The 243793-nt window shown below is 44.8% G+C and overlaps 1 protein-coding gene and 1 long non-coding RNA gene across 3 annotated transcripts; one reads left to right on the top strand and one right to left on the bottom strand.

The window, feature by feature from the left end:
• Nucleotides 1-6385: 6385 nt before the first annotated feature.
• PCP2 (Purkinje cell protein 2) lies at nt 6386-153549 on the top strand. 2 transcript variants are annotated; one of them, XM_078657424.1, is made up of 6 exons: nt 6386-6589; nt 27911-28119; nt 31761-31922; nt 104513-104642; nt 111926-112062; nt 152452-153549. In XM_078657424.1, exons 2-6 carry the CDS (start codon nt 28108-28110, stop codon nt 152569-152571), a joined length of 561 nt encoding a protein of 186 aa, XP_078513550.1. In that variant the 5' UTR covers nt 6386-6589; nt 27911-28107; the 3' UTR covers nt 152572-153549. The 2 variants fall into 2 exon arrangements, with proteins under 2 accessions (XP_078513550.1, XP_078513541.1); XM_078657415.1 differs by lacking the exons at nt 6386-6589; nt 27911-28119; nt 31761-31922 and adding an exon at nt 62830-62978.
• Nucleotides 153550-198387: 44838 nt separating this feature from the next.
• LOC144772818 (uncharacterized) lies at nt 198388-220729 on the bottom strand. The gene is made up of 3 exons (XR_013599855.1): nt 220447-220729; nt 203220-203341; nt 198388-202950 (listed from the first exon to the last, which is right to left on the bottom strand). It is a non-coding gene; the product is annotated as an uncharacterized LOC144772818 (long non-coding RNA).
• Nucleotides 220730-243793: the final 23064 nt, after the last annotated feature.

The raw sequence follows: 243793 nt of genomic DNA, 5'->3' as shown, positions 1-243793 counted from the left end.
ACACTTTATTCGGAGGGCGACCTAGTCTCTCCTTCTCCCCTAGTTTTATACTTAATCGCTGCATAGCCAGGAAGCTATACCCACCCTGTTGGTGCTAAGCCTTTGCAAACCCTTGCTGATGGTTATAGAGTAGCAGCCAACAACAGCAAAGTGTACCTTAATTATGGGACTTATGGCAAGATAATATGATGTACTTCCCCTATCACAGCGCAGATCATTATCCCATGAGGCTGTGATTCATTCGTATTATTTATTCTCATCTTTACATGTGCAAAAACTAACCCAGCTTCATGACAATAACATCTTGAGCCATCCTTAGGCACAAACACTCAAGAAGGTGCAATGACTGTTGTATGCAGCCGATAGCCGGAAACGTCCTCTGAATGCTGTGAGCTGAGACAAGAATGTCAGTAAAGCCAAAAGCCACTAGAGGCCAACATTGAATCTTCACTGCAAAACAAAAAATATCTCGTCTATGATTTCCTGAGACCAAAAGGGAAGCTGTGGTCTCTGACTGCAGTTTTGAGGATGTACAAAGAATGGCGATAGCGGCATTTAATGTTCACTGTAAGGGAGTTTGAGCTGAGAGCAGCAGAAAGGTTTTTATTCTCCACTTATATTAATTGAAATAACAAATGGCGCTCCAAAGTGGGTATGTGACTACAGAAAAGGTTGTTTTCCTCCAATGAGTCCAGTGCAGTCTTAAGGTATAAAAAGCTTTCAGTGAATAGCCCTGCCACTGCCTATCCAATCGGAACGCTAAAAATGATCACCCTCTTAGGTATAGGGGGAGGGGTCAAGAGAAAAGGCAAACTCCCAAAGTCACAGAAGTCTGTGTAAAGATTTCCATTGCTGACCAGAAATAGGAGGTTGCTGAGGTAGACGCACTGGACTTGAAGTGCTATGATGTTGTATTGTATGAATAAAGGCATTTAGGAATTGATGGTCTCGAAGAGTAGAACATTGACGAGCGTGAGTAAGCCGAGCAACCCCAGTCTCTAGCACAATGGAGAACTGACATTGAAAGATGCAAATGTGTTAGTCTGAAAGACCAAAATTAGTCAATGTTACCTTGGTAAGATGGTTTCTAAATGACGACTAGTGGCTAACTTTCTCTATCCATGATTCTTTTGTGTAGTTAGCGGCTACCAAATTTGCCCTTCCTAACACTATTAAGAAACCCCTTTTATAATAATGTGCTGCCTGTCGGGATTTGGGTGCCCTATCCTGTTGCCGCTCTCCATCCGCTTGCCTACTTGTTGTCTCTTTCTTCCAGTGTTAATGAGATAATCGCATTTATTTTAACTGATAGTGACATATTTATCAAGGTCCCAAAATGAATCAGCAATGCACGTTATATATAGTGTATTTATCACTGTTGCTGTCACCTTCTTCTGTCTCCATTTAGCACTTACCAAAACCTTCAAAATAGTCATTTCACCGTTCCAAAAATTCCCCTCTACAAGCCATGGAGAGCATCCGGTGGAGGAGAGGGCTTCCTTCTGCTCGCCTTCATCTGATGTTCTTGATTATGCAATAGGGTAGGCCATGGCTAATACTGCTTAAAATATTAGCAGCAAAAGCTGTTTGCCTTTAAACTGGATTTTCGGGGTCTTTAGTAGCCCAGAAGGTAAAACTAATTTCCTAATTACTGGACAGGCTCCAGCGGGGAGGCCAGCGGCTCATCGTCAACAGGGCACAGCTGTTGCATTCATTGGATGCCAAGGGAGTGGAGAAAAGTGGTGCGTTCATTGGGGATAACCAACTGGCTTACCCAGATTTGCATGCACACCATGTGGCGTGAACAGTTTTTAATGTGCATTTATACACCATTGAAAAGTAGGGCAATATACTCAGATTTTGCCATCTTTTATTGAATCAACAAAAACGGGCCAGTAGGACCATGTGATGCACATACTTCCAAAATCCCAAAGATTCATTAATGAAAGTATGCTTAGTAAGTAGACTGAGCAGCTCTCTTTCTGTTACAAGGATGTGTAGTGGAAATGTGCTCGTCTGCACTGTTGTAGCAGTTTTAGAAGTAGAGTGTGTTACTCAACTGCACTGTTAATAGGATCAGAATTGGAAGGTAGCCCCCTTATGAACTATTAATGGGGTAAGCAATGGAAGGTACCCTTCTTTCGCACTGTTAATGGAATCAGAATTGGAAGACACCCCTTTTCTGCTTTGCTAGTGGAGTCAAATTGGATGCTACCCCTCTGCTGCACTAGTAATGTGATCTGCATTGGCAGATACCCCCTTCTGTACTATTATTGGGTTCAGAATTGAAAGATATCTCCCTTCTGCACTATTAATGGGATCAGAATTGGACGCTACCTGCCACCTGTCTACACTTTTCATTGAATCAGCATTGGAAGTCCCTTCTGAACTATTAAGGGGATCAAAAGTGATAGATACCCTTCATTTGCGCTGTTAATGGGATCAGAACTGGAAGATACCCCTTTTCTGCACTGTTAATGGGATCAGTTTTGGAAAGTAACCCCCCTCCTGCACTATTAATGGGATCTGAATTGGAAAGTACCCCCTTATACACTATTACTTGGATCAGAATGGGAAGGTATCCCCCTCTTGCACTATTAATGGGATCAGAATTGGAAGACACCCCTCTAAAGCACAGCCAATAGGACCAATATTGGAACGTACCCTTGTAAATGACTGTTAAAGGGTTCAGAAATGGATGGACATTCTCTCCAGTGCTTTCAATGGGACTAGAATTAAAAGATACCCTCTTTTAAACTGTTAATGGGATTTGAGTTTCAAGGTATCACTTTTCAGGACTGTATATTGGATTAACAATAGAATGCACTTGTTTTCTATCTTGTTAATGGGATCACAATTAGAAGCCGTCCCTTTAAGCCAACGGGATCAGAACTAGTATGTGTCCCTCTTTTACACCGTGGTAAGGGGATTAGAATCGGAAAATGCCCCTCTAAAGTCTTGTTAGGTGTGCCCTTGAACAAATGCAGCATGCGCTGTCGCACTTGTGCCGTCAGTGCTGCGCCCTGCTATATAACACACCTCTTCAATAATGTGCCTTCTGCTTCCTGTTCTATAAAATGCCTTCTGTACGTGTTCAATAACTTGCCTTATGATACCTGTTTTATTAAAAAAAATCTGCACCCTTTTCTATAACATAAATTGTTCTTGGTTGCATTACACACCTGCTGTTTTCTCATTCCATGTCTTCTATACCCCACTTTATAAATCACCTTAAGTAAAAAGCATTCAGTTCCACATTTTATGGCACGCCTTCCGCTCCCCAGTCCATAACAAATCTTCTGTACGTAGGGGCCTAAGTAGGAGAATGTCATGCAGTGCAGCAAGTCACCTTGCTGCGCTGCGTAATGGGTAAAGTGCGGGAATGCCCCAAATTTAAGGCAATAAGGTGCATTCTTGCGTTTTCTCCTACACTGGCTCCCATTGTGCAAGGGTGCCTGCATTGAATGTAGTATTGTTTTTGTGCAGGATGGGACACCTTCCTGGACACAAACTATCTGAGAGGCATATTCCCCTTTGTATGTGTGCTTCAGAATTCAGCACATATAGAAAGAGGAAGTAACGAGGACAAATAAAGATATTTCTCCTCGTTACGCCTCCCCTGGGAAGGGGTATCTTTTTGGCGCATTCCCAGGTCTACCAGTTCTGGTATATCTGGGAGTGCATCAAAAACCATGGAGCTCCATGGAACACCCACACGACACCTTCCCAGTAACAGAGTAAGGCAACGCAGCGATGTGTGCTGCATTGCCTTACTCCCATTGGTCGAAGTGCATTAAAAAAAGTATGGGAACTGTGATGCTGCATGCAATGGGGGAGGGGTCAGTGGGCGTAGGGGCGGAGTCGAAGGTGTGGCTAAATACAAAATATTCTGTACTTTTTTTGGTCTTTCACCGTCAGGTAGCTATATATAAAATAGGGTAAAGCTTAAATGAAAAATCAAATAAAAAAGTTATTACTCAATATAGTACACATTATAAAACCTCTATTAGCTAAAGCACTGCAGAGGTCTGTGTGTAACTAGAGAGCTACAGAATTAAATCTCTTGGTTTGTGCAGTGGATAATAGCGATTTGTGTATTTTGTGTGCTACGATGTCACAGCCTGGGACAGAAAGCACTGTAAATATGCAAGTCATTATTTTAAACTTACATTACGTGCAATATAAGACAGACTGATTGAAATGTTTTAAGATAAATGGTGCTTTCAAAATATAGATTTTAGTGATACCCAGACTGTACATAGTGCAATTTTCTTTACATAACTGTCTCTTCAGCACCTCCTCAGCGGTAGTAAACACTATATAAATACAATTACAATTAAAATCAGGCACTTCGCAGCTCAGTTGTTAACTCTTTGCACTACCACGAAAAAAGAATCAATCTTTTTCAACACAAAGCTTCGAGTGATTAAATCAATTAAAGTCTATACCGGCTTCCAAACACCCTTTACATTTGCAGATTAACTTGTTGCGCACATTTGCATTTCTTTCAAGTTGTGGTTGGTGCAGGAAAGAGCGGGGGGAGGGTCCACAGAAGACGGAATAGAGGAAAGAAAATATTTTTTTAAAGAAAACCACTTACCTTGCGCTCGCCGATTTAGCAATGCGGCGAGCGCAAGGTAAATGGTGTTTTTTATAATTATTTTCTCTATTCCCACCCCCCACCCCCGCTCTTACCTGCTCCGGCCACAACTGTTTCTTTAATGCATGCACCCATGCAGGAAGACTTGTTGAGTTGTCTGCCTGGCTTCGGTGTCACAGCCCAGGAGACTCATTGAATGTAAATGTAAATGTAGAGGTACTAGTAGCGCACGACTACCCGGAGGCATCTCGGCGCTTGTACGTATACCGCTGAGGAACCCTTCCTGGCTTTTCCCTGTGAAGTGCCCACTCCTGGGCACCCCCAAGAGGGGGCCAGGCATCCTAGCAATGTTGGGGCCGTTGTGGAAATTAAGCAAGCTATTGCCCAGAGTCGCAGAGTGGGACTCATGATTAGAATAGGCACCGAGGCGAGAATTATCAGGTCCGAGGAAATTGAGCCCAAGACCCGCCGAGGCGGTCCCGGGCCAGACTTCTGCATCAGGGTCTGCCGCTCTAACCATTGAGCCACACTTCTCCATGACACTTCAGCTGAAGCATTTAAACTATGGAAATTAACCATCCCTGGGCAATTGTCATTTTTAAAAAAGTAAGTGAATGATTTTCTATAAATCAAAAAAGTAGGGTCACATCTTGCCCACTTCGACTTTTGCTTACTCCAGATTTATGGAGCCACTCAGGGCCATGTAAAGTGGCCTTGCGTGGCTTCATAAATCACATGTACGGTTTGCCATAAACAGGCCCCTTAGTTTATCACTTGCCTGCTGTTGTTTACTGCTCTCCATTGCTTAGCATGTCTTCTCTACCCCTGTGAATGACTCGCATTTGTTATCCCCATTCTATGATATGTGTTCTGCTCCCCGTTCTGTATCATACCTTCTGCTCCATGCTCTAGAGCTCGTTTTCTAATTTCGGTTTCATAACAGAACTTATGCTCTCCATTCCTTAACACATTTTCAAAGATCTCGTTTATAACTTGCCTTCCGCTACCGAATGCATAATATGTCTTTTATATCCAAGTTTATAACACGCCTTCTGTTCTCCATTCCATAACCTGCCCCTGCTCCCTATTCCTTAGCGTAGCTTCAATAATCTCGTTTATAAATTGGCTTCGGCTCCCCACTCTTCCACTTCTCGTTCAATAACGCGTCTTCTGGTCCTCCTGACCTGTCGAACAGCCTCAGTCCGCTATCCTAATCTACTTCGAACAAGAAGTCAAGTATTTATCTGTGAAGTGTGTTCCACAGTAGTTCGGTGTTTTTGTCTGCTCAGTCCCAGCAGTGTGTATGACAATAGTTTTTTCTCAGAGACCTTTCTGTATATTCCATTGTAATATTTACATAGCGCTTAAGTCCCCGATATGGAACGCTGACGCGCTTCCCTACATGGGTAGCACGCCGAAGCGCACCTGTTCTAGAGGTAGCTCGCTAAATCTTGCCCTGTGCATGATGGATGGGGTTCAGGAGCGACAGACCCAATGTTGTCAAGGGCGTGCTGGGAATCGGCATTCGCGCAGGTAAAATGGCGGGAATGAGCGCAGGGAGTTTGGGGTGTTTTGACAATGCAGGAGCGCCTTGTTGTGATAATACTGCACCATAATGCTTTGCGGTCCTCGCCTCTCCGGGGAGCCCTGGCAGCTCTGAGCTCCTTCACTGGAGGGCAGGTAGTCCTCGGGGGCCGCCGAGCCGTGGTTGTATCGAGCTCCCGTGAACGGTGAGGCGGGCCCTCCCGGGGGCGCACGTCGCCTCGAGGTAATTAACGCCCAGGGAAGCAGGCCTGCACGGAAAGTCTGACACCGCGGGGCGGGTTTTGTTTTTGCTGGTATGTGTTTCCAGTGAAGTCTTCAGACACAGATGAACCGTCGGTGTGGTGTCGGTATCGTGCCCAGTCTTGGACTGCCCCTCTTCCCACCGTACTTAGTTGCACCCTGCCCGTCGGCTGGCAGGAAGGGCCGGGTCCGCTCACTTCTCAGGTAAGCAGGCGTCGCGCAGCACGCGTTCTCCTTCTTGTGTGTGCGCGTTATTGGAGGCTAGAATAGAACCTTCCAGAGGAGAAAGAGATGCTGTCTCCAAATCAGGTACCTTCTTTTGTGAGTAGTCATGCAATTGTATCCACGGGCCCCGCCCCAGACCGCCAACCAACTGCCCGGTGCTGAGGTTCAGGTGGTGTATAACATCTCATCACCTCCAGGCCCAGTGGTAGGGTGACCAGCCGTCCCGGATTAGCCCGGACAGTCCCGGATTTTCAAAATGTTTCCTGGCGTCCCGACGACACTTTTATTGTAAATACAGTATTTATACGGTAGTAAGAAAGGCCCCGGCAAGAGCGCACATTAATTACCGTTTAGTGCATGTTCATATTTTCACCGGAGCTGTTCTCCTTAGTAACTGGAGATGAATTCTTTAAACATGCGCCTGTCACCCAATTAACAGCAGCACAGGGTTTGACAAGCATTGGCTAAGCCAATAGGTCTCGGCAATCCGAGAGCTACAGGCGTTGGCAATGTTATTGCATTTGTGTACGGCTCTGAGGCTGTGTTTATTGATATTCCCAACAGTAGTATTCATTCACAGGCAGTGGCCCCCCCTCCCAACCGCCTTTCCACCAATCCATGGTCCGTAAATTCACCATGAATTTGGGAAATAGCAACACCTGTAATTTACACCGTTTAGAACAAGCATAGGCAGAGCCAATAGGTCTGGTTTTGACTGTCATCTTTTGGCTTTGCCCATATTTGTTAACGTTTTGGTAAAACTGAATACGTGGACTGCTGTTTGTGTATGTATGCCAGAGCAAAATGACATCACTCACAGATAGGTAACCTAATGGCTAAATTGGGCTGACCCATTGCCTAATACAGTATGTTGTGATGGGACTAAATAAAATGTGAATGACACAAGAGACCAATGGAAGAGGAGAGTTGGTAAAAGTCCCTATACGTTAAGTACATTATAACATTTTATTAACACTAGAAGATCTTGGCTAACGGCAAACTTTAAAATCAGAAGTGCGGTATGAAGCACTATATGCAGAACAAGTTTTAGTATTTGAAGTGTTGGGGGAGGACATCAGACGAGTCTGTATACAAAACAAGTTATTTGTCAAATTCCATTCACTCAGAGCAATCGGAGACATATGAAGATAAAGTGAGTTATCCAAAGTGAAGATTTGGAGTTTGTAAGTGAAGTGTTTTGCATAGATAATGAAAGCTTTTACCACCAAAGCTCACCCCTTCTTCCTTTACCGCTCACCATCTTTATATACATGTACACCAGTGCTTAATTTGTAAAATGATAAGTGCCGGTGCCAAAGAATTCGCTGAAGAACGCGGTCAGAGCTATCAAAGGTCGAGGTGGTGAATACTAAGGCCGCGTTGTGTTGATTCCACCTCATGCCTCTCTCATTCACCACCAGAACCCCCTGCCCCTTTAACTAACTCTTTCACATTCATTTTCCTCCTTTTTCTCCCTTTGCCACTGTCTTTCTGTTTTTCTCTTCCTCCTTCTTTTCCCTTTTTAGGTCGAGACTGACGTAGGCTGCGCACATGCGCAGTCTCGCCAGCGAGACTTAATGTCTCTCAGTAGCGAGGGTAAACCCCGCCCCTCTTCTCCATTGGCTGGCCTCCTAAATGGCGGCCAGCCATTGGAGAAGAGGTCCCAGTGGCGTTCTTCTTTGCCTCTAAGCCCCGTCTTTTTTGGATTGAGGGGCGTGTTTTTTGACTTTCTTTCTCTCAGTGACGTCCTCAGTCAAAAACACGCCCCCAGTCTGAAAAGGACGGGGCTTAGAGACAAAAGGCACGGCGAGCGCTTGTCCTGTTTAGAAACCTATTCATCTGCAAACTTGTCATTTTTGGTTATATTTTTTTCCTTCCACACTTAAATGATTTACTTCTTTCCCTAACAGTAGTACATCGGTGAATAGTTTCAGGTGGGATGACGGCCTAAAAGGGTGACTGAATGAAAATCTTTTACAGGTTTAGTCGCCATCAGCCCCTGTGAGAGGTGTATTCACACCTAAAATTCCACCAAACCAATCCCACGAGGTCGTTCGTATACCATGAATCGGGAACAGGAGTTTGTCCTCCGAAATACTTGTGCCAGTCTACAGTTGCCAAGAAAAGGATCCTTACCGTGCGATATCCTGGGCGCCTCAGAGCTCTTATCAAGATAACTGAGTCATTTGCACTGCCCTTATCAAAACCAGTCTGTTTAGCGCAATTGTAAAACCTGCCATTATTACATACCACTGTGTGCAATAAAAACGATGCGGTTGTATAATATCTGGTACAATGGCATTGATCTATTCACTCGTGCAAAGGCCACGGTAGAGGCCGAATCCAAGTGTTTATTGCTGCTCCTTAGCTTATTCCTGGACTCGCATCTCTCACGCACAGTTTTCCCTGCTAACAGTAAAAGGTCTTCCCTTGATTCGGTTTATGCTGTGCTGGGACATCCATAATTTTAGTGGGCTCAGAGTCGGGTTTAACATCTGAGTTTAATTATATGGAGCAAGGGAAGGCATTCTTGTTTTAGCAACTCTGTCCATCGCATCCAGGTTGGGCATTGCTGGGGCGAAAAAACAACTGTGTGTTTTGAGTAACATTCACTTGCAGTGAGTGATTGGCCGAAGGAAGTGAAACTTCTTAAGGTTTAGTGCTGCCCCTTAAGCCCATATTATGGCTTCTCAAGATGGTAAACAGTCCCCACAATGAATTGTATTAAAGGCTACAGAGAATTGTGATAAGACCAGCAGGAAGGCCCCCACCAAAATCCATTACGCAGAGGGCATCATCAGTCACCTAAAAAGTTGCATAAAGTGGGATTGTTTCTCGAGCATGCATTAGAAACTATTCTACGTTTCAAACGTGATAGTGCGAATATCGAGGTATTTACAAATCAAGAGTTTAGTAATGGTAATAAGAATGTATCTGTCAGTAGACTATAGACACTCAAAAAGGAAAATTTGCCCCACATATTTATTTTATGTCACGATTGTATGGTTTGTTGTTTTAAACCTTGCCATTTTGCCATCCACCTCCACCATCCACCACCACATCCACCACCAAATCCACCACCACCATATCTACCACCACCACATCCACCACATCCACCACCACCACATCCACCACATCCACCACCACATCCACCACCACCACATCCAACACATCCACCACCACCACCACAACATCCACCCCCACCACCACATCCACCACCACCACATCCACCGCCACATCCACCACCACTACATCCACCACATCCACCACCACCACATCCACCACCACCACATCCACCAACACCACATCGACCACATCCACCACCACCACATCCACCACCACCACATCCACCACCACATCCACCACCACATCCACCACCACATCCACCACATCCACCGACTCCACCACCACCACATCCGCCAGATCCACCACCACCACATCCACCACATCTATGTTTGTGTGTGTGTGTGGGTGCAAATGCAATAGGTCTTGCATTTGCGAGAGATCAGGCTATTGGCATTGTAAATGACAATGCCATTTATTTATCTGTTTTCAAAACCAACACATAAATAAAAAAAATTGTCCTTTACAATGCCAATAGCTCTAAATTTTGCAAAGGCGAGACCGTTGCATTGTAAATGCTTGTTGTAGTTTCTCTCTCTTACTTGGGATCAAAGTATATGATCAAAAAACAAACAGGTGCTAGTTCCTAAAATAAGTGTCAGTGGGTCCTACCGGCAAACACTGGCTTGAAATAAAGACTGCAATACTTTAAATGGGTCAGCACTGGTAATTCTCCATAAAACCATATTTATTCAAGTGGGCAGTGCCTGCCTTGTTCAAAATAATTTAAAGTACAGAGTTACTGTGCACACATTGATGATTCCTTTTGTATTACTGTTCATACCTGGACCTGTTCAGCGTGCAGCCCGGTAGCGTGATCCGCCCTGGTTCACGCTTGATTAGACAACTTGGGTGAACGGACCGTAAATAACGTTCCTTGTATGGGCGCACAGCGATTGCTTGCGTTGAATGTTATTTTTCAAAGTTCAACAAAGTAATCCATGTACTCTTGAAAAGTTTGTGATCATTTCATTTATTTCTTTCCGTTGATAAATCACACGTGAGATAAAATGTTTGAACTGCTTCTCATACCCAGATATGCTATTCCAAGCCTTTTTCGGGGCACGCCCACAAACATAAAACATTCTCGAAAGTGAATCGTTTAATACCCAATGCATTTCGAGCTCTGCTGAGCTCTTCTTCAGGGGTTTCACTGTAAGTAAGAAAACATATGTCAAAGAATTGCCACTTCCAACCATAGAAACATACACTATTTGCTTTTTTTCAAAAAAATTCAACACTTCAATCCCAATTCCTGGCGACTAGCCCTTAAGCAACGCATTCCCTCTAAAACCATAACCTTCAGTTACAGAAATAGTGTCCTAAGGATCCCTTCATCACAATCCATCACATAACAGCCTCTATGCTTCCCGCCAATAGTCCTAACCCGTGATAATAACAGCCAACACCGTATTCATGTACATATGTTTTCTTACTTACAGTGAAACCCCTCAAAAAGAGCTCAGCAGAGCTCGAAATGCATTGGGTATTAAACAATTCACTTTCGAGAATGTTTTATGTTTGTGGGCGTGCCAAGAAAAAGGCTTGGAATAGCCTATCTGGGTATGAGAAGCAGTTCAAAAATGTTATCTCACGTGTGATTTATCAACGGAAAGAAATAAATGAAATGATCACAAACTTTTCAAGAGTACATGGATTAATTTGTTGAACTTTGAAAATTAACATTCAACGCAAGCAATCGCTTTGCGTCCGTGCAAGGAACGTTATTTACGGTCCGTTCACCCAAGTTGCCTTGTTCAAAAGCCACCAATACTTTTTAATGAACCGATTTTCAATATATCAGGCACTGTTCAGCAGAAGTACATTACTCTACGTGGGAACAGATACTCAGGGCTTTAAGTGGGATGGAAAAACTGGGGGTCTCTCAAAGTGGCGTGGTCGATGTATTTAAGGGTGTGGCTTTAAAACACCTATGCTAAAAATCTGTGTTTAACATAGTGTGCTGCCCGACTTGTATTTTGCTGTTTCTGTCATTGCATCCAGATATGTGATACAACAAGTAACATCATAGCTACAATAAGTCAGGACTATTGGCTTTGTCAATGGTTATTATTTGCATAAGATAAATAAGCTGCAACTATGGCTTGTTACATATAATATTGAAAAAGCTTCCACTTTAAGCCCTGGTGACACTACCACAATGTTGCTGCTCTTGCGTTTCAAAAAGAGAAGGGACATCCAGAAAGAAAATGACTCTTTAAAGGATTTCCCTTCCCCCACAACGCTCACCTGGCATGACATCATGCCATAACTTCTCCACTTGTGAGAAGTGAGCAGCGCGCATCAATGTGCTTGCTGTCTCGAAACGGGTCTCTATCGAGCTGTTTTGCTCCTGGCACTTACGTCGGACCGCCTGTGCCAAAGCTCAAAACAGAGCCCATAGAGACCCGTTTCAAGGCCCCCTTTAAAAAACTGCCAGTACTCAGACCCCTTGAGACCCGGCCCACTTAAAGCCCTGCAGATACTTCAAAACATAATTAAATTTACTAAGACACATTCACATATTCAATAGCGCAGTACCACCTGCTGCGACCCCTCCTCTCCGCGACAACCACTTTACTTTTAGTGGTACAGCAGCACTACATGCAACAAAGAGTCTGTCACTTCCCAGCAGAAAAGCAGCTCTTCTTTCTTGTACTTTGGGGGGCCGTACATAAGCACCTGGTGTATGTTTCTATCCTCATCTGTTTTTAACCCGCACCAGTGCATATTCATGTATAATTTAGTAGTGTAAATCATGTGTCAAGTGTGAGGATCGCTGATGATGACGAGCATGAGAGAGAAAGGGAAAGAGCAACTAAGTGAGGAGCGGAATAAGAGGCAGAGTGTGCTAGAGATCAAATGAAGGAGAGAATTGGAGAGAGAGATTGGCTCTGCTTTCTTGTGCAGCGTGAAATGACAAGCATGCTGTAGCAACCACTATGTAAAAACAAAATTACAAAAATGCACTCTCTAAGTTCATGTCCTGAAGGTACCAATTCAATAATTCACATTTGCATTGTTAGTATGCTGAGCTATATGGAGTAGTTATTATTTAATAATAATGTTATTAACCACCCAGAGGCAAGTTAGATTGTGCCATGCAGCATACAGTGGCCGATAGTAACATCGATACTATAGAACACAAAAGGTCTGGACTAGATATCCAGAGTCATGTGTCTTAGCTGTCACGCACTTGGAGATGTTAGGGATTACAAATGCTCAGTTATGCAGGCATGAATCTGGCTCACGCTCTCACAGCCGCAACACTCACTGGGACTCGGGAGACAAGAACAACAATCTGCACAGAGTCAGGGAGGTAATTATATCATGAATGCCATATCTGACGTGCAGAGGCGTGTAGACCCGGCCCTGATAAGGAAGTGCCGGTGCTAAACACAGAAAAGCACCATCAGGAATTAAGCACTGATGTACACTGATATAAAAACATAACGAGGTGTGCATAGCATTCTAACGCCAGTGAGTGACACGTAGGCGCTTCCAAGCACTCTAAAACAGTATACCCAGAGTTGGACTTTAGACACAAAGTGCCCTGGATGAGACCAAATTGGGCGTCCCCTCTGGCCCGTCGCTGATTTTTGGAAAAATGGGAGGGGTGGGGGAAAGGTGAGGGAGGAGTATAAAAGGAAGGAGGGCCAGGAGAAAAAAAACAGACAAAATGTGGACATGGCTGCAAGTGTTTGATGTATTCTTATTTGCAGCCAGGTCAAAGTGAGACTGTTGCAGGCAGCCCCTGTGCTGTTCTGAAAGTTGGTGCCCTGCGCATGGACCCAGCTCTCCCATGCTAAAGTAGTGTCCCTGTGGGTCTTGGTGCACTGCACCTGCTACACAAATACAAGCTACATCCACATAGATGCCCCTCCACCAACACCTTCACCTTGCTGATTTAGGAATTTTCAACAACTTAAGGGCAACACACAAAAAGTGCTATATGTGCAAAGAAGAAAAATAATGATTACAAATCGCAGACCAATAACCAACAGTTCGCCCAAGGATAAGAAGTTGAAACCTATATGTATTACGTACGTTTTATTTAGGATACGCTGCCCCTTACTAAAAAAATGTTGCTGCTTAGCGTACACATGCAAAGGATTTTATTGCATGGACATTCATAGGCATTCTTATGGTAGATGTGGTTGCAAATAAATGTTTTGAACAACATTTGTAACGGGAATATTTTCATCAAGGAGTCCCTGCCAGAATGCATTAGTCTCGAACGTCAACCACCTGTAGACAGGATTGAAGGTACCAGCACTGGCAGACAGGCCATGTAGAGAGGTTTTTAGCTCAGGGAAACCAGGACACACAAGGGTTTTACCTCTTTGGGTCACTGTGTACTTTTGCATTTGGTAGTTTTAAACCAAAGCGAAAGTTGCAATCAACACCAGTAAAAAGGTAAAGGAAATTCTGCCACGTACCAGAAGACGCTAGTTGACCGCTAGTCACTGGCTTCACGACGCAGGTATAAATGCGATACAATTACAAATACAACAGTATAATGCAAAACATATTGCTCTCACACTACCAGCATGAATTATGTCTTCAGTTAGAAGGTAAGAAAAGCAAAGTTCAGCTGTTACCATACTTTGTTTGGGAGAGGCTCGAATGTGCATGCATTTCACGTGCACTGATGCCGAGGTGCGGTGCTGGGTCGATGAAAGGAGGCAGTGCAGGAAGCGGAAGGTCTCCGGCACAGGAGGAGGAAGCTCTGGCTGGGGCAAACAGGAGCGAAGTGTAGTGAAAACACCAGCACTCTTAACGTGTGATGGACCGGTCACCCATTTAAAAAAAATGGATGAAAATGGCTGCTGCGAATGTATAAAAGTAGTTATGCGGTGCTCTAGGGAGGGCTAAACATGACATATGCATGTAGAAGGAAAGTAGAATCTGCTTTCACGGTCTCCCCCACTATTTACTGGGGTCATTATGTTTTACTGACTAGTCTGACTGGGATGCTGCAAATCAAGACCCCAGTACCTGTGCTTCTTCCCTAAATTGGACATGGTGAGTACTTAGGTACCCCCAGATTGGCTACTGATGTATCCTTTATAAGTCCCTAGTATATGGTACTAAGGTACTCAAGGCATAGGTACACCAGGGGTTTCCCATGGGCTGAAGCATGCATTATGCCACCCATGAGAGACCACTCAAAATGTTACTACATTGCAGCCTGTGTAAGCTGAGCACCACTTATGACAGATATAAGTTTTCTTATTTCTGAGGTCACTGCACTTAAAATCTATACGTCACCCCTAAGGCGGGTTTTTAATCCTGAAGGCAGGGTGCTTGGTTATAAATGCCCTGAATGAGCAGGACACCCCTACAGTCCATTCTCCCGGGTTGTAAGTACATCAGGCATTTCGATATATAGTGTGGCCATGCGGAATTACGCGATGGCTAACTCTAAACCAGCTGCAACGAACCCTGTTGTGTTTGGTATCAAACAAGCTGGAATCATACCTCCAACACCATTTGTAAAGCTCCTCTGGGAGGTCCTCAGTGTTCCCCGTACCAGTCTTCTAGACCAGGAAAGCAAACTATGGCTGCTGCTGACGAGAGACACGATTCTGCCCTCCTGCTGCTGAGCCAAAATCATGCCGGGTTTCTGTTAGAATTGGGGGTCTCTGGTTGGCACAGGTAGGTACTTGTGACAAGCAGGGACCCTCTCCTCTAGTCAGGGCAAGGGAATTACCCTTAAAATAACGCCTGCTCACCCTCTAGGCGGCGTGGCGCGAGCAGTCAAGGCTAGTTCAGAGGCGATGTCAGTTAAGCATTTGTGACCACATACAGTAACCCAGTGAAAACACTACAAATGGACACCACACAAGGTTTTATATCAGAAATAAGTATACTTTATAGAATTATCACAAGACCAATAAACAACAAAAAGAATCCACTATTAAATTTCAAGAGTTCTGGTTAAAAAGGTGTAAATCAAAGTTCTGTGCGAGTCGGTAGCCTTGCCCGGCTACGACGTGCTGAAAGAACACAGTGTCTAACAAATCCAGCTGAACGAGGCGTTCTGGGCCCACTAAAATGTCAACAGACTCAAACACAGTACCTTTTCCTTGAGGCGGCCGGCACGGATGTGCGAGCCGGTTCCGGGGATCGTCGCGGTGTACAAAAAGAAAGCATTGCAGGTAACGGTGTCCCTTCCGTCGCGGTGCAGGCTACGGCTCGTTGACGGCGTCGGTAAGCTCAGAGCCTGCGTTGTTCGTGGCAGACGTTGCTCGTTGCGGTGCTTCCAGCTTTACGGTGCGGCGTTCGAGCCGGAGTTCGGGAGCTGGCGTTGGTCAGCGATGCGAGTCGGGCGGTGTGTCGCGAAGTGTGCGAGGCGGTGCCCAACTCCGGTGCGGTCACAGGACTCGAAGTCAGCAGCAGTGACCGCGTCGGTCAGACCAGTTCGATTCGGTGTAACGAGGCCTTGAACGTTGCTGTGTCCCTCCGGTCGCGGTGCAGGCTACGGCTTGTTGACGGCGTCGAGACGGAGTCGGTGAGCGCAGAACTTGCGTTGTTCGATGCGGGCGTTGCTCAGTGCGGTGCCAACAGGACACCGGGCCGGCCGTGAGAGTCGGTCACAGCTCCCTGCCTCTGTAGCCAATGGAACAGTAGCAATTCACAAAGGCTGGTGAAGTCCACTGGGGCACTTCCAAGCCCTTGGAGATCTTTTTAGCACAAGTTGAAAAGCAAAGTTAAAATCCACAAAGTCCTTTCTCCTCTCTAGGCAGTCAGTCAACCACTGCAGGCCAATCCCCCAATCAGCACCTCAGCTTGGGAATAGTCTCTTCTCAGTTTCTTCAGCAGAGGTTTCTTCTTGTCAGTTCCAGGAGTGATCTAATTTCATGGGCTCAGGGTCCCAATAATTATACCCCAAAATCCTTTGTTCTCTGAGGGGAGAGGGGCCTGTGCCCAGTTCAACCCAGTTCTGAAGCACTCTGTTTACCAGACTTCTCCTTTCCTTTCACAGCACAGGGCAGGCACGTCAGATGCCCCACAGGAGGTGGAGCCAGCATTGTGGAAGGCAAGTACAGACCAGGAGCACTCTGTTGACAGTCTTCCTTCTCTTCTTTCAGTGTGAAGGGCAGAGACATCAGACACACCACAGAGGGTGGAGCCAGCATTGTAGAGGGAAGGCCCAGCCCTATTCAGGCCCCAGGTGCAACTCCTCCCTCCCATCTTGGAAGCAGATTTCCCTACTCACCACCGGCAGCCCCAGCCTATCTCCTGGAATTACCCAGTCCTGTCACACACAAACCTAGACAAGGAATAGACAACCTAGCAGAGGCGGGCTCAAATGGTTAGGTAAGCAAATACCTACTTTCTAAAAGTGGTATTTGCAAACACAGAATATTAAAATAAACTTTACCAAAAGATGTATTTTATTACTCTGATACCAGGAATACTAAACTCGAATTTCTACCATGTTCCCTGAGTCCGCTAGGATTATAAACATGTAACAATCCAACAGCCCATTCTATCCTATGGGAAATAGGTAGCCTAGAAATAGTGAAAAACGAATATGGCTGTGATTCACTATTGGGACATGCCACACACATCAGGGCTTGTCCTACCTTATGCTGACAATACACCCTGCCCTTGGGCCTACCATAGGGGTGACTAATACGAGGACTAGGGAAGGTTTAGGGACTGGCAAGTGGGTGCACTTGCCTAGTCAGCATGACAGTACCAGACTGCACGCCGGTTCTGCAATGGCAGAACTTAGACACATTTTGCAAGGCCGCTTCTGTGGGTGGCACAATCAGTGCTGCAAGCCCACTAGCAGCATTTGGATTTACACGCCCTGGGCACACTTAGTGCACTGTCCTAGGGTCTGACAAGTAAACCAAATATCCAATCATGGAACCACTAATCAATACATCAATTTACAGTAGGGAGCACTCGCACTGTGGCACTGGACAGCAGTGGCACACCAGAAAAACACATGAGGCAAAAGCAAAAATGGAAGGGAGACCCATGCCAATGGTGCCAGGTCTAACAGTTTCCTTTCACAGGGAGGTGTGACCACCTCCCAAGCAGGACTAAGTGTATTGGGACAGGGTGGGGATGCTTGCCAGCACCACTAGACTGCTTTGAAGAGCACATGTTATGCCCTTCTTGCATATGCCAGTTGTAACCCGTTCAGGGAGCGTTGGCTCCCGCTATGTTATGTTATGTTATGTTATACCTTCTTGTATAGCACTTGAATCACCGCGAGGCATCTCGGCGCTTACTCAGAACATAACCAAGAAAAAAGAAGAACAGGGAGGAGGGGGCCTTTAGAACAGGAAGGCCTTTAGGTGTTTCCTGAAAATTTGATAGGATGGAATTTCTCGCAGGGATATAGGAAGGCTATTCCAGTATTTAGGGGCCAGGTAGGAAAAGGCCATTCCTCCTGACCTTTGAAGTCTAATACGGGGGACCTGTAATAGCAACTGCGAGCTTGATCTCAACGAACGGCTCGGGTATGTTTCATCAGCTTATTTTGCAAATATTTTGGGCCCTGACCCTGAAGGGCATTAAAAGTCAGGCAGCAGACTTTAAAGAAGGATCTTTGTTTAATCGGCAGCCAGTGCAGCTCTCTCAGCAAAGGCAGCGAAGATGCTATGGCACGAAACTGGACAAAGGACATGGTAGTATCCTCCCTACTTCCCAGCCCCTCCTCTGGGAGGGACCCTTGAATCATTCCAACCCTTTCCTTAAGGTACTTAAGAGCTTACCTGTGGTTGATTCCTTAGATTCGTTGTGGGACAAGATTCAGATCCGAAACCACTTCATCTTCAACCGTCTGGGCACTTTGGACTTTGTTGGACTTCGTTTTGGGAACCGAGACTGCAACTGAGAAGACTCCTGCTGCTCCTGGTCTCGCCGTCCTGAAAATCTTCTGCGTCTTCTGTGCCTGTGCTCCATACAGGTTCTACTACAGGCCTGTGGACATCCAAGACACTCAAAGGAATCTACCTTGAAGTGAAGGAGTCACTTCCCTGCAACTGTAGGCACCGCAACGAAGTTGACCAGTCTGCTGTTCCTGAGCTTCTACAGACTCAGAAAGGTTCAGCAACACAGGTGGGGGTTCTACAACTCCCTTGAGGCCTGCACTGTCTTCACAGCAAGTTTGAAGCAACTACCCCTCGTCGGAACCGCTGGAACAGTATCCCTGTGCACCGCGTCGACTTGCCGTTGCCAAGGCTTGTTGACTCTCTTCACTAGAGATATTCAGGCCTCAAGAAGCTCCAGGCTTAAGCATCTCCTGCAGCCAAGATCATTGCCTGCACCACATCCTCTGCACCGCAGGCATTCATGATTTGGTGAGCTGCTAGAAGTCCTCTTGCGACTCTCCAAACATCCATCTTCCACGGGGTTTCTTGAGGGTCCTATGGAAAGGGTCCTTCTTCTTTTTTTTTTTTTTTTTGTAAACCTTTATTTTCACGTAAGGCAAATACAATATCAGGTCTAGAATAATCACAGCCAGCAATTATTACAAAGACGGTCAATGCAAATCAATGAAGCCAAACATATGCAACATTCCGCCTCCTCGCTGCCCTATCGAAGTCCAGGATAATGTCCGCACCACATTGGTACCAGGATATAAGAGGTTTCTTTTAAGAGTTTTAAAGGAAGAGCAGGATCCGATGTCGTACAATCCAATAATGCCGAAACAAGGGGATATCAATAAGCAGGATATTCACAATCGGGACCATTGCAGGCAGGGCGTTGGCACTAACGCACATTAAACAGGATAGACAGTAAATAGTACATTACGCCCCCCAATGCAGCACACGCCCGCTGTAGCTGAGAACTTTATGATGACATCCATCCTTGTAATTTGAACCATAGGAACATACAGCAAGCCTCCTACCACTCGGAATCCCAAAGGATAAGAATAAGAGAAAAAGAAAGAAAAAGCCAAGCAGAACAAGAGAGAAAAAGGGGCCCTAGAAACTGAAATAGGGAAAGAAAACAGAGAGTACCCCTCCCTTAACCCCCCACCCTGCACCCCTGCCTCCGCCTACGGCCTCCCCCTCAGCAGCGTGCCTGTCGCCCATTGTATGGAACCCGAAATTTAGAAGAAAGAGAAAGAGAACTACCACCCACCTAAACTAAAAGAAGAACCCAAGAGAGGGAAGAAAGAAAGGATGAACCCCGAAGTCTATGAAATGGAGAGGAAGAGAAAGAGAAGAACAGGGGGTTCTAGTCTACAACTACTAGGAAAGAAGTGAAAAACGGAGAGGAGCCCCCTAGCAAACCCCCGGCCTCTCCCTCATGCAAGAATTGTGTGTGCACAGGATGTAAACTACATTTGCTCAAGTCAGTACAATAGAACAATTCACGAGGTACATAATCAGCCCACTTTGTCATTAAGTAAAACAATACCTCGCCCATCCCTCACGAACCCATAATCAGCAAACATCAACACGGAGGAAACAGCATTTATCCTTGTCCAGTCCTGCTCATACCGCGACGGCCCACCAAATTATCGCACTCTAAATCCATAGTCATAGGGAATCGGAATACCAAAGCAAACCCAAAAAGTAGCAAGTCTGCAGTGCATCGATGTGACCGGACCTCAGCCAAGCCCGTTCCCTGCCAGTACGATGGTCCCAACCTGGCACAAAAACATGACTGCCACACTTCGATCGGCAAAACAGAGCAGGGGGAGAATGTCTCAATGTCCAAGCACGGCTGGAGCAGAACCAGAGATACTAACAGCATGACATGGAGAGAAGTTCCAGCACTCGGTTCCAGGCTAAGGCCCACAGATAGTCCCAGGTCTCCGACATCACTAACTGGAAATGGCTCGAAAGTATGTGTCTCGGACTCATCGGTATCAGTGTCCGACGCCATATTGTTGCATCTGGGTACTAAATAAGGCAGCTCGATTTGCGTCCACGAACCATCCGGTCTCATTCGCTCCGCCGCAGAAAGCACATCATCCATTTTACTCCCCAGTGATCGGGCATCCTGCTCCAGAGAGTCGCGAAGGTCAGCTAAGGCCGCCAGAAGATCGCCAAGGTGTAGTTCTGCTCCGTGCCCCCCTTTTGTCATGCTCTCTGTCTCCGTACGGTGCGCATTAGGTCGGGTCTCGGTCTTCCAGAAGCTGCACTCTGCTCCCCTCGCTATGGTCCGGGGCAGCACCATCCTGGATCGGGGCCGAGACACACGCAGTGGGGCATCGGGCGTCATGGAACCAACATCAGGGCCGCCGAAACCGTTAAAGTGCAACCAGATCGCAGCCACCGGTGGAATCAGCACTGTTTGGTCGCGGCTCGGCAAAAATTCGGGATTCTCCCGCCGTTGGCGGGACGGGGTCTCCTAACACTCCCCGGCGGCAAGCGAGCAAAGTTCCAGCAAAGATACACTCCACTCAGAGGCACAAAGACAGGCTTATCCCCGATTCCTGCCCCCAATCGATCCGAGTGAGTGTGCCAAGAATCGGCCGTTCCTTTTCGCGCCGGAGCCGACCGGCCCTTCCCTGCCACAGGTGGCCGCTGTTGTTCGCTCGGTGACCGTCCCTTCAATCTAGTCGAGTCCCCAGTCTTTGGGCTGCCGTGGGCCGCAAACGCCGTTGGCTGTTTCTCCCCGTAGGAAGCAGGCACGAACCTCGGGATTGCGCCATAAGTAGCCGGAACTGTTCATGCACCCGTGTGTACCATTGTGGATCAGGATGTCAAGCAGAATGTACACCCGGGAGGAGATGGTACTCGGAGCCGAGGGACTGGGCGGCCATCTTAGACGCCGGCTTGGCTCCTCCCCCCTTCTCCGGTCCTTCTTCTTTAAAACTGCAACTGCAACTTACCTATTGAGTTGTATTGAGCACACAGTCCTATTCCCACTCTGCACACGTCCTGTGTGGGGTGCCTAGATACTTACCATGGTGGTTCCTTGAGTCCCGGCTCTTCTACGTCTTCTTTGTCCATTTTCGACTTAGGTCCTGGTTCGCATTCCACTATTTTAGTATATGGTTTGGTCTTCCTGTTGAGACTACTGTGCATTTGTGCTACTTACGTGTTCTGTTATCAAAGTATTGTGTGTATTGTGGTTATATCTCTGGGTAGGAGATATTGCAATGTGTCAGTGAGTGTTTATAATAAATACATATTTTTAAAACTAAACTGTGTGGTTCTTTTTCACTTAACCTACACTATAAGATTAAGTACCTGTAAAACAAGCTGCTTTACGCTCTTCATGAACTAAGCCTGAAGGCTGCTCTCCACGCTACCACTTAGAGAGCTTTCTAAGGTTGTCTAAGACAACTAAAATCGCCATAAGGGTTGCCTGGATTGGTGCAGGGTGCTACACTTACTTAGATGATATAAAAAGGCAATTCACCAACTACACATATCTTTAAGTCCTCTATTTTGAGGAAAAAACCAAGTGATACTCCTGGGTTAATTGGGTATATTTCACTCGTACCCTTTTGATTTATTATTTTCAAATTTTCATCATCTCATGTATGAAAAGGACACTTCACGTTTTGTTTCATTTACAGTTTTGCTTCATATACACAGACATACAATACATTTCCACAACAAAAATACACCATTTATATATACACGAGCATTTTTTGATATATACACAAACTATTGTTATCCTAGAAAGACAAGAGTCAAGCTTTCGACTCAAAGATTAAATAAACAACAAGTGAATGAAACCAACGCCGTATGTAGGGAAGCAGACAGGATATAGACAAAATAAGTAAAAACTTTTGTTTTATACACTTTTAGAAAAATTCAAAAGACGGAGCCCTGAAGAGAACCCGACAATTGAACACATCGGGTTCGAAACGCGTCGGCACATAAAGAGAATAGACCACGGAATTAATTTATGGTTTATTTTGTTTGAAAAAAACATTGGTTTCATTCACTTGTTGTTTATTTAATCTTTGAGTCGAAAGCTTGACTCTTGTCTTTCTAAGATAACAATAGTTTGTGTATATATCAAAAAATGCTCGTGTATATATAAATGGTGTATTTTTGTTGTGGAAATGTATTGTATGTCTGTGTATATGAAGCAAAACTGTAAATGAAACAAAACGTGAAGTGTCCTTTTCATACATGAGATGATGAAAATTTGAAAATAATAAATCAAAAGGGTACGAGTGAAATATACCCAATTATCCCAGGAGTATCACTTGGTTTTTTCCTCAAAATAGAGGACATAAAGATATGTGTAGTTGGTGAATTGCTTTTTTATATAATTATATCCTATGGTCCAACCGACTACACGTCCCAGGACCTGACTCCCCCTTTTTCTACACTTACTTAGATGAGCACAATATACCAAGCCATCCTCCTACACTTGCCCTTGACAAATGGGGAGAATGAAAAATGGGGTGACGATGGGGCCAGCAAATGGGAAGCCTATGTGCTGCTGTAAGCCTAAAAGTAGGTACAGCATGTCTTGGTTTGAGACAGCGCATGTGCGACGTCTAGAGCCAAGAACGAAAAAGGGGTGGTTCAGTGTCCCAGGAACCTATCAGACAAGGACAAGCATGCCCAGGATCTCGTCACAGCGCATGACAGAGGGAATGTTTTCAGCTACGTTTCAGAGGTTGGCAGAAAGGGGCCCTGAATGTTATTTTTGTTTTCATTCCCTAGTGGAAATACACAATCTGGCTTATACATTCCTTTTTTTCCATTTTTTAACTCCTGGTACTGGTAGCCTTGTACCATTAGAAAATACAGGACCTCATGTATCAAAAAAGCAAAGCAAAGTGGGTTATGCTTTACATGTGTCATGTTAAACGACTTGAAATCTTCCTTCGCCTTCTCTTTATTATATGGAAAGAAGTGCACAGTACCTAAAATGCTTGTCTTTCGCATATGTAGTCTTTTAAAAATAGATTGTCACATGTGGCAGTGTAGTTGTTCTGTGTTGGTGGGGGCTGTATTGTGCACTTTCTTTGTCCATGCTGGGTATAAACAGTTAGTCCTTCATCTAAGGGGGATATTCACAAGAAACTGTCGGAGAGGAGTGTTAATCCAAAATTGATAACACCGCGCTTCAACAGTTTCAAAACGCAGGGATGCAATGCTTTTACAAGAATGCTGAGCACACCTGTGTTTTCCCTAGCGCTAAATTTAACTGTCTAGCGCGAACGCAGGCACCCTTGTAAAATAGTGTAAGGGTGCCTTGGTTGCAGGGAATGAGTGTTCATGTGCCGGAAAGTGTCCCTTCCTAAACAATTACTAATGGCTATTTGTAATTTCTATGTTTGCTGCAGAATGCAGCACATATAGAAGTTGTAAAACATAATTTTTTAATGATTGTTTATGTGCAGGAACGGGCACCTTCCTGCACATGAACAATCATTAATGATGATTTTAGGTTTCTACATGTGCTGCAGAATGCAGCACACATAGCAACAGCAAAAACTAATAGAAATAATAATTTTTTTGCACCTGTTTAAGACCAGGTTTTCCCTGGTCTTATTTTTGGCGCTGCCCATATTTAAGCCACCCTTGTAAATAGGAGACCGCTTCAAAAAGCAATGGGTGTTGCGGTGAAACGGCCACAGGAACACCCGTTGTCCGCCCCTTTCCCACAGCGGACTGCTGCGGTAAGGGGCATATTTACAAAGTGGCCATCTTGTAAATATGGATCAGGGCATTGCGCCACAGGAACATAATTAAAAGTGACGTTCCTGTAGCAGAATGCCCTTGTAAATATGCCCCTAAGTCTGTAGCCATCCTGTTTTGTGGTTGAGAAATATGGTCACCCTATCCAGTGAATATCACCCACACTGCAGCCAGTCAGTGTGTCACCACATTAGGGGAATCTAGAGGTGGGGAAGCCAACAAATGGTCAAAAAGAGCCAGAGCCTAGCCAAGGGTGGACTCTGGTTCTTAGAGCCTGTGCATGAGCAGAGCTTTGAACATATTTGGCATGTAAATCAAGCAACAAACCTCATGTTAGAACATGATAAGCTGTCTTCAAAAGAAACGTGTATTTTTTAACACACCAAAGTGTCTCAAGTAACAAGCACTGAAAAAGGCAATAGGTTTCACCTATGAGGGAGGTATTGGCTTTTAGCCATGCTATACAGCAGCTTGGCTGATGTTCAGCATGGCTATAAGTTAGTCTGTGGCATAGATTAAAATGGGGGTGGAGGAGAGTCGAGTGGCATAGAGATGCGTGAAGTGAGGTATAGTAGAGTGGCGTACAGTAGAGTAGAGTAGAGTGGGTTAGGGTAGAGTAGAGTAGAGTGATGTAAAGTGGAGTGGCATACAGAGGAGTGGAGTACAATAGAGCACAGTGGCATGGAGTGGTGTTAAGAGTAGAGTGGCATAGGGTGGCATAGAGTAGAGTGTCATAGAGTGATGTAAGGTGGAGTGGCGTGGATTGGTGTAGAGTAAAGTAGTGTGGAGTGACATAGAGTGCTATAGAGTGGCATTGTGTGTAGTGGGGTGGAGTAGAGTGGAGTGGCGCAGATACAGTGGCGTAGATTTAAGTGGCATTGTGTGTAATGGAATGGCGTGGAGTGTCATAGACTGGAGTGGGGTATAGTAGGGTGGCATAGATTAGAGTGGCATAGGGTGATGTAAAGTGGGGTGGCATAGAGTGGAGTGACATTGAGTGGCATGGAATAGAGTGACAGAGTAGAGTAGCATATACATGTGGAGTGGAGTGGCGTAGAGTGGTGTGGTGTGGAGTTTGAGTGGCATAAAGTGCTACAGAGTGGCATTTATGGAGTAACATAGAGTGGAATGGCATAGAGTTGAGTGGCATTCTATGGAATGGAGTGGCTTAGAGTGGAGTGGAGTGAAGTGGCATAGAGTGGATTGAGGTAAAGTGCCACAGAGTGGCATTGTGTGGAGTGAATTGGTGTACAGTAGAGTGGCATAGATTGGAGTAGAGAAGAAGAGTGGAGTGGCGTAGAGTGGCATATGTCGTTGAGAGGTGCAGAGTAAAGTGGTGTAGAGTTCCGTATAGTGGTATTGTGTGGAGTGGAGTGAAGTGGCACACAGTAGAGGGAAGCTGCATTGTGTGGAGCCGAGTAGAATATTGTAGGGTATAGTGGAGGGTCGTGGAATAGAGTGGTGTGGAGTAGAATAGAGTAGAGTGGCATAGAGTAGCATAGTTCTGGGTTTAAGTAACTAAAGCATCAATAGTGACGGCAGGTAGGGTAAAAGCAACATAAAAAAGAAGCCATAATCTTATGTTAAAAGTAGGAGAGCACATTGCACATCCAGGAATAGTACTGAAACGCTTATACAATTAAGTGTGTTGCAAAAAGACAAGGAAGAACACGTACTTGGTCTATGCATTAGGGAGGAGCTAACACAAGAAAGGAAAGGAAGCCTACGGGAGCTAAGCAATCAAAAGATTGCAAATGAGAGTGACAACGAAAACAACTAATGGTATGCATTGGGCGGTTGTAAGTCTGCTGAATTGTAAACTATATCTTCAGCACAATGCATCCGCTGTGTAGGCGAGACCTAAAAAGGACCATAGTATCAGCACATCAAGGAGTCACTCTGATCACCAGCAATATATATTGGTACAAAAAGCTGTGCGGGTGCCGTGTCTGGTCGAGACTGCCTCACTGATGCAACCTGCTGGGGCAGAAGGATAGGCCACCAGTGCTGATATTGTGAAGCCAATGAAGGACAAAACACAGCACAGAGCTTCTCCAAGATGCTACAGAGATTGCACTGCCCTCCACCATTGTTCACGCCCGACAAGGAAACTATCACTATGTCCTAAGACTAAATCCCATTCCAATTCAGAAGTACAAAAACTTTGTAGCCTAGCAGTTTGCACCAGGCCGTAAATATTTAAGTAAAGAACTAATGGTCCTCGTTTGTATGTTTGTTTAGTGTTCCATGGGCGTCAAGTTTGTTTCATTAAGAAAGTTTTGGAGGAATGTTGTTTCCAGAGACTCGCGAAGGGAACAAATCAGGGCTACACGCAGGTACACGGCATCCACCCTCTATTTCCAAGAAGTTGGGCCCCACAGAAGTATATTGAACTTGACCCTGTGTAAGTTTCAGACACCGGTACACGTTTAGCAGCGCCTGAGGGGGCTTTTATTCACCTGCAGCTGGGCCGAAGAATGCAAAGGAGGGATAACAAAGGCACACAGCTTGTTATGTCTTCACAGGTACTTAAGAGAGGCATGCTTTTGACTTTGTTCAGTCCCTGGATATAAGTGCATGCACTCTAAGAATGTCAGATGTGTTGGTCTGTCCCAGTATTTACACAAATAACAATTTTAATAGCATTGTTTTCTTAATTTTATAGCGCTACGCAACCAAATGCAGTGTGTCTAAGCTCTTTACGAAACATACACATTATACATTGACAATAAATCATGTAAGTGTGTAAATTAATGTACGAGTGACATGAGACAGGGTTACAAGGTGTAGGAGTCCCATGTCCATATTTCACAGTGCTGTATTGGAAGGATTACAATTTATGAACTGCAGTTAACAAAATGATGTCTGTGTTAAAAGCAATAACCCACTTAGCTTTCTACAAAAAGTAAAAATATGTAATCTGCATGTTACATGATGTGCTTAGCAGGAGACACATTAACCTTCTATACTACTTTGATTCAAATCTAGGACTTCACAAAACACAGATCTCTCCCAGAAATGTGTTAACCTCCAGAGTTATCTCATCATTACTACTATTCCCTGAGATTTACTGGCCACCTGTGCAGCAAATGCCTTAACCCAATAAAATATTTTCAAATGCAGACTTTGCACCAATTAAGTGGAACAGATCTACTGCCATGCGTATTCTTTTTGCCAATATATTTGTGGCAGGGTTTAAAAAAATAAATGTATAAATTGAGGCCCAGATTTTACGTCGGGATTGTGCCACTTTTTTGACACAACCCCAACACAAAATCTAATTTGTTAACTCTCATAATGCACCTAAATGTACTCATGTTATACCTGATAAACATATGTGTGAGGTCTTAATATGTGATGTCCCTTCTTGTTATCTCACTTCCTGTGATGTCACGTGCAATGTCACGCTTCATGACTTCATGAGCTGTGATGTCATCAGTCATGCTTTCACTTGCATACTGCCTAGCTTGTTTAGTCCCCCCACCTTTTTTTACCTCTCAAGTAGTCTGTCACCCTCCTAGCTTCTGAACTTACATACTCTTTTAGATCATAGCATGTGCTTGCTTTGTTTCTTTTTCAGATATGTCCTTGCTTTCTCTCAATGGCTGATCGTCTCTGCCTCGTGATGTCACACTCTCTAGGATGATGTCAACAATCGTCCCCCAATCAGAATTCACCAGGGTGTTCTAGGTATCCATTTGCCTCTGACTGCTTTAAGGGTTCAACGCTGTCTCTGATGCTCCTTGTCCTAAAGCTGCAGTAGCATTTCCCCACAGGATGCCGCCTCCGGTAGGTTATTTGGTAGCTGTAATATGATTGGGTACCGCCTCCGGTAGGTTATTTGGTAGCTGTAATATGATTGGGTACACCAGGTCTTAAAACATTTTAGGAAATAACATGGTGGGTACACCAGCTTTTAGGACGTTCCAGAATCTACCTTGGTGGGAATAACAAAAGATTAAGGGCCAGATGTAGGTAGCCAAATACCGGTCGGTAACGGCCGATTTCGGCCGTTACCGACCGGTATTTGGCTTTTGACATGTAGGTGCCTCGGAATTTGCAGAATCGGTATATTTACCGATTCGGTAAATTTACCATTTCGATATTTTTCCGAATCGGTAAATATACTGATTCTGTTAATCCATATGTAGGTGGCACAGTTTGCAGTGCCACAGGCCCTTAGGAATTCTTATTTTACCACCCAATCCTATTGGGTGGTAAAATACCGAATTCCAGTGTACATGCACATCTGTGCATGTACACCTATGCCATGTGACACACAGACATGCCCTTAGGGCATGTATGTGTGCCACATGGCACACAAGCCTGCAATTGGGGTGCTACAGGGTGTCAAAGTGACACCCCGTTCCCCCTGCCAGGATTCGGTATTTACCGATTCTGTAAATACCGAATCGGTATTTCCCATTGATTCCTATGGGCTTCAAGGCGCATAGGAATCAATGGGAAATACCGATTCGGTATTTACAGAATCGGTAAATACCGAATCTTACAGAATCAGTAATTGTGAAATTAAAATTACCTACATCTGCCTACTTCCAAATTACCTACTCTTAAATACTGAATCGGTATGATTCGGTATTTAAGAGTAGGTAAATCGGAATTACCTACATCTAGCCCCAAGACATTTCAGGAAATACCCTAGTTGGGACACTAGGGGGCCCATTAGGATCACGGGCGGATCGCCACCACCCACATGCCGGTGGCGATCCGCCCGTGATCCTACCCGGCCCGCGATCCTACCCCGCCCGCCACCCAACTCCCCCCTGCCACCCAACTCCCCCCTGCCAAATTACTATGGTGGGGGGGGACCGTGGTGGACGGAAAGACCGTCCGCCGCTTTTCCGCCCGGTCAAAAGGGTTTAATATGGTGGCGGTGTCTGTTTGACACCGCCATCCATATTACTATGCAGGCGGGTACATGCCATTGCCGCCACGGAAAGGCATGCGGTGTTAGACATTGGGGGCCCGTTGCAGGCCCCCAGGGACTCTGGGAGGTGAAGTGCACATGACCCATCAGTTCCATGCACAACATGGCAAACACCGCACGGTGCCTGCCATCTTGTGCATGGAAGTGCACAACATGCCTTCCTGGCATTGTGGCGGGCGGTGCTGAGTGCATCGGCCGCCACAATGACAGTAATGCAGGATGCGCCTGACACTGTGGGGGGCACATCCTAATTGCTCCCACGGGACCCCCGCCCTTATGGCGGGCAGTCCCGTTTACCGATGCCTGCCATCCTAATGACCCCCTAGGTCTTAAGGCATTTTAGAAGTTTTTGTACGTACCATATCTTGGGCCTGAATATAGCTCCAAACGTTGCTAGTCTTGGATGAAGGATTTGTGTCTGAAAAGAGAATAAATGTTGTGAGAGAAATGAGGGAGTGCACCATATCTAGTGTTTTCCGCGGTAGTGCATTGCTGTACAAAATGAGTAGTGCGGAAATGGAGATTGGGCACCTCAATTATTGATAAAAGTATTTGTGCAAAGTCTATACAATATAACCTGGCATGTAGGGGACATGAGAAGAAAATGGATAGTGTAAAAAGTTTGTGGAGTCCTTTGGTGAGAAGTGCTAATTAATTGCAGAGGAAAATTGCTTGGAAGAAACTCCAGTCTAAGGGTGTGAGCTATACTGGAGGGCAGGGGATCCTCCTTGCCCAGGAAGCTCCCCCAAACAATGGAGTATCCAAAAACATTGAGGGATGGAAAAGCATAGTGACTCAAACTCGACACTCGTCGTATACCAGCTGTTCTGAGCAGCTGGATCCCACGAGCAGTCTATGGAAGTATATAGAAGAAAGATAGTTGTACAAGTGGGGGAGGATGCCACTGCAACTCTGCCCTCATGTTCCAGGGTAGTTACCTCAGAGTGGAGTGAGTTGCTTGAGTTCTGACAATTTTTAAGTACGATTTCCACCCTCCCACATTCCATTCAGGTTTCCATTACACCCAACCTGCAATTGCTGTTTGTCATGCTGTCTCACAACCACGCCACTAATGTGAAATATGTCCCTGATGGTCTTGTTTTTATGTAGCCACCAAAAAGGGATGGATGGGATCTTTCAATTATTCTAAGCCACTGATAATTACTCTGGGCCACATTACTCTGAGTCACATGTCATTCCATAGTTCTTTTATATGGTCTCTGCCACCACACATACGGATCAACCATAGGCAAATCGGTGATGGCTCCATGCCATAAGGGATAGTCAAGCCGGAACAGCTAGGTAATGCACCACCTGAATGGAAACCCAAGCAGACCCATTCAGTTTGTCTTTGTTAGGCCTTCTCAGTGAGATGCAGTTTGAGTTCTAAGGCACAGTGATTACCTAAACTGGTCCCAAATCTGATATAGTCTAGGAGTGCAAGGAAGCCCATCAACAGGACTACTTGCGCGCAACATCTCTTCACCTGGACATATCTATGGTGCTGTGTCCTGGAAATGTAGAAATCCCAGTTTGATTGCCTCCAGGAAACATAACACAATGAAGAAACTAGATTGCTCTCCAGCACCTCCCAGCGTTCCTCACACAAACCAAACAGTGGAGGCGCTATTTGATGACCAAGACAGCAGGAGTGGAGAGATTCAGCAGTTCCCTCTCCTACTGGACTTTGACTTTGAAGGGAGTGCCAGGTGTCAGACCATGCAAGCCTAAATAGGATTCAGATAGACCAATGGCCCGTTCCATTTCCAGTCACTTAGCCCCTTCCCACAGCAGAAGGGTTTTAAAAATGGTGCTGACCTCGGGCCCTCGTTATTTAAAGGTCCTGCTCCTCCTTGTGAATACTCTGGTCATGTGGCCATGTTACTAATGGAATATAGATGATGTGTCCCCCAGACCTGTTCACATTTCACCAAGGAGGGCACAGCTGACAAGCTGCACTAAGATCAACAGCCATCACATTTATTTGTTATCATCTGCTTTGATTTATTAATTTCCTCCTAATTTCTGAACTGATAATGTAGGTCACCAACCTGTACAATACCCTGCTGTGCGCCCTGTGGTGGTAGTGGGCCATGCCCACACTCCATCTTTAGCAAGCGCGTGCCACACTGCTTACTCTGAAGCCAAACACAGAGGGAGACTAACCCTTAGGAACAGGTCTATATTTACAAATTGGCCAAAGTCTCTTAAATGACAATGAGGGCAATGTAGAGTCAGTCACATGTCTAGCCTGGAGGCTGGACATGTGGTGACCTCTGTGACAACATTTCAGAGACTTAAGCCTGTCAAGGATCTGAAAGGTAACTGAGACCTGTAAGGTGGGTCTGCGGAGTAATGCCTCTGCTGCCTAGATCATTGAGGAATGTGCATGCCCCAAGTGGCTCTTGTTTCACCAGCTTCCTTCAGATCTCAGACCTAAGCCTTGCTCTTCCACTGTCTAACGCTTGGTCTCTTGTTGTAGGCAATTAAGAGCAACTCAGGGGTGAGGAGACCCCTGATTAGATCCTTGAGTGCCCTCTACCACCGCGGAAGGAATTATGAGACAATCCCTACTGCTTTCCTGGAAGACAGCGATACAAGATCCCGGTACGCAAGGGCCGGCTGGGACAGAAGGCGGTGGCAGGTAAGCTGAACATGGTTCTAAATACTTGGTAAGCCACTGTTCATAGGGGTTTGGGCTGTACCAAAATGCTACTGAAAATCACATTAAATAAGCATTCATTGCCTGCTACTCTCAAGGTATGAGTGAGCATAGGCGGGGTGGTCTGTAGGGAACCAGAGGATGGGTGTTTAAGAACAGTGCCTCAGAAGGACAAACAGGGCATATGCACAATCTCAAGTCAGGCACCTGCCTGACATGTAACTGGCACTGCCCAAGCACTACATCTTGTGCCCCCTACTTCTCATTTATGAAGCTAAGGGCCCAGCAGCAGTGGGCTGGGCAGGCTGCTGGGCTGAACAGGTGAGTGCACTGAGGTTAGGGCAATGGGAGAGGTAGGAGCAGCAGTGGAAGATCAGAAGTAATCTGAAGGTGTGGTAGAAAGATATGTTGTTGGGGTAGTAGAGTGTCATACAATGTATGGGGCCACTACGGGTGTCAGAATGTTGAAGGGAGGGGTCACACAATGTGAAATTGTGGTTACTGGGCAGCAGGAGAAGTACAGCCTCTAGTCTGTCTAGTGGGGAATTGATCACCCTCCTCAATCCTTTCCTTTCCTGCCCCTTCAGAACAGCCAAATAGTACCCGGTGCCATGACCAGCAGTTGTGAAGGCTGTGCATTATCAGAAAATGCATGCTTTCATGTGCTCACATAATCAAGGTTCAGTCCAGCACATTGTGTAAAATTGATGCAGTAACATATTCTCTCATTACAATAATGCATCTGTAGGAAGAGTTACCAAGGGCTCTGATAGGGGGAGTATTAAATGTTTGGAAATATAAAAGCAACAGAATTAAAAACACAAATTAGAAAAAGATGCATTTAAAATACAGTAAAACTTCACTTTCTCCTGACAGTTCTTTTTGCCTATGTATCCAGAAGTACCCTTTAAACAGAAAAGGTGTTTTTTCTTTGTTAGAGTAACTAAAGTCATGACGTCAGAAGTGAAAATGAAAGTCAACCTTAACTGTTCATCAGTAACAATGAGATCACTAATACGCTGATATGCTAAATCTTTTTTGTAGCAAATGCCACATTTTGTGTGGTGTCACCTCTGATTTTTGCCCCATCTGTTTTGCTGGCTCTAGAACTCTGTGTACTTTACCATTGCTAGCCAGTAGTTCAGTGCCTATGCTCTTCCTTTAAACATGGTTGAATTGCCAAACTCCTATTGGTATATTTAACTTGCCTATAAGTCCCTAGTACACTGTCTAGCATGCACCCTGGGCCTGTAAGTTAAATGTCACTAGTGATCTGCAACACCTATTGTACCATCCACATTAGTGGCAGTACAAACATGGCTTCAGACCTACTAAAGTAGCCTGACTGTAACAGTGGAACACATGCACTTCAATATGTCAGAATACACCCTTTTCCACAGGTAAACACCTTTCTTTTAAATATTAATAAGTCCTCTCTTGTAGTCCACAAGGTAAGGTGCATGGTATTAAAAAGTAAGACATGTAGAAGTTTCAATTTAACATGTTCTTAAAATGACTGGCACTCAAAAGCTATTTTCACTGTAGGAAGGCTGACCCATAGAGAAACACGGGCAAGCCTATCACAGGGAAAGGACTAATTAGAGTGGTGATTAAACCACTATTTTTTTTTATATTCATTAAAAGCCCCATTTAATTATAAAGTCAGAATTTTCATAAATATGAAGGAAAGGTAACTTTTAGAAAGTTACCTTTTTCCTGCCTGCACTCCTAAAGGCTAATTTACATGAGCCCTCCAGCTGTCACCTAGCATATGAATGCCACTGAATGAGGTGTGAAAACTGTTCCCAGAGCCAATGATTAATTTGTAAACGAATGTGTGCAGGTGCCAAGGCTCTGGTCAGAAGATCACGGCCAGTGCTATTAAATGTCTGCACATCGACTACCAATGCTGTGTAGTCTTAAGTCCACCTCATGCACCTTTTCTCCTCTACCAGGCAGCCCCTGCTCCTTTATCTCGTTCTTGCTGGTGCCTTTTTTGTCCCTTTGTGACATTTTTTCCATCTTTCTCTTCCTCTGCCTTTCTACTCTGTGTGATTTCCCCTTTCTTGCTTTTAGTAAATATCTTGTCTGATGCAGAAAAATAGGTGCCAGTCCCCAAAATTGATGGTTGGTGGGCCCAATCGGATCAAATTAAGCACTATCCAGAGCAAAGACAAAAGCCTGGGTGTAGGGGCATGTTTTGTTCCACTGGGTTGTAGTGTAGTTCCTATCATCCCAATAGGCTCTGCGCATTGGAATAATACCTACAGCAGTAAAGGCCTAGACCAGACGTTAACTAGGTCTACTACTGTCGATACTAGACTTAAAGTTTTGGGTTTGCCAGCTAGCTCAGAGTTCACTAGAAACTTTCTCGAATGTTCAGGAAGGACTTAACTTCCCTGATTAGACAAGAAGGGATTTAGTTTCTGACAACCATAGAACATGACAACTTTGCTCTCCCCTAATCAAGAGTATATCTCGAGAGTCGTGTGAACAAAAGGCAATTTATTTTACTCAGTCAGTACGTGCATTCTTAGTCTCATCAGATTGTAGAGAAAAGGAAGAGACGGGCGTGTTCAATAAAAAGGTGTTATTTATTGATCAGTCTCTTTTCTCATACAAGAGAAATGGATCGATATTATTGCAATACTTATAGCTAAGTAAAGTGCATACATTAAAAGCAATAGTATAAAATAATACTGTAAAAACATTGATATGGTTTCTAAGCCATAAGATGTTTTAAAATGAATAAAATATATTACATACACATATACATTTGACTAAACGTACTCAACTGGTGTTTCTAAATACGCCTACCCCGTGTACCTGACCTAAGCCTAATACGTGGGCGGGAATAGAAAGTTACAGTTTAAGTTAAGTTTGTTTTTGCCAAGTGAATAACTAAAGAATTCTCTGTGAGGGGTTATTCAGTTCTGTACCTGGAATCTAGGTTGAATGAGGGATGGTATCTCTCGTCTCTGGTCTCGATATTCCAGGCTGCCTGCGAGGGCTACCCAGGAACGCCGGTGCTGGATTTCTCGATTCAGAAAAGGGGGTGGTGATGAACAGAGTGTCTGAATTAAGCAGACCACTCTTACCCAGTCCAAAGATCAGGGCTTGATCCATCACCGTTATTTATCTCACTGCCCCATCCCAGCTCAGAACCTGGCTATATGCAAATTAGTCTGTCCCTGGCCCAGTGCATCATGGGAACAGGGCAGGTGCTGGATTTCTCGGCAGGAGAAAGCAGCTTCTCTCAGCGCGTCAGGAAGGCGGGGCTGCGCCAGCGGGGTCTGCTCTGCTCTGGGCTTCGGCAAGTATGGCTGCTCCGTCTCGTCACCACCGCGTGTGTTTGCATAGGGCAATATCGGTAATATTTATACCTTTAAGGTGCCGAGATTGACGTAAGGATGGACATAGATACGTCAATAAGGATGTCATACGACTTGCTCGTTAGCACATTCTTTTGCTGAAGTTCTCGGTGAAATCAAAACAATGGCCGCAGGGTTTTGCCCAGGTTGTCATAGGTTTGATTTGTTATGAGAACTCCGTATGCCTTATCAGGGGCTGGAGGAATATCGCTTGTCTAATTAGATCGCAAGCGTTATGACCTAATCAGATAACACGTTCCTGTGCCGTAGTGTGACTGCGTCAGATAACGGTATCTGCATCATGGGGGTTTTCTGCCTCATGGGCTGACTGTTAGTTAACTTGTTGGTTTGTTTAACCAGAATAGGGTCAGGAATAGGGGGATCGATTCAGAACCTATAGGAATACATCACACCCACTCCACGCTAACTATGGTCATATTTACTAATCTATGCATAGTAAAACATAGAACAACATACTATAGAGTATTGTGTATACCTTACCACCCCAAAATACATAAATGCATTTTGAAATTTTCAAATATACGGAAAAGTTGCAATCATATGTATTGTATGCACTCAAGCTGTATAATAATGCTAAGGTAATCACGCATTTGTATACATTATTGCTATTTGGTATATGAGAATTTACCCATGAAATGGCTCTTAATACAGAAAAAAAGTTCGAGACCATTCCATCACAGAATAAAATATTTATGAACATACCAGCGGGCAGCTAATGTCTATAAGCTATCTAAAATTTAGAAACCTTAGTTCTTTAAGAATAGTTCTTACTTTAAGCAGAAGATAGTGTCCCGAAAAAAAATGAAAAAATATTTTGGGGCTGCTGAAAAATTGCTGTCCGTGAACTGGAGGAAAAATTGTTCATGTGACTTTATTTTTAAAGTTGAAGGCCGAATTCAGGGAACGCCGTGTGCGAGCTTGTTCAAAAGTCTCTATTTCTGCTCTGGTGAGAACATCATATCATTTAGGCTTTCGAAAAAACTGTCAACAGCTTCCTGGGAAAGTTCCACTAACTCGGAAATAGGTGTAATCATGCATTCGTGCGCATGATTGTTTCCATTGACATTCTGATTTGCATTGCTGACAGAAGGTCGTACCTGATCGATGCTGCTTTCATCTTGAACTTCACTACCCATCAATCGTAGTGGTGAAGCTTCCACGAATGCCGTCATCAGGACTGGTAGCCTTTGAGGGCAGCACAAAGCATGAACCTTGATCGGGCTCAACAATGTTTCTGCATCCATTGGCGCATCCGATTGTAGCGTCAGACAGGTGTCTAACACGCATTCTTCTCCGCATAGCAGACACCTTAATACAGGTAAAACACATCTTTGCCACATTGGTCGAAATGATAGAAACCAAGTCATGTTCAGGTCTCTAAGCCGGGAGAGTCCCAGGATTTTTGATATCCGGTCCCGGTATCCAATGGCTAGGATTGTTTCTTCCCTTGTCGCAAGAGTTTTGTCTGTGACATGGGTTGCCATACCGAAAAATAAGGACCAAGAATAGGATTCCTGCAATTAGTCCCAAGATCAGGGGAAGTCCGCCAAAAATCGAATGGACGAAATCTGGAAAAATACCCAGTATGGCTTTGAATGGTGTTAATGCCATCGAAAATACTGTCTTAAATACCTTTGAGACCCCATTGGTATCAGAAATATTTAAGATTTCGTTTAGTATTTCTGCGAAATGTATGGGGGAATTAGTTGATAACAATGAATGTATCTCTGCAGTCGTCCTTGCGACTTGTAGATCATACGTTTCTTTTGATGACGTGAGCCTTGTAGGCGTCTGAAGAAGCACTGTTTTCATTCTGCTTAAAGTATCTATTCGAATAGACGTTATTTTCAAATTGGGCCATGCCCTTGCCTCCCTGTCTGGAAAGGAGCTGGGGAACAATGAGCGTCCACAGCACTTGACCTTCGCAGTCGTAGTGACTAGATAAGGAGTCCCGGGCATAAGACTACAACATCTGCGGTCTACAATTAGAATGTAACTCCCATTATAGAGTCTTTGAAAGAATGGTTCTATTTCTGTTGCAGTTGCGCCTTGCTGGTGACATGAAAGGTTGTATGAATTCCCTTCACAGGCTCCATGCAAACTAATTCCGTTACACAGAAGCGTGCCGCTTAGTGACATCGCACAATTATTGCCACTAAGAAACACTTTCTGTCCTTTATTACTGACACATGCATGTGAATAGGGCAGGTTCCATGATGTTTTAATGTACCCCTTTCCCAATTTCTCGTACATGCCAGCCTGTATATATTTTTGGCAGTATTGAAACCTGAAGGTTGAGATTGGAATATTTATTATCCCATGTATTATCCATTCACTGACAGGTCGTTCTGACATTGTCACTGGTAATCTTTCGAGTTTTTCAATGCTCAAGATTGTATAATCAGCACCCTTTTGTGCCATACTGATTTGTCTATCAGTAAGGTTAAAGATTCGGAATAGTGACGTTGTGTTGATTAAACGCCAAGGCATATAGCCTGAACGCAGATTTTGTAACGTCCAGCCAAGCTGTACAATAGAGCGCAATTGGGACTGACCGTGTTGTAATAACAGTAAGTCTTGCGACAATATGTCGATTGCTGAAGACACAATGTTGTCCAAAGAAAAAATTCTGGAGGACAGAGTCATTAACCCATTGTCCACTACAGAAAGTGATTTTTCCAAATTAATACGGTCAATTTCCCGTATTCTCTCTGCTGTTTCAATTTGAGTAACCTTCCAGGCCTCATTGTATGCTGCATATACAGAGGCTGCTATGAAACGTTTTTGACGCTGTTTGCGCGGTCCCATAATGAAATCACGCAAGTCAGCACCATCAGTAAGTAAAGTTAGGTGTTGTTTAATTTCTGCCAGTGTGGAAGTTTGTAGCCATTGAAGGCATAATTTGCCCACACTGTAGGTGGTTATTATCCCTGGGTGATGTCTTTGGGGATATCTAGGGTCTGGCCTGGTCATTTTGAACCCCTGTGTTTTGTTCAGGAATCTATCTTGACAGTTATTTGTATCTGTGGGCCAGATCAACCACTGTTTCCAATCAGGATGTGTTCTGTTTTGGTTTAATACATAATTTACGTCTATCTCTTCATCTGTAGAGCTATTGCTGAACATTGTTGGCTTTGGAATAGACGGTTTATTTAAGTCTTTGATTTTGGCTAGGCCAAGACAGGTAGTTTGTTGAACAGTGTCATTTAAAAATATCATTTGTTCTGGGATCATGCAGGCTCTAAACATAGATTCTATGCCCTGCACTTGCCATTCTTTTGTACCCCAAACACTTTTCAATTCAACATTCTTGTCCCAATAATCAAAACCAAAAGTATTCATTTTTTCAAAGAATGAGTCTGAATATATCAATTTTGTGTTGGTTATCATGGTCTTTGTCCCTGTCTTGTTTGACAATTTAAAATAGAATGCTTCAGCATTACTTGTGTTAAAACCTGAAAAGTATGAATATTTGTCATAGAAGGTCCTTGAGCTTCCTTTTGGAGGGGTTGCACAATGTTCCCATTGATTATAATTTAAAACATTTCTAGGTTGTGCAGATCTATGTAAAAATGGTTACCATAGTGGTTATAACAGTACATACTATCATAATTTGTAGAACCCTGCAAATAATCATGTTTGGTAAATTTAGCAGACATTACTAAGTCAGACATCATATTATTAATGCTTTCGAAGTCCCAATCATCAGCAAATGAGCTTGGTTTTGCAAAGTCACTCAATGAGATCTCAATTTGGTGTGGATATTTCAGGATTTCTACCGGACCATAAATTTCATAGTCAGTTTTGTCCCAGGCTACCCCACCAGGTATCGGATTGGCTGTGAAGTTGACTGAAGAAAGTTCTCTTTTCTCGATGTGTGAAGATGTGTGTGGTTTGAGGATCAAGTTGATTTTCTGACTTGCTGTGTCCATTTTTGCATATTTTCCCTCAATGAAGCGTCCCAAAGTTAGTATCATGATGAGCCAAAGTATGAGGATAAATGCACCAAAACCCACCCAAAATTCAATCCATGGAGAAATCAGATATGTTTCTTTCAGTTGTTTCAAAAGTTCTTTAGCTTTATCTTTAAAGGTTTTTGATGATGGCTGTGTCTTTGATTCACTGAAGCCTTCAGAGGAATCATCGAAGTTTATGAAGTAGCCGGATGCAGTTCTGTCAATTGTTCCAATTGGTTCAGGATTTCTGTTTCTTGCATTTTCACTTGGTACTTCATTATAGATTGGTGTGTCTCTGCTAAATGTTTTTATTTGGGTTTTCAGAGGTCTGAGTTCTATTGCATTGTTGCATAGTCCTTGTTGTTCTTCTGTAGGCGTTTCGAATGTGATGAGCCTCTTCGTTAGGACCTCTGTACTGGTAGCAAACCTTGGTGTTCTGCTACTTATTGGGAGTCCACTTGGCCTACTGTTTGTTATCGGCCACATGTTGTGGTTTTACCAGGTCGATGGATACAACTCGGTTCTCCTTTTTACCAGCAAGTGGCGGTAGTACAACTGATCTTGTCCCGTTGACAGACAAGACAGGAACTGCTTTTCTGTAAGAAGGCCCAAATTCCTTCTTTACCGCGATCTTTTCCCTGACTAGATCCCCGACTTTTGGAATCCAGACAGGTCTTGCTGGGACAGGTGGTGGTTCTTCAGTGGTTGTTGGCTGTTGTTTCAATTTGATGTTGCTCAGGTCTTTTCCTTATTTTGTTTAAGTCCTGCAAAATAGCCAAACGGTCTTTGATATCAAAGCTTTTTTCTTTCACCACTGAAGTCTGACTATCAATGTCAGAGATCAACATCCTAGTTCCAAATAATAATTCGTACGCACTGAATCCCTTCAGAGAATTTCTTGGCAAGTTATTTAGACTACGTTGGACACTTATTAGATGTTTGACCCACCCAATTCCCGAACCTAATATCTTTTCCGTTATAGATTGCTTTATGCCTTGGTTTTTTCTTTACACCATCCCGTACCCTCAGGAAGGAAGTGAGAAGATTCCCGCTGGGCTATGCTCATTTGGTCATGTTTCCCCTCAGGCTGGAGGGCTAGAGTGAAAACAATGGTCCAACGTAGCATGCTCTTAGCGTATATGCCATTTAGACTCGCAAATCTTTGTATAACAGTCCAGACGTCAGCCTTAGTGCTGGTGATCTACATTATAAGTGTAAACTAGCCTGTATATGTTAATCGCAAGCCTTCCTTTATACTCTTGATTTTTTTCTTGAGTAAAACGACGAGGTATTAAACTGTTTCTCTCCCCACTGCGATCTCTGTTGCAGTTTGGGCAGTTTTTTACAAACATGGTGTGACGCAGGCTCATGCCTGGCCACCAGTACCGTGATTGTAATTCTTCCAGAGAATCTTTTAGTTTTAGGTGTCTGAGACCCTCGCCCATATGTGCGTCTGCGATTAACAAGTTTCTCCTGTCCATGTTTGGAATCACTCTATCCCCCACTCCAGGGATTCGAGCAAAAGGGACGGAGTTTGCATCGATTATGTATGTATAATTGAGTGGATAGTTGATCGGTAACGCTGAGCAGTCGCCTTTTGATGACGTTTTCACCGCCAGTACTGTTTCACCGTCAATGTATTTTAATGTACGCTTTTTTCGAACTACGGGAGCCGATTTAGTGGCTGCCGCTGTGGCTGTCTCAGCCAATGAATTCCCTGCAACGTGAACGCCATCACGCTGATGACTCAGTGAGTGTGTCACGTGAGTCTTTGGTAGCTCTTTTTGTAAAAGAGCTATTTGTTCCCAGAGCATTTTCTGCTTTATTGTTGCATCTGTGTCATCTTTGTAACCGTTTTGAATCCATGTCTGCAAATCCTTGTTATATGATTTGACGCAGTAATAGGAATCTGACACTATAAGTGTCGGGAATTCGCGATCCGCATTATCTAGCGCCATTTTCAATGCCATTATTTCAGTCTGTTGTTCTGAATTAGTTTCTACTGAGTGTGTTTTTGTTAATAGAGGTTTTAGTTTACCTCCGCGCCACACTTCTTTTGTAATCCCACATGTGGGGTTGTATGCCTGTTCTCCCCAAACGGGGGGTTGAGCATGTCCGTCTGTATAAATTACACAGGCGTAATGTCGTAAAGGCAGAATGTCGGCTGGCAGAGGATATGTTTTTTCATATTCTAAATTTTTTAATTCCTCTAGGTGCTTGGAGTATGGCACAATATTCTAGAAAATTGTCAGCCAGGCTATACTTGATAATTCATATCCTAAGAACAGGACTGTCAGATGGGCAATTCTGGATTTTTTAAAGTTGAATTTGTAACCCTCTGCTGCGAACCCAAGTATTATGGTGTTCACTCTTTTCAAGTGAGTCTCCAAGTCATCATCTGTTAAGTATATGTCATCGACATAAGATAATGCTTCATCATCATATAGTTGTAGTAATTCTGTTACTCTCGCTGAGAATACCCCCGGGCTGTTCTTTTACCCCTGGGCTAACCGACAGAATTGTTTTTGAGTGCCATTTATTGAGAATGCAGTTAAGTATCTGCTCTCTGGTGCTATGTTTTGACAAAAGAATCCATTAGAGATGTCTAATGTTGTTTTGTATTTTTTGCGCACTATGTTATTCATTAGTGCAGCACTATGTGAGTTTTGCACTGCAAAAGTTTTGCAACATGTGTTAAGGTGTCGGTAATCCAAAACTAGACGGTATGAATTGTCTGGTTTGGAGACCGGAAACAAAGGGTTGTTCATTTGTGAGGTGCAAGTTTCAATCACCCCCTGGTATTCTAGCTGATCTAGTATTTCATTTACCTGTTTTTTAGCTTCTTGCTTAATTGGGTACTGCCTTTGTGCAGTTGGTTGTGATTTTAACTGGATTTTGTGAGGAGGAGAGTCCTCATCCCATCCCACGTGATTTTTATATAAAGCAGGAGCTAGAGCCACTGCCCACTTTCTAGCAAGTGTGTATTTTTTATGAATTGGAATTTGATTTGAGAAGGCAGGCATAATTATTTCTTCGCCATGAGGGCACTCCCTGACAAACTCTGGTGGCCAGTCTTTTTCAGCTAGAAGGATATCATAGCCCCTGGAGAGATTATCCCAAAATAGTCCCCTTATTTTTCTAGTCTTATCCCCCTCTATACGCAATGTTACTTCGTATATTTTGTGAGGTTTGCTAACTCTGGTGTCCGCAGTTTCCACTTGAAGATATTCATTCGTGTCCACTGTCTCCAGATGATTCATAAGGACTTTGCGAGCTATGTTCACTTCTGCTGCGCTGTCTAGCATTGTCTGAGCCCATTCTCCGTTTTTCAGTTGTGTCCTCAGTATTCTCGGCATTGTTAACTACCTTGATACTGGCTACCTTCTTTTTTGGAAATTGTAATTTCTTTTTTAGCTGAGCAGGTTCCTTGTCTTTGGACTTGGCGTGCTCTTCTCTTTGTTCTGATCGTCCTCTTCTTTCCGATTTCTGCGAGGAAGTCTGAAAAGATTGAGAGGGACGTGTATCAATGTCTTGATATCTATCAGGTTTTTTAATATTATCCCTATTTCTAAGGTTATATCTTTTCCCAGAGGGGTCACTCTGAGGTGACCTGTGTCTTTGGTTCGGAGATTTTTCTCTTCGCCTAGGAGACCTTCCTCGGGACTGGAATTTCTTTTCTTTAGGATTGGATTGTTTGTTTCCATCCCAGTTCTTTTTTGGTGATGTAGAATTATTATAAAAAAATATTTTTTCAGGACTTTCAATTAGTTGCGGTTTTACTGGTATTCCACCTAAACTATCTCTACCTAGTTCCTCATAGGATTTTTCTATGATTCTGGCAATTTCAGCTGGTTGGTCTGCTATATCTGTCTCTTTTAACCTCTGGCGGATCGCCACGTTTGCTGCTTCACCTTTTATGTTGGCTAATAATATAGCCGAGACCTGCTTGAAGTCTTTCAGTAATTTCATACCAAGAGTTAAAGCGGGTTCTGGACCATATTCATCTTGAATTTGTTTTAGCACATCTGGTATTACCGAAATGGATGGAACACCGTGCGTTTTTGTGTAGATGGAAGCAAAGACTGTACCCCAAGTGTCACAGTCCTCAATGTGTGGTGCGATTCCCATTGGAAGACAGATAGTCAGAATCCTGTGCTTTTCTAGCGGGGTAGTGTCTGGAAACACCGCCTCTATTTGGGTGATTTTCTGCGCTAGCCAGAATGGTATTTGTTCCCGTTTAGCCGGTACTTTACCTAGGCAGGACTGGATGTTCTGTGGTGTAATTTTATTTGTGTTCCCCTGGTGAGGGGTCAGCTGTGGGAGTTTAATCGCTGGCTGAATTGTTGAAGTCCGCATCACATACTGGACTAATTGTCTATGTATTTTTATTAATTGTTTTAGCTGTGTTAACAGGTTAGCTGCAGACATCCCGTCGATGTCTGGATGTGGTGTGTATCCGGCTAGGACCGGCCACGTTGCTCCTGGTCTACCTAAAGGACCGAGCCTGGTGATGTGATTATTATGTTTTAGGGCGCCATCAAATAAGAGCAAATGCTCTTGAAATTTGAGTGGTACTTCCACCTCCTCGAAAGGAGTGTACGTTTCAGGAGGTTCCTCTATTTTGTAATAGTGGAAGTACTTTGTTACAGGATTTGCTGCTGGAAAATGTATCCATGAATAGTATGCCTCTGTCTGCCGATATTCGTGTGCCTCAATTACGAATATGACTGTACCACCTCTAGGTGTCAGTCCATTTTCTATAAGTTTTATGGTTATAGATTTCCTTTTAATGACCGGGATGAGTATTATATCCGGGTCAGCTTCCTGTATGGTAGCATCAGCTGCTGCGAGTTCAGTTGCTAATCTAACTGCCTCTCTTTCTTCATCACTGTCTACCATTTTACCGACAGGATGGTTATTTTGTTTGTTTGCAGATCAGGTTTCTTATGGAAACAAAGATTAGATGCACAATATTTTGGAACAGTGTATCCTTCAACGTTGACTTATACCAAGAACCATACATAGGAGTTCCCTCCTGCGAGGTCTGGCGGATATAACCTTTCACCCACTCCAGACGTCTTTGGAGTATTATGGGAAAAGGGGTCTGAGTGAGAAAGCACGACTGAGTTACTCTAAATGTCTTACGTTAGTTTTATCGCCCTTTCCAAACACGTTGGGCGCCATGTAGTGTAGTTCCTATCATCCCAATAGGCTCTGCGCATTGGAATAATACCTACAGCAGTAAAGGCCTGGACCAGACGTTAACTAGGTCTACTACTGTCGATACTAGACTTAAAGTTTTGGGTTTGCCAGCTAGCTCAGAGTTCACTAGAAACTTTCTCGAATGTTCAGGAAGGACTTAACTTCCCTGATTAGACAAGAAGGGATTTAGTTTCTGACAACCATAGAACATGACAACTTTGCTCTCCCCTAATCAAGAGTATATCTCGAGAGTCGTGTGAACAAAAGGCAATTTATTTTACTCAGTCAGTACGTGCATTCTTAGTCTCATCAGATTGTAGAGAAAAGGAAGAGACGGGCGTGTTCAATAAAAAGGTGTTATTTATTGATCAGTCTCTTTTCTCATACAAGAGAAATGGATCGATATTATTGCAATACTTATAGCTAAGTAAAGTGCATACATTAAAAGCAATAGTATAAAATAATACTGTAAAAACATTGATATGGTTTCTAAGCCATAAGATGTTTTAAAATGAATAAAATATATTACATACACATATACATTTGACTAAACGTACTCAACTGGTGTTTCTAAATACGCCTACCCCGTGTACCTGACCTAAGCCTAATACGTGGGCGGGAATAGAAAGTTACAGTTTAAGTTAAGTTTGTTTTTGCCAAGTGAATAACTAAAGAATTCTCTGTGAGGGGTTATTCAGTTCTGTACCTGGAATCTAGGTTGAATGAGGGATGGTATCTCTCGTCTCTGGTCTCGATATTCCAGGCTGCCTGCGAGGGCTACCCAGGAACGCCGGTGCTGGATTTCTCGGCAGGAGAAAGCAGCTTCTCTCAGCGCGTCAGGAAGGCGGGGCTGCGCCAGCGGGGTCTGCTCTGCTCTGGGCTTCGGCAAGTATGGCTGCTCCGTCTCGTCACCACCGCGTGTGTTTGCATAGGGCAATATCGGTAATATTTATACCTTTAAGGTGCCGAGATTGACGTAAGGATGGACATAGATACGTCAATAAGGATGTCATACGACTTGCTCGTTAGCACATTCTTTTGCTGAAGTTCTCGGTGAAATCAAAACAATGGCCGCAGGGTTTTGCCCAGGTTGTCATAGGTTTGATTTGTTATGAGAATTCCGTATGCCTTATCAGGGGCTGGAGGAATATCGCTTGTCTAATTAGATCGCAAGCGTTATGACCTAATCAGATAACACGTTCCTGTGCCGTAGTGTGACTGCGTCAGATAACGGTATCTGCATCATGGGGGTTTTCTGCCTCATGGGCTGACTGTTAGTTAACTTGTTGGTTTGTATAACCAGAATAGGGTCAGGAATAGGGGGATCGATTCAGAACCTATAGGAATACATCACAGGGTGGATGACCAGTTGGACTGTGCCTAAGATCTAAATTTACTTCAAAGCGGGGTCCCCTGTCACTAGCAGATGTCAGCTGACACCTGGACAGCCCCCTTTGTTTGTCCTCCCAGTCAGGTAGGACCCAAACCCAGTGGCGGAAAGCTGCTCCCAGAACTGGTTTGAAGTGTCCACAGAGGAGGGACAGCTCATTACCACGTCTACACCTTTGGGTGGCCACACAGGCTCTGCCCAAAGGGAGAAGGATTTCACAATTTTGGATTTTAGAAGTGAAGGGCAATGTGTGATTGGTTGAAGTAAGGATAGACAGAAACTGCTGCAAACATGGGTAGGGTTACCTGAGGGAACATTGACCACATTGGTTAGGGAGAGATAAGGAGTCACCCCCAATCATGCAAGCTGGTACAGGACATTAATATGGCATCCTTAGGCACCCTGCTCAGAATTGTTGGACCTGAGGAAGAATAGAAGAGGACTGGGCCTGTTTTCTATGACCTGAGAGGAGCCCTGAAGGACTGGACTCCATTTGTGTACCCAGGGCAAAAAAGTGGACACCAAGGGTCAGTTGGCTGACCTCCTGTTTGGCTACAGGGCTACAAAAAGCTCTAATAGGCCTGTTCCTGCAACTCCCTTCTGACCACTACTAACTGGACCTGACCTGGACCAAACTAGTGGACTCTGCTATAGTGAATCTTGACCCCCAAGTGCTGTTCCTGAGATTATGTAACCCATAGCTGTGACTGGCTGAACTTCTTCTATCACCCCTGAAAACCATGGACTTGAAAACGTTTTGAACTTGAAGACCCCTGATGGAACAGGACCAACCTGCCAAGCCAGTCAGCCCACGGTGCACTGTCTCTGGGCCAAATAAACAAGTTTCTCCCACTCCAAGATTCTCTGCAGCACAAAATCCAATACAGCAGAACCTTGGTGAAAAGGTATCCGGCCTTGTGGGGCCGTCATTGTATAGATCCCCCAGCCTCCTCTGCTGAAAGATTACAAACTCAGAAAAACAGAACGTAGAAACCTTGACTAGGCGAAGGCACCATAAAAATCCAACCTCCTTGAGGACTTCCCTGGACACGCAGTTTTATTTTTTCCTGCTCTGAGCTTTTTCCACCAATACTAATGCCTTCACTGGGATCTCTCAAAAGGGTGTTGGCTGTTGTAGATCCCTCCTTGGGCACAGTCCTTTTCTTTATCCCACTGAAAGATTTTGACTTCCTTTTTTTTTTTTTTACTTGTTTTTATTGAAACGTTTGCATCATACATCATTTGCATCTATGACAGTAATTGCACAATCACGTTACAGTAGAACACTAGAATTCACGTTATGAACTATTTCGTATTGGAGCTTATGCAGTGAGACATAAAAGAATTAGGCAGTATATTAGGAGTCAAAATAACAATCATCGTTTCTGATTTGCGTCTAGTTAGTCAGCAACCCAAGCGCATCTCCACTCTAAACTTCATCGTCATCATCATCAGAGTTTTCCAGATCTTCCTCTGGCAGCGGCTCACACAAGTCCCCTCTGAAAGTATTCCATGGTGCCCAGATTTTGTTCCATTTGCGCGGACTTCCCCTGCTTTCATATACTGTGCGTTCGGTTACCATGATTAAATCAATGTTCCTGCACCACAATGCTAATGTGGGGGGATCTGCCGCGCCCCATCTCTGCGCTATGTCTCTTTTTGCTACTATGCACCCGAGGGTACACCAGACCATAGCGAGTGAGGTCAGTGGGGTCCCAGACATTGAGAAGACATTTTCGGGGCTCGGGCAGAATTGACTCCTTTTTTTGAGACTAAGTCCAAAGGTGAAACCTCTAACCAGGTTGAATCTGATTGGTGTGTTTGACCCACGCTCCATCGCTGTCAGCCCGAAACTGCACCTTGGTCGTGGTCTAACGTGACCACTTAAACTACATTGATGCTTAGTGCTTTTGCGATATTTTTACTTTAAACTTTAAACATTTCTAACTCCAGTTCCCTTTATTGGATTGTTTTTGTTTTGGTGGCTTTTATTTATTAAACATTACTCTATTTTCCTAATTTGGTTTGAGATTTGTTTTGCTTTGTGTTTTGACTTTATTATAGATTTGGTACCGCATAAATACATTAGAAATTGCCGCAAGTTAAGCCTGTGTTCTCTGTGCCATAGCTACCAAGGGGGTTGAGCTGAGGTTAATTTAGTGAGTCAAAGGGTTCACCCTGACATGGGTTGTGATTATTCCTTGATGTTGGTAGTCACCCACACTAACTGAGTATCCAATTTCTTACCTTGCTGGTCCTTCTGGAAGGAGTAAGAATAGAATGGCATCTAGTTGCAGTCTAGAAACACCAAAATTATCCAATCAGCAGTAAAAGATGGCGACTTTAACAAAACAAGAGTTATTCTTTGCGCAAGTACACAGTCTATTCCCTCAATCAGCCATTTTTATACGCCACTACATTAGCCCCATACTCAAGAGAATCTCATTGTATTCAGTCAGACATAAAACCAGTGGGGCAGATTAACAAGCCCCTTGCGACACTTCTATGCCGCTGTTGTGTCACTTTTGTGATGCATCGGTGGCGTATACTATGCGCCACTATGCGACATATTTACAACGCGACACATCTAGTGAGATGCCTCAAGTTGTAAAGCCCTGTGCTAGATTATACCTGCGTCAGGTATAATGTATGCAGGGTGGGCGTTCCATTGCAAGGAAGCCCCGTAAAAGTGATGCTGTGAAATCTACAAGAATTCACTAAGTCACTTTTATGTCCCTGCTGCGTCAAAACCTTACGCCTGCTTGTAGCAGGCGTAAAGAGTGACGCAGCACAGCAAGTATAGGGCGCCCCTGAGCAGTGCTGGAGGTGTGTCGTGCTTGTGACACGACTCCAGCAGTGCGTCACCTATACGCTGACAGATGCATCACACATCTGTCTATCCCTGTGCCACGGTGTGCTGCATTTTAAATGCGGCGCATCCCTGATGGCGCAAGGGGTTTGTAACGTAACGCATTATAACTGGCGCATCCCTGCTGATATGCAGGGATGCGCCAGTTATTGTAAATCTACCCCAGTATGTTTAATTTTCTTATCAACCGCTCACACTCCCATACAGTGCTTCATTTGTGTAGGTGGTTTCAAGCGGTGATCACTCGTACTCATTTGGGGGTGCTGGGACTTATTTTTCTCATCACACTTTGACCCAGAGCAAGAGAGAAAAAGGCAAAAAAAGAAGAACGAAGGAGGAGGAGTAAAATACAAAAGCATTGCCAAAAGGAGGAATGAAAAAGAGTCTGCAAGAGTGATATAAGGAGACAGGAAGTGTTGGTTGGTGGAAGAAAGGGCCTGAGGTGGAATCAATACTAGGGGCCCCATTAGGATGACGGGCGGACATTGTCCGCCCGCCACCCTATCGAAGAACGGGACCGCCCGCCATAAGGGCGGGGGTCCCGTGGGGGGAATTAGGATGTGCCCGCCACAGTGGCGGGCACATCCTGTAGTTTTAGCATTGTGGCGGGCGGTGCACTCTGCACCGCCCGCCACAATGCTAAAAATGCTTTTTCGCATTTGCATATGCAAAGCGGCAGGCACCGCGCGGTGCCTGCCACTTTGCATATGCAAATGTGGGGGGGTACCATAGGTACCCCCCAGTCCTCCCCCACCTCTGCCTACACCAGGGGCGCCCGCAGGGGGTCCCCGCAGCAAACACCGCCTGCCTTTCCGTGGCGGCATTGCCGCCGCGGAAAGGCACCTATGTCTCAGCATCATAATATGGCTGGCGGTATCCATTGGACACCGCCACCATATTATTCCCTTTCCGCCGCGGTCGCAAGGCGACCGGGGCGGAAAAGCGGCGGACGGTCTTTCCGTCCGCCGCGGTCCCCCCGCCATACTAATATGGAGGGGGGGAATGCGGGTAAGGGTGTCGGGCAGATTGCCTCCGCCAGGCCGGCGGTGGCCACCGCCAGCCTCCCGGAGGCAATCCGCCCGACATCATAATGGGCCCCTAGGTACTCTTGGTGTTCTGCAACCCAGGCATTCAAAAGTAACGGCGCCTAGAAAAACTTTGGGCCACTACACCTTGTTCATTAATTTACAAATGAAGCACTTCTCCAGTCAGCCTCTATGTGTACTCCACTGTTTTAACACTGCCCCCATATAGAAGGACACTCTTCCTCCAGACTTAAATGCAGCACCTCCGAGTTTCTGATCAAACACATGGACTCCTATCAGCACTGTCTTCATTTTGCATATGCTTTCCACATCTACCATCGTTTACTGATGCTCTGACAGTCTATGGTGTCTGCACTGTAAAATGCACTGTTAATCCAGACTGCTCAGGTCAGTCTGTGATCTATAGGAATGTACTGCGGTCAGTCAGAAACATGCGCTTGGAAGGACATGGTTCACCTACACAACATGGCCGCCCATCCCCCTGGAGCTGCAACCCATCAAGCTACCTACGTGGAGCAAGAAGCCAACCCACACACAGAAAGACGTTTTTGTCTATCCCAAAACCCTGTTTTACTGATGTACTCACCAGCTGCGCACCCAAGGACAAAACAACGCCCATCAATGAGAGATGGCAGATTGGTCCCAAACTGGTTAGAAACCTACAACCTAAGGAAAGAAAGACCATCACTTATTGTAGCATCCCCTAAAAAAAAAGTAAAATACACCAAAAAGGTGCATGTGGATCATTGGAGTAGTACCTAAAATAAATCCCAAATGGATAAGTGAGCTGGGTGTTACTGCACCCCCATTGCAGCCTTCTGCCCATGCCAGTGTGGTCCTGACCCACAGCTTTAAGGAACTCTCAGCTAGAGGAAACGTGTACCCCTCAGGGCCTTGATGAAGAACAATACCACCATAAAAATAACATTTAAAACCGCGTTAATTATGTACACTTAAAGTATGCATGTGGGGAACAAGGCAACCGGGACGGAAGAGCGGCGGACGGTCTTTCCGTCCGCCGCGGTCCCCCCGCCATACTAATATGGAGGGGGGGAATGCGGGTAAGGGCGTCGGGCGGATTGCCTCCGGGAACAGTCCAGCCCGAACTGCCAAGCCATGTTTTCCCTGGACCGGAAACAAGCTTCCGAGGACCGCTTTGGCCGCCATAAGTGTGGCAGGGTATGCTCAGACATGAGTCCCTTGCTCACTTTGCCACTGGATTCAAGCAAGCCGGGCTGAAGACGGCTGTAATGCCAGAAACCGGTCCTCGGAAGTTTGTTTCCGGTCCAGGGAAGGCATGGCTTGGCAGTTCGGGCTGGACTGTTCCCATGAGGCACGGGGTCAGACTGATTTGCATATAGCCATGTCTGAACTGGGGTGGCAGAGTGGGCTAAAGAACGGTGATGGATCAAACCCAGATCTTTTGACTGGGTGTGAGTGTTTGATTGGTTCAGATGCTCCGTCCATCACCACCCCCTTTTGTACTGCTTTGGCCGCCATAAGTGTGGCAGGGTATGCTCAGATGTGAGTCCCTTGCTCACTTTGCCACTGGATTCAAGCAAGCCGGGCTAAAGACGGCTGTAATGCCAGAAACCGGTCCTCGGAAGTTTGTTTCCGGTCCAGGGAAGGCATGGCTTGGCAGTTCGGGCTGGACTGTTCCCATGAGGCACGGGGTCGGACTGATTTGCATATAGCCATGTCTGAACTGGGGTGGTAGAGTGGGCTAAAGAACGGTGATGGATCAAACCCAGATCTTTTGACTGGGTGTGAGTGTTTGATTGGTTCAGATGCTCCGTCCATCACCACCCCCTTTTGTACCGCTTTGGCCGCCATAAGTGTGGCAGGGTATGCTCAGACGTGAGTCCCTTGCTCACTTTGCCACTGGATTCAAGCAAGCCGGGCTGAAGACGGCTGTAATGCCAGAAACCGGTCCTCGGAAGTTTGTTTCTGGTCCAGGGAAGGCATGGCTTGGCAGTTCGGGCTGGACTGTTCCCATGAGGCACGGGGTCAGACTGATTTGCATATAGCCATGTCTGAACTGGGGTGGCAGAGTGGGCTAAAGAACGGTGATGGATCAAACCCAGATCTTTTGACTGGGTGTGAGTGTTTGATTGGTTCAGATGCTCCGTCCATCACCACCCTCTTTTGTACCGCTTTGGCCGCCATAAGTGTGGCAGGGTATGCTCAGACGTGAGTCCCTTGCTCACTTTGCCACTGGATTCAAGCAAGCCGGGCTGAAGACGGCTGTAATGCCAGAAACCGTTCCTCGGAAGTTTGTTTCCGGTCCAGGGAAGGCATGGCTTGGCAGTTCGGGCTGGACTGTTCCCATGAGGCACGGGGTCAGACTGATTTGCATATAGCCATGTCTGAACTGGGGTGGCAGAGTGGGCTAAAGAACGGTGATGGATCAAACCCAGATCTTTTGACTGGGTGTGAGTGTTTGATTGGTTCAGATGCTCCATTCATCACCACCCCCTTTTGTACCGCTTTGGCCGCCATAAGTGTGGCAGGGTATGCTCAGACTTGAGTCCCTTGCTCACTTTGCCACTGGATTCAAGCAAGCCGGGCTGTAGACGGCTGTAATGCCAGAAACCGGTCCTCGGAAGTTTGTTTCCGGTCCAGGGAAGGCATGGCTTGGCAGTTCGGGCTGGACTGTTCCCATGATGCACGGGGTCAGACTGATTTGCATATAGCCATGTCTGAACTGGGGTGGCAGAGTGGGCTAAAGAACGGTGATGGATCAAACCCAGATCTTTTGACTGGGTGTGAGTGTTTGATTGGTTCAGATGCTCCGTCCATCACCACCCCCTTTTGTACTGCATGTGCATTTGTCTATCCCAAAACCCTGTTTTACTGATGTACTCACCAGCTGCGCACCCACAGACAAAACAACGCCCATCAATGAGAGATGGCAGATTGGTCCCAAACTGGTTAGAAACCTACAACCTAAGGAAAGAAAGACCATCACTTATTGTAGCATCCCCTAAAAAAAAAGTAAAATACACCAAAAAGGTGCATGTGGATCATTGGAGTAGTACCTAAAATAAATCCCAAATGGATAAGTGAGCTGGGTGTTACTGCACCCCCATTGCAGCCTTCTGCCCATGCCAGTGTGGTCCTGACCCACAGCTTTAAGGAACTCTCAGCTAGAGGAAACGTGTACCCCTCAGGGCCTTGATGAAGAACAATACCACCATAAAAATAACATTTAAAACCGCGTTAATTATGTACACTTAAAGTATGCATGTGGGGAACAAGGCAACCGGGACGGAAGAGCGGCGGACGGTCTTTCCGTCCGCCGCGGTCCCCCCGCCATACTAATATGGAGGGGGGGAATGCGGGTAAGGGCGTCGGGCGGATTGCCTCCGGGAACAGTCCAGCCCGAACTGCCAAGCCATGTTTTCCCTGGACCGGAAACAAGCTTCCGAGGACCGCTTTGGCCGCCATAAGTGTGGCAGGGTATGCTCAGACATGAGTCCCTTGCTCACTTTGCCACTGGATTCAAGCAAGCCGGGCTGAAGACGGCTGTAATGCCAGAAACCGGTCCTCGGAAGTTTGTTTCCGGTCCAGGGAAGGCATGGCTTGGCAGTTCGGGCTGGACTGTTCCCATGAGGCACGGGGTCAGACTGATTTGCATATAGCCATGTCTGAACTGGGGTGGCAGAGTGGGCTAAAGAACGGTGATGGATCAAACCCAGATCTTTTGACTGGGTGTGAGTGTTTGATTGGTTCAGATGCTCCGTCCATCACCACCCCCTTTTGTACCGCTTTGGCCGCCATAAGTGTGGCAGGGTATGCTCAGACGTGAGTCCCTTGCTCACTTTGCCACTGGATTCAAGCAAGCCGGGCTAAAGACGGCTGTAATGCCAGAAACCGGTCCTCGGAAGTTTGTTTCCGGTCCAGGGAAGGCATGGCTTGGCAGTTCGGGCTGGACTGTTCCCATGAGGCACGGGGTCGGACTGATTTGCATATAGCCATGTCTGAACTGGGGTGGTAGAGTGGGCTAAAGAACGGTGATGGATCAAACCCAGATCTTTTGACTGGGTGTGAGTGTTTGATTGGTTCAGATGCTCCGTCCATCACCACCCCCTTTTGTACCGCTTTGGCCGCCATAAGTGTGGCAGGGTATGCTCAGACGTGAGTCCCTTGCTCACTTTGCCACTGGATTCAAGCAAGCCGGGCTGAAGACGGCTGTAATGCCAGAAACCGTTCCTCGGAAGTTTGTTTCCGGTCCAGGGAAGGCATGGCTTGGCAGTTCGGGCTGGACTGTTCCCATGAGGCACGGGGTCAGACTGATTTGCATATAGCCATGTCTGAACTGGGGTGGCAGAGTGGGCTAAAGAACGGTGATGGATCAAACCCAGATCTTTTGACTGGGTGTGAGTGTTTGATTGGTTCAGATGCTCCATCCATCACCACCCCCTTTTGTACCGCTTTGGCCGCCATAAGTGTGGCAGGGTATGCTCAGACTTGAGTCCCTTGCTCACTTTGCCACTGGATTCAAGCAAGCCGGGCTGAAGACGGCTGTAATGCCAGAAACCGGTCCTCGGAAGTTTGTTTCCGGTCCAGGGAAGGCATGGCTTGGCAGTTCGGGCTGGACTGTTCCCATGATGCACGGGGTCAGACTGATTTGCATATAGCCATGTCTGAACTGGGGTGGCAGAGTGGGCTAAAGAACGGTGATGGATCAAACCCAGATCTTTTGACTGGGTGTGAGTGTTTGATTGGTTCAGATGCTCCGTCCATCACCACCCCCTTTTGTACTGCATGTGGGGAACCTCCTGTGTAAGTATAATACATTTTCCACAACTCCTGCAAAGCTTTGAGGGTATCTTTGATACTGATGCTCACGTAGAAACGTTTGGAATATTAGGGAAAAATGAAGACGGAAAGCAATTAATAAAAGCAAAATAAACAGTACTTCCAGGACCAGATTATAACTTCCTACCCTATTCTTCTCTCTGGTGTTGCACTTTTCGCCTTGGGGCTTTGAATCAGCCCCACAAATCTATTGATAATTCAAGGGTTTGGGTGGAAGTATGTACTACTCATTCATGTATAAGCAACAAAGTCATACTTACCCCTTGGAGAAGGCGAGCTGGAGCAGCAGAGCAATGTAGTTGCATTACTTGAATCTGGTGTGAGAGCGAAGCAAAGAGCTAAAACGACCGTGATGCTGCTCACCTGGAAGGGACCCACGCAGGGAGGTGCTAGTCAACTTTAGAGGAATTCAGGCCCTTTCTGTGTGGATCAACCACAGGCTGGTTAATTTATTTGAAGTGCTATAAATTGTGTACTAGTCGTAAGAAGGGGCGGCATATGCACACAACAGCATTAGCAACATGGGTACAAAGATGCCATTCCCCTAGCAGGTGGGACTAATAGAGAAACAAATAATAGAGTACTTTTTTGTTGAGCAAAGCAGACAAAACATATTCAGACAGTGGAGTGAACGGTATTTGCAATATATTTTCATAATGGTACAAAGATAATCTGTGAGGTTCTTATAACCTGGTCACCTGGTATTTCTACATCAGTAGGAGAAATGATGCTCATCTTGACGTTTAGGGTCTCAGCTCTTTAGTTGAGGGACTTTAGTGCCTGACAGGGAGATAGAATGCACCACGCGGGCAAAGACTTTTGAAGTGACTTTGAATGCCTTCATTGGCGCAGTTAACGCTACTCCACCACACCAAGCTTTGGAAGCATGGAAAGGGATGAAGAGGCAGATATTTTGATACAGAGAATCAAAAGATGCTGATGATGAAATATTCCGAGTTCATGGAGGGACTAAAGAGAGCACCAAGGCTTGTGGCAGAGCAGGCAAACTTCAGGCGAGTCAAGAGGGAAGTTAATAGGAAATGGTAAACAGATGGGTGTATTATAGGAAGGAAAGTATTGGACCTCTGTTTTGGGAGTCCAGCATTGGGGATTGTAGGGACTTCCAGTGGCAAAGAGCTAAGTCAATCTGAAATGCAAGACCAGAAGAGAGGTGTACGAGAAGACAAAGGCGGTGATGATGTCACCGAGGGGCACTGTGTCTGGAGAAGAGTGGACCCGTGCCTTGAATACTGCCAGCTGGCAGAGCTCTGGGTGAAGATGGCTTGGGGTCTCAGGCTGCCGAAAATTAGCGATCAGAGAGATAAAGAGGAGACCCTTGTAATGGTGGCACTGTTGATGCCTAGACAGCTAAAAGAGAAGGATGATCAACTGTATCAAACTTGTGATGCCAAGAAGATACGTATGTGTGCGAGTGCTGCCTCAGTTGTGTGGTGTGCACAGAAACCATAGTAGGGGAGTGAGCAGAGAGCTGCAAGAGGCCTCTGGGCTCACACTCGACTCCAGCTGGTATGTAGACCCATGTGCATCCATGAACTCGCACGTGACCTTTTGTGCATTCCTGAGCTGGTGCGTGATCCTGTGTTTAACCCTGTGCGGTCATACACGAACTCCTGCATTTCTGACGTGTTGTTTGATCCCTTGTTCTACTTTGTTCCCTGTCCTGGCACTGTCCGCAATGGTCCTCCCGGGGCAGGCACTCGGCCACCCGTGCAGTGCTTTCTCAGCGTATAATGCAGCCCATACAGCTTTGGGTCTTTGGAGAATATGAAAAGCTTGTGAACTGGGATCCAGCAGGCCAGGGCTGAAACTGAGAGGCATCAAGGTCGTGTCCCTTAAGGCCATAGTGATGACCTCAGTAAGGAGGCCCTTGCCGTGTGTGTCTAGACAGTAGATGTTGATGGTGCATCCTCTAATGGCCAGGATATGGCTTCCTTTAATTAGGTGGGCCACATCAGGAGATTCTACCCTTCTGGCTCCTTTGCAACCCAGTGAGTGTGGTCACAGCAGGACCTTGAGCCAATCAACGCTCAGGCAGCAGTTTCTTTCAGATGTCAACTGTGGAGGCTCAGTCAGAGGCCAGAGAATGTGAAGCTCCTTTTACAGCGACCTTTGACCCTAAAACACAGTGCTAAATTAATTGAGTTTGTGTAGCAGGTGGAATGGTGGCTTTGTATAAGTGTTTTCTTGGTACGCTGGCCTGCTGTGGGGCAAACAAGCTTTACAAGGCATGGGGGGGCGGGAGGGTGGCAGAGAGTGGTAAACGTACTTTGTCCTGAGAGGTACCTTAATCCATCCCCAGAATTAAGTGCCACCGCCCTGTTACTAAACCACATCCTGAGAGGTATTTACCTGCTTCCATTCCTGGGAGATACTATAGGGTAACTGTACCTTGACCGGAGAGGTACCTGAGCCTAACTCTGAGTGCTACCTGTAAGCATCTAGTTAGTGCTCCTTTATCTAATTTTGACTGTAATCCTCTGTAAATCTCAATCCCTGTATTGAAATCATTTCAGCACCCTATTACCTACATTACAAACTTCTCTACTGAAAACCTCTGTAAATCCCTGACTCCTGGCTGGGTTTTCACCTCTTTTGAACTGGGCTCTGAGACCCTGCCTGCTCTATAAAACACAACACATAAGTAAATAAAATGCCTCCCCTCATGTCTGCATCCTGCCTGCCTCCCATGCCTGCAGTGCTCTCCGTTCTGTGCATCTCTCGCTGGGCAAGCGCTGCCTGGTCTCTGGCACTGCAGGGGAGGATGATAAGGGGGCGGAGATTCGGGTGTTTGATGACAGATCAGTGGACAGATCGGAACATCTGCCTCTGGGGGTCTCAGTGTCAATTATTCTAATTCCTTTCCAGGAAGCACCAAAGCCCTTCACTTCCGAGGCACCGGGAGGGGCAGTGCTGGGCTCCAGGTGGCACAGCGAGCTGGGCCAAGCCTGGATTTGAGTCTCTCAGCCAAGGGGCACTACCCTGCTGCCATTGGATTCCTAGGATGTGATAATACAGCTCAAAGGAGTGGGGAAACGCAAAGGAGAACAGCAGGGCTGACCCTCTCTCCTGTTTCTCAAAACCCTGCAGAACCCTGTAGCATCTCTCCTCCCTCCCTGAGGCCATCAGAGACTGCTGTGTCTCCTGTCCTCCCCTGACCCCTCTTTGCTTCCTCTCACACCAACCTTGTTGTCACCTCTCCTCCCTGGGTCTTCAGAGCCTGTGGGGCTCAGCCCCATGAACTATGGCAATTCCCCTTCCAATGTTCGCTCTGTCTACAGACCGCAGACCCCTTACACCCCTCCTCCCTTCACAGGCTAAGGCCGAGGCCCAGACCTCTTGACGTCTTTCTTCCATGTCTACACAGGGTGCAAGACCAACCCCACGCTCCCGCCTCCTCTACCCTCTTTGTCCTCCAGGACCTTCAAGCCTCGACCCACGCACCCTGACACCTCGCCTTCTGTGTCTTCACAGCCTGCGGTGCCCAAGGAAGTGAGAGGGCAGAGAGAAGAAGAAGGATGAGGGGGGAGTTAACAGGATGTTATGTCATGTAGGTTACTTGAATAGTGCTGAATGCCACTGTTAGATTGCTTCAAAGCACTGCAGGGAACAGGAGAGAAAGGAAAGGGGAGCAGGGTGGATCATTATTTGACAACATTGAACTGGTTTGGAATGCCTTGCCCAGACTTGGAGCAGTATAATGTAAGCCTTACAAAGGTCTCCACAGAAGGCACACAAACAACTGAGTGGTGCTAGCAAGCACGAGAACTGGGTGAGGCCAAAGACAGGCTCTTCCTCACGCCTTTGATGGCCCTTTCTAATCAGCCGGAGAGAGGAAAGTGGCAGTACTTCGGCCAACTAGGGTCTTCCCAAAAATATAATAAAATACTCACCTGCTTGCCACATCACACTCCTCCAGGCACAGGGTCCCAGAGTGCACTGTTGCCAATGCTGACGCTGCTTGCATGCTGCTGAAAGCAGGGTCAGGATTGGCCTGAGCAGCGATGATTTGCGCTCCCACACAGACTGGGAGCCTGTGCATGCTCTCTTCCACCCAGCAATGCAGCAGGGGCTGGAGAGATCTTCACTGCGCATGTGATTTTGGCAGGACTGAGACGGCCGGTTAAACCCATATGCGCAATGAAGGCAGTGCCCAACACTTCCCCTTCAGCCTTTCACCACCCTGGCCCTGCTTCTAAGCCTCGGTTCCAAGTAAAAAATAAAACGATAATTATCGTTTTCTTTTTCATTTTTTTCAGCTGTTGGCAGGTGGGGCAACGCTCCTCCGCCATAGTGGAGCAACCACTGCTGATTAGTGTTCCTCAGAGGGGAGGTGGTCCACAGAGGAATCCAAGTCCACATTAGTTTTCACAGATTTTTGATAATGCTAACACACTCAAGAAAACTCTGGACCTCTTGAGTTTTCAAACAGTAAGGTATTTGAAAGGGGTGATGAGTGTGTTGGACGTTACATCTTGGTGTCCTTAGGCTCAATCCTTTTTTGTATGAATAGAATCAGAAGAGTCCGTACTTTATGGAAAATTGCTCTTTATTTGTATAGATAAAACGTAGACAGCCGACACGTGTTTCGCCCCTATGGCGAATTGCGCCAGGGCTTTTTCAAGGCTATTTACAATGTTTTGTATTCTGTAAACTTCGTCATAATATACACAGTGTATTTCAACATTTGATCCAGTTTGTAAATTTATTAGGGGTTAAATCCCTGGCGTATTCCTCAAAGTCTCTCGTTTCTTGTCCCGTTTCCACGTGGAAACGGGACAAGAAACGAGAGACTTTGAGGAATACGCCAGGGATTTAACCTGCCTGTTCTTTTACATCCTGACTGACTCCCTTTCTCACCGTTTTCCAGTTTTTCTCTCCCTCCTTCTTTCCCCTTTTTTGTTTTTCTCTCTCTTTCTCTGGATCAAAGCAAAAATAAGTGTTGGGCCCCAAAAATGAGTGCTGATGGGTCCTCCCTGCAACCACCGGCTCAAATTTAGCACCAAGGGGCATATTATCAAGGGGGTTTATCTCCGAAGAAAGCGGAGATAAAAGTATCTCCCTATTACCTAGCTGTCGCTAACACCAGTTAGCGACAGCTAGTAGGAGATAGCGACCATCTTGGGCCCCGCTTTGCATGTCAGTGAAATTTATCACTAATGACATGCAAAGTGGGCGTGCCAAGATGTTAGCGACTGGAAACAGTCGCTAACATCGCTATCTCCTATTACCAACTTTTGGAGATATTCGCGCTAAGCGCGATTATCTCCAAAAGCTAACACCTGCCCCTGAGCAGTTCTTAGCCATGTTATCCAATGGTAGGTGGATAACATGGCTAAGAGCATTAGCTCGGTAATGCATGAATATCGCTGAGTTTTCAGCGATATTCATGCATTTCGGCCGATTTTTATCGCTTAGGAGATAAACCTTGATAATAGCAAGGTTCCTAAGCGATAAAAATCGCCGCAGCTCGGCGATGAAAATATTGCCGCTAAGCCAACATAGCGATAATTATCGCTAGTTGTTGGTAATATGCCCCCAGGTACCACCATACCAATGGGTTCGGCTGGATAGGAGAACTTGAGGCACATCTGGACTGAGGGAAAAGCACAGGTTTCAGAAAGAATGTGTGTCCTATTGAGACATTGTTTAAGCCTGAGGGATGAAGGGTCACTAAAAAAATGTTGTCCTTACTTCCAGGAAGTCGAGTAAGGTGTTGCTGAAAAATCGTGTCCGCCATCTGGGTGTTATATGCATTTATTTTACCACACAAGAATGATACTGCAGAAGAGTCGCAACTTTTTCACTTGCGTTTAGTTGTCAGGGAAGTAAGTTACAAATGAGGATGTAGATGTGTAATCTTTTGAAGCGACTTGCAACTTCTGTGACTTCAATTATTTGGTGATTCAATCAACAGCAAGAAACAAAAAACTTGACTCATGGCTGAAAGGGGTAGTTGAAGCATTAGAGAGACATAAATGCGAATTGTTACAGAAGTAGGTACTAGAGACATTAGGTTTGTATGCACGAAACCATCTTCCCATAGACACAGAATGTGTAAAACCCTTTGATACATCTGTCCCTTAGTGAGCTCCTAATCCTTATCTGCCTGAATACAAACCGGAGTGCGCTAATAGTTTGAGAGACTGAGGCTGGTGTGAGCAAGGGGGCAAAGATGGCGCTAGTCGCTGACCCTGAAGAAACACATTCTGTCTTGCAAGATGTTGGATGGGTAAAGCATACCAAGCTCCAAGACTCTTGATCAAGTTACTCCCTTGTTGGCGGGAAGGCTTTGTCCACAGTTGTGGGATGGTTTTCGTTTTGGTGCAGACATCAAAACAGATGTAATCGGTGTTGGTTGATGTGAGTACAGTAAAAGGGTCTTTTGGGTTTGAAAGTCATGTTAAAGAGACGGAATACTTCGTCGTAAGCGCAATACAGAAATAGTTTTTGTGTATTTTGTGCTGGATGCAGTAGCTTGACTTCAAGTTTTTGCCTGATCCCAATCACCTAGAGCATTGAGCACGACATAGCTAAATAAATATTCTGTGATATTTGGGTATATGTGGAAACTGAGTAGATATAGCTACAATATAGTCCCCAAGAAATGTGCTAGGTAAAAGCGTACACTTTGCCAGTAACATTTAAGTTTGCTCTGAAGAAATATTTGTGTAATGATAATGTCATCAAATGTACAGAATCCTCTGACTGGTTATCTATATTGCTGCCTTTGAAGACCAATGATAGTTTACAGAGGTGTGCTGAAAAAAGATTTTTGGGGAAATGTCTGTGTAAATAGTCAGCACTTACATCCGCCAGCTCTTACATACTATTGGTATGATCCTCTCTATGGACGGTGGTGGTGCTTTGCATCCAAGATGTTTCCCTTTCATACCACCATATTTGCTCGTTTAAGGTATCCATAACAATGATCAACTTGGGGATTGGGTGAAGGGAGGGCTATTAAGGGCTTATGTGCGCAATACATTTTTACAGAGTGGGGGTAGACCAATGGGAATTTTGAGGTAGATGTTCTCATCTTTAATGTGGACTTGGATTGTTTCCAATAAAATGTGTCAACTTGACAACAGCCATATCATTACCCTGAAGAACCTTCCGACATTTCATAGTGTTTCCAGTTGAGTTATGCACAACTCCTCTTACGACCTGATGATAACTTGACTACACGCCTCTCCTCTTGGGTGACATGCCCTCAGCTCCTCGAGCTGCCCTGCCACAGCATACTCACACCTCCTCTCAATGTTCAAGGTTAACATGCACAACTCTTCCAGCCGCCCCAGATAACAAGTGCACAGCTCCTGTTGTCACAGGTTGGGCTACTCTGGGATTTCATGCACCTGACTTTTACTACTCAAAATACAATTCACACAAACCCGCCCATGTTCCTGTAATGACTTTCACAAAACCCCTTCCACACCCGCGTTCAAGTGGATGATTACTCACACTGCCCAGTACAACATCCACAACCCTTCCATCTGTCACAATATAATGTGCATGATACAACCTCCCAGGCAGGACCACATGTTCCTGACTCCGGTGGACTGCCCAGCCTGACATATGAACAGCTCTTACTGCTGCTCCAGCCTGACATGTGTGCACCGTCTTCCTGTTGCGCAAAGATGACATGTTCAGATTGCACTAGACAGCTGCCTGTCATCGTTGATTGGCTGGCCTAGAACTAGGCCCTTGATTCCCTGCTATATTTGGCGACCATGTTGTCGATACATCAAGCTGCGCTCTCTACGCCACTGGGGAGAGGGGTGGGTGAGCGCTCCCAGCAGCCATTACAAGGTGGAGTAAGGAGAGTTGTTTCCCTTTTTATCAATTATCCAGGATAATCTTTATGACAGATTACAGCGATGTGATGCAACTGTAGCAGATTGTTGGCTGCGTTTATTAAAATATGGATTTGCTTCTGTTGCTGATCCTTTGGGTGAAGAGATTGCAGGGGAGTGGTTGGTTGGAGGGGCAGGGAGATGCCAGCGAGGGAGGGGGCTAGGTTTATACAGTGGCACTCTGCCCGCTGGTGGGAGGATGAATTCTGTGTCCTATAAATGTTCAGTCTCTCTGACACACTAGCCCACCGCACCACTCCAGGCAGGAAATCAGGGAGCCGGGTGAGGGGTTGTGCGCATATCTTCATCTGCAGGAGCGGCCTCGCTGGGGGGACCACCAGGAATAAAGAGTGCCCGCTGTGTATTACAGGGGTCCACTTAGAACCCCATAGCCCCATCTTGCCAGCGTGGAGATGACCACTGTAGAAGTCAAAACCGAGACAGAGACAAATGAAGGAACGGATTCAAGGTCGCAGTCCCCAGGCATGGTGAGTGCACTGCTCTAAACTATCTACTCATTCATTGGCATCTCTTATCTCAATCCCTACCCTTGTCTCCATCTGTGTTCGGGTAGGTTTCTTTCCATGCAGTCCTTGTTATTTTGTAAAGCCTGTTACTTTATATAAAACCTTGCTTGTATCCCGCGTTTCAGAGAGCAACATATACATTAAAAAAAATCTGTAGGACCCACAACATTTACAATGCACAGTGTGCTCAGCGAGCTGCCTTTTAAGCGATCTTAGTAATGACACAATGCTTTTCCCTGCTTGTATTTATTTTTGGGGACGGAAACATACAGAAAGTATGAATTCTTTTGCATGACTCTCCATGCTGTCAATCATGACAGTGAGGCCAATATATGTCTGCAGGTTGACAGCATAAGGGGATCGAAAATGGCGCGACTTCCTTAAATAATAATCACAGAAGTGCACCTGTGTTCACACCACAAAGTTGATGCTCTCAGTTAAATTTACTGTTGTGTTATAAATGTGCCTGTTTATAGTGCTAAAACCCAACTGGCATCCAAGTGTGAGTGCATATTTAAAAGTTAATTACATAGATAAGTATTGTAGTTTGAACGTAATTTTTCTACACAATACGAATTACATATGGATAAGAGTCGATAAGATTAGCAAAAATAAATAAACCAGGATGCATACAGATAGAAAGGTTAGAAAATAAATAACAGAAAGCCAGGGGCTTCAAGCTCGATAAGTCCCTACAGCAGGTATCGGTTACAGAACTGTGAGGCTACTAGCTCAAAAGTCAGATAATGTTGAAAAATTCGGCCATTTTGTTGTCTCAGTGGAGAACGTATTTAATAAAGTATTAGTGCCATAAGGGCACGCTTGGGGCAGACCTTGCGATCACAGAGCAAATTCAGTGCAGCCTTCCTGTTCACTGATGGACAACGGTTTGGGCGAACGTTAACACTTTTCCCTGCAGTTGGACGAAGTTGGCACTCTTCGTACTTCGCCCAGTTGCCAACTTCTTTCTACTACGGCGGCGGCATACGTTTTCTGCACTAAAATACTTTTGCAAGATGATTCTTGTGTCATGAGATTTTTTGTCACTAAAAAGTAAAGGATTCTCTGCTCTGTGTGTGGCTGTCCTTCCAAAAATCTCAGTCAATGTGGGCAACTTGGAGCTGAAGATTGGAGTTGAGCTGACCTGCCCTGGAGACAGAACAGAGCACAAGGAAAGACATGAAACAAGATAAACTCCAGGTGCACGATCGAGGCCTACACGTGAGTGAAAAGCCCTGGATACTTAGCAAGAGTTAAAGGCAATTATCTAAAAAATAATCCTCTCTAGAATGCTAATTAAAGGTATTAGAGCGTACTAGAAGCATAATTTTCTTCTAATTGTTTTTCTTTGTTTTAGGGTTTTCGAATTCTAACAAAATTTGTGCTGTTGCCTAGTTTGAGTTATACAATATTGCAAGACATGTAGTGTGACATGATATTGTAATAAATATCGTAAGATCGGGTAAGTAGCAAACACTTTTGAAACACTACTCATTGGCTGTTCCAGCTTTGCTACAAGACATGAGCAGATTTGTAGAAAGCAGGCCTTTTTCGAATATACGATGTTACATCGCAGTGTTCACACCGCAATACCTTTACAACGCAGGCATTACAACGTAAGTCGTTACAATGACGTGCGCTGGAAGGGTGCTGGACTTAGGAATAGTATGATTTACTATTCCAACTCAAGCACACGTTACAGTAGGGAAGGTGTTGGAATAGTAAATCATACTATTCCTTAGCTTAGAGCGCCATCCAGCGCAAGTCATTGTAATGACTTATGTTGTAATGCCCGCGTTGTAAAGGTATTGCGGTGTGAACACCGCAATGTAACCGATGTTTCCCGGCCTTTTCTATCAGTTGGTGTCCTCTTTCTGTTGGTCTACACATTCCATTGTATGCTCAAATTATAAATAATGATTATTGTTCACAATAATAACATTTGTAAAAGATGCAGAAATACTGCATTATGAAGCACTGACACAAACACATATACACACACACTGTATTTAACTTAAATGGGTCAGTAGTTTGCTTCTATTGGACAAGTTATATATATGTTTGAAGAAAATAGTTAGGCATTCAGTGGATTTGTTATGCTGCTTGACCTTCTCATTATTAGCTGAAATTATTAGAGTTGGCTTACATGGGAGTCAAGCACATTGTTGTTCCCATATATCCCCTCTAAGTGTGGTGTGATCTTGTGCCAATTACCTTTTGTATTATTCTTTTTCCTTCAATTCCAGACTGTAATCTAGATTAATATTTAACATTATCTAGAGCCTTTCATAGTTCTATTTAAGTGTGTTTGTATCTATTGATATAGTTAACCTAGTCACACCTCCTGTCCTGAGGAAGCTAATTTACCATCTTTGCATAACATTCCAGTACAGTGCATACCTGTTTTTATTAGATTAGTAATGCTCCTCAGTTCAAACCATAGTTTCTTCCATTTGAGCTAGCTCTCCCTACCAAGAGGCCAGGCACTGGTAAATGCCTTGTGTCGAGGTCTAGGTAGGATTACTAATATTTTGGGTTGTGTGATGTTAGGATTGGAATAGCTGTATAAATGAGTACGTAGGAGGGAGCGAGTAAGATGTGTGCTTGAGAGCGCAATGCATTTACATTAGTTAGTAAAGGCTATAGGGAGTGCGCCTAGTGACTAAGTGGAGCCAGAAGAAACTTGAATCATCTGAATTGCTGGGTGATTAGTGCTTCATCGGAATCGACATTTTTGGGGGGTCTAGCTTGAAGTTGTTAAACTTTCTGTATTTTATTAGTGATTTATCGGAAAGCTGTTATCCAAAACGCTGATCAAACAGGAAGCAGTACAAGGAAATTAGACAAATAAAAAGTACCAACACTAAAAGGATCAGCGTTCATTACATGGTAATAGCAGATGCTCTCCTAGGAGTTTCTTAAAGGCCTTTCAGGTATTAGCACCTCCCACAAGACTTAAGAATTAATTCCACAAGAGGTAATAGAGCGAAAATAATGGAGCACAAGGAGGATTAGGAACTGTCAGAGGCCTGAGAAACAGACCTTAAAATCCGAGAAGGTGGTGCCAGAGAATGAAGACACTTGAATAAATTGCACAGAAAGGCACAGAAAACTAAATTTACACATGAAAGAAACAGGTTACCAGAGAAGTTTACACAAGTATGGTGATGTAAGAGAATGAAGAGAGAGGAAAGGAGAGGAGCAAACGAGCACTTGGATTTTGAGTAATTCAGATGCTTAGGAAGGCCGACATATGGTGAGCAGCAATAGATGAGGCCTGACAAATATAATGTTTGCAGAATTAGCTTCAACTAGGAAAAATTTGATCTAGAAAGTCAAAATATTGAAGTAAACACAAATGGCTGATTATGTGTAGTAGATGAAAAGGAAGTAAAGTTGATGAACACCTTAGGTAAGAGAATAGGATTAGAGTAGTGAGCTAGAAAGCAAAGAACCTCTGGTTGCTTGGGATTGAGTTTGAGAAATTGGGATGCCATCCAGACTAAACTGCAGGTAAGCAAGATTAGACAAAAAGATATAGAGAAGTGGACAAAGAAGAAAAAGAGAACATCTGAACATTATCAGCACGGATTTGTGAATCAAAGCTTTAAAGTGAGATCTTAGAGTATAATGGAACAGTATTTAAAGAAAAGATAAGGATCCGAGTACAGACCTTTAATGTACACCATAGAGTAAAGCAGAGGAAGCTGAATGCACACCATATTCCTTCGAAATCTACTTTTTAAAGTGTGCATGTTAGCAACAAACGTTTTATTTTTGACATACACTATAGGCAAGGCAGGCTAGCGATTGGAATTGCATTGCACTAGTTAAGAAATTTAGTTTGTGTGACTCTTAAAATGTCATCAATCTCCAATACGGTAAGGATGAGCTTCAATAACCAATGAACAAGATATAGCCCAACAATAATAGTGGTGTGTTCAGTGATGGGCGATGGCTGGTTGCAATATGTATTCTTTGTCTAAGTTTGTTGCAGTCTGCTTGTCTTGTGTGTGTATGAGTGTGAATGTTGGCAGGATAGTTGTGGTAGCCTAGAGAAATCTCTACTACTAGTTACAAAACAGTAAGTATGTCTGATTGTCTAGACTTTAAGAGGTCTTTCATCATTATTCTCCAGTTGTGTAATCTGTGGTTTAGTGGAAAGGTGTTGCTTGTTCAACTCCTTTTTCTGTTTTTGTTATCGATTATGCTGGGCCCTCACTAGAATCCTTGTGGTGTCCAACACGGCCATCACTCCATGATGGACACAAGGGATATCCATGCTTCGTCCATGCCCAATATTGTTTACTGTTTGTCATCTCTGGAAAATTTAGTTGTTGTGTTTAATAGAGTACCATCTTAGCCCCCAGGATGAACATCTCCTTAATCCTTTTGTAACTGGTTTATATTCAACAAAGGAACCTCCGCTCTAAAGGGGCATCTCGCCTCAAAATCCCAAGATACAAGAAAAAACCCATGAGTGTTCATCCTTCTCTGTTCAAGCAGCCAAACTATGGAACTCTTTACCCCCCAACATAAGATCCACTGACAACCACCTTATCTTCAGAAAATTACTCAAGAAGTGTCTCTTCCCCACATAAGCACCATACGCATCCCTCTGTATATAAGCATTTATTTTCACTATAGATATTTACCTATCTTTGTGTATTGCTTTGTACAAACATGTTTTTAGAAATGGGGGTCCCTAGTTGGCAATGGTTTGCACCTTTGTCCAAAAAGGGACCCTTGCTTCTAGTCAGGGAAAGGGGATACACTCCTAAAATAACACCTGCTTACCCCCTTGGTAGCTTGGCACGAGTAGACAGGCTTATCTCAGAGGCAGTGTGTAAAGCATTTGTGAACACATACAGTAACACAGTGAAAACATTACAAATGGACACCACACCAGTTTAGAAAATAAGTAATCTGTATCTAAACAAGACAAAACGGCAACAATCCACAATACAGTATCAAAAATAAGGTTCTTAAATGGTAGAAATAGTTTAGTTCAATGCAAGGTGTAAATGCAACACTTTTCCTACAAAGTACCTTAGATGCGTCATGCAAAACAAACAAAGGGGTCGCAGGGAAGGCGAAGCGTCAGTTCCTTGCTTTGGGGGAGGCGGCGCACCTGTTCCTTACTGCAGGGAAGGTGATGCGTCAGTTTCTTACCTGAGAGGAGGGGATGCGTCAGTTTCCTACTGTGTTCCGGTTACAGTGCAACAAGATGGCGTCTCGATGCGATGCGACGATCCGGTGTGATGCGACAAAATGGAGGCTTGATGCGATGCGACGATCTGGTCTGATGCGTGAACTTTTGCAGCTGCATGGGCGGCGCTGCGACGATGTTCTCAGTGATGCGTCGGGACTCGGTGTAGATGCGGCACGCTTCTTCCCTGTGGCTCAGCGATGTGTCGGGTCTCGGTACAGATGTGACACGCTTCTTCGTCATTGTGTCGCAATTCCAGCTTCCAGCAACAAACAGTCTCTGGAGGTCCTGAACAGCAGCAGGCACCTTTCTGCAGGTTAGAATTCCGAGCAAGGAAATCCAGGGGAGCAGGTGGTGAAGTCTTTGTGTCCCTGAGACTTCAGACAGGAGGCAAGCTCAATTTCTAGCCCTTGCAGATATTCCTCAAGATGACAAAGCAAACAGCAAAGTCCTTTTCTCCTTTCCTTGGCAACAAGTAACCACTGCAGGCCAACCCCAAACAGCAAACAGCAGAGGGGCAGTAATCCTCCTTCAGCTTCTCCGGTTTCTTCTCCTTGCCAAAGGTTCCTCTTGATTTTCCATAAGTGATCTAAAGTTATGGGGTCTGGGTCCCCCTTTTTATACACACACATCCTTTGTCTTTGAAGGCAGAGAGTGTCTGTACCCAGCCAAAACCAGTTCTGTCCTCACTGGTGCAACTTCCTGGCAGGAAGTGGAGACAGCATTGTTGAAAGCAGACCTGGCCCAGGCAGGTGAAAGGAAATCTCCTCCCCCTACTCTAAATTCAACCCAGGTCCCATATAGCCCAGTCCTGACTCATCAGACTGCTGGAGCCGCAGCCCTCTCCCAGCTCCTGTCACTCACAAGCCAGATATGGAATACAAACCTAGCAGAGCATACTGGATTGTTAGGCAAGAACATCCTGGTATTTTCAAACACAGAATGTTAAAATCACACACACTAAAAGATGCACTTTAACATTCTGAGTTCAGTCATACTAAACTTTATTTTCCTATCTTGTTCCCTGGGTCAGTTATGGTTATAAGATATTATAATCAAACTGCCCATTCTGGCCTACGGGAACAGATAGCCTTGCACTAGTGAAAAATGAAATTGGCAGTATTTCACTATCAGGACATGCCACACACCAGGGCATGTCCTACCTTTCACGTACAATGCACCCTGCCCACAGGGGTACCTTGGGCCTACCTTAGGGGTGGCTAACATGCAGAAAAGGGAAGTTTTAGGGACTGGCAAGTGTGTGCACTTGCCAAGTCGACATGGCATTCACAGACTGCACACAGGCTCTGCAATGGCAGGCCTGAGCCACATTTTACAAGCTGTTTCTGTGGGTGGCACAACCAGTGCTGCAAGCCCACCAGCAACATTTGATTTACAGGCCCTGGGCACACATGGTGCACTGTACTAGGGACTAACAAGTACATCAAATAACTAATCATGGAATCCCTAATCCATACAATAATTTACCATAGGGAGCACTTGCACTTTGGCACTAAACAGCCTTGGCAAAGTGCCCAAATAATCTAGACCAGCAAAAACAGATGAGGCAATAGCAAAAAGTGGAGGGGAGACTCACGCCAATGGTGCCAAGTCTAACACATGTAGAATAATTATGTTGTTAAAAAAAAATCTTTGGTCCACATGTACTTGCTTCCATTGTGTGTCTGTGTATCTCATGTACTTGGATCTGTGTGTCTGTTACTTTTCTCCTGAAAAAGCATATCCGATGCACTACCCTGTTTCTCATCCTGTACCTCTATCAATATCTTTAATCTACATATACTTACCTCCTTTATGCATCTATATACTTTCAATGTACTTAAGGATCTATATATTTATCACTTTCTTCTAATTTGGCATTTCCAATGCACTAACCTATTTCTCAGCCTATACTTCTCTCAATATATCTTCTAACCCAACTTTCTGACTCATCTCAAACTTCTGTCTGCTACTCTTTCCAATGCACTACCCTAACTCTCACCCTATACATCTATCAATATATCCTCTACACCCACTCTCTTATGTATCCCAAACCCCATTAAACTACTAGGATCCCTAAAATAACCCTTTCTAGACTCTCTCCTACTCTACCCCTCTTTGCATCATCTGACACCTCTTTTACTATACCAATCCCCCAAAAGAAAACTTTTAAAACTCTTCCCTCTGATTCATCCCCTTCAAAAAACCCTTTTTACTCATCCAAAAGCCTCCTCTACTGCTATGACCTAAAAAAACATAAATAAAAAAATCCTTCACTCGTCTATCCCTCCACTATTCTTATCAATCAAAATACCAGACTAACATGTTCACTTCTCAAATTCCATATTTCACTATATTAATTCACCACTAATCATTTATGGGTTCCAGAGTAGCGTGCTACTCGCCAATAAAGCATTTCAACACCCCATCAGGGTTAAAAGCGCTATATAAATGCAAACCTTTTTCTCTTTTCTACCCCTCCCTAACCCTTCTCAATCCAAATAACTGACTAACATATCTACCACTCAAATTAATTTCATGTTATGTTTCACCATACTCATTCAACACTAATCCTTATGGGTTCCAGAGTAACATGGTACTCACCAAAAAATCGCTTAAAAACCCCATCAGAGCTAGGAAGCGCTACATAAATACAAACCTCTTTCCCTCTTCTATCCCGCCACCTACCCTTCTCTATCCAAATAACTGAATAACATATCCACCACTGAAATTACTTCATATTTCACTGTACTAATTTTCAACACTAATCCTTTATGGGTTCCGGAGTGGTGTGGTACTCGCCAGAAAAGCGCTTTAACAGCCATCAGGGGTAACAGGTGCTATATGAATACAAACTTTTCTTTCCCTTCTATCCCTCCGCTATCCTTCTCACTCCAAATTACTGACTAATATCCACCACTCAAATTACTTTCATATTTCACCATACTAATTTGCCACTAATCCTTTACGGGTTTCCGGAGTAGCGTACTTCAACACCCCATTAGGGGTAACACGCGCTACATAAATACAAAGCTTTTTTCCACTTCTATCCACCACTTAAAATGTACTTGCATGTTTCACTATACTAATTCAACACTACTCCTCTATGGGTCCAGGAGTAGCGTTCCGCTCACTGAAAAAGCACTTCGACGTCTCATCATGGGTTGTAATCGCTATACAAATGCAATTACAATACAATATCTGAGATTAGAGTATCAAATATTCTCTCGATATCTGCCTCTTTCCTCCTTGCTGCTACCAGTATCCCATCTCTTCCTCAGCCTGAGAGGCACCATTGACTATATGTTGTAGTCATAATGGGGATATTTGCCAATTTCACTCTGCAGCTTTTGCATCTCCAAGTGGTAAAATCTTAACTGGTTCATGAAAATACCTGAACAACAAGTCACTAGAAACGTCTGAAGGTTTCTTCCTTCTGCATCCATTTGGAGGGAATGAGTCAAGTGCAGACCATTTGCAGCACTTTGATAATTCTCAATTCCCTCTAAACTTTGGTCAATAGTTAATTGTTTCTTAGAGAAAAGTATCTAAGTTTATTATTCTTAAAAAATATTAAAGCATTTTTTATGTAAATTATAAATCTAAACATATTTTAAATATATATTTGAACCTAGAACTGATAATCAAAAATGTTGCATATAAATTCATAAAATTAAATGTGCGTTAAGTAATTAATTAATTAAAAGAACATGTTTATACATGTTTAAATAAATTAAGTTAACTGAATAATTAAATATTAAATATGATAATGTAATTTATAATTCATTCTTTTTTAGCCGTCACTTTAAAAAAACCTTGTTAACATTTTAAGTCTAAAAGTTTAATTGAATTTGCAGGTAAGAGTATTATAACATTTTAAGATGATAAACTTATTTATGTACTGTAACTCTAAAGTAACTATAAACCTCACCCCACCATGCACAGTGTTGTCATCAATGATGTCATTTCAGATGCTGCAGTGATGTTTTCAGTGATGTCCAAGAACATGTCTTGAATAATATGATATGTGTGGTAATTAACAATGCTTTGCAGGGCGCGAGCTATAGTTACTTTAGAGCACATATTATAGTTATTTGAGATAACTAAAACTGGTGAATTTCAGTGGTTTTGTTCTTTTAAAATGGTATGTTTTAACTAACATTTTTACCTAAATATAATGTCTCTAAAACGGAATCCCTAAGGTTTTTTAAATTTGAAGTAAGATATAATTACACTTCCTAACTATAACATTACTTTAACCTTTGTTTTTTTCAGTGAATTTCTGTCTTTTTTTCATGTAAAGTTAGATGTCTATAACTGTGTGCAGTTAGGTGGAGGGCCTGGCCTGTGGCCCAGCCCTGCAGCCAACTCTCAGCTGGTGCCCAACCCTCTGCTGCGCATGGCTTTCATCTGTGTGGACCTTATGTTTGGATGCAGGGCCTGGCCTATTGCATGGCCCTGCCCTAGTCCTTCCATGAGCACACACATACCCTCCCTGCAGCGCACAGCCACACCGGCAGGATCATGTCATGTGACAATATCAAGGTTGTAATTTTAAGCAACACAGTCCTAGTGACTTGGTCAAAGAATTAGAACGCCAAAATATAAAACACGTACCTATTGGCTTTATTAAGGGGTCAGCACACCAACATATATAAAGCAGGCCTATCCTTTTTGTCAAAAGACACCTGTAAATATAATCTAATGTATATTTTATGAATTCACACATTGTAACATTTATTAAATGGTGATAGCCACACATTTTTGTTAATAAAGTTTTATTTTTAAAAATAAACGTCTTTCAGCCTTTTTAATAATATTTTTCAGGCTACAAAGTGCAGCCGTAGAACCCTCACAAGGGGTCCCTGCACTGTAGCTAAAGAGCAAAGAGCTCCAGCTTGGATTGCTTTAAAAAATATGATAAGCTCTTCTGTGGTCATGGGTTTAGTGACCCAGGGTATTTACTGTGTTTTTTATGTTGTTGGGGTGGCTGCTGCACTCCCTGCAGCCCACACAACATTACAAGCGTGTTTGGTGCACCTTTGCCCATTCTAGGGGCACCACCAGGCTCCCACAAATATAAGTTAAAATCCCTTGCAGACATTATGATGCACTCCTTTTCTGGATCAGTGAATAATAAATGAGTCGTCCAATACGCTTATGTATTATTCATTTAAAAAAAATATGTTTGTGGTGTTTACCTGGGGCAGCAACACCTTTTTTTCCAAGTTGGGGCTTGTGGGAGGTTTCTCAGAGCCCCTGCTGGCTCCCCTAGTGGAAGGCGCCCACATTAAATATTGGTGAGTGTCCCAGTGCCCACTCAGGGCACCCACTATGGGCCATATTACGATGTCGGCGGTAAACCTCTGACTACTTGTCGGAGGCTTACCGACTGACATCATTGTTTTACATTCTGACCTTGGAATTATAATGTTAGTGGTCGTAATGTACACCGGCCGATCAAACCGACTGGCCTCTGATGGGCTCAAGGAGCCCATTGGCCAGTCAGAAGCCGCACATAATCCGGTTCTGCCGTTGGGATTATGATGTCGAATTCCGACAGGATTTCCATGCCGGGCTTTCCGAAATGGAAAGCCTGTCTGAAAGCAACTTTCGGGGCCTCTAGCATGGCCCCTTCCCTCCCCGGCATACGGTTGTGCTCCCTGTAAATCCCTGCATCGTGTGGCAGGCGCCTGCCACACGGTACAGGGATTGACAGAAATTCCCACTTCTCTATGGGAGCTTGTGCTGCGACCGGTCTCCCAATGCCGCAAAGCTCCCATAGGTAAATTGAAGTTTGCGACCGCACCATCTGTGGTCGCATCGTGATTGCAGTTTCAGGCCCGCCGACCTAGGACGGTTGGTTCCGACCGACATCTTAATATGGCCCTATGTGTTCATCATTAGGGGGCATGGGGGGGATCCCCATGGCTCCCAAAGCTCCTGCTGGCTTTTCCTGTTCAGAGTCAGCCACTTTAAATATTGAGTGTGCTCTGTTACCCACCTGGGGCACCCACAATGTGTTCATTGTTGGGGGCAACGGGGGAGCCCTGCTGCCCCAGCAGCCACAAGCGGCTCCCCTGCGGCTTGGCAGGAGCCTGCCACATTAATTATTGGTGGGTGTCCCGGTGTCCATCCCACAATTTGCTCATCGTTGGGGCAGCAGGGTAAGCCCCAGGGCCCCCACAGCCCGTAGGCTCTCCCGTTGGGAGTCAACCACTTTAAATATTGGATGTGCCCCGGTGCCCACCTGGGACCCCACAGTGTGTTCATCATTTGGGGCCACAGGGGAAGCCCCAAAGCCCCTGCAGTCCTAACTGGCTACTCCAGTGGCCTGGTGGGAGTCGACCACTTTAATTATTGATCTGGGCCAACATAGGGCACCCACAATGTGTTCATCATTGAGGGCTGCGGGGAAAGCCCCAAATCCCCGACCAGCTCGCCAGCCAGCACACATAGTGGTGCTGGCAAAAGCTGGCTCCATTACTTTGCTCCCACCCGGACGTGAGCAGCATTTTTCATTTCTTCCACACGGGTGTTCCCTGTCCAGGAGAGTGTGGGCAGGAAATAGATTTCTATTCTCTGCCTGTACTCTCCCAGACAGGGAACCACAGTGTCACTGGGGATGGGATCCGTGGGACACTGCAATCGATCTCCCGGAGATGGGGTCCCCGGAGCCCAACCTCAGGAAGGGAGGGAGGAAGGCTCCATGCATGCTCCTGCCCTTAAACAATACACTGGCCCAAGGGAATAGGGGTCCAAGGGACTTCATGCAAGTTCAAGGGGGGCAGACGCAGACACCCCCTCCCCAAAATTAATCTTGTAGTCCCGGGGGATGGGGTCTCTAGGGCCTCATGATGGCTCAGGGAGTGAAGAAACATTTTTTTTGCCACCCCCACTGCCCTAGCCCATTCTTGGGTAATTAAATAAAAAAATTAGAAGGAGATCGCCATTTTTTTATTGCTGGAGAGCTAATTATTTTTATTGTGTCCGCAGAGCCAATAAAAAAAAATCCAAATGACAGTCTACAACATGTCCATTTATGACAAGCATAAACAACATATTGTAGGTGCAGTACAATCATAAATGTTTAAGACTCAACATTTCAACCTGAAACATTAGTTATTAGCATGGCTGGGTCTTCATGAGAATAGGAGATGTGGGATGCACCCTCCAGTCAGTGGAGTTCATGCATCTTATTAATTAATGGCCAGAAGAAACTTATTTAATCACCTCACAAGAGTTATAAACGGTCTGGAGTCAGAAGAATCCCAAAGACATCCAGTGCTCGCTGTTCTTGATGCTGATCACCAGCTGCTTCTGGCAATTCAGCCTCTGACTGGCGGGTGCATTTCATATATCTTATTCTGATGAAGACCCCACCATATAAATAAGTAATTTTTCAGCTCAAAACGTCAACGGCTTGAATACATTGCTTATACTTGTCATAAATGATCAAATGTACAATTTTAGGATTGTCCTTTGGAAATTGTTCCAATAGTGCATAAGAATATTGGTACAGTTATCTTTTGAATTGTTTCTTGACTCTCACCATTGTCACAACTCACGATATCTGTGCCACTTCATCCCTTCTGTTTCATATAGAGCACCAACATGTTTCATTAGTTTACATTACTTAATGCAGACCACGGGAATCAGCAATAAGGTTGAGTTTTTTCTAATCATTTGTTAAAGCGTGAGGATACAGTGACTGTCTCTGCTAAGATTCCGACAGAACCATTTTTGTTTGTACAGTAGGTTGTTGCACAATACCAAGTTGCCCATCCCAGATCTTTAGTTCTGACTTTTGGTCAATCAAAGCATCCCATGTTATTTAACCCCTTGTGTGCTGATGACGAGCTCAGCTCATCATGAGGGACGGTTGAGCTGCCCTCATGACGAGCTGAGCTCGTCACAGCCGTTGGAACGTTCGCACGCGGGGATAATTTCCCCACTGTGCTGAATGTTCTAAAAACGGGTGTGGTGTGGCGAGCTCAACTCGTCACGAGGGCAGCTCTACTGTGCCTCATGACGAGCCGAGCTCGTCAACAGCACAGCGGCGCCGGGCGCGGCCCCCTCCCCCCCGCACAGCGGGGGGAAACCACCCCGCAGCCAAGGGGTTAAGCAGGTAGCATCCTGTCGGTGGCGGCCGTCATTAACAGAGGGTGGTAGGGTGGGTGGGGGTAGCGTTAGGGGAGCATGTTAAAAATAATAAATAAAAAACTTACCTGACACCGCCGGCAGCCTCCCGTGTTGCATCGCGTCGCTCCTGCTGGACTCTTCCTGGTCCCAGCAGCCCCTGGGACAGACTCCCATCCAATCCCCGTGCTGCGTGGTCAGGAAAGACGCTCTGCTCAGGTCATGAAGTTTGTGCGGCTTATCCAGTTAGGCTGCTGAATGCAGCCGGGCTGGAGAAACCTAAGTGTGCATGTGTGATTTGGTCGGCCTGAGATGGCCAGCCAAACACATATGCGTACGTGAGGAGTGCACATGCACGCCTCCTCCCACCACCCATGCCCCACCCCTCCATGCAGAAGCTGGCTCAGAGACGGCCAATGAAAAATAAAACAATGGTAGAGCATTGTTTTATTTTTTGTTTGCTGGCTCTGCACCAGGCAGTGGGATGACGCGCCTCCTCTATTGCAGAGGAGCCGCTACTGCATCCTATTAAACAAGTGCTGTTCTGATCAACATAGGAAAACATCAATAAGCTGTATATTTTACAGCAATACTGGACTTTGGTGATTGTTAAGTGAATAACAAAATAGTTGGAAGCAATTCTAGTTTTTGTAAGTTCAAAGTCCGTTCATTGTTGTGCTGCCTAAAACACACACATTCCTCTGCCCCAATTTTTCTCATCACTTAGACCGATGGGTCACCGTGTGAACTGAAAGATCCATATTATCTCCTCACAGTCTGCTGGGACTCCAGTTCTCTCGTTTAGGCCAGGAACCGGAAGCTGCTTGTCGCCCCTCAGTGGGAGTCAGAACAGCCTGAGGCGGTACTTTGTAAACCTGCACATTCTTAAACTGCGTTTGTGTACTGTGAGGATGCAGAAGCGAGTAGCATGCCTCTAGTCTTACAAAACATTAGTAGAGTCACATTTATCTGCATGTTAGAAATACTGCTGTAAGAAAACAGATATGTTGAGGAGTTATTTATATTCGATGGATCATATTAGAGTTTGAAACATATTCAATTCGTTTTAGGAATGTTCCTTTTGAGTTTCTATTTTTTGCTCCGTTGCTATTTTTTTTAGGCAGCACCGGCTGCAATTTGGGAGATGTTGAAAAAAACCTGCTTTGCATTATTGTATCTAGAAAGGGAAAAGTCTGGTCTCAGATAAGCAGGAGATTGGTAGATAAATGGTGCTTAAGCAATGTGCATGACCCGGGATTTTCCCAGCTTAATGCCAACCTTCTGTGATGTGAAGTGATCCCCAGATGGACTCTTTAACAGGCAGCTGCGGCCGGACATGGAAAATAACTAGGATGCCGCCTGTCAGGGATGCCGCAGCACACTTTGGAGCGGAAAATATATATCTGTGTAAGTGCCACACTTCCATGATATAGAAAGTACTTTACTCCTGCGTGGATATTTCTGAATCCGTGGCTGGATTTAGAGTCCATGGTGGACTGCTTAAACTGGCTGCGGCATATATATTCAAGGCTGCTGCTTTGTGGGTTTTTACAGTCTGTTACCAATTTTAAAGAAATTAGATTTAAAAAGTGTCGACCAGCTTTTTTAGTTTTACCATTTTTAAATAATGAATTTGTCATATGGTGCTTGGTAAACTTTTTGCAAAATGTGGTTAAATGCAGGAAATCTATAATAACATGACAGCGAAAGATTTCTAACTAATGAAAACCAGTAATTTTTATTGTAAATTGCCATGTCTTCTTAACTGTACAAATTGTGTAATTACTGTATTTTTGTTCGTGTGCTTTTATGATGCTTGTTTATAGTATTGAATAAAGCTTTTCATTCATTCATTCAGTCTGCAGCAAGGTGTAGGCTTGAAAAAAATTTTTTTTTCATTTGCGTGGGATCTTTGCTTTTTTGGAAGATTCCTTGCTCCTCATACTGGTAATGGACATTATCTCACAGAGACCCAGGACCTGGGTCTTCTTCTGTCAGTGGGATGGGAAGTTCATTTCCTGTATGTGTGGCTGACTCTACGTCTGCACTAGCACCTATATTCCCCACCATTGAAAGGTGTCCCAGAAAGACTCTAACCATCAGTCAGCACAGTGCTGTTGGCCAATCTTTGTCTTCTAATCCCCCTTAAACGGCATGTCCTCCATGCATCACAGATTTCCATGCTTGCTCTGTGTTCTAACTTTTTTATCTTCTGTCACTGTTTTTATTTTTCAATTAAATCGCTCTTTTCCTGTGCAGTGCACTTTGCGCATTCCTTTCATGCAGCCACCAGTGGAATGCACCTGCAAAGAGGGCCACTGTAACTCCATGAGCTGTTGCGGCAGTGACAAGCCAGGCCTCTGTGGTCTCCTTCCCGCACTTATCATTTTATTACAGCAAAAAGAAAGGTAGAAGGTGAGAGTCAGGTGAAATCCCTGGAAGACATGAGGACCCCCTTCATGGCTATCCCAAATTTCCTGGCACAGGAGGGCTCCTACCCAGTCAAGCCTGTAGGATATCAGTTGACGACGATTAACAGAAATTGCAGAAATGTGATCCAGTAGCCTATAGTAAACCATCAATCAATCAATCAATCAAAACACTTGTATAGCGCACTACTCACCTGGAAGGGTCTTAAGGCGCTTGGGGGAAGGGGTCTGCTACTGCTCGAACAGCCAGGTCTTGAGTAACATGAAATAGAGGTCTTGCCTTTGGTTGTCAGTAAAATAAAATAGGAACCACAGCCATCACTGTACAATAAAAATAGATGGCATACATGGTAATTGGAGTAGATTTCTATGGATTGATTTCTGTTGATTGGATCCTGTTTACTAGGTCCAAAAACAACATTCCAGCAATGTGTGGCTGCACTGATCATTTTTACCATATGGGGTCCAGGTAGCACACTCACAAACCTTTCAGAGTTAACCGTTTAAATCAGTGAAACTGTTAGGCACCAATCAGTCACAAAGGAATCAGATACGATTAAACATTCTTTAACTCTCTCCCTCTTTAGCTCATATCAGTTCTCCTAATGACTTGTCTTCCCCTTTCAGTTCAAGGACACACAATTGGCTTTTAGGTGGTTTCAAGGGCCTAGCTCTGGTGGAGGAAGACCCCTTGTTCACCTTACTGACCAGCTATAAGGTTTTACTGAGAGCTGTGTGGTCTCTCACTTTTTGTGCCTCATCCAAGCATGGGTTCCTTGCTCACTGTGCCACTGGATTCAAGCTAGCCTGACTGGTGAGGGGTAATACCCCCAAACTAGCTAGCCGGGCTGAAGAGAGGTGTTACCTCGAAACCGGTCCGGTCCTCGGATGCTTGTTTCCGTTCTGGGAAGGACATGGCTTTTGTAGTTCGGACTGGACTGTTCCCATGGGGCACAGGGTCAGCGCTGATTTGCATATCGCCATTGTCTAACCCAGGGTGGTGTGGAGTGGAAAAACGATGGATTTGGGCCCAGATCTTTGGACTGGGGTGAATGTGTGACATTGATCCACATTCTGTCCATCATTGTTGTGTTTGCACTGGATTCAAGCTAGCCTGACTGGTGAGGGGTAATACCCCCAAACCAGTCCCAGGAGGCTTGTTTCCAGTCGATGGAGGACTTAGCCTGGCAGTTCAGGATAGACTGCTCCCATGAAGGACAGGGTCAAAGCTGATTTGCATATGGCTGGTACTAAACTGGGGTGGCATAGTGAGCAAAGGAACAATGAATTAAACCCAGATCTGTGACTGGGGGAGAATGTTTGAAAAGTTTCAGCACTCTGTTAATCATCTTGTTGTGTTTGCCATGTTTGCCCTAAGTGGCCAAGGGTATGTCCAGACGTGGGTCCATTGCTCACCGTGCCACTGGATTCAAGCTAGCCAGGCTGATGAGTAATGTCCCGAAACCAGTCCAAAGATGCTTGTTTCCGGTTCAGGGGGGACCTAGCCTGGCAGTTCGGGCTGGAACAGGGTCAAGACTGGTTTGTATATGACTGGGTCCAAACTAGGTTGGCATAGTGAGCAAAATAATGATGGATTAAACCCAGGTCTGTGACTGGGGGTGAGTGGTTGAAAAGATTCAGCATTCTGTCCATCATCTTGTTGTGTTTGCTCTGTTCACCCTAAGAGGCCAAGAGTAGGCCCAGGCATGGGTCTCTTCCTTATTGTGCCACTGGATTCATGCTAGCCTGGCTGTTGAGGGGGTAATATCCTGAAACCGGTCCCAGGATGTTAGTTTCCGATCCAGTGTGGACCTAGTCTGGCAGCTCGGGCTGGACTGTTCCCATGAGGAACAGGGTCAAGACTTATTTGCATATGGATGGGTCTAAACTGGGGTGTCATAGTGAGCAAAGGAACAATGGATTAAACCGAGATCTGTGACTGGCGGTGAGTGGTTGCAAAGTTTCAGCACTAAGTAAATCATCTTGTTGTGTTTGCTATGTTCACCCCAAGTGGCAAAGGGTATGCCCAGACGTGGGTCCCTTGCTCACTGTGCCACTGGATTCAAGCTAGCCTGGCTGATGAGGGGTAATTCCCCGAAGCCAATCCCTGTATGCTTGTTCCCGGTCCAGGGGGGACCTAGCCTGGCAGTTCGGGTTGGAGTGTTACCATGAGGAACAGGGTCAAGACTGTTTTGCATATGACTGGGTCCAAACTGGGATGGCATAGCGAGCAAAATAATGATGGATTAAACCCAGATCTGTGACTGGGAGTGAGTGGTTGAAAAGATTTAGCATTTCGTCCATCATCTTGTTGTGTTTGCTAAGTTTGCCTTAAGTGTCAAAGGGTATGCCCAAGCATGAGTCTCTTTCTCATTGTACGACTGGATTCATGCCAGCCTGGCTGATGAGGGGGTAATACCCAGAAACCGGTCCCAGAATGCTTGTTTCTGATCCAGGGAGGACCTGGCCTGGCAGCTCGGGCTGGACAGTTCCCATGAGGAACAGGGTCAAGACTTATTTGCATATAGCTGGGTCTAAACTGGGGTGGCATAGTGAGCAAAGAAACGATGGATTAAACCCAGATCTGTGACTGGGTGTGAGTGGTTGAAAAGTTTCAGCACTAAGGAAATCATCTTGTTGTGTTTGCTAAGTTTGCCCTAAGTGGCCAAGGGTATGCCCAAACATGGGTCCCTTGCTCACTGGATTTAAGCTAGCCTGGCTGATGAGGGGTAATTCCCCGAAACCAATCCTAGGATGCTTGTTTCCGGTCCAGGGGGGACATAGCCTGGCAGTTCGGGTTGGAGTGTTCCCATGACGAATAGGGTCAAGACGGATTTGCATATGACTGGGTCCAAACTGGGGTGGCATAGTGAGCAAAAGAATGATGGATTAAACTCTGATCTGTGACTGGGGGTGAGGGGTTGAAAAGATTCAACATTCCGTCCATCATCTTGTTGTGTTTGCTATGTTCGCCCTAAGTGGTCAAGGGTATGCCCAGGCATGGGTCCCTTGCTCACTGTGGGATTCCTACTGGCCTGGCTGATGAGGGGTAATACCCCGACACCGGTCCCTTGATGCTTGTTTCCGGTCCAGGGAAGACCTAGCTTGGCAGTTCGGGCTAAACTGTTCCCATGAGGAATAGTGTCAAGACTTATTTGCATATGGCCGGGTCAAACTGAGGAGGCATAGTGAGCAACAGAACGATGGATTTAACCCAGCTCTGTGACTTGGGGTAGGTGTTTGAAAAGTTTCAGCTCTCTTTCCATCATCTTGTTGTGTTTGCTCCTTATAGACAGTGCACCTGTTGGATTTCACCCTCTTCTTGTTACATGAAATATATAGACAACGGGGACCTCCAAACTGATCTTGCTAAATCTAAGTAGATATGTCTAGTGTTTTGAGGATGAAATATTGGCTCTGAAAATCCTAAATGAAAGTGCTAAATTATACCAAGAAAACCCTGTTGGTACACTTAAATGGACCAATTTTATGTGATTCATTTGATCTTAAACTGTGATCTGTTTATGTTAAGTTAGAAGAGTATGAGCTAAAATCTGTAGGAATTACCCAATATCGAGGTGGCATAAGTTGTTAACCAACTTTACCCACCTGTAGAGTCAATCAATCAATCAATCAATCATTACATTTCTAAAGCGCGCTACATACCCGTTAGGGTCTCAAGGCGCTAGGGGGTGGGGGGTGCTGCTACTGATCGAAGAGCCAGGTCCTGAGGAGTCTTCTGAAGGCCAGTAGGTCCTGAGTCTGGGAGGGTGTTCCAGGTCTTGGTGGCGAGGTAGGAGAAGGATCTTCCGCCGGCTGTGGTTTTCCGGATGCGAGGGACTGTAGCGAGGGCGAGGTTGGCTGAGCGGAGGCTTCGGGAGGGGGTGTGGAAACTGATTCGGCTGTTGAGGTAGGTAGGTCCGGTGTTGTGGAGTGCTTTGTGTGCGTGGATGAGGAGCTTGAAGGTGATCCTCTTGCTGACGGAGAGCCAGTGCTGGCATCTCAGGTGGGGTGTGATGTGGCTGCGACGGGGGTCGTCAAGGATCAGATGAGCTGAGGCGTTCTGGACTCGTTGTAGTTGTTTCAGGAGCTTGTTAGTAGTTCCTGAGTAGAGGGCGTTCCTATAGTCGAGTCGGCTGGTGACGAGGGCCTGGGTGACGGTCTTTCTCATGTCGATAGGGATCCATTTGAAGATTCTGCGGAGCATTCGGAGGGTGCTGAAGCAGGACGCGGATACGGCGACGACTTGCCTGGTCATGGAGAGGGTGGAGTCGAGGATGACCCCCAGTTTGCGTGCCTAGTGAGGTGGGCCACCAGGAGTCGTCCCAGGCCGATGGGGCGGATCCGAGGATGAGGACCTCCGTCTTGTCTGAGTTCAGCTTCAGTCCTTCATCCAGTCGGCTATGGCCCTCATTTCTCTGTGGAGGTTAGCTTTAGCGGTGTGGGGGTCTTCAGTGAGGGAAATGATCAGCTGGGTGTCGTAGGCGTAGGAGATGATGTTGAGATTATGTTGCTGTGCGACGTGGGCGAGAGGAGCCATGTAGATATTGAACAGTGTTGGTCTGAGGGAGGATCCCTGTGGAACGCCGCAGATGATCTCGGTGTTTTTTTGAGCGGAAGGGTGGGAGGCGGACGCTCTGGGTTCTTCCGGAGAGGAAGGATGTGGTCCAGGCCAGGGCCTTCTCTTGAATGCCGGCGTCCTGGAGGCGTGTTGATAGGGTGTGGTGGCAGACTGTGTCAAAGCTGCTGATAGGTCCAGGAGGATGAGGATGAGTGACTACCAGATCCATATGCTGCCTTTTCTAGAAACCGTAAGATCAAACCAGCGTATTGCTCTCAGACACTGAAATTAGCTACTGTGTTTTTAATATATCGATCCTAGCTCAAAACGGTTTTAACTGGAGGAATTTGCTTAGGAAAACAGGCCAACTCTGTTTTAATATATCACTAAAACATAATCCTACACCCACAGCAGTTTCACAAACATAATCTTGCACATACTCTCCTTCTTAAACAAGCCCCATAAAATCTCTAATAAACCTACTTGTTTAGAAGAGCAAAAGCAAGGAATGCCTCAATCCATCAAAAGAACAAAACATAGACAATAATAACAAAATATCCACAAAGAGCTCAATGGATGAGACAAGTGATAACCCGGATACATACCCTTCCTTTCACAAAAGAAAACTACTAAATTGCTTTAGAATACCAGTTAAATGGACAAAATAACTATAACTTCTTTTATCTGCTAACTGACACAGAAACAGACATACAATTCACAACAGAAACCTGGTTGGGAAAAAACATGGCCCCAGTACTGCATGAAGCTATTCCTTCTGGATATCAACCCATTGCACACAACTGAGAAGAAAAAAACTGAGGCACACTAGCCATAAGGAGACCATAACAATTAGTCAGAAAAGAGCCTATACAAGGTTGTGAAGCCCTTCTTACTAGATGCCAACGCTGCCCCTCTTTCATCTTCCACCTCATCTTATTATACAGACCTCAACCCAACAACGGAACTTTTACTGATGCTTTCAAACAAAACTGCCCACTATATCTATAGTTGGCATCCTAAACATCTGGTTGGATAAACCAAATGTGTCTCAACTAAATGCTTTTGTATCAGGACGAAGGCCCTGATTTAGAGTTTGCTGAACCGATTACTCTGTCACTTACACGACGGATATCGCGTCCACCCTATTATAAATGTCATAGAATTTATATTGCATGTGTAATAAGACAGGCAGGATACCAATCATGTTTGTTACAGTGTAGCTGGTCCACCAAACTCTAAATCAGGCATTAATTTCAGGACCCACTCACGTAGCAGGATATATATTGGATGTCATTTTCTCCTGCCCAGAGCTAATCACTATTCAACAAAATTCACCTCTTATATGGGTCAATCTTCACATTGTTTCCTTCTTATTCAAGATCCCAAATGAAATAGCTTCAAAATCCAGGTACCCAATTACAACCTTCAGACAACGGAATAAACTAAACATGCAGGAGTGCCAATCACGTCTAACCATACTGAACTGGAAACAGTAAACTGAATGGTCAAACTCTGTAAAGGGATGTTCTCAATCTGTGACATATTAATTCCAAAGGAAGAATGCCTCTTGTAAGAAAGAAGAGCTGACATCTGAAATGTGTTTTGGGCGCTACCACCAAAAAAAGTCATAAACTTTCCCACCATCACCATTCAAACACCCCATCCTCAAATAACTATTTTTTTTTTTTTTTCAAAACCGTATTTATTAAGAGTTCATGCATAAATCGATACAGCCCTCCACAGTCAGGAGGAGACTGTCAACGACAGACATTGAAAAAGGCATAGCAGTGAACCCAGAGTTATAAAAACATACCCCAGTCCCCTCCCAGACCACCCAAACCCAACCGCCCTACCACACCCCCCCCTACTACCCACCCCTTAACCCTCCCTAACCCAGTGCACGTGTTCACAGCATAGCAACATAAGATGCAAAACAAAGGTGGAGTCAGCCAACAGTCTAAGGTATGGGGTCCACATTCAGAGCCAACACATCATCAAGATCAGCGGGGGGGTCGAGGTGCAGACCCCTGTAGTCCGCCCATCGTTTCCAAATTTTGTAGTGCTTCCGGGAACACCCTCTGGCCTCAAAAACAGGTAATTCCAGGCCCATAAGGAAGTCCAGTCCCGCTTTCCATGCACCAAGCGGGGGGGCACGAACGCTTTTCCAGGCCTGGGCCAGATCTCGCTTGGCCACCACTAGTCCCAAAAGCAGCAGGTGACGTTTGTAAGCATTGCCCCCAACATTTTCCAGGATATGAAGGAGACCCAGCCTAGGGGTACGGGGCAGGTCCCACCCCAGCACCTCCGAAAGACAGTCCCAAACTCCCGCCCAGAATCTGGTCAGTCTCCCGCAGGACCACACAGTATGGAGAAGCGTCCCTCTCTCAGCACCACACCTCAGACACTCCGGGGCGGCTATAAGGCCCGCCCGCCACAGCCGTTCTCTAGTATAGTAGGCCCTGTGAAGGTACTTAAACTGAATAAATCTGAGACGGACAGCTATAGCAGCTCCCCGGGGGGATTCAAGCGCCTCGCGCCAGTCATCATCATCCAAGGGGCCAATATCAATCTCCCAGGAGGCCTTCAACGACGAGAGGGAAGGGGAACAGTGTGTAACCAAGGAGCGATATATCTGAGAAACCTTTTTGTCGCCTAGGTCACCCATAAATAGTTTAGCCTCGATGGGACTGAAATCAGGGAGCCGCTCCAAGCCCACCAGACTCGGGCCAAGGGCATGACGGAACTGGAGGTACCGGAAAAATTGGGACTTAGGCATATTGAATTCAGAGCTAAGGTCCTGAAAGGACTTAAGCGTAGTACCGGAGAGAACGTGACCAAGGGACGAAATCCCGATCGCGTCCCAGCCGCCAAACCCGGAAAGGGAAGCCAGTGCCGGGAGCAGGCCATTATGCCACAACGGCGTCTCGGCCGTCAGTTTGCCCCACCACCCCATACGATGCAAAGCTTGCCGCCAGACCGCGAAGACCACCTGAGTGACCCTCGGCAATATCCTCCTCCGCCTGGCCGAGTACAGCAATGTGTGGAGCGTGGCACCGCCCATCAACGAGTGCTCTAGAGCATAAGCCGGATCACTACGGTCCCCATACCACCACTCATTGAGCACGAGGAGGTGGGAGGCTTGGTAATAAGACAGGAGGTCCGTGGACGCCAAGCCGCCACTGTATGTAGAGAGAAAGCAGGTACGTAGCGCCACCCGAGAGGCGCCCCCGGCCCACAAGAACCTACCCAACACCGAGTTGACACTCCGGAACCATTGTGGGTCGATTCTAAATAACTATTTTTTAATATTGAAAAAAATATATACATATATAGGGTTGATGATTAATTATTTGATTTGTTTGAAGTATTAAATACATACATTTATAAGCTTATTTTAATATTAAAAATAGTTATTTTTTGAGTTTTATACATTTCTAAGAAAATTTAATTAACAATTTTTACTATTTTAAATAAATGTAATATATATATATATATATATATATATATATATATATATATATATATATATATATATATATATATATATATATATATATATATATATATATATATATATATATATATATATTAGGCTGGTTCACCATATACTATACCACCAAGTGGTACAGTGTGTAGTAAGTCTAAGTCCAGTGGGTCTCCAGAGGTTGTACAGAGGCTAAGTAGATAACACTAATGCTCCCTTTTGTAGTAGTGTGGGCGAGCAGTTAGGCTTATCAGAGGGTTGTGTTAATGCATTTGTTCTGCGCACAGTGGTAATAAACGAGACACACCCTCAAATAATAAATCCAAGAAAAATTTATAAAAATTTCAAAAGTGGACACGATTTTCAGTCTTTGCAATGTTAACCAATGGGAGGAAAACAATAATGCGGTTTTGCAGGTAAGTACACAACTAACAGTTCCAGTCTTTGGGGTTGGAGGTCAGCAGAGGGCAAGGTTAAGGTAAGCACAAACACTGGACCACCAGCGGCACGGGGGCGGCCGAGTGCTGAGGTCAAATCTGGAGTTAGGGCCCAATGTTAACCAGTGGAGATGGGGAGTGCTTGAAGACAGGCTGCTTGCAGGTAAGTATAGCAGCCGCTGGATTCAAGCTTTGGAGGTTTAGGCAAGGACAGGGGGGCCACAAGGCAGCACCAAATACACACCACCAGTGCCATGGGTGGCCGGATGCAAACATGGTGCCCTGATTGGATAAATCCCACCATCTTTAAGATGGTGGGCACTGAAAAATGTGCTTTAGTTCGTCTCCTGCACCAGAGGGGTGGAGCTGGCAAAGGAGGGCAGACCTCCTATTCTTCCTACGTTTTCCAGCCAGTTCTCCTGCCAAAAGTGGGGGTTTAAGCCGGGGGCTGCCCTCTGCTGCTAGCAGCAGAGGCTGGGGTGGCATTACAAAGGCAACAGGCCTTTGAGGTTTCCCTCTCGAGCACTGTGCTCATCCTTGGGGTGACACCTCCACCCAGGATGTGCTTTGTTTCTGGCCTCAGAGAACAGGGTCTCTTCACCCAGGGGTCCAAAACACGTCTGGTGGTGGCAAGCTGCCTAAAGCCAGTCGGAGACCACACCAGGGTTGGTAGGTTTTCAGAGGTCACCTCTGAGGTGTCCTCTGTGTACATGTCTCAATAAATCCCACACTGGCATTAGTGTGGGTTTATTAACGCCTTAACCGCAGCGGTTTTTCCACCGTGGTGCGGGCGTTCTAATGAGCGGGTGGGGCTGCGTCGGCCGTTGGACGTGTGCAGCACCAGGGAGGTAGCTCGCGTAACGTCCAACGGCCGACGGCAGCAGCGAAGGGGTTAAGAGGAGTTGTTTGGTACCAAACACTCCTGTGTTCAGTGAAGCCAACATGGTGCTGGGGAACTCGAGTTTCTAGCCCATGAACTCTTTATGGTTTCACTGGCACTTACAATATTTTAGAATAGACTTAGATGTTGTGGGGGCCCATCTGCTCACACAGTTGTTCCCACACCTGAGATATAATGCACCCTGCCTTTAGGCTATGAAGGCCGGCTAGAGGCATAACTTGCCTATACCATGGGTAGTGCTGCTTGGACAGGGCTCACAGGCAGTGTGCCATGTCTACTTGTTTAATTTATGTCTGCACCAAGCCATGCAGGCTGCAATGGCAGTCAGCATGCCGTGACACTCACTGGAGATACCTGGTGGGCTAGTTGGCCCCTAGGGGACCTCTGGATTGAAGAGGAATTAATTTCCCAACTTCAAATGCGCCACAGGGCATGTTTGCACACATATCACCTCAAACCCCACCCCCTACCTTCACCACTGTGCAAACGCGCCCCGTAGCGCATTCTAAGTTGGGGGATTAAGTCCCCTTGCATACTGGGGGTCCCTGGGGGCCAACTAGCCCACCAGGAACCCCCAGTATGCGCCAGGGGGCTGCGTTGCAGAGAGGTGTAAAAAGGGCTGTGGCCTCATTACACCTCTGAAACGCAGCCCCCTGGTGCGTTTCCAGAGGGGGAACTAATTCCCCTTGAATACTGGGGGTCCCTGGGGGCCAATTAGCCCACCAGGAACCTCCAGTATGCGCCAGGGGGCTGCGTTGCAGAGAGGTGTGAAAAGGGGCGTGGCCTCATTACACTTCTCTGCAACGCAGCCCCCTGGTGCATATTGGAGGTTCCTGGTGGGCTAGTTGGCCCCCAGGGACCCCCAGCATTCCAGGGGAATTAGTTCTCCCTCTGCAAACGCGCCAGGGGGCGCGTTTGCAGAGTGGTGCAATGAGGGCCCGTGGCCTCCTCCCCGATCTCGTTTTTTTAAAAATGTACTTTTAAGAAGGGAGGCTGTGTAGCCCCCCTACTTTTCTTTTTTTTTTTTGGCCCTGGGGACCCCATTCCCCATGGCCTGCCCCCAATTTTTTTAATTTTTGAAAACTTTTTGGGAAGGGGGCCAAGGCCTTTTTTGGCCCCAGGGACCCCATCCCCCGGGGCATGGTCTTTTTTAAAAAAAAAAAAAATCTTTTGGAGGGGGGTTGCCTTGCCCCCCTCCTGTGGCCTCTTATGGCCCCAGGGACCAGATCCCCCGGGGCCATTTTTTTTTTTGTGGAAGGGAGCCATGTGGACCCCCTCCCGGGCCACTACTAGCCCCGGGGACACCATCCTCCGGGGCTGGCCTCCTCGTTGGGGGCCGTGGGGTGGTCCCCAATACCCCCACGGTCCTAGCCGGCTCCCCGCATCGTGCAGGAGCCGGCATTGCTTTTCTACATGGGGAGCAGCTAACATGCTGCTCCCCATGTAGAAAAGCATTTGTCTTTGGTTTTTGGAAGAGAGAGCAGGTTTCCTACTCTCTCTTCCGAAAACCAAAGCAGTTTGTTATGGTAGCGCGGGTGCGCGAGGCTCCATCCCTACTATAGCAAACTACAGTGCCCGGGGGTAGGCACCCCGGGACACTGCAGGGACCGGCCCTGGGGGGTGGCGTTCCCCAGGGCCACCGCAAGGCTCCAGGAGGGGGGCCGCGTGACATTTAAAAGCCCCGGGGTTGGTGGTCCCCGGGGCGTGTGGGAGAGCTCACACAGGTTTCTTCTATTTATTTTAGAAGCCCTGGGGTGGCGGTCCCCGGGGCTTTGGGGGGCCGTGAGCCCCCGGCATACGTAAGGTTAAAGCCCCAGGGGGTGGTGGTTGCCCGGAGCTGGGGGCCCCTCTGGGCCCCCATTATAAAAAAGCACCTTGTCCCCGGGATTTGGCCCCCGCCGGGGCTAATTCGAAAAAAAGCAGACTTCGGGTTGGGTTTTTTTTGCGAGATACGCGTATCCTACGCGCGTCCCGCCATTTAAAAGGAAAAAAAAAGTTGGGCCTTGGGGGTCCTTGTGGGACCCCCTGAGCAGGCCTAGGGGGTCAGGGTGTTTCTACCCTGAGCCCTTTGCTCCTTTTGCGCACTTGTTTTTAAGTTTTATTGTACCTCGGCTCTACCGAGACACAAGATGGCTGCCAACACTTTCTGGTTTGGAGTGTTGACAGACAGTTGACAGCCAATTAGCATGCAGCTCGTGCTCGAAAGGGTACGCGTATAATCCTCGGACGATACGCGTACCCTACTCCGTCCATAGATATATCTATCATTTTACTTTTGATTTTCTCAGGAACTACTGCCGGATTTACACCATTTAACAAAAAGCGTGATCTGCGAACCAAACTCTACCTTTTTGCCAAATTTGGTGTAATTCTGTTCAGCAGTTCGGGCTGTAGCCGTGTCTGAAAGTCCCTATGGAAAATTGCATGGGGAGAACACGTTTTGGGATCCCCCTTTTTTCTAAGCGCCTGCTTGACGAACGCGTTTCGGCCATACTGGCATTCGTAAAAATATATATATATATATATATTTACAAATCGGTGCACCTTCTGACTGCCAGGGACCCAAGGGAGGTGGCTCACACTCATCCAAAATAGTCCCAATATCATGTGCTCTCAGTACAAACAGAGTCCACGACGATATTGGGACTATATATATATATATATATATATATATATCACCACAAAACTCCCCTCCGGTTGGAAAGGAAAGAGGCCACTCGGGGAAACCTTCAGAGAGCCGTTTATTCAGACTGCACAGCATGATGCATTTCGGCATTTAGCCTTCCTCAGATGCTGCTACAAACCGGTTAAACCTCCACCCACGCCTTTTTGAAGTGTCCTGCCTTGTCATCACTGGACGGTGAATTCCCTCCCCAGATCACATGTTCGTTCACTCCAAGCAGCCCAAAATGAACTACACTTCCCAGAAAGCACCGCTTCCCTGCGAGTGAAACGTGGAGATGGTATCACTTTTAACAGGGAAAAGACGTTGGAAAGAGTATGGAGTGTCCCGGTAAAATGAAGTCCTCAGGCTCTCTTGGGTCCCCTTTATCGCTCCAGCCTCTAGTGTGAGTCCCAGCTGGGCTGTAAGTCGCCAATACAGTGATTACGACTTCTCGTGCAGTCACAAGCTGCATCTGGCAGCAGTCCGAGCTGAAACAGAACTCGGGGCGGGCAGGAGTTGTTCCGATACCTCGGGGGAGAAAAAAAAGCTGCAAAGCTGGTGCCAGCATCTCTCCTGCCACTTGGTAGAGCGGGGCCTCTTGTACACCTCTGGCCGGTGCATGTACAATATATATATATTCACTGAAAAAAACATAGGTTTTAGGGTTATTATAGTTAGCTGGACATATCACTCGTACAAACCCATTGAAATTCCTCTGTTATAGTTAGTTGTACTAACTATAACTCGCGCACCCGCAATCCACTGCTGATGATGTCACATATTACATCATTCATGACATGGTCAGTGACATCACTGATGACATCACTGATGACATATCAAATGACATCACTGATGACATCACTGATGATATCATCCTTTGAATGTGGTTTGGTTCGATATTTAAATATATATTATATATATAGCAATCTACATTGAAGAATGAGTGGAAGTATAAGTGTCTGGATGAAGGATTTACTAGCAGTGTGACTGACCGTTTAAGTGACTAATTTAAAGTGTGTCACTAAATATATGGGATAGTGATTAAACTGTGTGGATATCTGTATCACTCTGTCTTTTGTTGTGTAAACCACTGCATATGTTGGTTAGTAGCTATGTGAAAGTCTATATTAGTTATTGATTGGTTAAGTTGAGTATTTGTGTGGGAGAGTACATGTGTGTGTGTTTGGGTGGAAGGTGTGTGACTGTCCAAAGATGTGTAAATAGTTGATTTAGTAGGTATATGAGGTGAAGACTGCATGTGTAAGCAGTTCTTTGGGTAAGAGAATGTCTTTATGGGTGTAGTGATGAGTAAATATATTTCTCAATGATACATGTCCAACAAAGTAGAAATATAAAATGCAGTGTATGTGACAGTTGTTGCATATAAATACATATACAGAAGACTCAGTGATTGTATGAGTGACTGTATGGATAACTGTATACTTGTAATAGTGATTTTATAACACTACGTATGAGTTACTATCTATATGAATAAATGAAGTGGTGTTTGTATAAGTGTGTAGCTGAGTAAATGTAAGTATGATCTATTGTGTGTACAAGTAAGTAGAATGACTGCATATGTGAATAGGATGTATGCTGGTGCGTAATGTTGATGTAGGTGTATAAATATATTTGATAGTGTTCTATTGATCTTTGTCAGCATGTATGAGTGTATCTATAGGTAAATATTAAGAAGTGTGTGTAGATCTAGGAATCACTGAGTGGGTTTTTAGAAAATTGTATTGGTGTGTTAATGGTTTCAAATATGGTACTTCATATTTTATGATGAGTGTTGAAAGGTTATACTTGTGTATGATGAGGTGTATCAGATTATCACGTGGATGATGTCATCAATGATGTCATCAGTGATGTCATTTAAGATGTCATCAGTGGTGTCATCAGTGATGTCACTGACCATGTCATGAATGATGTAATATGTGACATCATCAGCAGTGGGTTGCGGGCGCGCAAGTTCTAGTTAGTACAATTAACTATAACGGAGGAATTTCAATGGTTTTGTACAAGTGAAATGTCCAGCTAACTATAACACCCCTAAAACCTATGTTTTTTTCAGTGAATTCCTAAGGTTTTTTAAATGCTAATTCCTAACTAAAACATGTCTGAAACCTATGTTTTTTTTTCAGTGAATTTCAAAGGTTTTTTAAATGCTAATTCCTTACTATAACATGCCTGAAACCTATGGTTTTTTCAGTGAATTTCAAAGGTGTTGTAAATGAAACATTTTTAATATATTAATTGTTATATTTATTTTTTTGATACTAATTTACTCCAATTTTTTTAACTATTTATTTTTAGATATTTTATTTTTTAAATGACATTATAATTACATTATGCATTACATTACAAAATATACTTCCTCAGAATGAATTAGTTTAGTTTAAAAGCTTTGCAAATAGGCAATACACTTTTAAGTACAATAGTTACAGTTATTGCAATGGGCAACACAATTTCCATCACAATGCAAGGTCGAGCTCAATGGGAATTTCTAGTTAAATGCAATTAGTTACTTTATGGATTACTTTTCTAACCACCTTACTGGATCCTAGAATCAGTCTTGGGACATCTCCTGTAAACAGTTGAGTAAAAGCGTTTTGGTTACAGTAGTGATTTTTAAGGAATATTACTGTATTTTAAAAGTTGACAGAATCTTTTTCACATAGAATCACCAATTTTATCCTATGGGAGGACATTCACTTAGCAGGTAAGTAGTGTTATCGTTACTTTTTCTTACTCAGGGGTGGATCTTGCATCCAGCACTGGTGCATCTCCTGTAAACAGTTGAAAGAATGTGTTTAAGTCATACAGGCGATTTTTAAGGAATATTTGTAGTTTGTGTGTGAAAATTGACACTTAGAAACTTTTCTGGTGAAAACCAGACAATGGATTCCTATGGAAGGAAATACAAGTTACTGGTAAGTACGGTTAGAATTACTTTTCAGGGTCAGTGCTGGGCATCATCCCCTTTTTGTATCGCTTTCTTCGGGCTAAAAGATACAACTCTGGGTTCTCTCCTGATGACAGGTGAGTAAATCGGAATTCGTTGTTCGGATGATTTTAGGTGAATATTTTAAAGTTCTAAAACTCCACATTGGGAAGAATTTCCAAGTGAAACCAGTCAATGTTAGCCTATGGAAGGAAATTCAAGTTACTGGTAAGTACGGTTAGAATTACATTTCAGGATCAGTACTGGGCTCAAAGATACAGCACTGAGGTCTCTCCTGATAACAGGTGAGTAAATTGGAATTTGTAGTTCGACTGATTCAAGAGGAATATTTATAAGTTTAAAAAATCGAGACTTAGAAACTTTTTCAGCAAGAAGCAGGCAATGATATCCTATGGAAGGAAATTCAAGTTACTGGTAAGTACGGTTAGAATTACTTTTCTGGATCAGTACTGGGCTGAAAGATGCAGCACTGATGTCTCTCCTGATAATAGAGGTGAGTAAATCGTAATTCGTAGTTCGGCTGATTTTAGAAGAATATTTTAAAGTTCCAAAACTCCACACTTAGAAGAATTTCCAAGTGAAACAAATCAATGTTAGCCTATGGAAGGAAATTCAAGTTACTGTTAAGTACAGTTAGAATTACTTTTCTGGATCAGTACTGGGCTGAAAGATGCAGCACTGATGTCTCTCCTGACAATAGAGGTGAGTAAATCAGAATTCGTAGTTCGGCTGATTTTAGAAGAATATTTTAAAGTTCCAAAACTCCACACTTAGAAGAATTTCCAAGTGAAACAAATCAATGTTAGCCTATGGAAGGAAATTCAAGTTACTGGTAAGTACAGTTAGAATTACTTTTCAGGATTAATACTGGGCTCAAAGATGCAGCACTGACGTCTCTCCTGATAACAGGTGAGTAAATCGGAATTCATAGTTCAGCTGATTTTACTTCGGTCAAGTATATATAGAGCCACTTTCCTACACCATCCCCTCCCTTCACCACTGTGCAAACACGCCCTGTGGCGTGTTTTAAGTTGGGGAAATTATTCCCCTTCAATCCTGAGGGTCCCTAGAGTCCAATTAGCCCACTAGGTACATCCAGTAAGCGCCACAGAGCTGCGTATCAGAGAGATGTAAAAAAGGGCACAGCCTGCACCTCCTCTCTGCAACGCAGCGCAGTGGCGCTTCCTGGAAGCACCCAGTGGGCTACTTGGCCCCCATGGTTCCTCCGGATTGAAGGGGAATTTTTTCCCCAACTTAAAGCGGGCCACAGGGCGTGTTTGCACACATCACCTCAGGCCCCATCCCCTCTCTTCACCACTGTGTAAACGCGCCCTGTGGCCGTTCTAAGTTGAGAGATTAAGTCCCCTTGAATCCTAAGGACCCCTAGGGTCAAACTAGCCCACTAGGTACCTCCAATAAGCGCCACAGAGCTGCGTTGCAGAGAGGTGTAAAAAGGGGCATGGCCTCTGAACACCTGTCTGCAGCACAGCTCCCTGGCGCATACTGGAGATACCTGTTGGGCTATTTGGCCCTCAGGGACCCTCAGTATTGAAAGAGAATTAATTTCCCAATTAAAACTCGCCACAGGGTGTGTTTGCAGAATGGTGAATGAAGGGGGCGTGGCCTGAGGTGTCATGTCTGCAAACACGCCTTTTGGCACGTGTCAAGTTAGAGAATTAATTCCTCCTCAATCCTGTAGGTCCCTGGGGGCCAACTAGCCCACCAGGTACCTCCTGTTTGCGCCAGGGGGCTGCGTTGCAGAGAGGTGTTCAGAGGCCACACCCCTTTTTACAACACTCTGCAACACAGCTCCGTGGCGCTTACTGGAGGTACCTGGTGGGCTAGTTGGCCCCCAGGGACCCTCAGGATAGACAAGAAATTAATTCTCCAACTTAAACCGCGCCACAGGATGTGTTTGCACACATGTGAACTCAGGCCCGACCCCTCCCTTCACCACTGTGAGAACACGCCCCATGCCGCGTTTTAAGTTGGGGGTTTAACTCCCCTTAAATACTGAGGGTCCCTGGGGTGCAACCAGCCCACCTATTTATTTTTTCCATATAGGAGGTGGGCTGGCTTGCTCCCCTCCTTAGGCCATTTATGGCCCCGAGGACCCCATCCTCCGGGGCCGGCCTTTTTTTATTCCCCTCCCGGGCCACTTGTAGGCCCGGGGACCCCATCCCCTGGGGCTAGCCCTCTCTGTTGGGGACCGTGGGGGGGTCACCAATCCTCCCACGGTCCCGTCGGCTTCCCGTCTCCTGCGGGAGCCGACATTGCTTTTCCACACGGGGAGCTGCTAAGATGCAGCTCACCCTGTGGAAAAGCAATTTGCTTTTGCTTTTGCTATTTGGAAGAGAGAGCAGGTTTCCTGCTCTCTCTTCCAAATCGCAAACTACAGTGTCCCGGGGGTGGGCACCCCGGGACACTGCAGGAGCCTGCCCTGGGGGGTGACGGTCCCCAGGGCCACAACAAGACCCCCCAATTCGAATCTTTAGTGCCCGGGGAGGTGGCGGTTCCCGACGCGTGTGGGGGGCTTGAGCCCCCCACACAGGGTATTTTTTTTTTTTTTTAAAAGCCCCAGAGGTGGTGGTCCCTGGGGAATATCACAATATAACACACTTACTTAATTAAACTAATATAATAAATATAAAACATTTATCTAAATATAATAATGCCCTAAAAATGGAAATTAATAAAAAAATTATAAACAGGCAATATCACTTAGCAATACAAAATGCTATAAATGCAGGTTACCGAACATTACGTCCAATATTTAACTTTCAAAGGATAATTTCACTATTCCCACTATCTCCTAAAACAGTGGAAATTCAGTGGGTTTAGTATTCTCACTCCAATCTAAAAATAATAGGGTAGTGTTGGACTCCAGATGGGTTAGATTTACTATTCCCACTCCAATCTAAGCAGCAGCAGTGAAAGTGTTGGACTCCAGAGGGGTTAGAGTTACTATTATCACTCCAATTTAAGCAGCACTCGGGAATCTATGCAACAGTAGAGAGAGTGTTACATTCTGGAGGGATTACACTTACTATTTCGACTCCAATCTATACAACAGTAGGGAAAGTGTAAGACTCAGAAGGGGTTGGATATAGTATTTTCAGTGCAGTCTAAACAACAGTACGGAAAGTGCCGACCCGGGAACCTGAGAGAGGTTAGATTTACTATTTCCACTCCAGTTTAAACAACAGTTTGTAAAATGTTGGACTTTAGTAGGGTTTCATTTACTCTTGATACTGCAACAGAACAGAAAATGTGGGACTTTGAGGGACTACAAATAACATTACACTTATTATTGATTTTTTACAAAATATTAAAATACCTGAAATAAATAAAAATCAAATCATTTTACAAATAAAAAATGCATATCATATAGTACTATAATAATTCAAACACTACCTAATAAAATGTAAAACAAATTAAAATACATTTTAATACAATCAACTTCCTTACTAGTTTTCTAGCCTATCTACTCATCCTATTCCCATAAATCACAGATTCTCCTGTGTTACCTCTCCGTGTAGTCTCACAATATCTAACCTTCCCTATCCTATCTACCTATCTCATTTTCCCACTTGCATGAATGCACTCTGTTAGTCACACCGCACTCCTGTTAACTTAATCCACCAATAGAAACTGGAGGAAATGCTTCAAACAGTTTCTTCATAGCAGGCGACTAATTCAGTAAGCAACAATATTCAATATTTAACAATACCTAATAACCATTTGGTTAGCCACTAACTTTGGGTTACGCTGTAGGGTGCTACCCATGATAAAATGCTAAAACTCTTCGTAAGGGGTGGTAAACACTGTGTAAAGCGATTATGATAACATTTATTGATGGGTATTTAGGGCATTAGAGTAATTCCAGCATTTAAGTTTTGGATGGTGGAGTGTTTGTCTAATCTCTGGCGACTTGGACTAATTTTGGAGTGCATCTGTTTGCTTCAAGATTCAATACTTCCAGCCTTAGCCTTTCAGTAGGTAGAAATATCCGAAAACCCTAGGTGTGGATACTTTTGTTCAGGAGTGGTCTTGTATTTACCCTTAAATTTACCTCAGCTTGCAGTAGTTCTGCCAACTGATGGTGTAGCCGCAAAAGGTCTGCAGTTGAGACTATAAAGGTAATGGATGTATGACATTACAACGCATGCTTTTACTACGCATGCCTTTACATCGCAGTTTTTACAACGCATGCTGTTACAACGCATAGCGCTAAGGGGTGCTGGATAGTGAATAGTTTAATTTACTATTCCAACTCTAGTCCCCGTGGATAGTAGGGAAGGCGTTGGATAGTAAATTAAATCAATTCCCCATCCTAGAGCGCCCCCCAGCGCAATGCGTTATAATGACATGCGTTATAATAGTTGCGTCGTAAAGGCACTGCGTGGTAAAAGTTGCGTTGTAAAGGATATTCCCCAAAGGGAATCATTGTTGTAGAACCACCGTTGATGGATATGTTGTTAGTATGTCCTCTTGTGGATTTCTGGAACATCTTATGTGGCCAAAAGGTGAGTTGCATGCGGTGAATTTGGGCCGGCCTCTCCCTTGTTTTGCCGATAAATTAAGGAAAATCTAAACAGCATCATGACGTCTTGCAAAGGTTGCTAACCTTATCTGTATATTCTCAAATCCACAATGATCTTGTTATTGAAATCATCCTGGGTGTGTTGGTGAAGCTTGTGTGATGAACAACAGCTGGATCCAATGTAGTATTTCAAGTGTAGATGGTATATGTCCCCTTTTTTGGTTCGAGTAAGATAAAGGATGCAGGTCTTGAGTGTATCTTCAGCTGGAAATGTGCTCATCTGAGAGAGCAGTGGGCTAATTTCTAAATGGTGCTGATTATATAAACTAACGTGGTTTCAATTAATTAATTGCGCAAATTACAAAATAATCTGCAATCCAGAGCAGAGAGTGAGGCCAGCTATTACCACTTTATACTCACTTGTCGACTACCTTGAAAAGCAATATGAGGATGGAGCAAAAGAAGTGAAAACACTTGTTCACAAGCACTTCAGTTAGACCTTCACAGACAATGTGTAGTTGTGCTGAAAGTCAATTTATTGCGCTAGCATTCATGCAACAACCCAAGTATGAATACTAGAAGTCACTTCCAAAAGGTGACAATGCATAATTATATGCAAAATATGATTATTTAAAAAAATCTAATTTACTACAGCCTGTTCATCATGAAACAGGCAATGCTAATCAACAACCCTCACATGCACTGAATCACCTCACAATCACTTCAGAAGGAGTCAAAAGCTCACCGTCTTTCACAGTTAGGCAACAACGCAAATAACGAGAACAGACTGAAACAACATCCATGGAACTTGTATAATACCATAGACGAGAGACAAGAAAAAGAACATAGGAACCTTGTATTTCTCTGAACAAATTTAGATATTTATAGCACTATCACAATGTGAAACCATCCTTTTGCTATAACTCTGCACATCTTTTTCCAACTTATGCCGCACATGCGTTAGGACTTTTTCAGATAGTTTTCTAGTGCACAATCTTGGACATCATCTATGATATTTTGTGCAATTTATCAATGGTACTTTTTGTTTCCTACTGTTTACTGTATCATTGCACAGTGGAGACAAAAAGTGTCAGTCAGGTTACCTCTTTCTTCAGTTGCAGTCCAGCACATCTGATCTGTGCACTAGCTCTTCTCTAGCCATTCTTCCACCAACGAAACATGCATCCAGAATTTGCTTGCCTGCTTTCCTGCAAGGCAATTTAGCAGTTCCAGTACAATAAGCAATCTTCTAGCCCTCCGCTTGACTTTGCAAACCTGTGCCATCTTGTGCATGCCTGATTTCTGCCTGGTCTTGTGTGTTTTTGCCAAGTGAACTAAAACATTTTGCAAGCCCAACAAGAGTTCTTCCATGTCTTCAGTTAAGAGAACTTAGAGGTAGTATCTGATGTCAAAGGACCATTTAAAGTGCACCTCTCTTTGTGATGGCTACTACTGTCCCTCTACTCAGGCTCTGTTTGGATTGATAGATGTGGTAAATGAATTCTTATCCTAGGGTATAGGACTGTTTTTCTGGACTTCGATGGGGAAATTGCCTACTTGCTTCCGTCCAGTATTCAGGCACTGGGATTCATTGGCCTTCGTGATTACTGGGATATGCATGAGAAAGCTGGGCATTCTTTACCCTGTATATACTCTCATGTTAATATGATCACAAGGTTATTACTTTGTTTGTGCACAGCCTTAGGCTCTTGATATTTCCCTATATATATGTGACAAGCTATTGCCTTACACGTCCAACCCCTGAGCAGATCAGCTGTCCTTGCTGAAGCAGGGGTCTAGCAGTAGTCAATTTCAATTTATAATCTTTATTCGATGATTAAAAATCACCATAAAAGTTCAGATATACGTTCAATACATATGTAAGTTAAATGAAACATTATAATCCATTAAAAACAGCAGTCTTTCAGGGGAAAGGCTGTTTGCCTGATTCTAATGCTTATCAAGTTAACCTAATATATAACTGCCTCACATGCAAATAATGTTGTTTCTTTCTACAGCTTTGCATCTTCAGATTGCATGCAAACTCAAAAAGACTCCTTTGTATTCCTATGAAAACTGATCTCGACTTCGAACTTCCAATTGTTGCCTTTCCTTTAGTTTCAAATGAAAATCCCCTTTCTTTCATCAGCTGCATACCTCCCCTTTTGGAGTACAGCCTCCTTTAAGTCACATGCATGATCACATTAATCCTTATTATTGTATTTCGGTCAATTGTACACACCTCATTTGAAAGATCATAACCTCTTCTTTAAAATTCATACCCTGCAACCTAGCAATGACTACTCTCCTGTAGGTCATCTATTAATACTGCTAACCATTTGCATGAATTCACATACCAACTCCCATTAAGGATCACTCCTATGGAATAGTTTCTATAAGAGCACAAGACTAATCCCAATAGCCAACAATAACTACTAGTAAAAACACACCACTAACCTTGGGTTCCAGAGCTGCGTGCTGCCCAGTGTAAAGTGCTTCAACACCATGTCACATGCAGTAAACGATATATAAATGCAAATACAATACGAACTTCAATGTATAGACACCCTGGCCCACACTAATACAGTAACACCCAGCAGTCATTTGTAGTTCATACAGGCTACATAATAATTCCCTTACACTGCTTGGCACTTTTACTTTCACACAAAACTGCTTTGGGTCATTTCCACCAGTCCACAGTAATAAACTACCCATTACCAACGGAGCAGACCTACAGTAGCTGAAGAGGTCTGACAATGGCCAATTGAGGAATTAAATGTATTCCACCACTGCAGGTCCTACAATGCTTCAAACTATCACTGCTCACAATGACAATCATAATAGGATGATATTAGCAAAGTCCATCCCAGCAGATGTTTCCACCACTTCTACCTCCAACATATGACTGCCCAGATTCATACATTCTAAGGAAAATATCTTAGAATGGACACTCCATTACTGTAGACAGCTAAGTGGGCAGGATCATACGGAATGCGCTAAAGGGACCTGAAGTGCTGTTCAAAGCTGCCATCTTGCTGAAAGTCATAAACTGTTCACCTTTCCCACACTTCTAAGCGCTGTGTTTAGTAACACAATAACTGCACCTTTGTGGTCATCATGCACAACATGGAAACACTCCCCACATGGGATCAAAACAAAGACAGACCACTTCCAACCCCACACCATACAGGGTGCAGCATGGTACCCATTTAGGCAAACACTTCTGAACCCCATATAGGGGTAGTAAGCTCTATATAAACGTTACTCTTCAATACAGTAGAGGACAGTAGTGAAGTATCTGTGCCTTTGGATTCTTTCAGAATCTTGACTGTTGTCCAAGGTGGCTACCTCATGTCATAAATTCAGCAGGTGTATGGTATTTGCAATTAAGTGAATCTCTGAATCAATCAATTTACTTATTTCAGTCGTAATCAACCATAAAAAGTACATTACAACAACATCAATAATTATACATCAACAAAGCTATAGGGACAAAAAGTTAGAAAACACATTTTAAGGAGATAAACAATGCAATATCCCCTAGAGTAAGTAATAAAACAAACTAAGCTGAAATGTGCAAGATGCTTAGCAAAGTCCATAGACACAGAATATAATTTCACAGAATAAATTCCAACTTTGGTTGTACACAATACCCTGGTAAGGGGATCTTTCCCTAAATGGAGATATTTTTATGCCTCATCTTACCTCGATCAATTTAGACATCTATCTGACTGAGCGTGAAAGATTCTTATTCAATGCCCACCAAATCAAATGGGAAACAATTTCACAGAAATAATTTATACATACAACTGTAACAGCTCAAGAGCAAGTGTTCACTTCAGCTGCTCATGATGACCATGCCCATTTTAAATATCGTGTGAGAGCAAATGCAGTCGATTCAGCTGTATCAGTTTTTAGTAGGCGTAAAGCCACTACACATTGTTGTTTGACACCTAGATTTCTCCATAACGGGAGGATCCATCTTGATCTCGGGATTTTAAACTTTGGTTATAATTGTTTTTATTGATTTTTTTTACATATTATCACACAAACAGGAAGGTAGCTTAAAATCCGTCATCAAGTTGTGTATGCCGTGGCACATTGTAAAATTTCCCCAATGATGAACAAGCCCCCCCACCCAAGTCTCATAAGAGGTAATAAAAGGAAAAATAATAAAATAGTAAATAGTGCAATAAAACTTCAATTTTGTATGTGTTGCATGGCCTATGGGGAGCTTTTCTGGGCAGCGCGAGTCTATGGTGAGGGTATGTTCAAAGGTAAGGAGACACTTCAAGCAATCTAAAACTGGAAGAGATGAAGCACCCTTGTTCTAATTGGGCAAGTCCAGGGGAGAGTTATGACACCAGAGAACCCCACGTGAATTCAAATGCTTTAAATCATCTCAGAAAATGTCAGCCATTCTCTCCATGGTAAGGGCCTGCCACAGACGAGAGTGTCATTGGGTCAGTGCCTGAGCTTCCCCTTGCCTCCAGGCTGCAGCTATTGTTTTTTAGCCGCCCTTAGACATAGCCACATAATTGCTTTATCTCCTTTAGTTTGTTGCTGCAGTGTGTCCTCTCTCTGGCCTAATAGTGCAAAACTTGGAGTGTCTGGGGTCGGGTAGCCCAAGATGTCTTTAATATGCGCTACAATCTCTGTCCAAAAAGGACAAATAATTGAGCAGCCCCACCATATGTGGCGGAAGTCTCCCAAAAGTCCACAACCTCTCCGACATTGCTCCAACTTATTGGGGAATATCTTTTTTAATGTTGTGCGGTATAAAATACCAGTCATATATTATCTTATAGTGGGTTTCTTTCATGCTTAGTGAGTAGTTACATTTTGCAATGTCCCTCCACAAATATTTCTATTTTGTTTGTGGAATATCTGTCATTAATATCTGTTCCCAGAACATCTCATGTTGAGGGGGGATGGGGAGGTTGTGGAGTGTGTCTATTAATAAGGAGTAAAGAAAGGAGATGGTTTCCCTAGTGTTCTCGGTCCTTTTATCAAATTGTTCAATGGGAGTAAGGTCTCTTGTGGCTGCTGCCATAACTTGCTGTCTAAGATGTGGTTTTGTGTGCCTTTATCATTTGCTGAGTCTGCATATATTTGTAGTCAGGTTACCTATGTTAGTACATTTTAATTTCTGGTTTGGTAGCAATTGCTTTTGTGTGGTGGTGTGGTCATGCAAACAAAATGCGGGACTTGGTCTACAATAGTTTTTGGCAAATATTGTAAAATCAGTAGATGCGGACTGTTTGCTCAATTTGTACTGACTCCATTTTCACAATTGTATTTGCTGAGGTAGCCATCTATCTATCTATCTATCTATCTATCTATCTATCTATCTATCTATCTATCTATCTATCTATCTATCTATCTATCTATCTATCTATCTATCTCTATCTATCTATCGATCGAACCGTCTGTCTGTCCATCTATCTATCTATCTATCTATCTATCTATCTATCTATCTATCTATCTATCTATCTATCTATCTATCTATCTATCTATCGCCCTCACTCTATCTATCTCTCTCTCTCTCTCTCTCTATCTATCTATCTATCTATCTATCTATCGATCGATCCGTCTGTCTGTCCATCTGTCTCTATCTATCTATCTAACTATGAGGGAATACTCTTTGGGGTGAGGGATTGAGGTGAAACAGTTTTGAGGTGTTAAGCAGACAATGACAATGGAGTGGAGTGGAGGGAGAGATAATACTGATGTACACTTTAAAAATAGTAGAATATACTTATGCTCTGGACGGCCATCCCAACTCTCTTAAGATTTCAGTTCCCAACTCCATGTGCACTAGGGGAATATAAAGAAACGTCAGGGTCGGGCTGGCCATTCTGGATACAGGGAATAACTCCAGTGGCCTTTAAACAAGGAACTGCTGTCATTGATGAGAGACCAGCACACGGCCCGCCCGCTATTTAAAATGTGTAATTATGTCGTCTCACATGCATTAGATACACACCGGTAATCTTTTTCCCAGAACTAGTGTTTATAAAATAGTGTATAATATCACCAATGTGCTGTGTGATGCTATGGCGACTGTACATCAAAATAGAATGTGATCACCATTGTGCCCCACCTCTCCCCCCATGTATCACTGATTATGTGATCTGTAGTGTTTCTGGTTTCTGTTGGCAGGAAATCCCCCCGGAGCAGGAGGGCTTCTTCAACCTCCTCAGCCATGTCCAGGGCACGCGGATGGACGAGCAGCGCTGTAACATCCAGATTGTACACAACAAAGGCGGCAGCACAGGCCCGGAGGATCGCTGTAAGTCACTCTCTCTGGTCACACTTGGGAGGGCACTGAGGTCTTTTGCAGTTTCAGTTCCCAACCAGGACGTGGGGGTGTCTGCTGAATGACACTATTTTATAGGCATGGGCAGATGGGGTAAACTTGCACACACTCACAAACCTGCTCAGCGTTGCCATCTGGCTGGTTATTTACCAGCCTGCCCTGCCCTGTATCTTTTTATGTCCAGTCAGTGAAAATATTGAGAAAATCATGAAAGTCGTTTTTTCTTCTCTTCTGAAATAGAATTGTGAAACAATAAACACACACAGAACTTCGTTAAAAAGAATCTTAAAGCTATGTAAATTGTTTCAAAGTGCAAACAGAGGTGTAGTAGCCATGCTATAAAGGAATCCGGACTGTGGCAACATTTAACAACACTTTAGTGCTTTTAAGTTGTGGTGGGAAGAGTGGTAAACATAGATTCTCTTGAATGAATCATGAAGTTGTCCAGCTGTAATAAAAACAATCCTCATTTGAAGGACGGGGTGAATCTTGCATGGTAAGCAGGAAACTCCACTTTCCAGGATCCTCGTCGATTTACAAATGCTCCGAAAAAGTGCATCCATGAACTTCTGCAAGATTGCTTTCCTGTCTATACAGTCTTGAACAGCCTGATGGGATGAGCAGATAGGGGCAGGGATATTCATGCAGGCAGCCTGCACTTATCCCATATTTGGGCAAGCAACCAACCCATATTGCCAGTTCCCCTGCAAAGCGGTTTTGGGTGTTTCTGTAACCACGATCAATCCACTCTTCAGGCAAAAAAAATAAAAATGATTTATTAACGTTCACATATTACAAAAATATTCAACATGTACTACTCATGAGATCGTCCTGCAGTAACAGCCCCATTCTTAAGTCAGCATGGGTTCATTCTGGAGTAAAACAGACAAATCCACGAGTTATCTGGGCATTCTACTAGAACTTTACCAAGTGACAAGTGTGTATATTTATATATATATATACGCATGAATATCACTACATATTTAATGTGTGGGTATGTCTCCTTACATGAATATGTTAATTTCAGTTATTGGTTAAAAATTTAAAAAAGCTATTTCCTTCAACCTTTGACCTATCACTCCTCTCTCACACCCATTCCAATTCTTTCTGACTACTGAACTTTTCAAACTCCCCCATCCTTGCAACCCATTCAGCCAACTGCCATGCTCACATTTCCACTACTCCCAATAACAACTTACAGCTTCCCTTTTCTAATCCCCTCCTATCATTCTTTCCAAACTCAAAACACTACTAAACACACCTGAACTCAAGACCACAAACTTACCACAACTAATCCACAAGGAAAAAAGAAATTGCATATTACTCATGTACTAACTATTTAGTAGTAGTAGTAGAAATACGTTTATTAGACCATAGGTCTTTGAACAGCATAAGGACATGATACAATAATTTTTTTTAAATCATTGCAATTCAGATCTTCAACAGCGCCATTGTAAAGGGATATTTCCCCCCTAGATCTTTACAGCTTACACAGTGCAACAAATATAAAAAATCCCCATAATATTCTAAAAACGATAAAAGTCTATTCTAAAATGTATTACATAAACCAAATATTTCACAGTAAAAAAATATTTAAGATCAATCCCCATCCTAACTTCTGGCCTATCATTCAACCATCTATTATTTTTACAGGAAGGATCTTTTTATCGCCTTTATATATTTTGCAATGGCAATTGCTATATCGAGGTTTGACATATCTGTAAGAAGTTCAATCTCTTGGGGACGCGAGGGGACACCATATTTTAAAAAGATGGGGCGTGAAAACAGTTTCTGCTGAGGTAGAACATTTTGACAGTCCATTATAATATGTAGATTATCACATTTTGTGCCCAACCTACATGAGCATTTACCATCGGGTCGTACCATTACTGATTTTATACTCCCATTCGATACCCAGTGATTAATGCCTATTCTCTATCTTAGAACTTCGGCTCTTAGGCATTGGTTGGGTAATGTATCCAGATATGGGATCCAGATTTCTTTCTCCCAACTATTCATCATACTGTTTACAGATCATTTCTTTCCCAGGTACCCATATCTTCTAACCTAGATGCTTCCTTCCCTAGTGTTCTAAGTTTACCCTTGGTTGCCTCTAATAGAAGGGTCTGCTGATCAATCCTCACTTTAACATTTTTACAAACAGAGAGCAGTTTCTTTCTGATCCCTTTGGCCCATTTTAAATCACTATGTAGAGATTCATTTTTACACCATTGTGATACTTTCTTAACTTCTCCTGAACCCAATCTTATCCAGAATCTTAAGAGGGTCACTTGCACCTGTACATTCCATGATGTCAAACCCAGCTCCAATCTGATTGCCTGAATCATAGAGGAGCCCAGTAATGATATTAATGGTTTTAAACATTTCCCTTCCTCGATGTCCCAACTAGTTTTCCCACTTTAACAAAGGACTTCTGCTCCATATTGTAATTGCGGGGGAATCATTGCATTATACGCTTTCAACAATGGTCTGTGGGACATATCCCCATAGATGCGGTTACATTTTCTCAATCCATACACTGATGTAAGAGCTTTAGCTTTCTGGGCCTACAAGTGGCTGTCCCATTTCAGAGACTTATTAAACTAGACACCGAGATAATTATATTTGTTCACATTTTCCAAATTGGTTGGGACCAGGTACCAATTAAATCTCAGGTCTTTCTTACCAAAGCACACAATTTTGGTTTTGTCCATATTTACAGTCAATTGCTTAACCACACAATATTAATTAAAAGCAATTAACTTCCTCTGTAGGCCCATCTCTGTCTGGTCGAAAATTACCAAATCGCCGGAAAACAGTAGGCAGGAAAGTTGTTTCCCATTCATTTTTGGGCTAGCACAGATCAGCCAAGTATATGGTGAAGAGTAGGGGGGCCAATACACAACCCCGCCGTAGACCATTGTTGATCATTATTTTCGGTTTCAGGCCCCCGGCCGAATCCTTAATAACCTGGGCCCAGTTAAAACTATGTAACTCCTGGATAACAGCCAGGAGTCCCTCTGGGATATCATATTTCCTTAGGTTCTCCCAGAGGTATCTCCTGTCCACCAGGTCAAATGCCGCGCGGAAGTCGACAAAGCAGCAGCACAGCTTTCCTTGCTGCTCCATAGATTTCCACGCCACCGGTCAACCACAAAGTGCCCCTCCTTGAAACCCCCCTGCAAAAACCTTTTCCCCAATATCCAGTATTAACTATTGAACTTTAACTCTGATCTTGGCTTCCAGATTTGCATGCTACTCGCCCCAAATTGCTTCAATGTCTCATCAGGGGTAGTAAGAGCTATATAAATGCAATTTACAATTATAATTTTTAAGGAATTAGTTTTCTCCTACCAGCTTTTGGGCGTTGTACAACAGCAAAACAAACAAATGGGCAGCATTTTTTTCCAAGAAAGGTGGCAACCCTAACCTGTTTCCGCTCAAATTTTAAGAAATGGCTAGACATTCTGAGAGAGACAGTAAAATGTTGTTCAAAAACTGCCCTATGGAAATAATATCTCACAGACATGGTACTACCCAGGGGCTTCTGGTGCATCACTCACAGTTTTCTTAATAGGAAAGGTTTTTTCCTGCCCACAAAACTGCACACTCTTGCACTTGCCAATTTTTTCCCCTGGCGTTTTGCCTGGTCATACCTGAAGGTTTTCACAATTGTAATTTATTCTGAACTCAGATTGTGATATTGGACACAAAAACTATAATTCGATACCAGAGAGTAGAATTTTGTTAAATTACAACAGGGCTTTAAGTAGGGCAGATCATGTTTGGTGTCAAACCTGGCAGTAATGGGCTGCATCTAGGTGGTTGGAGGAGTTCAGCTTGTGGGTTAATGTTGATTATGGGGAACGTTTGAGAGCACTATATTTGAGGCTGAAGGCAGTGCACGTCTCTCCCAGTGTATGTTAGTGGGTCATAAAGTAGTATAACCTAAATGCTCATCCAGTCAGTGCCCTCTCTGCAGAGCACACAGAGTATTTGCCAATTGTATGTGTCATTCTATATCAAAGTGTTTAAAGGAGGTTGACACAGCTGCTGAACGCCAAAGGAAATGTTGACAGGTGAGGAGAGGAGGGGAGAGAGAAGGAGGGAGACAGATTGAGAGAGAGAGAGGGAGAGAAAGAGACATACCCACAGAGGAAAATGGAGGGGGGGAGGAAGAAGGAGAAAGAACATGTGTGTGTGTGTGTGTGTGTGTGTACGTGCAACATGTGTGTGTGTGCATGTTTATGAGAGAGATAGAGGAACGGGCATGGTGAGGGAGAGCTCACACACAAATATATATGCAGAACAGTGTGTAATTATAGTGAGGGGGCGGAGAGAGATGATGAGTGGGATATGCAGTTGGAGGATCCCTGAAGCTGTGGGGCGAAAAAGGACGGTATACAGCCTTTACAACGAAACTTTTACAACGAACTACCATTACAACGCAACTTTTACAACGCAAACCATTACAACGCATAGCACAGGGGGGCGCTCTAGGATAGGGAATAGGTTTAATGTACTATCCAACACCTTCCCTACTATCCACGGGGACTGGAGTTGGAATAGTAAATTAAACTATTCACTATCCAGCGCCCAAAAGCATTATGCGTTGTAATGGTATGCGTTGTAAAACTTGCGATGTAAAGGTAGGCGTGGTAAAAGTATGCGTAGTAACGTCATACATCCGTGGTTGAGACCACTACCCCTTCCACAAGACCGTGGTAGTATTTAATATACAACATTATATTGTCAGAACTGAAACCTTTCGATTCTAATTATTCACTGCATCTTTGCTGTTACTTATCTAATACTGCTGTCAAGCTTATTTTAGGTGTATATTCATAATTGTGTGATATGTCTGGATAAAAACAATACCCAGAGAGAGGCACCCAAATACTGGTCAGTTGGTACACCGAATTTTAGTTTGCATGTTTTAAACCATGCCATTAATTACATAGACCATGACCCTTGTAAAGGATTCCGAGTTATTTCTTCTCTGGCCACATTTAGAGTTCCTTTTCTTTTTTCATTCCACTTAAACCACTGAATTACAGTGTAGTATATTAATATTTTCATTGGAGTGCTCGTACCATATAGACACATCATCAAAATGTTCCTTTAGTTGTTGCAAAATAAAGTTTGAAATAATTGATTGTGTCAGAGAATAATTTTTTCAGGGAACATTTTGTTTCAGGGTAAGTTTTGCCAGATAGACATGAATGAGAGAAAGGTCTTGAGACATTGGACCAGGGAAGGATGTGGGAATATTAGGATGCGTGACTGTAACGTTTGAGGAACGCACCCATTATTTACTGTCCATAAACAGCCCCATGCTCACTAGTGCAGTCATCTCTTCACCGTCTCTGAGCAGTGCCTGTTTCTACTGCTGCAGCCATTGCTTTACAGCCCCTAAACAGCCCTGTGCTATCTAAGGAGGTTGTTCTCCATTAGCCTGTAAACAGCTCTCCTGCTTTCTAGTGCAACCATTACTAAACCATTTGTAATCAGCTGGCATGCCAGGTAGCACACCCATTCATAACCGTCTGTAAATAGCCTTATGCCTAATGGCACAACCACTCCTAGAGACCATAAATTACCCTTGAGCCACATAAACAGGTGCTCCTAAACAGCTTTCCTTTGTGCTATCGCAACCATTCCAACACTGTTTAGGTCTCGCCTACCGAAAGCTTTCAGGTGTCTGTTATCAAAAGACCTCTAGTGGACCATGCCAAAAACTTACAGTGGGCTTAGAGCCAGCCTACTGGTTACCAGTGGTTGAATTTCTTATCACTCTCATTTGCTTGCTTCTAATTCAATAGATTTCCTTCCTGTTCTTGTATTTGTCCACCTCCTGGAGTAAAGCATCTTTACATTCATTTGATTGGGTGACTTGTATCCATCTACTGCTCATATCTTCAGGGCACTAGTTTTTTCTTTTTCTTTCAGAACTCCATGAAAGTGCATGTGTTGTCTTTCTTTCATCTTCGTGTGTTGCTCCAAGTGGCATCTACCATTTTGGATCAGTAAATAAAATATAAATGAAATGGTGCCTCTATTATGTTGTATGTGCACATATGTATGGTGATGCATTCATGCCTAAATCATTGCACTAATTCACCCTAGCGTCATACTGCATGGAGGTTTACATGTTGTAGCTCTATTTTTGTATTCTTTTTTTGGGGGGCTGATGCTGCAAAGCTTTGGCAAAGGGCATTTCATTTGACCAGTGCTTCACAGCATGGGCAGAAAACATTGGCAAAGCCAATAGTTCAATAAGGCGAGTCCTATTTTCCAGTTATGGTTTTAAATCTTAGAGCTGGCTAATAACTCATTCCTTAGATGGCCATGTACTCCACCATGGCTCACTACTCAACCATTCCTAAACACTCTATAAACTGCCCATGCCCACTAGAACATTATTTCCTTTTGGATTTATAAAGTGCCCTTGTGTACACCAGTTCCACCAATGATTTACAAATTCTTACCCAGTGCTTTCCTGGACAGCTGTTGGTTTTAAAATGACATATTTATCATAAGAGCTATTGAAATATTCCAGTTTCATCAGATGCTCCAGTGTTTCAAAAGAGGACTTACTAGACAGCGCCCCCCAACGTGGACATTGGCAGCCATATTGCCATAACATTGTCTGTATCTTTAAGAAGAGTCTCAAGAAAAAGAGAGCCCGTCTTCGTAGTGTGCGCTAAACCTCCTACATGGTGAGAAAAAAGTGCAGGGATTTCTCAATATAGCCCTCACTCACCAGGGTTCCTCCTGTTCCGCCACTAAATGGGGCATGAAAACTATGCTGAAGCACTGATGGTGGTAGAATAGGAGTTGGAGGGGTTCTGTAAGTGAAATTAAAAATACTTGCCGGGTAGGAAAGCTAAGCTTTATTCCGTTCTCCAGACGGTATGGTTAAAAAAGGGGGAAGAGAAATCAAAGTGTGGGTTTAACCATACTGTCTGGAGGACGGAATAAAGCATAGCTCTCCTATGGGGCAGGTATTTTTAATTTCACTTAGAAAACCTCTGCAACTCCTATTATACCACCATCTAGAGCACACCACTCAGTGCGCCCGAGTATTTCGCAGGTAGAAGCGCTCCCTGTTCATAGTAGTAAGGGTGTTTGAATCTGTCAAAGTTTAGATAATTAAAAAAAATGGCAAACAATGAGAACTGCAACGTACTTTTCATGTCATGCTTCTGTTTGCACACCTACATGTAACCGGTTGGTCCTCTCTTTGTTTATACCAGCTCCAGACAGTCCCCCACCCGAGATGAACAAGCTGATGGACATGCTGGCACACTCACAGAGTAGGCGCTTAGATGACCAACGTGCAGAGTTCACCTACGTCCCAAGCACTGGCAACAATGGCACAGCTACTACTAAGGTGAGGTTCTGAAGAAAAGATAAATGGTCTTAAGGTGCGAGAGGAGGAGAAGCCTATGTGATACAATATATTAATAAATATGTAGTTCAATAAGGCCAGTAAAACAAAGGGTCTTGGAGAAGAGAGAGTGAGGAGTAAAGGTGTAAATGGGAAGTAGGGATGTACAAAGTGTTGAGAAAGGGCCTGATTACATGTTTTGCAGTCCTAGAGTGGGGTGCCACATCAGCGCCCTGCTCCAAGACCGCCAAACCATAGTCAATCCATCCGCTTGGGTACAAGTTGTAATCTAGTGGGCAGTCCTACGGCAGCGGTCCCACGGCGGTGCCTTTCTGTGCGAGTGTCGCAGCCGGTTCCTGCACAGACTGAAATGCACGATATTGTGCATTTCGTTCCCTGCAGGAACATGGGGGTGTATACAGACAGGGGAGCACACCATGTGCCCCCCTGCATACACCCCCATATATAAATGCACCAGGAGGCCCTGTTGGGCCCCCTTAGTTTCCTCACTGCCACACTTTCATGGCAGGCTCAACGCCATGAAAACTGTGGCAGTGAGGACAATCGTAAATTACTTGGCGGTGATGCAATAGCACCACCAGCATATTGGGGCCTCAGACCACTGCAAGACCGCCGAGGGATCAGGTATCCCCGGAAGTAGCCGAGGTCTCATGGCAGTCAGACTGCCAAAATCGTAATATAGAGGTCGGACCGCTGGTGTGGCAGACCATTGCACCACCAAACTTGAAATGAGCATCAAAGAGGGCTATACAGGACAATAAAAGAAGTCATATTAACATGATGGATGGAACTTTCAGTGATACTGGTGAATGTGCAGGGCTTAACTTGAACGGGTGGTTTCCGGTGCTTGGCATCTGCACTTAATTGTCAACACCGGAATTAATGACAATCTACCAAATGGTGGCACTGTTTGTGTAATTTAGAACAGTTGTTTATTAATTCAATATACATTATAAAAGACAAATACCTGCTGCCCAAGCCATTCTTGCAGCTTTGGGGGTGTAAAAGATTCAATTTTCACACTTATAGGAGTGTGATGGGTTGCAGTTGTGTAGCTACTGTCGTTGGCAGCGCTGGCAGGGGCAATGGGTGGTACAAGCTTCAGCAACCACCTGACGAGGGCCCTGGCCCTTATTTGTTTAGCAAATTAAGCACTGTGAATGTGAATTGTGAGCTGCAGGTCTAACACTAGATTTAAGTGTCATCTGTGCAAGAATGACTCAAGACGTTTATGAGCAGATTCTTGAAAGGGAACACATGAATCTAGTATAAGACGGTGGTCATATATGGGAGAGAGGAGAAAGGGCCTAGATTCACCGATTGTTATATGTCATATCAGTGGGACTTGAACCAATTCAATGGCTTGCTGCAGTAGTTATGTCAAGGAGGTTGAGTGTGCATGTGCGTTTCAGTTTCGCCTGGAACAGGATGTTGTTCCAAGGGAAATAGATGATTTTATTGTAGTGTCTGGGTTGCAAACAATATGAGCAGGGGAACAGTATTGAGCAGGGGAACAGTATTGAGCAGTGTTCCAGGAGTTGTTGAAGGTGTTAGTCAAATATCGTACAGGCTGATGAAACCTAGAGAATGGAAGGTGGGGCTGAGAGGTAGTTATGTACACCTTTTGGGGCTTTTAAGAAGGCAGTTCTCTCCTCTTGAGGATTCATCAAGGATTTGATTCATTCCTTCACCAAGGTGGTGGTATGACATCAACTAGAGGTTTTGCAGCTAGAGTGTATGGGGATGCAATTTACAGTATGGTAGACAAATTGGCATAGGTGAGTTGGGTGGGGCTGGGTGTGGTGTGTTGAGAGCTAGCATTGGGAGAGAATGGTTTCGGTGGGTGACTGTATTTTTTGTATTCCCAACACATTATTCTTGTAGATAATCTTTAGGTTGGAAAGAGGTCTTGACTTAAGTGTGCCTCTGTAGATTTGTTTGAGACAACTTGGACTACTAACAAGTCACAGAGATTGTTCATAGCATTATGGTCTTTGTCTGCCTGACACTTATTGTGTGCGACTTGCTATTAGTAGCTAACTTAGATTTGCTTGGAGGCATATATGATGAGGTCAGATTTATATCTGTGTCTTCTATGAGCATGGGGTATCACTAGTAATATATCATTTTGTTTTCCCCATGCTTTAAGGATTAGAGTGTTCTATCCAATAGTTTTGAATGGGAAAAGGGTAAAGTCCCCTCCTCCCTCTACACTCCTCAGAGGAGTACTGTACCATAATATCGCATGCAGGGTATTCGCAAGCAGAACTATCACCTCCAGAATGTAGACTGCCACTATAGTGTCACTGTTGTAATAAAGTAGACTGGTCCATGTAGTATCTTCAGGTATCTTTATTTAGGCAAGATGTTACAAGATGAGAGCCCCACCACGAGCAGCCTTACTGCTGCTCAGCCCATCCACCAACTGACACTCACACCATGAACATTCCACTCACCAACATTCTCTCACACAGTCACCCAGGCTAAGCAGCAGTATAACACATCTCCTTTCCTTTGTAAATGAAACAAAGGAACTCTTCAATAATACATCAAAGTTCAGATAAATAAGCATGGAATAAAAAGTAGAAAAATTCCATGCAGGCGAAATAAAGACAAAGAGGTAAAGAGAAATAAGGAGAGAACCAGGAAACACAAGTACAATACACTCATGCCCCATCTCCCTTTGTACCACAACAGCAAACACACACACACACTCCCACAACACAGACAACAAACAAACCTAAATACGTAAATCATGCAAGCTGGCCAGGCAAACATGAAGAAAGTACAAGAGTGCCAACAACAAGGTGTAGGAGAGAACCTACCAAAGAAGCAAAGAGAAAAAAACAGAGAAAGGGTGAAAGCAGCCGCACAGCGAACAAGGACAGAAAAAACTGCCTTTCAACCAAAATCCACGCCAAAAACAACAAAACGCATTGGTGGTGAGCTCCCAACAAAAAGGTAAGCAGTAGAAGAAGAGAAGCAAGCTACACCAAAGCACTACCCCCATCACAGGCTGGGGTGGAATGTGTGGGAACAAGCCACACGAAACAAAGCAACACGCCGAAAAAACAGAGCTCACCCCAGCTCAAACTGGGGTGTGATATGTAGTAAAATAAAACTACACGGAACCTATGCAGGCGCACCAGACCTCACTCAACACGTAAAGAATTTCCCCCAACGCAAAATAGGATGGGACGTGTAGAAAACACTCTACACAGAATCTAAGCAGATGCGCAAGACTTCAATCAACCCATAAGGAACTCCCTCCAACACCAAGTGGGGGGTGATGTGTAGCAAAGACACTACAAGGAATCTAAGCAGGTGCGCAACACTTCACTCAACCCATAAAGAACTCCCCCAACGCAAAGTGGGGTGTGATGTGTAACAAACACTCTACACAGAAACTAAGCAGGCACACAAAACTTCACATAACATATAAAGAACTCTCCCAACGCAAAATGGGTTGTGATGTGTAGAAAACACTCTACACGTAAAATAAGCACACACACAAAACTTCACTTAACACCTGAAGTAAAAGATCCGTAGAAAAACAAATGATGAAAAGAACACCTCCCAGGACACAAAAGGGGTGAGGAAAAAACAACAGGAAGTAAGAGCAACAGCATGTAGTCATGTAAATATAAACTGCCCAGAACATCAGCCCATACAGAGGTAATGTAATCATCCTAAAAAAACAATGAACATAAGCACTTGAAAGCAAAATAAGGCATTTAAACCCAGGAAATGTGAAACACAGAGCAATACACATGGAAATCTCTGATGAGCGACCTCTCACCCGATGTAATAATAGACTGGACAACCAAGATAAGTGCACCCTTTGATCATCAGAACGATGCGCATGAACCAATTGTGCAGTCTTGAACTCCATTTACGAAGATGTGGAGACTTGAACTAGACAGAAGGCTGCATGAAAGAAACAAGATGAGATCGTAATTGTTTGCAGTATTTCACCCAGGTGTGCATGTCACCGAGGGCTGGAGTAATAAAAGTTGACAGGTGTAGGAATCAAATATGAGGATTACGATGTAAAGACTTCAAGCAGCAGACAGTCAGAGTAACAAGAAGCGTATTTCACCTGAGAATGCGTCGGTACAACATGACACTCCTTCTCGCTAAGCAAACATCTTGTCAATGAACTCATGATGGGAGAAAACCAAGCTGGTACTGGACAGCTTGTTCCAAGGTTAAGATGGCGGGACGTAAACGAAAGAGGTGCCGGCTGGCTCACGGCACGTCATGACAGCAGAACGTGCCTCAGCAGTCAAAAGCTGCTGATCCCACGAAGACAGCGCTGAATGGCTCCAGGACGCGGAAGGGCTCAAGGAAGTAGGTAGGATCGCGCATGCAGGGAAACACGCGCCCTCTGTCTTTCAAACTGCAGGGAGAGAGGTTGAACTGCCAAATGACAAGAATAGGCAGTGACCAAACTGCCTAAGAATAAAAATAAAGAAAATGGCCCCAATTTTCCCAGGTTTCTAGCAGTGAAAGGGGCGGTGCTCCGATGGCAGTGAAAGGGTGATGCTTTGATAGTTGCTAAATGGCAAAAACGGGTGGACAAACATCAGTCTAGCATTAGAAGACACAATGTAGGGAGCAAGAACAATTAACAAAGCACCTCTCCAAATAAATAGAAGGCAGGGAAGCTAAATATCCAGAGTAACATTGTCCCATGTGCGTAGGCACTCTAGACTTGAAGTGCAGGAATGCCCGGTTACTCACCGGTAATATTCATTACTCCGAGTCCTGGTCTCCCCATCCCATTCCTGAGCCCTTCCCTCCCTCCCTGTGCTACTTTGTTACTTTGGGGTGATTGTTTCGTTTTCTGGGATTGTTTTCTTTGGTATTCTCAGGATGTTTCTCTACTGCACTGCCCCCTTTATTGTCACGTGATAGTGACGCCATGTTGGGGGAAGTGCAAAAGCTCAGCTAGGTAATAGGTTTCTGTAGATCAGACTAGCTGCTCAGCTAGGTGATAGGTTTCTGTAGAGCAGACTAGCTGCTCACTGTTAAGTAATAGGACGGGGAGACAGGACGAGGAGGTAATAGCTCACACATGTTGGTCCAGTAGACACTGAGACAGGGATACCTCTTCTAAGGCAGCAGGGCAGGAAAACACTCTGCCAAAGTAGCAGAAGAGGCAGCAAGCACAGTTGGGTTGAAGAAACAGCAGGAACTGGCACACTGGGATTTTCGACAGGGAAAGCAGTTCCAAGGCAGGGGGTGGAGGAGGAGAAAGTCCAACAAAAACTGGCATTCACGGGTTGAGGTGAACGATGGAGTGGTCACTGGTGGGGCTCAAGGGTGCTAGGTTTCTTTAAATATGCAGGGTACAGTTTCAAAAGAAAGTCCTTTACCTTGACGTAGGTTAAAGCTTCATATTAACAATCCATTGAGGTAGCACAGCTACGTAGGTTCTTCCATAGATCGTCGCCAAAATATGTTGAAATAAAGTAGACTAGTCCATGTAGTATCTTCAGGTATCTTTATTCAGATAAGATGTTACAAGATGAGAGCCCCACCAGGAGCAGCCACAATGCTGCTCAGCCCACCCAACAAATCACCCCATCCTCGTCCCCATAATATGTTGTAATAAAGTAGACTGGTCCATATAGTATCTTCAGGTATCTTTACTCAGGTAAGATGTTACAAGATGAGAGCTCCACCAGGAGCAGCCTCACTGCTGCTCAGCCCATACACCAACTGACACTCACCACATGAACATTCCACTCACCAACATTCCCTAACACAGTCACCCAGGCTGAGCAGTCGTATAACAGTCATGGTAAGTATGTATTGGTAAGTATGGATTTACTATTCCTATTCCCACATCTATATACCCCTTGACAATATGCATAGCTTCAAGGTCCGCACATGTGGAGTAAGAATAATAAACTTCCCTCTATTCATTCTTAACTTGACAATCTAGCGGCAGTCTATATCCTGGACTCAAGATTGATTCATGCCGATATTTTGCCATCTGATATTGTGATGTGGATCTCTCAATGGTCTCTTACTCAGATTATACAAATGGTCCAGGCATTTTCATTCTGCTCCTTTGGCCAACTGTACTGTCCTCATCAGGAGGAGATAGCAATAACACATTCTGTAAGTAAGAATGCATAAATCACCCATTAGTTTCCAAGCACCATTCAGCGCTGTTTCCATTCTGAAGGGGTTTTGATCTTTTTGGAACCATTTTGCTTCCAATACCTGAAATTATGGCCCTACTCATGGTAATAGCAGTAGGGGGAATGGGGGGCGCCAACCAACTCTTACATCAAACATGATGCTCAGCCCACATAGTCACTTTAGGTTTCCAGATATCTGCTCTTTTAGAGCAGAATTCTAAACAGTTTCCATTTACTGGTTAAAGTGACACATTTAAGTAGCCAGCGCCCTAATGGGTTGAGGGGCTCCAGGGTTGTCACATCAATGGCAGAAGCGAAGGAGATTCAGCTCCATCATAGTCATGCCAACACTGAGATTTTTTTTCTGTCAAGAGAAGAGGAAGATATAAACGAATGGAGCTTGTCAGGCCCCCAACTTAAAGCGAGGAAATGACTCAGTTGAGAAGATAAACCTCTGTTCCATACTAATTGCTGAATCATCCTTCCAGCCGATGTTCAGATAGAAGCATGCATGCTCATCCTGACACAAGGCTGATTGTGTTTGTGTGCACACACGACTGACACCAGAGATTGTTTTCCAGTTGAGGCCAAGCAGCACTGACCATCAGATGACATTTGGAAAATCATCAAACATGTACTGGATAGAATTTTTGCATAGGGTGATTGAAATGTCCTTTAGCCTATGGGCTAGTCATGTGCTATTTATTCATAAGGCAGCAATTATTAACCAGTATTTTCCAACAGAATGCAGAACCTTTAATTTAGATATGTTTCATAAAAATCTCGAACTCTGTTACAATGACACAGTTAACAAAACAACAAAAAAAGTGCAACCATAAAGAATAAAGACTAGGCAGAGAGAGTCACTCTATAGTGTAAAAAGAACCCTCACTCACCAACCTAGTTGGTGACATGCTTCTTCATTGGGTTCCCACCAGAGAGGTCGAATGCCTCTCTGGTGATTCAACGCCTGATTACAGTGGAGCAGGTTTTTGTGAAGGTGATAGTGCAAGATGTGAACCAAGTGATAAGTTAAAATTGTCTTTACCAAACCACAAGAGTTATTTAATGGTGGAATGGTAAGGCAAGGTTAAAATTTGAGATGGATGCTAGACTGGATAAATCGGCCAGTCACATCACTAGGTTGGTGAGTAAGGGTTCTTTTTACACTATAGAGTGACTCTCTCTGCCTATTCTTTATTCTTTTTAGTTCCACTCTTTTGTTGTTTTGTTATTATGTACCAGGGGGTCTAAGTGTGGCTCCGTTGTCCTACCCTATGTCCTTATTTGTTTGATAACCATGACACAATTGCCAAGATAACCATAGCTATGATTGTGGGCTACGTGACCTCTATAGGAATTTAGCAGATGGGGAGAATGTGGATGTTTAATCCGGTTATGTTATGTTCATTTGTAAAGCATGTGATTGGTATCCTGGCACTCAGAGAACATTGGCTACAAACTAATGTAGAGAGAGAGGTAGGTCTTCAGTTCGATGCTAAATTGAAGAAAGTCCGATAACCGGCAAAGGTTGAAGGGAAGACTATTCCATAAGGAAGCTGTGACTATGGAAATGCTTGCCCCCGTATGAGAATTATTAAAATAAGGTAAATGCACTGGCTAAGAATGTGCTGCTCTGAGATTATGCGAGGATTAATGAAAAGTAAATAAAGTGGTCATGTAAGAATTAGGGCATGCTGGAAACAAAAGTTGTAAGGCAAATGCAAACTAATTAAAGATAATTTGCTTTGCTACTGGTCAACAGTGTATAGAGTGCATTAGCAGGGAAACTGAGACATATTTACATCAATTGAGCTGCAGCATTTTCTACATATTGCAATTTATGAATCAGTGAATTGGGGAGACCAGTGTGCACAGAGTTACAATAGTCCAGTTTACTTAATATTAAGGACTGGACTTGATTCCTTTGAGAGTCATAATTTATCAAGGGGGTGATCTTTATAAATACTTTCAGCATGAAGTAGCAAGTAGATATATGATTTGAAATTTGATTTTTAAAATATAGGTTTGAGTTTAAGATCACACTCAGGTTATGTGCTGATTCGACTGCCTTTGGCCGAGTGCTAGAGAATCTAAGCTAACATTGAGAAGACCACAAATCTGATTTTCCAAAGACTTGAATTTGTGTCTTGGTGGTGTTTGGATACAGAGAGGTGTAATTCACCCAAGCTGACAATGCAACCAAACATGATTGTGCATGTGCCTGAACTTCAAAAAAAGAGACTTTAACCTTGAAAATGATTTGGGTGTCGTCAGCATATACAAAAATGGATAACACAAAAGAAGCTATTAAATGAGTGAGGTGGGCAATATAGAGGTTATAAGGGATGGAACTGAGAGATGACTCCTGAGGAACACCACACAGAACAGATCTAAAGGTGGAACGAGAATTGTCCAAAGAGACCACTTGTTTATGTCCACTCCAGAAAGAATGAAAACAGCTCCACACACTGCCCCCGATTCCCACAGTTTTCATCTGAGTAAGCAATATGTCATGGGAAACCATGTGGAAAATTGCAGAAAAGTCAAGGAGGACGAGGAGGCCAGCTCGACCATCATCCTTGATTAGCCTTATGTCATTTGTAGCTGCTATTAACACGGTCTCTGTGCACAAACCAGAGCAAAAGCTTAACTGTTGTTTGTTGAGGAGTGTTAAGTTGTTGGTAACATATCTTTCCATTATTTTGGCAAGAAAATGAAGGAGAGATATTGGTCTACAATTTGAGGGTGTAACTGGATCGAAAGAAAAGCTTCGTAAGACGGGGAATAATCACTGCCTGTTTCCAAGAATCGGGGAACTGACCTAAATATAGTGAGTTACAACAAATGGAGCGAATGGATGTAAGGAACTTGTAATGAAAGTTTTTACGGTCCTTACTGGAATAGCATCTGGTGGTGAACCGAAGAAAATGTGGTAAGATAACACTTAAAGAGTGAACCATCTCTTTACTTAACACAAAAAGAGATGGTTCATCGAATGATATCCACTCCAAGGATGAGGAGGATTATCCTGAAATAAAAAAAGCAAAGGTGACAAACGTAAAATAAAAACATTTGTGGTAACACCTTCCTGATATTGGGCTAATGGATTTCATCATTTTCAAAGCAATCCCACTTCAGTTATTAAACTGCATTTCATACCTCATGTTCATGATCTATCTCAACTAGGTACTGATAGGTGTGGAAGCTCAATGACAACCCCTTACCAGCTATAGGCATATTGCTTTGATGAAATAAAAGTGTGCATTTTAACCATCTGAGAGGCAAATGTGGTTTCTCACACTTACATAGTTGTATTCAGCACATGACTGGATGAAAGCCTTCCATGCCTAGAAATGTTATTTTCATGTGTATCAGGGAGCTAACCTGGCTATCAAGACCAGTAAGTGTTGTGATGCTACAGGTTTAAACCTTATTTTACCAGATATTTAAATACGTATCTTCTATGTCAAACACAAGCTGTCTTAGAAAATGACAGACAGGAGCACCAAGGAACTTTACTTCCTGACCTTTCCTGACCACAAAACCCAGGAGATACGAGGTCATGAGTAAGAGTGCCAGAATTCTTTCAGGAGTCTAAAAGATGTCCTTTTTGTTACTTTTGAACCATTAACACCAAATGGCTGCAAGATTTTCAATATTCAGATATGTCAACATCATACTCTGACGGAGATCCTTCCCTGTTGCATAAAACAACCTAGACATTGGATCAGCAGGGCTTCATAGGCTATAAAGATACATTGGGCAACCACTGAGAGTGTGGTTTGCTATTGTTAGAGCTTGGTATTTGTTACTCTGCTCACGATTTGCATGGCTTACAAATGCACTTGTGTTAAGATTGAGCATTTTGGGAAGAACAAATAGTCATCTATGTCCATGCGTGTGCCCGGGATGAATATGGCCATAGTCTGTTGTTCAAGCTCAAATTACATGAATTCTGATGGTCTTTTTCAAGCTCCTGAATAACTGGTGATTGAAGTGACCCGCTTACGGTAAGTGTTCAGTGGTTGCCTTGTCTGGAAATTGATCGGACATACCTATCTGCTCCACAGCATCTTTTCGAGAGGTTTCCATTCATTTGCATTTTTAACCTTCATACGAGGGGCTTGTGTTCCAAGGATGTGGCCTACTGCATCCTGATTTGTTACAGAGTGGTCCATCTTATACATTTAATTGACTTGTTGACTGCATACTGTACTTATAATAATAATTTGTCCTGCATGATATTCGGCTTGATAAGAATACATTTGAGCTTTCTGTGTTTTCACCCTATGACATGCAACAGTGGCATGTGGTATGTCATTGAGGGAGTACTTGTGAATCATAGAAGGCATTGTTCTGCTGCATCATGGTAAGTTAGGTATTTATTTTAAGACTACTGTCTCTGGAAAGCACCCTTCTTTGCCATATTTGAATACAGTGTTGTGAGCTGAGCAATTGCCGATAGCCCCCCACCTGCAGGAGCCTGTCCAGTTTGTCACGATTGAAGCCCTGGAATACATTATGCACCTCTACATGGACTTGATGAGGTTATTGTTCCTAAATTCCATATGAGGTGGTTAAACAAGGCACACTGAGCTCTCATCGAAATAAATTGATGCTTCACATCCCCAGATGACAAAGACATTGAGATCTTTAGTCTCTGGAGCCAGGCCCTTGGGACAGAAGGGATACAGCAATGTTGATGCTCAGAGGGGGCCATGGCTGGCTTCACAGTCTTCTGGATCCTATCCAAGTGGAGCAGTGCTGGTATATGGAAAGCAGTAATATGGCACAGAGCAGTGGATTGGCAGAGAGCCTTCATAACCATCTGTTCAGGTAGGAGTCATGTAGAATGGCACTGCAATTTTGGTGGACCAGGACATGAGGCCCTTTAGAAGAGCGCAAAAATTAAACAACATTTTTCCTGGGATGGCAGAAACTCCATATGAAAGAAAACAACCAAATGACTTATTTTCTCTTTTTGGAAAACTAAACTAAGAGAACCTTTGTTTCTAAGCAGCAAGGGCAGCAGACTTTTTTGACACTTGCCTAGGAGGCATCCTTGGCTAGCTCCATCAAACATAGGGCATAAATACCTAGACTAAGCTCTGATTAGTCCAGGACTTTTGTGAACCTCCCCCTACAACCTCCAGCACCTAGCCATGTGGTGCTCTTTATATCAATTTGCTTTGTACTTTTATGAGTAACATATATATATATTTTATTTTATTGGCAATTATATTATTGTACAAGTTCAAATCAATTTCACTTATCAACAAGTTGCATTTACAGCGGGTTACATGGAAATATTGATCACAAAGAATGAAGAAGAAAAACTTTTAGTGCCGCAAATCATACACATATCCACTTGATGAACTTCAATTTACGAAGGATTCCTGATAAATAATCTTATGTTTGGTATACTCAGTCTTTTTCCTATCCGCTGCAGGGTAACCTACCTATACAACCTACACTGCTCCAGATTATGATACGTTCTGTTCCGCAGCTCTCAGCCAAATGAGGAACATATTTCTCCAGAGGAACATCCAACATGGAAAGAACCATTCTTCCCTTTCTACAGTACCAGAGGGAGACCCTTGAAATAAAGGCACATTTTGTCCAGTAGGGAATGTAAATTCTGAAATCTACTCAATGTTAGCAGGTTTAGCTCACATGTTTTGAATCCTTCAGGAATGAGTTCTATGCACCTTATCAAGGTGACTTCACCGTTTAAATAAATTCCGTTTATTCTTGAATTCGACAGCTTGGATGTTCCACCTTTTAGTTAAATTGTATTTGAGCAATATGAACTATATCTACATCTAACTACATCTTCTGATTTTCCAATGCATTTTGATGACTAAAAGAGCGCTTTCTCTAAACCTGCCCAGGTAATCCAGTTCTGGTGTTAGTGGTGAGTTCTGTGCATTGAACGGATGCTCTCCTGATGTGCTTGGCAGAAGACTGAAAACTTGACAAAGCAGTAACCACAACATTACTCCTGGCTTGCTTGCTTTGACTGGAGTTTCCTACTCTGCCCTTGGTGGCCATGCGTTTAACTTTGGCTATTCTGGAGAGGTCATTAAAATCCAATCCAGCACAGCGAAAATTAGTGTATTCCTGAAGCATCCCCCCTCATACTTCATCTTACATTGTATTCAGAAGCAGAGAAAGCAGAATGGGGACACATGACACAATCATGTTTTTAAGGCCCTCGGCTGTCATGTATATATGTATGTAGTATTTTTTTAGCACAGACCCAGCCAAAAGACTGCGGAGTGCTGTGCAGGGTCAAAGACAAACATACATTCAAAGAGTGTCAGGAGAAGTAGCTGGTTTGTGTGACAGTTAATGTAATGTGATTTGGTGTTCTCTGAAGAGAGGCGGTCTTCATCTCTTTTCTAAATTGGAGCAGAGTTATGGCGGTCCTGATGGATAAGGGTATGTTGTTCCAGATCCTGGGTGTGTAGCTTGAAAAGACCTGCTGCTTTTTTTCTGTTTTAAACCTCTTAGTCAGCAGTCTGATTATGTCCTGGCTGGGGCATCCGAGAACGACCAGTGATTATGAGCTTATCTGCATGATAAGAGGGGATGTTGTGTTTTTAAAATGATGATGCTGGTATTGAAGATGGCGTAGGTTGGTAAGAGGAGCCAATGGCATTCCATCAGGATGGGCTGATGTGATCATATTTCTCTATGCCATGGATTAGATATGTTTGGGCTTGTATGATGTCCTTAAGGGGTGGCAGTGTGGAGTCTGGAAGGCCATGGAGCAGGACGGTAACATCACCAGAAGCCAGTTCATGAGGGCTTGAGCAGGAGTTCTGAAGTTGCTTTCTGGAAGAAATGGTTTCACTTTCTTTTGAAGAGAGAGCTGTTATCAGGCATTTTTTTGGCAACATTTTGAATGGGGATTATGATGTTGTCTAGGGTGAATCAAAGGACTTAGCATTCAGTATAATTGAGCCCGATCTGTACTGTTCAATCTTTGTTCTTGGCAAATAACAGGAATTCTGTCTTCATTGGGTTAAGCTTCGGGTCTGTGCTGCACATCCAGGCCTGGATGGTGTACAGGTAGCGTTTGAGGTGTGAGATGTCCAACACAGAGGAGTCTTTCAAGTAGAGTTGTTTATCATCAACATATTGGTGAATCTTGATTCTGTTATCTGTGAGTAGAATACCAAGTAGCTCCTTGTAGAGGTTGAAGATGATATGAGACAATATAGAACTTCGGGGGACTCCACAGGTGATAGGGATCTTTTGGGTCCTGGAGGTGCCCATGTGAGCAAACAGGTGTCAGTTGAAAAGGTAAGAGGAGAACCTGTGACATCGCTAGAAAATCTCATTCAACACTGTAGGGTGTGTGTGAGGGTGGGGCAGTTCACTGTGGCCACAGCAAAGTTCCGACTTCCAACAGTGGCCACAGCAAAATTTAAACAGTTGGCAGTAGTTTATATTGCACCAGCCATGTTATTATTGTGCACAGCACTAGCCTTCTTTGTTTGCAGGCAGCTTGGTTGAGATTTACTTTTTATGTAACTTCTTTGCATCTATTAACAGGTTCTATGGGTGTTGGGCAGGTGTCTGTGTCTACACGTACTTCTCTCTAAAGTCTGGTAGAGGGCTGATGAAGAACATGCCTTAACTGTGCCACACAATATACATAGAAGTGTGCCACAGAATGTTTTTACCGTACCACAGAATATGTCTTACTGTGCCACAGAATAATGGCACAGGGAAAGGGACAGTAGTTTTTGAAGTGTTGGAAAGTTCAACTGTGGATTGGGACAGGACAGCTACACTTCTATTGTTAAAAGGTTCAAGACCTTGCACAGAGATAGAAGCACCTGCAGGCCTGGGCAGAGTAGGCAGAAAAAGTGTACGGTTCAGTCTCATGGACAGAGACAGCTGTTAAATCAAACCGGTCACTTCTGCGGAGAGAAAGAAGGCTGCACCTGTTGTGCTGGAAGGTTCAGCAACATAGATGATGGTGTGTATAGTGGTGTTTCAGAACTATGGACAGGGCCTGTCTGAAAAGGCTACTCATCTAGGGCCACATGTATCAATATTAGGAATAGCGATGAATTAATTCCAATTTTCTGCGAATCGCAATTAGGTAATCGCTATACCCAATGTATGAAACTCTAGGGGCCTTATTTATGAGGCCTTGGGACAGTTTTGCACTTCCGTTGCATCACTTTTTGTGACGTATCGGCGGCGTAAAACATGCCTCCTGTTGCACCCTATTTACAAAGTGACACATCTAAGCAGATGCGACACTTTGTAAACCCCTGCGCTACATAATACCTGCGTCAGGTATAATGAATGCAGGGTGGGCGTTCCCACGTAACTAAGCCTCGTAGAAGTGATGCAGTGAAATCTACCAGATTTCACTGCGCCACTTCTAGGGTGCAAAATGCGTCATTATCTGACGCCTGCCTCACAGAAGGCGTAAGACTGATGAAAGCCCTTTCACATGGGGTTTACCCCATGTGAAAGGACACAGGTTTATTTATGAGCATTGCGTCACTTTTGCGTCACTTTTTGTGATGCACCAGCGGCGTAAAAAATGTGCCTTGTTGCACCATATTTACAAAGTGAAGCATCTAGGTTGATGCGTCACTTTGTAAACCCCTGCGGCCCAATATACCTGCGCCAGGTATAATGTATGCAGGGGGGCGTTCCGACCCAAGAAAGGGCCGTAGAAGTGGTCAGTGAAATCTATAAGATTTCACTGCTGCACTTCTAGGACTCAAATGCCTCAATATCTTACGCCTGCCTCATGGCAGGCGTAGGACTGACGCAGGCACATTTCACATGGGACTTGCCCATGTGTAATGACCCATTGCTAAAGTAGCGTCACTATTGTGACACACTCCAGCAATGCGTCATTTTTACTCAAGAGATCAGAAATGCTGACGTATCTGTAACTCCTTGCGGCATGATGCGTCTACTGTAAATATGATGTATCATTGGTGTCACAAGGAGGGCGCAAGGAAAAGTGTCGCATCGCTGTTTTCTTGCAGCGATGCGTCACTTTTCATAAATTAGGCCCGAGGAGTTTCATTTAGCGATTTCGAGGGAGTCACAAATCGACCTAGCTCATTAATATTAATGAGGTGGGTCGTAATTTGCAACCCATTAGGAATCGCTAAAATCACGGGGATGGTGGCCTACTGGAATCAGCAGACCATCATGTCCATGATTGCTTTTAAATAAATTCATCTTTCTTTTTAATGCAGCCTGTATTCCTTAAAGGAAAATTAGTTGTGTTTAAAAGAAAAAAATGAAAAGTTTTCATTCCATTTTTTAACCCCTTCGGTGCTCATGACGGAGCGGTTCCGTCATGAGCGTCGGTTGAGCTGTGCTCATGACGGAACCGTTCCGTCATGACCACACCCGTTTTTCAGAACGTTCAGCACAGCGCGAAAATTCGCGCCGCGCTGAACGGGTTAAGAGCAAGCAGAGGCCCGTGGGAACACTGCCTGCTCCTAAAATCATTTCCTGTCCCTTGGCGACCCCTTCCCATTTGAGAATGGGTTACCATCAGATTGAATCTGATGGTAAACTGTGAATGTCTTGAGACCGGTATTTGGTTGCAAAACATTCATACATACCACTGCGATTCGGTACTAGGAAAGAACGCCCTAAACAAGCCCCTTCCAAATACCGAATTACAAACTTATTTTGCGATTCGGTAACAGGTTACCGGATCGCAGAATAGAGGTTGGTATATTGGAAAAGCCTTTTTTACGTTCGCAAAGGGGCCGATTCTGTGAATCGGCCTGTTTCCTTACACGGAATAGCTTCATACATGTGGCCCCTAGTGTGTGAAAATCCAGAACCATGAGCAGATGTCGATGAAATGTTGGTTTTAAAACACCGTGCATAGATCTGAATGATGCTTGCCTGATTCACAAAGAAAAGTTGTACATTTAAAGTCGTAGACACACTTCTATGCAAAGGTGTGAATAAACCCTTTTGTGCAAAGGCACAATTATTTGTAACCTTTCTTATTTTCTCCCTGATGAAAACAATTTTTCCACGGTGAAAGGCCTTCCCTTACACCACTGTCAAAGTCTGAACTTGCTCCACTCTACGTTGGAAGGGAGGCTACTTCAGCAAATCTCCAAACATTTCTAGGCTGGGAAGGGAAGGGGTCAGAAAAGAATTTGTGTTTGCCCAAAAATGTACAAGTTTGGTTTGAGGCCGAAAATGGCTTTCTGTTTCTCGCCCTTAATGTTTAGATGTCCAGCACCATAGGGTTGGGTAGCCACTTGTCCTTGTCAGGTAGATCAGGATCATTAGCAAAAATGTTATCTGCCAAAACTCTCAAGTCCTAAATATATCTGTCAAAAAATCCTCCCACTGGAAGTAGGTTTTCTAATATTAACTCCAATGGGTCGACTGTTTGTATTCAATATTTAGGACACACCATTTCTGCTGAATGATATTTTGGTTAGGATGTTCTGGTAACACACCCTCAATTAGTTGTGTTTAAAGGTTTATCACCTCCAACCATTGATATGCCAAGTCTTTCAACTCTACGCACTGAGAATCCTGCTTATTTCGCTTTTGAAACACTGGGTCAGTCTTCAGTGGTGAAAAATGAAATTGCAGCCCAATGAGGAGCTCAGTAATGAAATAGAGGAACAGTTTCTTTATAAAATCACTGAATTCTGGGGTAACCTGCAATACCCTTTGTATGTAGGTAGGTAGTATTTTATTCATTGTAATCCTTGATCGTATACCGTGAACCATAGGACCACCTCTCCCATTAAATCCTCCGTCTTCTGCTCCTCTCAAGACAAGATCAGATTTCAGAAAATATGTAATGAATGTAGAGTTTGTACTGTGAAAATGAACACCAATAAGCAGTGGGTATTTTGTTTGCAAACACAAACTCTTTATCAGTTTCACGCAAATCACTCAAGCCAATAAGAAAGCTAATTTTGTGCTTTTTATTACCGTCTCTATATCAGTAAGAAAGATAATGCTGTGCTTTTTATCCCTGTCTCCTCATAATGAGTCCCAGCAGTGCAATAAATGTTTGATCACACACCACTAATGTCTAGACATAGATATTTAATTAGAAAGGGGTCTAAAATGTGACTCTTCCCTTTAATTGTTAAGTGGCACTTAAGAGTGTGCTCCAGAAGCTGCTTTTCACAGTCTCTGACCACTCTGGTTCTCCCAGTCATTCAGACACTGGTATTCCCACAACTTCCTTGTTGCTGTCCCTTAAAGCCCCCTCAGCACTCTTGACATCACTAGTCTCATCTCTAGAAGGGGCAGAAATACCTGCATTATTTCTTGCAAAATTAAAACAGGGTCATTATGTGGGCCTTAAGTGCCAGGGTCTCAAAGTCACACATTGCCATTTGCACCCCAACCCCGGGGGCTTGCCCTTTACTTACACAGATGGCACTGGGCAAACCTGTCCCATGGTAAGCCTCAATAGGGAAGAAAAATGTGGCAGGGAAAGAAATGAAGGAAGCCAAGAATGATGACAAACCTAAGAGGTTGCCACAATATGACTAACATATAATGCTATTGGAATGTTTGAAGGCTTGGAATAAGCGTATCTCCCCTTTTTGTCAACCCACCCTCACTATAGTGGATCAGTCCCACTAAAGTATTTGTATTTCCATACAAAGTTGGAGACAGCTCAAATTTCTGTATAACACAGCAACAGGCTCAGCGAGAAACGATGCATCAACAACTACCTGCTTTCTTCCCCTTTACAGAAATGATTGTGGCAGGAGACTTCAATGCCAACCACAAGAGCCGCTAGTCAGAAGCTATAACTCGCGGAAAGGACTTATGAGGACAAATAAACACGGATAGGATTGTAGGATCATATCACATGACCTCCAGCAACTACACATCCCCAATGTTGGGCCTGCTCTCGTTTTGTACTTCTGACATATAGCCCACCTTCCATTGAATGCTTTCTGGGCCTGGCTACGCTTTTTCTCGACAAATAAATAAATTCCGAACTGACTATTGCAGTGTGTCCTTGTATTAGGGTAATGGTTTACTGAAACGGCCATTGTAACAAAATATCGGATTTTTATGAATATCCAAACCCCAGGCTGGGTCTCAAGCACCAGCCGAGGACATTTACTTGCTACCCTATCAACATTTACACTTGACTGTCCAAGCCAATGTAGTGTTTGCTCCTTCAACTGATTTTGCCGTGAGGGTCATCATTTTAAGGACATCTGATGATCAATGCTAAATGGCACAATGAGAACATTGAAGAATGATAATATAAGGTAAACTTCAAGAAGATTGCACAGACATGAAACTACACACGGGCTCCTAACCTGAAGTGCTGACGTCCCGATCTGTATTCTTAGGATACAATGATCTCATGCCCTCCTCATTCAGGGCACTCCGGAGAAGGTTCTACAAGTAGGCTGTGGCCAATATCAATCCTAATCACAAATGATGTCTAAAAACTAGAGAGAATCCTATCTACGGTTTCAAAAGATGACAACGGGCCTGCTCCTCCAGTCTGGATGCCTCTGATTTCATCACTCCCTGTTGTCCTTCAATCCGTTACTCATCCGCAACTGAGAAAACACAGCAGCAGATTCTGATTTAAGACAAATAAGTAGAGCAAGAAAACGATGAAGAAGAAAGACTTTGTAAGTGCGGCACCCAAATTACTCCTAACACCAAGTCTGGAGTAGAATTATCAATCAGTTTACACCAAGTATTAGCTGCTCTTGATGATGGCTCACTCAAGGCTGTTTCCTAATTCAAACAATGGCACTCTCCCAACTCTTCCTACAACTGAGATATTCTGAATCACTTCTGAAAACAACCATTTACTCACCTGAAAATCACAACATCACTCCCTGTTCCAACTCTAACTTCAGATTACGAGTCACTATATTATTATCCATTAGCTCTTTATCCCCGACCCACGTGTAGAGACAACCCTCATCAAATGTCAGTGGATCACTTTCATCCTAACCCAACCATATGGCTGAATTGTAAAGGGGTAAATGCTAACCACATCAATGCTCCAGGCAAAGGTGGATGATCACAAGCGATTTCTTCGGGTCAATAAAGGCCCAAAACAGAGATAAGTGACTGGACAATTTAAGGACAGCAGTATCCTGCTCTTCAACACCAACTTCTATTGTGACTGAGATCCTGCTACCAGAATGTCATGCTTGGTAATTGTGACATGTGGTATATGCAAAAAAGAAAGTCAACTTGGAAGCCTGAGCTCTGATCTCAGATCTTCATGTATAGATTTGTATTCTTGGTATTCAATGCTGCTCACTGTATTACGCACTTTTTTTTAGCTTTGATGTAGCCTGTATTGTGTAAGTTAGGAACGGGACAAGTACTTCACTCTGAAAACTCACTAAATAGGACTATGTATACCCTTTTTCATCAAACAGTTACTTCCAACATTGTATAAAGTGTAAATTAGAAGTGGCACAGCGAAAATGAAGAGACATACAAGAAAGAAGCAACGCGCATGCTCACAACATATATTAACTTAGAAGCAGGCAGCATAGGAGATAATGCATCCCACACCACCACTTTCTCTCCAGGCTAGATATCACTGTCGTACAGTGCCGCAACTCCCAACATGCCGGTCACAGACCTTTGACCCCCCGTCCCCCCAATTGATAAATCACTTTCTCCCTGTGAGACATTACTTCCTCTGGGCTGCAGGTCATAGCCTCTTTTTCAGATGTGATTTACTTCCTGCCACCGGACACTTGATTGTCGTCATATATTATTTTCAACTTGTCATAAAACACTCCTACTTTGTAAAGGATTACTTCCTCTCAATGTCACAGGTCATTACCACCCCATTTCGGTGGCTCCTTCCTTCCTGCCACTGGCTAGTTAATCGCCATAACAGATCACATGAACCCCAGCCACAGGTCATTTCCTATTTACCAGAAGTCACTTCCTTGTTGTCACAGGTCACCTCCAATCCATTTCATAGGCCATGTCCTTCCCTGTCAAAGGCCACTTCCTGTTTGTCAAAGATGACTTCCTCCCTACCTTGGATCATTTTGTCCATGTCACAGAACACCTTCTTCCAACCACAGTTAATTCCTCCATTCTTAAGGTCAGTCCCCTCTCATAGATCACTTCCTTTCTGTAACTAGTAATATCCCACCAGACATTCCCTCCGGTCATTGGTCAATCTGTACCCCACAGATCCCTTCCTCTCTGTAACAGGTCATTTCCTCACAGGTCAGCCACTTCCATCCCTTGTCAGAGGTCACTGCCTCCTTTTCAGAAATTGCTACCCAGCCATAAAACACTTCTCACATAATAGGTTATTACCACCCAGCCTAACACCATCTTTACCATTCACAGGTCATGCCTGCCCCACTTAGGATATTTCCTATGCATGTCATGGCCCCGTCTACTCGCATTCATGCCCAAATTCATGGCCATTCACTGCAGGTCATGGACCAAAGCTCTTTTAAGTCATGGCCCCTAAGCACTTGCAGGTTACTACCCCTGGGAATTAGTAGGTGTCGGTCCCTAGAACTTGCGGGTCATGTCCCAAAGTGCTTTCTAGTCAAAGCCCCTAGCGCCCTTAGCAATTGCAGGCCTTTGACCATAGAGCTCACAGGTGATGGGCCCTACCACACGAAGGTCACAGCGCCTCCCACATGCAAGTTGCTAAACATAGTGTATGCATATCATTCAATCTCCATCTCACAGGTTACGGCCCCTCCCACTTGCAGGTCACAGAACCTACCACTCGCTGGTCATGACCCAAACCACTTTTAGATCACAGCCCCTAACACCCACAGGTCATAAACACTACCTCTCACAGGTCATGACTCCCACCGCTTGCAGTCCATGACATTCAACCCTTGTCGGTCACGGTGGTAATCCTAGCTGGGCTTAGCACTGCATATATGTAGGTCGCGACCTCTAACACTTGCAGGTCATGTCCTTTCCCACTTTGTTGCATTCACTCCCACTCGCTGGCCACACCCCCTGTTATTCGCAGGTCCTGTTCCTCCTCGTAAGTTCTATCTGCTCCAACTCGCAGGTCATGGCACCTCCCACTTGCGGGTCGCAGTGTCCTGGAATTCAAAACCTCTTATATGTCACATCTTGTAGATCCCAATCACAACCACTCCCATGCACAGGGGATGGCTTCTCTCACTATCATGTCACTGCCCCTACCCCTACCAGGTCGTTTCTTCTCCCACTCACAGGTCACTCAGTGGGTGACTGGCATGAATCAGGTGTGGCGGGCGGCGGGGGGCTGTAAGGAAAAAAATCACTTACCTCTACACAGCCTGCTGCGTTTCTCCTCCGCTTCCCTTCTGTCGAGTCACAGAACGGAAGCAGGAAACACACAGGCTCCCTCAAAGCCAATCACGACACTGCTGTTACCGTGACTGCAGCCTTTTACACAAAAATGACCTGCCCCTAGTGAGCTCTATGGCTACAAGGAGTTTATCTTGTGGCCGAAGAAATATATACCTTCTGACCCCACAGTTTGCACTTCGTTGCCAGTTTAAGTATGGCAATATTGCCTGTATGTGTGTGTTAGATGGCTCAACCGCCCGCTGCGTGTGCCCCTATCTTCCTGTCGTGAAAAAAAGGGGGAGGGAAGGTTGACAGTGCCTCACGGGAGCAACACCAAGGGGAGGATTCTATCAGACTGGTACTCGCCTGATTCCTCGCTTCTCATCATCAGCTACTGTCAACCCCAAAAGAAAATGGGAGAAAAATAAAGATAAGGAAAGTGCATTTAGATCAAACAACCAACACGTGTTGTATGTGCGTGAACCCCAGTGTGATGTATCCGTGCCTCAAATCGTGAACAACAAATATACCACTTTAAAAAGAGTGAGACTAACTGGCAACTCTTGACTTTATTCTGTGCTGTTAGCTCATTCTGTTAAAAGTCAACCGACATGTTTCATCACTTTTTCATACGTTTCAGTGATTTCTTCAGGGTTTTTATGGGTCAGCATTTAGCATGCACCTTTCTGTGTCTTCCCTTATTGTACCAGGTGGCCTTCTCTGGCACGCCTACCCGGCCCCCGTGGAAGACTGCTTAGCGTATGTCGTCCCCTAGCTCGGTAGTGGGAGACTGAGAACCGCCAAATGGTCGGTGTCGCTTAAGCGTCCAGGTGTGGTCTGCGCTCACCCCTCGTGTCGACACCGACCATTTGGCGGTTCTCAGTCTCCCACTACCGAGCTAGGGGACGACATACGCTAAGCAGTCTTCCACGGGGGCCGGGTAGGCGTGCCAGAGAAGGCCACCTGGTACAATAAGGGAAGACACAGAAAGGTGCATGCTAAATGCTGACCCATAAAAACCCTGAAGAAATCACTGAAACGTATGAAAAAGTGATGAAACATGTCGGTTGACTTTTAACAGAATGAGCTAACAGCACAGAATAAAGTCAAGAGTTGCCAGTTAGTCTCACTCTTTTTAAAGTGGTATATTTGTTGTTCACGATTTGAGGCACGGATACATCACACTGGGGTTCACGCACATACAACACGTGTTGGTTGTTTGATCTAAATGCACTTTCCTTATCTTTATTTTTCTCCCATTTTCTTTTGGGGTTGACAGTAGCTGATGATGAGAAGCGAGGAATCAGGCGAGTACCAGTCTGATAGAATCCTCCCCTTGGTGTTGCTCCCGTGAGGCACTGTCAACCTTCCCTCCCCCTTTTTTTCACGACAGGAAGATAGGGGCACACGCAGCGGGCGGTTGAGCCATCTAACACACACATACAGGCAATATTGCCATACTTAAACTGGCAACGAAGTGCAAACTGTGGGGTCAGAAGGTATATATTTCTTCGGCCACAAGATAAACTCCTTGTAGCCATAGAGCTCACTAGGGGCAGGTCATTTTTGTGTAAGAGTGATTTGAGTGGGGGGCGGCCTGCTTCCTATCCCCCTAAGGCTCCTGTTTGTTGAGACCGTGACTGCAGCGTCATGATTGGTCTGAGTTCTGTGTTTCATTGCTCAGACTTGGACTATGAGCCTGTGCATGTTCTACACCCAGGCTGTAATACAGTCTGTATTGAGAACATGCAAAATGCGCATGACTGCTTGGCTGGCCAAATTGTCATGCGCACTTAGAAAGTGCCCCAACCACTCCTCCCCCTACTCTATGAGCAGCCTAGCCCACACTGCAAAACTGCCTCAGCATGGAAAAATAAAATGATAATACCTTTGTGTTTTTTGCACTACGGAAAAGCAGTGGGGTGATGCTCCTCCGCCTTAGCGCAGGATATGCTACTGAGGTCACTGCCCTTCCCTGTCAAGGGTTATTAGTCCTTCCACTATTCTGTTGTTACCAGCCAGAAGGTCTGACCATAACACTTCATTTTTGTGATCTCTCTACTCGAAAGTGACTGCCCTCCTGCTGACAAGTCACTTCTAGTTTGTGTCCCCTTGCTCACAGGTCCCCATTTCTGCTCACGGGTAGGTGCAGATGTAGTGCGCCCCACTCACATGTCACTCTACTTCCCACTCACATTTCACTACTCCTCCACTACTCAGGTCACAGCACACTCAGTAACCGGTCATTGCCCCTCACACTCACTGGTTATGGATCCTCACATGTTGCAGGCCCTAACCCTCTCAGATCGCGACCCCTCCCACAGGTCGCAGCCTCTTATGGGTCATGACTCCCCACTTACAGTACTCAGAAGTCTTTGCATTATCCACTCGCAATATAGTACGCCTCCCCCTTTAAATCACAAATCAATGCCACTTCCATGGTAGAGATCACTTCCCTCTCACAAGTAATGCGTCTCATATTTACATATTAAGGGCCATATTTATGGCAACATCATGCATACAGCAAGTCTCCTTGCTGCGCTGCACAACAGGAAAAGACAGGAATGTGCTGTATTTAAAAGAATATGGCGCATTCCTGCCTTTGTCCCTGCACTCGCACCGTTTTGACTGCCTAGCGCCAACGCAGGCATCCTTGCACCATGGTGCAAGGGTGCTTGTGTTGTAGGGAAGATTGTTTTTGTGTTGAAAGGGGCAACTTCCGGCACAGAAACAATCCCCTGAGGCATTTTCTTCTTTCTGTGCATGCTGCAGAATGCAGCACACATAGAAAAAGGAAAAAAATGAGGTGAAATAAAAATATTTACCCTTGTTGCGCCTCACCTGGGAAGGAGTAGCATTTTGGCACATTCCCAGGTCTACCACTTTTGGTCAATCTGGCAAAGTGTGAAAATCCATGGATGTTGTGTGGGAACACCCAAGCGACACACCTGGAACTCCTCTCTGGCGCAGATTAATGCATTGCAGCAATCTTCGCTCTGTTGCATTGCTGTGGATTTATGAAACACTCAAGGCCATGAAAGGTGGCCTTGCTTGGCTTCAGAAATCATATTTTGGGCTTGGGTGGTGCAAGCGCGACACAAACCCATTCTTAAATATGGCCCTAAGTTCCTGCCACTAACAGCACTCTTCTACAGGTCACTGTCCCTCCAACAAACAGGTCCCAGTCCTGCCCACTCACATCCTTTCTCCTCAAAGATCACTGTCCCTGAAGCCTATAGGCTGCTTCTGTTCCTGCTCTGAGGTCAAATATCCTTCCTGAAACAGGTCAGTGTGCCCCTGGTACATCATTTTCCTCTGGCCCTGTGGCCAACTACGGGTGAACAGCTGTATTGCAACCAAGTACGAGCATTCAGCTGGCCTACAGCAGGCTTCTGCTTATCCGTTTTTCCTTTATAACTTCTTTTTATTATTTTCACGAACGAAAATGAAACAAAAACACAATTCTCATCTTTTGACGAAATGGGGATTGTTCTCGGCAGTATGGTACTCGCACTACTCTGCACCAAGTGTAACATTTTCATGATGTGCTATTGATTTAATATTGGCGTTTATGGACGCATTTACAAGCATGAACCACAGGTGATTGTAGAAATTACCTTTTTGTGATTACCATGATACAGAATTCAGCTAGTTACAATTTAGAAATCAGGCAAAATATGCAAAAGAGGTACCATGAAAACAGAGCGCAGTCACAATATAAAAGTACATTTGTATCCTTGATTTAGTAAAACTGTATACAAACCTTTTGATCACATAACCAGGACAGTAGTGCGACATTGACTGTATTTATATTGAAACACTGTATCAGTGAAAACTAATAGATTTGTCTGTGTTTCAAAACTTATAATAAACAGAAATATACATAAAATGAGTAGGAATCTTCATTAAGAGAATTTATTCTGAGTGAAAGATGATGGTCCGGGAAATTGTGCACATCTCTGCATGTGTCCTGGCAAAGGACTACTTAGGAGGGAAGTTTGAAATGTATGTGCACCTCTGTGAGGTGAAGAGTGATAGGTGGTAAGGTAGATCTTAGCCACAAGTTCTCTGCAACCTTGTGAATTAGTCAAATATAGGATCCGCATGCATGTAGGTCTGGAGGCCTTTTAGAATAGTGTTGTAATATATTCCACTTGGTACGTTCCGTTCCCCCCTTCCCTGCACCTACCTATGGTCTTTTCCTTCCAGTGTTTGCCAACATTCCACAGTGCCCTCCAGCTGACTGGAACCTGTGGTGGTGAGAAGACTAATAAAGAAGAGTTCCTTTCTTACCTTTGGGGAAATCGTTGCACACCTCCATGCCCCCAACTGAAGGATCTACCAAAAGTACTTAAGGGTTACCAACACTCCATTAAGTTAAGATCTAACGCTAAGCTGGTGGCACACAAAGCTAGACCCATACTCCACTTAGCATAGAGTTAGACAGATTACTGTCTCTTGGGGTGATTGAACCCATTGAGTGCTCGCAATGGCTGGCCCTCATTGTTCTCACCACGAAAGCATCTAGTAAAGATATTATGCTATGTGTTGACCTCAGGGACCTCAATGAGAACATCTGGGTGGACAGGCACCCTCTTCCATGCATTCATGAGGTCCTTACCCTTATCAAAGGTGCAAGCTGTTTCAGTGTTCTTGATCTATCCTCAGCCTACCACCAGGTAGAGCTCCACCCTGACTCACGCCACCTCACCTAATTTGTTACACCACTAGGAGCATTCCAATTCCTTTGCATGCCATTTGGGTTGACATCTGCTGCGGCTGCATTCCAGAGAATCATGCAGCATGTTCTGATGGACCTTCCCAGAACACTATGTTTTCAAGATGACATACTCATCTACGGGAAGGATTGGAGGAACATAATACCACCCTCAGAATGGTGTTGACCAATTTGGGAAAAGCTGGTCTCACTCTCAAAAAGGAGAAATGTTTTATTGGAGTGGGATCGGTTGAGTACCTTGGGCACACCATCTCGCAAGATGGTATTAAACCCAAACTGGACCTAGTGGAGGCGATTCGCAACACTGTGGCCCCCAAGTGCGTTCAAGACCTTAATTCCTTGTTGGGCCTTTCTGAATATTATTCCAAGTTTGTCAGAAATGATGCCTCCAAAGTTGAACCCCTACGGAATTTTCTCAAATCCAGAACTCCTTTTGTGTGGTCTGATGACTGCCAAGACGCCTTTCAAACTGTAAAGGATAGCATCTTTGCTGCCCCATCCCTGGGTAGATTTGACCCCAGCAAACCCACAATTCTTTGCACTGATGCCAGCAATAAAGGTCTGGGAACCAGTCTCACCCAAATGGTAGATAGAAAGGAACAGATTGTCGCATTTGCCTCCCGTGCTCTAAAGGATGGCGAATTCAACTATTCGGTGGTGGAGAAAGAGGCACTTGCTTGCTATTGGACAATCAAACACTTTCGTTTTTTTCTGTGGGGTATTCCATTTAAGGTAAAGATCTACCACAAACCATTAATGTTTGTATTCACCACAGAAGGGGCAAATAAAACCACCCCCAGGATCGCCAGGTGGATCCTGGGACTTGAAGGGTACAATTTCAGTGTAAAGTATGTGCCAGGTTCTCAAAACACTGTTGCTGATTTTCTATCACGATCTCCTTCTGTAGTTGAAAGCAATTCTGTTTTTGTGATTGTGACGATGTGATACTGCAACTTACTTGTTAGTTACTTGTTAGAACAAGGAGGAATGGGACAATAGTATACAAGCAGATGCAGAAATGGGTTCCATCAAAGAACTCATCATAAGTGGTTGGCCTGACAACAAAAGTAACATTCCATTGGGCAAGTTCTGGGACATAAGACTGGAATTAAACATACAAGAAGGATTGGTTTGTAGGGGGGAAAAGTGATTCCACCAGAGAACTTAAGAGAGAAAATTGTGGAATTAGCACACATAGGACACAGTCTTACTAAGAACAAAATTCGGTTGGAATACTGTTGGCCAGGGATGGATGCCATGATGGAGAATGTAGTAAAAAATTGTTTGAACTGTAGCCGCAGTGACATAATTCACCAAATCCGGAAGCCACCACTTTCTCCTGTTGAAGTTCCTGATCGTCCATGGTCAAAGTTAGCCCTGGACATTATAGGTCCTCTCAACCTGAAAACATTGAACGAACGCTTTATTTTAATACTAGTGGACTATCACACACGATGGGTGGTCTACAAATGTGTCCACCAAATCGACACAAGAGTTTTCACACAGTTCTTAGAAAGTGTGTTCTTTGAGGAGGGAATATCTGACACCCTCGTAACAGACAATGGATTGCAGTTCACTTCGGACAGTATGAAAGAGTTTCTCTCTCACAGGGGAATCACTCATCACAAATCTGCCTTGTATTGTCCCTGTGCTAATGGACTAGTGGAACGGATCAACCGTTTGTTCAAAGAGTGTCTGCAGAGGGCAGAAGTAATGGGGACACCAGCAAGTTCAGCTTTAATGGAGACTATTTGGGCTTATAGCACCTCTCCCAATAGTGTAACTGGGTATTCCCCGTTCACCTCTCTCAAAGGGAGGATCCCGAAAACTAAGCTTACCCCACATGTATTGATAAGGAATGACACATGTGTGGTAAATCGCAGCGAAATCTCTAGAAGAGTAGACAAACATCAAGTCAAATACAAGGTTAGATATGACAAGACCAAATAAGTAAGTAAGTAGTTTATTGTGTTGATTATTTAAAATCTTACAATATTACACATCTAAAAAAGAGAAAACAGTAAAAGCTATATTCAAGTATAAAACACTTAAAATACTAATACATCGGTTTCGTAGTCAGTTACATATTAAAAATAATTATACTCCTAATTTCCTTTTAACTTTCATTAAAAACTTTACAAAGGTTGCATTCAAGATTATATAATTCGAGTGCAGGCACCTAATCAGGGCCTGCCTGCATGTCCTTATGCCGCGTATGTTAAATGGAAGCTTAAGCAATGTTCTTCTCTCCTGCAAGAGTTCTGGGCAAATACACAATAGATGGAGAATGTTCTCCTCACCATTATTACACAGTCTGCATAGCGTTTGGGTTTCCACTCTCTCCCACGGTGGAAGATGACACATGCCTGGCATTGTTCCAAATCTTGCTTTAAGGAGCACCTGTTTTTTTTTTTCCATCCAGGGTGTTTCCAGATATTGTTGAATTTCCTTTTTTTTTATAGCCATTTATTATTGTCCAGGCATGTTTTCTCTTTGTAAGGATAGTTTTATCATTTACAATGGATAGTTGGTTTGCAGTTGTATTAATTATTTTCTTAAACGATGCCTTGGTTATATTATTTTCCCAAATAGACGTGACTGCAAACTCCCTTATTGCTTCCATAAGATAGTGCCATGCAGTAGAGTTTGTGTTGTTATTTATTTCTCTCCATATTAGCTGCGATATCTCATTTTCGTGGTCGTTTTTTATTCAATTGCATACTTTTATGAAGTGTCCTTGCCTTGCATAGTGTTGATTGGTTAATCCGAACTCCAATCTTATTTGTGCAGGAGACGCATTCGCTGGGAGATGAAGCAGGGCCCAATATGCTCTGGTTATGGCTTTGTTCAGAGTTTCAGTATCCTTACCCATTGCCGCTTCACTACCATATGTGATGGTTGGTAGGAGTCTTGCTCCTATAATACTCAGGAGAGGGCCATAGGTTAGGCTGGGAAGTGACTTCTGTACAGTTCTGAAAGCTGCAGTTAAGGCATTAGTCTTCCTTTGAATGTCCATTTTTTGCAGCTGGTAATTACCCTTCTCATCAAATAACACACCCAAATATTTATATTCCTCTACTTGTTCTAGTTGGGTGTTGTTCATGAACCATTTACTTTTGTATCTTATCTTGTTATTTTTGGTAACTACCATGATCTTAGTTTTTGTCTCGTTTATCACCATCCCATTGTCCTTTGCGTACATGTGAGTCCGACTAATTAGGCACTGTAGTCCCACTTTTGTTTGGCTCAATAGTATGACATCGTCCGCATACAGCAAGTTAGTGAGACGCTTATCAGCTAATTTCGGGGGGGTGATCATTTTCATCGTCCAGTATTACAGTTAGGTCTGCAAGAAACAGATTAAAGAGGAGGGGGGCTAAAACACAGCCTTGTTTTAGGCCTTCATTTGCTGGAATCTCCTTAGATAACGTTTGTCCATCCCCCATCCTCACACTCACCCATGTCTTCGTATATAAGAGACGAATCAGCTTTAGTAGGGCAGCTGGAATTTTCATTTTCTCTAGTTTTTTCCATAATACATTTCTTTTGACACAGTCAAATGCAGATTTAAAGTCTATAAAACTTAGGTACAGGGGTTGCTTCACTCTGTTTGACTTATCAATAAGCATAGCTAGAACCAGTATGTTTGTTGTTGTCCCCAAACCTTGTATAAAGCCTGTTTGGTTTAAAGGCAGTATCTTGTTTTCCCTGACCCATTCGGCTAAATTAGTCAACAAAATTCTGGCAAACAACTTGGCGTCCGTGTCTTGCAGAGTAATCAGCCTGTAGTTTTCTGCAAGCGCCCAGTTTCCTTTTTTGGAGATTGGGGTTATTAAGGATCCTCGCCATGACTTGGGTACGGCTCCTTTTAGAATGACTTCTCTATATAGTTTCTCTAAGTGTGTCGCCCACAGTTTTGGATTTTCTTTATAGAGTGCAAACGGTATCCCATTTGGTCCGGGAGCACCGTTCTTTTGTTTTTTTATTAGTTTGATTATCTCTTCTTTTTCTATTTGTATTGGTGTATCCGTATAGTTGTCATGAAGAGAAGTTTCCGTGTCAGTGTCGTTTTTGCACCTGTGTTGCTTTTCTGCTAACCATGACTGTGTATTATCCTGGTTTAGGTGTTTCCTCAGAAAAGTCTCCCCTTCCTGCTCGGTTAATGGTGATGAGACCACATGCTTATTTGGTCTAGCAAGTCCGTTGATGATTTTCCAGAATTCTCTAGGATTCTTTTGCTTGCTGGCGTGGAATACTTTTGCCCAAGTTGCCCGTTTTGCTTGATTTTTCTCGCTCCATATTAGTTTTTTCAAATTTTGATTTAGTAGCTTCAATTTGCCCAGGTTTTCTGCTTTGACCCCAGGTTTCTTCGTTAACCTAATAATCCTATTTCGGTCTTTTTTCAACTTGATTATTGTGTATGGAAGGTTTATATAGTTTTCCTTGTCCCTGTTCACTTCTTTCCACTTTGGGTTCTTTTATGTTTGTATTTGATTTTGCGTTTTGATCAACATCCAAGTGAAGTTTTCCCATTGCTCTGTCACTGTTTCTGGTATTGTGTCATTTAAGCATGCTTCCACAAGACTTTCCACCTGTTCATTCGTTTCTTCTTTGTTTCCAACATTCCAGAACAGTTGTTTATAGTTAGTTGATCCAATGCACCCCTCGACAGTCTGATAAGCTTTGTTTGTATTCGTTCCGATGTTCATTATAAGTATCTGCTGGGCGTGATCACTTTCATTTACTTTCTTTAATTGATACGAGGTAATGCTATGAAACATATATAATGAGGTCATGGTGTAATCAATCCTGGACTGTGAGTTATACCCAAAATAACTACATGCTGGAGGCACATCCGTTTTTATTCTGCCGTTAAGAATTCGAAGTCCCATCAATTCCATGTCCTTAACGAATTTTTTTACCAATTCTGTTCGAAGTGGAATTAGTCTCTTTCCCTAAGTCCTGCTGGGGACTTAGCCATTGGTGGTTTTGCGATTGCGTTATATCATCTCTTGTGTGGGCGGACATTAGATTAAGATTAAAATCCCCAGTAATCAAAAAGTCTGCTATAGGATCCCCAACATTTTAATAATTAGGACATTGTTCAAGGTTCCACAAGTTGTCTCCCTACTCAAATGGGTAGGCAATATATATACATTAATCAAATATAAAGATTTAGATTTTTGGTTATTTATTTTATAGTTCAGTTTAACTATTAGGATGTTCGTACTATCTACTTCCACTTGCTCATGGTGTGCCTGTATGGTGTTTGAAATAAATATTGCCTGGCCCCCACTTGCTCGGCCGAACCTTTGCTCTTTCTTTGCATTTACATAGTAGCCTGCGTATCCGTGTAACAGAAATGGATTGGTTTCCCATGTTTCTTGTAGTAATATAATCTTGCATGGTCCCACTATAGAATCTATGTGTGCGTTATGGATCTTACCTCTGAATCCATTAATGTTCCATGAACACATTATTATTATTTCCGAGTCATTGCTTTTAACAACTGCTTGCTTTGGACTATCATCTCATTGTTTATGGTTATTATGTAGTGCCATATTTATCCATTTTTCATTTATTTCTACGTTTCTGTCTACAGGGCTTTGCAGCGGGGTACAAACGTTTTTCATAGGGGATCTACCAAGTGCATTTTTTAGTACTGAAACGATCTGTGTATCTACATTTTCATGTTTTAATTTTGTTTCATCCCCAATAAAAGGAGTAGGGTATACCTCTGGGATTTGTTTGGTTATTACTATGCCCCAGGTTTTGAACGTTGTTTGCTCGTTCATGATCTGGTCAGCTACTGTTGGTGATATTAATGTTATTAGCATTGGAGTCTGACTGCTGAGTTTCCCCTCCATAAACTCAATAGAGATAATGTCCTCACTTACAATATTAGTTAGTGCTGGTATTGATTTGAATAATCTGAGTAAGTTCCCACAGTTTAGTACATCGTGCCTGCCTCTAGACTGAAATTCCGGTGTAAATATAAGTTTTTCACTGATCTTAGGAATTTGGTAATTGGGGACCTCACTTTTCTCGCTTTGCATAGGTTTGTAGCTGATTGTTTTTACCCCTTCCCTACTTTTAATCAGCAAATGGTCCCATTCTGGCGTTTTTGTAGGCCCATTCCCCACCTTCCTCGCTGTCAGCTCCCAATGTTTTTTTATTATTTCATTAGTACTGTGTTTTTGGTGAGGAATAGTTATTTGGGTTGATTTGGTAGGGCTACTTTCATTCGTTATGTTAGAGTTAGAAATACTTGGCACTCTTTCTTCTTCCTCTTGTTTTACATCATGTTTGGCTACCTGTGGCAGGTTATCAGGGGTCCTATTGGCCACTTGACTTTCTACTACTGTATTATAGTTCCTTATTGGAAATTGTGTTTCATTTACTTTGGGGCACTTTGTTGGACTTGGTCCAGTTGTTGTTTTTTGTCCAAAAATAGGAAAGTAGTGGTTTCTGCCCTTCTGCGTTTCATCTGTGGTTGTTGATATCCAGTCATCATCTGTCTTTATTGCGACACCTAGTTTCGATTTTTCATTTTTTCTTGCTTTGCGGAGTTTTTTCCTTTGACATTTTGACATCGTAGTAAAACCATCTGAGTCGTTATCATTGTGGATCTGATCCTCTTGGATTTCTTTACCTATAATGTCGTTTCCAGGTTGGTCCGATACTTGCAGGACTGGAAGATTTACTAATTCACCAAGTTGTTTCGTTAGCTGTTTTGTTTCTATGCCTTTAGAGCTTTCGGACCCATTCCTAGTTTTGTTTTTATTCTTTTCCTTATTAATAGTGTTATCCGCATTAGCTTTCTCCTTACTGTTTTGGATGTCTCTTTTAGTATCTTCTATTATGCTCTTTAGAACTGCCGGTAGTACTGCTAATTTATCCATAATAGGTACGTAAATACATTCCGTAGTTGTTTTTTCATTTTCTGTCTGTGCTCTAATTATCAGTTCATTAAGTTGGGCAAGTTTGTTATCAATTCCCACTACAGTATTTGCCATCATTTTTAAGAGGTCGATTCGGATGTCCATTTTATTTGATTGGTATTGAAGAGCTTCTAGCGTGAGGGTCGAAGTTTGGTAATAAATATCCCAGGATATCCCTGCTTCTTGCTGTTTTATTCCCAATTCTGTGTTTTGAGCCACCTCACACTTAGCATGTTTGATATCCCGGGTGTTTTTGTACTCCACCATATGTTTATCGGTAATATGTGTAGCTAAGTCATTACTTTCTTGATTTCCTTCCTCGTCTTCCCCAACCGGCTTGATTTCATTTATTGTTCCATTGACCATATCTTTATTGTTGACACTCCCGTGTTCAGCCCTATGATGGTTTAGTTGTTTTTCAGTTTCCTCAGGGGCTAAACACGACCTTTTATTAATTTCAACATTGACTTCAATAGGGAACCTTGATAGCGCTTGTTCCCTCCAATCTCCGTGGTGTTGTTGGTTAGTTTCCGGAGATTTTGAGTGAGGTTTATTTGTGGGAGAGTGAACTTCCTTAGCCTTTCTCTCTATCTCAGGAGTTATATTGCAGTTTTGCAATTCTTTTGGAGTTTCATGCTGCATTGTCCCTTGCAGTTGCTCTCCAGTCATTATATCTAGGTCTGTAATTTGGTATTCCTCAAAATTTTGTTCTATTTGTACAATTTGCTTACTGTGTTGTGTAATGTTATGTATTTCGCTGCTAGTAGGTTTCATGGGGGTCTGTAGTTTGTCCTTATCTAATTCCGATTTCATTGACAACAGAGCTCCGGATGGGTCCTTCATAAATTGAAATGTATCCGGTATTTTACCGGATTTCTCAAACATCCGTGCTATTAGAGAGATAAGAGACTGGGTCAATCCAGTGTGTTAGTTTTTACCTTTTTTGACACCATTGATTGTTGTATTCTTTTTGTGTGTTTTATTGTGGTGCCTGCAGTCCTTTCCTTTCCTGATCGCATATTTCCCGGTTTATATTTTCTTTATGTCTGAGTGTAATTTCAGGGGTGGCACTCTTAAGTGTAGTCAGTGTAGTCATATGTCAAAAAACAAATGTTCAAAGACGGAGAATGGGTCTGTGTGGACTTGCCCGAAGCATGCAGGAAAGAAGCGTCCAGAATTTCTGATCCCTGCAGAATATCAAGGGTAGGGAAAAATGTAGTCCATCTTGATAACGGTCAAACATGGATCATGAACAAAACGGTGATCTCTGCAACGATAGGAATCTAGAGAGAGAGTCAGAGGATCTCGGTCCCAGGAGATCTCTGAGAACAAGAAGCACACCCGTGTGGACCAGAGACTATTGTGTTAAGTGAGAGCCACTGTTTCAGAGTTGTCCTGCATCCCCTGCAGGGGCGTAACACAGGCCCCTGCAGCCCCTGCGGTGCGGGGGGGCCCTCACCCTCCAGGGGGCCCCGTTAGCACCGCACTTCTGCTGGGGGGCTCTAGATTGAGCCCGGAGGGGGCCCTTCACATACCCTGCAGGAGGGACCCTCCTCAAGGTTCGTTACGCCACTGATCCCCTGGCAGGCTTGGGTATTGTATTTGCATCTTTTGACTTCTTCCCAGTTCACCTCCTCCCTGCTCTTCCTGGCTCTTCTTCCTCCTTTCCCGCTCACCTCTCTTCTCCTTTCTCCCTTGCCACTTTGTCTTTCTTCGCCCTATGCAGGGAGGTGTGCTGTAATTTATTCCACTTGGTACGTTCCGTTTCCCCCTTCTCTGCACCTCCCTATGGTCTTTCCCTTCCAGTGTTTGCCAACATTCCACAGTGCCCTCCAGCTGACTGGAACACGTGGTGGTGAGAAGACTAATAAAGAAGAGTTCCTTTCTTACCTGATTTTGGTCTTCATTATAACAAATAGGTACTCTGAAAATGATCAGATTTGTACCTCAGAAGTGGAAACGGGGTTGTGACAACTATAATAGGAAGCACTCTTCCATCCATGTCTAAGTGGAAGATGAATCAGAACATCTGCATCAAAACAGATATCTGCTTGAAGCAAAAAGGGACAGCTCTGGTAAAAAAGATCAATTGATTAACATTTAGCAGCAAGAGGTCAAAGCCAGAGTATGTGAAGCCAGAGGTCACAGCGGCTGAAGACCATGGCTAAAGGTCACAGTGCCAAATGACATGCCAAGAGATGCGTCCAGTGGAATTCTACCTTCTCGTTTCCAGTCCTCACACTTGGTTTATTTATTTTTTCTCCGAAGGTATATACCAATGTAGAAAATGACGCAAATTATATCACTTCTTTAGAGAAAAATGCACTGCGCAATCAAATAGCAGTCAAAGATGTGGAAATGAAGGTTGTAAAGCTTGAAAATCGAAGGTTCTTTAATATTTTGCACATTTGTGGACTTCCTGAATTTAGCTAGGGTACTATGGCGAATATGTGGCCATTTGCGATTAAGTGTGCATTTAGGATGTCAATTACTTAATCTAGATCAAGTAAAAAAATTGTTTACCGAGCTGTTCCATAACCAGGTTTGCGTGTACATTTGGGAAATGGTATGGGAAATGGTATGCTTAAGATGCTATCAGTCGAACATCTTCCAACATCCAAGACAAAATAAATAAATTTAAGAAATGCACAGAACAAATTATAAGGTGGAAGCTTAATCTACCAATCAAGCAACATCTGTATGATTTTTATTGTGAAATAATGAGACATACTATGGCAACATTTTTGACTAGGTGGAATCTTCACTCTCTTTAATGACCCTGAGCTGAGGAACCACCTCATCATAAAAGTATTGCAAGCATGAACCTCTGTTTGTAGTGAAGGTAGAAGTATAGTCCCCGGCAGTCTCTGTGGAGACTGCCGGCAGTCTCTGTGGAGAGAAGAAAAGATGTGTGCCTTCCTATCGACAAAAAAAAACATAATTGGCCACTGGTAGAGCAAAGTCTAATAAATCTGCAAATTGTGAACTGATTGGAATGACTTTTGGTCATTATTATTTAGGAAAGAGAAATATTAATAGTCTTGATAGTGATATACATTGATTGAATTTGATCAAGCGAAGGACTTTGTGTGAGAGAGGCTGCCAGAACTATTTTTAGGTCAGGTGTTAGCCAACACCTTTTGAGATTTACTAATTATATATACTCCCTTAGGGGGTCTTTGAGCCATCCATCTTCATCCATTGCTCTGCTGTAATGTCACTCACATTTTACTTCCTCCCACCACAGCGTGGGACAGCGGGATCAGCTCACTTCAGCAACGGATTCCTTTCTGTGTGAGTGATAGTATTGTTCCGAAGCACAACGTCATCATCCACAAAAATTTTGTGCCAGAACCTAATGTCTTTTCGTCTTTCTATAACTTTGCAAGGGCTAGTAGCTCCACCTGCACTGCTGCTGTGCCCTTGCTACTACATCCTACACCTATGCTGCCCCCAGCCTCCATCATTGTGAATGGCTTTGAACGATTCCAGGGTGGACACCGGCAGATATCTTTGAAAGGGCTTCCAACCAATTCTAAGACTGCCACCCTTTAGAGCGTGCAATCATGTACATGCATAGGTGGCCATCTTTGAATGGACCTCTAACTATTTTCAAGGAGGCTGACCTTGCACATGCATGGGCAGCCATCTTGCAATGTTTCTGTAAAACCTTAGAACAGAAACGTCCAAAGACGGTAGCCTGTGTATTCATACATGTACTCTCATGGGTAGCCTTATTTTGAAACTGTTTTGTACTAAAGATTTACAGAAGCATTAAAAAAACTTGCACTTGCAAGGTCAACAGTCTGGCAAGTAAAGGCAGACCCACTGATTTTAACAATGATTGTTTAACAGGAGAGGACAGTATTCACTCTATCTATGCAGATGACAGCAAAAAAAGCATTTTTCTACATCTAAAATTAATTGCTGCCACCCTGCTAGTATGACGTAGTTTAGAAATAAGGAGAATAAAGGAGAAGTTCCCTTGGTTTGCCATGCCAGACCACAAAGCCCTGTTCTGTGTCTCAGTCCATATATTGAGTCCTCAGTCTACACACAATTCTTGTGGGGAAGCCAGCAAATAATACAAAGGGTCAGTAAGTTGCAGTGGGGAACTTAGGACACGAGTGCAAGCTTCACTGAGCCATGTAGGGGCCATTCCTCTCCCCACAAGGTCTAAATCTAGAGGTAGTACCAACATGTAATGCTATTGCTAATGTATGGTATCACATCTACATTAAATTCAATACTCAAAATAAGCATGTTGGTAATAGCTGGAGAAGGAATGGTGGGCACCAGTTGGGTATAGCTTGCAAACAGTTTTCTCATTTACTTGAATGAAGCCTGCTATTTTCTTTTCATTAAGTGTTTAAGGTAGTTCTTTGTAAACATTATTTTATGAATGTCACTTGTCACGTTGCTGCTTATGTCATTTGCAAGTTTTTTATTATTTAGGACCATCTGAATTGTATCTAGACAAAACATTGAGGGCCCGAATATGACTTTGGCGATGTAGGAGCGGGCCGCCACGCCACCACCCCACTCCCACACCACCATACAGTGACACTGTTAGCATATTGTGAGTCCCTGACCTCCACGCCACTGCCAGGGAATGTGTTTCTTGGCGGTTGCGGTGGTCCAATGGCAGTCGGACCGCCAAAGTTGGAATACAGCAGTCGGACTGCAGGTGCGGCAGTGGCCGGACTGCCACCACCGCGTCACTGTGAGTTTGGTGGTCCACAGACTGAAACTCATAATTAGGCCCTAAGTTGTATTATTGCCAGAAGTGTCTAGCTTGTGTCATACACCCTTGTAATAAAGAGATGAATAAAACCGGCATAATTATTTTCTATCAATTGACTAATTTCCGATTGTGTGGATGTTTTAATATAACCAATGGCCTCTGTCAAAGATTCAATGTAAAGCTTAAATAAGACTATTAGGGAGAGGGAGGATTTTGAGATAATAATCATTTTTATGAGATTATATTTCTATTTTAGCCTATGCTCCTGTGGCGTATTCTAGCTTAGAAATGACATTCCTGAAATTGCATGTAGAGTTAATTATAAAGTTTCTCATTTAGAGTTTGAAGGGACCTGAAAATCTTCCAATTTCTAGATGACACTTTTAAAATGGAGTAGATTCCACAAGCTAAATTTTTGAGAAAATGGAGGATTTTAAGTTCCAAAGAAACTCTAAATCAGGGTCCTCAGTTATAGAAGAAGCACTCCACTTGGCGGACAGCTTTCTCCAAATTTCTTTACAGCAAAATAGTAATTTGCGTTGCTCGTAAAGTAATTACACCAGTGAGGTGTCTAAGATCACCCTTAGCTTCTTTGTTTCTGTTAATCTCTTTTATCAATTCCCTATCACCACAGATTCAAATCTACATGGATGATAAAAGTGGGTTAAAAATTAACTAATTTTTTTTATCCATGTTACTTGGAGAATCGAAGATGGGCAAATCAGAAAATATTGTCATGCCTTATATTATGCTTGCACAAGTAATTGTGAAAGTGAAGTAGCAAACAACGTGTACATTTTAGATTGTCATTCATCAGGTCTGCTGGTTTGTCTTTAACAAGGTCGTGGTAATTTTGTATTCTTTCATTTGAGAGTGGATCTTCCCATTTACTTTTTACCTGTTTTCACACATTTTTATTTTTGTATTATAAGTGCTAGAATTCTAAACATGTTTCATAGACGTTCATTTTTAAAACTAAAACCTACCTATTTGTTTTGTGCCTGCAAGCTTTCTTTTTTTAAAATATGTTTTTATTGAGTGACAGATAGGCAAAACATTATTACCACATGTTGATAGCTGTCTATAGACATCATGATACATGGTATAGAGGTCAATAAAACAGATACTTTAAGAAGGTACATCTCTGTCTACTGTCCTGCGCATTTCTAACTCCACCACGGGCGACACACAGATATCTCCTCTATATACATTCCATTTTGACCATTTTTTGTCCCATTTCTTCGGGCACGACCTGGTTATGAACACCTCTTTCTCCGCAATCAAACATCTATCCAGTCCTTTAAGTCAAACGTATATGGAGAGCGGCGTCACACCACCCTATCCCCTTGCCAGTTCTCTTTTGACCAACGTGTACCCCAACGTCACTAGCTGCTGTTCAATTTCAGTCAGGTCAGTATCGGCCCATATGTTAAGCAAGCCTAGTTGGGACGTCAGGCCCACCGACTTCCCCAACGCAGACTGCATATGATTCGTGGCTCTCTCCCAAATATGGTTTATCATCGGACACTCCCACAGTGCATGATAAAAGGTAGCCTGCTGTTTGCATCCCTTTAAACAGAAGTCATCTTGTCTTGCACCTATTTTCGCGAGTATGATACCCGTCATATATGACTGGTGTAGTACCCTTAGTTGTATCAGTCTAAACCAAAGCGTGATGGCCGCTTCTCTGGGCGACATTAGGGCCAACCGCCAATCGTCCTCCTCAATCGGACCCAGGTCTCTCTCCCACTTCTCCTTGAGCTTGCCAAAGTTGTCCGGTAAGTTATTACTAAGTTTTTTGTATGTTAGGGATATTGCTTTAGAGTGGAGTGGCCCATCTAGCAAGTGGTCCTCTAGGGGAGACGATTCCGGTATGTCCTCGCAGTTCGGGAAGGCCGCTTGTAAAGCATGTCTTATTTGCAGGTACCGAAATATCTCCCCTAACGCCATCTGGTAAACTCTTCGAAGGTCTTCAAATTTAAGTATGGTCCCCTTTTTATCTAAGTCCTTCACTGCCGAGATTCCTCTCGTATCCCATCTATCAAATCCTGGGTGGTAGCATAGCATGCCTAGTTTCTGCATGTACCATAATGGTGTGGCCTTAGTAAGAACGTCAGCCCATCCCAACCGCGAGTTTGCCAGACGCCAAATTTGTACCATGTGCGCCTGCAAGCTTTCTATGTGGCAACACAGTATTGTTCTTGATACATTAAAGGACTAACCCAGATTTGTTATGGTAAAAGTAGTCTAGTTCACACATGGTTTTAGTTAGTATATTAATAAGTAAGTGCAGCCGTGCATTTTACTTCTTCTATTTAAGGATATTTAGGCAATTTTTCATTGTTTTTTCATTTTAATTATTCATTATGTGCTGTGTTTTCCAATGTTTTGTTTTGCTAAAAATAAAGTTTAAATCTCTACTGGAGTGCTGCCTTTTTATAAGCGCTTTAATGTGGTTTCTTATCTTTGTTTCAGGAGGATGAGGAATTTTCTCCTCCAGCCCCTTTTCCAGAAATCCCTATTACACCTGGGGAGGACTACTTCACACTCATCCACCGTGTGCACAGCAGACAATTCCAAAAGCCCAGCCCATAGCCGATCGAACTGCGCACCACCATCAGGCAACCTTGGCCTAGATCTCCCAGGCCAGGACTTGCTGGATCATCCATGTGTAGGGTAGAAGGTTTCAATTTCTGAATTGCTAACACCACGAAGTCAAAGCAATGTTGGACCATGCCATTTTCCCGTTTACTGCTGAAAATCAACTCTTATTTTTTAAATAAAAAATAGTACTTGAACGACTTGTTTAAGATGTGTCAGGGGAGTAAGAATGCTAACTCACGTATGGGCCTCCATGTTATACCTGAATATATGTTGGTATGTGGTACAGTGTCAATGCCGTTCAGCAGAGTGTATTCTAAACTTTATATTGAAATTATCAGAAATGCCTATTGTATCTTCAAACCTCAAATGGTGTTGGTGTACGATACAATAATATATATATTTTTTAAAGGCCAGCCTTTATATCGGCATATACCTCTCACCCCAAGGTAAATAACACCAAAGTTGCTAATATACCGGCTGTAAGACACAAATCAGTGACATAGTTTTATATTTAACCTTATGAGTCTTAGGCCGCTAGTGTAGGGGCATGAGGCTGGTGCATCCCAGTGTCACATGCTTACGGTCTGATGCAACACTAGTCTCTAGACAACTGTCAATCTAGCAAACAGCTAGTGCACAAGTGTGTGCTCCCTGACGTCTCATGGTACCTGTTCTTGTCTTAGCTTTGTTCCTGTTTGGAGAGTGGGTCTGTTTAGGTACATCCTACTTATCACTCTTGAAGAGACTCACATGCTGTGCTGATTTGAGCATGCAAAATATTTGACTTGGGTGGACTTTTGGTTGGTGGGAGGGTTAAGGGTCATTCTAGCTGAATATGTAATTTTATTCTTTTGGGTTGAATTTTCCAGCGTCCTGTTGAAGGATACGGGAAGAAGCCTTTTTTAATAACTAGTAATAATTCTTGTTGTTACTGGAGGCCGGCCTTGGGATGTAGGCGGTGTTATGTGTATTTCTATAAACGGAATAAACTATGTTGATCTTCTATATTGCTTCCTTGTATCATTAGTAACAACTTAATGTTTGATGCAGGATGATTCACGGATGAATGTGCCCTCGATTCCTGACTAACACTATCTTTTAAGGCATGTGTACAAGAGGGCATGCTGCCTGGAGGCTAGATATTGAAGCTATAAGATTACCACCACCTAGATTTTGTTGACGCAGCCTCAAAGATCTGTTTAGCATCACACTCAGGCTATCAAGAAGTAAGAGAATCCAGTGACACAAAACCAAGTATTGCTTACCACATAGAGACTGCTAAAAATGTCTGGAAAGTGTTTACTGACACGCAGTATAACAGGCTTATCTGCTGTTCATGACCAAAGAAGTCTAAAAAAAAAAAGCAGCACATAGGTCCTGTGGGATTAAGCCAAATAACTTTGTTTGGCCTGGTGTCCTGCGATTGCTTGGCAATAATTGCAGTTGTCAGTCCGATCATCTGCTGGTCAGAGATTTAGTGGCAAGAGAACCAGGTGCATCCCAGTATCCAGAAGAGCAGACAGTCACCCCAAAATCAAGTCATGTTAAAAACACCAGCATTATAAGTAGTCACAAACCTCTTAAAGCAATTTTCAATTTTAATAAGCTACTTTTGTGAAAATGTTCAGCTATTACACACTTCACCTGCAGCAGCGACCTCTCACAGTCCAGCCACTTGTTGCCTTAAAAATACATTATACCTTTAAGTGTCTGAAGAAGGTCAAGGTGGGCTGGATCCGTGTCAGATTTGCAGTGCCACTACTGACAATTTTAACTAGTTGCTTTTGTATTGAATGTAAATGTATCTTGTGTGGATAGCCTGAAAATCTGGCATAAACATGGTACTAATGAACCACCATTGGTTGGATTCGAAACTCGGATAACAGGAAAGAGTGCTCTTATGGACAATGTAGGATATTTTGAAGTATTCTAGCTAATTTATCAGCAGCCAGTGTAGGACCTTCTACTTTGGAGTAATGTGGTTTGATCTTTGCAATTTAAAGAGGAGACAAGCAGGACAGCGCTGAGGCCAGCGTAAGAGGCTAAACAACAGTCCAGTGTTGGTGTTATCACTGCAACCACTTGTGCAACCTGGTGGGGAGGCACATCATGGGGAGACTTCCCTGTGATAAGTGTAGCTGTTGAAGACCCTATTGGCAACAGTGATAGCTTGGGCTTCTGAAGGTCATATCGAAATTAATTGTGCTTCGTTTTCTCGGAGGGTTATTTGGGAGCCTCCAAAATGCAGTACAGCTGGAAAAAATGCCAGAAGGACCAGTTGGTCCACAAAACAATAGGGGTAGAGGTAGAGCTACTTTTGGTGCATCACATTTTGGATCCTCACCAGGATGAGTATGATTTGCTGCCAGTCAGAAGCCCTCTTGAACCTTCACATGAAGCAGAGACTTGTCAGCAAGTACTTGGCATGCAATGATATATGATGCACTAACGCGGGCTCCTGTAGCAAAGGATGAATAAAATAGGCTGAGGTGAATAATTAGTCCTTTAACATTAGTCGGGTGGTAGGAGGACGTAATTTTAAACAAGAATGTGAAAAGTTCCTCATGGTGTATCCGCTCCTCCAGAAGAGAAGCAAACTGATCAAGTGCTGTGTCCTGTTCTGAGCATCTGAGCGTGTGACGCCAGATGATTGAAGAGTATCTTGTGGTCTACCAGATTTGATGCTGCTGAGTTCAGTGGAAAGAGAGTGCAGATCTAGTCTTCATCCAAGTAGGTAAATAATAGGAGTGGGACAGGCTTGCCGGTCAGTGTGCAACCCAACTCCATTAACACCTGATTAGCTGAGTATGTGGCAGGTTAAGAAGCAAGTCAAAATCTCATTTATCCCTGTCAGCCGCGATACCTTGAGTATAGAAGTAACTTCTGGAATTGGAAAATACATCTGGTTACCGCCACCAAATACCACTGCCCACTGTAACATACTTACAACCAAACATAAACAAAATCAACAAATCCACCCTATTGATGAGCAACTGAAATAGAAAACAGATCTAGGTCTGTCACAGAATCTTTGGGATCAGGGCATGAAAATACCAAAATTCTGACAGCACTGCAAGGCCTTACCAAGGGCAGTGCAGCACTATATACATCTCTGCTAAAGAACATTTGCTCAGATGTTTACGATGAACAGAACTTTGGCTCTAAAGGTAAGAAAGGGATGGCGTCATCAAGCAGGGCTTTAAGTAAGGTGGAAAGTACTTTTTTGGTTGGTAGTGGATAACTGTGCAGATAACGGAGGAACCATGGCCGATTACACATTTTATCAGCAGCAGGTATTAAAAGGTGATTAATGGAAAATACCCTTTTTGGATCTTCATCCACTGAGAATTTTTCCCCTTCACGGGCTTTCCCAAACTTGGCAACACATCACCAAGAAGAACCCTAACTTATTTCTGGAAAAGATCAGTACAGTGACTCTCTTAGTCGTGAGAGTTCATCGTTAAAGCCAATCAAACAAGTGCAATTGCAATCAAAGCTTAATTGTAACCTTGAAAGGATCACACAGTCTCCGTGATTTTTGCATTTTTATTAGTCACCTTCAAATGAGCTGTTTTAGCTTTATTTCAAGGAACTGTGTCACAGTTAATTTTCATCTTGAGCGTGAATGGTGCAGTGTTTGTTGTGTTAAATTCATTTATGGTGAAGTCACATCCTCTGCTTCAGCAAAACACAGAGCTCACCATTCGATTTGCAAACAAATTCCTAAGGATGGTAGCGCACAGGATGTCAGGTATTCGAAATGTCTTGTTACCAAGGGACACAAACAATATGTCTTATCACTTTCCTCCCAGTCGTCTCTGTCTCTGGCTACAATGCAAGATAACGTGCCACCTCCTTTTGTACCGCTTTGTTCACCATAAGTTGGCAGGGTATGCTCAGACGCGAGTCCCTTGCTCACTTTGCCACTGGATTCAAGCAAGCCTTGCTGAAGACGGCTGTAATGCCAGAAACCGGTCCTAGGAAGCTTGAATCCGGTCCAGGGAAGGCATGGCTTGGCAGTTCGGGCTGGACTGTTCCCATGAGCCACAGGGTGAGACTGATTTGCATATGGCCATGTCTGAACTGGGGTGGCGGAGTGGGCTAAAGAATGATGATGGATTAAACCCAGATCTGTTGACTGGGTGTGAGTGTTTGATTGGTTCAGATGCTCCGTCCATCACCACCTCCTTTTGTACTGCATTCATTAAAGGGGCTGCTCAGAGGCATATTGCAGACCCTTGCGGAGTAGGGGGGCCGCTACCCCTCAGGGGACTCCCATTCAGCCCGAAGCCATTGAATATTTGTGATATGGGTGACTCGGGGGCCTTCATGACATTCGGCGTGCGGGGGGGGGGGGTTGGACTTCATTTCGTATAACTTTATTGGGGCTTCCGAATTATGTTTTTAAAAAAATCTGTTTTAGGACAGGACGTGCAAGCTCCTCAACTGATTTTTAAGATAAACGACGCAGAGACAATTTAGTTCTTTACACTCAGTAACAAAGGCCTGTGACATAACTGGGTCCACACGCGCAGTTCCTGCCCTGCTGGCTGCTGCCTGACTTTGCGTTGACCTTTCACAGGGATAATCATTACTATAAGTGTTATCTCTGACGCAACTGTTCCCACGGGCAAGCAGCACTGCAGTCAGTTAACTCTTGCTTTTAACTGGGAGTAAATGGAAACGGACTACTGTCACACTGATTAATGCTTCATAATTAAAATACAAAAAACTATTAATCGGGGGCGATAATTGCTTGCACTTTTTTTGAGGTACATATACGATCGTTAAGTGGTGAGTCCTGGATAATGCTCGCACTTTTTTGTCACATTTAAACTGCAGTTTTACTAATATGCTAGTTGCGATGGATGCATGTGCGGGCCACTCAAAGTGAAATAATAACCATAACCAAAATTTGGTAAAATTGGTTTGAGAATTCAGATAAACAATATACCAAGTAAGCCAAGTCTGTATCTAGAAACGGATAAAACACACGCACCCCCTCCCCCCCTCTAGGGAATCTTAGTAGATGGCACATTCCGTGAGTTTGTAAGACAAATTGAGGGGAAGCACCGGAACATCAACACTGACTATCAATTGTAGTGTAGTTCCTATTATCCCAATAGGCTCTGCGCATTGGAATAATAGGAACTACACTACATGGCGCCCCACGTTGGGCGCCATGTAGTGTAGTTCCTATTATCCCAATAGGCTCTGCGCATTGGAATAATACCTTCAATAGTATAGGCCTAGACCAGACGTTAACTAGGTCTACTACTGTCGATATTAGACTTAAAGTTTTGGGTTTGCCAGCTAGCTCAGAGTTCACTAGAAACTTTCTCGAATAGGCAAGGAGGAGTTGAACCTCCCTGGATAGACAAGAAGGGATTTAGTTTCTGACAACCATAGAACATGACAACTTTGCTCTCCCCTAATCAAGAGTGTATCTCGAGAGTCGTGTGAACAAAAGGCAATTTATTTTACTCAGTCAGTACGTGCATTCTTAGTCTCATCAGATTGTAGAGAAAAGGAAGAGACGGGCGTGTTCAATAAAAGATGTTATTTATTGATCAGTCTCTTTTCTCATACAAGAGAAATGGATCGATATTATTGCAATACTTATGGTTAAGTAAAGTGCATACATTAAAAGCAGAAGTATAAAATAATACTGTAAAAACATTGATATGGTTTCTAAGCCATATGAAGGTTTAAAATGAATAAAATATATTACATACACATATACATTTGACTAATCGTACTCAACTGGTGTTTCTAGCTACGCCTACCCCGTGTACCTGACCTAAGCCTAATACGTGGGCGGGAATAGAAAGTTACAGTTTAAGTTAAGTTTGTTTTTGCCAAGTGACTGACTAAAGAATTCTCTGCGAGGGGTTATTCAGTTCTGTACCTGGAATCTAGGATGGATGAGGGATGGTATCTCTCGTCTCTGGTCTCGATATTCCAGGCTGCCTGCGAGGGCTACCCGGAAGCGCCGGAGCTGGATTTCTCGGCAGGAGAAATAGGCAGCTGCTCGTTCTCAGCGCGTCAAGAAGGCGGGGCTGCGCCAGCGGGGTCTGCTCTGCTCTGGGGTTCGGCAAATCTGGCTGCTCCGATCTCGTCACCACCGCGTGTGTTTGCATAGGGCAATATCGGTAATATTTATACCTTTAAGGTGCCGAGATTGACGTAAGGATGGACATAGATACGTCAATAAGGATGTCATACGACCAGGTCGTTAGCACATTCTTTTGCTGAAGCTCTCGGTGAAATCAAAACAATGGCCGCAGGGTTTTTCCCAGGTCTGTCATAGGTTTGATTTGTTTTGAGAACTCCGTATGCCTTATCAGGGGCTGGAGGAATATCGCTTGTCTAATTAGATGGCAAGCGTTATGACCTAATCAGATAACACGTTCCTGTGCCGTAGTGTGGCTTTATCAGATAACGGTTCCTGCATCATGGGGGTTTTCTGCCTCATGGGATGGCTGCTAGTTAACTTGTTAGTTTGTTAACCAGAATAGGGTCAGGAATAGGGGGATCGATACAGAACCTATAGGAATACATCACTACCTTTAGGTAGACCAGGAGCAACGTGGCCGGTCCTAGCCGGATACACACCGCATCCAGAGTTCGAAAGAATGCCTGCAGCAGATCTTTTAGTACAACTAAAACAATTAATAAAAATACATAGAAAATTAGTCCAATATGTGATGCGGACTTCAACAATTCAACCAGCAATTAAAATTCCACAGCTGACCCCTCACCAGGGGAACACAAATAAAATTACACCACAGAACATACAATCCTGCCTAGGTAAAGTACCAGCTAAACGGGAACAAATACCATTCTGGTTAGCACAAAAAATCACCCAAATAGAGGCTGTGTTTCCAGGCACCACCCCGTTAGAAAAACACAGGATTCTGACTATCTGTCTTCCAATGGGAATCGCACCACACGTGGAGGACTGTGACACTTGGGGTACAGTCTTTGCTTCCATCTACACAAAAACGCACGGTGTTCCATCCATTTCGGTAATACCAGATGTGCTAAAACAAATTCAAGACGAATACGGTCCAGAACCCGCTTTAACTCTTGGTATGAAATTACTAAAAGACTTCAAGCAGGTCTCGGCTATATTATTAGCCAACATAAAGGGAGAAGCAGCGAACGTGGCGATTCGCCAGAGGTTAAAGGAGACAGATATAGCAGACCAACCAGCTGAGATTGCCAGAATCATAGAAAAATCCTATGAGGAACTAGGTAGAGATAGTTTAGGTGGAATACCAGTAAAACCACAACTGATTGAAAGTCCTGAAAAAATATTTTTTAATAATAATTCAACATCAAAAAAAAAGAGCTGGGATGGAAACAAACAATCCAATCCTAAAGAAAAGAAATTCCAGTCCAGAGGAAGGTCTCCTAGGCGAAGAGAAAAATCTCCGAACCAAAGCCACAGGTCACCCCAGAGTGACCCCTCTGGGAAAAGATATAACCTTAGAAATAGGGATAATATAAAGAAGCCTGATAGATATCAAGACATTGATACACGTCCCTCTCAATCTTTTCAGACTTCCTCGCAGAAATCGGAAAGAAGAGGACGATCAGAACAAAGAGAAGAGCACGCCAAGTCCAAAGACAAGGAACCTGCTCATCTAAAAAAGAAACTACAATTTCCAAAAAAGAAGGTAGCCAGTATCAAGGTAGTTAACAATGCCGAGAATACTGAGGACACAACTGAAAAACGGAGAATGGGCTCAGACAATGCTAGACAGCGCAGCAGAAGTGAGCATAGCTCGCAAAGTCCTTATGAATCATCTGGAGACAGTGGACACGAATGAATATCTTCAAGTGGAAACTGCAGACACCAGAGTTAGCAAACCTCACAAAATATATGAAATAACATTACGTATAGAAGGGGATAAGACTAGAAAAATAAGGGGACTATTTTGGGATAATCTCTCCAAGGGCTACGACATCCTTCTAGCTGAGAAAGACTGGCCACCAGAGTTTGTCAGGGAGTGCCCTCATGGCGAAGAAATAATTATGCCTGCCTTCTCAAATCACATCCCAATTCATAAAAAATACACACTTGCTAGAAAGTGGGCAGTAGCTCTAGCTCCTGCTTTATATAAAAATCACGTAGGATGGGATGAGGACTCTCCTCTTGACAAAATCCAGTTAAAATCACAACCTACTGCACAAAGGCAGTACCCAATTAAGCAAGAAGCTAAAAAACAGGTAAAAGAAATTCTAGATCAGCTAGAATACCAGGGGGTGATTGAAACTTGCACCTCACAAATGAACAACCCTTTGTTTCCGGTCTCCAAACCAGACAATTCATATCGTCTAGTTTTGGATTACCGACACCTTAACTCATGTTGCAAAACTTTTGCAGTACAAAACTCGCATAGTGCTGCACTAATGAATAACATAGTGCGCAAAAAATACAAAACAACATTAGACATCTCTAATGGATTCTTTTGTCAAAACATAGCACCAGAGAGCAGATATTTGTCTGCGTTCTCAATAAATGGCACTCAAAAACAATTCTGTCGGTTAGCCCAGGGGTACAAGAATAGCCCAGGGGTATTCTCAGCAAGAGTAACAGAATTACTACAGAATTACTACAAACATATGATGACGAAGCATTATCGTATGTCGACGACATATACTTAACAGATGATGACTTGGAGACTCACTTGAAGAGAGTGAACACCATAATACTTGGGTTCGCAGCAGAGGGTTACAAATTCAACTTTAAAAAATCCAGAATTGCCCATCTGACAGTCCTGTTCTTAGGATATGAATTATCAAGTGAAGGCAAAAGCCTGGCTGACAATTTTCTAGAGAAATGTGCCGTACTCCAAGCACCTAGAACACTAAAAAACCTACAGTCAATTCTAGGCTTCCTAAATTTCGGAAGAACATACGTTGCAAATTACGCAGAAAGGGTCAAACCCCTTTATGATCTAATAAAACCAGATTTTATAAGAACCAATTGGACTCAAATACACACAGAAATTTTGAGATCCTTACAAACAGACATGTTAATTAAAACAAAATTAGAAACACGTGATAAAACACGCAATCTTGTGATTCGAGTCATCCCAGGGAGATGCGGATTCACATACCTGACCTCTAACGAGGGAGAAAAGGTACCAATTGCATTCAAATCACACTTGTACACAGAAGCTGAACAGAAATTCAGGTTTAAAGAATACATTGTTCATGCAGTTCAAACCGCAATAGCTAGAGAAAAAGATCAAGCTGACGGTAGACGTATCACAGTCAGAACAGCAGAATCAGCCTTTGAGGCATTAACAACACCGTGTAATTTACCAACAACAACATTGAATCCGGAATGGATACAATGGGTGAATTCAATTACAACGAACAAAGTATACTACTACTTTGATCCAGAACTAAAGGAACCGAAAAATCTAGAATATGAAAGAACATTCCCTCTGCCAATCGACATTCTGCCCTTACGACAATACGCTTGTGTAATCTATACAGACGGACATGCTCAACCCTCCGTTTGGGGAGAACAAGCATACAACCCCACATGTGAGATTACAAAAGAAGTGTGGCGCGGAGGTAAACTAAAACCTCTATTAACAAAAACACACTCAGTAGAAACTAATTCAGAACAACAGACTGAAATAATAGCATTGAAAATGGCGCTAGATAATGCGGATCGCGAATTCCCAACACTTATAGTGTCCGATTCATATTACTGCGTCAAATCATATAACAACGATTTGCAGACATGGATTCAAAACGGTTACAAAGATGACACAGATGCAACAATAAAGCAGAAACTGCTTTGGGAACAAATAGCTCTTTTACAAAAAGAACTACCAAAGACTCACGTGACACACTCACTGAGTCATAAGCGTGATGGCGTTCACGTTGCAGGGAATTCATTGGCTGAGACAGCCACAGCGGTAGCAACTAAATCGGCTTCCGTAGTTCGAAAAAAGCGTACAGTGAAGTATATTGACGGTGAAACAGTGCTGGCGGTGAAAACGTCATTAAAAGGCGACTGCTCAGTGCTACCGATCAACTATCCACTCAATATACATACATAATCGATGCAAACTCCGTCCCTTTTGCTCGAATCCCTGGAGTGGGGGATAGAGTGATTCCAAACATGGACAGGAGAAACTTGTTAATCGCAGACGCACATATGGGCGAGGGTCTCTGACACCTCAAACTAAAAGGTACTGGTGGCCAGGCATGAGCCTGCATCACACCATGTTTGTAAAAAACTGCCCAAACTGCAACAGGAATCGCAGTGGTGAGAGAAACGGTGTAATACCGTGTCGTTTCACTCCAGAAAAAATCAACAGTAAAAAGCAAGGCTTGCGATTAACATATACAGGCTAGTTTCCACTTATAATGTAGATCACCAGCACTCGGCTGACGTCTGGACTGTTATACAAAGATTTGCGAGTCTAAATGGCATATACGCTAAGAGCATGCTACGTTTGACCATTGTTTTCACTCTAGCACTCCAGCCTGATGGGAAACATGGCCAAATGAGCATAGCACAGCGGGAATCTTCTCACTTACTTCCTGAGGGATACGGGATGGTGTAAAGAAAAAACCAAGGCATAAAGCAATCTATAACGGAAAGGATATTAGGTTCGGGAGCTGGGTGGGTCAAACATCTAATAAGTGTCCAACGTAGTCTAAATAACTTGCCAAGAAATTCTCTGAAGGGATTCAGTCCGTACGAATTATTATTTGGAACTAGGATGTTAATCTCTGACCTTGACAGTCAAACTTCAGTGGTGAAGGAAAAAAGCTTTGATATCAAAGACCGTTTGGCTATTTTGCAGGACTTGAATGAAACAAGAAAAGACCTGAGCAACATAAAGTTGAAACAACAGCCAACAACCACTGAAGAACCACCACCTGTCCCAGCAAGACCTGTCTGGATTCCAAAAGTCGGGGATCTAGTCAGAGAAAAGATCGCGGTAAAGAAGGAATTTGGGCCTTCTTACAGAAAAGCAGTTCCTGTCTTGTCTATCAACGGGACAAGATCAGTTGTACTACCGCCACTTGCTGGTAAAAAGGAGAACTGAGTTGTATCCATCGACCTGGTAAAACCACAATCATGTGGCCGATAACAAATAGTAGGCCAAGTGGACTCCCAATAAGTAGCAGAACACCAAGGTTTGCTACCAGTACAGAGGTCCTAACAAAGAGGCTAATCACATTCGAAACGCCTACAGAAGAACAACAAGGACTATGCAACAATGAAATGGAACTTAGACCTCTGAAAACCCAAATAAAAACATTTAGCAGAGACACACCAATCTACAATGAAGTACCAAATGATAATGCAAGAAACATTAATCCTGAAGCAATTGGAACAATTGACAGAACTGCATCCGGCTACTTCATAAACTTCGATGATTCCTCTGAAGGCTTCAGTGAATCAAAGACACAGCCATCATCAAAAACCTTTAAAGATAAAGCTAAAGAACTTTTGAAACAACTGAAAAAACATATCTGATTTCTCCATGGATCGAATTTTGGGTGGGTTTTGGTTCATTTATCCTCATACTTTGGCTCATCATGGTACTTACTTTGGGACGCTTCATTGAGGGAAAATATGCTAAAATGGACACAGCAAGTCAGAAAATCAACTTGATCCTCAAACCACACACATCTTCACTGAGGTACTGGGTTTTTAAGAACCGGTACCGAACCGGTAACCCAGCGGTGCCAGGGGATCAACACACCAGAGACCTCGGGTTCTCCTGAGTCAGACCTACAGAAACTTCAGAGTCTTCCAGGTGAAGTCAAAGATTCGTTTATTGGCTGCAACCAAGGTGACAGGGTCCTAGAAGTACGATACAAGTATATTCAGGAGACTGCACACTTTCACAAGGTTAGGTTTCTCTTCTTATACACAATTTTCACCCTTGGGCAAAACATTCCTTGGATTCGCGGTATTTCATTTATGGTTACTGATTACAAAAGAAAAGCAGAGTCATGATGGCATGTACATATTTCACGTCGTGCTGCTCATAACAAATCATCCGGCAAGGCCCAACATTTCATCAGATATCGCTGGACCCCTAATAAAAACGGTCACCTCCCCATCATAAAATAAGTGAGGAAAAGGAGTGGAGAAAGATGTGAGCGAGATATGGCAGGTGTGCGCGCTGAAATGGCTTTATGGCCGGTTGGGCCTAGATGCTATCTTGCTCGGCCACTGGGAGGGAACTGACCTAACGAGCTCGGCCTGGGGCAATGGTTCTAACTTGTACTGGGGTCAGGAAGAAGTCGATTAAGGAGTATGTGTCCTCGTGGAATCAAATTCAACTGGATTAAGGCCTATGTAGAGGGCAACATGCAGCTAAGGGTTTAGAAGGTAAATGACGATTTCGAGGTGAAATCGTCACTCGAATATGCCGAAAAATACATGTACTTGATGTACTCGTCATTCTCGGTCTTTTGATACCAAATTCGTCCTATTTCGACGAAGTTTTTATTCTCGAGTCCGGTACTATTACGGATCCATATTTTTCAGAACCACAGACCCTCCTTTTGCCCTTACATAGGCAATTAATCTATCCTCATGTTAATCTGAGTCCAGATCTATATTCCTAAAGTCATTGAGATGTTGCTACAACATCATTCTAGTGCTGAGTTCATGTCTTGACACAGGCTTCCTTACACAAGATGTAGCACAGAGGCCACATATTGCAGGAGCACACTGTATACATAGACAGAACAGGAAAAGAATGGCTAAGACCATCCCAATGACCATCAGAATTTTCCATCCCCAGGCAGATATCAGTCCCCAGAACCATCCCATTAATGACCAATCTCCTTTATCCACATGAATATATTCGGAAATCTTATGTAGTTTGGAGATGGCCCCGTACACTGTTGGAGCATTATCTGGAATGAAAATGCAACAACTGGACTGGATCAATTTGCATACCCCACCCCGGTCCGCAAGTATTACATCCAAAGCGACCCGGTTCTGAAGGGTCATCAGTCGATCCGACTGGAGCTCAGCAGTCAGGTTACTAAGGGCACCAGCAGTTTCAATCACGGTGGATTCAACTACCCTTGTCAATTGCCTTATGTTTCTGCTGTTAACCATGGCTCCCCAGAACGGCAGAACACCCATAGCAAAGTCACCAAATTCTTGACCCGCAGTGTCTTCTTTACTCAAAACACCTCGAACTACCCTTGTCCGATGGTAATCCGCCGCTGCTGTGTAGGTGGGAGGTAACAGGAATGAAACAAAACATGAGCCCGAGAAGTCAGGGGGCAACCATGTATAGGCTCTATCATGGCAGATAAAATAAGTACCCTTTGCGGCTAAAAAGGCAGGGGAAGTCTGAGATCCAAAAACGTACGTTTCTGTGCAGACACTCTTCCCTAGCTGAGCTCTGGGATTCCTACCAATACCTTGCAGACACAGGTGACCTTGATGGGGTACGATCCAGATAGGGGACGATCTCTTGGCTTGCTGTTTCTCACTTACTGTAGTGCCATATCCGGTCACATTCCAACCTACATATGCAAGTATCTCATCATCCGGGGTATCTTCGTAAGAAGTTACTACCTTGATCATGTCAACTATACCCTTGACTAGGGCGCTAGTCTTGAGGTTGTCTTTTACCGAACGTAGGGGTTGGATTTCTCGTGCATATATGAACATTGTTCTATATGCCCATACTGACCCATTGCGACTAAATGGCAGGACCAAATAGGGGATACCTCTATCCGTGGTGTGGGGCATGAGACCACACACCCAACAGTTGGTTGTGTTCATTACAAGTTGGTGTTGGTGTAATAGCTGAACGAAGGAGTTATTAATGAACTCTAATCTCCTATTTGATTCGTGGTCAGGCAAAGGGAGGAAAGAATGAGAGGAAACAGTAGGGGGAGGTATGGGTGATGTAGTGGGCGTGAATGTCACATGAAAAGAGAATAGAACATAGCTTATTAAAAACACCATTACGCTAAATAGCATAAAAATACACATTATTATAAAAATTTTCTTTCTCATTGCTTTCAAAAGTCTCTGCTTAAAGTTCATTTGTTTGGCAGTTCTCTCCACATCAGGAAACTCCATCCTCTCTAAGGTGCTGCCCGCGGCGGTAGGTTGTTTCTGCTAAGGGATGCTTCCGTCAGTCTAGGGTGGCTCCCTTCGACCAACTGGAACCAGCAACCTATTGTTGTCAGCTGCACCCAAAAGTCTTTAATCAACCGCGACCCTAGCAGCGGAACCCGGATGGCGGTTCGAAAAAACAAAAATGAGCAAGTTACCTAGATGGGAGAATCGGTACTTTCAAAAAATAGCATTTTGGGAAAAAAACGTATTTTTTTATTAGTCCACAGGTTTTTCTCTCGGATCATAAAATAAATCACTTTTACTTTAGTCTGTTTTTCTCGGTCGTAAATTATAGCGTCTTTTCCCGGTTATTGTCTGGTCCGGAAATAGTAGCTCAGGTTCCACAGAGTTCAATTGTTCTGATGGCGGCGTAGTTTCTTGAAAAATGTTCTCACTGTCACAATCACGTTTAGCTTCCTTTACACGTTCATTAGTTGTGCGCTCTGAGTCAGTGCCTCCTGTCCGGACCCATTGGTCATGTGGCAGAGGGAAGGGTATCTTCTTACAATGGATCCCGTGGACCCAATTGGCCTTCCCCTCCACTTTAACGGTCGACCTTGTAGACAGGAGGACGAGGTGAGGTCCGGTCCATCTGGGCTGGTCGTTTCTTGTCCTCTGGAAATTCTTGACCAACACCCAGGAGCCAGGGTCAATGGAGTGACCTGGTGTCTCAGAGATCGGAGGCAAGGTGTTGTGGACCTGTTGATATAAAACACGCAATTTAGCCGTCAATTCATACAGATAGTCGAGCAAAATGGGGTGTTGCAGCTCGCTAAACTTCGTGGGCCTAGGCACTCCCCATATGTTGGCTGGCCGACCAAAGATTATTTCATAGGGGCTGAGTTTCATTCGCGAATGCACAGTCATTCTGGTGGATAGGAGTGCTAAGGGTAGAGCGTCAGGCCATTTAAGACCTGTGCTCGCTTGGATTTTGGCCAATTTAAGTTTAAGCGTGCCATTGTAACATTCCACTAATCCAGCTGATTGGGGGTGATTTGCAGCGTGGAACTTCTGACTAATGCCTAGCCCTTCACACACTCGTTTCATCACACAACCCACAAATTCACTTCCGTTGTCCGACCAGACCATTCTAGGCATTCCGAATCTGGGGAAGAACTCTTTCACAAGGGCTTTCGCTGTGGACAAGGCGGTATTGTCCCTTAGGGGATAGGCTTCTACCCACCTTGAGAAGGCACAAACAACCACGAGCACATATTTTAAGTTGTTGCACCTCTCCATGTGTATGAAATCTAGCTGCAAAACCTCGAACGGATACGTTGGAGGTGCAAAATGACCAGCTGGAGTTGGGGTTCCCCTACCAGGATTGTGCTTCAGGCATACCATGCAATTCTTGACGACATTCTCTGCACACTTGGGAATCCCTGAATTCTTCCACACTGGGGCCAACAACTCGCAAATCCCTTTCGCGCTGATATGGGCCATCCCATGAGCCATTGTAACCACTGCAGGCACATATGCATCGGGTAACAACCATCTCTGTTGCTCTGTCGATTCAATCCAACAACCATTTGCATCCATTCTCCCTGTACTTTCTCTCCACATGCTTAACTCTTTCTCCGTGGCCTCAGCTTGGATGGACTTCACACTTTCTATCGTGTCTTCACATATTCCAACATCACCAGTCCATCTCTCTGGGCTCGCAACATACATTCGGCTCATCATATTCTTTGCCGTTTCCTTAGCAGTTTCATCAGCAAATGCATTTCCACGACCAACATCATCAATCACTTTCTTGTGTGCACTACACTTCACGATCGCTACTTTCAGGGGCAACGTCAGTGATTCAAGAAGCTCATTCACCAACTGACCATGCTGAATCTTAGCTCCATGCGAAGTCAGGAACCCACGTTCTCTCCACAATCGTCCAAAACTGTGAGCCACTCCAAAAGCATACTGACTGTCGGTATAGACAGTCACTCTCATTCCTTTGGATAACACACATGCTCTCGTTAATGCCACGAGTTCAGCGGCTTGAGCTGAACCGTGTGGTATTCGCGCAGTTTCAACGATTGTGTGCAAAGTTGTGACAGCATATGCTGTAGTCACGTTACCATTTGGGAGCTTAAAGCATGAACCATCCACCCATAATGTACCATCACATTCGGCGAGAGGAGTATCGAATAGGTCAACTCTCCCTTTCGTCTCTTCCTCCGTTCTGAGGAAACAATCGTGCTGTTCTGAAGCATCCGATTCCTCAGCAATTGGTAACAAGGTGGCTATGTTCAGGGTACTGCATCTTTTGATGTGCACATGGCTTGCTAGTAGCGTCAATTCATAACTGGACAGTCGAGCACTAGTTAAGTGCTGTGTCTTGGTCCTATTTAACAATGTGTCTACTGCATGCGGGACCATCACGATTAGTGTATTATTCATTACTAGACCTGCAGACTGTCGAATAGAAACAGCTGCTGCTGCTGTGGCCTTTAGACAACTTGGCAATGCTCGTGCTACCGGATCCAAAGTTGACGAAAAATAGGCGCATGGCCGTTGTCTATCTCCGTGTAACTGAGTCAGCACGGACAATGCACAACCCTCCTTCTCGTGGACATATAATGTGAAAGGTTTACTGTAGTTGGGGTTACCTAACACAGGGGCCGAACATAATGCTGTGCGTAATTCAAGAAAACTTTTCTGACACTCATCAGACCAAGGAATGGGATTGGGTGTATTTGTACACGTTAGTGCCAATAAGGGTTTGGCTAATAACGAAAAATTTGGAATCCACTGTCTACAGTACGATGTAATGCCCAAGAAAGCGCGTACTTCTCTCTGCGTTCTTGGCACATTTAATTTTGCTATTGCCTGAATTCTTTCTGGGGTCAGTTTCCTTCCCTCCTTCGATAAGAGATGACCTAAGTAGGTCACTTCTTGTCGGCAATATTGGAGCTTGGAAAGTGACACCTTGTGATGTAGATCACATAGATGACGCAGTAGTGCCAACGTGGCCATTTTACATATTTTCTCAGTATCCGCGGCTATGAGCAAATCGTCCACGTACTGTACGAGAGTGGAACCTTTGGGCAAAACCATTGCGTCAAGCTGACTTTTCAGAGCTTGACTGTATATTGAGGGGCTTTCACAGTAGCCTTGAGGAGCGCGTTTAAAGCGGAAACTGCGACCACCTAAACTAAAGGAAAAAATATCCCTGCTTTCCTCAGCAATCGGGATACTGAAGAAAGCATTCTTCAGGTCAATCACCGAAAACCAGGATGCAGAGGCTGGAATCATAGTCAATAATGTTGTAATGTCGGGGACAACTGGGAATTGTGGCACCACTATCTTATTTACTTCCCTAAGATCAATCACGAATCTATACACAGGTGGCTGGGAAGGGTCAGTTCGTTTTAAAACAGGCAGAACAGGACTATTGCAAACATTGCCTCGTGTTTCTTCAATTACGTTTTTCTCAATTAACTCGTAAACAATCGCTAGCAAAGCTTTTTCGCCCTCATTGGATATTCTGTATTGGGGAACTCGTGGCATTTTGACATTCGACTTTAATGTTACAACATATGGTGGAATTTCTAAAAGACCTACATCATTCGGACCAGTAGCCCAAAGAATATCCGGAAGGAGTGCCAATTCTGCTGGAAGCGTATTTCTCGACAAATACATGGGAGAAACCACTTTCTTGCCTAAAGTCAGTTGTACTCCTGAGGGAGAACAGTACAAAGTCGCATACAATCTTTTTAGCAAATCTAATCCTAGCAAATTTTCACCACAACCTGTTGTCAAAATAAGGGGTGCTTCGAATTCACAAGGACCAACAGAAAGAGATAAAGGGTCAGAAATCGGATTTCTAACCGGGGCGCCAGAAAAACCTACGGAAACGTTCATTTCGCCAGACAAAGGTGCGCCAGGGAGTTTGGAGTGCATAATAGAACTCTTTGTAGCACCAGTATCCAACAGAAAAGGTTCTGACATACCCGATGTAATCACCTCAACGTAAGGTCCACTCTGATCTACTGGAACTGAAACAACTCCCTCTCCTTGTCTTAGGCTGTCCTAGCAATCATTACTCTCCCACTGCTCATTTTCTGTGTAATACTCGTCAACGTAGTATTGAGCTGTCCTGTCAGATACGTTATTTTGCTGGTCAAACCTGTTCATAGAGTTTTGTGGTGGAAGGGGACGTGCGTCCTGAGGGGCGTTTCCACGCCCTCTACCTCTAGGCGCTTGCTGACTACCACGACCTCTTACGCCAGAAATTCCATTCGCACGTTGTGGTAGGGCAGGACAGTCATATTTGTAATGACCCTCTTGTTTGCAGTATAAACACTGGTTGGGACTTACGCGGTTTTGATTGTAATCGAATCTCTGCAAGTTTCTCTGAGGCTGCTGAAAAGTGTTCTGGTAGTTATTCTGACCATTATTATTTTTATTACCACCACCTCGTGGCGGATAGGCTTGCTGTAGCAAAACCTTCGTTTTGAGTTCTCTAGTTTTCTTTTCTACTTTATCTTTCTCATCCTTGTCTCTATTCTCGTAGTACTGTGCGGTAGCTAATATCTGGGCTGAAGATGAGACTGCCCAAGAACTTTCCGAATCTTTCAATTTTCTACACAAGTCTGGAAGTAGATTGTTCACAAATTTATCGACAAACAATCTCTGACCACCTTCTGTGGTCATATCTTGACCGCTGTGGTCAATGAATGTTTCTTCAAATCTGGTGAAGAAATCTGAAACAGTTTCTTCTTTCTTTTGCTTGCATGCAGATAACTTATCCCAATTTACGCGTATTGCAGGCATTATTGTTTTCATGTAATCTACTATTCTACCAGGTAGTTCCGCTATCAGAGGCTCAGGCTTGGCACCACCAACTTGTCGTGCATCTGCAGCAGTAATATTAGCCCACGTGTCACCTAATTCCTGGTCATGATCTACATGACGAATTTTTCCCCATGAAGGCTGTGGAACAACGTTCCCGAATAACATATCGATATCGGCCAAATTCATTATACATGATCCAGCAGTTTGCGACAATTCTTTATAGTACCCTGCAGGATTTTTACGCGGATCTGGTAGTGTTTGTTTGAGTGCTAAAACTTCAGCTCGCTTCCATGGAACATGTACCCATACGCGGTGAAAGTGGGGCAGGACAGGTGGGACAGCTGTCGCGTCACCCTATCTCCATTGTGGGGGAACTTCTCTCATAGGGTATTGTCGTGCCTTTTTCCTACTAGATGCACTGGATTCCGATGGTGACCCAGAACTACTTCCCTTACTTCGATATGATAATAGCATTTCAACTGCTTTTTCTACATCGGGACCTACAATCATACCCAGACTAAACTTAAACCTTATACGACACATTTCTTGTGGGAGGCAATCCTGATCATTGTCTTCTAAATCCTCGCAAAGAAAAACACACATCTGTTCGAACACATATCTCTGTGTCGCTGTTTCCCATTGAGGAAAAACTTCCATGACAGACTGTAAATCATATTTTGCAGTGTCCATGACCCATTTCCGAGCTAAACTATTCAGGGAATCTCTCTCTTGATAATCGGGCAGTTGACTTCGCAACTGTCTTCTTCCTATGTTAGGGGTCGTAGCAGGCGACCCAAAAAGCGGTAAAAGAAGATTAGTAACAGTGCTGGCCATTTTCTGCCGAAGGGAAGGTGAAACGGAAGAACAAACAGATGAAAGAACGGGGTGAGATGAGGCGGGTGCAGAGATGGCAGAAGAGGTATGAGGAATAATAGATGTGGTACTAGGCAAAATCATAGAAGGGGCATTAGGAGTTGTAGAAAGTACAGTAGGCAAAATCGTAGAAGACATAGATGAAGCAGAAGTGGTCGGTGGGCCTGGAGGAGGCTGCACCGAAGAAGTAGGAGCCAGCTGAAGAACAGCTGGTGGGTGCTGTGGAAGAGCCAGAGGCGCAGCTTGTGCAACAAGAGGTTGCGGGGGTGCTGTAGCATTCTGCGCATAGGGGGGTGGCGAAGTTAACAATTGCGACATTAATTGGTCTTTTTCACACTCTTTTGCTGTCCCTTGCTGAAGAGACGGCAAAACTGGATAGCACTTATCTATTGCCATTTTACGTTGCCTGTGCAATTGCTCATTTATCTGCTCTTCCTCATTATCTTTAAACTGCACGGCAGCTTGCATTACTGAAAGTCCCCCTTCTTTCTTATTTTTCTTAGCTAATTTAATTTCTTTTTGTTTGGCTTCTTTGCGCCATATGCGGAAAGAATCAAACATCGCCGGCCGGGCTTTCTTTTTGAAGAGCTTAACTTCAAGGTTGTCTAAAATTTCAGAATCAAAGCTACCATATTGGGGCCATTTTAAAACACCATCTTTCCTAGTGTATTTAATCCATACCTCGTTGTAAACGATGGGGCCTACCCCATGTTTAACGTACAGCTCGTAAGTCGGAGTTCCAACTGGAGGAACCGGACACGAGTCCTCCAATCGGGAGTCCCTATTATTACTACCAAGACAAAACCAATTCCCGAGTCTAAGACTAGGCATCCTCACTCTCTAGTCTAGTTCCAAAACTTCAAAGGATTTATCGATTACGATATTTCTCGTGAATACACGAGTCCTTCGGTTATGGTGCTTGCAAGAACCAATAAAAAACCTTTATGTATCTCCAAGATACCACAAAGTAAGTCCAACTAAGGACTGGGAGACGCTCCACTTATACTTAACTGAAAATATCGATGGCTTCACCAGAAGACTCGTCTCGGCGTTTCGCTCTACCGAAAATTTCAAGGGTCCAACATCAGGGCGATAGCCAGGGCAGCAGTCCTTGTAGCCGTCGGGAAGCGGGGAACCTCGTAGTAAAGACCTTCGGACCACGTCGACATGCAGGGGTCGATGAGGTGGTGGGCCCTCCTCCGGAATTTTCACACGAAGCTCCTCACGATCTTCAGGCTTGATTGATACCACTGGAATCGCCCCAAACGCTGGGCGCCAAATGAGGTACTGGGTTTTTAAGAACCGGTACCGAACCGGTAACCCAGCGGTGCCAGGGGATCAACACACCAGAGACCTCGGGTTCTCCTGAGTCAGACCTACAGAAACTTCAGAGTCTTCCAGGTGAAGTCAAAGATTCGTTTATTGGCTGCAACCAAGGTGACAGGGTCCTAGAAGTACGATACAAGTATATTCAGGAGACTGCACACTTTCACAAGGTTAGGTTTCTCTTCTTATACACAATTTTCACCCTTGGGCAAAACATTCCTTGGATTCGCGGTATTTCATTTATGGTTACTGATTACAAAAGAAAAGCAGAGTCATGATGGCATGTACATATTTCACGTCGTGCTGCTCATAACAAATCATCCGGCAAGGCCCAACATTTCATCAGATATCGCTGGACCCCTAATAAAAACGGTCACCTCCCCATCATAAAATAAGTGAGGAAAAGGAGTGGAGAAAGATGTGAGCGAGATATGGCAGGTGTGCGCGCTGAAATGGCTTTATGGCCGGTTGGGCCTAGATGCTATCTTGCTCGGCCACTGGGAGGGAACTGACCTAACGAGCTCGGCCTGGGGCAATGGTTCTAACTTGTACTGGGGTCAGGAAGAAGTCGATTAAGGAGTATGTGTCCTCGTGGAATCAAATTCAACTGGATTAAGGCCTATGTAGAGGGCAACATGCAGCTAAGGGTTTAGAAGGTAAATGACGATTTCGAGGTGAAATCGTCACTCGAATATGCCGAAAAATACATGTACTTGATGTACTCGTCATTCTCGGTCTTTTGATGCCAAATTCGTCCTATTTCGACGAAGTTTTTATTCTCGAGTCCGGTACTATTACGGATCCATATTTTTCAGAACCACATCACACGTCGAGAAAAGAGAACTCTCTTCAGTCAACTTCACAGCCAATCCTATACCGGGTGGGGTAGCATGGGACAACACTGACTACGAAATCTATGGTCCGGTTGAAATCCTGAAATATCCACACCAAATTAAGATCTCATTGAGTGACTTTGTAAAACCAAGCTCATTTGCTGATGATTGGGACTTTGAAAGTATAAATAATATGATGTCTGACTTAGTAATGTCTGCTAAATTTACCAAACATGATTAGTTGCAGGGTTCTACAAATTATGATAGTATGTATTGCTACAACCACTATGGTAACCATTTTTTACATAGATCTGCACAACCTAGAAATGTTTTAAATTATAATCAATGGGAACATTGTGCAACCCCTCCGAAAGGAAGCTCAAGAACCGTATACGACAAATATTCATACTTTTCAGGTTTTAACATAAGTAATGCTGAAACATTTTATTTCAAATTGTCAAATAAGACAGGGACAAAGACCATGATAACAAACACGAAATTGATATATTCAGACTCATTCTTTGAACAAATGAATACTTTTGGTTTTGATTATTGGGACAAAAATGTTGAATTGAAAAGTGTTTGGGGCACGAAAGAATGGCAAGTACAGGGTATAGAATCTTTGTTTAGAGCCTGCATGATCCCAGAACAAATTATATTTTTAAATGACACTGTTCAACAAACTACCTGTCTTGGCTTAGCCAAAATCAAAGACTTAAATAAACCGTCTATTCCAAAGCCAACAATGTACAGCAATAGCTCTACAGATGAGGAGATAGACGTAAACTATGTATTAAACCAAAACAGAACACATCCTGATTGGAAAAAGTGGTTGATCTGGCCCACAGATACTAATAACTGTCAAGACAGATTCCTGAACAAAACACAGGGGTTCAAAATGACCAGGCCAGACCCTAGATATCCTCAAAGACAACACCCAGGGATAATAACCACCTACAGTGTGGGCAAATTATGCCTTCAGTGGCTACAAACTTCCACACTGGCAGAAATTAAGCAACACCTAACTTTACTTACTGATGGTGCTGACTTGCGTGATTTCATTATGGGACCACGCAAACAGCGTTAAAAGCGTTTCATAGCAGCCTCTGTATACGCAGCATACAACGAGGCCTGGAAGGTTACTCAAATTGAGACAGCAGAGAGTATACGGGAAATTAACCGTATTAATTTGGAAAAATCACTTTCTGTAGTGGACAATGGGTTAATGACTCTGTCCTCCAGAATTTTTTCTCTGGACAGCATTGTGTCTTCAGCAATCGACATAATATCGCAAGACTTACTGTTGTTACAACACGGTCAGTCCCAATTGAGTTCTATTGTACAGCTTGGCTGGACGTTCCAAAATCTGCGTTCAGGCTATGTGCCTTGGCGTTTAATCAACACAACGTCACTTTTCAATATCTTTAACCTTACTGATAAACAAATCAGTATGGCACAAAAGGGTGCTGATTATACAATCCTGAGCATTGAGAAACTCGAGAGATTACCATTGACAATGTCAGAACGACCTGTCAGTGAATGGATAATACATGGAATAATTAATATTCCTATATCAACCTTCAGGTTTCAATACTGCCAAAATATATACAGGCTGGCATGTACGAAAAATTGGGAAAAGGGTACATAAAAACAACATGGAACCTGCCCTATTCACATGCATGTGTCAGTAATAAAGGACAGAAAGTGTTTCTTAGTGGCAATAATTGTGCGATGTCACTAAGCGGTACACTTCTGTGTAACGGAATTAGTTTGCATGGAGCCTGTGAAGGGAATTCATATAACCTTTCATGTCACCAGCAAGGCGCACCTGCAACAGAAATAGAACCATTCTTTCAAATACTCTATAATGGGAGTTACATTCTAATTGTGGACCGCAGATGTTGTAGTCTTATGCCCGGGACTCCTTATCTCGTAACTACGACTGCGAAGGTCAAGTGCTGTGGACGCTCATTGTTCCCCAGCTCCTTTCCAGACAGGGAGGCAAGGGCATGGCCCAACTTGAAAATTACTTCTATTCGAATAGATACTTTAAGCAGAATGAAAACAGTGCTTCTTCAGACGCCGACAAGGCTCACGTCATCAAAAGAAACGTATGATCTCCTAGTCGCAAGGACGACTGCAGAGATACATTCATTGTTATCAACTAATTCCCCCATACATTTCGCAGAAATCCTGAATGAAATCTTAAATATTTCTGATACCAGTGGAGTCTCAAAAGTATTTAAGACAGTATTTTCGATGGCATTAACACCATTCAAAGCCATACTGGGTATTTTTCCAGATTTCGTCCATTCGATTTTTGGCGGACTTCCCCTCATTTTAGGACTGATTGCAGGAATCCTATTCCTAGTCCTTATATTTCGTTATGGCAAACCATGTCACAGACAAAACACCTGCGACAAGGGAAGAAACAATCCTAGCCATTGGATACCGGGACTGGATATCAAAAATCCTGGGACTATCCCGGCTTAGAGACCTGAACATGACTTGGTTTCTATCATTTCGATCAATGTGACAACGATGTGTTTTACCTGTATTAAGGTGCCTGCTATGCGGAGAAGAATGCGTGTTAGACACCTGTCTGACGCTACAATCGGATGCGCCAATGGATGCAGAAACATTGTTGAGTCCAACAAAGGCTCATGCTTTGTGCTGCCCTCAACGGCTACCAATCCTGATGACGGCATTCGTGGAAGCTTCACCACTACGATTAAGGGGTAGTGAAGTTCAAGATGAAAGCAGCATCGATCAGGTACGACCTTCTGTCAGCAATCCAAATCAAAATGTCAATGGAGACAATCATGCGCACGAATGCATGGTTACACCTATTTCCGAGTTAGTGGAACTCTCCCAGGAAGCTGTTGACAACTTTTTCGAGAGTCTAAATGATATGATGTTCTCACCAGAGCAGAAATAGAGACTTTTGAGCAAGCTCGCACACGGCGTTCCCTGAATTTGACCTTCGACTAGAAAAGCAAAATACCATGAACATTTTTCCCTCCAGTTCACGGACAGCAATTTTTTCCAGCAGCCCCAAAATATTTTTGCATATTTTTCGGGACACTTATCTTCTGCTTACAGTAAGAACTATTCTTAGAGAACTAAGATTTCTAATTTTAGATAGTTTATAAACATTAGCTGCCCGCTGGTATGTTCATAAATATTTTATTCTGTGATGAAATGGTCTCGAACCTTTTTTCTGTATTAAGAGCCATTTCATGTGTAAATTCTCATATACAAATTAGTGATAATGTATAGATATGCGTGATTACTTTAGCATTATTCTACAGCTTGAGTGCATACAATACATGTGACTGTTTTTTTCCGTATATTTGATAATTTCAAAATGCATTTATGTATTTTGGGGTGGTAAGGTATACACAATACTCTATAGTATGTTTTACTATGCATAGATTAGTAAATATGTCCATAGTTAGCGTGGAGTGGGTGTGATGTATTCCTATAGGTTCTGTATCGATCCCCCTATTCCTGACCCTATTCTGGTTAACAAACTAACAAGTTAACTAGCAGCCATCCCATGAGGCAGAAAACCCCCATGATGCAGGAACCGTTATCTGATAAAGCCACACTACGGCACAGGAACGTGTTATCTGATTAGGTCATAACGCTTGCCATCTAATTAGACAAGCGATATTCCTCCAGCCCCTGATAAGGCATACGGAGTTCTCAAAACAAATCAAACCTATGACAGACCTGGGAAAAACCCTGCAGCCATTGTTTTGATTTCACCGAGAGCTTCAGCAAAAGAATGTGCTAACGACCTGGTCGTATGACTTCCTTATTGACGTATCTATGTCCATCCTTACTTCAATCTCGGCACCTTAAAGGTATAAATATTACCGATATTGCCCTATGCAAACACACGCGGTGGTGACGAGATCGGAGCAGCCAGACTTGCCGAACCCCAGAGCAGAGCAGACCCCGCTGGCGCAGCCCCGCCTTCTTGACGCGCTGAGAACGAGCAGCTGCCTATTTCTCCTGCCGAGAAATCCAGCTCCGGCGCTTCCGGGTAGCCCTCGCAGGCAGCCTGGAATATCGAGACCAGAGACGAGAGATACCATCCCTCATCCATCCTAGATTCCAGGTACAGAACTGAATAACCCCTCGCAGAGAATTCTTTAGTCAGTCACTTGGCAAAAACAAACTTAACTTAAACTGTAACTTTCTATTCCCGCCCACGTATTAGGCTTAGGTCAGGTACACGGGGTAGGCGTAGCTAGAAACACCAGTTGAGTACGATTAGTCAAATGTATATGTGTATGTAATATATTTTATTCATTTTAAACCTTCATATGGCTTAGAAACCATATCAATGTTTTTACAGTATTATTTTATACTTCTGCTTTTAATGTATGCACTTTACTTAACCATAAGTATTGCAATAATATCGATCCATTTCTCTTGTATGAGAAAAGAGACTGATCAATAAATAACATCTTTTATTGAACACGCCCGTCTCTTCCTTTTCTCTACAATCTGATGAGACTAAGAATGCACGTACTGACTGAGTAAAATAAATTGCCTTTTGTTCACACGACTCTCGAGATACACTCTTGATTAGGGGAGAGCAAAGTTGTCATGTTCTATGGTTGTCAGAAACTAAATCCCTTCTTGTCTATCCAGGGAGGTTCAACTCCTCCTTGCCTATTCGAGAAAGTTTCTAGTGAACTCTGAGCTAGCTGGCAAACCCAAAACTTTAAGTCTAATATCGACAGTAGTAGACCTAGCTAACGTCTGGTCTAGGCCTATACTATTGAAGGTATTATTCCAATGCGCAGAGCCTATTGGGATAATAGGAACTACACTACACAATCAATCAATCATAGCATTTGTATAGCGCGCTACTCACCCAGAGGGTCTCAAGGCGCTGGGGGGTCCGCTACTGCTCGAAGAGCCAGGTCTTGAGTCGCTTCCTGAAGGAGAGGTGGTCTTGGGTCAGTCAGAGGTGGATCAGGAGTGAGTTCCATGTCTTGGCTGCCAGGTAGGAGAAGGATCTTCCTCCGCTGGTGGCTCTGCGGATGCGTGGAACGGTGGCGAGGGCAAGGCTGGTCGATCGTAGCTGACGGGTGGGAGTGTAGAAGGTCAGGCGGTTGTTGAGGCACCTGGGGCCCAGGTCGTGGAGGGCCTTGTGTGCGTGGGTGAGGAGTCTGAATGTGATCCTCTTGCTGACGGGAGCCAGTGCAGGTCTCTCAGGTGGCCGGAGATGTGGCTGTGTCGGGGGATGTCGAGGATGAGTCGTGCAGAGGCGTTCTGGATGCATTGGAGTCTTTTCTGGATTTTGGCTGTGGTTCCGGCGTAGAGGGTGTTTCCGTAGTCCAGACGGCTGGTGACGAGTGCCTGGGTGACCGTCTTCCTGGTTTCGGTGGGGATCCACCGGAAGATCTTTCGGAGCATGCGCAGGGTGTTGAAGCATGAAGATGAGACGGCGTTGACTTGTCTGGTCATCGAGAGGGAGGATTCCAGGATGAAGCCCAGGTTGCGTGCGTGGTCCGTTGGCTTGGGAGTGGTGCCCAGGGCAGGGGGCCACCAGGAGTCGTCCCAGGCGGAGGGTGATGATCCCAGGATGAGGACTTCCGTCTTGTCTGAGTTCAGTTTCAGGCGGCTGTTCATCATCCATTCGGCGACGTCTTTCATCCCTTCGTGTAGGTTGGTTCTGGCGGTGGCGGGGTCGTTGGTGAGGGAGAGGATCAACTGGGTGTCATCGGCGTAGGAGATGATGTTGAGGTTGTGTTGGCGTGTGATGGCTGCGAGGGGGCTCATGTAGACGTTGAAGAGGGTGGGCTGAGTGATGATCCTTGTGGTACGCCGCAGATGACTTCGGTGGCCTCGGATCTGAACGGGGGGAGGCGGACTCTCTGGGTTCTTCCAGCGAGGAAGGAGATGATCCACTCGAGTGCCTTCTCTTGGATTCCGATGTTGCTGAGGCGCTGCACTAGGGTGCGGTGGCAGACAGTATCGAACGCTGCGGAGAGGTCCAGGAGGATGAGGGCCGCAGTTTCCCTGTTGTCGAGCAGGGATCGGATGTCGTCAGTGGCTGCGATGAGGGCGGTTTCGGTGCTGTGGTTGGCTCTGAAACCGGACTGTGAGTGGTCGAGGGATCCGTTCGTCTCGAGGAAGGCGGCAAGCTGTCTGTTGACGGTCTTCTCGAGGACTTTGGCAGGAAAAGGGAGGAGCGAGATGGGGCGGTAGTTCTTGAGGTCGGTGGGGTCCGCTGAAGGTTTCTTCAGGAGGGCGCTGAGTTCGGCGTGCTTCCAGCTCTCCGGGAAGGTGGGGGTGTGGAAGGAGGTGTTGATGATGTCCCGGAGTTGGGGTGCGATGATGGAGTCGGCCTTGTTGAAGACGTGGTGGGGGCATGGGTCGGTTGGTGATCCGGAGTGGATGGTGTTCATCATGCGGATGGTGTCTTCGGTGCTGACCGGGGACAGGCGCGGAGGGTGGTGGTGGGGGCGTTGGTTCGGTGGTAGGGTGCGTGGTCTGTGCGCCGAAGCTGTTGTGTATGTCTGTGATCTTGCTGTGGAAGAACGAGGCGAGTGAGTCGCAGAGGTCTTGCGAGGGAGTGATGTCGTTGTTTCCGGCACTGGGGTTGGAGAGCTCCTTGACGATGCTGAAGAGTTCCTTGCTGTTGTGGGCGTTGTCGTCTAGCCGTTCCTTGAATGCTGTCTTCTTGGTGGTGCGGATCAGCTGGTGATGTCTGCGGGTGGCTTGCTTGAGGGCAGTCATGTTGTCGGTAGTCGGGTCGTTGCGCCAGGCTTTTTCGAGGGTACGGCAGTTTTTCTTGGAGTTCTTGAGTTCGTCAGTGAACCAGGAGGCTTTCTTTTTTTTTTTTTTAAACCTTTATTGTACGTATAGCAGTTACAATCATGGGCAAGCAAATCAATAAAGCCATAACATAAGCATGCAACATTACGTCTTCCAAGAGCCCCATCGCAGCTCAGGATAAAGTCCGTATCAGAACGATACCAGGATAAATGAGGTTTCTTTTTTTTTTTTTTTATCTAATGAATACAGGGTCAATGCCAAGCGGTCGTTTCAGGATCTACAGCTGGCTTTCAAACTGTACAGAGGCAACTAGCTTGACAATTAAAGTGGGAGTGATGGGCGAAGTAAGCAATACAAAATAGCCATCAACACAATCATTATACGTGACAAACCATTGCCCCACCCCACAAAAACTGAATACGCCATAGATACCCTGCAAGATAAGGCAGAAAAAGAATAAAGAAAAAGGACCATAGAACCAAGGAAGAAATAAGAAGATACATAGAAACCACCCCCCAACCCCCCACCCCGCACCCCTGCAGAAGGCCATGGTCTATCCCCCCAGCAGTGTGCCCGTCGCCCTAAATAGGAAACCCGAAATATAGTAGATAAGAAGAAAAGAAAGAAAAGAAAATGGAGGAGGAGAAGACAATTAGCGTACGGGCTCCCAGCCGCCCACCCTCCAAACGCAGACCCTCGAACCGATACAAAACCAACATTCGAATCAGTCAATATCCCGCCTGTCCCTCGTAGTCATCAGCCGTGCATGCAACAATAAGCAAGAAAACATCCTCAACCTTGTCCCATGCGATCAATTGTATCAACGGAGTCCAGCAGACCAGCCGCCATTTTAGATGGAGTAGGCGAACGGAATGGCCATGATAAGACGTTAAGCTGCCCATCAAAGTCAGCCAAAAACAATAGTGTGTGATCAAAGACGATGTGGGAAGGATCCACGCGCATCATTAATCCCCAAAAGTCAGTAGACCAGTCCAGTAACACCAGTTCCAAGAGAAGAGGGAGAGCCACCCCATCGAAGCACACATGAGTTGCCGGACACGGCGTCCGGAGCCGCTTCTCCAACCACTGCACGAGTCCACGAACACCAGACCTCTTCCCAACAATATCAGTCAGCCCCATGGCAGTCTCGAGATCCTGGTCCTCCGACATCTCCGTATCCCCGGGGGTAAGCAGTACACCGCAGTCAAGTGCAGGGTGTGGCGCAGTGTCCCGCACTCGAGAACAATCACGTTCAACCAAGCACACAGAGGAAGCGATGGCGTCCAGTCGGCTCCCCAGGTCCTGGGCACTACAATCCAGGGCAGCCCGCAAAGCACCTAGAGCAACCAGAACATCACCGATCCCCGGCGCTGCCCCAAAAGCATAGGCTCCAGCATTCCTCCTCACTCGAGGCTCACCGGCAGGTAGCAACTCTCGAGCCCGACCGTTGTCTTCCCATGCGTACAATTGATCACTCCGCTGCCACTCACCAGAGTACGATCGAGTCAGGAGCACAGGAGTAGCAGACTCCATATCTTACGATCGGTGGCGTTGATGCGGCGTCAGCAGTCACCTGGGCCCACAATAACGATACAGAGCCTTCAGTGCCAAGCGCCGAGTACATGGTGCTCAAAATGTCGCCCACAATAGCTTGGGAAAGATGAAAAAATTGTCCGGGCAGTTCACGGGCGGAGAATAGATACAATGTAATCCCCTAGATCTGTGATGTCTCTCGGGCACACGGAACCGCCGGGTAAGTTGGATGGCTGCGGCAAGGGAAGAGCAGTGCAGTAGACACACTCCGGCCGGCCGACTCCTCCCCGTATTCGATGGCCGTTGTTGTTTCAGCAGGGGCTGGCCGACCCCAACACTCAAAGACCCGGTCTCGTGGACATTAAAGGCCGGGGAAGAGGTGAGGACATTTCGCCGGTGTTACAGCTGGTAGGAATCCCGGAGACACTCCAAAGAGAGCAGAATCATTTCGCCATCACAAAAACACGGCTCGAGTGCAGGATAAATTGCAGGATGTAGGAACAAAGCAAGAAGGTCGGCGGAGCCGAGAGCCTACGCGGCCATCATGGTTGCAGGCTTGGCTCCTCCTCCAGGAGGCTTTCTTGCTGCAGGGTCTGCTGGGAGGGGTCTTCAGTGGTGCGAGGTCATCCGCGCAGTTGGTGATCCACTGTGTGAGGTTGCTGGCTGCTTCGTTGGGGTTTGTTGCGCTGGTAGGAGGGTTCTGGCTCAGGGACGTGGTGAGCTGGTCGGTGGAGATCTTGTTCCAGCTCCTGCGGGGAACCTGTTGCGGTTGGTGGTGAGTCGTGTTCCTTCTGAGGCTGAAGTGGACGCAGCTGTGGTCTGTCCAGTGAAGTCCGGTGGAGTGGCTGAAGGAGATGTGTTTGCTGGAGGAGAAGACTGGGCCAAGCGTGTGGCCGGCGTAGTGGGTGGGGGTGTTCACCAGTTGCTTGAGTCCGAGGTTCGCGAGGTTGTCCAGCAGGGTGGTGGTGTTGCTGTCTTTGTTGTTCTCCAGGTGGAAGTTGAGGTCCCCTAGGAGGATGTAGTCGGCCGAGGGGATGGCGTGCGGGCTGATGAAGTCAGCGATGTCTTCGCTGAATTGTGTGCGAGGTCCTGGGGGTCTGTAGAGGAGGGTGCCTCTGAGGGTGGTCTTGGGGTCGGTGTGTATCTGGAAGTGCAGGTGTTCGGCGGTTGTGAGGGTGTCGTCGGAGTTGGTCGTGATGCGGATGGTGTTCTTGTGCACCATGGCGATTCCTCCACCAGTCTGGTTGATGCGGTCCCTCCGGGTGATCTTGTATTCGTCCGGGATGGCGATAGCGATGTCTGGCGCCGAGGAGGCAATCATCCATGTTTCTGTGAGGAAGGCGACGTCTGGAGATGTAGTGTCGAGCAGGTTCCAGAGTTCCACGGCGTGTCTGTGGACGGAGCGGGTGTTGAGCAGGATGCACTTGAGGTGGTTGCTGCTGGTGCTCGGCTTGGCGGGTGCGGTGCAGGTCTGGAGGCATGTGAACTTGCAGACTTGGCAGGTGAAGGGTCCGGGGTGCATTTCGGGGTGGCTCGGTAGCAGGCGGGGTTCCGGCCGGTGTTGAGAGCGTTGAGGGTGGCGGCATCGTAAGTCCGTCGGGTGGGCTGGCATCTGCGGGGGCCAGGGTTCCTGGCGCTGGGCGCGGTCCAGGCGCGGACGGGCGTAGACGGGCGCGCCTTCGGCGCACAATCGGCGCACCCGCTGCGCACGTCTGCTGCGCTTCCGTGCGGCGACCTCCATAAATGGCCAAGTGGGAGGGAGGAGCAGCTGGGAGGCGGGAGCGGGGTGGCCAATGGTGGGAACACAAGGAAAAAAGGGGGCAGGGCCGCAGGGGAGCAGCGGCGGGGAGCGGGGAGGGGAAGAGGCGGCGGGACAATCACGGGGGCACAGGCAGAGGAAATACAAAACTGGCGAGAAATACGGGGCACAAGCAGAGAAACACAATACTGGTGACAAAAAAAACGGGGGCACAAGCAGAGACAACAATAGTCACAATATTGCAGAAATAGCGCGACACACCGGCGCTCAGCCGGAGCGAGGCAGCAGCGGAGGAGAGGGGTCCTGGCACTCACGGGGGGGAGCCGCGTGGTGTATCGAGCGACCGGCCCTGCAGGCAGGGGCAAAGGTCACAGCTCAACACCGCGCGGCGACCTCCATAAATGGCCAAGTGGGAGGGAGGAGCAGCTGGGAGGCGGGAGCGGGGTGGCCAATGGCGGGAACACAAGGAAAAAAGGGGGCGGGCCGCAAGGGAGCAGCGGCGGGGAGCGGGGAGGGGGTGAGGCGGCGGGACAATCACGGGGGCACAGGCAGAGGAAATACAAAACTGGCGAGAAACCCGGGGCAAAAGCAGAGAAACACAATACTGGTGACAAAAAAAACGGGGGCACAAGCAGAGACAACAATAGTCACAAAATTGCAGAAATAGCGCGACACACCGGCGCTCAGCCGGAGCGAGGCAGCAGCAGAGGAGAGGGGTCCTGGCACTCACGGGGGGGGGGGGGCGTGGTGTATCGAGCGACCGGCCCTGCAGGCAGGGGCAAATAAATATGGAGGTGAGACGATCTTTATTTCAGAAATACAGGTAAGGGGCAGGAAATAAAGAGGCGGAAGTTCGGCAAGCAATTGTATAATTACTCGACTCTCCGCATAAAATGACAGGTCTATAGGCGCTATGCTACACCTAAATAGCGCTCATTAGATCGACCTGGTAAAGATAAAGAGCGAGGCCAGTACTGCAGGTACACAACGGGTCAGTGCAAGGTTCCCGAAGTAATTCTTTAAAAATACATGCACGCAGACGTCGCCTAGGTAGACTACTACAGAAGGCAGCTAGATGGTTCAAATAAGTTTAGCTGGAGGCATCTCTCTTTCAGAATTCTAGTTTTTCATCCCAGTTTGAGACGTTCTTTAGGTCGAGAATAATGTAAGTGAAATGGGTAATTGACTGTCTAAGGAGCCAGCCAAGCTCAGTCACAAATGAGTCTGCAGGTTTGAGGTTACTGAGTAGAGACAAATTGGGGCCCAACGGGGGAGGGGGGAGGCAAACAGCACCGACCAGAGACACAAAAATAGGTGTGATAAAGGCCGCTTTATTGGAAGCAGGTGCACCTTACACAATGAAAACCCTCGGCCTGCGCCGTACAAAACTAAACCTCACTAAATATGTAATTTCCTGACAAACCCCCCACCGCCTCCCCTAAACTGGTTCCCCAAATCCACAAACAGTAAACAATTAGCAAAAACGTCAATTTGCCTCTCCACCTGGCTAAATACTTTATTGTGCTTGACCTACCCCCCCGATAATCCAAAAACAGATCTCCTACACTTCCCCCATATATTAGGAAGAACCGCCCCAAAGGCAGAAAATCACACCCACACCTGCTCCAGCGACACGACCAAACCTCACAACCATTGAACAAAAACCCCAATGCACCGGCCCCCAAGAAAACTCCTTCCAAAAAACACCACAGCACAACACAAAAAACCCTACTACACCCCGAAAAAAGGCAATCACCCCACCCCCTGCCCCCCAGGCCTCAAAACTTTAACCCCCCCTTTCAGCTGAAGAAAACCCAGGGTGGGAGGGAGGGAAAATAATTAAGTCCGCCACACCCCCGCCCGGCTGCTGTGTCACAAGCCACCAAAATGGTGGCCTATGACACAAAAAGGCCGGTTTTAATGTAACCCAGCCCAAATGCAGCCCAAAACTAGCCCACCCCAGCCCAAGGCTACCAACTAGCCCAAAACCAGCCCCAATATGGTGCTGGACTCTACCCCCCCTCTCCCCCGGCCCCAAAACCCCCCCGGGGGTGGCAGACCTCCCGCTGGTTGGCCGCCCCGGAGGAGGGGGGGAGGCAAACAGCACCGACCAGAGACACAAAAATAGGTGTGATAAAGGCCGCTTTATTGGAAGCAGGTGCACCTTACACAATGAAAACCCTCGACCTGCGCCGTACAAAACTAGACCTCACTAAATATGTAATTTCCTGACAAACCCCCCACCCCCTCCCCTAAACTGGTTCCCCCAATCCACAAACAATAAACAATTAGCAAAAACGTCTATTTGCCTCTCCACCTGGCTAAATACTTTATTGTGCTTGACCTACCCCCGATAATCCAAAAACAGATCTCCTACACTTCCCCCATATATTAGGAAGAACCGCCACTCGAAAGACGTGCTAACGGCTTTCGACCCCCCCTAGGACTCCTGCACTTTCGGGTATCTGCGCACACCAAAGGCCTGATCTAGAGCCTCCTCCAAGTGTACCTCATACAACTCCATTCCGTACTGGCAGGTGTACCCCATCCTCCCTGAGAAAATCCACTGCCCCGTACCTAAGCTCCGGGTGCTCCATCCTTTCAGGACCTTCTTTCTCCCCAAAAATCCTTCACTTCCCTGTAAATTTCCTCCGGGTCCTATCTATAGCCACTGCCTCTCATCCCCCCTCCAAACCCGCCTGGGACCGAAACTCTGACCAAATGACATGACACCCCCCCCGCCTACCCGCTCCGTATCTCTAACAGGTCCCCCTTCACTTGTTTAACCAACACTAACCCTTTACACGGTACCAAGGCCACGTCTGGCACACTCTCCCCTTTACCACTTCACACAAAGCCGGCAATAACGCATGCCAGCGCCTGCCCCTTTTCCTTGCCACTGACAATGAAACAACCTGTCGTCCAATTCCAACTTCTGATTCCGGTGCTTGACCCAGTCCCCCTTTCTGCTCGCTTTATAAATGAGTGTCCACCAATATAAATCTCCAGCGCCGCCGCAGTTGGCCCCGCCCCTGCACCTGAAAAGACACACATGTGAGAGGCGAGAAATGTCCTTCATGTCATTGTTTTACCCCCCACGCCCCGCAGCCTGACAGACGCCTGCCAACAGTCCGACCTCCAGGGCCCGAGGCCTTCCACACACCTGACGCGCAGCCTCCGTTGCCGCCCCACTCCGAAGGAATGCCTCCGTAATGCCTTCGGGTCCTCACCCATACACCATAGGGCGTGCCGCAGGACCCCAACACCTGTGCCGCATACACTCTGTCACCTCCTCCTCGACCAAACCCCTCGCCCAGCCTTCCAACAGCCGCGTCCCCCATTCCCCCACCGACGGCGAATCGTCACCCCCTAAAGCCCCCGTCCATCGCATTCAACCTGAACTGCACCACCTGCTCCTGCTGAAGCCACCGACCCCCTGCCTCACTGCTCCCAACCGCCGCAAATCCTCCCATGTCCGCTCATAGGCACCATGGAAATGCCCCAAGACCGCCTGTCCCCAGCAAATCCCCCTTAATTCCGCAGACAACCGTAGTAGATGATGCGGCAGCGTCAAACCGGACAGCGCCAGACTCAAACGACGACGTTGTTGTCCTCTTGTCCTCCGGGAGGCGTGCTTCCATGACCACGGAGTCAAGCTCTATACCAAGTAATGACAGCACCAAACTGGAACCGTGCATCTTCTCTGGCGCCAGGGGCACCCCCAGGTAAACCACAAGGCACGTAAAACCGTCCAGCTCTGCTGGCAGTCTGACGAAACTCGGCCGTCCCACCAGGAAGAAGTCATTCAGCTAGTGCGTCACCGACCAGAGCCTGTCCACCAGGAAAAAGACCACTGCAAAAAGACCTGAATGGCTCACACAGCGCACCCGAAATCGAACATCCCATGGGCAGTGCTGTCGCCCCCATGCCAACATTGCCGCCCCCTCGTCCTCTGGCAGGCGTGCTTCCATGGCCCGGAGTCGAGCTCTATACCAAGCAAGGACAGCACCGTACTGGGACCGTACGTTTTCTCTGGCACCAGGGGCACCGCCAGGCAGCCCACGAGGCCCGTAAAACTGACCAGCTGCCGCTGGCAGTCCGTCGAACCCAGCCGTCCCACCAGAAAGAAGTCATCCAGATCGTGTGTCACCATCTCAGAGCCTGTCCGCCAGGAAAAAGCCGACTGCAACAAGGAACTGAATCACCCAAACAGTGCACGCGAGATCGAACATCCAATGGGCAATGTTTTGTTCCCACAATTGCCCCCCGTCAAACCGGTTGCCCACCAACCGGTGATCCTCCGGATGACCCGGAAGCAGCCAGAACGCTAACTTAACATCGCACTTCGACATGAAAGCGCCTTCACCCACCGCCGCCGCGATCCGCCGCGCCACGTCCATGTCTGCATACAACACCCCTGAGAGCTCCGCAGCAAAAAAGTCCTCGACCGACTTACCCCCCGACCCCCGACCGCTGCTTGCTCAACCGAGACTGACTGGGCTCCTCCCTGAGCACCACCCCGATAGGGTAAACAATCAAACCCGGCAGTGGCGGCTCCCAAACGGGGAGAGGGGCCCCATCCGGGCCCCGCTCACCTCCTTAAACAACTGCCCCGCACTATCCCTGTGTTCGCATTGATGGCTTCCAATACTCCACCCTAACCGGCGACGAGCCTATGCCCAGAACCTTGACCCCTTTTCCCACATCCCCGCACCCCACCTGGCACCCCTTCACATACCGCGCCATTCCCAGGCGCACCCCATCATCCCCGGTATCCGCACCAACCGCCAGCCGAGGTGTACCCAAACCACTCCCCGCTCTGCCACCATCCTTACCTGGCGTCAAGGCCGGCGTCGTCACTGGATCCCACCACCTAACCAGTGGAGCTGGGGGGGCCGTCACTCTCGGCGCTCCTTGCTGTGGGCATACCTGAAACACACTACCAACACCGTTACCCTGCTCCCCCCACCCCCTTCCCGCATCTCCCCCTCCTCCTCAGAATCCTCCACATAGTCCACTTGCACCCTGTCCTCTTGCCCACCACTGGGCCCCTCCATCCACGCGTCCCCTAGTCCCCCCCTTAGGGGCTCCGTCCAACTCAACCCTGCCTCCTACTGACAAACCCACATCAAGTCCCCCCGATCCAAGCTCCCTCTCCTCTCATCTCCTCCTCCACACCTCCGTACTATCTCCTCCCCCGGTTCAATCATGGACGGACCAGATGAATCTACGAAACAGTAAACCCATCATTAACGACAGTGCAAAAACCCTTGGAGTCATACTCGACACAAAACGCAATCTACCCTCCCAATTAATTCCATTGCAAAGCCTGCTCAATACCAACTGCCCCTTCTTAGGGGGATTCGTCGCTTTTTCCCGGAGCATGACCTTAACAACCCTGGTCCCATCGCTGGTCCTCTCCCAGACTGGACTACTGCAATTCTCTTCTTACCGGCCTCCCCAAATACCACCTGTCCCCCCGTAAGTCTGTTCCCCATTCGGCAGCTCGCTTCATACATGGGGCCAAAAGAAGCGACCACAGCACACCCATGTTATCCACCCTCCGCTGGCTCCCATCGGTGCGAGATCTAACCACAAGACTGCCCGCATCACCCACGAAGCCTCGCACTCCTCCTCCCCTCGCTATCTGGTGAATAAACTGAAACTCTCTGGAGGCTCTAGCCCATCCCGAAATGCGGAAAATCTACAACCTGAACCTCTCACTTTCAAGAAAGTAAAATCGCTGGCCCCATCCTTTTCCGGCAACGCAGTGAGAATCTGGAACTCACTTCCGCCACAGCTCCGGGCCACCAACTCCTCCCAGGCCTTCAAAACTGCCTCAAAAGTCTCCTCATTCAAGATACTTCCAAAGTTAATTCATGTCCTCACTATTACCTGCAGGAAGACCCTTTAGTATAGAATTTTTTTCTTCTCCCTGACTATCGAAGTGCGGCCCCAGCGCGTACATGTGGTCTGTGAGGCTGCTATTATTGCCGTAATACCCTTTTACCTGTGAGTGGTACTCTTAGTAACATGCACACGTCACAGTTCCCTTTTAACACACTGTTTACTACCTCTTACATTTTGTTTGCTTTCGACACCTTCACAAGTGCCACCATTGCCCACGTAACTCTTGCTCTTGTGTTCGAGTGTCCTCCATTCATTGCAGTATTATACCCCTACTTGCACTTTTCCCACTTTGTAACCTGCACACATGTCACTTTTTCGCCTGTACGCACCGTTTGCTACCACTAGCATTTTGTTTGCTCACGATTGTCACTTTTGCTTCATGTAATATAACTTTGCTGTTGCAAATCGTTCACTTGTAACGCTCCTGTATCAGGTCTGTCCCTGTTGTGAAGCGCTCTGACACCTTTGGGTAAAGTCCGCGCCATATCAAACGCATAAATAAATAAATAAATGAATATTACTCCGCATCTGATCAACAGCCTCTTGTCTCCATCCCCGACCCCCGGCGGCCGTCCCGACCCTTCGGGGTGGGATTGGCGGGGGCGCTTCCAAGGTCACTCTGCTTCATGGACTTTGTGCGCAGTCGCAATTTTGAACAAGATGGAGTTCAGCGGTAAGCATCAGGCCCAAAATGATTTACATGTAAGAATAGAAAAGAAACAGTTTGAGAACACAGAATAAATGAATGCACTGTATACCACTTATCTCTACTCTATTCCCATTACTTCATATTTAACTATTGCGTTAATTTCAAGCAGAACGAACAGCTTAGCAAAAGCAGCAGTGCAAGCTTCATGCATGCTGTAACACAGAGCAGCCATTTTAGTTCTAGTGCGCCGAAGCGAAAGTTTCCCTCCAAGCGAAAGATAGGTCATGTCACGTGAGAGTGACAGACGCATGCGCAGTAAGAAATCCCGCGTAGCAGCAGCCATATTATTGCAAGCGGATTATCATTAGTAAAAGCACATATGCAAGCTTCACTCAGATGTTGTGTAATGCGGTATTAATAAACAAACATGTTGATTAGTACATTAACGTTATGTCGAGAAGACTGAATACGAGCAAGTCGCATTACGTGGGAATCCTTGCTCCATCAACACCATGTAACGGGAAACTTCACAGACAGTGTACACATGCAATTTGATAAAGTTGAAGAGCCAAACAGATCAAATACTCCCAAAATAAAAATACCAACTAAAGATAAAGGAAAAACTGTCCAAACTATTGAGTGGCACAATTAAAATCATAAAGCCATCTACAATTTTCACAGAAACGTTAGGTGCTTTGCTATATGCTAGTAATAGTGAAGAAACTTTACACTGACCAAAGAGCACCGTCAGAAACCAGAAAACCACAACAAAGCGTAAGTGATCTAATGGGCACTCCTACACCTACATATATGGACACAGTTAGAAACCTGCAAAGATAATGACAGAAAAGCAAATCCTTCTATGACTAATTCCTTACCTGTTTTAAAAATAACTTAATAAAAAGTGATGTGCCCTTAACAACGGCCTCCTGGAGAGCACTCTTTAAAATGTAACATTCCAAGTATGTGCAGTAGCAGGCGGGAACATTACTTTTTACTAGTAAGCGTTTTCATTGTACATTCCAAAGCAGGTCCAACTGGAATTTCCTCAATCTTTGAATTGCTTTTGCCTCCTTCACAATAAAAAAGCTATGTGAACAGTTGGAACTTGTGTTGAACTGCACTGTGAACAAGACCCACACCGCCATCCCTCCAAGTATTTGAGTCTTCAGCTGTGTCCGGCTACAAACTGCACAAGGCATATCACTGCTCTCTGTTCCAGTAGTTGCAGAGCTGGATCATGCACAGTGCACTGCTTGCTAGTCCAGCGCTGGACATGTATGCTTTACAAAGGTAAATTGTGTCTCTGGGCAGTACTGATAAGTCCTCCAGCACTGCAGGTTTGAGATATCCACCACTGGATCATGTACACAATTTGCGCTCCTATCTTTCCCTCACCAGAGGTTTGCGTCAGTGCACAACTAGATCATATTAGCATCCAAGTTAGATTAGATTAGATTAGAGTACTTGTAAAGCGCATGGCTACCTCGGCACTGAGGAGTCCCAGCGCTGAAGCAAGACGAAGGGGGGACAGAAAGGGATTAAAGTTGAGAAAAAAGCCAGGTCTTCACAAGCCGCCTGAAGACCTGTTGATCAGAGATGCTGCGGATGTGTAGGGGAAGTGAGTTCCATAAGGCAGGGGCCAGTCGCCTGAAAAAACGACCACCAGATCTGTTCCTTCGGGTGCGTGGGATGTATGTGAGGATAAGATTAGCTAAACACAGCGCACGTGATGGAGAGTAAAGGGTGCACATGTCGCTCAGAATATCTGGGCCGAATCCGGTTAACATCTTGTGCACAGTGCAGAGCGCCTTAAAGTGTACTCGATGTACAAAGGGCAGCCAGTGCAGGCGGAGAAGGAGATTTGAGACATGGCTAGACTTAGAAAGGGAAAAAATGGCGTGTGCTGCAGCGTTCTGAACCCACTGCAGTTGGTTCAGCACAGATTTATTCGAGCCAAGGAAAAGCACGAAACAGTAATCCAATCGGGCCAATATGGACGCTTGGATGATCAGCTGACGATTTTGAGCGTTAGACCGAGTATCGGTTTGAGGCCGCGTAGCAGCCCAAAACATTTCCCTGCTACTGATTTGGCGTGCATCTCGAAGGTAAGATCTTTGTCGAGCATAATGCCCAAGTTTTTCACTGCATGTTTGGGGGCCAGAGGGACTCCAAGGGCTAGAGGCCACCATTCATTGTTCCATAGATGGGAGTCTTTACCAATCAGAAGGATCTCATATTTCGCGGAGTTCAGCTGCAAGAAGTTGTCCGTCATCCATTCTGCAATGGCCAGATTGTCTTTTTTAAATTTTGCTCTGTCCTGGCTGGGATTGTTAGACAAGGTGATCACCAGCTGGGTGTCGTCAGCATACAACACCAAGGAGATTCCCCTAGCTTTGGCCATCCGTTCCAGTGGACTCATGTATATGTTAAAGAGCGTAGGGCTCAGTGCCGAGCCCTGAGGGACTCCACAGTGCAGTGGATGGACACGGGAGGTGAAGGGAGGGGCTATCACTTGGAAGGTCCGATCGGCCAAGAAGGAGGAGAACCACAGCAAGGCTTTGTTACCAATCCCTATCTCCTCCAAACGGTGGAGCAGGATTTCGTGGGAGACCGTGTCAAATGCCACACTCAGGTCCAGCAGGACCAGAGCTGAGGTCCTGCCGGCATCCGCTACGGATCTCAGTTGTTCTACCACAGTCAGCAGTGCAGACTCTGTGCTATATCGTGGTCGGAAACCATTTTGGGAGCTGTCAAGTATATGATTATCTTCCAAGAAATGGACTAGCGTCGAGTTGACATGAGCTTCCAGGATTTTGGCTAAAAATGGAAGCAGTGATATTGGGTGATAGTTTCCTGCTGTTTACCCCGGCACTAGAACACACCTCCAGAAAGCCAGCCCTATTTATCCCAACAGGGAGTAGGGTGCACATTTTACTGATGGGTCGTGCACAAGACTAGCAAGCACTGCCTAGCCTTTGTCTCAGCCCAGAGGGGTGTCGGGTGGGGCTTTCATGCAATGCACAGTTGGATGCACACGGGACACATCAGTATCTATCCCAAGACTAGTTGTTTCCAGCAGTGCACAATTGGATCATTGTAAATGTGATCTATGCCAACATTTCGCACTGCTGCATTTATCCCAGTATTTGATGTGTGCGCATGCTCAGTAGACACACTTCCCGAAACCTCACTTTATCCATCCCAGCAAGCGAAGGGAACCCATTTCACTTATCAGTAGTGCAAAAAAAGGCACTGCATAAGGTTGTCTATCACAGCATTGGAGTTGTATACCACAGTTGTATCATGCACCAGCGACGCACTGATGACTACAGCAGACCTGGAGGTTGCAACAGTGCATCTTTGGATCATGCACAAAGCGAACCAATGCACACTGATAGCCATGCCAACAGTGGTGCATAATAAGCACTGCACTCAGGTCTATCCCTGTACTATCAGCTTCAGCAGCGTGCAGTTAGTCTGTCAGCATGGTCAGTGCAGTGCATGTCAGTACCTTGCACACTTCCCCACACTGCTAAGCATTTTAGAACTAAAGGTTTTCATAAGAACAGCTGGATCATTCAGAGTGCCCCCCACTGTTATATATTCTATTGCTGAGCGGTTTCGGCGGTGCGCGGCTACATTATGCCATCAATACCAATGCCAGCATTGTTGGCTTGATAAACCCTTTATGCACTTCTGGCACATTACCCATCAGAGGCATGTTTCAGAATCTATTGATTCCACTGGGCAAAGTTAACTTACAGCACCCACACTCCAGTGTTGAGCGGCGTATTAGTTGTAAACAACACAAACATACCAACCAACTCTCATACATTCATACCTCTTACAATACATTCATACCCCAATCGCAACTGCATATCATATATCTGCAAAATATGATTTCATAGTTGAATCATAGAAAAAGAAATATAGGTCACGAGGGAGTGTTCTTTCAGTGTTTTGTTGTTTTCCCCTGTTCTCCCTGACCTTAAGAAGTACACTTTCTAGAGGGGGGGCCTTTTCTTTGGATAATATGAATCAGTAACGACACAGGAAGGCAAATCAGCGACAGTCGTTCTCTGACTGTCTCAGATGCTGCAGTAGTCTGCCTCTAGGACATAGGCAGCACTGCAACCTGTCTATAAGAAAAAGGATATCAACCCCAGTGGCATCTGTCTGTGCTCTGCAATCGTTACAGAAATTACCCCTCGCCTACATGGACAACTGATCTCATCAATGATGGCATCACAGCATTTCACACCACATCACGCATGTGACCAGCAACATACTGTGATGTCACTTAGAATGAGATGCTCGGTCGCAGGCTTCTCAGCGGGTCAGTCCATATGGACTTGTCCATCTGATTACATTATGGACTTCATTCTTGACTTGGGGGGGGGTGAGCCAGGGACAAAAGGTTGAGATAATAGTTTGTGTTACTACTCTTTTAAATGTTTGGAAGGTGACTATATAAGCATGTGGATTGTGCCAAAGGCATGCCCTTTCAGAAATTTGAATAGTGTAACTTCTGTCTGTGGACGTTTTTTACATGAGTTTGTCAGAGCGCAAGCTCGGCCGGTTCGAGAATTTTTGGGTTTCCGGGCAGAAAGGGAATGTGCGAAGCCCCTCTAATTTGCATACAATATGACACATTCAGGGCTGTTTGCACCTCAATAGATGCACCCGCCACTGAAGCTGCTTAATGCAGACCCCTCCTGGGCTTCAGCCACTCCCTCTCAGCCACCTAATAGCACTTCTTAACAGCTCATAAAGGGTTGAAGGTGTGAGGATTGCTTATCACCAGCGAGGGTTAATACTGCCAGGGAGCTAAACAACAGGACAATAGTCATCCTGTGGTGTCTCTGTGTGGGTAGTGGGCAGAGGTCAAATTGCAGGATAAACCTGTAGAATAACTCTCCTTCCAACTGGGACTGCCCCCACCACCTCCCCTGGGGTTCACCTCACTACATCATAGCAGTGAGGCCAGGGAAGGGGGCCCTCTCCTGTGGATGCATTTGAAAGGTTGCTCCTTTTGTGTATTGGCCTGTCTGTGTTGCATTGGTGCAGGGCCCCAAGTTGGTGGGCGGAGTACGGGGCCCTGGACAGCTGCCCTCACTGCCCAAGCCTAGTGCTGGCCCTGACGAAAAGCATTTTTTGTAGTTTTATATTGCACAAACTGGAGTACTTTACAATTGGTGGCTGGGGAGCATAAAACACCTCTGTATGTTACACTGTGATCAGACCCAGGGACATAAAACAGTCTGTCATGAAAGATTGCTAACTCCGAAACCTGCTGATGAGCAGTAGAACTGCAGTCTGTCTCTGCGCCACAAATCTCACTGCAGTCTGACTCTGGAATGCAGCACAAGTCAGTATCTGAAAAATACTGCACTGCAAACTGTCTAACATGCAGTCTTTCTATTGAACACACATCACAGAGCAGTCTCTTTGGCACACGGATATCCCTAAAGGCTGTCTCAGGGACAAAGAGAAAGCTGGTACAACAGAAAATGTGCCTGAAAAACCCCCACTACCACGCAGATGCGTCACAGCACTTTTTTACGTTGAGCCGTCTCTTTTTTCATTTGTATATTTCAGTGTCCTTTAAAAATCCTTGCTTCCAAGTGGTTAATCGTTCCCATTTGTCCCTCCTTTTCATCAGTTGTTCACTCCTTTGGAGCAGGGCCCTATTACTTGTAGTCTTCCACTTGTCCCATTTTAGTTACTGGGTCAAGGACTTTTTTTTTATTTTGAAGGAGCACTTCACACAATCGTCTGTGTTTTGTTTCCCTTGATTAGCGCGACACCCTCACTTCACGGGCACCACGCTTCATCTTTCAGCATGGCGGCCACTTCGGGAGGCTGCACGCCTTTCTTTTTTTCTGCACTGCACTTGATTGCTTTTAAATTGGATGTTAAAGCTGATAAATATGCACATTTGTGTCGGCCCCTGTTGCATTCTACTAGTTTGGATCTCTTTCATTCATTCAATGTATATTTTTTAACAACTTGTTTGCGTTATGTGGTGTTTTTTTTGGCTTCTTTTGGTAACATGAGTGTACCTTGGGCGTGTTTTCAAGGGACATAACGCTTATTAATATATTGTGCGGGATTACTACTCTTGGAGTGCACTGCATTTTTAACACAAGTGGCTCTGCCTATCAGGACTGACACAAAGCAAATAATACATCACAGCTTCTTGCAGTGAAAGGATGTTGGCTGACTGTTTACCACTCCTATTCAAAGTGCTGTTTCACTGGTTTTGGAACTCAACTGTCATTTTTTATTTTTAAAAGAACAAAAAGTTAGTATACATAAAATTATTTTTGATCATTAAATTACAAATATACACTTTATACTTCTCACGTATATTCGGACGTATTCCGTTCTGAGCACATACCCACTATTGTAATATACTTCCGCTATCCTTTGCTTGCCTTGACATAAGAAGATCCTTTCTATTTGCTGGCTTCATTTGCTTTTGACTGTTCAGTTCGAGTTCGTTCCTCCAGTTGCCCAAAACTTGTTTACTGTATTCTTCCATCCACTCACTTTCTGTAAACAGGTCTTTAAATCTTGTTTTTATCGTGTAACATTTTTGTGCATTCACAGAGGTCAAATGTCAGGCTGTGTCTTCCGGGGAGCTTGGTGTTTATTTTTCCCTTCTCTGACTTCAAAGTGAGAGGATTTATGTGACAATCCTGCTGGGGGCCTGTTTGAGGAAGGCTGTACAGATGTACTTCTTTTCTAGCACACAAAATGTAAATGTCTGTAAATGTCTGTGCTGATGATCAAATCAATACATTGGGTGAATAGATTTGCACACATTACCATTTTTGCTCTGTACACTTTAATCAGTAAAACTGTGTGCTAGTGTATCTCAATTGAAGATGTGTTGTCTGCAATGGCTGTACGCTACCACACCATGCATACTTCACTTAACCCCACTCTACTGTGCACCACCCCACACTATGCCACTCCACTCCACACTGTGCCACTACACTTTTTTCTGCATCTCTCTACTCTACACCTCTCCACTCTACGATATGCCAATGCACTCTACCCCACACTACTATGCATCACTACAAACTTAGCCACTGCACTCTACACTACTCCATTCTACACCACTCTACTCTGCAACGCTGCACTCTATGCCACTGCACTCTACACCATTTTACTCAGGGCCAATACACTCTACGCCAATCTACTCTGCACCAAATCACTCTACACCACTATACTCTATGCTACTGCACTGTACGCCACTCTAGTGTATTCTGCGTCATTACACTCTACACCACTTTATTCTACTATGCACCACTGTACTCCATGCCACTGCTCTCTATGCCACTCTACTCTGCGCCACTGAACTTTACGTCACTGCACTCTGCACCACTGCACTCCAGGTCAATGGCCTCCAGTCCACTCTACTATACAGGACTGCACTCTACAAAAGTGTACTCTGCAACACTGCTCGCTCTGCCACTCTACTTTATGCCACTCTAGGCCACTGAACTCTATGCCACTGAACTCTATGCCACTGAACTCCACACCACTGCACTCTACACCAATCAACTCTAAGCCACTCTAATCTACTCTGCACCACTGCACTGTATGACACTCTATACCACCGCACTCTACACTACTTCCCTGTACTCTGAAAAAATCTACTCTACCACTGTGGGCTACGCCACTCTAGTTCACTCTGTGACATTGCAGTCTACATCACTGCACATTACTGCATTCTATGCCCCCAGTGCACTCTACACCAATTCTCTCTAAACCAATGTACTCAAAACCAACAGTCTACGACACTACACCCTATATCAATCTACTCTGCACCACTGCACTGTACACCACTAAACTCTACTCCACGTCACAGCACTCTACACTGCGCCATTCTACTGTACTCTACGCCAGTGCACTCCTTGCCAATCTAATCTACTGTGTACCCAAGCACCCAGGGCCGGACTGGGAACCAAAACCGGCCCTGGCAAAGTGCTGGGCACTCCCCCCCCCTCCCGGGGGGTTGTGGGTGCCGCCGAGCTCTTTGGCAGGGCCGGTTTTTGGACGATTTTGTTACAGGGCCGATTTTGCAAAAACAACCCTATAACAAAAACGGTTCCCAGGGGCCCAAAACCGGCCCCTACCCGTGCGGCGCACCGGAGGATTGCCCGGGGCCCACTATGGCCACTCCATCCCTGAAAGCACCCTATGATACTGCACTCTACACCACACCAGTCTAGGCCACTCCACTCTATACCACTACATTCTACCCAGCACCACTCCATTCTACACCACTTCACTCTACTCTGAAACAATCTACTTTACACCACTGCACTCTATGCCACCTCACTCTATGCCACTGCAATCGATGCTGTGAACCTCTACACCATTGTACTCTATGCCACTGCGCTCTACTCTGTGCCACTATATTCTACCCTGCATCACTTCACTCTACTCTCAAACAATCTACTCTATGCCACTGCACTATATGCCACTGCTGTACTCTACGCCACTCTACGTCACTCTATGCCACTGCAGTCTAAGCTATGCCACTTTACTCAAAACCAATGCACCCTACGCCACTACACTTAAGTCAACTACTTTGCACCACTGCACTGTATACCTACCACTATACTCTACAACATTCTACTCTATGCCACTGCATGCTACGTCACTCTACACCACTGCACTCTACATCACTGCATTCTACTCCACTCTATTTCACTCTGCACCACTGTACTCTATGTCACTGCTCTAAACACCACTTTACTCTGCAACACTCTACGAGCCTGCACCCTAAGACCCAGTACTCTGACACTCTACTCTGCTTGACTGCATTCTAGGCGACTGAACTCTACACCATTGCACCCAACGCCGCTGAAATTCACTCTGCACCACTCTAATCTATGCCACTGCTCCATGCTACTCCACGTCACTGCACACTACGCCAATGCACTCTACACCACTTTACTCAAAACTAATGCACTCTACACCACTGCCTTCTACTCTGTACCACTAAACTCTACACCACTCCACTGCACTCTACACTACTGCACTCTATGTCACTATACTCTAGGCCACTGAAAATTTTGAAAAAAAAGAAGAAAAATCTTGTATTTTCAAGCAAATTTGAGAAAGCAGGATGGTTAATAAAGCAATTGTGAAAGTGCAGTTATTACATTAATAGATGGCATAACGTAGGTAGCTGCTTATTCAGTATAACCACAGAGCTTCATACATTCCGTCCTATTATGCGCAGGTGCTGAAATCAGACTATAAGACTTTCATGGAAATCTCAGCTCTAAGAGTAGAAGAAGTTGCACAACAGTTGGGAAACAGCCTTCACAAAGCATTGGGAACCACGCCTTACCTTTACCATTAGAACGCATGCGACTATCACGCATGTCTTTCCACACAGATGATAGTGTGAAAGGTGAAACAAAATGTACTTAATATGCCATTTGATCAGTAAAATCTGTGTAGTCTCCAAATAGAACAAATACTACAAAACTTTTATAAACAGAGATAACAATGCATTTCTGAGTACCTCAAGCAGTATTTTTTTTTCAACAAACAAGTAGCAGCATTCACTTTTTGTAAATGAAATCAGCACGTCTGTCTTTCAGTGTAGCAAACTTGTCAATTACTTTCATGTTGAAGTCCGGTATTTTTTGGACTAGCTTGCTCTCTACAGAGAGCATCGCCAAAGCATTGAGTCTTTCCTCTAGCATGGTGTTCCTGAGGAATGTCTTTATGCGCTTAAAGGCTGAAAAACATCGTTCAGCTTCTACTGTTGTCATTGGAGTCGTAATCACAATTTTTAGTAAAGTCACTGTCTCTGTAAGTGAGTTTTCCATATGCAGTTTATGAATTAAACTCAGCAAAGTCAAGGCGCTTGTGGCCTTCCGGTACACAAGCATTCCGTAGAGTACAGTTAACTCCGTTCTCAGCTGCTCTTTTTTGAGCATAGGATATGCTTCCACAGCCTGATTCAGAGCATGCTCAGGGAAGGATTATCATATTGTGCAAACTCTTTACTTTGTAATAAAGTGGCACTCACCAAATGTTTTGTGAATGAAAAACGTTCTTGTGCCTGCACAATTACAATGTCACATATCTCCTTTCCAATTTGAACCAGAGAGGTGATGTTTTGCCTGCGGTTTGCAAAAGTAGAATGCTCCGGCAGTTTGCTCTCTAAATCGTCAACCCCATCTCTCACTTTCTTTATCTTTTGTACAAATGTAGATGTAGCGCCTTTCACAGAGACAGTATCTATGTCTTTTCGTTGAAACTGATCGTATAACGCATCAACATCACGCATTATTTCATGAAATAAAAACAGCAAGAACTGAAACTCTTTGTCTTGTAGTGTTCTAATACAGCCATGGGCTTCATTCTGACTTGTGTGATCAAAGTCTTGTCTGGATCCTATGGCGACAAAACATTTCTCAAGGCCCTCCCTATTTTCAATGATTAAGTTGACTGTACGAATGTGAACGTTCCAACGAGTTGAGGATCCCCTTGGTACGCTTTTGTCCACAATCTCATGAAGGGCTTCTGTTCTTTTGGGGGAACGTGTGAAGAATGCTGCTATGCCTCCGATATCCTGAAAGAAAACTCGTGTCTCTCTGATCTTTGATACCGCCTGTTGCATAATAAGATTGAGTTGGTGGGCGTAACAGTGCACAAAATGAGCATTAGGGTACACATCTCAAATTCGTTTCTGTACTCCACCAAGGCTTCCACTCATTACGGACGCACCATCATAGCTTTGTGCGATAAGTTTTTGTTTTTGAGGCAGGTCCGGGAAAATTAAGTTCAGTTGACACAGTATAGCTTCAGTGATGGTTGCTGCACTAGAGTCTCTTAAATGTGTGAAACCATAGAACCTCTCCACAACGTTTCTGTCACTGTCAAGGTACCGAAACACTAACACGGACTGTGTTTTAGTGGGCACATCAGTGGTTTCATCAGCCTGAATAGCCACAAAGTCTGTGTTTCGCAACTCTTGCATAATATGGCTTCTTATAATTTCGAGCATACAGTCAAGGAGTTCATTTTGTATTGTATTAGAGGTGCCCTTAAAGACTGTAGCACGTGCTAAATGTGTTTCCAAATCCTTGTCTATGGTTGACATTAAATCCACTAGGCCTAGGAAGATCCCAGTTTTGAGGAAGTTTCTGATTCGTCATGGCCTCGCAATGCCAGTTCGAAAGCACCACAGAAACAAATGCAATCAATGATCTTGGATAGATTTTGTCTGTTCTTATCAACAGCTTCATTGTGTTTTTGAATGGATTTGCGATATGCATCATTTATCTGCTGCTCAATTGGTGCGTCTTCCCCCAACATTCCCAGTCTTGTCAGGTTTTCCAGATGATTTCTTGTGAGTGCATGCTTCTTTATTTTTTCAGATATATGCTTTAAGTCCACCATTCCTTGACGTGTCCAAGAAAAGTCACCACCAAACAGCAAGCAGGGGAAGCAGAACAGAGAATTTTTTATAGGGCACCCTGTAAGCCAATCAGCTTTTGTGTACCAGGCATTTGAGAATGTACGTTTTGACATTTTTCCTCTGTCCTGTGTAGTTTGCTGTAGGTTTATTTCAGGCTGATGAGGTCCTAATTGCTTTATCTGTAGTTTTTGTTCAAGTGGCCGTGCCTGGAATGACCTTGCAATCAGCTCTTGTACTGTATTCATGATGGTGTGTTGCTGGCCTTACCAATATATATATTAAAGAAACCTGTCAATAATCAAAGTACACCGTATAAGGTACAGTGCAATAATATCAAATTTCAGTATAAATACATATATCTTGTGCATTATCGTAATACATCTCCAACAGCTCCCCTTTCCACAAAATGACTGCTAAAATACAGCCGTACTGCCTCCTGCCTCTCTGTGCCATAGTGGTTGCTAGAGGCACTGAGACACTGCTTGAGGGCCTGGAGAGTGACCACATACATAGCCCTAACTCCCATGTAAAAATATATATAGCATCAGTTTCCTTACCTTTAACACTGGTGTTTGCTGGGTTGTAGCCGGGGTGAAAGAGCAGCAAAGGAGGTTGGGGTCCTCTTGTTGTTTGCTGAAAAATTGCCCCAAAATGCGGTAATGTTTCAGGTTGTCAGGTGCTGAAAATGAAAAGATAATAATTTATTTTTGAGACAGTAGGGTAATGAAACAAAGACTGTGGGGAAAAAACATAACGCTCCAATTTTTTCCTTGCACTTTGCATGCAGCTCTTACATGACAGTTAATAGCTCGCTGTTGTATGTTAGGATTTTTACTTAGGAACTGCAAGTAACAAAAGGATCTCTCTGACAAAAGCAGTGACTCACTGGCCTATTTACATTATATGCATTTTGTGATCTGCATCAGGTATATGTCCTTTGCAGCAGGCACATTAAGCTTCTGCGCTGCCGCCTGCTGCTATTTCACTACTGGGACCACAAACATAGTCTGGCAGACTGCCATAGGCCAACAACTGATGTTTCTATTTTTTGTTTTATATAGCGAAGTAGACCCGAGACATCGGGCATCAGAGCGCTTTACACGAGCACCAGTTTCGTAACATCACCATTATTGCCTAAATAAACATTAGAATAAAGCTTAAAATCCATGCCGGGTTAATGTGGCCCAACATTGTCAGGAACGTGAAAACCAGAAATCAGATGAAACCAGGCAAGGCATTCAATGGCACAGTTATGAAAAGCACATGCTGGGGGCAAGATACAGGCAGATGAAAGAGGCAAGTGAACCCCTAAGTCCAAGCATTTATTTAACATTGCTCAGCAGTCTGTCACAAGAGTTAAATGGAAGCAAATAATTTATGTATGCTGCTGGGGCAGGCTTCCAGCGGGCTCGTAGACCGAGTTAAGAGATTGTTTCGGTGTTAGATGGAGTTTGTGCAGTTTAAAAGGTGTAAAAGAGAACAATTAACAAAGTGGTAGAAAGAATGCATGAATGAATATCAGCTACAGGCAACCCACTCAGATGCATTCCAGGCCATCGCTTTTCACCCACTGTGCCACCTCTGACTGAGATGAGCCATAGGCAGGGGCACTGGAATTATTTGGCAGGAGAGGGCAAATTATGCGGCAGGGTTGAGTAAATTATGCAGAAGAAAAGGATAGTTTTGCGGGTTTGCTGCACAATTTTTAATAGATTTACTTCGTTTTTTTGTACTTTTTACACTTCTTAACACTGTCTGGGAATTGGGTGCACCTCAGTAGTACTGTTCAATACCCAAATATAGCAATAAGCATCAGAAAGGTGACCGCGCAAAAGTCCTACCACTGCGAGGAATCACGTGAGATGCGTTTTTAGTAACTTTGGAACTGTTTTAGCTAGAAACAAATATTTTTTGGTCAAACTCTGCCGATTATGTAACAGATGATGGATTATGAGGCAAATGGAGCAAATCTATAAATATGCTAAAATTGCTGTGGCTGCACAGTCACATAATTTCAGTGGGTTGTCAGTTAGCCCCACTGTAAGTGAACCACACCTCAAGTCAGGGAATCTCTAACGTTGATGCACCCATCTCTGCAATTCACTACTGCCACCATATCAAGGGTGGACCCCTCGAACCTTGAGTGTTCGGTTCAATGCTTACACAGACACCTTTAAAGTTAAAGCTGTTTTTCATCACTGTCTGTCTGCCTTGAGTTCGACTGCTGCAAAAGTATGTTTCGGGATGGTGTACCCACCTTGTCCACTTGGCGACTTGGGAGGATGATGCACCGGATGCAATGAAAGGTTCGATAGTGGGTATGGTCGTATGGATGCCATGTGCAATAGAAATATCAAGACAACATGATGGCTCGGTGACTGCTGGCATTTCTTCGATCCCTGGCTCCGGCGGCGGCCCTCTCCCCACCTGCCTACTCCACCTGATTTATTACATATTTCATTTGCGCGTGCCCAGCCCATGGCAGCCTGCATCAATCCGACCTGCACTAAATTTACACGAGTGGGAACTGCTCATATGTTCGAGTCCTGGCTCCGCGTGGCTTTTGCTCCTGTCCACCTTTTTAATCAAATCTACCGACCGTATATTTAGACGCGGGCCCTAGGGTGCTCGCCAAGTGCAGCAGGATAGGACATTGAAAAGGCCCTGATATATGGCCACAACAGTTAAACGTGCACTGTAAATACAGGTTGTCAGCTAGCAGAAAAAACATGTATCACGGAACCTAGTAAAGAGTCAAGACATCTTAAGTTAATTTAAAAAATACTTGCTTTACAGAACTACAAGACAAATTACATTACAGCACACCGATGTTGTTGTCGATACATACAGTAGTTAGATTGCGACCGAAGTTAGTAGGACGGAACTTACTGCATATACAAAGAAGCCCCTGAGTGTCTGACCGCTATCACTGCAACTCTCTAGGTCCCCAGCCTGGCTGCACCCCACCCGAGATACGTCACAAACCTGAGTTATTTTTTAATTATGAATTCTACTTTTCCATTCAGGTCAATTCGTTTGAGAGCTTGTTCTTACAATTCCATCACCTCCATCAGACACTCCTAGTACAAACTCAAGACTGGATTTCTCATTCCCATTTCCCAACCCACCTCTCTAAACTTTTTATGCCGCACTGGCCAACCAGACATCTCCGGTTAGCTTCCCAACGCCATCGCTCACTAGCACCGTCAAAGCTGAAACAATTTCAGGAAAGGTCTCTTCCATCACTCACAATCCCATCTGGATATTAACCACAGGGCCTTCCGCAAACATCCCAAGAGCCCCCACCATCACTTTCTGATTCTTATGTGTTCTGAATTTCCATTGGTCACATAAGTGCTTTACAAAAATCAATAAAATAAAATTCACCCTCAGTAGAGGGTGTCATCCAGTGGAAAAAGTTCACCCTCCCACTAGTCCGAATTGGGCCACCTGCCCTCCAGACCTATTAATTCTGTAGAAAAAACATAGCTGCCAAGCAACCTTATGCCACCTGAGATACATTTAGAGAGCCCTGGCTTCTTTCAGCCAGCTGCATTTACTTGTTGTGATAATTGAGCACATATCGGAAACTACAGCCCTCAGAACCCAGTATTGCTGAAGATGTCACACATGATATGAGGTATTTTCAGCGCCTGGATACCCTCGCGGATGACAAGCAGCGCTCCACAAACGGTCAAACCCACCTTACATTTTTAGAACATCGGTCTCCATTGCCTTCTATGGGACCACCCAGCACAGATCCCCTGACTTTTCAGGTTAGGGACTCAGAAGGCAATGAGGTACGTATGGGATTAAACATCTCTAATGCCTACAGTCTCTGAGCGACCACTTTACTAAGATCCGGCCGGGCCGGGGGATCTCCGTGGAAAATCCATGAACACAAAGTTTTTCCAAGCCAAGCAAGTCTCATCGGTGGACATACAATCCAGCCTCAGCGAAAACATCGGTGGGCTTCATGCCAGTATCGAAGCGGGTCGTTTTGAAAACGACCCGCGGGCCGCTTCGATACTGGCACTGAGGCAGCTGTATACATACCTCCGCCGACCCCAATCTTCGCTCATCTGGAAAGCTCTCTCATTCTTCATTTTGACGGTATGAGAGAGTCGAGAGACTCTCTCTCTCATACCGTCAAAATGAAGAATCGGAGCGTCCTGATGCCAAAGAAGTGAAACCGAAAGAGTCGTCTAAAGGCCTGCAAACAGGAAAAGCACCCCGCCGGGCCCCGCCCTCTAATGACGACGAGTCATGACATTTATTTTTTTAACCTCCTAAAAAACAAGATACTCACTAAAAGAAGAGTAGTCGAGTCGACTACTAGTACTTGTACAGTAACGATGAGCAGGCCGCAAAGCACTGTGTAAGAGCAGACAGTAGAGGGCTGCTGGCAAGTGATGCGCACACGACCACTCACTCCAGACCACCACGAGGCGAGTCCCAGGGCCCAGCCCAGAACCGGATCCTACGTCGTCAGCAGCGCCGCACGCCGCAAATGGCCAATCACTGCATGACTACATGAAGTCAGACACAGTGATTGGCCATTGTGCAGTGCGGCTGAGCCACCCACGCGCGGCATCCAATAATGGATTGCCCTGCCCTGCTGCGCGGTGACCAGCCAATCCTTGCGCTGCATGCAGCACCAGGATTGGCTTGGGGGGCACACTAACTGCTCGCCCTGTCGCCCTTGTTAACGCCGGGGCTCCCTAGCACCCCCCTGTCACTATTCTACTAATGGGGGAACTTTCATGCGCATGCTCGGGCTAGTTTCAGCCCCGGGCAGTACTTGCGCAATAGGTATGCCTGCAGTGTCTCGTGGACTCGACTCGTCACCAGCTCGACTGTCACTCACACACTCAGACCAGCCCCGCCGCCCGGCCCAGCTCAGCCCCCTGCGCAGCGCACTCCCGTTTCAGTCGGGAGCTGCCCGGATTCCCTGCAGATAAATAATGTGATGTATTTTAAAAATACTATACAGTGACAATTAATTATACTTGCAGCCGCGGGTCCATGGGCTGGTGGGGCTACGCCCCTACGCCCCAATGGACGCACCGCGGCACCCCTCTCCACGGTACTCAACTCTACTGTATGCCATTCTGAGCCACTTCATAACACTCCACTCTACTCCACTTTATGACACTCCACTCCTCGCCGCTCTCCTTTACCCTACTAACTTTTAAGCATGCTGAACAGAAGCCACTGTGGTCTGGAACATTGCTAAAGCATATGGGCAAAGCCAATAGCTCTTGAATAAGTGATACCTATTGGCTTTGCCAATGCTTTTTTTGCTATTGCTGGCAGGGGCAAGGCAACACGAGGGAGGGTGAAAGTGAGAAATTAACATGAGGAGGCAAAATAGTACCTGATTCACACTGTGAGCAGTAATTGGAGACCAGAGGGACACTAATCAAACTAAATTAATCTGTGCTTGGGCCATGCGCTACAGAAAGAGAGGAAGTGACGCTTGCTAAGTGCTGCCCAATTAGAAGGCAGCAAAGAACAGTGGCAACAATGAATAGTACACAATGGGCAGGTCCGAATCCCATTATTAAACAGAAAAGTCTTGGAAGTGAGAGCGCGCAGGCTCAGCCTATAAAAGGTAGCACAAAAAAAAAATGTTTTCTTTCTTAAACATAGTTTTCTGGGGGAAATTTGTCGAGAATGGGTTGAAACAAAAGGAGGGTAGGGGAAAACACGTGGACGAAAGAGTGATACAGAGATCAGTGAGACGGGCCAGAAAACCACAGGGGTGAAAGAGAACACAGGTGCCACAAGGGGTTGTACAGAAGCACACAGCAACTTGGAGCACAGGAGTTACACAGAAGCTCAAGAGACTGACTTGGGTTTGAGAGAAGCGTACAAGGGAGAGAGATAAAACACAGGCTCTCTCGTGGAGTTCTTCACAGATAAGAAAAAAATACTTCCTTACAAGCAAGCACTAGTTGAAAAATACAATGCCCCAATTAGAGAGGCTTGTAAAAATACGATGCTCCTCGGGAGGGACACACACAAGTTGGACGGGCAAAAGCAGCCAAAGCCAGCAAATAAAAAGAAAACTACTCTGAGTGACAAAAGGTATAGCCAATGGTAAGCAATGGGTGGAATGCATTCCTAAGTCATCTTTCAGAATGTCTCCAATATGTCTTTGCAACCAGATAGCTATGTTGTCTGGTGGGCTTCGACCTAAAAAAACACTACTGGCAGCTGAAAATGAGGCTTCCCTGTGATACCCTGCTAAACTGAAGGTGCGGGCTCTACTTGATCGAAAAAAGGCACAGTGAAACAAAAAATTGTTATTGTTATTGTTATTGTTATTTTTGATTTGTAGCGCGCCCAATCACCTACAGGTCTCTAGGCGCTCGGAAATCACAAGAACAACAACTTAGCAAAGACAGAAAAGCAACCATTAGTCTATATTGCGCTCACGGATCTTCTAAACAGCAATGTTTTTAACACCCGTCTAAAGCGTAGGAGATTCTCTTCCCTGCGCAGCGGCTCGGGTAGTTCATTCCACAGCTGCGGGACTAGCACAGAGAAGGCTCTCCCACCCTTAGTTACCAGTTTGTACCGGGGACAGACCAGTAGTTGAGAATCCGAAGATCTTAGAGATCTCAATGGGCTGTACACCGCCAGGCGATCCTTGATGTAGGCAGGTGCCAGGCCATAGATTGCCTTATGAGCTATACACAGATTCTTAAATTCTGCTCGCTCTTTAATAGGGAGCCAGTGCAGGCTCTGTAGCAGGGGAGATGCTTTCGATCGTCTTGGTAGTCTAAAAATAAGACGTGCAGCATCGTTCATAACAACCTGTAGCCTGTATATCAAAATTTTTGGCAGGCCAAGATAGAGGGCATTTCCGTAATCTATACTCGAGATCACGGTGGCTGCTACGATTGAGCGCATCATGGATTGGGAGAGAACGGGGGCTAGCTTACGTAGCTGCCGGATGATGTTGGTGCAATTTCCCACCACCGAGGAGATCTGACTGACCATCGATAAATCACAGTCCAATTTGATCCCCAGACTCTTTACGTTCAGGCTAGGTTTTGGAGCGGGGCCTCACTCCGCGGGCCAATAAAGGTCTCCCCATGGGGAGGTGGCAGATGGAATCACCAATACCTCGGTCTTGTCTGGGTTGATTTTCAAAAGATTTCCCGTCATCCATTGGACCGTGTACCTCAAGATGTTCTGGGTTTGGAGTTGTGCGGCACTTGTGTTATCGACACTCAGCAACAGCTGAGTGTCGTCCGCATAGTTGAATACTGTGCAGCCCATGCTCGCCAAAGAAGCAATCAGAGGTTGCAGGTAGAGATTAAATAGAAGTGGGGACAGGGCCGAGCCCTGAGGTACCCCACATTCTAACGTCCCCACCTCAGAGATTTCATCCCCAAGTTGTATCCTTTGGGTCCTTCCCGAAAGGAAGGATTGCAACCATCTGAAGGCCCGGCCTTTGATACCAAAGTTCCTCAGCCTCTCCAGAAGCAACGCATGGCTGACGGTATCGAACGCCGCTGAAAGGTCTAACAAAATCAGGGCGCTCGGTTTCTTACCGTCAGCCAGACCTCTCAATTCATCCAGCACCGAGAGCATCACCAACTCGGTGCTGTGATGGGCTCGAAACCCTGCTTGTCGTTCATGAAGTAGGTGGTAAGACTCCAGGTACATGGACAGGGATTTTAATACATGTTGTTCCAGTATTTTTGAGAGGAATGGCAACTGAGAGATAGGCCTATAGTTCTTTAGCACAGCGGGGTCTGCGCCTGGTTTCTTTAGCAGGGGTCTTACGCGTGCTTCCTGAGCTCAGCTGGTATGTGCCCTGTCTCCAAAGATCCATTAAGGAGGAAGATGATGCGTTCCTCCAGCAAAGGGCGGGCTAGCTGGAAGACTCTTGGTGGACACGGATCTGCTGGAGATCCGGATTTAATTCGACCCATCAGCTGCTCCAAGCTCAGTGTATCAATCTCTGGAAACAGTGCGATGGTACAGTCAGACGGTTTATGAGGGGCTATCGGCGTGGCCATCCCATTTGCCATGCCACTTTTTATCTCTTGGATAATAGTTCTCACTTTCTCCAAGAAATATCCATGAAAGGCATTGCAATTTAAAGGAGACTGGGAGTTATCGGGTTTTTTACTCAATTCCGACAAGATCTTAAAGGTCTCCTTCTGGACATTGGCTGCCTTGCTTAGGCGAGCCTCATAGTATTCAGCTTTTGCTAGAGCAATAGACTTTTTGTATAGATTGAGAGAGGTTCAATAGAGGTTTCTAGCTGAGGCCTGTTTAGTTCTCCTCCATCGTCTTTCTATCGCTCTAAGCTTCCTTTTATGGTCCCTCAGTGATGGCGTAAACCATGGAGCCCCTTTACCAGGTCCTTTTAATAGCTTTGTTCTCCTAGGTGCTATCTGATCAATAGCTAGGGTTAGGCTCTGCGTTAGATCCGCATAGTCCCGGTCCAAGCTATAGTCGGGACTCGAGGTCCGATCCCTTGGCAGGAGTACCTTGGTCAGGGTTAGCAAATCAACCTCTGCCCAATTACGGATACTCCTCACTTCCAGTGGTAGGTTATTTCTAGGGCCGTTAATGCGTACCTCACAAGATATTAAATAATGATCAAACCATATACAAGGGGCAACGTCTTTAAGGGCCACATTTGGATCGGTGGTCCACACAAGGTCAAGAACATGACCTTTATTGTGTGTGGGAGCCTCCACAAGTTGTTTAAAACTTAGGGCTGACATCAAGGTGTCCAATTGGCGCATAGGCAGGTCCCAGTGGGACTCATCCCAATGTAGATTAAAATCTCCTGTTACTACAATTTTGGTATAACGGGTACATAAGTCCGACATAATGGGACCAAATAAATCATGGAACAATGGGGTTGCATTGGGTGGGCGATAGACAGCTAGCACCACCCAGCATGAATTATTCACAGTGACTTTCACCCCAAGCAGATCAGCTAAATCGACTGTCTCTGACAGCAGACTTTCCACTGACAGAGTCTTTTTAAAAAGAAACGCTACCCCTCCCCCCGTGCATTTCCTGGGCGATTATGCCATATCGCATCATAGCCGCTTGGGAGGGCGGCGATGATGTCCGGCATCGAGTTATCGCCCAACCAAGTCTCTGATAGAGTCAGTATGTCTATGTCATTGTCCTGCAACAAGTTATAGATTTCTACATGGTGATAGTGGAGCGAGCGGGTATTTAAGCTAGCTATTTTCAATGAGGAGTGCCGCCCTAAGGGGATCACATTAAGGGGGGCAGAAATCGCGTACTTTCTGAGTTTCAGTAAGGTTGCACAATCCACGCGTGCCTCACCTATATCCAAGTTACGCAACTCTTCCGAGGAGTAAATACGCCGTTGGCCAGAAGTCCCCGCCCCCGGGCCCGTCCGTGCGCGGACGGGCGTAGACGAGCTGGACTCTGGCGTGACTCCGGCGACGCTCCGGCGAGCCCGCCGCGCGTGCCCGCTGCGCGTCAGCATGGCTGCCTTAAGTACCGGTCTAGCGTCCTTCTGACGACTAGACCGCCCCAATCCTTAGCCCTCACCCAAGATGTCCGCCGTTCTGGCAGTGTGGTGTAATTCAGAGTGGGGAGAGGGATCCGCTCCAAACGCGGTGTTTCACCAATTTTAAGTGCAGGTATGCGGTCAGTGAGAAATGCAGTATTTAAAAGCAGGGTATAAAGTGCCAAATCATTCCCAAATAAACAGACAAAAACGGGAGTTTTTTAAATGTGCTGCAGTGCTCCTGGTGAGCGCGCTATGCTCTACAGTCTGGCAGAGCTTCTCTGTCTCGCCAGATATCAAAACGGCAATTCCCAAGTATTCGGCCGCCTATTTTGCCTGCCTTAAGTACCGGTCTAGCGTCCTTCTGACGACTAGACCGCCCCAATCCTTAGCCCTCACCCAAGATGTCCGCCGTTCTGGCAGTGTGGTGTAATTCAGAGTGGGGAGAGGGACCTGCTCCAAACGCGGTGTTTCACCAATTTTAAGTGCAGGTATGCGGTCAGTGAGAAATGCAGTATTTAAAAGCAGGGTATAAAGTGCCAAATCATTCCCAAATAAACAGACAAAAACGGGAGTTTTAAAATGTGCTGCAGTGCTCCTGGTGAGCGCGCTATGCTCTACAGTCTGGCAGAGCTTCTCTGTCTCGCCAGATATCAAAACGGCAATTCCCAAGTATTCGGCCGCCTATTTTGCCTGCCTTAAGTACCGGTCTAGCGTCCTTCTGACGACTAGACCGCCCCAATCCTTAGCCCTCACCCAAGATGTCCGCCGTTCTGGCAGTGTGGTGTAATTCAGAGTGGGGAGAGGGATCCGCTCCAAACGCGGTGTTTCACCAATTTTAAGTGCAGGTATGCGGTCAGTGAGAAATGCAGTATTTAAAAGCAGGGTATAAAGTGCCAAATCATTCCCAAATAAACAGACAAAAACGGGAGTTTTAAAATGTGCTGCAGTGCTCCTGGTGAGCGCGCTATGCTCTACAGTCTGGCAGAGCTTCTCTGTCTCGCCAGATATCAAAACGGCAATTCCCAAATTTCCAAAAATGGAGGAATGGCCAGAAAAGAATTGAAATCTGAAGGTCTACTGGATCGATGAACGACCTGACTCCCCGGAGTAGTGGAATTTCATTGATTGAGTGTTGTTTAGAGTTAAGAATACAATGTTATTAGTATTTTCTTCTTCCTCCCTTCTCCATCTTGACTTATCTTTCAGTCCCCTTTCTTAAATGGACTGCAGTAATGCAGTGTGGAATACATCACAAAACACTACTAACAGTATAGGAGCACGGTGATGAATCAATGGTTATTAACGGGCAATATATTGCTCAGTGGTTTTACCTGTGTGAGGTGGTTTGCTAATTGTATTTTGCCCAATAAAAACCTGAAGGAGTGGGTGTGGAATGTTCCAGGCCTTCCCTCAATCAAAAATGAATCTGGCAGGCTCATACCACAGTCTCCATTTTGTCAGCCACCCATATAAGAGTTCGAAGATGGACTCTTATCTACAAACAGGAAAGCACAAGACACACACACTCCGCGATCCCACTAATTCGTTCATGCAGAGTAGACAGGCACTCTCAATACAAGAAGTAAATAGATATAGTAATGGACCCAGTTCAGGGGGACTAAGCAGGCCTTTTTAACAAGAGAGACCAGTATGTATGGCTCCATTAAAGATCCCTTGCTAAAATTCAAGAGCTTTTGGCACCTCTGGAACGCAGATATTGTTCACGTCATTAGATCTTAAATCAAGTTGTTATTAAATCTAGCTGTAGGGAAGCTGCAGGCATTCGACTACTTTTAATACACTTAATTTGGCATTTCACTACTCCAGAATGCTGTCAGTGGCGTAACGAAACTTGAGGGGGCCCCCCTGCAAGGTACGTTAGAGGGGCCCCCCTCCACAGTGGCGGCTGGTGACATTTGAAAGTGGTGAAGCGTAAAGTTTGTTTTGTAATGCACCGTGGCAGTGAGCGTGTCCGACAACCTAAGAATGATCCGGGGGGTAGAAAAGTTTGAAAAAAGAGTGGGCAAATGGTGCATTTTCAAGCACATTTGAGAAAGCAAGAAGGTTAATAAAGCAATTGTGGAAGTGCAGGTATTACATTAGTAAAGAGATATCATATAATAACATAGGTAGCTGCTTATTCAGTATAACCAGAGCGCTTCATAACAGACTTCGAGATACAATTTCTCAGATTTTTTTATTTAACAACCAACCAACTAAACAGGTCACAAACTATCAGCATTCAAGAAGAAATTTTTTGGATTAACGTATTGCCTGCCTGGTGATGATGGTGATATGATATTCTACCTGGCAAATCCCATGCCATGGGGGGGGAGGGGTGGAATAAGAGAAGATATCCATATTGTGGACTCATTTAGTTAATCATTCAAAAGACCACAGCAGGAGTCACACATCCAGACTAGAAATATAAAAGTGTACAAAACTGATGCAACAACTTAAACATCTAAGCATTGAAACCATTGTTGTGGGCTTGACTTTAAAATGTGCCTTTCCAGTTTTGGTCATGTTTGGATGAGACTGCACAGTAGAGGTTTGCGTCAGCACCACCTCATCCATTTATTTAACTAAACTATATGAAACAGTGTAGTGCTGTTGACTGCCATGTACACAGGTCTTGTCTAGTGTCCTGGTCCTGACTTTGCCACATGTAGTGGTTGGTTTCATAGCTGTAAAGAAGGCAGAAAGCATGAAGCTTTGGGTGCAAACCTCACATTTGCTGCACATGGATCACCATGGAGGAGGAGTCCACTCTCATAGACCATTGTGTGACATGTAGCTCTTTATTCCAAATGCAATTGGACTGCAACATTTGTTACCTTTACACACACAGTACACTCATTTTATCACTCATGGGAGGATGAAGGTCTAAGTCTGTCCTGAAGGTAGTCAGACCATAGCCCGTAGGTTTAATGCAGTGTTCTACTGACACGTTAACCCACTAAATTACCCTACTAGAAAAGCAAGGGACACCGGGAGTTCTGGTGACACCTAATTCAAAATGAAGCCAATGTGTCTGTAGTGTTACACAAGCATGCCCTTGGAATGAAATCATTAAGTGTTACATGACACCACCTAAAACACAAGCACAAGTATCAGAACTAGAAAAAATGTGCCATTGCAGGGATTTTCAGCTTTAGTGTGAAATGCTTTACGGAGCACTGCCTCCCAAATCACTTCAGTCCAGGAGCGATTTTTAACACGGCAAGTGGTTTGGCAGATGGGAGGAGGAGGTTTACCATGGCAGAGATTAAGGGTGAAAGGCAATGGGAAATAGGACAGGAGGAATACCTGTGAGGCTGTGACTCCTGAATTTTCATGGCTGAAGTCCAGGCAATTTCTTTATGAAATGCACAGGCGTTGCACCTTGGTGCATATGCGACTTGGTGAGAGTTTAGGAAAGGCCCGAGTGTAGCAGCAACATGTATTAAAAAAACTCTGGGCCTTCACAGATTTTTTAAATTTACAATCTCCACAAAACTATAAGAGACGCTTAATTGTGAACCTTCGATGAGCCTTACAGTTCCACAGTCGAGCTCCAAAGCCCCATACAGTGTGGAGGCCCTGTCTGAATCAGGCCCAAAGTACCAATACTGGCTTCAGCCTGCCACCCTTTTTGCACCCAGGATGTGATGTTACGGCCAGAGCTGCCTATTTAGGAACTGGGGAACCAGGTTTAATTCTTACTTGAATTGTCTGCATTTCTGGGCATATCAGTTAATTTCACATCTGTCTATGAAAAATAAGGGGGACCTTGTGTAATGTAACTGGTGCTCATAAAGCGCTCTATTACTTCGGGTCGAGTTTGCGGTATATAAAAACTGCAAAAAGAGGTTGAAAACAAAGCCTTAACATAATGAATGACAAATAGATACTCATTTAGTGGCCGATTTCTACAAAGCGAAACCAGAAAATATTGATAAATCATGGCTACCCCACTTAAATGGTGTGATCATAGCCAAATATTTTATTTTTCCAAAACTCAATTTTCTTCATTATCACATATGCGTGCACTTTTAAATATGTGAGTTCAGAATATCAGTTGTACAAATGGTGTGGCTAAAAAAGTCAAAGTATTATGAAAGCTTTACCCTCAGGTAGCTACAGATAAAATAACTTGCAACTTAAATGAAATTGTTTTTTTTTTAAATGATAGTGGCAAATGCACTGTAGTACATTATGAAAGTCTATTAGTTAATACACTGCAGAGGTCTCTGTGTAACCAGAGAGCCACAGAGTGACATCGTAGTGCAGTGGAGAATAGCTACTTGGGTATTTCGAGTGCCACGAGGTTAGTCTGTGACAGAAAGCACTGAGATTTTGTAATTCACTTTTTTAAACTTGCAGTACACACATCAGAAGATATTCTGGTACAAAATGCTTAAAAGGTTAAGATAAAAATACATATTTTAAGAATACTGAGACTGTACGCATTTTTAGGTCTCGTCCTTTTCCATTGCGAAGCAATGGGAAATGGGGGAGAATTCATGTGCTCCATCGGATAGTCAAACCACCGCTTTTCTCCGTGGCGTTTTCTTCAAGTGCACGTACAGGCACGCGCGGCACGCGCATTTGGCCCATACACTTTCATGGCCATCTGTTCCTGTTTCTTCACAGTGCATGTGAGTCAGAGTCAGTCACGTGACCACGTGACCACACAAGCACGCGCTTTTCCCTCCCCACATCAAAGGCATCAGCTGCCCTCCCACAGGCTTTCCCAGCGTGCGCTCGGCCGGCCTCTGCAAAGTTCTCCTCCCCTAATTAATCACATCACTTTTTCACGGCCGCAGACCATGACTCGACAGTCCTGCCCCGCCCCGCCCCCTGCTTCACGGCCATCTGTTCACTCAGATTTCTCCTCCCCCTCCCCAGCCAGCTTCCTCCAGGCCGTGTTCCCTCCCACATTTCCTCCTCTCTGTCCCTCTCTCTCCGTACATCCTTTAACTTTCTTTGAAGGAATCTGACTTTCTTCATGAACGTATATTCCTACCTTCGTTTAAGCTTTCATCGTCCCTTAACCGTGACTGTTTTTTGCTGATCTTTCATCCAAGTACTACTCGTCCTTTTGGCTAACTCAGATTGTTGCCCAGTGACTCTTTGTCACACTTTCTGCCTTTCTCTCTGCTCTTCCGTGACCCGTGTAGACTTTTTTTTGGCTCTTTGCTTTTGCAGGCCGTGTCTCTTTTTTTTTTACTTTCCACGTTTACTCACTTCTTGTTTTACTTTCTGGTTTGGAACTTTTTTTTCTTTTCACACGTGAACGCTTGTTTCACTTTCTGCTCAGGAACTATGAACAGCTCTTCACACAGCATGGACCGGATTCCCAGTGGCCGCACTTCCACTGCTGTTTGCTGGCCTGCTCGCTCTCCTCCCCCGCTCTCGGGCTCCCTTGGTTGTGTTTGCCTACCTCTCCTCACATTTTCTCAGGCTTGATGAAAGATTTGCATACTTGGCTATTTAATACCCGAGAACTTCCAATTTCCTAGCGCTCAGCGCTGCCTACCCCCACCCCACACACACACCGAGGAATGCTGACTGGACTGAAAGTTGTAAAATGAAATTATGGCGGAGCCGAGTCACAAGTTATCTAAGTTCCATTGTGCGCACAATTTTGTTTCTTGTTTGCCTCACCTTGTGCATCAAAACAGCGCACACTTCACGGACACTGTGCTTCATTTTTCGGTCAGTATTTGCATCTCTGGTTTAATTATTGTTTTACTTTAGAGGCTGTGCACCTTCTATCAACGTGCCCATTTTTATTTTCACCATAGCGTCTTGTTTCCTGCTTATGGCAGAGCCTGCTCACCCTGTGCCATCTCTTCTTATACCCCGTCCCCACCACCCCTCCCAGATCGCTGCTTGAATTTAAAGTGATTTGCCCAAAATCACAGGACACTGCTTTCATTTTCAACATTGCATCTTGTTTCCTGCTCGTGGCAGCCTGCCCAGCCTGTGCCATCTCTCCCTACCCCTTCACCCTGCCCCCACCACCTCTCCAAGATGGCTGCTTGTATTTTAAGTGATTTACGATTTTACCCAAAATCACAGGATGTTGAGCTGATGCAGAGACTTGAACTCCCGAGTCTGCAGCTCTGACCGTATGCCCTTCACAGCATGTTTGATGCCGTTTCGTTGCTGTTTTTTTAAATGTTGACAGATGGAGTCATTTATAAGCTCAAGTGCTGTTCCAGTCATATTGCGTGCCATCTCTCCCCACCCTCCTCACCGCTTTTATTTTCACCATCACGTCTTGGTTCCTGCTCACCCTGTGCCGTCTCTCCCTACCCCTTCATCCCGCCCCCACCACCCCTCCGAGATCACTGCTTTTATTTTAAGTGATTTGCCCAAAATCGCAGGACACCACTTGCTTATCAGCGGCTCGGCACCCTGAAAGTTCCAGGCCGCACAATATACTGTATTACTAAAACCGTATAAGGTCCCAACGTCGAGACCTATTGCATTGCAAATGCTTGTTTTTACATTACTATCCCTTCAACACCATGCCAATTAAATTCACTCACTGCACAGCTCACTTGTTAACTCTTTGCACTACCACTCAAAAAGAATGTCTTTGCCATCACAAACCTTTGATCAATTAAAGCCAGTACGCTTACTAACTCCCAAGCATCCTTTACATTTGCAGATGTTTCCCATTACATTTGCAGATTAACTAGTAGGCCACATTTGCATTTCTTTCAGGCAGAAGGCACACTCTCTGCCAGGCTTTGGGGTTACAGCACAGGAGACGTGTTCAATGACACTTCAGTTAAAGCACTTAATTTAAACTAGTTGAATGAATCGTTCCCACTGCTGCTACTCAAGAGGAAATAGAGGTTAAAGGAGAGAGTGACAGGCCAAGGGCAGTGGGGGTAAGGAAGGGGTTTAGGGAGGGAAAGTTGAGCAGACTTTCCGACACCCAAGGTGGACTAAAAGTACTTACCAGTTACTAGTAGTCATGTTGCCAGGAGTCGGTGTCTCATCAGAACAGTGCCCAGTGCATCCTTTCAATGAGGCCCAGCTGCAACTCCTGAAGTCGCCTCTCAATTACAGCTGTTTAGAGCACATGACCGCTCTGACGTCAGGTCATTTTACAGATGCTGCAACCCTTCCCTTTCCAAGACGTCACACTGTGACGACTTAGTCTGATGTCCATCGACGCTTTTGATATAATTTAAAATAGGATGGTAATTGCTTTTATAATTACCATCCATATAGCGCATTAATTAACTGGAAGGGCGTAGCCCCTCTGCCCACTCCCAGAAACCGCCGCCTCCAAACTGAATCAGGAACTCTCCGCATACCTGCCAAGGTTTCAGATTGCTATGTGTGACATTGTCATAATTTCAGTGGAATTATGAGTGACATTTAAACGACTATGAGTGACACTTTCTCACAGGCAAAATCAAGCAATGAAGACAAGGGAAACATACAATTACATCCATTTGAGCAACGAGAAACTCTTAAGATCTTAAAACATATATGCAAAGCAACGTAGGTCTGCGAGACCTAAAAAGGATCTTTGTAACAAAGCACTGATCTATTTACATTATATGCACTCCTGATCTGCATGGAACAGGCATATTTACCATTTGCTCTACTTTATAATCAGTCAAAACTTCCAATAGACAAAATGATCACATTCCAGGAAGAACATTAATCACAGAGTTAGCGTGACATTTTTATTGTTGTATGAACATGTATGGAGGAAAGTAAGGGGGCGGCAGGTGCTTTTAAAACTAAAATACTTGCAAACACTGCGAACACTACTTGCAGTCATTAACAATGTATTGGCTCCTAATTGATTGTAATCGTTCTCCTTTGACAAAGTACAGCCATCCATAGTTATATTCTAGAGGTCGAGCCGCGTATACAATCAAGTAAAAGTTTAATTAACAAATAGATATTTACTATGGTTCCGAAGGCAACCTTAGGGAATCTTCCAAAGTCTAACAGGCCGGAAAAGGGGACCAGTGTCCCGAGGAAAAAGCTCAGACTGGAAAATATAAAGCTTTACCGGAGGCAGGAGGTGAAAGAAGCTGGTGCAGTCAGAATGCGTGCGTTTTCTACACAGAAAATGTTCGCTACGACCGAGGACTAGTCATCGTTCAACCTAACATTTGCATCTCATTTAACACAGAGCCTTAGCACACGATATAGCACTTTACATTTTCAGTTCAACAAGCTATTAAAAATATATTGTGAAACAGCTTAGAAAATTAAGATGCGCCTACTTAAATCACCTTAATACCAGCAGTGCATTGTGTCCGTGAAGTCATGACCCAACGGGTGCTGCCACACCATGCTACCACCATGCTACCTGTAGAGCTGGCAGCTAGTGGCACGTGTAAGTCTGCAGATACCACGGCCCCGGCCCCTGCCCAGCAAAAATGCAACAGAACGTGCATGGCTAAAGATGATCCCGAGGGCTGGTGTTCTCCTGCTGGGCCCGGGTGCAGCGTGATCAGCGCTGCCATAATTGCCTCCCAGTCCAGCAGCCAACTTAATATCCAACCTGCGCAGAGTGCGCACGCTCGTACCTGTCTCAGGAGTAGCCATTGGGCCCCTCCTGTGACGTCTATTAGTATTAACAGTTCTGCCACTGAGCGCGCAGCTACAGCTGCTTCAGTCAGGCAATTTGAAAGAGGACAACGGTGATGCAAACACCATCTAAATAGAACACGGCGCTATCACTTCAGAGAGTTAACATGCTGCTGCAGCGGCATGTTAACTAAACTGTTAAACTCTCAATATTATGTCCGGCCCGACTCCTGACCCGAGCACTGTGCTGAGGTGGCCCCCTGGAGCTTGGGGGCCCCCCCGCACTGCTTGGGCTGCGGGGGCCTGTGTTACGCCCTGTTTGGTTTACCATTCGCAGGGTCTGTGTTTCAGAAAATAATGTTCATTCTTTTTGGCAACTTGGAAGATGTTACTGCTTTTCAAGAAGACACTTTGATTTTTGCAGAAAATGTGGATGTACATAATAAGAGGTGAACTGAAGTACTACAAATTGCATAAGACATGGGACTGACTTTTCAAATGAAGAACTATGGGGCATATTATCAAGAACGGCGATAAAATTATCGCCGCTTAGAGGCAGAATCCGCCCGCAACGGCAGCGATAATGGGCTTATCGCCGCTTTAGCGGTCGTTTTCTGCCGCTAAAACGGCGATAATTTTAACGCCTGTCCTTGATAATCTGCCCCTATACTAAGCATGGGCGGCAAATCCGTTACGTCCGCGGATTTTTCGGATTTTTGGTGAATACGCAATCCGTGTATTTTACGTATTTTCCACAAAATCCGAAAAAATCCGCGGATGTAACGGGTTCAAAAGTTGAACCCCCACCCACTCATGTAATGGCGCCAGCAAGCTGCCAGCGCCGTTGTAAAATAGTTACAAAGTTAGCTTGCACAGGAACCACTAGATAAAACGAAGCAGGTGCTGCTTTATTTTATCTAAGTGCTTCCTGTGCAAGCTAACTTTGTAACTATTTTACAACGGCGCTGGCAGCTTGCTGGCGCCATTGTAAACACACACATGGTCGCTGGAACTAGTTGAAGCTCAAATGCAGTGACTCATTCATCAGCCCAGAAACAATCGAAAGCGTCGTCGAGGCTGGGCAATATGCCTTCTTTATCGAAAGTCAGCTGTGATGCTGGATAGAGGCCTTTGCATCCTTGACTTTCACGAGCACAATCTCTGTGCTGTTCCTGTGACCTGGAGTCTCTGTATCTTCATCTGCTGCTCTGATCGGCCACTGACCTTTTATACACACAAGAGGCATGTGCACTCGCATGGAAGCCCCGTCCGTTTGGCCATGAGTAGGCACATTGTGTTCGCACGGGTTTCTGCACGTTCGCGAGCGTTTTGTACAATAAAACCCTCGCGAACTTGCGGAAACCCGTGCGAACACGCAAAAAAAAAAAATACGCTAGGATCCGCGGATTTTGCGTATTGTCGCAATCCGCAAATACGCAAATACGCAGATCCGCGGATTGCCAATACGCAAAATCCGCTCATGCTTACCCTATACATTTTAAGCCAGTGAAGTGAAGTAGTTTGGACACACAGTCAGACAGGTTGGCATTCATCTAGAGTAGAATCTGTTACAATCTATTAAAAAGATGGAACCGCCTTACAAGAAAGATCTATTCATTTTTTTAGGCTTATAAAAGTTTTAATCTAAGTTTATGAACTCATTTTCACTAATTGCAATGCCTTTAAACCCATTTTTCGCAACTTCCAGAATCCGGGAGTATACCCCCAAACACATTCTGAGGTCTGAACTCCAAAATCTATCGGAGGCCCCTAAGTTCAACAGGAAAGGACTGGGGATCCAGGTTCTCCATGCTTGCCCCAGGCTTTTGGAATTCTTTGCCTCTAAGGTCAGAGCATCAACTGCCTCTGCGAGCTTTTGGTCTCTGTTGAAAACCTGGCTTTTGAGACCAGTGTATGGCTAAGATCGGAGGTCCCTCTCACTGCGGTTCTAGTGCCATGAAACCTTTTTAGAGTATGCAAGCTTTATAAATATGCTATAACATAACATAACTGCTTCTCAAAAAATCAGACAAATTTCAATGGGCTGGGGAACATCAGAGGGTCTTTGAAAACTTTTAACAAGTAATTTTAAAAGCACCACGTTTAACTCCTTATTATCACTGTAGGAAAGTGAATTATTATGTGGTGTGGGTGTGGACATCACCTAGTAATTATATCACAATCTCTATCAGGCCCAGTTAGGTTCTTTAGCAAGAACCCTTAGCTCAGTCCTAGGTAGATGTGGCACGGAGCAGCCAGGCTTAGTAAAAGAAACAAGTGAATAGCATTTAGAAGTACCAAAACAACGTAAGTAAGAAACAAAACACAATAAAAAATACAGCACCACTTCATGAAAATACAGTGAACTTTATCTTACATTAAACACTAAAATGACAAAATTCCTTTATGGGGAACCAGAGATATGATTTCTAAAAGGTAAGTAAATTCTTTTAATTTCAAATAAATCTTTGTAAATGAAGTCGCGGTCCTGAGCAATCAGGCTAGTATGACTGCTAATCCTCTTGAGGGATGGCCATAACAGTTCGCGAGGCAGTCACAGGGACCACTTAGGTCCAGGGAGACCTTTACCTGTCTTGTCCAGAAGTCTCAGGGTCCTCACAAAGGATTTCACCTGCATTACAGTTTTAACAAAGAAGTGGTCTTGATGCTGGGAATGCAGGATGCTGATGATGCTGGTAAAATGCTGAGGATGATGAAGATGGTGGAGATGTAGAAGAGGTGCAGAGTGTATTCCTGGTGCCACTCCAGGGTCCATGAACTTCAGGGCTTATCTCCAGCCTCAGGACTGCATCACCCATGATGCCCCACTGGAGTCCACTTCAGGTCTAGCTGCCACCGTTTAAGGGGTCTCCAGTTGAAACTGTCTTCAGCGGTTGTCCATAGGCGAGTGTCTCTTTCTTTCAGGAGGTCCATGGCCCACTTCCATGATGGTCACAGGTCCCATGGACCTAAAGACACCTCTGGAAGGTCAGAACTTGGTCCCCCAACAGGAACTTTGGCATCCAGCAGCAAACAAGTGATCCTGGGCAGCTTGGCCATCACAAGTGCAGGCTTCTTTCAGCTTTTGTGTCCCTGGTGGTGAACAGGGGGGTTGCTATCTGGTCTTTGGCGTTACTTTTTCTGTCCTGTATATTTAAAAAATGGTGACCCCACAATTTTAGAGAACCTGGGGTAATTCTATATTTTGCATGAAACCATGGTTAACTTGGGAGATTAGTCACATATGAGAGAGAACATATAATCTTACCTATTTACAAGATCAGACAGTTATCAATCCACCAGGACAGTCAAAACAACAGAGCGATGCTGCATTGCAATTAATTTATTCATTGCCTATCATTAAAGAATTTCAAGCTTTTCTTTTGGTAGCCTAGTAAAGATCCAGTGCTCACAACTGGGTGAAGAGACGTGCACAGATTAGTGAGTGATGAAGAAAATTGAATCATATAATAACAAAAAGACATTTGACTCCTTTATAAAGTAGAATAGGAGTTGGTATATGTCTACAGTTGTCGGAGTTTCGACCCCTAGTAATGTGAAGTCATCATCAGGACGAGGTGTGTGTTAGACGCTGGCAACCAAGCCTGCTAGTCGGACCACACCACGCTTTCTCCATTAAGTGCCCCTCTTCAATAGGCTTTTCCTTAAGTACTCAATCTCCCTCTCTTTTTGGGACAAAATTATGTTTCCCAATATCATGGCTTTGTATATATGGGCCAGTTGTAAACTTTTGCCCCCCCCCCTTCTCTCCCTCTTTACAAAGCCACGGACAGCAGCAACAATATTACCAGCGGCCCAACCCAGAATTAACCTCTTCACTGGGTTTTGTGTGAATTTGTCACACTAGGTGAGTGACTACGCTCCCTAACTAGTGGATGGAAAGGTGGTTTCAACTCTTGCTCACATGCACTTCTTTTAAACGCCTTCCTTTTTCAGCAGTCTCTTCATATTTTCCTGATCCATAATTAGTGTAGCGGCTGCTACACTTTCTCATTTCATGCTTGACAGTGCTGACCATGAAGATTCATAATCCAAAGGGCTGATCACTTGGCACTCCCTTTCACCCTCTACGAGTATTCCAACTCATGTGCAGGTGATTTAATTTCTATTATACCTTTCCTTTTTTTATTCCAAGGTTCCATTCAGATAGAAGTAGATATGGCTTCTTTCCTTCCCATGTGGGCCAATTGATTGCCCTTCCCATTGCGTTCTCCCATTTGGGATGACCCTTTTTACTGGATTCATTCCTTTATTCTCCTACTTGGCAAGTGCAATTTCAAAGACAATATATAGATATTCAGGCCACTCACACCTCCTAAAAATCTGACCCCGATATTTCTTTAATTTTAGATACTGGGTGCTCACACACCACATCCTGATGATGACCTCACATTACTACAGGTTGAAGCTCCTTCGACTGCAGACATATACCGGCTCCTATTCTACTACATACAAATAATTAAAAGAGTCAAATGTATTTTTTTTGTATATGATGCACTTTTCTCTATCACTCAATTTGTTTTTTGCTTGTTGCTGAGAGTAGCTGCTGGTCAGTTGATTCACGAGCCGAGAGCCGCCTGCCGCCGCCGCTCGCCCCGCCACCCACAGACACCGCACAGAGACCACAGAGACCGCCGAAACCGTCCCGCCCGCCTTCCTCCCGATCGGCGGACTCTGGTTGTGGCACGGAGCGGAGTGGGGAAACAAGCGGCTGGGCCAAGAAGCCGGGAGCAAGCGGCAAAACGGCATAGCGGCCGAAGTGGAAAGAAGCTCGCCCCTGTTCCCGCCTCTGGCTCGCCCCTGACTTTCGCCTCACAGTGGAGCGAGCCGCACAGCACAGCATCCGCGGAGAAAACAGCGGAGACCGGGGCTTGAGAGGGGCAGAGAGTTAGCCGTCTCTCGTCTCCAGCTTCCACCGTCTCCAGCCTTCAGCGCCTTCATCACCTTCATCGCCAGTCAGCCAATTAGCTGGCATGCCAACCAGCCAGCCAGCCTGAGATGAGCTCGAACTACTGCAGAGTCTACTGCAGAATCCACTTCTGATTTACCTGGATCTTTGTCTCTGCCATCACTCTACTTTTAACCGCTTGTTAACCGGCTAACCCCCGACGGCTGCTGCCGTTGCTTCCACCCACTTGCCCGCCTTGCCTGCTCGTTGCCCGCCTTGCTGTCCTGTTCCAACTCTGCTGCAGCTCTCCGTGTTGGCGGCGGGTGGGCTCCTGGCGCTCTCCCGGCGTTTGCGAGCTGGGAAGGGCAGGGCGGGGCAGGGAAGGGAGCAGGCAGACAGGCTGGGGAGCTGGGAAACCTGCAAATCAGGGGGCGTGAGAAGCGGCGCCCAAATCTTCCGATAACCACTAAAATACTAATGCACTAGTGGAAATTTGAGCTCCATTGGCTACCCGTAACCCTTCGTGGCGACACCCAAGTCCGGAAGACAAGCCGAAGTACCTTCCCTCTCTGTGGGGGGGCCTACTGTTGTGCCAAGGGAAACGGCTACAAGGACCACCTAACAGTCTCATCCCAGCCGTACCTCCTGTGCGCCTGTGACCCTGCCTGCACTGTCAGCCACACAGGGACCACAGGGTTCACAGCTGGGAAATTGCGCTAACAGCGCTAAATAGATCGCATTAAGGCCGTCGTTCACTCAACTTCGCTTGCCATCCTCTGGTCAATCCTCTAAACCTTGCAAACTCAGGGCCTGACAGGCTCAAAATGAGGTCAGGACGGGTCCGAGGAGGCCCAACGAGCAAAGGAGGATTAAAAAAACGCAAACAAACAGCAAAGTCGCCTGAGGAAACTAAAGAGATCTCGCCAGCCAAACTCAAGCCTACGACACAGAGCTCTCTAATCGACATATCATTTGACAAATCCGTTTTAAATAATTCATACTATACGGCCAAAACAGAAAGGAGCATTAAAACAAAAACCTGCCAAACCTCGTTTCAACCTAAAATCTACACAAAGTTCTGCTTCCTAAAAAATGCGGGGGATACCTTATTTTCAAAGATCAAAGAAGTATCCGGTTTACAATCACCTCTCGAACCATCTCAGCTCTCACAGCCCTATCAGTTCAGCGGCATACAGCCCTCAAAGGCTAATGATAACAGCAATGCAAACCCCAGCTCTATACCTAAAATCTCACCTCAAACAACATCAACTCCCCAGAGCAAAAATTGCCGGTCAGGGGAAATTACCGCATTGGCAGGATCCACAGCCGGAAGGAAATTGATCATAGACGCCAACCTAATCCAAGTACATTGGCCAAACAATGCAAAAGATATGTTACCAGGAACACCAGACAACAGCAACATTAAAATCTGCGACAACGCCGAGAGCAACAGTATGATTAAAGAAAGAAGCCCTGAGGCTATAAGCTGCACCAGAGAAATCAATAACAAGGAGGGTGTTGAAGAGAAGGATCTATCCCTGGCAGCCCTTGGCATTTCTCACAAAGAACAAGAGACAGGAGAAAAGTGGACGGCGAAGATACAAAATAAAACAGGCAAGCGAGCCCAGCTTCAGAGGTGATAGAAATATCCTCTTATCTGGGGAAGGAGGAATGGGAAGACCTCATCGCTGCATATTCCCAAGATCACAGCAGAAGCAGGACGGCCTCAGACATACGGACAACGACAACTGATGGCCGCCAGGAACATCCAGCAGAAGCAGGCACGCTAGAGAGGGAACAAAACTGCAAGGGTCTACCAGAAAGTCAAGAAGAAACCCCAAAACATACCAGGCAGGAAAGTGCCTGGCCCAGCCTCCTAAATACAGTACAACTCCTGGTGGAAGCCCTTCACTACCAATCGGAGAAAATGGGCATTCAATTAACGTTATTAGATACATTAGCCGTGTTTGTGGTTGCCATAGATGGGAAGCTGGGCACACTAAACACGCTTCTCCAAAGCAAACTTGATCATCTTCAAGACGCTAATAGGATCATCAGCAGTGGGTGCGGATGCGGCCCAATCGTCGATAAATTATCTACTCTTCCAACATTACTGACCGACCTGTGCACACAGCTCAAAAGACCTGCTCGATATAAATAAACAGCGGTCCAGAACCTATTTCTTTATGTTCTGATCCAATCAGTATATATTCATGGAGTTAATTGTTCATGAGCGTTCCTGTTGAATCTGCTCCAACACGCATATGTACTGAGTTACTTCAAAGAAAAGAATTCCCACTACAACAACAATACATCAAAAAGGAGTACAATATTTAATTCATTGTCTCTGGTCAAACAATTGACAATCCACAAAATGTCTCATTAATTTAGAATTAGAGGTTGCCCAAAGGAGCGTGCAAAAAGAGAGTGATCAGAACGTGTACAGTGAGTAAAGAGAAGGAAAAGAAAATCAGAATAATAATAACAAAATATTCACATTAATATTATACAATAACGGTTTCACAGTTTTTCCGTATCAAAGCTACCTGGCCACACAAGATAATAATTAATAACCCCTGATGTCAGAATAATATAGGCAAGGACATCTATGTCAAATGTGTGCACTTTTTATATTACAACCATGGGTCCAAGGTAGCAGTAATAGAGTTGACGTTTCGACTCGACTTAAGGCCAACCGGTGAGTTAGACCTGGACCGTGCGAGTCTTCATCAGGACAAACATTAGCAGGGCAACCAAGGGTTGTAGATGACCCTACAAAAGATAGAAGGGAATTACCCTGTGGTAGTGGTATATTACAAGCCGAATAATTAAAAGCCCAATCGGGCAGTATGCTTACCCTAGGGCGAAAGGCAAACAAGGTATATCTCCTCAATAAGCCGAGTGGAATTCACTCCTGCAAAACATAATTATGCAGAATATGGACAACTTTCTCTGTTGACCCGTGTGCTAATCACCCTCACGTGGGTATGTCCATAATATTTTTACCTTTTCAAAGATGATTGAATCATCCCCGGAAATTACAGTCACAGTATGCATCCAAACATCCTAAGCTGAAGTTACCTAAAAATCAACAACAAAGGGCATAAGACTGTTGCGAACAAAATCATTAGGCATGGAGAGATATCTCAACCAATTAGGCCATGTTACCTCAAATCAGTCGTGTCTAGGAATCAACTCAAGCTCCTGTCCCAACAGATCAGGAAGCTGTATATAGAAACGGGAATCCCATTAGAAATTAACAATTAAAACTTACAACTCTTAGAGCAGTCAGCGTTACATAGGCACCAAACAATGTCCGTTTACCTCTACTCAGTCGTTACTTGATTCGAATCAACGCTCCTGTCCCAATCGATCAGGAGGCTGTGTAAAGGAGAGGCAGAGCTTCATTAAAAACTTGCTCACGGAATCCAGCGCCTGCAAACTACACGGAAGAACTGTATAACCTTCCTGATGGAAAGGAGTTGCTTACCGTGCTGCCGTAGTTGCAGGCTTCTAAGTATCCGAGCTGCGATGAGTTCTGAAAGTTTTCGCGGTTACCAGAGCATTGCGCCTGCCCCGTGTACTTTGACCCTATTTACTCAATGATCAAAATAAACGAGGGACTATCTGAGAGAACGGATATTAGATGAAGGGTCAGTCATTCTATATATCAATCTCCAGTTGTTAATTTGACTGAGGCACCATACGTGAAAAACGGATTATACATTGCGCCCCCCAATCGTCCAAATATTGGATTTCAAATACCAACAGTAATTATGGTATAAAGGGCGCCATTTTGGATTGGGAAAAAACCTCCGTGTATAACACCTAATGTACACACGGTGTCCAGGAGGAAAGGCCAATATATCATAAGACACTGATCTGTTTTAATGGGGTCGTCAGTGTTTTACCGGGACATGGAAATCATATTCATAAGGGAGAGCATTTTGAAAAAACCTAAAACCTGGTTAAGTCTAACCCTATGAGTATATTCAAATTTAAAACAGAGGGGCCATTGTCACCATGCATTGATATAAACATACATAGCTCCCTGTGAGGTGAGGAATGTCACATAGCAACAAAATTGAACAACAGTCCACATACATGATTATGATACACATGTCTTATTCCCTGTGGGAAAAAAAGGAATCATAACTTATACTGATATCAAGATACAGATAATGATGTTCTAATTGTTGTTTATACCCCCAATAATGACACTTGTTTATTCATTTCCTCCAATCCATTCAATCCAGTGTTCACTGTATCCAAAGAATATATCCATTTACATTCCCTTCTGTTTAGGATATTATGCAGGTCACCCCCTCGCGGGTTGGCTGATACTTTCTCGATGACCCACCACTTCTAACTATTTTCAGAGTGTTCAAATGTGGAAAAATGGTCTACCAAAGGTGCTCCGGTGGTTCTGCAGCGTATACGACTCATATGCTGCAGAATCCGGCATTTGACCTTCTGTATGGTCTGCCCTATGTACATCAAGCCACATGGGCATAAGATGGCATATATTGCCCCTGAGGTGTTACAATTACTGTGGTCCTTCAGGTTGTATGTTCGGTTGTTATGGCTAAATGTGGTGCATTCTATTGTCAATGGACAGGCCTTACACATGCCACATTTTGTATGTCCTACTACCGCAGGGAGACCCCAAAGTGTCGTTTGATTCAATGTCTGCCTCGTTGGTAGTAAGGATTTTACCAAATGCTCCCGGATGTTTCTGCCCTTACGAAATGCATGTAAGGGAGGTCCAATCCCCCTAATTCTTCACTGATTAAATGCCAGTGCCGATTAATGCATTTCTTTATGGCATTACTTTTTGTGTTAAATGTCGTAACACATACCAATCTATCCTCAGCTGTTTTAGATTTCACATTTAACAGATGTTCTCGATGATTATGCCATATAGACCTGCTCAGCAAAGTTGTACGCCGGGCATGGACACACAAGGACATCTAAAAACAAATGACACCAAAACTGTTCCCTCCAAACAAACAGAGGTTATCGAAATAGGAACATCTGGTGTAGAATTAGAAACCGAAAGAAATACTGAACTGCCGGGCACAGCCACACAAGGTCATCCTAAAAAAAAAGGACCACCTAAAAGGACGGAGGCCAACGAAATTGAACCAACGGTCCCCTTACTCACGGATACTATGGACGAAGACAATACAGATTTAAAATTGAACGCCAAACAGAGGCGAGCAAAAAAACGCAAGGGCAGGAAATATAAACTTTGCTCAAAACGTGAAGGATTTACGCAACTTTTTGGGCAAGCTACTGCTGCAGAGCAAATTACCCTCCAACCTGGGGGAGAGACAAGAACACCCAAAACCCCAGGGGAAGAAATAACATGAAATCAAACTTCCAACAAAAGGGGGCATACAACTGTGCGCTTGGAAAAACCAGCCACCACCAAACACGAAGAACAAGAAGCCCCTCTTCTCCATAGCAAATTCAAATCCTTATGTCCCCAACCATCTGGGAACAGCACAACATCTACCAATCTTGACCTGTCAAGGGCGCTAAAAAACAACACGAAGCCCAGTTCCAATCCCACGCAAAATATAAAACAAGGAACAACCTTGGGTGCAAGGGGTACAAGGGATGGGAATAAGTCGGGGCTCTCTAACCAAGGTCATGTCACAGGATTGACGGATAGCCAACTATTTGCCATCACCCAAGCAACCGCGCCAATACATATACGGACAGATCATACAACACCAGATTCAGCACCCGTAAATCTGTCAGACAATACGCACCGCCCCCTGTGGGACGGGGAGAATCACAAAAAATCAGAAATTCCTGCCTTTGATCAGCGCGCTCACGACCAAGCTCTGGGCGTGGCAACCAACATCGACACACATCAAGCAAAAGCAAGACCAATACAATGTGCGGATCTGAAATCATCAACCAACACCTACAAAGGAAGCTGGGCTACAAATGATCAAGGGAAAGCTCCAGATGCCATATGGTTTAACCCAGACTTCATCTCCAAAGGAAGACACGACATACTTAACAGAGGCAACATAGTACGGCTGCTATCCCACATCCCTTCCCTGGCAGACGTGGCAAGCTCCGACCTGGTTTCGATCGAATTCATAGACGAAGAAGGTACGGGTAGGGAAGCAACGAAGGCGACCTGGACCTCCGGAGCAACATCGCAGAAAATTCTATCTGAAGCTGAGGCATTTAAAACCTAGGGCATCACGATAAAACCATACATAAAGCCAGGATACCCGGATATACTAAATCCAGGAGCGAAGCCGGAGTGGAGGGAAAATGCAAGCAGCCTCAGAACCTCGGTTCTTAGAGGTGCGACAGGGCCTTGTGGAACAGGCAAAGATGACCATATCGAAAACACTCGTTGGACAGGAGCCGATAGGGTAGCTCCGACTGAGCTGCCAGATCAAAGATGGATCGTGAGAACCATAAAAAACAATAATTGACAAACAGGCCAAAACCCACGGGAGTACAAGCATGACCAACTGTGCATTTGCTCGTGGAACGTTAATGGCCTTGCCACTAAAATCTTAGATCTAGAATTCATAGATTATATAAGATCGTTCGACATAGTGGCCTTACAGGAAACATGGCTCGCCGAACCTCCACATCTCCAGGGGTACCTATGCTTCTTCTCAAGCGCCGAAAGGACAGCTAATTATGGGCACCTGAAAGGCGGACTAGCAACATACGTAGCAACTACAAGCTTTGTAACGTTAGAAGAAATCGGGCCCTCTTCGGCAGCAGCCCTGGCAGTTAAGCTGCTTCTAGCAGCACCGGGTTCAGGTAAAGCCGACACTGACTGCATCCTGATTAATGCCTATATCCACCCCAAAAGGAAAAAAAAGCAGCAATGGAACTATACAACTTCTTGGAGGAATGCATCACGGGAAGATCAACAACAAACCTGGTTCTTACAGGGGATTTTAATCTCAACCTCATGGGCACATCACAAGAAGAGGCAACCATAGTTCAAAATGCAACATGGGACATACCACTACAAGGGATGCTACAACCATCTAAACAAACAAAATTAGGATCCCAGACTCTTGAAGAACTAGAACATTTTAATATCAGAGCTCTAAACGGCAGGCTCGTAGGTGACAGCCCGCCAGCTCCAACTTTTCATTCAACAAGAGGAAGTAGTGTATTAGACTACACCTTTATCTCATTACCTCTCTTTCACTACAAAACCCTGTTCCGAATAGGCAAAAAAACAGACAGTGATCACTGCCCTCAAGAAATTGGTCTGGACATTGCGAGACCCATACTAGAGCGATCAAATGCACCAAAAGAGACGATTCATACAGTCAATTTAAAAAAATTAAATACTCGATGGGCGAAATCTTAATAGAAAGGGCAAAACAGCACTTTGCGGAGCGCACTGGACCAAACGAAATCATGAAATGGGAACAATTCACAAAAACCCTGTCCAACTATGCTTCGAAGCCTAACCCACATGCAAAGCTCAGCAATACGGATAACTTGTCTCGAGAGTACAGAGAAAAAATCAAGGAAAAAAAAACATTGATTTATCTTTTAATGAGATAAATACAGCAGGAACTCAAGGAAAAAGCAAAGCAAAACCATCTACGAATACTGAAAACATCATTAAAAAAGCTGAAATGGGAAACAAACAAAACAATGGAGGACAACTTGTGGGCAAGACTCAACTCAGACATCAAACAGAACGACGGGGCAAGGTTCTGGAAAACCATTAATTCCCTTACACGAACAGCAAATATCGGGGTTTCATCTAACATCACAGAGGAATCATGGGCATTCTACCTTGGTAATCATTTCAATCAAGACTTGCCCGATAACCAGGACCTATGAAAGACTAAAATGACAATAGACTATAAAGCCGACAACGCAAAACCAACGCAACTGCACAAAAATATCAAAGACAGTCATGAACTAATCAATCCCCCAAAACTGCAACATAATATCAAACGCCAAATCAAAAAAGGCAGAAGGGAAGGAGCCCCGGGACCAAACGGGATCCCGCTAATCCTTTATAAACAAGACGCGGACAGCTGGGCAGCAGCACTTGAACCCCTTTTCCTGGAGATCAGGAACTTCAACATCTTGCCAGGCTCCTGGAACGGTTCTATCATCGCCCCAATATATAAGGCAGGCGACAGGGCCCACCCACAAAACTACCGACTAGTGGCCCTAATCGACAATGAGGCGAAGTACTTCGCAGGCATATTGCTGGAGGAGCTACAGGCATGGGCCACAAAGAAATCCTTAATACCGGTCAATCAGACAGGCTTTGTCAAATCAGTGGGCACAATGACCAACATTCTAACTATGGGCATGCTAATAGACAAGGCAGAAACAAAAAAAATGCCCCTACACTTCTGTTACATAGATTACAAAGCTGCTTTTGATCACATCAACCGGAACATCTTATGGTCAAAACTAAACGGCTGGGGGATCTCAAAACCACTGTTGGACTTGCTGATAAATCTGCATACGGAGACTTGGGTTCAGATAAAGGTGGGGGACGGCTCATTGCTGTCGAGGCGCATACGGACCAACAAGGGTCTCAAGCAGGGCTGCGTCCTGGCCCCCACTCTTTTCAACCTGTACCTAGGCGACCTGGTACCAATCTTGAACAACTGTAACTCCCATGCTCCCAAATTAGGAGGGCTGCACCTACCATGTCTCTTATACGCGGACGATATAGTCCTAATAAGTCACACCAAGGTAGGGCTGCAAAACCTTGTGAATACGACGCAGAGCTACTCCAAGTCAAACGATCTAACAATAAACCTTGAGAAAACCCAAACGATGACGATTAGCAAAAGTAAAAAGAAATCTCTCTCGTGGTTCTGGAACAACTCTCGCATCAAAGATACGTCGACATACAAATACCTAGACGGGAAGATTGACGATGGTGGTCGATTCAGTGTGCAAAGATCAAGCATCACAGGAAAAGGACTCGCACTGGCAATCTCTTTAAAAGCCCTCAACAATAAACTTTTTGGCCCTTCTCTAAAACCTTTGACACAAGTTATTCGCGCCAAATTGTTGCCAACTATTACCTACGGGGGCGAGGTGCAGCGAGGCAGAGACGCAACAACACTTGATAGTACGATTACAGCTGCATATAGAATCATCTTCAGTCTTCCCAAGCGAACCTCTCCATCGCAGATTAGGCTGGACTTTGGCATCCGACGACAGCTCCTGGCAAGACAGGGGGCCTACATTTGTGCATGGGATAAAGTGAGGAAATCCGCACAAGGAACACTGAACGACTATCTATGGAGGGAGCTAGAGCAGCATCCAACCTCACCAGCAGCCAAGTATTTGGCAAACAGTCTTGTAAACACTGGGTTGAAACAGCTCTGGACCACCTCCACAAATCACACACCCTCAAAAATTTGGCCAAGAAGTCAATCAAACAACTGTCATGGGTTCAAGACAAAGCTGACTTCTCAAAAAGAACGCACGCTTGGATGATTCTAAATTCGTATTCGGCAATAGCTCCTCAGAACTATCTCAGCTTGGGCTACGCCAAAACTACCAAAATGTGCTTCCTAAGGTACCGGTTAGGTCTGCTACCCTGCATTCAGCATTTTCCACATTGGTTAAAAGAGAAAGCAGGCACGCTATGCAGGCTATGTGGCGTTACGCAAGAGGATATGCTACACTTGCTATGCTCCTGCGAGAAACTGCTAGACGAGCGGAAACTCCTGCTGAAGCGCCATTTTATCTGATTCGGGATACGCACATGAAGGAATGCAGTTCTCACCTGTTTTTCATCTCAGGACCCCCAGCTGAGCTGCAGCCTGGTAAAATTTATAAAGGCAGTGGAAAAAAATGCCCAGAACCGATTTTTAACCGCTTTTAAAATAAAAACTATCTCCACTGCCAAAGTACTTTTTGCGTGAAAAATGAAAGGACAATACACCTTTTTACCAGTATGAACAGAACAGCAATGTCCACGCTATGTTTTTAAAATACATGCCATTTTATATTTTTGTTTTATATATTCTGCTTTTGTATTGCATTGGTTTTAATTAACTGTGCTAATAAAATACTTTACTTACTTACTATCACTCAATTATCACTGCACATCTCTTAACCCAATTGTGAGCACTGGATCTTTACTAGACTACCAAAAGAAAAGCTTGTCATTCTTTAATGATATGCACAGAATACATCAATTGCAATGCAGCACCGTTTATCTGCCTGTTTTGTGTCTGTCCTGGTGGATTGCTAACTGTTTTGTCTTATAAATAGGTAAGACTACGTTTTCTCTCTCATATGTGACTAAGGGCATGTAAAGGAGGGGAAGGATCAAGGTCCAGACTGCGTTGTGTTAAGCAAGGTTTTATTCTACAATATCGTCTTCGTTTTACAGAGGCCAGTGTTACTAGACAGGGATAATGCGTCTTACCCGGTCTTTGGTCCGTTCGTCGCTCCTTTCGTCTAAAGGGTATGATCTTCCCACCCTTGGTCACGTTACTCCGGCACATAGAGAGAAGGGAGAGTAGTGTCACTGCCACATATACTTCAAATGTAGTAGGGAAGGGAGTGGGGGAACACCCGTATAGTGCCCTAAGCAACGTAAAAGTGTGTTAGTGCTCGGGAAACGGGTAACTGGGGAACAGAGACAGAGAGAATCGTCTTAACAGTTGAACCTCTCACTTCCTCCAACCCACCCCGCAACCTTGTTCTGTACCTTAGTAAGCCACACTCCTCCAGGAGCGTGGCCGGGCACAGCAAGGAAAAGTTGGCCTCCTGGTGTTTCCCACATTTCCGTCTCCTCTGCACACCTTCGCAAGAGCGGCTACTCTTCGGTTGGCATGCCCGGTGTTCTTCCTCCGGCGTCCTCCTCGTCTCGGCTTTTGTTGCTTCTGGGTTGGTCACACACACGTGTTGGAGATTTATATTGCCGTATTGGTCTGTGGGTGATGACATCCATGTTGTGGGTGGTGCTGGCGGAGCCCGTCTCCCAATGAAAGGAACCGTGTTCCAGGGAAAAGGTGTCTGCCACTTGCGTGGTATCTGGTGAGGTAGTCCAGTCGACCTGCTGGGCGGAGAGAAGAGTACTATTGAAAGGGGGTACGGTCCACCAAGTTTTAGCCAGCACACGTCCAGTCAGGGCGGGGACCGCTACACACCTCCCCCCTAGGATTCTCCCGATCGGGGAGAGGGAACACTCTGGAGAGGAAGTCAGCACTCCCATTATACGAGCCTTTCCGATGTTTCACAACAAAAGAGAAAGGCTGCAAAGGTAAGAAACAGCGTAGGACCCGGGGGTTTTGGTCCATGTTTCTGCTCATCCACTGAAGCGGGGCATGATCAGTGTATAGGGTGGCCTTCGAGATCATACCTCAGTTTGTTTATGGACCATTTGACCACAAGGCACTCTTTCTCAATCATGGGGTATCTTGTTTCACGGGGGAATAACTTCCTACTTATGAAGAGTATTGGATGTTCAACCCCCTTTGGGGCTAGTTGGGACAGAACCGCTCCTTTGCCGTAGTTGGAAGCATTGGTGTGTAAAATGAAAGGTTTAGAGAAGGCTGGAGAAGCTAATACTGGACTGGTGGTAATGGCTTTTTTCACTCGTCTACCAAGGGTCAGCCGGATGTAACAAGGCCTCGGTTTTATAGTCTTTACGAAGAATGTCTGTTAAGGTCCCATCTATTTCTGAATATTGCAGAATGAAGCGTCTGTAATACCCTAATAGCCCAAGGAAAGCTCTCATCTCTCTTTTGGTTGTTTTCTGCTATGGCTCTCACTTTTTTGTCTTGCCGTACTATCACTCCATGGCCCAATACAAACCCCAGATATCTGACCTTCTGAAATCCCACCCTGGATTTCTTGAATTTATATGCAGGCCAGCATGTTGTATTGCGTGTAGGATTTCCTGTAGATGTTGCAGGTGTTTCCCCCATGTGGGACTGAACACCACAATATCGTCTAAATATGCCCATGTAAAGGACTGGTGTTCATGGAGCACCATATTCATGAGCCGCTGGAAGGTAGCTGGTGCACCGTGGAGGCCGAATGGGAGAACCGTGAATTAAAACAGCCCACCTAGTGTAACAAAAGCTTTATTCTTTCTATCTGCTCTTTTAGGGGGACCTGCCAATACCCCTTCGTGAGGTCTAGGGTGGTGATGTAGGTTGTCCCTCCTAACTTTTCTATTAATATGTCTAACCTGGGTATTGGGTATGCATCAAAGGTGGATATCAAGTTAAGGGCACGGAAGTCCATACAAAACCTTGTGAAGCCATCTGGCTTGGGGACCATTATGATGGGTGATGACCATTCACTCTTGGATGGATGAATTACCCCCATCTCCAGCATGTTTTATACCTCCCTTCGGACGGCCTGAATGTTGGCTGCTGGTATACGATAGGGCCTTTGTTTTATGACCTTCTCTGGAATGGCCTCAATGGTATGTTCAGTTAGGGTCGTCATGCCGGGGTTGTCAGAAAACATTGACGTGAAGGGATGTAAGGTGAAACCAAGGGAGTGTCGCTGCTCTTCAGACAGGTCGTTATTTATCACTAATTGGTCGACTGTCTGGGATGAGTTCTGATGGGACGGCAGAGTGAGATGGGCTGCAGTGGGTGCAGGACCCAGCCATTTTTTAAATAGGTTAATGTGGTATGTTTGTATGCGCGAAGGCTTGATCTGAACTTTGTAACTGTTGTTGCCTACCGGTGCCACGATTTTATACGGGCCTAACCATTCTGACTCAAAGTTACTAGTCGAGGAAGGTAATAACATCAAGACCCAGTTTTTAACGGCCAGGAGCCTCCACTTCTTTCCTTTATCATAAAATTGTTTCTGCTTCTTCTGTCTTCGTTCCAAATGGGAGTAGGCAAGATCTCTTAACTTTCCTATTCTGCGTTTAAGATTCTGTGTGTATTCCAGAAAGCCCTGTGTCTCCTCTGCCTCTTCCTTTTCCCAGGCCTCTTTGGGGGCATATCATCAAGGCGGCGCTATGAAATTATCCCAGCTTTTGTGTCAGTTTCGGGCAAAAAGCAGCGATAATTTCATGGCCTGATCAGCAAAGACACGCTATCGCTTGTTTTGCTTATTTAGCGCCAGTTCCAACAACGCCCAGCTTTTCATCTCTAATGAGATGCAAAATGGGCGTTCCTCCCCGTAATAACTGGTGAAATGTCGCTAAGCGACATTTCTCCAACTATCAAGCTGCACGCTAACAGGCAGAGCGATAAGAAAAGTAGCGACAACCACGGTTATCGCTACTTTCCTTATGCCTGCTTGTAATCTGACTTAGCCATGTAATCCAATGGGAGGTGGATTACATGGCTAAGAACACCCTGCGCTATCAGCAAGGTATCGCTGGTCGCAGTGCGATTATCGCAGGATTTCCAGAGATAATCACACTGTTTTCCAGCTAACGGTTGGATTCCTATTGCATTGGAGATATGCATTGCTGATAGCACGCTACCTCCGCGATAGGAACCAGCATTAGCCAGCGATAACTATCCTAGCGCTAAGTGCGCTTAGTGCGCTTAGCGATAATTATCGCCTGACCTTGCTGATATGCCCCTTGGTCATTTTTAGGAGTGACCTTGGTTGCCGTCCATACAGCATCTCAAATGAGGAACACCCTAGGGAACTCTGGACTTGACTCCTGACTACATACAGGGCGAGAGGGAGGAGTTGGTCCCACTCTTTCCCTTCATTCTGTAGCATTTTCTTTAGGACATCTTCAAGGTTCCGTTGTACCTCTCCACCAATCCATCAGTCTGTGGATGGTACACCAAGGTTTTTATGTGGCGAAGGTTCAGGGTTTTACATACTTCTTTCATGAGGCGGGATACAAACGGGGTGCCTTGATCTGTTAAGATCACTCGAGGGAATCCCACCCTAGTAAAGAGTTCAATGAGTTTCTCAGCTATGTTGGATATGGTAAGGGCCCTTAGGGGAAAAGCCTCGGGGTATCTTGTGGAGTAATCTACTATCACCAATGCATACAGATGACCTTTCCTGGTTTTTGGTAAGGGTCCGATAAGGTCCATTCCCACTCTCTCGAAAGGAGTGCCAATCATCAGTAGTGGTTGTAGGGGCACCTGGGGAGGTCGATGTTTGTTTTTCCTCTGGCAGGTGTCACACTCTTGGCAGTGTTTTTTTATATCTCCATATACGCCTGGCCAATAAAAGTGTTGTAACCCATTTTGTGTTGTTTTTTCAGCCCCTATATGCCTGCCGTAAGGTGGGAATAGGGGAAAAAAGTATCTGGTCCCTAAAAGACATAGGAACAAGAATCTGTGGTCCACTGTCCTTCGTGCTTATTCTGTATAATAGGCCCTTATCAATGGTGAAATGGTGATATGAAGCATGTGTGTCTTGTTGTTGTGCATTCTGCCAGGCGTTTTGCAAGGTTGGGTCGTTAATCTGTGCAAATTTAGAATTTCTATCTAGGATCTAGGGTTCAATGGAGATGAGAGCTAGCGCTGTGTCTTGCTTTTCTCCTCTACATTCTACCCTCTCTTAAGGCCAATGTACAGTCTTGAGGAACATGTCTAAAAACCCAGGGTTATCTGTTCCGGTTACCAATTCTTCCGGTAATTCCGCCAACACCCCCACCCTCACAGTATAAGGCTTCCCCTTGGCAGGAGTGAGGACGATCATAGCCCCTGGATATGGTTTTATGTTTCCGTGTACGAATCTGATGGGTACTAGTGCTTCAGGTACTATCTGGGTAGGTCTTACCAAGTCTCCCTGAATAACGGACTGCCTGCACCCTGAGTCTAAGGGGGTCTTCACTGCTCTCCCATTCACCTCCACACTTACATAAAAGGCGCTCCCTAACTCGGCTGTATACAGAATGGATCTCGGGATATACCCCACTTCCATTGGTTCTTCTGTTGATTTCTTGTGGGGACACACACGGGCTATGTGACCCCATTCGCCACAGCCGAAGCACTGTGGCCCTTCATAGGGTAGTCCTTCTGGTTTCACGGGTCTAGAGCGAGGAACGTCTGGGGTTGGCAATAAGTATTTTTCTCGGTTGATGCTGCGACGGCTCTATTCGGTTTCTCTGGCTCCCATATGGCAGCTCGGGGTTGCGCACGTGAAAAAGTGCTTGCCATGTCAACCGCTTGCTCTGTTGTTAAGAGCGTGTGCCGGGGAAGCCACCTCTGGGTATTGTATGGTAAGGCCTCTAAATATTGTTCGAGATATTCTTTGTCCATTATCTCTTCCTTGGAATTCTCGCTAGGTTTCAACCATTGGTTTGCTGCTGATTTTAGGCAGAAGAATAAGATTTTAGGGTTTTCCTCTGGTGCACCTCTTTCCTTCCTGAATCATACCCTGAAAGCCTCGGCATCCAGTCCCAAGTGGTCTAGAATTACTTCCTTGATCATTGCATACGCGGAGTTTCCATTTGGTTTGCCACTTGATAGGTGGCTTGTGCCTCGCTAGTCAATAAGGGGGCCAAGAAAAAGGGCCATTTCTCAACCGGCCATCCACATGCTCGGGCAGCACTCTCAAAATTAAGGAGAAAGGGGTTGGGGTCCTCTCCTGGTACAAACTTCTGTAGCACCACACCAGAGGGCCCATGGGGATGGCTCAGGGGCTTTGGGGTGGAAACATGGTCTGCCGTTAGTTTTGTAGGATCTCCATTTGAGAGGCCATGATATCTTTGACGATGTCCCAGTTGGCTTCGGCTGACGACTATTGGCATTCCACAGCTCATCCTAGTTTCTCCTGTCCTTGAACTAGTTGTTGGATGAGGGTGTCCATTATTGTAATGCTAACCAACGGATTGCCCGTATTCTCCACCAGTTGCAAAGGAGAGGAAAGATCAAGGTCCAGACATCATCGTGTTAAGCAAGGTTTTATTCTACAATATCATCTTCGTTTTACAGAGGCCAGTGTTACTAGACAGGGATAATGCGCCATATCCGGTCTTTGGTCCGTTCCTCGCTCTTTCCATCTTCAGGGTACGATCTTCCCTCTCTTGGTCAAGTTACTCCGGCACATAGAGAGAAGGGAGAACAGTGTCACTGCCTCATATACTTCAAATGCAGTAGGGAAGGGAGTGGGGGAACACCCGTATAGTTGCCCTTAGCAACGTAAAAGTGTGTTAGTGCGCTCGTGAACCGGGGAACTGGGGAACCTGGGAACAGAGACAGAGAGAATCGTCCTAACGGTTGGACCTCTCACTTCCTCCAACCCACCCCGCAACCTTGTTCTGTACCTTAGTAAGCCATGCTCCTCCAGGAGCGTGGCCGAGCGCAGCGAGGAAACATTGGCCTCCTGGCATATCCGATGTCTCCGTCTCCTCTGCAGACCTTCGCAAGACAGGCTGCTCTTCCGCTGGCGTGCCCGGTGTTCTTATTCCGGCGTCCTCCTCGTCTCGGCTTTCGCTGTTTCTGGAGTGGTCACACACATGTGTTGGAGATTCGTATCGCCTTATTGGTCTGTGGGTGATGACGTCTGTTCCCAATTAAAGGAACCGTGTTCCAGGAAAAAGGTGTCCGCCAATTGCGTATGGTAGGTATGGTAGTCCAGTCGTCCTGCTGGAGGGAGAGAAGAGGACTGTTGAAAGGGGGTACGGTCCACCATGTATCAGCTGGCTCATGTCCCTCTCGGTCAGGGTGGGAACCGTGACAGGGCCATATGTTCGAATGCATTTTACATTTCATAATGGTGCGAGTCACCATTTTGGGCTAATAGGAAATGCAAAATGCCATTTCGAAATGTATGGAAGGCATTTTCAGAGGTGCAAAATGTTTTTCCTACCTAGTAGGAATAAGATTTTGCAAAGTTCTGTGTTCATCCACTTTGGTGGAACTTCTTTTAAGTGTCTCAAGCAACGATCGGGAAAACAAAATAAAATCAAGAGCTACGCCCTTGCTTTAAATGACAGCACTGCCCGAGTGCCGTGAGTTCAGCACATTGTTGTTATCTCCCTGGAGATCCTCCGATTTGCGTTTTATTCCTTCGCCGTGATCCGGACGGCCCCCTGGGCACAAGCTGGCACCCACTTGAGTGTGTGTTGCCATTGCGTGCACTCCACCATCCCCCAGGACACAAGCAGGCATTTACTTCAGTACTTGTTTACTCTGACAATGGGTCCACCAACTTTAGCCACCAGCTGTCTCAAATGTAAATAACAGCCCTACTCCCCTGCACATCTTCTTTAAATTAGACCACTTTAACACCAAGGCTGATAGACCAATCTTAGCTATTTATTGTATGTATTTTTGTAATGGGACCCTTTTTACTTTTTTTGCAATCATATGCAGGCAACCCATAGAGGCTGCCATTTTCACTTTAAATTATTATTCCATATGCTTTCAAAGAAAGAAAGAAAAAAAAAACAGTTTTGTCAAGTCCCCACCTATTGGCTTGGACTTGACTAATAAGATGTTTGGAACTGGTCTGTAGTTAGATGACTCATTGCTCATGCTTATCAGGTGCAGGCCTGCCTACTGCGACGCTCCTCATAAAGAGGGCTCGTCCACATCTCAAGTCATGCATGAGCTGCCTTCGTGCCAACAGCCTCTCATAAACCCCATGCTGATATGGGATTAGGTTCACATTTTACAGTTGTTTGCATGTGAGGCTTGAAAACCCATTGAAAGTGTTCAATTGGGGGGGGGGGGCTGGCGAAGCAAGATGGCCGCACGGACGTGATCCGTGATAGCTCCATTGAAGGCTTCTTTATGCCTCAATAAAACCAATAATCATACCTACGGGCCGTGAAGATGCGCGAGAGGTGCAGAAGGTGACTATAGATTGCCAGGGAACGCGCAGAAGCTAAGGGAGAACCGGTCGACCTGTGGAGGCGCAGTGAGTCAAGATGACGCCAACCCATTGCGCGCGCCGGACCTGAGCTGCCGGAGGGGGCTGGAGACTTTGTAACGGAGGACAGCGGAGTCAGACACAGCCCAACAGCAGGGGAGGTGGATGCGGAAGAAATTATCTGAAGACAGGCGTTCAGAGGAGAACCTGGAGATTGGTGTCGAAGTGCTGTATTACTGTGCATGATGTCTCTGCAGCGGATATTGGCTGATGCTCGCAGTGCCCTCCTGGGACATCAAACCCTCGACGAGATGGTACGGAGGTGTTGGGGCCACCTGAGGAGATAGCAGAGTGAGAGGGGAGGTGGT

The sequence above is a fragment of the Lissotriton helveticus genome, chromosome 1_1 (genome assembly GCF_964261635.1).
Source record: "Lissotriton helveticus chromosome 1_1, aLisHel1.1, whole genome shotgun sequence".
NCBI lineage: Eukaryota > Metazoa > Chordata > Amphibia > Caudata > Salamandridae > Lissotriton > Lissotriton helveticus.
Note: the sequence above shows the minus strand (reverse complement) of the source record. Positions and strands in the feature narration are given on the sequence as shown.

Excerpts from the sequence above, each read along its gene's own strand:
- PCP2 (XM_078657424.1), top strand. Across the intron at positions 31,923-104,512 it reads GGGACAGAAGGCGGTGGCAG|GAAATCCCCCCGGAGCAGGA; the intron begins GTAAGCTGAACA and ends TTCTGTTGGCAG. Across the intron at positions 112,063-152,451 it reads ATGGCACAGCTACTACTAAG|GAGGATGAGGAATTTTCTCC; the intron begins GTGAGGTTCTGA and ends TCTTTGTTTCAG.